Source organism: Drosophila virilis, chromosome X (genome assembly GCF_030788295.1).
Source record: "Drosophila virilis strain 15010-1051.87 chromosome X, Dvir_AGI_RSII-ME, whole genome shotgun sequence".
NCBI classification, from domain to species: Eukaryota; Metazoa; Arthropoda; class Insecta; order Diptera; family Drosophilidae; genus Drosophila; species Drosophila virilis.
The window spans coordinates 6,697,840-6,984,079 of NC_091543.1; the positions used below are offsets into that span (position 1 = coordinate 6,697,840).

General features: G+C 41.4%; 22 protein-coding genes across 80 annotated transcripts in view; 10 read left to right on the forward strand and 12 right to left on the reverse strand.

The window, feature by feature from the left end:
- The window catches only part of trol (terribly reduced optic lobes), a 125,502-nt gene extending 110,420 nt beyond the window's left edge, over positions 1-15,082 (reverse strand). For 21 of the 28 annotated variants that reach the window (XM_070210940.1, XM_070210946.1, XM_070210934.1 and 18 more), the window contains exons 1-2: positions 15,001-15,081; positions 13,554-13,874 (exon numbers count right to left, since the gene is read on the reverse strand). In XM_070210940.1, the coding sequence (XP_070067041.1) occupies positions 13,554-13,682 (129 nt within the window). In that variant the 5' untranslated portion in view covers positions 13,683-13,874; positions 15,001-15,081. Of the gene's footprint in view, positions 1-13,553; positions 13,875-15,000 lie in introns of all 28 variants that reach the window. The other 7 variants (XM_070210955.1, XM_070210953.1, XM_070210949.1 and 4 more) reach the window with 4 other exon arrangements.
- A 15,488-nt stretch (positions 15,083-30,570) lies between these two features.
- Positions 30,571-92,473, forward strand: Pdfr (Pigment-dispersing factor receptor). 8 transcript variants are annotated; one of them, XM_070207348.1, is made up of 12 exons: positions 30,571-30,709; positions 37,607-38,330; positions 38,508-38,694; positions 77,488-77,887; positions 79,314-79,424; positions 84,653-84,798; positions 84,856-85,113; positions 85,865-86,161; positions 86,224-86,487; positions 86,569-86,729; positions 87,563-87,839; positions 90,657-91,969. In XM_070207348.1, the coding sequence occupies exons 4-12, from the start codon at positions 77,599-77,601 to the stop codon at positions 90,900-90,902; spliced, it is 2,049 nt and encodes a 682-aa protein (XP_070063449.1). In that variant the 5' UTR covers positions 30,571-30,709; positions 37,607-38,330; positions 38,508-38,694; positions 77,488-77,598; the 3' UTR covers positions 90,903-91,969. The 8 variants fall into 8 exon arrangements, with proteins under 8 accessions (XP_070063449.1, XP_032288761.1, XP_032288770.1 ...); XM_032432870.2 differs by lacking the exon at positions 37,607-38,330; XM_032432879.2 differs by lacking the exon at positions 37,607-38,330 and having other exon boundaries at positions 30,571-30,700.
- A 902-nt stretch (positions 92,474-93,375) lies between these two features.
- Vha36-3 (Vacuolar H[+] ATPase 36kD subunit 3) lies at positions 93,376-94,985 on the reverse strand. Of its 3 annotated transcripts, none has more exons than XM_002056864.4 (5): positions 94,880-94,984; positions 94,598-94,779; positions 94,406-94,523; positions 93,979-94,342; positions 93,376-93,873 (listed from the first exon to the last, which is right to left on the reverse strand). In XM_002056864.4, the coding sequence occupies exons 2-5, from the start codon at positions 94,636-94,638 to the stop codon at positions 93,644-93,646; spliced, it is 753 nt and encodes a 250-aa protein (XP_002056900.1). In that variant the 5' UTR covers positions 94,639-94,779; positions 94,880-94,984; the 3' UTR covers positions 93,376-93,643. The 3 variants fall into 3 exon arrangements, with proteins under 3 accessions (XP_002056900.1, XP_070063481.1, XP_032288799.1); XM_070207380.1 differs by having other exon boundaries at positions 94,864-94,984; XM_032432908.2 differs by having other exon boundaries at positions 94,598-94,985.
- Positions 94,986-96,640: 1,655 nt separating this feature from the next.
- AANATL7 (Arylalkylamine N-acetyltransferase-like 7) lies at positions 96,641-99,165 on the forward strand. The gene is made up of 2 exons (XM_015170110.3): positions 96,641-96,727; positions 98,237-99,165. Exon 2 carries the CDS (start codon positions 98,290-98,292, stop codon positions 98,986-98,988), a length of 699 nt encoding a protein of 232 aa, XP_015025596.1. The 5' UTR covers positions 96,641-96,727; positions 98,237-98,289; the 3' UTR covers positions 98,989-99,165.
- Positions 99,109-101,134, reverse strand: LOC6633409 (protein GUCD1). The gene is made up of 3 exons (XM_002056866.4): positions 100,405-101,134; positions 99,877-99,962; positions 99,109-99,818 (listed from the first exon to the last, which is right to left on the reverse strand). Exons 1-3 carry the CDS (start codon positions 100,881-100,883, stop codon positions 99,715-99,717), a joined length of 669 nt encoding a protein of 222 aa, XP_002056902.1. The 5' UTR covers positions 100,884-101,134; the 3' UTR covers positions 99,109-99,714.
- Positions 101,135-101,650: 516 nt separating this feature from the next.
- LOC6633410 (uncharacterized) lies at positions 101,651-110,576 on the forward strand. 2 transcript variants are annotated; one of them, XM_070207343.1, is made up of 8 exons: positions 101,651-101,671; positions 102,357-102,715; positions 102,793-102,977; positions 105,202-105,381; positions 105,441-106,368; positions 106,455-106,840; positions 106,908-107,235; positions 107,780-110,576. In XM_070207343.1, the coding sequence occupies exons 2-8, from the start codon at positions 102,601-102,603 to the stop codon at positions 108,376-108,378; spliced, it is 2,721 nt and encodes a 906-aa protein (XP_070063444.1). In that variant the 5' UTR covers positions 101,651-101,671; positions 102,357-102,600; the 3' UTR covers positions 108,379-110,576. The 2 variants fall into 2 exon arrangements, with proteins under 2 accessions (XP_070063444.1, XP_002056903.3); XM_002056867.4 differs by lacking the exon at positions 101,651-101,671 and adding an exon at positions 101,726-101,819.
- Positions 110,577-110,610: 34 nt separating this feature from the next.
- Hsc70-3 (heat shock protein 70 cognate 3) lies at positions 110,611-115,945 on the forward strand. 4 transcript variants are annotated; one of them, XM_070207365.1, is made up of 3 exons: positions 110,611-110,749; positions 112,851-113,059; positions 113,178-115,945. In XM_070207365.1, the coding sequence occupies exons 2-3, from the start codon at positions 112,935-112,937 to the stop codon at positions 115,024-115,026; spliced, it is 1,974 nt and encodes a 657-aa protein (XP_070063466.1). In that variant the 5' UTR covers positions 110,611-110,749; positions 112,851-112,934; the 3' UTR covers positions 115,027-115,945. The 4 variants fall into 4 exon arrangements, with proteins under 4 accessions (XP_070063466.1, XP_070063463.1, XP_015025597.1 ...); XM_070207362.1 differs by lacking the exon at positions 110,611-110,749 and adding an exon at positions 110,869-110,987; XM_015170111.3 differs by lacking the exon at positions 110,611-110,749 and adding an exon at positions 110,906-111,010.
- Positions 115,946-117,341: 1,396 nt separating this feature from the next.
- Positions 117,342-127,906, reverse strand: CkIIbeta (casein kinase II subunit beta). Of its 7 annotated transcripts, none has more exons than XM_032432838.2 (7): positions 127,750-127,906; positions 126,573-126,648; positions 125,081-125,183; positions 124,819-125,010; positions 124,553-124,742; positions 123,597-123,678; positions 117,342-117,865 (listed from the first exon to the last, which is right to left on the reverse strand). In XM_032432838.2, exons 2-7 carry the CDS (start codon positions 126,642-126,644, stop codon positions 117,791-117,793), a joined length of 714 nt encoding a protein of 237 aa, XP_032288729.1. In that variant the 5' UTR covers positions 126,645-126,648; positions 127,750-127,906; the 3' UTR covers positions 117,342-117,790. The 7 variants fall into 7 exon arrangements, with proteins under 7 accessions (XP_032288729.1, XP_002056905.1, XP_032288735.1 ...); XM_002056869.4 differs by having other exon boundaries at positions 117,342-117,862; positions 127,750-127,905; XM_032432844.2 differs by lacking the exon at positions 127,750-127,906 and adding an exon at positions 126,769-127,244.
- An 83-nt stretch (positions 127,907-127,989) lies between these two features.
- Upf1 (Upf1 RNA helicase) lies at positions 127,990-136,261 on the forward strand. 5 transcript variants are annotated; one of them, XM_032432834.2, is made up of 5 exons: positions 127,990-128,078; positions 128,695-129,254; positions 129,335-129,964; positions 130,521-133,343; positions 134,689-136,261. In XM_032432834.2, exons 2-5 carry the CDS (start codon positions 129,087-129,089, stop codon positions 134,728-134,730), a joined length of 3,663 nt encoding a protein of 1,220 aa, XP_032288725.1. In that variant the 5' UTR covers positions 127,990-128,078; positions 128,695-129,086; the 3' UTR covers positions 134,731-136,261. The 5 variants fall into 5 exon arrangements, with proteins under 5 accessions (XP_032288725.1, XP_070063438.1, XP_002056906.1 ...); XM_070207337.1 differs by lacking the exon at positions 127,990-128,078 and adding an exon at positions 128,144-128,335; XM_070207338.1 differs by lacking the exon at positions 127,990-128,078 and having other exon boundaries at positions 128,404-128,835; positions 129,038-129,254.
- Positions 136,262-136,426: 165 nt separating this feature from the next.
- Positions 136,427-146,322, reverse strand: wisp (wispy). 6 transcript variants are annotated; one of them, XM_070207329.1, is made up of 10 exons: positions 146,034-146,322; positions 144,344-145,948; positions 141,566-143,142; positions 140,369-140,894; positions 140,095-140,308; positions 139,448-139,591; positions 138,684-138,993; positions 138,502-138,617; positions 138,027-138,433; positions 136,427-137,029 (listed from the first exon to the last, which is right to left on the reverse strand). In XM_070207329.1, exons 2-9 carry the CDS (start codon positions 145,385-145,387, stop codon positions 138,111-138,113), a joined length of 4,254 nt encoding a protein of 1,417 aa, XP_070063430.1. In that variant the 5' UTR covers positions 145,388-145,948; positions 146,034-146,322; the 3' UTR covers positions 136,427-137,029; positions 138,027-138,110. The 6 variants fall into 6 exon arrangements, with proteins under 6 accessions (XP_070063430.1, XP_070063429.1, XP_070063427.1 ...); XM_070207328.1 differs by having other exon boundaries at positions 140,095-140,311; positions 144,344-145,826; positions 146,034-146,319; XM_070207326.1 differs by having other exon boundaries at positions 140,095-140,311; positions 146,034-146,319.
- On the reverse strand, positions 146,208-147,749 carry sicily (NADH dehydrogenase (ubiquinone) complex I, assembly factor 6 homolog sicily). Its single transcript, XM_002056872.4, has 4 exons — positions 147,477-147,749; positions 147,296-147,410; positions 146,608-147,233; positions 146,208-146,538 (listed from the first exon to the last, which is right to left on the reverse strand). The coding sequence occupies exons 1-4, from the start codon at positions 147,692-147,694 to the stop codon at positions 146,457-146,459; spliced, it is 1,041 nt and encodes a 346-aa protein (XP_002056908.1). The 5' UTR covers positions 147,695-147,749; the 3' UTR covers positions 146,208-146,456.
- Positions 147,750-148,048: 299 nt separating this feature from the next.
- On the forward strand, positions 148,049-162,104 carry mip130 (Myb-interacting protein 130). Its single transcript, XM_002056874.4, has 2 exons — positions 148,049-148,190; positions 158,389-162,104. Exon 2 carries the CDS (start codon positions 158,398-158,400, stop codon positions 161,473-161,475), a length of 3,078 nt encoding a protein of 1,025 aa, XP_002056910.1. The 5' UTR covers positions 148,049-148,190; positions 158,389-158,397; the 3' UTR covers positions 161,476-162,104.
- Positions 148,733-156,949, forward strand: Rbcn-3B (WD repeat-containing protein Rbcn-3B). Of its 2 annotated transcripts, none has more exons than XM_015170116.3 (2): positions 148,733-149,412; positions 151,003-156,949. In XM_015170116.3, the coding sequence occupies exon 2, from the start codon at positions 151,161-151,163 to the stop codon at positions 155,754-155,756; it is 4,596 nt and encodes a 1,531-aa protein (XP_015025602.1). In that variant the 5' UTR covers positions 148,733-149,412; positions 151,003-151,160; the 3' UTR covers positions 155,757-156,949. The 2 variants fall into 2 exon arrangements, with proteins under 2 accessions (XP_015025602.1, XP_002056909.1); XM_002056873.4 differs by having other exon boundaries at positions 151,052-156,949.
- Positions 162,105-162,208: 104 nt separating the features above from the next.
- eIF2Bepsilon (eukaryotic translation initiation factor 2B subunit epsilon) lies at positions 162,209-166,506 on the reverse strand. Its single transcript, XM_002056875.4, has 6 exons — positions 166,307-166,506; positions 166,101-166,225; positions 163,512-164,578; positions 163,211-163,444; positions 162,857-163,143; positions 162,209-162,518 (listed from the first exon to the last, which is right to left on the reverse strand). Exons 1-6 carry the CDS (start codon positions 166,397-166,399, stop codon positions 162,300-162,302), a joined length of 2,025 nt encoding a protein of 674 aa, XP_002056911.1. The 5' UTR covers positions 166,400-166,506; the 3' UTR covers positions 162,209-162,299.
- A 97-nt stretch (positions 166,507-166,603) lies between these two features.
- Positions 166,604-173,345, forward strand: Ocrl (Oculocerebrorenal syndrome of Lowe). Of its 2 annotated transcripts, none has more exons than XM_015170240.3 (9): positions 166,604-167,469; positions 168,291-168,477; positions 168,540-168,819; positions 168,887-169,072; positions 169,720-170,064; positions 170,186-171,074; positions 171,542-171,728; positions 171,798-172,022; positions 172,092-173,345. In XM_015170240.3, the coding sequence occupies exons 1-9, from the start codon at positions 167,347-167,349 to the stop codon at positions 172,289-172,291; spliced, it is 2,622 nt and encodes an 873-aa protein (XP_015025726.1). In that variant the 5' UTR covers positions 166,604-167,346; the 3' UTR covers positions 172,292-173,345. The 2 variants fall into 2 exon arrangements, with proteins under 2 accessions (XP_015025726.1, XP_032289014.1); XM_032433123.2 differs by lacking the exon at positions 166,604-167,469 and adding an exon at positions 168,133-168,213.
- Positions 173,346-173,706: 361 nt separating this feature from the next.
- Positions 173,707-177,132, forward strand: mof (males absent on the first). Its single transcript, XM_070207418.1, has one exon. The coding sequence runs from the start codon at positions 173,797-173,799 to the stop codon at positions 176,785-176,787; it is 2,991 nt and encodes a 996-aa protein (XP_070063519.1). The 5' UTR covers positions 173,707-173,796; the 3' UTR covers positions 176,788-177,132.
- A 479-nt stretch (positions 177,133-177,611) lies between these two features.
- On the forward strand, positions 177,612-180,015 carry GAA1 (glycosylphosphatidylinositol anchor attachment 1). The gene is made up of 5 exons (XM_002056877.4): positions 177,612-177,875; positions 177,932-178,282; positions 178,337-178,537; positions 178,595-179,694; positions 179,760-180,015. Exons 1-5 carry the CDS (start codon positions 177,698-177,700, stop codon positions 179,886-179,888), a joined length of 1,959 nt encoding a protein of 652 aa, XP_002056913.1. The 5' UTR covers positions 177,612-177,697; the 3' UTR covers positions 179,889-180,015.
- Positions 180,016-181,988: 1,973 nt separating this feature from the next.
- LOC116649887 (uncharacterized) lies at positions 181,989-183,144 on the reverse strand. The gene has a single exon (XM_032433152.2). It carries the CDS (start codon positions 182,902-182,904, stop codon positions 182,125-182,127), a length of 780 nt encoding a protein of 259 aa, XP_032289043.2. The 5' UTR covers positions 182,905-183,144; the 3' UTR covers positions 181,989-182,124.
- A 25,260-nt stretch (positions 183,145-208,404) lies between these two features.
- Positions 208,405-238,600, reverse strand: LOC6633608 (uncharacterized). Its single transcript, XM_070207630.1, has 7 exons — positions 238,563-238,600; positions 237,943-238,151; positions 217,716-217,845; positions 213,724-213,838; positions 212,901-213,061; positions 212,354-212,493; positions 208,405-212,292 (listed from the first exon to the last, which is right to left on the reverse strand). The coding sequence occupies exons 2-7, from the start codon at positions 238,054-238,056 to the stop codon at positions 210,400-210,402; spliced, it is 2,553 nt and encodes an 850-aa protein (XP_070063731.1). The 5' UTR covers positions 238,057-238,151; positions 238,563-238,600; the 3' UTR covers positions 208,405-210,399.
- LOC26530501 (surfeit locus protein 4 homolog) lies at positions 226,314-227,389 on the reverse strand. Its single transcript, XM_032433018.2, has one exon. It carries the CDS (start codon positions 227,207-227,209, stop codon positions 226,523-226,525), a length of 687 nt encoding a protein of 228 aa, XP_032288909.1. The 5' UTR covers positions 227,210-227,389; the 3' UTR covers positions 226,314-226,522.
- A 1,374-nt stretch (positions 238,601-239,974) lies between the features above and the next one.
- AgmNAT (Agmatine N-acetyltransferase) lies at positions 239,975-240,830 on the reverse strand. The gene has a single exon (XM_002056881.4). It carries the CDS (start codon positions 240,759-240,761, stop codon positions 240,108-240,110), a length of 654 nt encoding a protein of 217 aa, XP_002056917.1. The 5' UTR covers positions 240,762-240,830; the 3' UTR covers positions 239,975-240,107.
- A 28,699-nt stretch (positions 240,831-269,529) lies between these two features.
- On the reverse strand, positions 269,530-271,813 carry Prosbeta2R1 (Proteasome beta2 subunit-related 1). 2 transcript variants are annotated; one of them, XM_032433098.2, is made up of 4 exons: positions 271,705-271,813; positions 271,077-271,223; positions 270,835-271,014; positions 269,530-270,297 (listed from the first exon to the last, which is right to left on the reverse strand). In XM_032433098.2, exons 1-4 carry the CDS (start codon positions 271,791-271,793, stop codon positions 269,640-269,642), a joined length of 1,074 nt encoding a protein of 357 aa, XP_032288989.1. In that variant the 5' UTR covers positions 271,794-271,813; the 3' UTR covers positions 269,530-269,639. The 2 variants fall into 2 exon arrangements, with proteins under 2 accessions (XP_032288989.1, XP_015025499.1); XM_015170013.3 differs by lacking the exon at positions 271,705-271,813 and adding an exon at positions 271,382-271,399.
- Between the last annotated feature and the right edge of the window lie 14,427 nt (positions 271,814-286,240).

Below are 286,240 nucleotides of genomic sequence, written 5' to 3' on the forward strand. Positions count from 1 at the left end.
TTTTATCGAATCACATAAGGTCAGTTCGTCAATCAATCCACAAGTCTGTCAATAGTTAGTTAGTCAATCGATCAGTCAGTCAATCAATCAGTAAATCCATCAATCAGTCAATCAACCGGTATGTCATTAGGCAGTCAATCAACCAATCAGTCAATCATTTAGAAAGTCATTAGGCAGTCAAGCAATTACTCTAGCAGTCGGTTGATCAGTCAGTCAATCAATCAGTCTGTAAACAGTCAATCAATTAGTAGACCAATCAGTTAATCAATCAATCAGTCAGTCTGTTATCAGTCACTCAATCAGTAAATCAATTAATCAGTGGATCGGTTAGTCAATCGATCAATCAGTAAGTCATTAAGCTGTCAATCAATTACTCTAACTGTCAGTTGGTCAATCAATCAATCAATTAGTACATCAATTTATCAATCATTCGGTCAATCAGTTAATCCATCAATCAATCAGTCAATCAGTCAGATAATCACTAACACTCAGGCAGCAAGTCAGCCAAGCAATCAAACAGTCTACTAGTTCATCAATCAGGCAATCAAATGATCTATAGAGCAGTTATTATGAGATAAACCAAAGAATAAGGGCAAAGCTTGGGGATGTAGAGTGTTTGTGTAAAACTAGTTTCACATAAGAGAAACAAAAATTCCTTAGATAATTATATATAGATATTATTACATGACACACTGATGTCAGCCGTTGTCATTTGAGGTCTTTTCGGCTCAAATCAGCTCTATTTGATCTATCGGCGAGTCACGCCACTCGAGCAAAAATCTGCAGAGTGTAAAGCTAATGAACTTGCCAGAGTAACAGAGTCTTGACTTGAAAATATGCTGACTGCAGCGCGAATTGCATTTGACACCTTTTGATGTCCGCATCGATCGTGAGCCATGTCTATAAACATGCATACATATATATATATATTTATAAATATATATATATATATAAATAAATGACTGGGCAACGGATCGAAATACATGGGGAGCGCATTTCTGTGCGCTTAGTCAGCGTGCACGATTTGATTTCAAGTTGGGCCAATGTCTGGGTTCAAGCAACTGATTTACTTTCGGCACCTGCGGCTGGTAGAAGACCCCGAGAAAACCCACTAAAATCCCCACTCCCCCCCCCCTCCCATCAAATGGCCAGGTGATAAGGCAACTAGTTCCGAAGAGCGCCGCAATCATAAATTCTGGCCACCGTCGTTAAGCGCTTAATAAGCCAAACTGGTTGCCAGTATCAAAACCAACCCGAAAAGGAAACAAAAAAAAATCAATAATACAAAAAACTGAAAAACGATAGAATGGCTAACATCGACACGCCGAAGATCAAATGCCCTTGCAGCCAAATTATTTAGACAGGGTTTACTTTTTACCAAAAGGCAAACGCTTTATGATATAGTCAGCCGATTATGTGCATTGTAGAGATCTGTTCGCAGACAAGATAATTCTTTTCATTTTTTTGATAAAATAGTGGGTTTCTGATAAGATTATGATCATATGTCGGAAATATATATATTTCCAATTGTTATACATATTGTAAACCATTTTATATAGAATCAATCATTTGATATCGTTGCAACACTGTCAATCATTTCACATAGAATCAATCATTTGATATAAGTAGTTTACAAAAGGTCAATCGTTTCATATAGTTTTGTATCAATCATTTGATATAGTTGATATATTGTCAATTACACAGAATCAATCATTTGATATAGTTTATGTGTTCTCCATCATTTTATATAGAGTCAATCATTTTATATAGTTTTCGTATGGTCCACTCTTCTTTTATAGATTCAATCATTTGATACAGTTTCTGTCCATTATTTTATGTTGAATCAATCATGTGATATAGTTTATGTCAAGTTATCCTAAGATAGCTTTCAATTAGAAAGACCTAAGACTGACAGGCTGGGATACATCAGCTGATCGAGAAGATGTCTTCTGCCATGCGTTACACATTTTGCGTCCAAATTAAAATACCTTCTTCAAAAAGCAGATCAGAAATTTCTGACAAAAAATAATTTTAAATACATATCAAATTTAAAGGCGTGCGCGGTTAACAGGGGGCGGGCGAGCGTGCGACTTAATGCATGCAAATGTCAAAAATATGCATTAAATTAAGATTCATCAGCGCTCCTGCCCCCTGCACGCCTCACACACACGCACACACCCGTCACGGCCCAACGGCAACAGAGACGAGCGTGCTCGACTAACAGATACTCTAAGCCTATCGCTTGCAAACATACCAGAGCTTTCTTCTAGAGAGACATACTTCGGAGTTTGAAGTCCGATCTTTACGAAATTTGCATAGCTTAAATATGGCACAGAAAAGTGTGTGCATACCAAAGCGCAAAGCTCGGTCTTATAGAATGAGTTGATTATTAAATTTGTGAACAGGGGGGGGAAGGCAGCTAAAGAAATTACATAATAGTTAACCCAAGCATTTACACACTAAATTTGGTACATCAAGCTATCAAATTTCTCGAGCTAGGCATAAGAAACAGTTGCTCAGAATCGATACTTATCGAAATATCGATATGTGAACAGATTTTCGCACTATGTGCTGCATATTCAATCAGAACATGTCGCAAAAATGTGGGGTGCACACAATTTAGCGAGCTCAAGGCTCAAAAACCCAACAAAATGGCCATAATTAAACAGCTTTGGCTATAAAACGGCTAAAGCGAAGGCAACAAGAAGTTGAGCATGTCCAAGCTCAGCTGTGAGGCATGTCCAAGTTAAGAGTTAAGTTTATGAAAATTAGGCACACACTTGTGCTTCTTTCCTCTGGTTTCTTTCAGTGTGTGCACAGTTTGGCAGGCATTGATCGAATCGGCTATCGGCGGCTATCAATGCCGCTGCAACACGTCATGTTGGCGCGCTTATCATTTAGCTTGGCAACAAAAAACATGAGCATATGGACAACAACAACAACATTAAGGAAGAAGCAGCAGCAAACTATGCCAGCCATGTGTGTGTGTGTGTGTGAGTGTTTGAGTGTGTGTGTTTGAGTGTGCGTGTGCTCTATTAGTTAGTTATATCTTATCTGCAATTGACTGGCAATGCTCAACTATGCGCTTTCCTTTGCCACAATGTATATGGAGCGCTTTACATTTTTCACTTAATTGATACGACAACAGCAACAACAGCAACAACAACAGCAACAACAACAAGAACAACAATTCGAGCAACAATAAATTTAACAGCTGACTAAGCGGCCAAACTATTAGAACATGGCTAAAAAATGGCGTCAGAGCAGCTGATAACATTGGTCTACAACCTTTCTAGTTTGGAAAAAGATTAAATACGAATATCTACGGCAAAACGAAGATTTAATACACTTGCGGACATTTGTCTTACTTATTGTCTAATAGGTGAGAAGAGCAAAGCTGGTAAATGCTGAGTTTCTTGCAAAACAAACTACAAAGATTCTTTCGTACGTTTCTTCCTTTAAAACTATATAATATACTAATACGATCTTGATTAGACTTGATTTATATACTTATAAGCAGCATTTAACTAGAAAATGTCGAACTTGGTCAAAATATCTGGATAAACAAAACAGTTTGTGTATATATTCGCCCATAACAAGATGACAAAGAACAAGTTTATCATTTCCAACTAGATATCTCCTACCAGTTCCAATATAAGAGCAAAGTACAAGAAATTTGTTAGGGCTACGTATATACGTATAGCCTATATGGATTAGGAATATTTTACATTTTGGCTGCCTCCTCCCGTTTACCACAAATTTGCGCCTTGGTGCCGAAAATAGCAAACAGATCGGACTATAAGGACCGAAGTGCACGAAGAATGCCTTGATGTTTTCTCTTGTGGGAAGGCAAACTGAAATCCTTGCAAGAGCTGAGGGTATCAGCTGGTCGAACCGTTTCGACTAGACTTGTTTTTAGTTTATTTTTTATTCACAATTTTTGTGTTTTTTTTTTTTTTCATAAATTTATGCAATAGTAAATTAATTAATTAGCATAATTATGGAAATTTTTGTTGTTGTGTGTCGCTTTGGCTTTTATGCTTTGTTTACCAATTAATTGGCTGCCAAAGACCAATAACAGCAAATTGCTTTGGTTATCTGCTTCTTGCTTTTCATTAAAAGGGCTTTTCGCTTGAAAATATTTCTTGCTGTTAGGAAATTGATGTAAACGATTTGGCAATTAACGCGCGCGCGGCTTCAATTAATTCAAATTGAGCAGCAATTTTCAGTCAACAATTTCGAATAGCCCCATTTAAATTTGGAATCATTTTTTGTTTTTTTCTGTTTTTTCGTTTTTGGTTTTTGACACAGCGTCATGGTTCGACTCCAGCTACAAGGCACAGCCTAGACCCCCGGCAGATGATGCAACTCCAGACGCTGGGCCAGAGATCGCGACGATAGGCGCAACATTTCGTCTGGCTGGCATGTGTGTGTATTAATTTCCACGAAAACAAAATGAAAGATTTATAAAGCGATTATAAATTGGCGCATATTGAAGTGTTGCAGCTGTTGATGTCACCCCAGCCGCAACTGTTGGCAAGGCCACACCCAATTCCAATTCCAAGCCAAACGCTAACCGCATGCCCCATGTCCCAGCCCAAAACATTTCGTTGATCGCATCAAAAGCAAAAAAAAAAAACAACAAAAAAAAAATACAAAATTATAATAACAGCAGCTGCATGGCTGCCACTGTCAAAAAATTGTTTGCGCCATTTTCAAAGAAAAGCCCAATTATATCTCTTTGCATTAATCACATTATAATCGAAATTTAACATATGCTCTATTTAACATGTGCTTGTAACAGTTGTTTTAAAGGTATGTTAACTTAACATTCGTTAACATGGCAACTTTGCGGCCCTTTTATGATTCTTGTTCACAGAGCCCTCAACAGCTTTTCAATGCTGTTAATATAGCTTGCTTTAGCATATTTAACAGCTCATTAACATGCATAAACAGAAGCTCTATTTAACATATGCATTTAACATGATTTTGTCTGCTGTTAACATAAACATTTGTGGCCCTTTCCTTGATTGTTCTTAACATAGCCCTATAGCTACTTTACTATGCTGTAAATATAACTTTAACATCTTTAATTGCCTCCATATAGAATGATTGGTAGTCTTAAATGTATGTAAACGAAACTGTTAACGCTATTCGCCTTTAGTTTATTTAAATTCATTTAAATATTATTTTATTTCCGTTAATTTCGTTTATTTCAATCTATTTAAATATTATTAACAGCTGCTTGCACATGTTGCTAACAGTATGTTTATTAAGTATGTTTATTAACATGCCTTTTACATTTGCTGTTATGCAGCTCTCCTTAACATAACTAAGTCCTTGTCAGCAGCAATAACAGCTTGCAATCAAACTATTCGCTGCTTTTTCAAATAAAGCATTAACAGTCTGAACGTGATTCATATCAGTTCGAATTGTTTGCAAAGTTGCACCAATTATAACAGCCAGCCTGTTAACTGCTATAAATGAACATGTTAACTGATGCATATAAAAGATCTGCATAATGTAATAAATTGAGCTAGAGCCATGGCTTCGATAACAGCTCAACAAGGCAGACAACATTAAGATAAACATCACATATCTAGTCTTGCGGATAATATTTTTAATTTGCAGTCGAGTTAAGTTAATAAAACTTTTGTCGAATCGACTAACTAACGATCGAAATTAAGTTGTTTATCGTTTGAAAAACTCTTATATGCTTTCCAATTGGACGAGAATCGTTGCCTTGTCGCAGCTAGCTAGTTATTTTATAAGTACTTTTCTCTCTTAAAAGATCAGATTTTCAGAACTAGACAAATTCGCATCGAAGCTCATGTGTATACAAATGAGCCTAGATGGCAATCAAAATTTCGACTAAGCTGGAAAACTGGAACGAATGAAACAAACAAAAAAAAATAAATAAATTATAAGAAATCTAGAACCAGTTCTATTCGATCTGCATTCCCATCAGGCAAAAGCGACTGGCGAAACTATCTGAAATATTAGCTCAAGACGATGCATACAAAGTGTGTATTAATATCCTCACATCATCATGAGGATCATCATCATCATGAGCATCATCATGATGAGCATGGCGATGATCATTAGGCAAGTCATTATTCTAAGGTTGGGCGCAATGCAAAAATCTGTTGAATTTGAACATTTGAATGTAGTTTCTCAACATTTTTATGACCAAAGCCATTTCACGTAAAATACTCATTGCAAATAGTTCTTCGAAATGGCAATTTTTTTATCATCGCTCTTTAATATTCTTTTTAATGTCCCTCCCTTTTTTTTCTGCCTATACCCTGTACATAATTTAAAATCAAGTGGCACGAGAAGAAGTGTCATGTTTTTTGGGCATATCTTTGAATTTTATAAACGTGGGAGTTAAGCTAAGACTTGGCATGTCAGATTTTAGAAATCTCTTACTATTGAAGAAGAGAGCCTTGCGCCTAGGTATAAACACACTTAGGCACGGCATACTTAAACGCTGCAAATTTGAAAGAGATCGGACCGAAGTCTATCAAGCTTGGCTTTCTTAGGCATAAACAAGGTCTAAGGTAAGAAGAAGCAAGTGCAAGAATTTGTTTATTAAAGCATAATCTCTTTACATATATGCAGGGTAGCTGCTAGTCGAGCATTGCCACTTCGAGCCTGGTCAACAGCTAGTTAATTACATAGGCAGCTGTCGCCGGGATGACACAATAGATACGCCAGCTAGATACATAGATAGATGTGGCTAGATGAATGGATGTGGCACCCACTCAACGCAGTTCTGCATTTTGTAATAACTGAAAGGCGAATTGCGACATTTACGCGACGCGGAAGGGGCGGGAGGGGCAGCCTCGTTTGTTTTCTATTTATTTTATTTTTTTGTTTCTTTTTCTTGTAATTTTTTTTCTATTTTCAAGATTTACGCAATGCAAAAGCCAAAACAATTATTATTCATGAGTTGAAATGAGTGAGAGACGTGGTGTGCGTGTGTGTGGCAGACATGCCAGACAAATATTGAATTACATAAAAACAACAACAAGTTGTAGCAGAAGAAGAACAACAATTGGTTTACACAATTTGTAACCACGGTACATTCAACGCCGGCGCTCGAGACATAACCAAAGTTCTGTTTAGTCTATGCGCGCAAATAGGTTTACGTGGAATTAGGAATTGGATCATAGCCTGGGATCCAGACGAAAATGCGCCAACTACGCATACGCTTTCAAGGAAAACGCAGTCGCGTCTATGTTTAGAGAAATGAGCAGACGCTGTCAAACGCCATGCAATACGACTCTGCGAGTGCCATAGCAGACAGCTTGGTGGCGTGTCGTATCACTCAGAATATTTTTCAAAATTTCCAGGGAAATTACGATCTAGTCGGAACTATATCTATATGCGATCCTCGAGTGACATAGCCGGCAGCTAGGTAGCGTTTCGTATCACTCAGACTGTTTGCAATCGCAGTCAAAAAAGTTTGCATTCTTCCAAAGTTTTCAGGGAAATTATATGTAATCTAGCTCATAAATCAAGATTCATCCAACTGATAGCCGTGCGTTACGTAATGCGCTGACGTAGTCCTGCCTGAATAGCACGGTTTGCCCGAAATGACGCCAGCATTTCGATTTGTACATTGCTAAAGCTGCTCGGTGTCAAAGTTCATGCCAATGAAGAAAGCTTTCACAAATCTCCGACTGTCAAATTCGCATTTAACTTTAACATTTGCTTACTTTGCAGCGTGAACAAACACTGTTTCCTCGTTCCTTTAACTCATGTTAGATTTGTAACATGCAGTTTAACATTTTATTAAACAACTGACAGCACCAAAGAAAACCAAAAGAAATTGAACAGCCTTTGTTAAATTTAACGTGCGTATGGAAAAGCGTATTGTTTTTGTCAACTTAAGATACAAATTTAATGTTTTGTACACTTGATCTTGTCAGACTGACAATTGTCAGCTGTTAAGAAAGTTGTTTCGCCATTTGGCACGACTTGTCAAATATTTGACATGCAGCTGATGTGATTGACAACTTCTGCCGTACACAAGAGCTGAGAAGTGCGAACACTTCAAAAAATGATTTAAGCAGCTTGTGAAATTGTTCGCGTTTTATTTAATTTAACTATAAGTTAGCCTTCAGTTAACACAGAAAAACAAGCTGCAGCTGCTTGTTGGCTTTGACTGTGCTAAAATGTCAATACCAATTTAACAGCTAGTTAAAGTGCTTGTCAACTTGCTGTTCGCCTTTGAGCCAGCTAGTTAAAGTTAAGTTAACAGCTTAAGTTAAGGTGCTTTTCAGATAGCAGTTAACTACTCAGTTAGATAGCTAACTAAAACGTAGACACAAATTTGGCAACTAGTTAAAGTGCTTGTCAAATTGCCGTTAAACATTTACGAAGTTAACAGCAACTTAAAGTGCTTGTTAACATGATTTGGTTGTAATTTTTGGATGCAAATTTTAACAGCTAGTTAAGGTGCTTGTTAACTAACAGGAAGTAAAGCGAACGCAAGTTGACCTTTATTGCACTTCAAGCCGAAGTGTCAGCCTTGATGCACGCGTTATCTTTTATTTAACCATAAGTTAACCTTCAGTTAACACTTGACTAAGGGAAAACAGGAAAACAAGCTGCAACTGCCTGCTAGAGCATCTCTCTAGTCGTAGAGCATGTTCAAGCATCTATTGTGTTATTTGTTTGTTAGAATGTAAGTTTTTTTTTTTTTGCGCTCTTCTTTATCCATTTACAATTTACACACACACACACACAGGGAGAGAATTTGTATGTTGTTGTAGAATTTGTATCTTGTATCTGTCGCGGCATGTTTTGGCCAACTATTTATAGATGTTTGCTTCAGACGCGGCTATTACAAAATGCATACATCAGCTCTTGCTGCCTGTTGTTGGACGTTGGCCAGCTGTTGGCCCCCAGCTCCCCTCCTTGCTGCTGCTGTATTTTTGGCCAGTTTTGGTAGGCAAATGAAAAAATCAAATAAAATAAAAAAATGAGATCAACTGGCTGACTAATTGCTGATGAGCCGCTCACCTCCCCCTTCCAACCCGAGCCAACTTGGCTAATGCAATGCACGCAAGGCGGAAGCGCCGGCTGCTGCCAATTGACAAAGCCAACACTTTGCGCTATCGCCAGTGGGTGAAGTGTTGCAGGGCGGCTGGGCGGGCAGTGGGAGGAGGCGAAGGTGTTAGGCGGGAGGTCAGCAGGTGTTATTTGCTTAAAAGTAATGCATGCGCCTAAAGTGTGCCAGTTGCTCGAAATGGGCGCAAGCAAAAGGGGGGTTAAATGCCGGAGACTAAAACTAAACTAAACTAAACTATATATATATATATATAGATTCCCGATCGAGCTGCGCTACATACTTGAAATCATTTCAAATCAATAAATCGAGAATATATGGAATTTCAGCTTTGGTTATTTGAGAGAGCTACAGCAACCAAACTTGCTTGCATAAGAGACAAAGTTCTGAAAGTTCTAACTACCTCTTGTGCAGCACAAAGTTGTAAAAGTCACAATTTAAGCAGCTAGTTCCATGTGCTTTGGTATGTGCACACATTTGAGTGCTAAGCTTAAGGCCTGCCAATATGATGAGGGTGCCATCACAAACAGCCAAGTTATTCGGGCAAAGATATGCGCAGCTTGAGGCGCCAGGCTTAAAAGTCAGTTGTAAAGGCAACTGAGTGTTGCGTACAGGGTATCTGCTAGTCGTGCAGCTGCCACACATGTTGTTCCCCTGCTGAACTTGAGCTCAAGTATCACATGTTCTGGCCAATAACAGCAGCAACTGTTGCTGGCGTGTCGATCGCTGCAGTTGCTGCTGCTGCTGCTGCTGCTGCTGCTGTTCTCTGGTTGTTTCCAATCGAAATTGCAAGAGATCGCACATGCCAAACAGATACACACACACACATAAACACACAGATATAAAGATAGCGTATATGTGTGGCAGCCGGCAACAGATGCGTTGCGCACTGTGGCAACATCTTGTGTCCATATGTTGTGCAAACAAACAATTGAAAATGACGCGTAAGCCACGAGTAGCCAGAACATGCGAAAGAAAGCAGCCAAATGAAATGTATCTCAAGAATTGATTTGCCAAGCGAAACAAAAAACACATATACAAATATTATGTATAAAATGAAGAAACGAACGAGCTGTGGCAAGCTTTGTGGCAACTGTTTGCTGTCGTTGCAAATATTTTGACAGGCAGACAGACAGACAGACAGACACGAAACCCGATGACATGCAGGCCACATATGTCAGTTCCATATAGACACATATATATGTATGTATGTATATATTTGTATCTATATCGCATGCTCTGTTGCGATGCATAGATACATTTGTATCTTATGACTGTGATTAGCATATTACAGCTAAATGCTGCTGGCGCCACCTGCAACTTTTACTCAAAAACTGTTAATTAGGGTGGGTTAGGGGGCGACACCTGGCGGCCATACAGACAGCTTGATCAGTTGTTAATAGGTCCAAAAAGTATCCCTGTTCGAGTGCAACTGCAACAGCGCCACCTGTTGGCGGCAAGCTGCAGAATTTAATATATGTTCCAAACTGGGCTATTCAGATTAGAGGATTATTAACCTGTTAACATAGGCTCTTCACACTTTGTTGTTGACGCTGTTAAGCTTTACATTACACAACTTTTCATGTAATCTCTTAGTCTGTTATCCTACTTCACAGAACATTCTAGACTCTGTTAGAGTCTCGTGCATTGTTAATGTGCAATAACATATATGCAACAACAGTTATTTAACAGTTCTCTCATAGACTCTGTTGTAATCAAGAGCTATTCGATGCTGTTAGGCGTCTTTTCTGTAACCTGTCGACTGTTAACAATTACTGTTAAGTTCTTTAGCTGTTAAACTGTTTAATGTGTAAGCTATTCAGCTCTTCTATGTTATGCTCAACACACTGTTAACCTACTAGAACTGTGCTACTATTAATATTTTTAACATTTCTGCAGCTCTTAATCTGCTAAGCTGTTAACCTGTGCGTATGCGTATTCTGTAAACATATTACGCATACGCCGGATGCGACTGCATTCACATATATGTATATGTGAATGTGTATCGCTGTTACTGACCCCATTCAATGGCCTGCTCTTAATATGTTATTTCTGTTTATTTCTTTTGCAGAATTAATTGTTATTGTAATTGTGGCAGCTGCTTGATAAGGCGCCAGTTACATCTACTAGCATACATTTTGCTTCTTCTTGGTTTTGTTTTTGTTTTATTGAAATGTTAATTTAAGAAATTATTTCATTGCAAGACGACAGCAACGTTGACTTCTTCGACTACATGTCATTAACACGCTGATAAGGGTTATCAGCCATCAGCTATCAGCTCATTATGATGGGCACACACACACATAGAGAGAGACACGCACACGCACACCCATGTATAGAGAAATTAGATGATGGACAACAAGCGAGCGCCTTTTATAATTGGCAAAAAAAAAAAATTCAAAAAAAAAAAAAAATTTATTTAAATGTCTTATGAAATTGGCAACGAAATAAAATTTAAATAAATTCACTTTCATATATTTTTCTTTTTCCTTGGGGACTGAGCGCCTTGATAACCCCCAAACTTGACCCAATGTCGTTTGGCCTGACAGACAAAATAATTGTTTAATTAAATTGACAAAAAAAAAAATAAAGAAAGAACAAAATATTTCAAGTATAATCAAATCCGGTCTCAGTTCATTTCTCCAGGGTCTCTCTCTCTCTCTCTCCCTCTCTTTCTCTCTCTCTCTCTTCCACACTCTAGCTATCTCTTTCTATCCATGCTGATAAGAGCAGTGCGTACACACAAGTGTTTCAGCTTCGTGTCTCGACTGCTGACTCTTCTTCAAGCTTTTTAATGGATCTCACATTTTCATGAGTTTTTTTTTTTTTTTTCTTTCTGGTTTCTTATTAATTTGTTACAAACGAGCAAAGGTCAAACAGCTAAAGGTGGAAAAACTGTTTCCCCTTTATACATAAATTAAGAATGAGCGAACATATTTTTGTAGCTATTGCTTTTTGTTTAATATTTATGTATCTGCGTTGTAAAATAGTTCAAGTTCGTTGTTGTTGTTGTTGTTGCTGTTGCTGTTCGTTTCGTGTTGTGTCATCAACACGAAGAAAACTAGATCAAGCGCGCGTGTATCTGTGAGGATGCTGTACAGAAATGTGAGATAGTTTCTTGATGCTTCTACCCCGACTGAAATATACATATGCACACACTTACATCTATATATATATATATACGTATATGTATGTATGCATATATTTTCTAGAAATCATACTCATTAGATAGCGAGATGGTGTCACCATGGCACAAGGAATGCCAACAATATGACAGTATCAAGAAATCAAAGTGTTGCCCTATTCATTACATTCCTTTATCTTCTTTTTTTTTTTGCCCTCACAAATCGTTAGGGTCACACTTTTCGAGCTTGCCAAAATAGAGTTATTTATGTAGCTCTGCTTTGCAAGTGATCTGGGATGAACTGTTAGTTCAGGCCATCTAGAAAGAGACAGTTTTCTGAAGCTAAATTCAACAACTTTGGCAGCTTTATTGCTTCAAGTTAAACTTAATGCACAGTCTTTAGAGATCAAGATATTCGCAAATGTCTTAAAAATTAACAGAATATACTTAAGATTCAAAGTACAATATCTCTTTAAAGAAACGATTCATTAAAGTTTATCCACGTGAAGTTTGCATAACATTATATTAACTTTCATGATTACAAATACAATTCTGAAGAAGAAGTTAACCTGCATTATTCTGTTAACCAATTATCCTGGCACCCTGCTAAGCAATTTTTGAAATTCTAACATTAAGAGTTATGTTAAAATGGATCTACAAAATATTGTTATCATTTTAACCAGCTTAAGATCTCATATAGTCTTTTGGATTATTCTGCTGTTAAACCAAAAGACTGTTAGTTCAAAAAATGTGTGCAATCTTTTTAAGTTATGCTTCCTTATTGCACTGTTAACTGATAACATAGCTAATGCATTATTCAGCTGTTAATCAAAGAGACAATTAGTTCGTAATTATGTTTCCTTCTTGCACTGTTAACTTGAGTTTTGAGTAATTATGTTATCCTGTTAAGCTAAGAACTCTGTAAGTTCAAGGCACCTTAGTTATATTAGTTTATTGCACTGTTAACTCGGGTTTTGCATAATCCTGTTAACCTGTGTCGGTTTAACAATTTTTATAATCCTGTTAATCTCTGACTGTTTGAAATTTTCAATAATCCTGTTAACTTACGACTCTGCTAACGGAGTATTTGATGCGTTCTAATAGGTTTTGCAATGGCTCTGTTAAGTTTAAGTTCAAATAATGCTCTTCACTTGCGACTCGGATTTTGACAGCAATAACAGCATGTGAAGTTCTGTTAATTTGTTGCTCTGCTAACGCGTAATTTAATCTGTTAAATTTGTATGTTATCCTTTTGTTGATCAACAACGCATCGCTGTTAACGTGACTGTTGTAAGCCTTTCAACAGTTATTCTGTTAAGTCAGCCGTCCCGCTACCCGCTACCCGTTACTCACCTTGGCATTCAGCATCGGCACATGGCAGGCGTTCAGAACGAGGACAACGGCGAAGAGGCGCCAGAGCAGCGACATTGCGTGTCGCTGCCGCAACGTCGCGGCGCCCGTTTGGGATCCCGTTGATCCCATCCTTGTGTATGTGTGTGTGTGTGTGTGTGTGCGGGGGGCTTTTCGTTCTCCTTTTTCTATACTTTGTGTGTTTGGCAGCTATTTGGTTATTTTGATTATTTAATTGGGCAGTTTAAGGGTTCGTATTCGAGTTGTTGCTTCTGATGCGTTTAGACGTGATAAAGAAAGAAAAAGGTTACGATGTTTATGGCACTGCAAGTAAAAACAAAAAAACCAAAAAAAAAAAAAAAAAAAAAAAACGGACGAGCAAAACGAATTTTCAGCAATTGTTGTCAACTGTTGCCAGCTCAGGAGCAGGCGAAATATAATAAACGCATAAGCTGCATCAGCAGAAAAACAAAAAACACAAAAAAAAATAATAATAATAATAATGACCGAATTTTATGTATGAAATCGAAAGACAAGTGAACAAAAAAAAATAGCAACAACAACAAGAAAGTCGCAATCAAAACGCGAATTCGTCAGAAAATGCAGATAAAGAAGACGCAAACGGAACAGGAGAATGGGATAAACTCAGCAGACTGAATGAGGCTCAGTGTTGCCAGCTTCAAGCCAATTAGCTATAAAACTCTAGCCAAAAATAGCTAAGCACAATTTGGCATTAGGAACATTTGAGACGCTTTGAGATCGCTAACGATCGCTGAGCATAGCCAAAATTTAGCTAGAAAAAGGCTGAGCGTGCAGCACCGTCTGATCCTATAACCGTTTTTTTTTTTTTTTTGCTTCTCTTTGTGCTGATTTTGCGTGCCGTTTTCTAGTTTTTGGGCTTTTCTTTGATCTGCGCGTCATTTTTTTTTATTTTATTTTATTGCTGCTTGCGTTTTGCATTTCGCGCGCGACATTTATAATTATTTGTTGTATTTGTCATTTGCCGGCCACTTTTTGCTGCTTTTCTTTGCGTTTAATTCGTTTGGTTCGTTCGCGTTGCCCGTGCACTTTGCTGCTTAATTAAATTCAGTTCGCGGCTCAAAAGAACCCAAAAAAAAAAAAAAATACAGAAAATAAAAATGGAAAAATAAACTGTAAACGAAGCCAGCAACAAAGTCGCCGAGGGCACCAAATGTTTTGCGATCCTGCGCGCGCGTTTAACGTTATCCTGCGGAGCACCACAACAGTTATAATTTTCAAACAAAAAAAAAATATATTCAACTTGTAGCACTTTAAAAAAAATATTGTATTTATGTTAGTGTCCGTAGATTGCACTTGAACAACACAAACGGCAACGGGCAAGAAGAAGATGAACAACAACTATTCAGTGAGACAGGCTGGCGGCCAGGCGAATCGCAGTCGCCGTGTCGCAAGGCTTAGGCAAACGCACCGAAAATTGTGCGACCGTCTCGTACAACGGCGCGCAACCGAATGTAAAAGTGGAAGAACTTAGACGCGAACGCCGCTGCACCGCAGAAGAAACAGCGACACAAGCGACTCGCGAACGCCCGAAGATGTACGAAGCGCTAGCTAAGCACACACCCATACACGCAGACGCGCCCGAGCACACACACACAAACACACATAGGCATACACAGCGGCATACGCGTAAATTCAAGTGCTGCAGTAAACAGACAAAACTCGAACGTGCGCTGTACCGTGACGCAATATGCGCGAAATGCCGGTGAAATATTTGTATGTATGAACGTCTTCGGTAAGCTAACGGAAATTGTCAAATTTGCATTAGTCTTTATACTCTTAGCATTAGGGACTCGCCAGTTTCGGCCAGCTCGAAAATATTTTTGTAAATACTTTTAATTCGAATAGGTCTAATGTGTATAAGAGCTTGGCTGCACTATTTATGAATTTTGAGTGGGCAACGACATATCGATTATTATCGATTCTTTTTTGGCTATGTAAATTGCAATTATTTTGGTCGCCAAATGTGTGTGCCTTGCACCACTTTGCGCACTGTGCCCTGTTGCGCACTGTCGACGCTCGGTTTGTGCCGTGGGTGGCTTTCGTTGGGGCTCTGCTGGCGTCGCAGCTAGCGTCGTACGGCTGCTGCAAATGTTTATCGCGCAGCGCGCTTGTGCAACTGGCTCTCTACACATTTATCGGTAACAGGATGCAAAGTTGATGCTCTGCACTAAATTCGCCTTGTGGCGAAATGAGCGAAAAATGTGTGTGTTTGTGTGTATGTGTGTGCCTGTTATTATGCATGGTTAGAGAGAGAGATGGTGCGGGGGTCCCTGCTGCCGTTGCCTGCAGGGCTTGGGCCCGACTGCGTATTCTTTATCGCTGTCAGCCGCATTGCGCGTGAGGTGGAGTGTGCGACAGGGGGGGGGGTGCTGCATTTAACTGGAACAACAGCAACAAATGCAAAGCCGCTGCCGACGTCGACGCAGGCGTTGAGCCGCCGCTGCTGCAGCGCTCTGTAGGTCAACTGATAAATTGGCGTGAAGAGACCAACACCAACCGAAAAGGCAACCCAAATGCAGCACCCACTGATAGTGCGCACACATATTAAAGCATGTATCTTGTGTACGTATGCATGTTTGTGTGCGTGCGTATTGAGTGTAGATTTGTTATTTGTGTTACGGTCGCTAGATGGCGCTGTTGTCCCTGCTTGCATTTGCTATTAGTGCAACACTTTTTGTTGTTTTCTTTTCTGTCATTGTCTTTTTGTCGCCTTTCCAACACTTTTGTGTTGTGGCCAACTTTCGAGCTGTTTGCACTTCACACGCAGGAAATAAATTTCAGTAGACCAGCACGCGTACCGACTAGATGATACCCTTTTATGTAAAGAAATTGTATATGATCGAAAGATCTGAGAAAGTCGCCATAAATAGTTGAAATAAAATTGTTCATTTCATATTCTCCATCTCCATTTTATGTTTAAAGGCGTTTGCATTCGAATATACCCCTTGCACTTCACAAATTGCAGGGTATTAACAGCAGCGGGCTCAACTTAAAGAATGTGCCAGTTTCTTGGAGGTTTTTTCGAACCACTTTTTACTTTCTAACCAGGCAGGAGGAAGTTATGAGAGACGTGTAAAAAATATTGCTATAGCTTCAGATAAATTTGAGTCTGAAATATATAATTTTCTTAAAAGTATTTAAATAGACTTAAATGGCAAACTAAAAAAATTAGAGTCTTTAAATTTAAGTGGTATATTCTCGTATATCATATACCTATATATCTCGCATAATATCAACTCTGCGAACTGATTTTTGAAGCCTAACTCAAGAAGCTACTGAATGGATTGGGAAAACATGGAAAAATTAAGGTAAAGCCCTGCGATTTGGCAGAAGCACGCTTTTGCATGCCCAATTGAAGGCCTGCTTTGATCTAGATCGGACAATGAGCACCGAGCTTAGACAAAAATTAACTTGGCTTGACTTCAGTTGCGTTTGATAGCGGGAAACTGATGCGAATTGGCAAAGAGCTTTTGGCCACGGATCGCGCAATTCTTGGCACATGCGAAGCTGGCTGGCGCCTTGGCGAATTGGCGAACAGCTGCCACTGGCTGGCTGCGGGTCGCATGGGCCACCCAATTGCCACCCATGGCAGGCGGACTTCCCATTGGCGCCTGGCGGCCAAGCGCCGGTTGGAGCGCATGCGTCGAACTGCTGGCCCAGAAGGCAGCACCCCGGTCCACCCCGGCCCGCCCCAGGGCCACCCTACCGACAACGGCTGGCAACGACCAATCGCCGCATTGCGTTTTTTTTCTTCTTCTGCTTGTGTGTGTGTGTGTGTGTGTGTGTGTGTGTGTGTGTGTGTGTTTTTCGCCTAGAAGCCCGTACCAAAAGATTTGGATTGTGGCTTCCGTTGTTGATAGTCGCGACGACTAAAAATAATTTCAGATGAGCATTTTAATTACTGGACGAAAAAGATAATGCGAATGCTGCCACAGCTGCTGCTGCTGCTGCTGCTGCTGCTGCTGCTGCTGCTGCTGCTGACGCCTATCAATAGCGACCTGTCATATCAGCGGGGCGCCACACTATTTGGGTCAGTCTGACCAAGAACACGCTCAAGATCTGGACGGATGCCCGCCTTTCGACTGGAAGTCAAGAGGTGGCCGACGCTTATCGCCCGACCATGCACACACACACACACACACGTACACACACACACACTCTCTTTCACACAATGGTCTTCTATATAATATGAATGAAGTTGAAAATCGCAATACCCGACATAAGGCAACAGAAACAACCAGCCAGCTTTGGCATGCCGCTGCCTAAATACCCTAGAAAAACTTTTGTGCACAAGCTTCAGTTGCATTACACGTTATAGTAGATCGCATTTGCATATATATATAGATATAGAGGTAGAAGATTCGTTTTTTCATATGCTAGAGTATATATAGTAGGCCGACATTGATCGGATTGTGGCACTCGTAATTGCTGAGTTTGATCAAGATATGCAAGTAGTACTTAAATATACAAGCTATACTAAAACCTCTTTTTCGACCGATTCTTTCCATAGATACTGTATATAATATAGAAGTTGATAAGACTTTGCATATATTTTGTATGCATGCTAAAACAATTTGGGGACAACATAACTTTGTAGAACCAAAAAATTGTATTATATAAGAACTTTAATATCGACCGATTCTTCCTATATATAGTTTTATGATATAGTACTTCAAAAATACGATGCAATATTTCAACGAAATAGGCTCAAAACGAAGAGATTCTATATCGATCGGGCACTTAATACTGCTCTTGAATATATATATATAAATATATATTTAATCGTAAATCGTTGCATGTGTTACGTACTTTGTCACATATTTAAAATACCCTACGGCAAGCGCATTACAGAAGGTTATCAGATATCGCGAGCTAAGGCAAAGTTAAGGCCAATGAAATTCACCACATATGCTGCGCGATGTCTGTTAACGGTGTTGGAAAACCGGCTGTCACAGTTTGACAGGCACTGTGCGCTTGCAAGCTTTTAGCCAAGTCAAGCGGCAGCTTTTCCGTTGGCAGCTTTGCAAAAGTCGCAAAGTCCACAGCAAATGCTCGTGGCGGCTTATCGACTGTCGCAACCAAGCGATTTTCCTGACAACCAAGTTAGCCACTTGATCAGCGGTTTAATTTGACATGCAAAACTAACTGCATACCCTGCATACTGAAAATGGGTATACTGGTTTTGTGCAGATGTATGTGACAGGCAGGGGAAGGCAGCTCAAAAGCTATAAGGTATACATTGTCCGTCCGTCCGTTTGAAGTATGAAGAAGTTTATCGCTTAGTTCATGTTATCGATAAATATCGATTCCCATGTCTAGTTTCTTCAGCATAACTCGAAGACTATGAAAGTTACATAAAGACCTCTGTTCAAATTCATTTGAGAGCTGTTTCACACCTTGCGGAAAATCCATGAACCCGGAAAATCCATTCAAATGAATACGTGTTTCAGCGATTTTGGAAGTTCCACCCGCAACAGTGGAAATAAAGTGTTAAGTGCCAAACATGCCAAGGGCAAGCTCGGTTGGTAGCTGTTGGTTAAATTATGATGCCACAATACCTGAGCGCAGAAACTTGGTAAAACTTTGCCCCAGTTCAATGGAAATTGTGAACTCGTCAAGTTTACAAAGTTCTTTCGAATTTTAGTTATGCATTTTACAGATAATAAACTTTTAAATACAATCAATTAAACTAATCTAAAAGCCAATATTTATGTGCTTCTTATCACAGCTCGAATTAATTGTATTCATTGTTGACAGGACTGTGAATGGACTTATTCCAAGCCATGTTAACGCGACGAGTGTAATGAATATACGTGAATAAATGTCAAATTGACCTAGTTAATTGTCGCACAGGCGGGGAGTGGGAGGGGTAGCTAAGTTGTTTCCAGAATCATTAAGTGTTATACAAAGCCATCAAGTCACATAACAAATTTCTACGTGTGTGTGTGTGTGTGTGGGTGTGTGTGATATGAATTGCGAGTGCACTCATTATAAATCCATCATAAGAGGTAAAGCTTTAAGCTCTTTGGGCTGCAAGCAAAACGCATTTTGTAAATCGTAATGAATGGATGATTCGCATAACACACTATTTAGTTTACTGGGAAAATGCATTCGCCAGAAAACCTGAATGTGAATCGTAACAACTGAAAAGCTCCAACGAGAGCAGCTGGTATTTATGACTGATGTCCCATTATGGCAATGCCAATAAGTATATTTCGAGTATTCAATTTATTCGCTTGCCAGCAAAATGGAAAACGAAGCATAAGCAAATATCCCATTCATACAAGCTGTACGAAATCGCATGCATTCACTTTGGCTATGCGTGAACTCAATTTATTCATGAGTGCTTTAACACTACTTAGAAATATATTCACTTTACATCTGTTCATACTTAGAATACGATATGGCGAATGGGTGCACTCATTTTATTCATGAGTGCATTTAGACTATTCACAAATACATTCACTTTTCTTATATGCAACAATATTTATCGTTATGAAATGGGAAATATTCACTTAGTTCATGGGTGTATTCAATTTGTTCATGAGTGCACTCATTTTATTCGTGAGCGCTATAAAACTATTTATTGCAATCACTTTATTCCTTGTACGAAATTGCCAACGCTCACTTAACTCATGGGTGTACCCAATTTATTCATGAATGTACTCAAGCTAGGCTTGAATATTCGTGTGTGCATTCATTTATTCATTTTGTCTGCATATCAACAAATTCAATAATAAGTCCATACGTTTCATGTGATTAACAGCTGAGCGAGTGCACTCACTTACATACGGAATACATTCACTTTATTCATTGCGCTATTCATTTATAAAAAAAAGTATTCAATTTGTTGTACATTAGGTTGAATAAGCAGCAGCTGTGCGGTCAGCAGCTGAGTGAGTGCACTCACTTAATTTCTGAATGCACTCACTTTATTCATTTATTTAATTATTAATGTGTTACTGTAACTTGATTAAGCTGACATTGAATAACCAGCCAGCAGGAGCGCATCGAATGAATGCACTCTCTCTTTCTCTTTCTCTCTTTCTCTCTCTCTCTCTCTGTCTCTCCTTTTCTCTTCGGTTCTTTAATTGAATACTTTGAACAACTCGTAATCATCCACAGCATGCGAATCCATTCGCATTCGAATGAATCACTCGCCCGCTCCCTCTCACCTCCTCCACCCTTTCGGCCACCCACGTGTTCAGCTTGCGGCAACTTGTTGTGCCACACACACACACACACACACACAGCTCTTGCTCTGCATTTTATTGGGTGCCACAAAAAGTTGCACCAATTTGCGTAATTCCCAGTTCTAAATTCAGCTACAAATAATTCAAAGCCTCGACATTTATTTTGGGCAGCGGCAACTGAATTCAATTAAATGCATATTCTTCGGCTTATTCCCGTTGCCCATATCCAGCAATGTCCAGCCGCAGCCATTTGCTGTCAACCCCATGCCACAGTTCAATTGCCGCACAAAAGGTTTTTGTTGCATACGTGAACAGCGTCCGATTTGCCAGCTCGTCCGATTTCCACCAGCTGCAAGCGAGCAGCGCACCGTGGTGCATTGACCAACAAGACCTGCTTCAAATACTGCTAAGCAAAGGTGCTCGAGTCGAGTGTGCCCGACTGGGCGCTACCCTGTCACACAGCTAACTGCAAAAGTTGCACATCGAAGACAATTCTCTTTCTGCCCTATGGCAAAAGCTTTCTCAATTAATGTCGGTGCTTGAAGTCCGAACTTTTTGTAATTTTCAGTGCAGAGCGAGGTGCGTGCATGCCCGGGCACAAGGCTCTACTCTTAAACTGTCTCAAGTTTTTGCTAACAAGGAACTTACATTTCTCAAAAGAAATTTGTATCAATATTATAAAATTATAAGTGTGCTCTGTCAGGAGTGCCCGACTTGGGGTTACCCTGAACCTTAGTCTAGTAACACCTTGATTTAGAGAGATATTTTGATATCGATTTTTATCGATTGCTTGGCAACGGGACCAGTTATCGATACATTATCGAAGGACGCACGAAAAGGCAGAGGCCAGATGGACGAATGCACAGACGGATGGATATATCCAGATCGACTCGACCATTGATGCTGATCAAGAATATGTATACATTATGGTCTGTCTGTTACATGCTGTGTCACAAAAACATGATACCCTGTATAACCAATGGCTGCAGGGTATAAAATGATAAGAAAGAAACGCTGCTCACCAGAAAGTGAAATTAGTTACAAAATGAAGGCTAGCTCCATGCCAACTAGCTCTAGCTCGTATAATCTACGAGTTATGCCTAAAGATTATATCTCAAAATTGATATTTATCGATATCGATAATAAAAAGATGAGCTATATATACATATATATACTCGAATATATACTAGAGTGTTTTTCTGTTTCTGTCAGCCTGTTTTTGGTGGAGGCTCGAGCTGCCGCCTGTGCAATTGATTCGAACGTTTCTTTTCCTGTCAGGGGATCGAAACTAATTCGAAACTTGACTTATTTTGACTTATTTGCAGTCAATATTTAATGGCAAATGAACCACTAAATGAGTTATTAAATATTTATAGGGCTTGTGCCAGTGTGCGGTGCACTTGCATGGGCCAGGGGCTGTAAGGCCCTGGATATCTTTTGACACACTTTTCGCGCTCAGGTTGGGCATTGCCAAAGGGGAGGGGCGGGGTATTGTCCGGGGGTACCTCTGTGTGGCACAAGCCTTTTACGGGCCTCGCCTTGCAACATGCATTAGGCCGAGAGCCCGACTGAAGCACTTCACAAGTTGCCGTCTGTGTGTGTGTGTGTGTGTCCGCTTTTAGAAATTGAACATGATTTTCATATCCATTTTCATTTAGTTAACAACTTGTCTCGACTGAGCTTTTCAATTGTTCTGCAATTGCAAATTGAATTGAATGAAAAGTCTGTAACAAATTCCATTTAAACGTGAAGCTCGCTTTGAACTTTGCCTTGTGCGTCGGCCGGGGCAACCGACCAGTTGCCAAGTTTGTTGCTAATCTCTAGCCCAACTCCAAACCCCCCCCCCCCCCCCCCCGCCAAACCTGCCTCCACTTCCACCCCTCATTCGCTCTTGTTGTTGAACATCTGTTTCTGGCAAAACGGCTTTTAGCTTAATTAAGGCCCAAAATGTGTCCACATTCGACTCATTTGTGACACCGAATGAAATTTTCAGGCCATCAATTTGATTGAGGTGTACCACTGCCACTCGCCGCCATCGCCACCGCCACCGCCACTGCCACTGCCACTGCCCCTATTGGCCACGCCCACGCCCCTCTACACTGTGCTCGCATAAAGGCCGTTGAGCTCAGTGGCCCAAAGGGTCGCATTGGCAGTAACAATTGTTACACTAACCACGAAAATGAGCATCAAATTAATTACAAATTGTATTCAATTCGACAACAAATTGAAGTTTGTGCTGATACCCTGTAGCGCCTAAGCAAGCGGGCATATTCGGCTTCAGTTTTCTGTGACACAGACTTTTGACTAACAAAGAATAGAAAAATATATCTGTCTCTCTTTAGAGAATAGTAAAGACTCTAGATTAGGCAAGTGCATTGGAATTATAGGGTATTGTATAGTCGAATCGATATAGTCAAGTTTATGCCATCTTAGCCCAGATACGTCTATTTTTGTATACCCTGTACCCATTGAAAATGGGCAATATAGGGTATATTTGTCTTGAGCTAATGTATGAAAACCTTCTTTAATTGATTGTGAGCCTATTTTTTGAATCCGAACAATTCGTTCTGTCAATCAATCAATCATTACAGTCGGAACAAACTCTTCTATACTTATATATAAAGATTGACGCACTTGCCGTTAAAAGTTCCCAAACAATGTGGGCGGTGTCTGCCGTTGAGATGAAAGCTGACGCGTATTTAAGCCCACAAAATTGCACGAATACAGCTATAAATAATATATACTCTTAGCCGTGACATAATGCCTGAATGACTGACTGATTGACTGACTGACTGATTGACTGATTGACTGATTGGTGACTAACGCACAGCCCAAATCGTAAGAGCTAGGTGGCTGAAATGTTTAGTTCAGTTACCTCATGTAATGAAGGTGCGCGTTTTCGGGAAATCTCACCCGCAAGTGCGGAAAAAGCGCGGAAAACGGTTGTATGAAAGTTATTTGTTGACCGTTCGATCGATTTAAAGGTCATTTTCAAATATCTTTGGGAGGATTTTAGTTTGAATGTGCCAAGCGCAAGGACAGAGTTATTATCCCATATAGATATAGGTAGACATTTTCTATTCCTATAACTAGGTCAAATCTCATCCGATTTTCACGAGGTTTGGCTCTATGCTCATGGTTTGAGCTCTAGACTTTGAATTTAAATCTAGCAAAATTATTTTGGGTCATAATTCATATAAAAATGGTACCCATAAATATTCCATATAGACATAGGTCAAAATTTCCAACAAGACGGATACCGTGGATGCCAATCCACGAGCGGAAAATGAGTGGAATCCTAATGTTGTAGCACAAAACTTGGCTCCGGCAAGGCCGGAAAATACCCGCTAGTACAATTTCTATATGAAGTTAATTCGAGATATACATTTGGCCCTTGGCAGCTTTGGTGCTTTTGCGGGTTGAGATAAAAGTTAACAACTTAATGGCAAATGCCCGATAGTTTATCAGGGCAACAAGCTCTCTGTATATAAATATATATATATATATATAGATAGATAGATAGAGATATCTGTAGAAAAAGAGAAGCTGTTGGTAAAACAACAAATACGCAACGTCTAATAAAAACAAATCGCAATTTTTACTCAACTCGATATAAATTTTTGTTTATGTTTATTTGCTGCAAAGTAATTAAAAGGCAATCGCAAGGTAAATACACCTGGGCAATTGTTGGCCTGCGGGCTGTTTAAGCAGCTGGCTTATCAACTGGCTAAAATGGTCGATTGGGGTTGGGGTTTGGGGCTTGGGGCTGAGTAAGGGGGGGGGGGGGGGGGTGGGCTGGCAAATGGGGTTAATTCTTTGGCTCGAATGTGTCAACCGGCGGCAGTTTTTAACGCCTTTTGCGCGTTCAAACATAAGTTTTTTGTTTAGCGCCTGCCTTTGAAATGCGAGTGTAAACAAAATCAAAGCAGCATAAAAACCAACTTATACCCTGTATATTTTCGTGTTGGGTATATGCGCACTATACTATCGATAACCGAAGGCGTTTCATACAAATCGATAAGTATCGATGTTCCGGCATAACTTGCCTCGCTTAAGAAAAACAGAAACTTGGTATCCTGGCAAGAGCCAAAGAGTTTAAATATCTAGAAGATTACAAATCTCCCATGCTTGAGTTGTAAATGTTTCAATGCGATCGGACTTCAAGCTCCGAACTTATTTAAAAATGAATTGCGTTCAGAAACAAATTCGAATGGTTGCCAAATACAGGGTATTTCGTAGTCCTGTGCCTGCTTACTAGATCTACTAGAGAACTTTTTTTTTTAATTTTCACAAAAATTGTTGTTGGCAAGCGCAGAGTCATAAAAAGCTGAGCGCAAACGCTGCTGGCACAAAAATGATTATTGAATAGCCGAAAGAGTGAACAAGTTTTCCAGTCAAAGAACCAACCAACACATATACATATATATACTTCCTGAGGGTAATGTGCAAATATATTACATATAAAATAATGAAAAAATTAAATGTGATGCAATAAAAAAATATCATGTGGTTCATCAAAACAGAAGACGCTCAGTTAATGTGGTTTTTGTTTTCCTGCTTAAAATGTGTATGTTGAATATATTTTAAGAAGAATTCAAGCCTTCGAAAGTTTGAGATATCAAAAGATATCCAAGTGAATTGATTCCATTTTTTGAATGATATAGTTTATATATACGATATCTTGATATAATACATGCTCGCGTTTGTTTAAGAACGATCGCAAATTCTAAAATCGAATTCAATTGAGTCCACGCTTAAGCGCGGTTTTGGCTCAATTCACCTGCAGCAGTGGAAAATGGATGGAAAATGGTTGTGAGCTTGAAACTCGCATTGAAAGGTCTACGTAAACCTCAATTTTAACTGTGATTCGTACTTTATGGTAATTGCGAATATGACCCCGCTTATAGTTTGGGAAGATAACGATATAAATTTATATAAATATCGCCCTACTACGCGATTCTCATATGGCTCAGTGTTTTAACGTGTAATATTAGAATTTAGTTCGTCTTGATTTCTCTAATCTCCACCGCTGTGTCTCTTTGTAAAAGCATTTGTGTGTTCAACTTGAAGCTGTCGATATTTGCATGAAAAGATATTGACATACAAATATATGAATATTTGTGTAAATGGAAATGTATTTTTAAGCTGACCTTGGCAATTCCCTGGTAATCACATTTATTTTTAAAATGACAACAACAATTTTCATGAAACAATCAATAAAAGATAGGGCGTGTCCATAGAGCTTAACGTAACAGTCCCAACAAATGTAAATTTTGAAAACTCGTGACATCAAAGACCTATAAAAAGACCGATAATAAGAATAAGGATTTCGGCTTAGCTGACGTTAATGAAAATAAACCAACTACGAACAACCTTGACGTCATGCATAATCTGTATTTGTGTATTTAGAAAAATAAAATTGGTTGTATTGTGAAGGACTTGTCTCAGAATATAATTCATATTAAACCAACCTGCTTGCTTTCAATTCAAGCTGAATCCTTGCTTGAAAGCACTTCACGTTACACTACTCTACCCTTTGAATGTCGCCCAAAATGGGTATAATAGTTGTGTGCAAAGGTATGTAACAGGCTGTGGGAAGCATTTAAAAGCATATATATTCCTGATCAGCCGAGCTGAATGAACGCGTCGCTCATATATATTCTCCCATATCAAACGCAAGACGAGCACCGCCTTTTTTCCGATATTTCGGCACATTTTTTTTTAATATCGATAAATATCGATTTTGAGACAAGGTTATTTATGCTTTCCACGAAGTTTATAAATGTCATACAGATTCTTATGTAGTATATACACATATTAGGAATATTTCACTTTTTAAATGCCTTCACAGGGGCGTGTGTCGGATGCAACCGACTGCAGAATACCCTGTTCGCCGTGTTGATTCAATAAAAACATGGTTTTTAATGCAGAACTCGAAGATCATAAGAGCTAGTAACACGAACTTTGATATGCAGATTGTCTTGTAGTAGAATATTTTACTTTTTAGATGACTGCAACTTTACGGGTACAACCGACTGCACAATACCCTGTTAAGTGTATCAGATCGATTTAGTCAGTTTCAAACAGTCTGCTTGTTGTTGGCTGGACGACTCTAAGGCAACGTTAGAAGTGGCAATGGGCGTGGCCAATAACACTGTAAAAAAAAAAAGCTGAGGGGAAGAGCATGATAAGTCAATTTACCAAATGCCAACTCAACCTGTTTGACTGTGGCAGACATCGATATTGGCTGCTCTATCGTCCGCGAACAGCTGTAGCCGGGCACAGGGTATCTGGCAGTCGGCACTGTTCCATTTCAGTGTCATTTCCTTTTTGCGCAGCACTTCAGCTTGTTCTTTTAGCTGAATTCCTTTCGCATCCTTCAACGCCTCGCACTTTGAATCCAATGTTAATTCGGCGACTCGGGTTGAGCGCAATCCCATGGTCGGCTGCCAGTCAACCAATCGACCGGACGACTGGTCGACCAGTTGGGTAATTGTGCTGCAGCTGCTCCCACTCAGCCGCCCGCCGCCCAATGCCACGCCCCGGCGCAGCTCTTACCCAATTTAACGGTTCATTTGCGCAACTAAGTTACCTTCTTTTTTCCTCTTTTTTTTTTTTTTTTTTTGTTGGTCAACGAACAAAGCAACAGCTGGCATGAAGACAGCATGAATATAAGTCTGGGCTGGAGTGCACGACTAGAATATATCCTGTAAACAAACCTTGCATGCATTCGAGTGTTCTTCCATTCTGGATCGACTCAGTTTGTCGTGCTGTTACATAAATTCGCACACAAGCAATATACCCTTTTCAACTATATTCTAAGGATACAGGGTATGCAAATAGATGCAGCAGCAGGATGCCAAAGAGATGTAAGAGTTCTGGGAAAAACGAAAACAAGCACCAATGCGGGCAGGTGGGCAGTGCAGATGCAGCTTCTCAAGGCGGAAGTCTGTAAATGCAGATGCAATTTGCCGGCCAAAAGGGTGTGTGGGGGCTATAGAGCAGGGGGGAAGGGGGTGGGGGGGGGATGGCGTGGAAATGTTTCAAAGGCGACGCAGGACGAAGCAATTGAAAGAAAGTGCACCTTAATCACAGTGCGTGCTAAAAATGTACAAACGCCGATCAGTTTAAGTGTGTGTGTGTTTGTGTGTTAGTGTGTGCATGTGTGTGTGTGTGGGAGAGGGGAGTGGCCCACGGGTGGAGCTAGCTACGTTAGCTGGCACTTGCAATTTAGAAACAGCATTCAGCAAAGTGTAAATAAATACAAAGTGCTTGCTTAAAATGCAGCCAAAGCGAGAAGATGAACGGCTCAAAGATACCCTGTGAATGCAAAAAAAAAATAGTAGTCACAACTAGCCCGATTATGCGCTTTAAAGCAAGCATTAACAGAGAATCAGCTATTTACACAAAAGGTAAATAAACTGGAAAAAGCAATAAATATAAAGATAAAATGAACATGGAGGACGTGCATATGGAGTATCTAAAAAGCACAAACAACTCTTCTGATTGTAGGCACAGAATAAATTCATTAAAGGAAAAGTTATTTGAATACGCCTGAAGCACCTTTGACAGCTTACCGTAAAACGAGAAAGTAAGTTTATTATTATTATATTATAGTTTATACCCTGAGTTTGATGCAAATCGCTTGGAATTGAATTCGTATAGAGTTATATGATAAAACTGTGTGATCTTGATAATAAACTTAATATGCAGATCGCAATGGCTTGGCAAATAAGCAAAGGGAGCGAAAGATAGCGAGAGAGAGATAGGTATAGGGATAGAGAGAAGCAACAGCATGCTAGCAATTATTTAGTTTAAGTACATGAGAATCGCATAGAGAGGCACGCACAGATAACCCACACACAACATTAACTGTCTCTAGTTGCCAGATAAACGGCTGTGCTTAAATCCAATATATACATATTCGTATATGTTTAATGAATATAATTATAACATGTCTGCTATCTTCCCCCAACGCTCAATTAAATTTAATTAATATGAATATTGGTATAGTTAAGGAATTTAAAGGTAGTTGTTTAATTTTCTGAGTGCGTAGATAACTTGGAGAACTTTAAGCTTTTACACCTTCGCAGGTATCAAATGACAGCGACACGTGCCCATCTCCAACGACCACTGCAAAAAACAACAACAAAACAATAAGAGTTTTCTAGCCGACTGCGCAATACTCTGTTCACAATTATTTTGATCTTCAGTTGTGTTGAGTAATGAACTTTTGCGATTTGTCTGCCTCCTGGTTGGCTTGATAATAAAAGAGTATCCAGATATTCCAAGTACCCGAAACTGCATCCTTCCCCCCCAGCCTCGAATACGAAGGACGAACATTTCGCAAGAGCCAACATGCCCGTCTTCACATTGCGAAGAGGGCATGATTAAGATTCGCTCAGATTTCACATCGACTTCGCAACAGTTGCGCCAAAGATGATGCCGACCGCGACGTCGACGTCGACGTCGGCGCAGGTTGCTGCTGCTGCTGCAATTGCAGCGCATTTTGCGGTTTTGTTTTTGTTGTGCTACTTATTTAATTTTTGCTAGCTCGCATTTCTCATTTGCCATAATTTAAGCTGGCAGCGGGTGTCAGTCGATGGGGGGAGGCATTGGGGGAAGACAGTGAGAGAGAGAGAGAGGGATTGCGACGAGAGCAAGGGCGGGCGCCTAGCACCCTTGTTTCTTTGCCGTAGCGTGCAGCAGTGTTGGAAAGCGCAATAGACGTCGCTCTTCTAATTGTTGTTGCTGCTGATCTTCCTATTCGTTCGCTCTCTATGAATTATTGCGTTTGTTGCTCAAGTGCGAATATCAATAACATTCCTAATGTTGTTGTTGCTGTTGTTTTGATTTAAATACTCTCTGAGCCCATGGCAAATGCGCAAAGAGAGGGTATACATATTTTGCGTGAGTGTTTATGACAGACAGAAGCAAGCCTCTGTGAGTACACAAATTGCATGGATCGTCAGATCGACACGATGTAGATTACGAATCAGATTGATTTAGTTGCTGCACGGGGATTTCCAACACTGTTTGAACTAAATGCTTAAATTTGTTTATATGTCTTCGCGTATTTCCCAGCTTGTCATATCATTTCTCGATATATTCCATAGATTCTAGATCCGAGCAATATAGATTCCAGATCTAGTCGACTTGGTCGCTGCACTTTCCAACACTGTTTGAGGCAAATGCTCAAATTCGCGTATTTCCGAGCTTATCATTCGTCGTCGATATATTCTAGAGATTCCAGTTCAAAACGATATAAATTCCAGATCAGCTCGTTTTAGTCAATACGCGGCGATTTCCAACACTATTCGAACTAGGTGCTTAAATTTGATATATGTGTTTGCGTTCTTTTAGCTTACAATTTTTTGGCGTTGCATTCTATTATGAGGGTATCTGCTAGTCGGGCACACCCTGTCAGTATATATTCACTTGTTGTTGTTGTCATTTAAAACTGTCATTGCCGCTGCCCTTGCCATTATCACATTATGCATTCCGCGTTGTCTTTAATACCCTATCAGAGGGTATTAGACCTTTGTCATCAAATGTAGACGCCACGAATTGTATATATTCTCGAACAGCATCAAGAGTCGAGTCGATCCGGATATGTCCTTCTGTTTGTATGCAAACTAATCATCTGTCATGCTGTGATTAGGGTATTTAAACTTCGGAAAGTCAGTTTGTTTTTGTTTTCTATTTCCGACGCAGCTTCCACTAATATGCTAATGCTCTCTGCTAAGTTTAATTTCGATTGACTTTGCCAGTTGAATGTCGGCCGCCGTCGGTTGTCAGTCAAAGCCGCTTGAAATTGAGCAGCAATTCCAATCGTAATCGTTATCGTTATCGGAATGACAATCGAAAAAGTGAATTCAATCAAATATATTCTAATCTGTGCTTTAGTTGTAGAAAGTTTGTCATGTAAGTGCATTTATGTATATAATATATGTATACGCATTTACTTGTCTGATCTTGACTTAAGTCTAAAAGTCTGTTAATATTTCAATGATGCCCTTTGTTATGATTATCTCGTACGATTTTCATTAACATAAAGCGTCTACTGTAGAAGGGGATTTTCTTAACAGAGTGTCACAAATGTTAACGATCTTGCTTAACAAATTGCGCTTTTATGTGCTTGACATTAACATAGTTCATGCTCTGTTAAATATTGTTTACATACCTTGAGCGCTTGGTCACAGCGTGTTGGCATAACAGTTGGGTAAAGGAAGTTCACATTCTCTGCGAGCTGTAAGCATTTAAAATTCAATTTGTTTTCCTTTAACATAATTTGTGTGTCTGCATAACAAAAGTATATTTGAGAGGCATGTAACAGTACAGTTAAAAACAGTTAACAGTACATAACAGAAGTGCTTTCGACAGACAGTTAACAGTAATGTTAACATTACTAACAGAGCATCCACAGATTGTAGACTGTACAATATAAATATTTATATAAAAGTAGAAGCGCAAATCGGGTCAACTTAAGCACTTCAGAACTGAACGGCTCAAACTTTTAATCATGGCCCATATATCTCACTCGCCCCTCCGTCCCCTGGCTAACACTCTGTCAGGCCATCTGCAGGTTATGACTTCTAGTTTTAGTGCCGTTCGCGCTTGGTCTCTTTCTAGGAAATCGTGTGAAACGTCAACGTGAGGGAAGCCTGTTAGTTTACACTAAGCCAATGCAGTTGATTTATGAGCGTGAACTGCCAGCGGGCATAGGAGCAGCACGGAGCCACAGTTGACCGCATTACGGACCCCGGGAGTAAAGGTCGAACAACCTGGCTTGGCCTGGTAAAATGGCTATAATTAAACACAGCCAGGCGACAACAAAACAGTTTCTCATTTGTTCAGTTCTAATTGAAAACAAAGAACAAGCCAACGATGGCTGCAACTCGACCAACAGATGCTCTAACTAACCTGTATTTCCTGTATGTGTGTGTATGTTACTGCACATTGGTTAAAAAGCTAACATCGCTTTGATTGGAGCTTACGAAGAAGAAAGCTCTAGAGCTTGCATTTTTCTGACTTTACCAACACTGAAATAGCTTAACCTAACCTAAACGAAACGCACCTAACCTCACTTAACATAACCTAACTTAGAAAAATAAGACAAATCGTGCAATTCCCTTCCAGTTTTACGTCTCTATAAGCAAATACTTGTAAAACTATATATATATATAGTTCCTTTAAAACATTCCAAATGAAACATTTCGCTGGAAAATACCAAACAACTTTTATATGATGCGTACCTCAAGTACCGTGTACTTTATTTGCACAGGCTTCACAGTACTTGGTTGACGAGTTGCCCTACGATTGCATAATGCGATATATTTATATTCACCCGTTTAAGCCCTTGAGTGCAGGGTATGAAAGCAAACAAACAAACGTACAGATGATTTACATTCGCTCGCGTATCGCTCGACGCAGTCCGCCGCACAGTGTGTCGAGTGCACGCAATTCTAGCACAGCTGAAAAGTGGCATTAATCGATTTTTGTATACCCTGGAAACGGGTAAAGAGGGTATAACAGGCAGAATATATTATAGAATATATTTTGTATACATACACATATGTATATGTACATAAAGTTTTTTTGACAAAGAGTATATATTTCTTCCCTTCGAAAATATCGATAAATATCGATTTTAAGACAGGACAGAAAACTATAAAAGTTATATATACCAAACTTGTATTGTAGTTTATCGAATGATGTACACAGGCTAAATAAATTCCAATTTTTAGTTTCCAAACAAAAAAAGGATTGAATTTATATGAGATAGATTCGGCAACTTTGAGAGCTAGATACAGTTGACTAGCCCCCATAGTTGGCAGCTTCCCACTGTCTCAAAATCGATATTTATCGATATTTAGAAAATATACATTTATATATATAGAAGGCAACAGCTGGCGCTGGGTCAGTGTTTCTTCCCGAATCTTTCGAATCACTGCTTCTTGTAGAATTGGGCTTTTCGATTTTGGTTTTGGGCAAACGAATCTTGCACCACGGTGCATCGCCTGATGGGTCAGTTGAGAGCTTGGCCGGCTTCGCTGGCAAATGAACAAAGCGCAGCTCAGCGCTTGCCGCGTCGACGTCGACGTTGACGTCGTTGAGGCTCCTTCTGCATTTTTTTTTTTTTTTTGAGCGTGGGCTACAACAGGAGCAGCAGGAGTAGATGTGTGGAGTGGGGGCGAGCATCGGCAGTTGCAGCACGCAAAACGTGACTAGGCCAATTCTGGCGGCGTTGACGTCGTCGTCGGCTCCAACGTGAACGTGGGGGCGTGCAGCACTTTTCATGCTCATGACAGCAAATTGAAGTACGCCACGCACACACACCCGCACACACACCCGCACACACACCCGCACACACACCGGGACACACACATGCACCCATGCACGCACGCACGCATTGGCAGGCACAGAAATTTATTTGTGTTTTAATGCAACACACAGACACACACACAGGGATTCATGCCTAATTCGATGGGCTTGTCACATGTTACATGCACATCCCATGCACTGAGCGAAAAGGGGGCCAACTTCAAAAGAGCTCAAAGTAAATCTGCGGCACGCCGAAGATTTGATGCATTTCAAGCTTGCAGATATGTGAAAAGAGAGTAAATTATAATACAAAAGTTTACAAAAGAACGACACATAAACTAATTTATTTAGTTGTCCACACTTTGCCTGCATAATTATACATCTATTTTGTGCAGTGTACCTGCTTTTTACCTACGTCTTTTTGATTCTAGGAAAAAAATCGTTTGTCTTGACAAAAAATAAAAAAATTGATATATTTTATTTTGGGCTACTAAATAGTCTGCTTGACAGCAAATGATTTTATGCAAATGCGCAATTTCCGACCGATTGTTCAGGAACAGGAATCTTTCAGTAGGCCGAACTGATCCGATTTCCATATATATATACATATATATATAATGGAAAAAAAAAAAAACATTGACTAATTTTTATTCTTTAAGTTTATATCTCTATCTGTATGTCTATCTACAGCTATATCTATATCTATATCTATATCTATATCTATATCTATATCTATATCTATATCTATATCTATAATCTATATCTAATATCTATATCTATATCTATATCTATATCTATAGCTATCTATATCTATTCTTATATCTATCTATCTATATCTATATCTATCATAGCTATATCTATCGATATATATATCTATATCTATATATCTATACTATATCTATATCTATATCTATATCTATATCTATATCTATATCTATATCTATAATCTATATTAGCATTCTATATCTATATCTATATCTATATCTATATCTATATCTATATCTATATCTATATCTATATCTATATCTATATCTATATCTATATCTATATCTATATCTATATCTATATCTATATCTATATCTATATCTATATCTATATCTATATCTATATCTATATCTATATCTATATCTATATCTATATCTATATCTATATCTATATCTATATCTATATCTATATCTATATCTATATCTATATCTATATCTATATCTATATCTATATCTATATCTATATCTATATCTATATCTATATCTATATCTATATCTATATCTATATCTATATCTATATCTATATCTATATCTATATCTATATCTATATCTATATCTATATCTATATCTATATCTATATCTATATCTATATCTATATCTATATCTATATCTATATCTATATCTATATCTATATCTATATCTATATCTATATCTATATCTATATCTATATCTATATCTATATCTATATCTATATCTATATCTATATCTATATCTATATCTATATCTATATCTATATCTATATCTATATCTATATCTTTATCTATATCTATATCTATATCTATTCTATATCTAATATCTATATCTATATCTATATCTATATCTATATCTATATCTATATCTATATCTATATCTATATCTATATCTATTATCTATATCTATATCTATACTATATCTATATCTATATCTATATCTATATCTATATCTATATCTATATCTATATCTTCATATCTATATCTATATCTATATCTATATCTATATCTATATCTATATCTATATCTATCATCTATATCTATATCTATATCTATATCTATATCTATATCTATATCTATATCTATATCTATCTATATCTATACTATTCTATATCTATATCTATAGCTATATCTATATCTATATCTATATCTATATCTATATCTATATCTTATCTATATCTATATCTATATCTATATCTATATCTATATCTAATCTATCTTATCTATATCTATATCTATAGCTATATCTATATCTATATCTATATCTATATCTATATATATTTATATCTATATCTATATCTATATCTATATCTATATCTATATCTATATCTATATCTATATCTATATCTATATCTATATCTATATCTATATCTATATCTATATCTATATCTATATCTATATCTATATCTATATCTATATCTATATCTATATCTATATCTATATCTATATCTATATCTATATCTATATCTATATCTATATCTATATCTATATCTATATCTATATCTATATCTATATCTATATCTATATCTATATCTATATCTATATCTATATCTGTATCGATATCTAGGTCTTTATCTATGCATTTGAACCGATATTACCTTATATATGTATGTATTGACTTAGGTACGTTCAAAACTCAGCACGTCGCCTCGCTTCATTCACAATGTATCCAGTCACGTGCTGAATCAACAACAATAGTCTACAATACACACACACACACACACATAGGGACAGTTAGCAGCTTTGCCTGGCACTAAATACTTGGACAGACTCTGAGCCAAGTCGTGCCATATTTACCTATTGTTAGGCCCCATGATAGTCCCAATGATAGCTTTTCCGTTGGATTCCTTCTCGTCCTCCCTTTTCGTGCATTTCGCCGACTCTGCCTCATCCTTGCCCCCAATGCCCCAAAGTATGCTGCACAAAAAAAATATATGTATGTATATATATTTATATACATATATTCAGGCTGGTGCATCGCTTAGTTTGTCGTGTTTGACACGAATGCGGTGTGTCGTATTGTCTGGCTGTCCGGTAGTTGGACTGTCTGAGAAGCAAAAGTGAAATTCCCAGGACAGAAAGGCAAACGGATGCGCCAACAAAGCGTATCAGGCTAAAAAAAAAAATGGGTTTTTTTTACTATATATACAAAGATATTCCTTTATTCGAGTGAAATTTAGCCTCAAAAACAACGGGAATGTGGCTAGAATTCTAATGCCAACTGTAAATTAAATTTAAAAAAGACATGAGAGCCGGCAGAAAATCGAAATGAAGAAAAAAGCGCTTAAAACAAATGCAAATTAAAAAATTCAGCTCAAAATAGCTTTAAGACCTACAAATGCTTTCAGAAAGCACAAATACATCACTTTTGAGCTTTATGTGAACGCGAGCGAAAAATGTTCTTAAGGCAGACAACTTTAAACAAACTTAATTATACTATGTACATCAAATTAAGCTTCTATACAGCTTAAAGCTTTATTATTCTTAATTGAATTTTAGAGTAAATTCTAACAACTTAGTTTTGAGAATAAAGTTGTGAGCTTACTTGCTTAAATTGCAAATTGATGTTCACTTTAAGATAAAAGCCTGACAACTTAGTCTTACATTAAAGCACTTTGAATTAAAGCTTTCCTGAAACACGAAAAGCTCACATTAAGCATGACCACCATCCATAAGCATATGAAAGCTCGCGCAGGGACTTGAAAAGCTGCTACTTGAAAGCTCTTGAAATTCAGTATGAATTATGTCAAACAACAAGAATTCTTTTGAAGCATTACGCTCAAGGATTTGCCTAAATTTAAAAGCTTTTAAATGAATGCAACTATTTTAGCAAGGCTCATTGCAATTGGCAATTATTTTGTTTAAAAGTCAACTTAAAGCTTAAGCTTAAAACAATTGTATTCGATTTGGTGGTATTCACTCGTCACTTTCTGCACAATTTGTTTCGAAATTATTTCAAAGGAAATCGCTTATGAAAGACATTGGTTGCCTTTGTAAAATTGAGCCACGTATTGTTATTTTAAGTGAAGTTAATTGAAATTTATGATGAGCAATTTTCATGGCCCATACACTTGTTTCGCAGCTAAAATATTTATGATCTTCCTTTAATATATACACAAAAGTCAATAAATAATATATTGCCTCGTAAACACATGTCGATCATTCGACATGCCAAGGCATTCGCTACACGACAGTTTACGGATGGGTGTATTTTATTGGATTTGTGTGCTTAGACACATTTTATAGGGTATATATAAAGCTCCTTAATGGTGGATCATGTGGGAATTAAGCCAAGCTCTGTGATTTAAAGATAATTGAGATTTTTGACTAAAATAAATAAATTACAGGGTATGCACATAGCTCAGTAGTACAAATCATGTGTATGCATGCCATAGAATCGTTCTCTATAAATCATATAGCTTAAATTTGTTGATCTATACACATGACTTGTGCGTTTTATTGCATTTACAGGGTATCTACGCGTGCGTGTCCGTAAGATCTAATAAAGCTTTATATAGCTTTATAAATAGTTCTGAATATTGATGTATAATTTCTATTAAAAAATGTGATGCGCTTACAGGGTAGTCAAGCAGTCGGCCATCATTAAATTTTTATATTATGTTCGTGTAAGCAAAAGCTGTTGCACAAAACAGGGTATCCATGTTGTCGCATACGGTAGCTACATATACGTATATAGATTTTAATGCGCCAAACAGGGTATTAATGCAGTCGTGTAATCTTTTTGGGCTTTTGTTTATTTACAGCTAAATTTTGGTAGACGTTTTGCCATTTGCCTGTTCGATAAATCTTTCGGTGTGTGGTGCGTAACGGTGTGTGCGACTGTGACTGTGTGTGTGTGTGTGTGTGTGTGTGTGTGTGTGTGTGCGTGCATGTGTGTCACCGGTAACGGAAATTTGTTTGCAGTTTTATTTTGAAGCTCGCACAGCAACAGCAAGGGCAACAACAATAAACAAAACAATACACAAACAGTAAAAATTATATTCCGCCAGCGTTTTGTTTTGGCACACGCACACAGACACACGCACACACACGCACACACACACACACACAGACAGTAGAGCCGAGTGAGCCGCCGCTTAGCTGGCGCTTTGGTCGCTAGTTAAACGCCTGCAATTGCACTCAGCGCACACCCACACAAAAAACACACACACACACACACACACACACTTAGAGACGCGCGCACACGGACACAGGCAGCGTCAGGCCGAACGCACGAAGCGACACGAACGCTTCGCTGAAAGCTCGTGTGCCCGCTGCCCATTGCCAGCGCCAGCGTCGCTGCCGGCGTCGTTTGGGGCAGAAGGCGAGAAGGATAAGTTGGCCAGATGCTTGCAAGATTCTGTCATAACGGCTTCGGCACTCGTGGCGCGCGTCTCGCATGCGGCAGCAGCAGTAGCAGTAAAGCCAGCAGCAGCAGCAGCAGCAGCAGCAGCAGCAGCAGTAGCTAAAGCACCAAACAGCACAAGGGTTAACAAACATTTTTTTGAAAGTTTTGCGCGCTCGCGTTGCCAATTCAAAAGAAATAAACATTATATATATATATATTTTTTTTTGTTATTTTTCTTGGTGCTCTGGTTGAACGTTATAAAAGTTTGTTAATATTATTTTTATATAGTTTTTTTTTTTTTTTTTTTTTTGATAAAGTGCGCGTAATAAGATTGCCCCAAAAATGTTGAAGCAATGTTATGGCTAATATTTGTTAAATGCAAATCGAGAGATAAACATCGTTTAGCCCGGAAGAACGCCAAAGCATTTGCGAGCAATTCGAAAACGGCCAAAAAAAATATCAAATAAAATACCAATTTTGAAACGCGAACAACTATAACGGCAGGTGAGTGCTTAATTGACTACTTAAATCAATCGCTTTATACTGTTTTGCAGCCGAAAGGCAACACATATATATTGCAATTTCTTCAGATCTATAAATAAACTATATGTTTATATGCTGATATAGCATTTTGTTCTTTTTTTTTTTTTGGAAATTTTTTAAATTTTTATTAGGCGTGCGTGTTCTGTTCTTTTTTTAGGAAATCTAGCTTTCATTGATGAAAAATTCATGTTGCCTTGTTGCCAAAATTCATTTTAGTCCGAAAAGTGCATGTGAAAATGTAAAGAAACAGAATATTGTTCTTTTAAAACATGAAGAAGAAGAAGAAGAAGAAGATGTAAAGAAGAAAATTGTTCATATTAAGAAATGATGTAATATTCGTATTGCCTTGTTGCCAAAGTTCATTTTGGCAAGAAAAGTGCATTTGAAAATGTGTAGATGTCAAAGAAAAAAATGTATTGTTTTTTTTTTTTTTTAACATGAAGAAGAAGATTAAGAACTTTCTGTTTTTTAAGAAATGTAGCTTTCATTGACGAGAAGTTCTTGTTGCCTTGTTGCCAAACTTAATTTTTGTTAGTTTAGTGCATGTTAAACCACGAAGAAGCAGATGAAATTTGGGGGCTTATGGAAATTCGCAGCAAAAATTATTGTTTTTCTAGACTCAAATTTGAATGTTTACCTAAGTTAATCAATAAAAGACTTGAAAGCCTAATCAATTTCATAAATTAAGCACAAGTAAACCATTAGCAGAGTAAAAATACTTCATTAATAAAGCTTAATTTGTAACTAAACTCAAGTGTGATTTGCTGATGGCAAATGTTTGAATAAAATTTGGCAAATAATTGAATGACATATATGCAAATAATTCAATCGAAGTCTCACTGAATTCTGAGCTTTTGCAGTTGAGTTCAAAGCATTCCATTTAGACTGCAGTTAGGTAAAGTTTGATACGTGTTGACACTGATATCATGAAAAAGGCTAAAAATACATTAAAATAAACAGTTTAAGGCGCTGTTGTCGCATTTCAGCTCAAAAATTGGCTAATATTAATTGCTGACTGTAAATAATTAGCAAGTCTTGCATCTTTATGAATATTAGGCCAATATTTATTTGATTTCTTGCAGTGAAAAATGTTTACAAATTGTTTGCCTTGTTGCCACACTTCCTGTGTTCTTTTTAAACATGCATTTAGCTCTTGCTCTAAATGTTTATGTGAATGTTTATTGATGCATTGCCATGTTGCCAAACTTCAATTTTAGGTTGCAGTTTCGGGCATTGTTGCCACAACTCAATTTGCGGCAATAAATTGACGCTGTTGCCAAACTGCGCTGTGTGCTCGAAGCACTGTTGCCGCACTTCAGCACAATGCTGTTTTTTATGAGCTCATTAATCAGCTGAAAATTGTGCGATTTCGCTGATCTTGGTCACATTGAACTGGCCGTGCGGCCGGCTTTCAAATATTTGCATTCAATTGCTGTCTAAGCAAACTGGGCGAGCAAGTGTATACTCGAGTGCCCCTACCGCCCGCCCAGCCCCGCCCCGCCCTGCCCTCCCCCATTTGCCCAAGCAGCCTCTTGGTTTTGGCATTCAAATAAATTTATAAATTTCATTTTGAATTTTTCCATTACTCAGCGCGTCTCGCTCTCTCTCTCGCTTGCCCTCTCCTTCTCTCTCTCTCTCTCTCTCTCTCGCTCTCTACCTCTCTTGCTTTTTGACCATGCGAGCTGCCTGTTTTATTTACTGCCGCTGTCCAGCTTGGCGTATGCGCAACATTACAAATATTTACATCTTGTAATTTTTGCAAGCAATTTCATATATTTTTTTAATATGCTATGTCCATGTCCAGCAGCCGCGCCCACCGCCCACTGCCCACTGCCCGCTCAGCTTGTGTAAACATTTGGCCAAAAGGAATTTTTTGCGGCTGCATTTGTTCAATTTCCCGTTTTTTTTTTTTTTTTTTTTTTGCTTTATATATTTTCTTTTTGGTGGCGCCCACCAAAAAAATTTGTGCCTTGGTCGGGCGCACAGAATGCAGCAAAAATGTTGTTAGGCCTTATGCTTGCTGCAGTTGGCCTGAGGGGGCTGTAGGCAAGGGACCGGGGGGGGGGGGGGGTGAGGTCAGGTGGGCGCAGGAAGCGGGCCGCGTCTTGACACTGGACGCAAGACAAACTTCGTGTTGACAAAAGTTTTAACATGTGCGAAACTGAAGGCAAAAGATGTCATTTGCTTGTCTTGTGTCTGTGTTTGCCTATGTGTGTGTGTGTGTGTGTGTGTTGGTGTGTGTGTGTGCAGCTCGTTAGCATTGCTGCAATGTGAGGCAAGTGGCGACGGTGAAGTGCTTTTGTGGCACAGCGGCGACTTAAAGCGAGCGTGTGCAAATTTTCAGTTCGAAGCGCAGCTTTCTCTAACGCCCCAAAGCTAGCCACGCCCCTCTCGCACAATATGCATGTGTGTGCGCGTGTGTGTGTGTGTGCGTGTGCGTGTGTGTGTGTGTGCTGGCCAGCGCGTGCCTCGTTATCGGGCGGGCAAGTTGCAAGTTTTGCGGCCGCCGCAGGACGAGCGTGTAATCAAATTGAGACACTTCCGGTTGGCTTTTTGGCCAGACACAACCACACACAGACACACACACGCCGGAGTCAAGGTGTGCGTGTGTGCGTGTGTTTTATTAACACAAGCAATGAGCAGAAAATGCGCCCTGGCGAGTGCGATACGCAGTCCAGTGGAGTCTTTTTGCGTTGACGAAAAATCTTTTTGCATATGCTGCCACACGCTTTTTGCGCTTCCTCATACCCACACACACACACACACACACACACACACACACACACATGAGTTTTTTAAGTGCTTGCCATAAAAAGAATGCCACAGCTGTGGTTAACATTGGGTTTTTGCTGTTTATTGTCGCTGTCTTAGCTGTGTATGTGCGTGTGTGTGGGTGTGTATGTGCGTGTGTGTGTGTGCGTGTGTGTGCGTGTGTACGTGTGTGAGTGTGTGCGTGTGTGAGTGTGTGTGTGCTTGTTTGCAGTTTGGCTTGACTTAAGCATATTTCACACAGCAGCAATTTCTACAAGTTACCAACAAACAAAATCAAATCAAAATAAAAAAAATGTAAAATGAAAAGTGCTCTATTCGAGAGTGCCCGACTTGGAGATACCCTAGCCCAGCGCCCAGCACTGCCTCTCTTACCTTAGCCCCTAATCTCTAGTAAATGCAGTCCCAATTAACGTCGGCACTTAGAGTCCGATCTGGCCTACAAAGTCCTGGACGGAGACGGTAGCCGCATACAAGCCGAATTGGGGATTGTCAGATCTGAAAAGTTATCGATGCTTTGAAAGTAAAACAAGTCTCAGACATATGAACGTACGAACAGCTCAGCTCTTCAATCAGATCAAGATTATATATTGCATACATTTGCACAAAAACAATATGCCCTTTGAGACCACTTTCCGTGGGTATTAAAACTTTAAAACCAAGCCACAAATAACAACAGACAATTATCAACTTTGAGCGTCAGCCTGATCAGGAAAATATACGTATGTTTATTTAGCTTCAATTTAATGTGCAACAGATTTTCGAAACCAAATTTCTAATGGGCTCTTGTATAATAATGTTAAATAGTGCAAAATAATTTGTGGTTGATTTTTGAGGCAGATGCGTCGTATGCGTAATGTGTAAAGATATTGCCCGACATATACAACAAAAAAAACTGATAGATTGACTAAGGAACAGCTCAAAGTAAAATATTTCGACTGAAGTTGTCGCTCGAGTCAAGAGTGAGCAGTAAGCGAGAAGTTGCCGGTTCAACTCCAGCGTAAGAAACTTTAACTGAAGTTTCACTTTAAGGCAAAAGCGAGCACTAAACGAGAAGTCGCCGGTTCAACTGCAGCTTAAGAAATTTGGACTGCAGTTGCCTTTCAAGTCAAAAGTAAGCACTAAGCAAGAAGTCGCTGGTTCAACTACAGCGTAAGAAACTTTAATTGCAGTCCACCCTTGAGTCAAAAGTGAGCATTAAGCAAGAAGTCGCTGGTTCAACTACAGCGTAAGAAACTGTAATTGCAGTCCACCCTTGAGTCAAAAGTGAGCACTAAGCAAGAAGTCGCTGGTTCAACTCCAGCGTAAGAAACTTTAATTGCAGTCCACCCTTGAGTCAAAAGTGAGCATTAAGCAAGAAGTCGCTGGTTCAACTACAGCGTAAGAAACTGTAATTGCAGTCCACCCTTGAGTCAAAAGTGAGCACTAAGCAAGAAGTCGCTGGTTCAACTCCAGCGTAAGAAACTTTAATTGCAGTCCACCCTTGAGTCAAAAGTGAGCATTAAGCAAGAAGTCGCTGGTTCAACTACAGCGTAAGAAACTGTAATTGCAGTCCACCCTTGAGTCAAAAGTGAGCACTAAGCAAGAAGTCGCTGGTTCAACTCCAGCGTAAGAAACTTTAATTGCAGTCCACCCTTGAGTTAAAAGTGAGCACTAAGCAAGAAGTCGCTGGTTCAACTCTAGCATAAGAAATTTTAAGTGTAGCCTCATTTAGAGTCAAACGCACGCTCTAAGTGAGAAGTCGCCGGTTCAACTACAGCAGATATTATTAGTTCTTATTTGTATTTTAGTTTATTTAAGTGTTCTTCCTAACAAATTGCGCTACAGCAATAAAATGGATAATGAAAAGGGGTTGACAGTAAGAATTTTTAGCAAGCCTCATTTTTTTTTAAATTGGAAAATCATGCGAGTGCATATTACTTTGTTGACTTCCATGATGACGGGCAACATCTTGTATGGCAGAAACCTGGATGTGTGGACGTTGTTTGTGCTCAATTAGTTGTTGGTTACGCGAACAATGGATGGGATTGCGTGGAGGGGCATGCCCATTGAAACACGCATCGCATAGATGCATAATGAAAACTAGAAACGGATGCGGAGAACGTCACGGCGGGAAATCCTAGAAAACAATACACGAATTTTCAAGGGGAATGCAACTTTCAGTCAACAGCATTCATTTGAGGCTCTGGAAAGTGTTTTTATATGTGTGTGTGTGTGTGTATTAACACAGGTGAATTTTCAAATTCAATTGAACGCGGCCCCATGTCAACATCCATGTCAAACTCCATGTCAAAATTATAGCAATAATATAGATTGTGCAATTTTGTATCTATGTACCTTGTCTTTGCTGACTTTGATAAAGATATGCTCGATTGTTGAAGCCTGATCCGATTAGGCGGGGTTCTCTCAATTTTCGGCACCTTCTACGCTGTCACAGATTTGAGATATTTGATTATATGTGGAAAGTCTTGCAATATTCGTCTGGGTTGAGTTTGTTTTTAAACGTCTCGATAGGAAATACAATTTGTGCATAAAAGAACATATTTTGATATGTGAGGAGAATTGTTAGACTGCGATTGTTGAAGAAATCTAGAAAAAGTATAAGACTTGTCAAACTTAGTTTCACAGCGATTCTTTCTATGGAATGATAAAGTAATTCGATGTTGGCTAGATTTCGCTCAAATAATTTATAAATTTTTACTCGAGATATTTTAAAAATCAAAATCAAATGCAAAAACTTCTTTTGAATGGGGATGGATAATTTCTGGGAACAAGCAAACGAAATATGTTAATCGCTTTGATTTAATTTTGATTTCTTTGTTCAAGTTCTTGTTAAACTAAAAAACGTGAAATAAACTTCCACACACACACACACACACGCATATTGTGCGCTCCTAATTGGTTCTGTATCGCTTTTCATTCAATTTCAATTAGAATGAATCATTTCGCATCAAGTGTAATCAGCTTACATTTCAGTTTCACATTTACGATCTTTTGCCGCCTGTTGTTGCTTTTTATTATTTTTCATTTTTCCGGTCAATGAAAAATTATTAATATGTGTCTTCAATTGGAAATCGCCGCCAGACAAGAAATAATGTTCATTATCAATTAATAATGCGCGCGGCCTTTCAATGCCAATCCAATTGAATAGTTACATCTGAATTCGATTTGTTGCAGAGTCTGTAATATATTATTTCAGGAATTGTTCAGGGACAATTAGGAAAGTTGGAAAAAAATTACACTCTTTCATTTAATTGCAATGCAGAGCTTTTATCTATTAAAAATTAAATTAACTTAAAGAATTTTATACAAATTTAAACTGATTCGTTGCTCGGCTATGAAATCTATAATTGATTGATTGATTGACAGACATATTGATAGACTAATTCATTGATAGATTGATTGATAGCCTCGATGATTGACTAACTGACTTACTGACTGATTGATTGACTGCTTAGCTGATTGATTGATTTACAGACAGAAAGACAAATAGATTGTCATGCGATTAGCTGATTGACTGATAGACTGACTGTCTGACTGTCTGATTGACGATCTGATTGATTGATAAGCAGACAGACTGACTGTTCGATTGACTGCCTAGCTAACTGACTGACGGACAGACAAACTGACTGTCTGATTGACTGCATAGCTGTTAGACAGACTAGCTGACTGACTGATTGAGTCAAAGGCAGAGTGATTGTTTGATGGACTTATTGATTAAGTGCCTAACTGAGTGACAGATAACTGTCTGTTTGACTCCCTAGATAATTGTCTAACTAGCTGATTGAGCGGCTGATTGACTGTCTGCCTGGCTGATTGACTGACCATCTGAGTTAGTGCTTGAATGACTCATTCAGTGATTGACAGCCAGTCTGACTGAGTGATTGACCCTTTGAATGATTGATCGAAGGACTATCTGACTAACTGACGGACTGGCTGATTGATTGAATGATAGACTGTCTGATTGACCGACTGACTTGTTGCTTATCTGATTGATTCGTTTATTGACTGTAAAAATTCATTTAAGTCATGGACCTCGAAATATTTCTCGTAGATTTGTATCGAAAATTCAAAAAGACAAAATCGTAGTCCCGGGTATGACCCTCGATTTTCGCATGAATTTTTGTGTATGCAATACACTTAAATTTCGATTAAATACAATTAATTAAAGCAATAATTGATTTTTTCCAATTAATCGCAGAATTTTGTGTTTTTCCCGAATGTTATGTTTTCACCACAAATTCGCCTTTAAAGCAGTTTGCCAAGCGCAATCGCCAGTGTTGTAAATGAATGTAAATACATTAAAAATTAAATTGGCCCTTGTTGTGCGTCATATGTTGAGCTCTCTTTTAATTATATATTGTAAATTGTTGAGGCCAACCCCCTTGGGGTAAAAATGTTGCATTGCAATCAAATCGATCAAACTGTCATTGGCAATGCCACGCCCACTCGCGCACTTTAGCCTTTCCGCCTGTTGCATATGACATTTGCTTGCGCCACAAAAAACCGAAGAAAAATACAAAGTAAAAAAAAGTGTATATTTTTATCAAATATAAATAATAAAAAAAACAAATATGCATATTCATTTCGCCACAATTCGAATGAAAAATGCAATTCTGCCCGCAATGCAAAAACCAGCAAGAATGCTCGAGGCGGCAGTGCCCGACTGCAAGGTACCCTAAGCTGAGCGGACGTGCCACAAATTCTGGCTTTCTGCTTAACACATGCATGTACCGAAACACCTCGATGCCTCTGCTTCCTCCTGCTATGCGTAGCCCATTCTTGCCTAAGATCGGTACCTAATGTCCGATCCCTGTGCATTTTTCAGCGCTTAGCTATGGCATACGAAAAAAATGCCCAAGGCATCTTTTGTCTTTGACTAGATCTTCTACTGATCAAGCAAATATATACCTTCTCTGCCTGTTACATAAGCCTCCAGTGCAACATAATGCCCCTATTACGCACTTTTCAACGGTTTCAGGGTATCAAAAAAAGTGGAAAATCAAACGGGTGCATATCAAAGGAGACGAACAGAAATAAAAAGAAAACAGGTCCGGGCAAGAGATACGCATTTAATTCGCTCAGGAAACGTTACGAAAATACCTTGCACTAGCGAACAAATCAAGGAAAAAGGATGACCTGTTGCAGTCGTATGGGAAAGCGCGACCAACACATACCCTGTAGCAAGTATTAATTTGAAATTTCAAACTGTGCAGTTGCAATAAATAGCCTAGATTTTGGCATGCCAACTGGAGAAGACAGAGTGCATATTAATAAAATCTATGTGCATATACATAGCCGATCAATGCGAATGAATTGATATAATCAGAAGACTTGGCTTCTATTCAGACTGAAACTCGGCAAGGGTTCGTCTCAGCTTTTGAGCTGTGTTGAGACTCGATTTAGGTTCGCCTTTGCGATCGGATCGGTTGCCCTAAATCTGTGTGTATAGAAATTGTATTTCTTGCAAGGACAACTTATCTGTTTTGTAAATTAATTTAATCAAGTCCAACATTTGCGAGCCTCAACATGCTGCATATGAGCCAAATCTTGTGCACATCGGAATACTTTATCATACAGTTTTATGGAAACTATTTGTTTTTCCTATTGCTGAACATAAATCGACTCAATAACAGCTTTCTTATTCTTTCAACATGTTTGCAAGAACATACAAAATCGGTCCACTATATCTATATATTTTTATATACGAGCCATATCTATTGTTCCTATCGGTCGTAAAGTGAGAAACAAAATATCTAAGCCATTTGTTGTAACTTCTGGCTAAGATCTAGACTAATATTTGTCCTGAGTTACCAGTGATAATCCATACTCAAATCTTCACATACTGATATACCTTCTCTCATGGTTACAGGGTATTTTGGATTATAAAGAGCTGCAAACTGTAACCAGGGGCACAAGTAAAGCACACATGTTTGCGACAATAAATCAATGCATTTGTTGTTGTTGCTGTTGTTGTTTCTGTTGTTGGTATCACAATTATTGTTTATTAAGAATCGTAGCTGAGTAAAAAATAAATAAAAGCTGCGAATGGCAACGCGGACAGGAACTCGTTTATGTTGTTGCGATTGACGTCAGTCAAAATGCTTGACGAGCATCCAAATGATGATGATCATCATGTTGTTGTTCTTCTTCTTGCTGTTCTTGTTGCTGGCGCAGTTTTATTACACTTGAGACACATAGCCAAAGATCTGGGCAGCACGTATTTAATTTAGAACAAGCTGCTTGCGATCAACAAACAGTCGAGCAACTAGAAAGCAGCAGAAAAAAATGCCATAAAATGCAAGCTGCAATAAACAAAGTTACGAAATCGAAAAGTGTAACAGACTAGCCAATACCCTGTTAAATCAAATCATATAACATTTATCTATCAACATAGTATCTGCAGATAACTCGAAGACTTTATGAGCTCGTTACAGCAAATGGCTGCCTTAGAGTATTTGCATATAAAACCTATTTTTGCCCCAAAATTCAGCCCATAAGCTCATTTGAAAAGGTTCAGTTCTTTGCCTTTCTATATACATACACTTATATGCCATATCAAAGCGCCGAATATTTTGGGTAGATCCCACTGTAAACACTCGAGTTCATTCGAGAATGCATTTGCCAAAGTGTGCGCCAAGTAGAAGCAAAGACAGATGTGTTTTTTTTTCTTTCTGTTGCTCTTGTTCTTTGTATATTGCATAGCAGGCATGTGTACAGGGTATCTATTAGGCGGGCGCGTGCGACCAGAGCAATCTGTCTGTTCTAAATGCCAGTGGAGAGTATTAAGAGTTTCTCATGAAGATAACATGGAGTATATATATATATTCTAGATCAGATTTAGATTGAGTTGATATAGAATAGTTCGTTTATCTATTGTCTTGAAAGGCATACGGATCGAACTGCTATATATCATATAGTTACAGGAACGTTCGTTCGAAAAGTACGAAATAAGTTTCTTTCTATCAAGATATCTTAATCAAATCCAAATATGTATTACCCTTACTATGCTCACCATATAGAATTCCCATCTTATCAAGATCGTGCTACTATATCATATAGCTCTATAGAAACACTTGTAACATAAGTTGATGTCTGTTAAAATATTCCTTTTTCCACGAGATTTTAATCAAACTTGTTCGCTTGCAAATATCTGCCACGCCGTGGGGCAAGTATCTGCAAGGGTATCAAATATGCCGTAGTTATTCTTACGTTCTCGTTTTTTTTTTTTTTTTTTGGAATTTAAGCTTTGATTTCCTCCATGTGAAAAGCTGACAATTTGTGCCGTGGCTTCCATTTGCTGTTGCATAGTTGCCAGTTCTTTATGCTTACCTTTGCGGCTTTGCTGCTTTCTGAGATTTGCAGTTCTTTGGAAGTTCCTTTTTGTGTTTTTTTGTTTTTTTTTTTAGATTTTTTTGTTTTTGTGAATAGTTTGTAAAGGTTTGTACAGGTTTTTGTGCTCGTTATGTGGCAATTAGTTCAGCTGATGCCATTTGCAAAGCGCGCAAACTGTTTGCTCCACTTGATTTTGCCGAACTGTTTGACTAAATCGGCTTAGCGACAGCACACACACATCACACACATCACACACACACACACACACATAAACTCTGGAAATGCAAATGGCGCGACATCAAGGACGACGAGCTGTGTCGTAAGTGGGCGTTGCAATGGTAGACGCTTATATTATTTGCGCATTTGTGCGATTCATAATGAAAATTTGTCGCCACTGGCTTTTATTCAAAAATACACATATGTGTGCGTGTGCGTGTGTGTGTGTGTGTGTGTGTGTGTGTGTGTGTGTGTGTGTGTGTGTGCGACTGTGTCATATTTCATTTACACTGAGCGAAATTCTGCGCCTCGCCAACGCTCAGCTGTGCCTCAAGTTAAAATTGATCAAAAGACATCTCCGAATATATAGAGTAGTTATATATATATATATATATATATATATATACATATATATAGATAAAGCCAAGTTCGTCTGTGTGTCTGCCTGCGTCTTGAAAATTTGCATAGGCCCGTCTTTCTACTGCAGTCTTTCTACTGCAGTGCCTAGATTTAACGAAAGAGGCCGGATCGGCCCACTATATCATTCGATAAATAAGTTTTTGTCTAGTCAAATATTCCTTTCATCAAACTGACTGGGTATTAAATCTTTGTCGTGACGAGCATATCCTTACCTTGCCCTTGCTAAGTTGTCAAGCTTGAACAAGATATGATTGCACGCAATTTTACAGGATATATGATATACTAATATTGTGATATCGGAAGATTCGACCGATTCTAACGTATATTGACTGGAGACAGGCTTTGTTTGCAATGAAGCAGGCAGACATGCCCATATCGACTCGACTGTTGATGTCGATCAAGTACATATATACCTTATGTCTGCCTCTTAGCATTGCATTGCACATATCATGCACAAATTATAATACCTCGTAAGGCGCATCAATATCAGAAAAACCACATCAAAAGAATTGATAATTAGTTCCGCTTTTGTTCAGTGCAAAAAGTGTAGAATTAAATTTGTCATTAAGATTTTGTTATTTTTAATAATGTGCTTATTTCATTTTCTTTGATTGAATATGTTTGCCATTTGCATATTATTTTAAAATATAAAATACAATAATTTAATTGCCTGTTCAACTGCAAGCTCTGCATATTTTCATACGTAGGCTGCGAACAACATTGGATCTAGGCTCAAAATGCACTGATAAATGATATGGCTGAAGTGAAAGTTATTTCCCAAAGCTATACAATTTTTGAAAAACAATTTTTAATTTTAATTCCTATCCGATTTGCATCCTTACTTATTTTTCAACTTGGTTAAGACTTTACGTAACACAGATCTTTACATAAAACTTTTAAATGTAACTTAACATAGAGCTAGTTAACATTGCTGTTAACTCTAGCTGTCCTTCTCTCGCGCTCACTTCTTTTTCTCGACTTAAACCCGATCTGCATGTGTATATCGTGCTTAAAGCATAATTTAAATCGTAACATAGCATAGATATTTACATGTCTCTGTTAACTCTGTCTCTCGTTTTTTTTCTCTCCCGATTCGATTTAAAACTGATTTGTATTCTAGATTTATAAAATATATTAAAATATAGTAGTATATAAATTGATAATAGTATATAAATTGATCCTTACATAGCACATTCAAATTCAACATGACATTTAGTTGCTTAACATCTCTGACAAATCTGACTGTATTCCTCTCTCTTTCTTTCTCTCCCACTCTCTCTTTTCTCTCCAAATTCGATTCAAAAGCAGTTTGTATCCTTTATTTCATAAATAGATTAACATAATAACTTAACATAGATCATTACACAACAAAACATGTTAAACAACATAGAGCTGCTTAACATTGCTGCCAACTTAAACGTTGTGCCTGTCTTTCTCATTCTCTTGATTCCCTTCCGATTCATATCATTTTGCTGCCTTGCAAATTTATTGAGAAATTCTTTTTTGATGGCGATAAGTTTGATCGAAGTCGATATCTGGAACAGGGCCGTCAATGCCATTTAACCAGGCGCACTCGCTGATAATCATATGCGCTTTATGTATTGCTTGCCTGATTTTCATATTGATTTTTGATGCAGACATACACACACACACACACACACACACAAGCAGCTGGCTGCTGTGCGCTGTTAACATAAATGTAGCATACTTTTGCGGGCCCCCGCTGCCAGAGGCCAAACAATATGCCCGTCTCGCCGTCGACGTGCCTGACGAGTTGACAGTGTTATTGCGGCTCATATGTAACATTGCATTCTACAGTTTTGTGTGCGCCGCCAGGCACAGCACACACTCACACACACATACACGCACACACATGTGTGCAGCACAGAAATAAATGTCACTTAAGGTTTTTGCATGCTCAGCTTCAGGTTGCAGTTGCGCCGAGTCAAGTTTCAAATGCAAAGGACAATGTATCGCATGGATATGTCCTTAAACGCGCTGCACACACACACACACACACACACACACACATGCACACACACGCGCGCACTCGCAGCTTCCCTGTTGAAGCTTGACTTGCTGCCGTTGCCGAATGCAGCTGCAGCTGGTCGGCTAATTAGATGCCAGATGCTGGGACAGGACCTGGTATTTGTGTATCAGTGTGTGTGTGTGTGTGTGTGTGTGTGTGTCTATGTCTGAAGGACAGCACTTGCTCTCGTTGTTTTCCTGCAAACTAATCAGCATATCTAACGACTGACAATTGACTGTCATTTCATTTGGCTGCCATGGTTATTATGCTTGTACTTTTGTAATTGAATCGACGCCAATGCAATTGGCTTCCAGACGCAGTTTCAAGATAACTCATCCTTACACACACACACACACACACACACACACACACGCACGTGTCAGCAAACACATCGCGTAATAAAATATCTAGTGCGCTAAAATTAATCGAGAATTAGAACACGCTCGCGCTATGATGACGAATGTCATACAATATCACCCCTGATTATGTCGCCCCAATGCCGATGTCCTTCACTGTGATAAAAATGTCCCATTGCAGTTGCTGCAGTGCTAATTAATAAGCTTCAATGAAACGTGAGAAATTGGATAAGTCTCATACGCAAGCAGGGAAATACTTTGCTGCGCAACAGCTCGATAACAGATGACGCAAATCCGTTGCTTAACAGCACTCAAAACTTGACATAACTCTTTAAAGTGCAGCAAATCAAAAGTTCGCTCAGCAGATGCCAACTCTTGCACTTGGCTTTACTGAATTTAGAATGTGTCAGACAAAAAATTGATGAACTTTTACAGGTGCGTACATTTGCATATGCTCTACGAGAAATTGAATGTCAATTTTGTTGACACTCTGTTAAAGAAATGTAATCCTAGCTCTAACTCTTATAGTTCATTGGGCGTCTAAAAGATGCCTTCAGTCAGTTAAATACATTTTCACAAGGCCCATATACGCATTTTTGCCAAATCGCAAGGATTTATACCTTATATCTTGCCTATCTTAAAGAGCTTGACAGCTTGACACATAAATCGAAAAATGGTTAATATAAAATAATAATGCATTAGAACAACACAGCCACAATATTCCCAACTTAACTGTCGTTCATTGGTCGCCAGAAAATCAGTAAATTGCATAAGAATTGCATAAGAAGTCATCATTTTGGGTTCTTAAAAGACTTCAACATTTGCCCCACTCAAGTAATTAATTCATTGTTATGCAGTTAAGCGCAAGTGGCTCGAAAAGAACTTCATTAGGCACCGCACAGTGGTACACAGCTGATAAAAATGGGGACAAAATGTTTTATAATTACCAATTGGTTTTATTATTATTTTTATTTTTATTATTATTTTTATTATTATTATATATTATTATAGTATATATTTGAGCATAAAAATGCAAATATAAAAATATGAAATGTGCCTGTAATTAGAACGAACCCGAAGCACTGTGCAGTCTTGCGGTGCAGCGCAACGCGATGTTTCGGTGTTTCCTGTGGCAGCTCCTTTTGTGACTACGCGGCGTATGCTTGATATTTTGGATTGCTGCCTGCTGCAGTCGCTGCCGTTGCCGGCAAAACTGCAAAACTTTGACAAAATGCCGGCCAAAAAGTCAGAGCTCGGCAAGGTGGCAGCCGTGTCGGCGACTTTAACTGCATTTTTGGCATTTTGGCAACAGCAGCTGAAGCTGAAGCTGAGACTGAGGCTGAGGTTGAGGCTGAGGTTGAAGCTGTTTTACAGGTGCAACATGCGGCAGCTTGGCTGAGGGCATTGCCATCAACGCATTCGTTGCGCCGCACAAGCCGCTAATTTCACTTGACGTGTCGAAAATTTGCATTTACCATTTGACAGCTGCCAGCAGTTGGCTGCAACGTGCCACTTGCCACTTGCCACTTGCCACTTGCCACTTGCCCCTCCGGCTTTTGATTTACTGCTTTGCTAACACCCACTGCAGCTACTCATAAGCAATTCCCTTTTGCCAGCAAAGCGTGTCAAAATAAAATGCCAAAATAAATAAATAACAACTATAAATATTAACAGGCATTTCGCCTTCTCATTCTCCTTCATCTCGTTTTTTTTTTTTTTAACTGACCTAAGCAACAGTTAAGCAGCATTTGAAAGTATTCACTTATGTTTATTTAATGCAATTTGTGAACATTTCCTGGTCGCTGCAGGGCGCAGAAAGTTAATTAATTGTCGACCCGGCGAAGGGCTGTGGAAAATAAACAATAAAAAACTGTTTGTATGCCCAGCAAACTCTTAAAGCCAGACGTGAAAGACATATAAGTAGGGTATATAGGAATTTGCATAAGAATCATATAAAATATTTAAACTCTTCTCTGAACTCGTTACTATGAAACTCTCATAGCCACATCTCTCGCCTCTCGCTACATTAGTTACGTTTAATATAGCAAGTCTTTGTACAAGACTTGTCTAATTTTTGTATTTTAGAGACTCATTAATTTGAACGCCTTGTGTAACATACTCGTTACTTTAAAACTCTTGCATCGCTGACACATATCACTCGCTACTTTACGGCCATTATACATTTTTATATTAGTGTTTAAGTTACTTAAGATGTTCACTATGAAATTAAGTCTATCGTCATTTTAGACTTCAGGTGGCGAGTGACGTACTCGTTACTTTGAAAGACTTATATTGTTAACACTCGTCACTCGCTACTTTGCGTCCATTATATATTTTGATTTCATGATTGCATAAGTTGTCTAAGCTCTTGTTTAGCTTCGTTAATTTGGACGTCGCCTGGCGAGTTAGCTACTCGTTGCTTTAATATACCTTTAACCACAACACTCGCTACATTTGGCACATTATGTATACTGAAGGTGTAGCTCAACACTTTCTTATACCATTATATTTATTGTCTACTATTTAACATGCTTATGCTCGTTGCGACTCGCTGCTTTCACATCATTTCAGCGAGAAGTCATTTGTTAATTGGCAGCGAGTAACCGGCATATATTGTTCTCAGCCACTCGTTGCATTTGAATACATGAAATCCAATCTATTTACATAAGAGTCATTCACTTCAGTCCTAACCAGCTACTCATAACGTACTCACAACGAGTAGCTTTTACGTAAACATCGCCCAACTCGCGCACAGCTCAAATGCAATCCAAACAAAATATTTAAATTGACGAGTGGCGCTTGCCCCTCGGGACAGAGCTGGCACCACACACAAAAAAAAAAATAAAATAAAATCAGAAAAAACGCCATGGACGTCTCTTTTGAAGCAGCTGACCAACAGGCACGCCCCCATTCAGGGCACACTTTTTATAACGTAAAGAGGCAACGCTTGCATTTGTGCAGATTTTCTATTTTTAATAAAGCAACGCGCAAGGTCAGCCGCCAATTTTGATGGTCACGCCGCCTCCCCCCGGGCGTGGAATATGATGGCTTAGGCTTAGTCCCAAAGGGTTTAGAGATGAGAAATGCATAAAATGAGAAAAATACAAATAAAAGCAAAAAGCATACGAAAATCTGGCGCAGAGCAGAGAGTGAAACAGAGATTCGCGACTAACGAACGACTCGGCCACAAGGACGCGCGCCTCCCCCCGCGTTACCCTCTCAATAAGTTGGCCATTTAATGGCCAAGGGCCAATGGGCCCAAGACTTCGCCACACATATTGCCACCGAAAACAAAAAAAAAAAAAAATAAGAGGAATGCGAACAAAAAAATATCTCATAATTAAAAAGTTTGCAATCGAACGCTTTTCGCAAATAGAGCGTAAGCTTTATAACTGTACAGTTACCTGGCGCAGTTACCGTTAGCCGCCCATTTACAGGTAAAGACTCTTCAGAAAAGGAAAAACTTGCCAACAATTTTCGATTGGTTTTTGCACAATCCCAATCCAATAGAAATGTACGTGGCAAATGTTGCGCAAACCAGCCAGAAATGCCGCAAGAATAAAGCTAAACAGCATAACGAAAAAAAAAACTTGATTTAAGTTTTTGGTTAAAAAGTTACTTAAATTAAGAGCTGGATACTTCAATCAAATAAGTGCAGTCCGCTCAGACCGCATTCATTTGAGTCTGATGAGAAATTTTTAACCATAATACGACATTTTAAGTGCCAAAAAACTTAAATAAAGTTGTTCTGATATATTTTCAAGCCTGATTGCACTCTTTTTAAGAACCTTGCATGAAATAACCATAAATAACCATTGGCTGCACTAACCTGATCCTTATTTTGCAACTGAAAATAATAAATATATATTTTACAATTAAGCAGACTTTGGTCTTAAAATAAGCCCAATTTGAGCTTGAACTAAGTTTTTATAAGTCCTACAGGCTTCAATGCAATTACACACCAAACATGTAGCTCACTCGCTCATTTTTCACTTTCACATCTCATTCTCTCTCTCTCTCTCTCTCTCTCTCTCTCTCGCCTCGCTTTCCCCCTTCTTCCCTTGTTTTCCCACTCTTTTTCTGATAACAACTAGCAACTATTTTCAGAATAGGGTTGCCAAGCGCGTTTGATTCGATACTCTTTAAAGTGTTGCCAGATGCGATAGCTGTGTTTAAGTATTTCTACGAATAGTTTGCCAATTACAAGGCCTGTCCCTGTAGTTCAGCTGTACCCAAAAATGTTGTATGTCAGCTCGAAATGCAAATGTAGCTGCATTCAATGTGCTCTCTATATTAAAAGCGTTGCCAGATGCTTCAGTTGTGTCTGCTAAGTATTTTAATAAGCAAAAGTGAATTCCAGTGTTGCGAGTGACAAGTTTTTAATTGAAACTGTCAACCTGCCAGCCTGCCTGGCGTTGCCACAATTGTGCAGCATTTTAAGAGGTCATTAAAGAAAATCTGTTGCCGAATTAGGCTGTAATTAATGAGGCTAAACTTAGAGAGAGCGAGCGAGAGACAGAGAGAGAGAGAGAGCGAGAAAGAGAGCCTTTGATCAGTGAAAACTGGGTCACACTGGCAGCTGGCCAGAGCAAAGCGACCCTGGAAATTAAGCGTAGGCACACATCTATGCTCAAGTACTTCAATGTGGGCTGACTGCGGCTGGGCGTGGCTTAACAGGTTTGAAAGTTCAAGTTGACTTGTTGGCTAATCAGTAAAATTGGTGTGGCCCACAAGAAACAATCATAAAGCGTGGAGGGAGGGAGGGGAGGGGTTTGGAGAGGGGGCGTAACAGACAGTTTATGCTGTGCCTGCAGTTTGGCCGAAAGACAAAGGCTCTCTGAAGTCCATGCAAAATCTCAGACAACGCTAAGAGGCAGCAGACGCACTGGAAAATGCTGGCCGCGCAGCCTGTAGAGAGGTTGCCCATTTTTCATATAATGTTTTATTGTTTGTTATTATGGCTGGGCCTTTGTTTGGCCAGCCTCTCACGGATGGGCCAAAACTGTTGCATTGTGAATCCGGCGACCAAAACACACACACAGACACACACACATACAGACACAACAATGGCCCCTTCAGAGGCGGACAGCACAGAGAGAAGGTGCTGCTTATTGTAAGCGCAAATGGTTTTTTTTCTCTCTTTTCTTTTTTGAGAGAGAGAGAGCGAGGGGAAATTGTGGCTTGTGATCCATAGTTCTGATATGGAGCATAGGCGCTTTAACAATGCGGCTATGAAATGTTATATCCAGTGGCCAGTGCTGTCAGTGTTGTGCAGCGCATACTAACTCATCTCACTGATTTACTGCACACTGGGTTGAAACAACATAAAAACGAAACAGAAATAAGTCAAATCTTCTGAACTTGTAAGGCTTTGAATTAACATGTGCCCAAGCATTAGATAAAGCAATTTAATGGATGATACAAATATAAAAACAATAGACAAGTGACTGACTGATTGACTGACGATTGACTGACTGATTGACTGACTTATTGTTGCCATAGCCCAAGAGATAAGTGCAAGAATAGTGAAATTTTTATTGCAGTTGCCTTATGTTTTCGAGCTGCCCGCTAATACCAAATTTTGGGGAATTCCACCCGCAACTGCGGGAAAGTCGTGAAAAACGGCTGTGGGAAACTTTCCTGTTGTCCATCCAATCGGTCTCAAACACTCTTTCAAAGATCTTTGTTCAAATTCATTGAAGCGTTGCTTCACACTTTTCGCCATATCCACTTCTACTTTATAAAAATGGGCATCGATTATTTACTGGGTGTTGTTTTTCAAGAATCCTTATTAAAATTCATTTGAGACGGCTTTCACATTTCTCGCAGAATCTAAGCGTTCTCTGTGGAAAATGCGCTTCTAAGATTTTGAAGGTTTTTTTTTCAAGAATTTCAAATGCCTTTTGAACAACAACTTATACATATACATATGTGTATATAATTGACATATTTTCAAGCAATTGCAGACCACTGTGCGTCATACTTAGAGAGCCTGCTTGGACTTGAGCTTGGGCCGGGGCTCGGGTGTTAATCAGCATTGGAGGGAGATTCAGAGATGAGGCTGTGGCTGCAGCTGAAATGTGGCCCTGTGTGTGGTTGGGTGTGCTTACTTGTGGGACACACACACACACACAAACACACATACACATACACACGCACATGCACATGCACATGCACATGCACTCTTAATGGTCTACATACATGCATTAAAGGGGACAGAAAGGCAGCTGAAGACAATAATTTGCATATGAAGCTGCAGCAGCTGCTGTTGTCGCTGGGCCGCATTTACATGCATCACTTGTTCTACTTATAAGTGTGTGTGTGTGTGTGTGTGTGTGTGTGTGTGAGGGTGTTGGGTGTGTGCGCTGCATGACCTTGATCTTGATATATGTATTTTTATAATATACGCAAATAAGTAAAAAGCAAAAGTGAAAGCGACTGCTGATTAATAGGCCAACAGCATGTGAAAACCAGTAAAAAAAAACGGTCGGGCATGCTCGACTGGAAGATACGCTGTGCGTCTGATCTTTATGGAAGTTTCCGGCCTTCAAGTGTTTGTGCACAAATATGGCGCAAAGAACTTCACGCTGTTATCGATTTTTATCGATTTCGGGAAGATGCATGATCTACGCTTGCCATGGCAGGTCTCTAGCTCTTTTCTATATACTCTCTCCTGCCTACTACAAACATTTCCACAAGTCCGAAGACCATTTATATGGTTACAGAGTATCAAAATGTAGCCGATACCCAGCGTAGGAATGTCTGAGCCGGAAACTCCAGATGAAGACAGTATAAGCAATACGATAAAGTCTTATGTACATTTAAATGGAAAATGCGAGCAAACAACGGGAACGGATTAATTGCGGCCAGTTGAAAGGAGCAACAAACGCAATTGATATGAAAGCAAAGATAAGTAATATTAAATAAACGTGAAACGAATGAAAACAAGTCAATGGCATAATCTAACCGGAAGATAAACATGAAGGTAAATTGAATTTTGCATTTAAATTAATTTCCTTGAATGCATCTAGCAAAATTTGCAGAGCCAAAGAGCAGGAGAAACAGTGAGAAAAGAAAGACAGAAATATAAAGGGAAAAGTAAAAGAACGAGAGAAAAAGAAAAGAGGCAGAGAATGAGAATTGGGATTAAGAAGGAGACTCAAACGGAGAAAGCGAACGAGAGAGAAAGAGCCAAAGAATTTGGATAGAGAAGGAGACTCAAACGGAGAGATTGAACGAGAGGGAGAGACAGAGAGAGTGATATAGATAAAGATTGAGAGATAGAGAGAGGAAGATAGAGAGTGAGTATGAGAGAAAGAGAGAGAGCAAGAAAACGACAGGCAAATAGAGAAAGAGAATGAAAAAAGAGAGGAAAAACCAAATATACGGCGAGGGAGAGATGAAGTCAGATATAGAGAAAGAGAGAGAGAGAGAGATAAAAACAAGAAATCTGGGCTGGAAAATCGTTTTCTTTCTCTGACTGCCCGGGAAAACTGTGTCGCGGGTCGCAACAGTTGAATTAAATGAAAAGCAGCTCGCAGCGGCTTGCTTTAATTTTTGTGGCAAGCTCAACCCGTTTGCGCGCCCCCTTTTTTTGTTTTGGCCTGCCTCATTGGACACTCACAGCAATTGATTTTGTTGTTGTTGTTGTTGTTTTTGCTGCTGTTTTTGCTGCAGTTTCGATGGCAACCGCAGCGCCACAAAATATAACACATTTGATTCAACTAAAATGTGTTTTCTGTTTGTAATTTGATTACGCATTTATAAATAGAATTAGTCGCGCGAGCGGTGCGCGTTTAAATGCAGCCAAAAGCCGCCCGCATAATTGCGGCACGCTGCGTATGCGTAATAAATGTCCTTGCTGCATTCAACAATATGCACAACATTGTGGGCAGCAATAACAATTAAATTAAGCTGCTTTTGCCAGTTCATCTGGCTGTTCTAATTTTATTCGCAGCAAAGCTTTCAGACCCCGGCCAGTAGGACGGCAGAGATATATCCCCCTACCCACCCGCCTTCCACCCTAAACACTCCACATCGCAAGGCATTAAGCGAGCCTCAGCGGCAACCACAAACTGGTTGGCAACACTTTCTGTTACCTGGCACTTCGCACAGCAAAGCTCTCAACTAACAAGCGAGCAAGAAGGAGAGCTATACTCTAGCTGGCAGTGCCCGACTAGCAGATACGCTGTACTGTAAGTGCTCCGCCACGGGCCGCCCTCAGGCCTTAGATAACTTCATTGTTCTCTTCAAGAGCTTTATGAAAGTTGCAGAACTTAAGTTAAATTAACTTAATTTGTGTATATACTTAAGCGCAAGGTTCTGAATTAAAAAATGAGGTTTTTTTCAATTCGGGGCTGTTTAAAGAAACTTATCCAAAAAGTGAAATATTCTAGGCCTACGTATACTAAAAAAGAAACAACATACCAAATTTCATGTCTGTAGCTCTTATAATTCCCGAGTTATATCCAAATAACTTTTTTTCAAAATCGATTTTAATCGGTATTATGAGAAATATATAAATATTTTGTGCATATGAGAAGAGACATTCAAGTCTCCCCTGAGTTGAATGTTCCGAGCAAAAATTTATATAATTTTTGGACTCGCACCTGGACTTTGCTCTGGCCGTCGTAGGGTATCGAAAATAAAGCATATCACTAAAAAGGGAAATGGGAATTTTCCGTGCTTCCATGCCCAACGCAATTGCAGATTAGCCAACGTACATGAATTCTGGGAACTGAATGCCCCTATTGCCTTTTAATTGCATCTACGTAGTCAAGCAGCTCACATCCAGCCTTGATTATCGCTGAATGCAACTTGTAGCAATCCCTTGCCAAGGCCATGCCCAGCTCCTTGTTCCAGGAATGTTAGGGAAAAGCTTAAATGTGCTCGCAGATTGAATAAGGTTTTTCGAGCATTACAATTATCAATTTACCGTATTTATGGCATTTACCTGGAATACCTTTGCTTCCTTTTTCCCATAATCGATAAGTATCGATAACACGTATCAGGGTTATATATTCGCTTGTTATAATTTTCTTATTCCTATAAAGTATTTAAATATGACTATATATATGTGTTTATCGATAGTTGACCAGGCTTGCATGAATCGATAAAAATCTAAATCGATAAACTGTTTTTTAACAGTCTTATAACAGCCTAAGGTACCAAATTTAGCATGTCGATTTTCGTATAGCATGCAAATTATTGTACTTATCCATTTACTTATCGAAGCTGAAGATTAGGATTAGGGTATCTCCCAGTCGGACATACCCAGCCCGAGTATGCTTACTGTTGCAATAAGCCATAGTCTTAGAATTATCTCAGCATGATTTTAGTCATGTGTATTCGTGAGTCAAGTGAAAGTGTAGTACAGGGTAACTGGTAGTCCATACACATGTGCTGCACTTAAGTGCCGAACATAAAGCAACTAATGAGGCAGTCGGGTCTGGATTTAGCCTTTAATTTGGCCATTTTTCGACATTTCCAAACGAAATAAAGCAATTTTTCAATAAACAGACGCTCAAAGCTGGCCCCCTAGGCGATTGAGTGGGGCGGGCGTGGAGCGGGGAGGGGCTGTACGGGGTGGGAGGCGCAATTGTCTAATTGGGGCCAACAACATTGACAACAAGCCAACGAGGGGCCTAAACAGGCCAGCCGTTTGGAGTTTTGCTTTATTTTGCGCTTCGATTTCGGTTTGTTTTACAATATTTTTGCAGAGGCAGAGGATGGGCAGTGGGCGTGGTTAGGAATGGTGAGGGAGGGGGGGGGGGGGGTGGTGTTGTATACTGTAATGAGCTGCATGTAAATTTTAATTAATGCTCACCAAATGAGCAGCAGACATTGCCATGGCCTTTTGGCTGGCTGCATTGCCAATTACGGTTAGTCTAGATAATCGCACACACACAGAGAGAGAGAGAGAGAGAGAGAGAGAGAAAGGGAGAGAGTGAGAGAGAGAGAGAGAACATAAAAATAATGAAATGCTACAGCGAACAGGGCAAACGGAAGCGAAAAAGCGACAAAAAAAATATATAAAAGAAAAAAAAACGAACAACAATAATAATACGGCACGGCGAAGTCTGAATACCCTTGCAGACAGGTTTGTATGCCCTTTTTTTCATTGCTTGTACAGGGTATTATAATTTTGTCATTAAATGAAGTTGATATGGCCAAGTCCGACTGTCCGTCTGTCTTTGCATAGAACCGCTATATCATTTAGCTGCCATAGTCGAAAAGTAATTTTCTGTATGGAAAACTTTCTTATATCAAGATAGCCTATAAAACTGAGAGATTAATTAGAGTAGAGACATGCACTTACAACTTTGTATATATAGACTCGACTGATCAGGAATATAGATATGACTAATGGACTTACAAGAGGCAAGCCTCTAGGCGTTACACATTTCATGACAGAACTGTAGAACTCTGATTGTGGGCATAAAAGCCCAAAATGTTAGAACGGCAAACAAAACAAAGACCAAGAAAATAGATAAACACGCAAATGCCGGCAGACGGCTTGTGGAAGCGAGGGGGAGGCGGGTGCAGCGGTTGGCGGGGCCGGCGGTTTAGATGGATGCACACAAAAAGTGTCTGTCCCGTTGGATTTGGTCAGCGCCGCGCTGCAAAGTATGCTACACATTTTTTCTGATGTTTTTTTGTATCTTTTTTTGGTGGGGGGGGGGGGGTGGTTCTTCCGCACTTTGTTTATCTCTTTCGCTGGTTTTCACTTTGTTTTGATGCGCAAGTGCGGAATAAAACCAACAACAAGAGCAACACAAAAGAAAAATAGGAAAACATCAGGATGAACAGCATCGCTGTGATCATCATCAACATCATCAGCGTCATGATCATCATCGTCTTTGGCATTGCTTCACGGACGAGGTAACAGAAGCATAAACAGAAACAGCTGTTAAGCCGCTTTGCCCGTTTGCCCGTTGCCATTTAACAGTGCTTCAAAATGTATGCGAATGTCAGCGAAATGACTGCGAATCGCTTACGACTGAGAGCGGGAATGCGTGAAAGCGACGGGCGATCGAAATCACCCTAAGGCTTCATGAAAGCTTTAAGCTTTAATATCTACTTAATTAAACATGCTGTTTCTCACAAAAAACGTTTAGCGAAAGAGTTTTTAAGGAGCTTGAAAGCTTTTAGCTGCACAAATTAATCTAAATTGAAGCTTTAAGCTTATGCATTAGTGTCAAAGGCTTAAATGTTTATGCTTAGCTGGCCGTGCTTCAAACAAGGCATCCATTGAGGCGTAGTGTTGTAAGCACCTTGAAGCTGCTTTTTCTTCTTTGTCTGGGCTTGTGATTGAGACTGCCTTGAAAGCGCTCTGAAAGCTTTTACCTGCACTTGAAAGCTTTTCTCAGCTTTAACTGAGGCAAATTGTTCAAAGTGAAAGCTTGTTACTTGAAAAATCTTGAAGCCTGGAGCTTCACTTAATGTTTATTTAATATAAAACATCTTAAATACATCTTAATACTTTATGAGCTTCTGTAATCAATCAGCTTTTGCAGTTTTTCAGTTTCTTAACAAAGCTTTAAAGCACTGATTACCTCTCGCTGGCTTTAATATGAAGCAGCTTTGGCTAATGCAACCAGCAAAGCTTTTTCGCAATCATATTGGGATTCAGAGTCGTACGAGCTGTTAATTCCGTTTTGTGCGTACATCTTAAACGTTTTACTGGCTGCTTCTCGTTGAATTCAAATTGCACTTCACACTCTTCTCTGACGTATGTTACGTATATTTCTGCTTATAATTTTTGTCATATGCAGCACCAATGTGCAGCTTATTGAGTCGAGGATGCCAACGAATTCTGCGTGGGAGTCGCGAACCAGAGAGCGGGAGAGAGGAAAGGGGGCGGTTGGCTGCAGCCCGGCTGCGGTGGCACTTAGCAAGTGGCATTTCTTGTGCAACTCATATGAAAATTTATGCAAAATACCAACAAGAGGCCAAAGGTAAGCGGCAAGAAGAGGCAATTGTGCACCGGCAGTGGTGCAGTAGGTGCCGCAGTTTGGCCGCAGTTATCAATGTGTGTGTGTGTGTGTATGTGCGAGTGTGAGTGTGAGTGTGTGGATGTGGTTGTGGACTGTGCTCAGCCTGGCAATTACGGCAATTACGCGCTGCTCGCGATGATGCACTTAAACAAATAAAAAATAGATCAGAAGAAAGTTTTAAGCCCTTCGCTAATTATTAACATGGATAAAAACAAAAATAAATTATTAACTGGGATTAATCTAACAGGCAGAAGGACGTAACCAATTACAAAGTGGATGTAATTTATATATAAATTCTCTTATATTAAAAGCCAAACTAGTTTTTGCTATCTAACATATATCCCAGCCCATTTCATATTTTCTTTATATATCAGACTTGGCGTAGCTCGAACATCTTGTAAACCAGCTATGCCAAACTTTAAAGGCTTTTAGTTTACACAGACTTTCAATATAATAGATAACATATTTACTTTCGCCCAAAATTGTAAGCAAAAGCAGGCACATTCTTGAAAGAAGTTCCTTGCGCCCTGAGAATCTCAAGCAGATCGGACTTTAAGCACCGATTTTATGCAATTATTTTGCTGCATTCATTTCATTGTATTCAGCTCAGCTAATGAATTGCATTCAAATCATATATATATTATTTTTCCACTCTACAACACTTAAACATATATTTTTAAACTGAAAATCTCTATTTATGCACGCCAATTGAAAAAGGGATTCAAAGAAAATATCAATACTTAACGGCAAGTGTTGCTAATTAACATATTTATCCGCGTAATTCCATCTATAAACATTTACAGCAAAAACGTTAAATTTCAGTGCTGTAAAATTGTTTTGAAGCTAAAAACAAAATGGCATTGCAACAAAATACTTTGCATCGGAATTAATAACACAGGGAATTCATTTTTTATTATTTTTCGATTATAATATAAATAGTATAACATTAAATTTGTTAAGCTAGCTAAGCTGAAGAGTTAAGCTTCAGCCCAATAAAAATAAATGAAAAATCCAAATTTGTAAAAAATACACAAATATATATATATATATATTATATAGACGGGGCATAAGCAGACACTTGCTGGTCGTAATCCGATTAAGCTTAGCAATCGCTTTTGGGCCAATCGCGGCATTTGATGCTGTCAAATGTGACAGCTTTTGCCTGCCCCACCCCCTCCTTCTCTACCCCGCTCTCCACACCCCCCCTTCCTGTCCAAATTGGAGTTCAATTAATGGCGATTCACTCGCCCTGATGAGTGCTTAGCCGGACGACAGCTTAAATCCCGTGGGCTGTGCCAGGCATAAGTCACAGCGTGCCCAAAACATTGGAACATGCAACATGCCGCATGCCGCATGCCACTTGGCGCATGCCACTTGCCACTTGCCACTTGCCACTTGCCGGAACACAGAGTCAACATTCGACATGCATTTGTGGTAATTCCTTTTATCTGTAATCCCGAATTCAATACAATTTTACCATCACAATCCTTTCGCGCTGCGCTTTTTGACAGCCGCTGTCAGAGTTGTGTGCGGCATGCGGCATGTGGCCTGGCAACCCTGAGAGGCGTCACCGTCTCTTCTGGCAATTGCACGGCTGACAGCTTAAGCCCAAACAGGTAAACAATAAGCTATTCGCTGTGGCTTACGCCCAACCATTTGACTACGCTTCAGTTTCCGCTGACTCGCAAGCCCGAAAGGCACAGCCGTCGTTTATTGATAATACCCTGTAATTATGCAAATAACTTGCTGAGCTGCTGCACACAGTCCAATTAGTTTTTTTTTTAGCTCTTCCAGCAGCTGTTGAAAATGGTCCGTGTCTCTATTTATGGACCTCATTGTCAAAACTCTTCTCCGATCCTTTTACGTGTTTTTCCAACACTGGCTGCTAAACATTCATAAAATCTTGTGCATATTTCCCAAATAAGTGAACTGCAGTAAAAATCTTAGCTGTCCAGCTGCCACGGCTCGTAGATATAAAGATTACGCCGCATTATTCTGTCAAGGATTTTTTTCATTGATTCTTGATATTGTTGGTTTTATACCCAGTACCTATAGGAAATGCGCAAAAGGGGTGTATTGTTTTTGTGCAATTCTTTTTCAGGCAAAAGAAAGCATCTCCTACGCCAAAAATTAAATATATTCTTCTGTCTGTCTGTCTGACCGTCCGTCTGTCTGTAAATAGTTCACTTTCTTGACTCTCCTCTTAATTTTTTTAAGGAAGCACTTCGAGCTCTGTTCTGAAAATTTCATGCAGATCGGTCTCAAAGCACCGATTTTAATCAGTAGAGGAAGATCTTCCCCATAATCATTATAATCGTAAATGAACTCATTTTTAGAGCTAGAGCCTTCAGATTTTCTTATGTACACACATTTGCACGCCAGATTTATGAACTTCAAATTTGTTCAACATTCAATTTTAAATATTATATCATAGGCGAAGGAAGGAGTTCAGTTGTTCATGTTGGGCTACATTATATAATTTGAAGAATTTACGCGTGATCTTTTAAATATATTATACGATATTTACTTATTAATGCAGGGTATTTTGTAGTTAAGCACACTCGATTCCAGCATTCTGACTTCTTTAATAATGTTTTCTTATTCATGCTTGATGGAATGCACATTGATTGCATTCATTCCGACAAACAAGTACACACACACACACAAACACATGCATGCATACACGCACACACACACGCACACAAACTCACACACACACACACGCACACATTACACCCATACGCCCCATTTTGATGCAAGCAATGTAAAATGCATTTGGCTTTGATGCAGCTGTAAGTGTGTGTTTTCGCGTGTGTGTGAGTGTGTGTGTGTGTGTGTGTGTGTATTTATTAAGTGAGAGCTGCCAACTAGCTGTCAAGAAGTATACTTTCCACGATACGCAAGTATGTACATAAATGTTTGCGACATATCTTTACCCTGAAGCTAAAATAAAACATTTCACAGCTGTGACTGCTGTACAAACATTTGTGACAGATGGTCACACTTAGCACATTGCCAGTGTTGGGTAATGCAAGAAATGCCCGTTTTTAAGGAATTCAAACGTCTACAAATAGTAAACGAGTCCTTGCAATGCTAACAAATTCATTTTAAATAGTTGCTCATACAAATTTCTTAATTTCTAATATTACATCTATACACGATATTTCCGTATGTTCGATGAAGCCTGCACAGAGTCGGATTTAGGAAATTTTAGTAAGCAATATTTTCTCACTCTGAAACGATGATCATAAGATTCTTTTAGTGACTTTTCGCGACTTTCATCAATTTGAATAGCTTTGGATATGATATAAATAGTTGATATCAGCAATAAGCAACTGAGTTCAATAAATCGAATCGTTGCGAGCTCAAGTTGAAAACGTTTGCTGCTACTTGATGGCGCATAAGCGTTGACATATGTGAAAGCAGAGCCCATAACTGCCCGGCTCCGGTCAGGTTCCGCTCCGCAGAAAGTTTTTATGGGTTGTTCTTCTTTTTTTTATTGAAGCAGCCATCAGGTAGCTTTTTTTTTGCAACAATTTACAAATACTTCCGTTGGCCTTTGTCGCCATCGTCGTTGCGCAAATCAATTGTTGCACGTTGCACGTTGCACGTTGTTATACCCTAGCTAAAATGGGCATATGAGTTATTATCGAGTGTTTGGCATAGCCAGAAGAGGACTTCATAACGTATATAGATATATACCTCTTGGCCATCAACAGACTAGTTATTCTAGCCATGTCTATCGATCTGTCCTTATTGAACTCTGAATAAGAATATTTAAAAAATAGATACAACCTTGCGTCTTTGTATGCGCACACCTTGTACTGGCCAAAATGGCGCTCAAAGTCGTACTTAGATCGGACTATACAATCCGAAGGCAGACGAAGCACAGCTGCTGTGTGTATGCAGGGTATATATAAGTCAGCTGGTATGCTTGCTAGAAACAGGGTATATTCAGGTCGGGCACTGCATAAAAATTGTATGTTCTTGTTGCAGTTCTTGCTGGGCCAGTCGCTGGTTCAAGCTGGGTCGCTTTTTGCCTGTTCAAGGACCTGCAGCGCATAAGGCATCATTTGTGGTGTGTGTGCGTGTGTGTGTGTGTGTGTGTGTGCGTGTGTGTGCGTGTGTGTGTTTTGTATGTGCTGGCTTAGCATCAGTGCAGTTTGTTACTTGGAATTGAGTTGAATTGATTTGTTGCCTCTTTGATGGGCTGCTTACACAATTCGACTTGCACCGCACAATGCGAACTCGCCCCTCCCCTCACCCCCTTCCGCTATGTTTGCTTATACAACTTAACCTATTCTTTGCCCGAACACTTGTTAAGGCTGATAACAGTTGTCAGATACCCCCATCCCGTTCGGAGCCCAACAGCTCAAGTTTTCATTGTCAAGACGGGGGCAGCTGCTGTAGACGTGTGAATGGACATTATGCAATTGGCAAAGGCTTCAGTTTTGTGCACAGCATTTAGTGCGACCCCCCCCCACCGCTTCCTCCTAGATTTGTAAGAAAATTTATGCCCGAACATAATACAGGACAATTGTGTCCAATTATATTGTCTAAGCGACCAAAATACAAAACTCGTTGCCTGTCATACGAAACGACTGCGAATTGTAATCACGAGCAGGCAGTTGGCAGCTGGCAGTTGGCAGCAGCTTCCCCCCCCCCCCCCCCCCCCCTTTCATACACAACTCACCCAATCGCCCACTCAGCTGGCATCCAAAGGAGCGTTACGAAATTATTTTGGCATTTTGCCCCGTTGTCAAGGTCTGGGTCTGAAGCCATTATCCTGGCCAGCAGCCGCATGCAACGTGTTGGCAAGAACTGCTACGGCTGCTGCCGCTGCGATTGGCAGTCAGACGGGCGACCGCACGAACCCCTTTCCAGCCCTTCGGCTTGGTTTCTTTATATACGTTCTGTTCTGGACTTTTCAGTTTTTTTTTCTCTTTCGCTGCCCCGTGCCTGGCCTATGCGCATCTTATTTGTTGTGCCCTCGAGCTGCGCTTTCGTTTTGTTCGTATATTGAAAAGTTCAAGTAAATTTGAATATTTAACTCAGATATAAAGTTTCAATAGAGCATTAAATATCTTACAAGAAGTTTACCCGTTAATTTCATCCATATTCCGCCTGTGCGCGTGAATTGAGAAAACACTTTGTTTTTGAGGGCTTTCTTTGACTGGCTGCCTTAATTGATTACAGATAAATATATCGTAGTAATTAGGCAGCTGGTATTCGAATTGTATATGCCCTATGGAGCACATTAAAACTAAGTTTTGGCCAATTAAAACTAAGTTTTGACCAATTTCACTCGCAAGTGTGAAAAATGAGTGGAATACACTTATAAGAAACTTTTTTAAATCTGTTGCTAGATCCTTGAGTGAAAATTTGTGCGTGAAAAGTTGAAGGCGCAAAAGCTTAATAATTTAAATTTACCACAAGCGAAATATAATAGGAAAATTAAGTTTGAACACAGTAAATTCAAATTCAACACGCGCGGAAAATAAGTGAAAAAGCTGAAAAAACTAAGTAAAAGACGTTAATATATTTAAATTTTTCGCAAGCGGAAAATAGGTGAAAAGTATTTAAGGCCAACAAAAAAACTTGTCATGAGCGGAAAAAAGGTGGAAAAGTAAAGTGAAAAGGTAAAAAGAGATAAATTTTGCCCAAATACGGGACGGATTATACGTATACTCATATGCAAAAGCATGTGTAATAGGGCACCTTAAAGAAATCCAAAAATAAGACAAGATAAAGACAGGGCATTCGATAGTCGGTCAGCTGCTGATCATTTGGCGCCTTTTGTTCACCTGTTTATTGATTTATAGTGTCAATCTGACAAATTAAACAACGGCAATATTATCAGCGATGCAACAGATATGCGCACTCCCACCGCGACTGAGAGCGAGACAGAATGAGAGAGGAAGAGAGGGAGAGAGAGAGCGAGAGAGAGAGGGAGAGAGAGAGAGGGCGGCAAGGACAACAATAAAGAAAACCTGATGAGCTGTCAAAATGGTATTTTGGGATGTGAAGGGCGGCATCGCATGCCTCAGAGAGGGCGCGGCACGTGGAGCGCCCTCTGTTGTTCATTGTCTGCAGCACTTATTGTTATGATTATTGCTATTATTTTTATTGTTTTCGTTCGTTGTATTGTCGTCTTTCTTTTTTTGTTGTGGTTATTATTGTTGTCGCCAGCGGAGCACGCTGAGCCAATTGACTGCGAAACAACTTACACATTTTTCCGGACTTTTCCCCTTTGTATACCCTGGGCAGACTCTACTTTGTAGTCCCTTACGAACTTATATAAACATATTCGTGATCAGCTTCAACGAGTCGAGTAGTTTGCTTCTTTCTATGTGAAAAGTCGCTCGATTAGTAGAATTCTCTTGAAGATACTTTGATTGGATCCGTCTTGAATTTTGACTATCCCATAGCTGACCTGGGAGTTCGTCAATAAGAAAATGGAGTACTTGCTTCAGCAACTTTTTTCGCTAGAAGTTAAACTTGATCAAACTTAAATATAAGGACTTATCAACTTGGGATCAGTATATCATATGAAACGAATCGATAAAAATATATATATTTTTGTCTGAAAAAGTTTTCTCTTCTTCAAAAATGTTTTTCTATTAAAAAAATGAGTACTATATTATATGGATCTATGGAAAGATTACATGGAAAATGGTTTTTTTTTTTAATGGAATATTTCAGAATATTTGCTCAAGGTGAAAGTTTTCTTGATTGTCTTGCACAATTCATGAGCCAAACTCGGCCAAAAGCTACTCAACATCGTCCAACTATATCATGTGGCTGCTATGAAAGAAAGAATGAAAGTAGAAAACAAAACGAGTTGCATTGACCACTCTTCCGAGTAAATCTGACAGGATAGCTAAGCTGCACAGATAGAGATTTCTTGCTAGTTGTATTTGTATTCTTTGTGGCTTTTGTCTGCTTACGGGCTTTAATGCAATGCAACAGACCAAAACATGAACCGAACTTGAGTTTAGCTGAATAACTACGAATCGAGCAAAAATTCAATGCCAACTTGTCTAAGAAAAAGAGCCACAGCAACAGCAACAGCAACAGCAGACGCCCAGCCAAGCGGCAAATGTCCTGCGGTGCAAGAAAATACCCAAACCCGAAAACCGAAATCCAACCAGACCAAAACAACCCACTCAACACTACGCGAACTGCCTCAAGAACATGAGTTGTAGTAGGTGATGTAACTGCTGCCTTGAATTGGTTTTTATTTAATTTTAATGCGGTTCCTTAATGCCAGCCATGCCCATGCCGCCCGGCAGCACACAAAAACATACACAATGTAAGCTTAGCGGCTGTTGGGGACAAAACTGAGCTGAGATTTGGTCAACTATAGAAAACGCTGCACTGCACGCCCTTAGGCCATTTGCTTTTTGCTCTCCCACACTTCTCCCTTTTTTGTATGCTGTCTCTGTCTGTCTTTAAATCCGGCCAGCATCGGCCCCAAGCTGAAGTCCAGGCCCAACCCTTCAATTCGTATATAACACTGGCTGCAGCATCTGGCTGGGCAGGCGTTGCAGTTTGCGGTTTGGTTTTGTCCTCAATATTGCCACTTGGTTGCAATTTAAGCATTCAGTTCGTTATGCAACACTGGCAAATCTGTTTGGCTTAGTTGTGGGTAAATTGCGACGAACAAAAGTATGAAAATCAAGTAACTCAGATTTAACTTTATGTTTTCAGTGTGCGTCAATGTTGTGTAGAATTCATGCACTCCATATAATTCAGCCACATTTATTATGTATCAAACATTATCCTGTTATGCCACACTGGCCAAGTCCTTTGTGTTAGTTTGAGTTAACTGAGTCAATTAAAAATATGTATATCAAGCAATTCGTAAATAAACTCAGGTTGAAACCTTTTGTTTTCAGTGTGCGTCAATCTTGAATTGAATTCATGCACTCTATTTGCACTGTGCAGCACTGAAATAAGTTTCAAGTGAACTAGTTTTGCAAGGGTAGACTTTCGAGAAGGCGAAAAAAGGATAATTTAATTATTTTATACAAAACCCATTCATTCCATTTCTTTGCATTCTTATTCAATTTATTCTTCTTTTATTCTTTTGCTTTTTTCCTAGTGCTGAAAATCGAGCTTCAGTCTGTCAGTCCGCACACACACTTCCATAGCTATTTAGATGCCTTCTCACTTAAAGTATTTAGTCATAAATTATTGCATCATTCGATCCGAAAAAAAAACCTTGACAGCTTTCGTTTTTATGCGAATTAATTATCGATTACTCAAAATTCTTTAGGCTATAGCCTAAGCGGAAAAGCGCCCAACAAATTGCATGTTGTTGCAATTAGGAATAATGGCTTGCATACTTCTTAAGTTGAAACCTGATTCTAAGAAATGGATTTAATCTCCGCTTAGCATTGTGGAAAACCGAGAGATTTTAGCTTTAAGCTCAAGCAGCATTATTATTAAAAACTTTTTGATTGATTCGAGATTCAATAATCCGTGAGGCGAGTGCAAGCCAAGTGTTCGACTATCAAATAATAATGCCATAAATCTTTTAGTTCTGGTAAAGTGGTTTGGCGCCTAACGTGGGGCGCGAGCCGCAGCACACACTTTAAGTTAGTTTGCAAGCAAAAAAAAACGGCTCTTGTAATTCCTAACTTGTTTTGTCACTTCACGTACTTGCGGTCAGATATCGTTATGCATATATCGTTAGGGTCCAATCAAAGAATAGAAATTGAGATGCACTCGACTAGCCGTGAACCAACGAACTTTCGCTTGGTTTAGGTAAATATTTACAAAAGTTTTTATATATTCTTTGTCATGTTGGTAGCGAGCGCTGGCTGTTCAACAATTTATAGCCAAGCCAACTAGTTTGGGCGATAGCAACATCAACTTGCCCTACTCTACATTGTTTGCCCTCTGGCGCTCATCTCGGCGCAATTCAAAGCAGTTGCGAATCTCATCGCAGCCACGTTCCCATTGTCAAATCGTGCGAAAGTTTTTAAGGTCGCGACGCACCCCACAGCTGCAACCCATTTCCCCCCTTCCTCCATGGGGCCCACGCTCACCAGAAAAGAAAAATGCTGGTTCAGTCATAAATCCAAAACCCAAACCCAGTCGCCCTCCCAAATGCCCTTGTTAATGAGCAAACGAGCTGCTGAGTGGATTTCAACAGACTTTGCTCAAAATGCAATAAGGAAAAAAGAAAAAAAAAATGAAAAAAAAAACTGTTCCATAATTATGTTCAATAGCATCGGCCACGCCTCTTTCCCGTTAACACCCCCCTCGTTGGTTTAATATCCGCGTTTAGCCTTGCAAATTGCTAACTGCATTATCAATGAGCCTTGCATTGGGCTACACAGTTTTAAATTTCTTTCATAATTCAAACTAAGCTGCGAACCATTAATTAAAACCGAAAATAGTTCGACGAGTAATCACCATATCAATATCTACACAAAGGATTGCCGCAAACTCTGCTGCGGTTCAGAATTCCTATTAATTGGCGATAGATCTCGTTGTGCTGCATGGAACTACACCGAATCCATAAAGGCATCGTATTTCCACAGGGTAGCAGAAAACCTCCGACAAGCTTGGATGAACCCTCGATAGCCTTGGCAGCAAAAAGTGGAGTTCGACTCTGTCCTTGCTAATGTCCTTTCTGTCTTCAGCTTTAAAAATTCTTTTCATAGCTCCCCCTTTAACGAAGAGTTCCAAGCCAAACTTATCACAGAAAAGCTTCCATGCAACCGCCTACCATCAATTTTTCACAGTCTCCGTTGGAATTCCAGTCTATCAATCTGTCAGTCAATCAATCATTCGGTCAGTAAGTCATAGAGAACATATGTCAACAATTTTCCTATTGGACACCAAACATTGGATGTAACCTAGCTGATCATCAAGTTAGTCCGTCAGTCAGTTTGTCAGTTAATCAATCAATCAGTCAATAAATCATTCGTTTACCAAGAGCAAAAAAAAACACACACGCACACATTATTTGGGCCCTGGTGTCAATTTGTTGAGAAATAAACGTAAAGCTTATCTACATATCGTCTGGCCAGGTAAATATGCACAAGCATGCTTGCGCAAGGCAGCTGAACGGCACGCTTGTAACAACACGGCGACAATCATAAGATAAAAGACCACAAGATACCCTGTAGCCTAGATGTTTGCTTTCATTGAAATGGCGCCCAACGTGTGTCACAGCCACAAAACTGGTTCACCGAGCTAGAGTCGAGCTTAAAAGCTTACGGGATTTTAGTTTTCAACTTGGCAAAGCTTCATTTTATCTAACGCAACGCGCTAAGCTCAAACTTAAACTAAGCTTTTACTTTATGGTCCTGCACATATCTCTGATATGCTACACACACACACAAACACACCCGCACACACATCTATATGAAGCTAAGCAGGATTTTCCTTGAGGGGGTGTTATTGTGCCTTTTTGTTATATTCTTCTGCTTGCCCAAATGCCTTCGAGCACATACACACACGCACACACACACGTGCATATTTGTACATAATTTCATAAGAATTTCAATTTCACAAGTTGTCGCAGCGTATGTAACTTTTGCCAAAAAAAATTAAATGAAATAAATAGCATAAAAAAATCTGCTCGGCATTTGGGCATTTATGCAAGCCAGTTTGCCGTAACGTAGACCCGGAGCACACAAAATTCCCTATCTCTCTCTCTCTCTCGTTGTCTCTCTCTCTCTCTCTCGCCAGTGAAATGCCATTGTCTATTAGATGCCACTTGGCACAGCCGCACCATCTGCTCAACAATTAGTTGCCCCACGCACTTCTAGGCCAAGTAAGCGTTAAAAGTAGCTCCTGCCCAGCACAGCAGAGTGTGTTATGCGAGACGCTCTGTCAGCGTGTGCCTTGTGCACCTGACCAGGTTTGAGGGGCGGGGTAAACAGAAGACATTGCCTACGCCAATGCCAATTGCAGCTGTTGCGCCCCTTTGAATCACCTGACAGCGCGAATTTTATATACTATCCTACGATTCACTAAGTGAAAACTAAAGGAAATTACCCGGCTTCGTCGGCAAGAAATGCATAATATTGATAATGCAAGTGTTAACGGAATCGTTTGTGTCCAGGCAGATCTACAGAAGCTCGTTTCCCCAGGTCTTATTGCCTACATTCATTGTTCTTCATATATGTATATCGCACTTTATATTCGATTAGATGCAGGATTTGAACCGGCAAGCTGCAGGAATTGAACCGGCAAGCTGCTGGATCTGAGCCGACAAGCTGCTGCTAACAAATTGGCTTAAAATTGAAAACTGTTACTGAATTTGAGCCAGCGACTTTTAGCTTGCTGGTCCAACGCACAACAAAATACAAGTCATTTTATAAAAGCTTTTGGCAGCCTTTTTACCCAATTGAAGGTCGAATTTCCATGTGGACTATCCATTCAACATCAATCAATCAATCAATCAGTCAGTCAGTTGATTAATTAAACAGCCGCAATTTCGCAAAAACACAGCTTTGCAATTTTGTTGATTTCAAAATTTTCACAGCAATCGGTTAAATAACTCACATGCCGAATGTCATTTTAATGAGTTGATGCTCTCTACTCAATTTCTAACCAGCTGATTATGAGGCGATTGATGATTGATTGAGCTGAAAATAGTTATTTAATAGATTGCTTAGCTCAGTTGACACAGCTATAAAACAATAAATATCTAGTTGAACTCAGGATTGTTGACACAGACTTTAGCTGAGAGAAACTTGGATGTTTGCCAAGCCCAATCAAAGCCAACGTACAGCAAATGGCACGACCTTGTCGCGGGGCTAACAACAACCACAACAACAACAAAAAAGAAAACAAAAAGAACAACAAATAAATCATGATATAAATCGACGCTGATGTTGATAATAACACAAGTGACTTTGTGCGTTGCCCCTATATATATTTATATATACACATGTATATAAATATGGAAAGAATTACAAAAATACGCCAACGAATGCATTCCAAAGTTATTTATTAATAAACAATCAACAATAAACAATACTAAACTGTTGAGACTGCCAGCGCAGTGCAAACAAAATACATGTAATGCCACATACTAAAGGAGATACTCTCACTCTCTCTCTCTCTCTCTATATATATATATATATACTTTTATTTATCATATACTCAGTAGGCGGTTTTGACTTATTGCATTTAGCTGAATGCGTTGCTTGCTTTGCCCTGATTTTAATTAAAACTAAGCCCCTGCAACAAAGAGCCTCTGACAATAGAACACAACGTGCCAAATCAAGCTCAGTAAGAGTGCGCCAGTCGGGAGTGAACGACTAGCAGATACCCTTAAGCCCTAAATGAGCTAGCTCTAAAAGAATTCTAGCTATTTATTCTATATCTAGAGTAGAGCCAAACTGTGAAAAATTAAATCTTAACCGACTTCGGTGCTTACAGTCCGATCCTTGTCTATTTATCAGGGATTAAACGTGGCAACCAAATGTGTGCAAATACCAAAGCGCTGGGCTCTACCCTTTTCATTAAATTCGCAATGTGTGAGGACATCAAAAGATTGAAATATTCTGGCTTTGAGTTTATTACACAAGAAGATACCTACCAAGTCGGGTATCTCTGGCCCTCAAGGAATGAAAAAAGGCTCAAAATTAATATTCTCATTTTTTATTGAATATAATTTTTGATTTTTTGTGCATGCATCTAACTTATTTCTTATCAGGCTATGAATAAAAATAAAAGAGTATTATAGTGTAGCTTAAGCTAACCTATATAATACATTTGCTAGGGTATTACCAATTCGGCTACCAACGACAAACATTTTGCATTTCTATGTTTTAATAGTATTTGAACAATTTCAACTATTTACACTGCTCTGGCTCACATTTACAACTTTGCCTTAAATAATCAAATTAGCTGCTAATTCGAAACTTTAACTTTACAGCACTATCAACTTGTGTTATGTAAGAGAAAAAGTTAAATGAAAAGCGATAAACAGTAATAATAAATGCTATGAACTGATTGAAAACTGTTTGCACGGCAACATTTTGTGAAAATAGAAAAGAGGTAAAAGCAGCATTTAAAACATATGAAACCTTAAGACTAAAGAATTGGGCATTTGAGTGAGATAATGAGATAAGGTCGTTTGAGATAAATTGCTTGGAAAGCACATTAAAGCTTTAGTTAAAATAATGTTAAGTATTATTGTGCATTTAGGGGTCGGCTACATCTGAGATAATTTGCTTTAAAATTATATTAAAGCTTTAGTTCAAATAAAAGCTGCCTTAACACAAATTTGTGAAAGCGTTTGAAAGCTTTAACATAGATTAAGACAAATTATGTTAGGCAAGAGAAAACGCTTTTAGGCCTAAAAGTGTGGAAAGCACATGAAAGCTTTAAGTTCAAATAAAAGCTTCTTAAGCACAATTCCGTGAAAGCGTTTGAAAGCTTTAATATAGATTGGGACAAATTATGTACATTAAAGAAAGAAATAAGCACAGAAAATCTTGAAACGTGATGAAAGCCAAAGCTAAAGACTTTGCTCAATTAGTACGCATTTTTAATTGCCCTGATTACCGTGCGCTAAGATAAATGGAATGATTAATGAATATTTTTAGTAATACCACTTAAGAAATGTAACTTATCACACGATGTTCCTTCTCGTTCACAGCTGAGGATAAATGATGCAGCTGCCTGGCATTTACGAGACTGGCAGCATACAACCCACCATCACAACCAGCATCAAGACGCGCTCTTAAGACGGCCATCAGACGCCAGGCTCATGCCGACAGCGGCACCTTCAAGCAACCGGACAGTCAGCACGCACCACAGCACCACAATGACATCGACATCGACAACATATGGCACCACATCGACGACACAAGCAGCGCTGACAAGCTTTGAGCCAATGGCTGTGACAGCTGCCGGCATGGATGTGACCATGGCCGGAACGGAGCCTCTATCCAGCACCAGCATCCCAACGTTCTGGAACTCATCAATTAACACGGCATCGGCCAACAGCTATGACAACTGCTCGGCTCTGTTTGCCAACTACACCCAACCGACGACAGGTGAGTCAACGTGTTCCCAATTCCAATCCCAGTTCCAGTTCCACTTCCAATGCGTCTGCATGTTGCATCGCAGGTATATATATAAATATACATAGATCCATCTATGCATAGATGGATTTTGTAATAAACTTAGCTCTAAATACTAATCGATAAGCTATCGATAAGTCAACGAACGTGAATGGAAAACATTATGGAAAGAATATTTAAAATGTTATATTTAAAAAAAAAACCAACTTTAATGATGTGCATAGAAAGTGTAAAATAGCGCATAAACATGAACATTTCCGAACTCAAATTGCCAATCGATAAACTATCGATAGGTCCACAAAAATAAATAGAAGTCAGAGGAGTAGAATACAAATATTTTAGATGTAAACATGCATAAAAAAGATTCGATAAAATCGACAACATATCGATAGGTCTATCGAATCTGAACTCAATAGCAAGCCTCGAGAGAACAGTCAAAATGAAATGCCAGTTGAATTTTTGTGGCGCCAAAAACAATTTTTAGTTTTCAATTCTCGATTCTCAATTCTTGAGTACGTATTTCGGCAACACTCTCTTAAGATTCCAAATTACTAAAAATTCAACTTGACTGCATTTCCTATCGCTGAGAATTGAAGACTTGTATATTATAATTGTGTACATATGTAAATACATACATATATATATATATATATATGTATAGAGTGAGGGAGAGAGACAGAGATGCTGAAGATCGTCATGAACATTGTTGTCAACAGCACATCAAAGGGACGCTACATGATGGCAGTCCAGACAAAGGTGCAACGCGCCGGCAGGCCGGACGAGAATCATCAGACGTTCCAGGCGAAGTTGGCCAATTGTCAGACGCCAGCTAAACGCGGCGATTTCTTTGAGGAGCCGCAACTCTTCTCTACGGCAACGTGTCCACCGCATGGCATTAAGGAGAACGGCGCCAAGACGCCGCCATCAGCATGCCCAGCCCACTTGCTCCTGCCAGCTGCTGGCTGTGCGGTCAGAACCAAGCCGCATTAGCTTTTATATCTATATATGTATATATGTATATATATATATATTTATTTATTTCTTTTGGGCCCGCAAAATATCTGCTTAAGCATAATATAAAGAGAGAGAGAGAGACAGAGAAAGAGAGAGAGAGAGCGAGTTAGCTGTGCTTTTATTCAAGTGTTACGGGCGGGCTGGGGCGCATATTTTTCGCAAAAGGTAACTGGGTTAACATGTTTTATGCAACAGCTGCATTCGCCTCATTTGCCACACATGCCGCATGCCACATGCCACATGCCGCATCGCCACGTATCCTTGTGCTCGATTTATTGTTTAATTAGCGACCGTCAACGGCTAGCACACATCCATCAACTAGTTGCATCTGTCTCTCTCACTCACACGCACTTACTGACTATTGCCTTCTCTGTCTCTCGCTTAGTCATCTATTGCAACTGGACTTGGGACTCGCTCCTGTGCTGGCCACCAACTCCGGCCGGCGCCACCGCCCATATGCATTGCCCCGCCGGCTATCATGGTGTCGATACGCGCAGTAAGTAGAAAAAACTAAAAATGGCCAACAAACGAATCACCACGAATTCCAGTTGCCCTAACAATTATGAACAATTATTAAAGAAAGCAAGAAGCGACTGCCTAGGTCTCCGAAAAGATCTGATACAAAGTTAACATATTCCTAAGATTGTATCTGTAGCAGCCATATGATATAGTACTCCGATCTAATAAGACATTCCAGGTCTGTGTAGAGAGCTTACAGCTATACGATATAGGTATCTTAGTTGGGTAATACTTTATTGCTATATAGAAGGCATTGCAAAACAAAGTGATGCCAAGTTTGGTAAAAATTTCTTTAAATATTTCGTTTAAAAGAAGAACTTACTTTCCTTTGGTAGCTATATAATATAGTTCCTTGATTCTTCCGTCTTATTCATCTATTAATTTTTACAAACAGAAACTCTATTGTGTACCGATCGATCCTATGGCAGCTATATGCTATATTGATTCGATTCCTCCGATGTTTACATACTGTATATATAACTCTTTAAATACAAGACGTTCATAGTTCCTATGGCAGCTTTAGTGCTTCGATCCTTGCAATTTATACATTTGCTTCACCTGCCACAGAAAGTCGGATGCAGATCTAGAATATATATAGAATATATGTAGCACAAGAAAAGACATTACCTATAAACAAAATTCATTTATATACAGACAAACTTGGCTATTTCCACGCATTAAAGCGAATTTTAATTTTATTAAATTTGTGATAAACTTTTATAACAACTTTTGCCACGCCTCTTTGAAAACGAGTTGTATCTCAATTAAAGGATAAATGAAAGTTTAATACAATGGTTTTCTCTATTTTTCGGATGGAATTTCGAAATCCCGTCTTAGCAGGCATTCTCACCGCATAAGTTGCCTTACAGTTAAAAATTCAGCCTTTAGCTCTTATAGTTCGGCCTGTGGGTTGATCATCAATCAGTCAGTCAATCAGTCAAGCAGTCAGTCAATCAGTCAATCAGTCAGTCAATCAGTCAATCAGTCAGTCAATCACTCAGTTAGTTGGTCAATCAATCAAGCAGTTGAAACCAATAATTTAATATATAAATATAAAAGTATTACTCATATGCGTGTGCGCTTGGGTGTGTGTGTGTATGTGTGTGTGTGTGTGTGTGTGTGTGTGTGTGTATGTGTGTGTGGGCGTGTGTGTGTTACTGTATGCATGCATATATGTATACATGTTTGTTTTCTAATACCAAACGCAGACGAAGCTTATTTGTCGCTGTGCTGCAAGTTCAAATAAAACGAATTTCTGCCAAGTGCTCTCCTCCTCGATTCTCAAGAATTCAAGTAGGCTCTGCAGGATTTCACGCTTAGCAAGTAGTGTAGTATTTTTTTTTGGTGTTTTTTTTTTTGGTGTTTTTTTTTTTGGTGTTTTTTTTTGGTGTTTTTTTTTTGGTGTTTTTTTTTGGTGTTTTTTTTTTGGTGTTTTTTTTGGTGTTTTTTTTTGGTGTTTTTTTTTGTTTTTTTTTGGTGTTTTGTTATGTTGTGTGTACATATGTATGTATGTATATATGTATGTATGTACATATGTATGTATGTATATATGTATGTATGTACATATGTATGTATGTACATATGTATGTATGTACATATGTATGTATGTACATATGTATGTATGTACATATGTATGTATGTACATATGTATGTATGTATGTATGTATGTATGTATGTATGTATGTATGTATGTATGTATGTATGTATGTATGTATGTATGTATGTATGTATGTATGTATGTATGTATGTATGTATGTATGTATGTATGTATGTATGTATGTATGTATGTATGTATGTATGTATGTATGTATGTATGTATGTATGTATGTATGTATGTATGTATGTATGTATGTATGTATGTATGTATGTATGTATGTATGTATGTATGTATGTATGTATGTATGTATGTATGTATGTATGTATGTATGTATGTATGTATGTATGTATGTATGTATGTATGTATGTGTGTATGTGTGTATGTATGTATGTGTGTATGTGTGTATGTGTGTATGTGTGTATGGTTGTATGTATGTATGTGTGCATGCATGTGTGTAGGATTCCATCCTCCAACGTTTTGCACTATTATTCCACACTTGCGGTTGGAATTTCCCGAAACCCCTTCCTATTGTGGCGCTTCATCACATCAGGTAACTATAGTGAAAATTCTTCCTAACTTCCTTTTATTTTTTAATTTTAAAATGAGAGAAAAATTCAAACTTTCAAGAGTCTTAAAATCAAGGAATTTTGAATTTCAATAATATTATTTCAAAATCAAGCGAAAATTCAGGTTTTCAATTTATAAATTTCAAGGAATTATATTTAAATATTCTGAGTTATATCCAGGGTTGACTTGAACTTCTTCAAAAATTTGATAAGCAAAACGCATTCCACATGAACTTCACATCACTTTAGTTGGGGCTAAAATGTTGTGTAGCACGCGAGCTGGATTAAATTTTGCACGAGACACAGAAATAGGTGAAGCCAGCTCGTTGGCTGTGGACTACTCAGGAATGCATAAAGGCATCCGTGCGTGGGCGTCACGTAGTTGTCCATTGAGATTTGTCATAATGGGGAGTTAAAGAAGAAGCCAAATGGATAGTTTAGTGGGCCATCAATCTATTGCATGATTGGGCCTAACTGTATAATTCCATGGAACATACCGGGCAATCGAATGCAATTCAAATCATTTGGTTAATTATTTAACGTCCAACTGGGCCAGGACAGTACGAGCTGGGCGTGGGCCTACCTTAAACGGCGCACATCTATAACTATACCCTATTATTTGCCTATAATTTGCTGAAAATTGTCTTCAATTAGCAAATAAATGGCTTTTGAATTCTTGACTTGGTTCCGAAAAGCTACGTCCGAAGTCCAGGCAGATACTTATATCCTTTGAATTGTGGGCATAGATGAAAGACTATGTGAGATAGTCGCAATATTTTAGGTATGTAGGCGTGTTTATATCCTGCTTGGCCTGAGCCCATTTCACTTTCTTAATAAATGTCACTCTTCAGCTGGGAATTGATAAAAACGAAATTCTTCACATTAGCTTCTTGTATGCCATATAAAAGCCTTGAACATTTCATTAAGATCGGACCACAGAGTCCGAAGTTACCAAAGCATGCAAAGGACCGCAGTGCAAAGCAAAGGAAACTCATATCTGCCAGTCGCATGTGGAGATAAAAAATTGCAATTAATCAAAGCTTTGATGTCAGCTAAGCTACCTGCTTTGTATGAGTGTATGTATGAGTTTGGGCTCAGACCAGTTTTTGACAGGAAGAACGACAGACTTTAATGATAAGTAACAGCACAGTAGCTGATTGACAACTCTTCTTGGGTCGTTACCATGGCATTAACTCATGTAATTGGTAGCTAACTGCACCCCGCCCGATGGGCCTCATGTTACAGGTGAATATATCAAATGCTTAATATTTAATAAGCAACCAGTCATAATTTGACCTGACCTCAATAGCCTGTTGGGTATTACATACAGCTGCATAACTGTACACATGACACCGTTGGGTGCGGGGTGTATGTGTGTGTGTGTGTGTGTGTGTGTGTGTGTGTGTAGAGGGGTGTGGGGGGGGAGACACTCACAAAAAGCTCGTTTCGATTGACATAATTACAGTTAGACCGAAGCTGTCATTGACAACGTTGACGCTTACGTTAACGTTGACATCGACGCTGACATCGGGTTGCTGTTTGATTAAAGCAAATAGCAAAAGCAAAGAAGTAAACAAACAGGCACGACTGGCAACTACCCTGGATTTTCACTTTAATAAATCGACGGCTTAAAACACAATTAAAAAGTATTTATTATGTCCCAAAAACTTTTCTCTAGTAGTTACGCTGTTACTCATAGTTCTTCCTACCATTTGACGCAGACTTATTCCCATCTTTCGAGAGCTCGTCTCACAATTTATCATGGCCACACTGCTCTCAACACAACACTCTGACTGCGGGGTAGAAAGCAGGACAACGGGCGAGACCAATGTGAATCAAATTGAACGTGATTTGAAGGACGCGACAGCCTCAATACAATGAACTCCAGCCGTGCCAGGTGCGCCCATAAATGCACGCCTCGTTTGATAGAACGTGAGGTAGATTCATTTAAGCACTTGCTTGCCTGGCCCAATATAAAAAATGCGTCAACAATTTAATTGAGTGAGGCGTGCACAATAATAGCCAAGCCAGCGCTGCGAACCACAATTCAAAATGAACTAATTGCCGTTGGTTTAGTTCACGGTTCAAAGCAACTGGCCTTAGATTTAGTTCAGTTCGTGAACCTGCTCACATAAATCTCTTTAATAATTGCTCATTTTTAACCAAAACCATTTTTGAACATGGGTTTCGACCTCGAGCCGGTTCGACTCGAACGCGGTCTGCAGCCTTGATAGCCTTGTCTTTAAGCCCGGCTTAACTCAAACTATTTCTATTTTAACCCTAGTATTTAAAAAAAAAAAACAACTGTGTTTGATTTTGTACCAGGCAGTTGTTGGTTTGGTTTCTGCTTGGCTTATGGTAAATGAAAATTTGAAAATTTCGCCTTGAACCGGTTTGACTCAAAAAGCGGTTAATAATATCCCTGGATCTGAGCTCTCGGATCTCTGGCAAACCTTTTTTTTTAGTCAAACTAGTTTAGGTTCGTTGTTGACTCAGCGGATGTTAGGGCAACTCGTTTGAAATGTGGTTTGATTTATGCTTAACCAAATATACATTAAATAAACCCGACTCGAACCGGCTCGGCAAAATATCTTTAGGCAGCACTTGCTTTGGGGCTGGATCTACCTTAAACTATTCAATGCCGAACCAAACTATTTTTGCAGCGAAATATGGTTTGGTTCGGCTCAGTCAATTGTTGGGCAACTGAGTTACTTTGAGGTTCGGTTCAGGCTTAAATAAATACATTAAAATTCACACGTCGAACCGGTTCAACAGCATCTTTAAGCCTTATATATATTGATACCTTGCTTTGGGTCTAGATCTGTTTCCAACTATTTGTTAAAAAAATACTATAAAAATCCGCCTCGAACCGGTTCGACTCAAAAGAAACCGACCAACTACTCAGCGAAAAATGGCAAACTTGTTGTTTGTTCTCAGCTGGCAGTTGCTTATTTACGTGTTTGATTGACCCCTCTGGAAACAAAGGGTGAAGAAATGGTACACAGAAAATGTAATTGCTGGTGTTGTGTTTCGCTTAAACAGAGTTTGCCAATCGGAAGTGCGAGCTAGATGGTCATTGGGCTGGGCGACCCAATTCGACTGAACAAAAGCCCACCGGCTGGACCGACTATGGACCCTGCTACAAGCCGGAGGTGATACGTCTGATGCAGGAAATCAAGGATGTGAACGTAGGCAGGAATATGTTTAGTTTTTCGATCATTTAACATGCGTTTTTCCATTGCCAGCTCTACATGGACATTGCGCAACGTACACGCACCCTGGAAATCATTGGACTCTGCCTGTCCCTGTTCGCCCTGATCATATCCCTGATGATCTTTTGCGCCTTTCGTTCGCTGCGCAACAATCGCACCAAAATACACAAGAATCTGTTTGTCGCCATGGTCTTGCAGGTGATTGTCCGACTTACACTCTACCTAGATCAGTTTCGGCGTGGCAAATCGGACTCGGCCAACAATACAAGTCTATCGGTTATCGAGAATACGGTGAGTACAAAGTTGGGGGCATTTGCGATTGTCAATTAGAATAATATATACTTTATATACTAGCGGGTATAACGCGGCCTTGCCCGCAGCACATGTAAAATAAATTCTCTCAAAGATCTTTGAAACGATCGGAAAATAATGTTAAATAATAATGTTAGACTTAGATGCCAAATTGATCTCGAGGCCAAACCAAATGAACAAAGCGTCAAACCTCGTGAAAATCAGATTTTTGGAAATGATTTTGAAACCGATCGCAAAAATGCAACTGTTTTCCGCCAATTTTCCACTGTTGCGGGTGAAATTTACCAAATCGCTGAAACACCTTTTCAAAAATTTCTTATGTAGTAGAACTTTGAAAATAAGTTTGAAACAAAAAAAATCTTTGAATTGTGCTTTCCGTCTCAAATGATATTTCGTTCAGATATTTGGAAATGAACCTAAACACGAAACCCACAAAATCTTTGAACCCATTTTCACGATGGGGAAATACAATTTTAAAAAAATGTCTGAAATATCCCTGAAATTAATTTGAGCAAATATTTTAGAACATATATTTGAGAGCGATCGAATGATTAACAAAAAAGTTTCATGCTAACGCTTTTCCGCCATTATTCCACACTTGTGGGTGGAACTACATCAAGTCACCAATAAGTCAGTTAGTCAGAATAAAATGCATTTTTATTGAGAGATCAACTATATAGATAAGTATATAAAGAGAGCTGAGCTAAATGAGGACATTTATCGATTGCAGCCCTACCTATGCGAGGCATCGTACGTGCTGCTGGAATACGCACGCACCGCCATGTTCATGTGGATGTTCATCGAGGGTCTTTACTTGCATAATATGATCACTGTCGCGGTATTCCAGGGTAACTTTCCGCTTGTGTTCTTCTCGCTGCTCGGCTGGGGTATGCCCGTGCTGATGACCTTTGTCTGGGTGCAGTGCACGGCAATCTTTATGGACACCTCGCTGGGCGATTGCCTCTGGAATTATAATCTGACGCCCTACTACTGGATTCTGGAGGGGCCACGTCTAACGGTTATCATGGTGAGTGCATCGCATGCAATCGCAATATGGCAATGGGCAAACGTTTATCATCTGGCCGGCAGCTGAACTTCTTCTTCCTGGTGAACATCATCCGTGTGCTGGTCATGAAGCTGCGCCAGAGCCAGGCCAGCGAAATCGAGCAGACACGCAAGGCGGTGCGGGCGGCAATTGTCCTGCTCCCATTGTTGGGCATTACAAACCTGTTGCATCTGGTGCCGGCTCTGAAGACCGCCTGGAAATTCGCCATCTGGAGCTATGTGACCCACTTTCTGACATCCTTTCAGGGCTTCTTCATAGCGCTCATCTATTGTTTCCTTAACGGCGAGGTGAGTGCATCTTTCGCTCCAGCCTCTCTGTGTCCATTTTAACTCCTGCTTCTACTCCATCATCTCCTTCTCATTGGCCAGGTGCGCGCTGTCATGCTGAAGAGCATCGCCGTCTGGTTGTCCGTGCGTGGCCATCCGGAATGGGCGCCCAAGCGCCCCTCCATGTATTCGGGCGCCTACAATACCGCACCTGACACCGATCCACAACTGAAACAAGGCGACCCACAACAATCCGGCAAGCGGTAGGCACAAGCTGCACAACAAAAAAAAATAAGAAACTGAAAAGAAAACTTTAAAAATTCGCAGCTCAAAATCTTGCCCCAAGCCATTCGCCATATTTTTGAGCAGTTGAAAATTCCAAAAAATATTCCTTAATTCTTAAATAGGAGCAACATTTTTCTTTGAATATCGTAACTTTTTATGCTAAGAGGCAGCAAATGTTTTCTGTTAGTCCGAAATTATTGATAAAATATTTTTAGGGAGAAACTTAAAGGGAAATGTTCCAAAAAATAGCAAATATTTTTACAAAATGTATATTTCATAAATCATGAACTCGGTAAAGCACAGAAGAAGACATCTTCGAATATATAGAGTATATATATTCTAGATCAAGATCGTTGTCTTGAAACCTTGCACAGCTCCATCTTTGTGTGGCAAGCAGAATATACTTATGTTCGAATCGGCCGGATCTTAGCACTATATCGTATTTGTATCTATCACAGCAACGATCTGTCGCAAATTTGTTTTGTTTATCAAGATCTCATGACTGAGCCCGACCTTGACTAGCTGCTTATATAGTATAAAGCTCTATAGCTCTATAGGTAGAATCGGTCGAAAGATGAGTTGTCGTTTGACCAAATATTTACCAAGAGATGTTCATTTGCGAGCTTCGCATAACTGCAAGGGTATTTAATATTCGGCATGCCGAATATTCTCACAATCGAATGCTCTGAAATTTCAAAAATGTCTCTAAAATTTGGCGAATATATACGTATATGTTTATTTTCTTACTCTAAAAGTTTTGCTTTCCTCTTCCCTTAAAAAAAAAAAAAAAAAAAAACCGAAAAAAAAACAGTCTATCGCAGTCTACGAAACGTTCGAATTCCCGCAAGGCCAGCAGCGTGACCATTGTCATTAGCACCGAGCCGCAGATCCACAGATATGTCCCAAGGCGCAACAATAATAACCGGGCCTCCACGGGCAGTGCACGTGTCCGCGGCATATTGAAGGCCACGGAGGAGCCGGCCAGCGGCTCGGCTGTGGGCCAGCGTATACGGAGCACGGATGATGGAGCATCGACAACTGGACGCAACAGCAACTGGATGTTCGGGCTGTGCTTTCGCGGCCAAAAGGTACTGAGAGTACCGCCAGCGTCATCCGTACCACCCGAGTCAGTTGTATTTGAGTTGTCAGAGCAGTAGGCCAATTTAGTTATAACCAAATTGACGTAGCCCGTATTTGTACTCGTACTCTCCCCGTAGTTTCTTAGTTCTATTAGAGCTTTAGAGCGCCTAGTGATACACACCAACTGTAGTCTTACCTTTTCCAACTACAATTTCGCCCACTTGCACAAAACAGCCCCAATCCACAAAATTGTAGCTTTTTAGCCCTACTGTACTAGAGCTGGGCGCATGTCGTATTCTTTTTCTGATGCTGACACGAACACGCAACAATTTTGGCACGAAATCAAGACCGAACACGCGAAAACACGACCCGAACCGTTTAAGCACGAGCAGCAAAAGTCGTGCCTACCGTGTCACGCGCGTGCTCAAATTAATATCATACACGCACTCGTGTTTGAATATCAATTTTGGCATGAAATCAAGACCGAACACACGAAAAGACGACCTAGCACGAGTAGCACGTTCTCATAGATCGTGCCTAACGTGTCACGCGCGTGCTCAAATTTATATCATATAATCAGAACAGTTCATATCGATCAAAATATATCTATATATATTTTGTTAATATCCTTTTAATAAGACAACTTCGTGTCTCGTATTGTAAAATCGTGTTTCGTGTGCCGTGCTCGTGTCTGGCCTCGGCAAAGCTGCAACACGCGCCCATCTCCATGCCATGCGCAAGCCTCTAGGCTGGGCAAAAAAAAAAAGAAAACACGCTTATTACAGATTCGTTTATTGTTTATGGTTTTTTGCTGCTGCTGCTGTTTACGTAGTGTTAAAACCGTCCTAGCGACAGTTCACTGTAAACGATATTATGTATTTAGAGTACACATTCTTATGACTTATATTTTAAACACCGATCTACATCGCCAATTGTGACCCCAAATAACTTCCCGTATGTCATGCCAACATATTATCAGACCCTAGTCAGTCTCTAAGAATCCGCAAAACAATAGATTTTAGCATGGTTTTCACATGTTTCTTATTTCAGCAAGACCTATGCCTGGAAACTCTGGCAGCATGTCAATTAAAACAACATTCGTCAATACTTGATTTAAACAAAACAAAACAAAAAAAAAACTAGATACATTTACGTTAAAATCAGTGTGACCGAATATAAAAATCAAATTTTGAAAAAATACCATTTTTATTATTTTATACAAATTTATACAAATTTATTTATTAATCCCATTCCAGAAGTTTTACTATAGTTCATGTAAATATGTAAATTTATATTTTAATGAAGCAGATATTTAAGTTTCGATTTTCTAACATCAACTTATTTTAAAGTTCCGTACCAATCAACTTGAAATAATTTTATGATTTGATAGTAGAAGTACAAACTGTACTAGAAGGCTACAAGTCTCGAAACTATTTGATAAGTAAAAGTAGTGCACCTGGAACATATTTATAAACTCTAAGCCCAACCAACAAATACTTAGCACAGTCTATGCCTTACTTAATATTCCCAAAAATCAATATAAAAGTTCTTGAGAATACAACATAAATTCTCAAGACCATGTAGAAGAAAAAGCGTATCTGACCATTTTCAGGTGTTTACAGGGTATCTGCAAGTCGGAAATTATACTCTAAATAAACACACAGTTGTTTGGGAATATAATATTTAAAGTGGAGAACAGAAAATGTAGTGGAAAATGCGTTTCTGTTCATTTTCAAATGGGTACAGGGTATCTGCTCGTCTGAACTCTTACAGGGTCTTCAAATAATATTTCTAAAAATCTACCTAAATTTGCCTTGAAATTTATTAACTGGGAATGTATTGGGAAAAACGAATCTAGCCGTATTTATATGGGTACAGGGTATCAGCTAGTCGGAAATTATACATTATCATCAAATATTTCTCAAAAATCAACACAAAGTTGCCTGAGAATATAATTTTCATAGTAGAGTACAAATAATATAAGACGATATACGTATCTGGCCATTTTCTAAAGCGTACAGGGTATCTGCTAGTCGAAAATTATAGAGGGCCTTCAAGAATATTCCTTAAAATCAACACAAATTTGCTTGATAATCCATTGACAGTCGAGAACAGAGAATGTGGGAGTAAATGAGTATCTGCCAAGTTTCGAATGCGTACAGGGTATCTGCTAGTCGCACAAGCACTAGAAAAACTGCTCAGCGAAAGTACAAAAAATATGCAGACTGTGAAATTGTAGCTTAATACGATTCATGAAGCCTTAAGTGAAAAGTATTTGAAAATAATAGGACCACGATCTTGTCGACTCTTTTTTTTTGCCTTTTTTTTGCGCTAGTTTCTTTCTCGAATTCGGTCACACTGCTCAACTGGCATAAGATGCCATAATTAATGAAACGTTTTATTTTCGATAATCAATTTAATCTATTGCAACTGTATTTGCTTCTAATTAATCTGATCACCAAGTTCTTTTGCAGCGCTTTGTTTGCAACAAAAACGCACAAGATTCAATTATATTAATAATATTTACCTAACTGAACGAAAACGAGAATAACAAAAACTATCAAAGTTAATGTCTGTTTGCGTTCCCGCTCTCTCTCTCTCTCTCTTTCTCTTTCTCTTTCTTGCTCTCTCTTTCTCTCTATCTTGCTTGCCCCCTCCCACTTTATATGCGAAATGTATTTGAAAATGTTTTTCGGTTGCAAATTTTTTTATTTGATCTGCTTTTTATCTGCTCTCTACCTCCCGCTCCCTCCCTCTCTCTCTCTCTCTCTCTCTCTCTTTCTCTCTTTCTGTCTGTGCTGTCTTTCTTTTTGTGTCATTTGCAGAACAAATGTGTGATTCCTAACGCTCAAGTGTCCCAGCAGATATTTATGACGTCACAGTTGCCAACGGCCACAGCTGCGACAACAACAACAACAACAACAGTAGCAGCAGCAGCAGCAGCAACAACAACAACAGCAGCAACTGCAGTCGCAGCCGCAACAACAACAAGCAGAATATCCTCAGCCGCAGCCGCAGCAGCAGCAGCAGCAGCAGCAATATTACAAAAACAGCAAACGCCTAAAGCTTAACGCGAGCACCTCTCTCTCTCTCTCTCTCACACACACTCCCTCCTTGCCTCTGCCTCTCTCTCTCTCTCTCTCGCTCTTTTACTCGCTCCCTCTATTGCGCTCTCTCTCTCTCTCTCTTTGTGTATGGCTTAGCTTAGCTTTTAAGCGCGCAGCTGTACTAAAAAGAAAAACTTAACTTATGTAACTGAAACGTGTGCACTTTTACAAATAGATAAATAACATTTTTTTTTTATATACATATATACATACATATATAGATATATATATATACACATACATACACATATAGCTGACAAATGCAGCGTTATATTAATCCCAAAATTAAAATGAAAAGGCGTCAAAAGCGAATTGAATGCGATTCGACGCGTCGCGTTTCTTTTTTCCTCTAAATGTATATGTGTATGTGAAGTGTTAATGTTAAAGAGAACACAATTTTTTTTTTGAATATATATATAAGTCGTCAAAGTACTAAATATATACATATATATCTATATACAAATACATACATATACATATTCTTCATATACAAAAAACATAGCGACATATTTATATACATACATGCTTTGAGCGCATTGACGTGACATTATTGGCAAAATAACGGTATACCAAGCTACCTGACATACAATTTTGTTCCAGTGTTGAAAAGCAGCATATAAATGTAAAATTTGAAAATACGCGCGGCTCGAATTGAATCAATGAAGCTTATTATAAAGTAACTTAATCGGGAATCGATGATCAAACTGAGCTTTATTTCTTGAAATGCAACTGAGGCAACGGGTTTCAGATATTATTCGTGGCGCTCGCTTACGATCAAAACTTGACCAAGCTTACGAGCTTTTTGGAGAGATAAGCATACGATGCGATCGAAAGTTCCCTGAAGATCCCCTAGGCAAAAAAAAAAAACGGAAAATTCCAAAAGTTCCGCAAAAAAGCTTCGACTTTGCGCGTGCCCCAAGAGCTTTTGCCGTTAATTTGTCTGGTTCATTGAACTTTTTTTTTTTTGGAACCAGAACAAATATGAAAGAATTAAAAAAAAATAAAACATATTTAAAAAGTACAAATTGTAGTCAAAGTACTTGGTATACAATAAAAAAAAAAAAAAATTTAAAAAAAAAAATATTCATATATATATAAGTATATTCTCATAGATATAATCCATGTCAAGTTTTCAACTTGAGAACCATTTACACTGGCCGCTCCATTTACACTGCTCGTCTAGGCAAAGTTTCCGCATACTCATTTTTTTTTTGTAGCTTTTTTCGTAGAGCTCACGCTTCGTGCATATTTGTCGCTAAGAACTCAATAAAAAAATAAACAAGCCGAATTTAAAGGAACGCAAAAGATGCAATTAATGCAAAAAAAAAAAGAAAGCTAACTACTACAAAAAAAGGTTTAAAAACAAATTAGAACAGCAACAAAACTGTGAGAAAAAAACATTCTTTAAAAAAAAAAAAAAAAAAAAAGAAACACAGTGGTCAATGGCAAACTATTACGTGTTTAAGCAAACCATCTATGGTATATATGTATGTGTGAATAAACACAATGATTTTATATGTGTATAAAATAAATGAATTTATGTCTCGCCTATTATTAACTCAAATCGACCCAAAGCAAACGGGCAACCACAACGAGATCAGGAACCCAATTGAAAGTTAATCTATGCCGCAGGTTTTCTTCATATCCAACGTAATTTGTATGCCCTGCAGCGACTAAAAACGGGCATATTGTTTTTGTGCTCATGTATGTAACAGCTAAGGAGAAAGCATATTCGACAAGTCTGTATATTTCTGAACTGAGCGTGGCGACCTCGTTTCGACATTATTCGTAGCATAAATTTTGATATTTCTCCATTTTAAATACTCGTAAGACTCGGGAATTACGAGAACTAGATGCATGAAACTTGGCATGTGGCTTTTCGTTTGGTTTACACAGAAAAATACTTGAATTCTCGTATAACTTGGAAACAACACAAGCCAGCTAGTCCATAGGTACTCGCACAATCATCGGCCAAGATATATATTTCACATTCCTAATGCCTAGCCCATGCACCGAAAAACTTACTAAATAAAAGATTTATTTAGCTAAGCTCTTGCGATTTGGTATAAAGACATGGGCAGAGCACAGTCGCAGCATAAATTGCAACAAATGTTGACTACAGGGTATCTGCTGGTCGACTAACGCACACTCGCTTGTTAATAGCCCTGCGCTGCGGCTTATGGATCGACGCGTGCCGGCCATGGGTTGAGGCCATGTGTGGCATGGACGGGGCAGGCGGTAGGGTTGGGTGGGTTGTGAGGGGGTGTGTATGGTAGGGGCAAGGGGCAGCCATATCGCTGACGCTGGAATGCAAATTTGCCACTTAATAAGACAGATATTAATGTGGAATGGCGTCTATTATAATAAAAAAATAAAATAAAAAAAATTAAAACGATATTCAGCAAATGAAAAAGAAACACACAAAAGGCGCACACAATAACGATCATAATAATAATCATAATAATAATAATAATAACAATAATACAAATACATTGTTAAATACGTGTACATAATTTCATTAGCTGCAGACAACAACAACAACAACAACAACAACGGAGCAGTTGCTGAACCAGAACCAAAAAACAAATTGGAGCATAATGTAAACGAAATTGAATAAAGACTTGAAAAAGGCGTCACAATCTGCCAATGAGGTAGTGTGTGTGTGTGTGTGTGTGGAGGGGCATCAGAAGATTTGAGCGAAACGTCTAGAAGAGCAGATCCTCGTCGCCATCGTTTTCGAGTATACTCTGCGCCTCCTCGCTGCAGGGCACGGTATAGCCCTGGCGGCGCAGCTCCTCGCGCGCCCGATCCGCCGATTTGCGGGCCTCGCGCTTCTTGTCCTGTATCTTCTTGAGGCGATAGAACTCCTCGCGCTCCAGTTCGTCCAGTTCGCTGATGATATACTCGATGGTGCGATTGATGCGCGGTATTATCACTGTGCCGTGCATCAGTCACATACGATAAACAAATTACGATATTCGATTAAAATGCAAGGCAATACGATAAACAATTGGTGCAACCGATGGATGCGATAACGAACCGTGCTCAATGGCGTTGACACGCCTGTTGGTCACCTTGATGACATCGTCCAGCGTTACAAAGGATGTCTGCAGCGAGGCCAGCTCGACAAGCAGCCGGACAGCGCTCTGATAGTTCTTCTTTAGCTTGGCCAGCTGCTGGCCGCCACGCGCCAGGCCGGCCAGCTCGTAGGTATCGACGCCATCCTGATATGGCTCGAACAGCGGCAGGGTTACGCCCGCCACATTATCCTTTTTGGTGCGTATCTTGATCTGCGCCTTGGTCACATTCTGCAGCACAATCTGATTGATGTCGCCCGTCGTGAACTTGACCTCCGCCAGCGAGAAGGCCGCCTCCTTCATCACCTGGCCCATCAGTGTCTTTGTCTATGGCCAAACAATGCGAGAGTTTCAATATGTTCGCTGTCAACCGTGTCGCTGCCTACCTACCTCAATGATCTTGCCCAGAATCAGGCGAAAACGCATCTGCAGCGCATCGGCCTTCTTCTTAAGCAGGCCATGGCCCTTTGTGGCGCCCGCCAGACGCGATTTCATCAAAGTTTGTGCCCTGCGCGACAAATACATAAAATGCAGCAGCTCGCGGGTGTGCGGGTGTGCGGGTGTGTGCGGGGGTGTACTCACCCGCGCGATGGAAATATGGGCAGACGATCTTTGGCAGCCATTATTTCAAATTACCGTTACCGTTACCGTTAACGTTAACGTGACAGTTACGTTGTCGCCAGTTACGTTTTCGACCAGCTGTCGGTCCGAATTTTTGTCAACAACAAGGACAAGAACAATAATAACAATGCCCAAACTGTAAACTATAAATAAGAACAACAAAATATTAACCAAAACTATATATATATATATATATATATATATGTATATATATGCGACAAATATACAGAAATAAACACGAACGAGCGCCGAGACCAAGAACGAGAACCGCAAAGCAAAGCAGACGACAGCGAAATGGGACAAAACGGCAAATAGCGCAACGCTCGACGACGACGACGCCGACGTCGACGTCGACGCCGACGTCAACGCCTACGTCCAAAATGACGTATGGATAAAAGTGAAGCGCGACCGTTGGTCCGCGCGCTCAGCTTGTTCCACTGCAGCTGCCGGCGATGGACGCGTCAAGCTAGAGATGAGCGCGTGAGTACCGATCAATTGCGGTTAGATCAGTTGAATAGATCGAGCATATCAGCTGAGACGAAATTTAAATTTGATTTGATTTCAGCTTGATAGCTAAAACAAAACCTATTCACATTCTACAAAGTGAAAGTGTGCATTTTGGCTTAGTTGATCCCCATTCCCCTTCTCAGTTGTAGATAGCTGAGATATTCAGATGCATCGTGCTTTCATTTTTCGTGCCCGCTGCCATGCATCTCTACTCACGCACATCTCTAGGCCAGTGCTGCCAAATCGCTGCATTGGCCGTTAGATCAAATACATTTTGAATTGATGCTGATTAACAACAATACGCACAACACTCAGCAAAGAGGGGGTTTCGGGTAGAGCACGGCCGCAAAGACTTTTGGCTGGGCAGCCATGGGGGTGGTCCGAGTCACGCCATTTGAGTATGCGTCTTGTGCCGTCATGTGCCCAAAAACATTTATAAATAAAAAAGCGAGAAACAAAAACAAAAACAAAAACAAATTTAAGGTACACGTGTACACCTTATATAGTTGGCTGTGTACGACCACGGCCCACTGATGTTGTTGATAATATTTATTAAAATAATAATGTACTGCATTGGGTTTGACAATTGCCGAGGTCTCTCAGTCTCGCCCAGTGCCAGGGCCGAGCAACAATGGCTATGGGGCGTGGCTGGGTCCCATAACGAATCTGATGCCAAGCCAAATTGTCAACCCATAAATCTGCAATTACACGGCTACGTAATGCCGGAACGTAATGGATTCTCTCTCCCTCTCACAGCCGTGAAGGTCACTTTAACTACTTTGATATAACTTTAATCATTTTTTAGTGTAATACCTATCTATATCTTTATCTATATATATATATATATTATCCTGACGGACTGATTGCTGATCCGTAGAAACTACGAGACTAAACTTTTTACTTTAGTTACCCTATGTCATGAAAGGTGCAGGGTATGACTGGATTTCTGAAAATTCTACCCGCAAATATGGCACATTATCCGATTAGCTTAAGTTTCGATAATTATCTACGTTCGTTAGTATGTTTTGCTTTGAAATGTTATAAAACGCCCTACTATGCGATTCTCAAGAATTCATGTAAGTCCTTCGTTAAAGGACGTGTTGAAAAATGGTGTTAGCTAATCAATAAACTTTGTACGTGTGTGTGTGTATATGTGAGTTTGTGTGTGTTTGCATATTAGAACGTTATAAAACGTACAACGACCTACTATGCGATTCTCAAGAATTCGACTAGAATTCCAGCAGGTTTTCATGCTTTCTCAGAAGTGTTGCATTGAAAACGTGTGTTGGCTAATTATTTAAAGACATTTAAGTTTTTAGATAAAATTATCTACATGCTAAAGATTGGATACATATAGATAAAATAACTCTGCTGTTGCCATGCAATGCATTCAACAGGTGAATGAATTTAACACAAGCGAAATGCGCGTTGAAAATGAATTAAAAAGTAGAAATTAATACAAATTTAAACGGTTATGGCATCAATTTGTAGAGCTTAGTTAATGCGTTCTCCATTTTTATCTCACAATATTAAGGCACGAATATTTGTTGAGCAAGTGACACCGCTTTAAGCTCAAGTCCTCGAGTAAGTCATATAAAAGTCAAAATTCGTATGTATTCACATAATACAGTTACACGCACGCATACACACACACACAAGCGTAATTTGCGTGAGGCAGTCACACACACACACACACACACACACACACACGCTCAGTCAAAACAGAGTGAATCAACAGTTGGCGCAAAAAAACTGTCAAATATCTGTGTGGTATTTGCGAAGGAGTGGGAGCAGGGATGACACAAGAAGAACAAAAGGCAGCTCTGTCCCTCTCTCTCTCTCTCATTTGCGCTCTCTCCTGCATTTTTATTGTCATGTCGCATAAGTCACGAGCAGGCAATGACTCGCTCACAGGCACACGCACAGGCACGCACACACGCACGCATCCTGCTAGCTGTTAACAGTTATGGCCATAGACGTCCGCCGAGTGGGGGCATGGGTTGGCCAATAAACGACTTGTTGAGCCGAGCGCCCAGCACAGACGCCACTGGCACGTATATTTTTCTCGCACAGGAACAGAAGCTCAGCTGGGATGCTGCTGCTGGCGCAGTTCGCATTTTGCAGCGCCCGCAAGTAGGTTACACATTTTTTTTGACGCTTCCGCGAATTAGAAAATCAAATAGAGAGCTCCAAAGACACCAAAAGCCACTAAGTAAGTAATTAATATAAATCTACAGAGATTTACAGCTACAAAAAGCCAAGTGCAAAGAAGATAATGTAAATATACACATTGCAGTGCAGGTGATGTCAGAGTGATAAAGTTTGCTTGCATGGTCAGAGGGGGGCGGCAGAGAGTTGTGTGCATGTAACAGGACTTTGTCGCTTAGGCGTCGTAAATGTTGAATATAATGCGATTGTAATCGCAGCAGAAGCAGCAGCAGCAGCAGCAACAAACAACAACAAAGGCGCAGTGAGCGTGTCTGAGAGAGTGTATGCGTGTTGGAATGCGTCTGTGTGCGTGAGAGTTTTGCGTTCTCTCTAATTATGTTATGAAAGCAAAAATGCCAATGGCAGCTGGCATCTAACATGTATGTGTGTGTGTGTGTGCATGTGTATAGACAGTGTGCGCACTTAAATACAGTGATCGCTCGCTAATTGAAACTGCGCGAAATTCGAAAAATATTTCTTTGGAAAAAAGAAACCACGTGAATAGTAAAATATTATTTTTTGTTTGAATTAAATCTCGTACACTTTGTGTTGTTTAAGCTATACATTTTCTAGTACACACGCGTTTTACTTAGCGTGCGACCACTGTACATATGAGTACCTTTGTGTATGCAAAGCTTTGTTAGGAATTCAATTAAATGCTGAAAACATAAGATGAATTCCATTGATAGGATAATATAGCAATATTATTTGTAAAGCATACTTATGCCGATTCTAAAAGTTTTCATTGCCTTAAAACATCCCAATAAGTATGCTACATATGTTCAATTAACTTTTACATAGCATACATATTGCGTAAGGATGTGAGGAGTTTCAATTTATAAACTTCTGTGTTTCATCTTTGAATTAACTTTGTGCTTCCCACAGCTTTCCAATAAAAACGTCCATAATCAATAGAATATTAAAGAAATCTATTAGAAATGGAGTACAAAGTGATTACAGAAGAGCATTTCGAGCGAGTGATTGAGCATTTGCGTGGAAATTTCTTTGCCGACGAGCCGCTTAATCATGCGGCCGGACTCTGCCAGCATGGCGGTGGCAACGCTGAACTGGAGCATCACAGTCTGGCAACGCTGCAGGATCAGCTCAGCCTGATGGCCGTCGATGGGCGCGCTGACAGCGCCACCTATGGCCAAATAGCTGGTGTCATACTCAACGGCATATTGCGTCCGGGCGATACGGAAGAGGCGCTGGAAAAACTACAGCACAGCATGGACGAAAATTACAAGAAGATATTTGAGCTGCTCTACGGGCACAGCCTGCAGGTGGATCTATTTGCACGCTACAATGTGGAGCGCATCTTTGATGTGCGCATCCTATCGGTGGATGCACGCTTCCGGGGCCAGGGCATCGCCAAGGAGCTGGTGCGTCGCGCCGAGCAGGTGGCACGCAAATCCGGCTTCCGTCTGCTCAAAGCCGATGCCACCGGCATATTCTCCCAGAAGATATTGTGCTCCCAGGGCTTTCAGCCATTCTCGGAGCAGCTGTACGCCAAATATACAAACGATGCCGGCGAGATTATATTGCCCGTGGAGGCGCCGCACATTAAGCTCCAGCTGCTAACTAAACAGCTCAACTATGAGAACAATAAGGATATTCCGTCGATGCAGCAACAGTAAAGTTCAAAACACAATTTTTATAGACCATTTTTTTTTTATATATATTCTATATAGATATATATATATATATTTCTATGTAAACGCGATCTTGGAATGTGCAAGGCATAAAGTCTCAAGTAATCTCAGGCAAATATTTGTAATATAATGCGTGCGGAATTACAAAATATTTAATAACTAGGCGCTACAGTCTATTTATTCAACTATAATACTTAATAATTTCGATATTAAATCAGAAAAGATCCAGTTCTATAAATATTTGTCTTGGCTTACTTGGGATTACGAATGTATTGCAAACGCATTGATCTTATAGAAATTGTTGTTGTTTTTGAATGGGGACCAACTGTTAAACTAAATAACAATAACTTGTTAAACTAAAGCATAAACATTATTAAAAAAAAAACAAAAACTCAAGCATACACATATAAAATGCATAAGAACTTATCTAACAAGGTTACAATTTTACAGTAAATACAAAAAAAAAAATATAAAAAAATCGAAGCTTATATTTAATATAATATAAAAATATATATAATAATAGTTAGCTGGTGAAAACTGCGGCAACGCAATCATTAGATACTTCAGGCGAAACGCCCAGCCTAGCAGAATCAGATCCCATGCCTAATTAAAATATCACATAGGCGCGCAGTTCCATTTAACAACAACAACGCTGGAAACTGCTGGGCAGGTACTATTGCATCGGCCATGGTGTCGCCGAGCACTTGTCATCTACTTTTTGCGATTCGTCTTCTCATAAATGAATATGATGTCCTGATCGGTGCCAAAGGCAACACGAGCGTTGTCCATTGCCCCAGAAAAACAGCGGCAAACATCTGGAATCGATTGGCAATTAATGATTATCAGAATTATCAGTTAATTTCGTTGACTTACGTCCGTCGCGTACTTCCGGATTGTGATAAAACAGTTTACGCGTGGTTATATCATAGCCGCAGAGCACCACATAGTGTCCCGCATACCTTTTGTTTGGGAAACAAACAAATTGATGAGAATAACTTGATAATTAGCCAACATTTAGGCTAAAGTCACATAAAATAAGTACAATCAAATACTGTGCACGAATACACAGCTTTAAAATATTTGAAATGCTTGAAATGGCGGTTAAAGCTGTGCCAGCCCGATTTTCGATTAATTAGCAAATGTTATCGATAAGCAGCAACAGTGCCATTTTGAGCGCTGTGTGTGCAAGTGATATTGTGTGCGCAAGTGTGGCAACGCCACGACTTAAAGCTGTGTGAGTTGATCGCAAGTAGAATTTATTAGGCCATGGACATGACCTTGAGTCGCTCTATTTATCTAATTCGCCCGTCATTGTGTGAGTGCGCGTGTGTGTGTGCGAGTGTGTTGTGTTTGTGTATTCCGTGCATTGTACTAAGATCGCGTAACATAACGATTACCTACCCAAATCTGTCGCGTATTGTTTTGCGGCAGATCTCGCAGACGAGCAGTGAGGCATTTGTCAGTAATATAATTGGGCCATGGCGCGCCAAATGCGAAACGATTACAGGCATGCCCACTGTGCGCTTCTCGACGCTGAGGCCACGCGCCTTGGCTTCCTTGAAGCGGCGCAGCACGCGCCTCTCGTCCTTGTCAATTATGCGCGTATAGTACATGTGCTTCTTGTAGCTAGGATCGATTCCAAGTGTTTGAGTAAAGTACTCGTGTCGCACATTATAGCGCTGCAGAAGATAGCATAGATCAATTGTCCAGGTGCTGACGCCGAAGCCCTCCTCCTTGCAGATGGTCTCGAAATTGTTGAGGAACTGTTTGCGTTGTGCGGTGGACAATATCATCAGTATGCAGGATATACCGCAATCCCAATTGTAGCGCTGTTGGTAATGTGTTAAATTATAGTGTTTACTTTGCGGTATATTGTTCATTTTTGTTTTGTTTTTCCTTGTTTGTTGCTGTTGTTGTTGTTGTTGTATTATCTTCTGCCTTTGTTGACACACACTCGGGTACCGAACTCTATGTGAACAATTGATTTATTCCATTTGATTGCATCAACATCTTGTTAGTGATTAAAATTTTGATATATTTGAAAGATTTGGTTGCCAAATGACTTTTAATGCTAAATTTTGAAGATTAAATTGAAATATGATAATATTTATTGGTTTCTTTTCAAAAACAGATGACAATGTTAAACGTAGCAAGCACAACGTAAAGTTAAAATAACAGTAACGATTAACAGAGGCGTAAGCGCAAAAAGTGCAAACATAAGCGCAAAAATGCGTTACGTAAGCCAAACAGCTCAGTTAAGCAGTGCAGTTTGAGCTCATATGCAAGCCACATTTTAGCTGTTGCATATCGCTGTGGTAATTTAGCTAAACTATATTAGAACAACCATTTGACTCAAACTTAAAATGTACGACCAGTTTAACATCATGGCCAGCTAACATTAGAGATGTGCCATACTGTGACTTCAGCTAATGTTTAACGCCATTCAAAAATTTCAGCAACTGATTTTTCAAAGTGATTTTAACAAAAGCTTACCCGGTGTGTTGCCACCGGCACGTGCCATGTGACGAATTCGATGTAAAGAATAGCAATAATTAAGTTTGACAGACTATAGTCAAAGTAATCTCTTGGCATGCTTAACATAAATATAAAACGGGTTTCTTTTAATAAAATATAAAAGTTTTATTTATTTTAAATAACAAATTTAAAAGTAAGCAACCTCTTTAACTTATAAGCATATTTAATTGTGAATTATCGCTGTTAGGTATATGTGCAAAACTATCGCCCATCTCTAGGGCATAACATAATACACAAGTGTGCGAATTCCATAAAGTTGCGCACGGCCAGAAACGGGTCGGGTAAATATTAAAACAATATCAAAATTTTGGTATATGTAAACGCCTAGAGCATAGAAAAATTTTATATTTGGGTCAGCAGTGAGACAAGCGGCGCCAGTAATATATCAAAAATGTGTGACATTCGTGTGTATTTGTGTAAATGTACATTTCTACATATGCGTTTCAATATGTATGCAAGTTAGTGGGCGTGTGTGTGTTTGTGTATGACCTTCGCGCAATCATTTAGCTTGGCCGACTTTTGCCAATTATAATCAAAGTAACAGCATCCTGGTCCGCACACTGAAAACATCAATCGGATGAGGTTTATGTGTGTTTACATCGCATGGCAGCTGCTGTTGTCGTCGCAGCCCGCAGCCCGCTGCCCGCTGCCTGCCAAAGTGCATTAAGTGGCAACACTTGCGTTTGATATTATGTTGTGACTTAATTAGATTTTACAGCCACCTGAGAGAGCTTTTAACAGAACAGCAAGAACGACAACAGCAACAACAACAATAAACGCATCACTAATGAACTGTCCTTATGCTTTGCTCTTTACAGTTGACAAGATAACAGCAACAAAAACAACATCAACAACAACAGCAAATACATCAATAACAGCCGCTCTGTGTTAATAGAAGACGCCACGTTCTTTATTGTAAACAAGTCTAGTCAACAAACAGACCAAATGAGCGCACACTCCAGCTAAACCCGAGCAGCAAAAACCAAATAACACCCACACGCACACACATACTCACATTCATTAACCCCATCCCCGCCTCCACCCCACACACACACATACAAAATGCGCGTAGTAGCAATGGTAAGTGGCGGCAAGGATAGCTGCTACAATATGATGCAGTGCGTCGCCGAGGGTCACGAAATTGTCGCCCTAGCCAATTTGCATCCCAAGGACAGAGGTGAAACCTTAATTCGCACATATCGCACAGTATACATATTTACTTATCAATTCTCATGTATGTGTCCGAAACATTAGATGAGCTGGACAGCTTTATGTACCAGACCGTTGGCCACATGGGCATCGAGATACTCGCCAGCGCCATGGGCCTGCCGCTGTATCGGCGCGAGACGAAGGGCAAGAGCACACAGACCGGCAAGCAATATGTGCCCACCGATGATGATGAAGTCGAGGATCTCTACAGTTTGCTGGAGACGTGCAAGGTGAGGGGCCAGCCCATAAGGTATAACAATTAGTCGATATGTCTGTCTGTCTCTGTGTCTGTCTGTCTCTCTTTCGGTTTGAATTGAAAAGATTAAAGCCCAGAGATTAGCGATTGTCGATGCTAAATACCTCACGAATGACGCTAGCGTTGACGTGCACGTTTATACCCTGTAAAAGCAACAGTTTTTTGCTTGCTTTGGTCTCATGGTCTGGCATTGACTTAGCTGAGACTTAGCTCTTTCCATAGGAAGTTCTCAGTTGAAAAACAGTCTTAATTAATTTTCAATTTATTAAAATTTTAAATTAAATTAATTCAATTCAAATATATGCTCATGCGAGTTGGAGCAAAAAACTTGAAATATCAAGAACTTATAAATAAATCAAAACGAATTAAATCAGCTTAAAAGCCTAAACTTATTGAAACTCACACATAAACAATTAAAGAAGCCTGTTAAATAAAAAGCTTAAATATATAAATATAAAAAAAAAAAATAAAAAAATAATTTTTAAAATATTTGAAAATATTATATAAATATATTTAAAGAGTATAATTAAAAACAAATCATTTTTAAACTATTATGCAAAAATAAATAATAAATTTATATAAATTTCGTTAACTATTAAAAAAGCATGCAAATAACAGAAATACAGAAATCTTGAGTCCAAAAACTATTTGAAAATAGTAAAAAAGTTAATAAATAATTAATAAAAAATTGAAAAGTCAACAAAAATATATTAACAAAACTGTAAAAAATACAATAAATAAAAAAAACAACAATTTTTAAATTAAACAAATAGAAAAATATAAATTAACTAAACCACAAAATAAATGTAAGCTTAGGCTAGGACTAAAGAAGATAGCTTGATATACCTTATATATACACATTTAATGAGATGAGGTGTTATAAAATCGGAAATATTTGTTATATGTAAGCCTAATTACCAAGTTTTGAGTAGAAATCGATTCTTATCGATATTATAAGTGTAATAGGAAATATCGAGAAAATACGTTTATGAGTTGATATATACGAGATCATATCAAGTCTTCAATTCTTATAGTTTGCAAGTTCGACGGACAGACAGCCGTGTCGCCTGGCTGATCAAGAATATTATATATATATATATACATATATATATGTATAGATATAGATATACATTCTTCTGCCTGTTAGATTCATTTGCACAAAGCCAAATCCTCTTTACGAATTTCCAACTCGTTTAGCATATATCAAAAAGAATTGAGTTTATATTTAAATTTACTTTCGTAATTCGTAAGATTTTCATAGTTTTTATAGGATATCTGTGCGTTCGGCAGCAGTTGCTAAGCATTTTTTTTATATGATTGTTGACTGTCTGTCCTTGTCCTTGTACGGGAAACGCCCCACAAACAAAACAAACTAAAATAATATATGTATATATATATATATATAGTTGCGGAAATTAGTTTCGCAATGGTTAATCGTGTAATCTTATCAAAAATGCCACCAAGCACGTGAACTATGAACAAATTATTTGATTAGACTTCAGCGTTTTGCATTATGAATGCAACGCGAAGCTCCATGACAAAGCACTTTAAATCGAAAGATGTTATCCAATTAGAAAGTGGGTCATAGCCCTGAAATTTCGGTACCCAAACTAGTCTCAGATGGTTTTGAGAGGCGAACGAGACTTCAAAGTGCAAGAATGGGCTATTTTCAATCCATTTTCCAAGTGGTTCAGGATCATAACTCAGAATCTACTTGACGTATTGTGCTGAAAATTTGTATGTAGCTTCTTTGTAAATGGATTTACGTAAAATTCCTCGGATTAAATGACATTTATTTTGCATAGCACATAGAAATAACGAAAGCTTAGGAGGATTATAACTGAGAAAGTTTGTGATATACTCAGCTAAAATTTTCTATGTGCATGCAATGCACCTTAATTTAGCATAAATACCAAAACTAAAGCCTTTATAGAGGCGATTTAATGTATTTTCTACAAAATTCTTCCAAGTTCCCTAACTCGAGAAATATGCCATGTATTGAGCTGAAATTTGATATGTGTGCGCGTCTTTTCCAAGTTTAATCAAAAATCATAAATAAAGCTTAAATATAAAGTTAGAAAACAATTTAGGGTTTGCTGCAAAAGAACACGTTAAAGAGAATTTCGACCACGACAAATGTACATTTCGTTGCACCGAATGTTCAAATATGTTGTTTATAATGTTTTTTGCTGTTGCAGCACGAACTAAATGTGGAGGCGGTGGCTGTTGGTGCCATATTGTCAGACTATCAGCGTGTGCGTGTGGAGAACGTGTGCAGCCGCCTCAACCTGATATCCTTGGCCTATTTGTGGAGGAGAGATCAGACTGAACTGCTGCAGGAGATGATCGACTGTCAGGTGCATGCCATTATCATCAAGGTGAGTCTCTCCCAATTGAATATCAATACAACATTCAATCCCAACTCAATCGGTTTTAGGTCGCTGCATTGGGCCTGGTGCCGGATCGTCATTTGGGCAAATCGTTGCGCGAGATGCAAACTCATCTGCTGAAGATGCGCGACAAGTATGGTTTGAATGTGTGCGGCGAGGGCGGCGAATATGAGACATTCACGCTCGACTGTCCGCTGTTCAAGCAGCGCATCTCTGTCGAGGATATACAGACGATAATTAGCAGCGCCGATCCGATCTGCCCCGTTGGGTATATCAATTTCACGAAGCTAACGCTGCAGCCCAAGGAGCCAAATGCTGGCGGCGATGTGGTCTTTGTTAAAAAGTCACTCGACTATATAAGCGATCTCAATGAGTCGACGTACAGCGATCTGAGCGATCCGGATTTTAGTGAAACCGAACTGGAGCTAATTGAGAAGGAGACGCGCATGCGCGAATCACTTAGCCAGAATGAGTTGATATCGCGCAGCAATTCATTTGGCAGACATTTGGCAACATCATCGTCCTCGCCGATACCCATTGTAACGAAGAGCGCCAGCGTCGACGAGCCCATACCGACGGCCAGCTGTATGACGGGCAGCGCCTCTCTGCTGCTGCTGGCCAATGCGAATCAAGGGATAGCTGGTGCGGCATCAGCATCAGCATCGGCATCGGCATTGGCATTGGGTGCCACAGCAGGTGCTGCATTGCAGGCGAACAGCTGTTGCGGCTTTGGCAGCTCCCATCCATTGGGCAGCAGCACGGCCGCCGTATGCGGCTCGCTGTCGCTGGCCATCTCCTCGCTTGGGCTGAGCACCACACAGTGCAACAATAATGCGGCGGCGACGGCGACGATGCCAACGGGCTATACACAGCCGCCCAGTCCAATGAAATATGAACGTGAATTTCGTCCACTTGCCAATCAGGCCAAAGCGGCCATCAATGCCAAGGGCTGGATGTGGCTGGCCGGCATACAGGGTAACCAATCAGAGTGCACTTACTAGCTTTAATCTCAATTAACCAACCAACAACTCCTTAAATACTCTATTCTCTTTGGCTTTCAGGCTGTGCCGCCAACATGGAGCAGGGCATGCAACAGGCCTTGCATACGCTGCGTGAGCTCTGCTCCAGCAATGGTTATGAGCTGCAGGATTTGTGCTTTACCACGCTCTATGTGCGCTCCATAGCCGAGTATCCGGCATTGAATAGCATCTATTTGCAATCGTTTGGCTTTCATAATCCGCCCACGCGCGTCTGTGTTGAATGCCCGCTGCCGGATGATTGTCATGTAATTATGGAGGCCATTGCCTATCATGCCCCGGCCACACACAGCGGCGATGATAGCGAGGAGACCCAACAGCTGCTCAATGGCCGGCGAAACACGATGCATGTCCAGGGCATATCGCATTGGGCGCCCGCCAATATTGGCCCCTACAGCCAGTCAACGCGGGTGAGCGGTTGGGCAATTGGGCGTTTGGGACACAGTCGCTTACATTGTACACCCTTACGCATTCCAGATTGGCGACATCACCTACATCTCGGGCCAAATTGCACTTGTGCCGGGCAGCATGACAATCATCGAGGGCGGCATCCGGCCCCAGTGCAAGCTCACCTTGCGTCACATCAGTCGCATTGCCAAGGCAATGAATGCCCAGGGACAGCTGCGCGATGTCGTCCATGGCATCTGCTTTGTCACCCATCCCGCCTTCATTGGCGAGGCGCGCCGCCTATGGGAGCGTCGCACCACAAACGCCATCATGGACTATATTGTGCTGCCAGCACTACCGCGCGAGGCGCTCGTCGAATGGCAGGTGTGGGCACACACCCATAACGATCGATTCGACTGTAAGTTCCATTGACGTCATGCAATAGACAGCAGGAGACAACTCCGGCACCATAATGCATATATATATATATATATATATATATTCCTGATTGGCAATAACAGCCAGCTCCATTTAGCCAGAGTTTCTTTCTACTCAGCGCTAGCTCGCTTTGCTCTCACCTAATCGATAAATATCGATAGCGATAACCTTTTCTATAAGCATTTTTCAAGAAGCCAGAATAATTTGCTTTTTAGATACCTTCTTTTACCTTTTACTAAATACCTCCAATCTCCAAATATGATATGGTAATCCGATATGGATATGCTCTTTATCATAGAAGATATCTCCAGCAAATTAAATATTCCGAAATGTTGTCCATGACAAAAAAAAACCTGCCTGCAAACTTGCATCACAATAAACCTAAAGCTGAGAGATTAGAAACAGACTCGACCGAACCAGAATATATATATATGCTTTATAGTGTAAGAGATGTCTCCTTCGTGACCTACTTATAATAGCCTCTATGTTGAGTACGATAATGGATTGAATGTTCTAATTTGTAGATGAGGAAACGGGCTGTTCGGTGAGCGATTATACCATCTCGATACGTCGTCGCTGGAACTATGAGAACAATTGTGCGGCAATTGTTTGCTATGTGGCCACCGGTTTGGCCTCGTCGACCACCCAATTGACGCAGCTGAGCGACGATGTGCTGGGCAATCATTGCCGCTTGGCGCAGAGCCTCAGCGCCGAGCATCTGGACGAGATACTCACCTATACTGTGAATCGCCTGCTCAAGGATTATCCGCTGGCCAAGCGGCAACAGCAACAGCAGCAGCAGCAGCAGCAGCAGCTGCAGCGCGAGGCTGATGAGCAGGCGGCACATAGCACTGCCACGCCCACAGAGGCACAACTGCAACAGCAGCCCGGTGGCGGCGGGGATCAGCCAGCCTCATCTGCCGCCAGCGTATTGCCAGCGATACATTTGAAGCTATTCTATCAGGTGAATGCGGCACCGCCAACAGATCTGTTGTTGCAGGCGTTGCACGATTTCCGGCACAAATGTCAGGAGATGGCGAATGTAGTGTATACCGTGTTGCCGGCGTGCAGTTTGCACAATTTCAGTACGTTCCTGTCCATATGTGGTGTGCGGCATGAATAGAAAGAGAGAGAGAGAGAGTGTGAGAGAGAGAGAGAGAGAGAGGCAGCATGATATAGACAACAAGTGTGTCACAGAGGGAGAGAGAGAGAGAGAGAGATATGAGCTGATGAGCACAGCTCAGTTCATAGCCGAGACGCACATACACACCGACACACACATACACTAAGAATGCAGGCGTCGGCACGCCCATTTGTTGATATTGTTAACTAGCCTGTGTATCTATTAACTATATATATTTACTACAACTATTTACAAAGCAAGCCAGTCAATGACTACAGAATCTAGTTATTTATCAATTGTGTTTGGACCAACAACAACAACAACAACACCAACAGCAACAACATCATGAACTGCAACAACAACAACAACATTTTTATGGCAACTCAACGTGTTTCATTATATTATTAAAAAGAGAACACAAAGCAAAACCTAAACCACAAGCAATTAACTAATTACGAAACATTTAAATGAAAATTTCAAGTTTAAAAAAAAACAAAAACAAAAACAAAACAAAAAATAATAATAATGAAAAAAAAAGTATGCAAACATTTTTATGCAAATTTTTTGTGCACACACTGAAACCACGCCCAATTATAACTGTAAAACTGTCAGCTGTAAACTTTAACTGTAACTATAGTCGAATAACTGTTAAAACTATATTTTTTTGATGCGCTTTTTCTTTTTGCTCAGGTTTCGCCTTTTCTAAAACTGTTTGTTTTTTTTTTTTTATATACTATTATTTATTTTCTAGTCTTCTCGTGTTTTTTTTTTTTTTTTTTGTAACTTTTTGAATGAGATTAGCTCAACTTTATTGACCAAATTTAGCTTTTAAAAAGTAAACAAGAAACAGCAACAATTGTAATATTTAAATATTTATAAACTTATATGCGGTGACATTTTGAATAATTCGTCATGCCCACAATTTTACTATGGAAAAAGCAAAAGTAACAAAAAAAAAACAGAAAAAAAAATGAACCCATTATAATGCAAACAAAATGCCATATAAACAAGTTCTTTATATTATTATTTTTTTATTTATTTTTTTTTTTTAGATTATGCAAAGAAATATTTATTGGCAGCAAATAGAAATTTGTGCGGCACATTTTTGCCCAGTTGCCTTTCGCTCCTTAAGATAAATAGTTTAATAATATAAAGATATCGCAAGCCAAATCGTCCACTGAGCTTGGATGAGATTTTGCCAGACGCCGTTTTACTTGATAAGTTCAATTTCGGAAGCTTAGCGAATTTCCACCCTTAGTCAGATGCATATTAAACGTGAAAAGATATTTGTTGATATTCAATTGATAAATCGCACAAAATGTTGAATACAACTTTGGGAAATTACCTTGTATGTTGGGCATGTCACTGATAATGATTATTAATGCTATTATTGTTATGAAAAAAGAATTAAAACAAAAAAAAAACCAAAACAAAAAGAAAAATAAATATATTGATATCGATTGTGTGTCATTACAAGAATCATAAAACTAAATCAAATCAAATAAATGTAAATGGGCGTTTTATTTGATGGAACCGCTAGATAAACTTATCAGCTAACGGTACGCGACAGTGTTAGAGGCTGCATTGCAATATTTCTAGAAAGTGCTGGAAAATGCATTCGAGAAATTGTTCGAAAACATTTTTGGAGCATACATTTCATTTAGCGCTAAGTACACGTCAGTGTTTGCCAAAAAAAAGAAAAAGAAAACCATACTTGAATTATTTATTTTCATAAAAAATAACATAAATTTCATGCACCGAAACAAGCGCAACGCTAGAGTAAGAGAAAGAGCGAGAGTGAGAGCGAGCCAGAGCGCAGCAGTCAGTGTCATCAGCCTTGACTTGACGATGATGACGAAAACTGTGTTTGAAAGCGCAACAAACAAAACAAAGCTTTTTGGCAACACGCTCTCTTTCCATATGCGTGGGGAACATTCGAGCGTGGGCCAATCAGATATATCGGCCCGCGCCACGAAACGCCAATCAGAATTGCACCAGACACTGACGTGGTCGACACGTCAGAGCGTAAACAAGACGCTTGAATAAATAGCCCGGCATTGCGGAGAGCAGCCAACAGTTTCCATACAGACAGCAAAGAAATAACACGTATCGGCATATAGAAAAGCGCAATTTTATTGGAATATAAACATACTACGTGCGATCAACAATAAGAGGATTACTATTTTTTTTTTTTTAAATATATAAACAAACTGTGAAACCGTGTACAAAGTTACAAAAGTAATTAATAATCGAAGCCAAAAAAAGAAAAGAAAGACAACATAGACAATATTACTCAAGAAGGAACGCAACAAAGTGACAAATTACTTAAATTTAAAATAGCAATAAATCAATTTAGTTTAAGCTAGAAAAAGTAAGTATTTAAAAATCAGTTTGTCAAATGACAACAATCGATAATTTTTTTTTTATAATATCGTGAGTTTTGCAACACTGTTGTTAAGTTAACACTGACGTGTACTCTGCACAGCGTTGCATATATATACATGTGTGTGTGTGTGTGTGTGTGAGTGAGTAGAAAGCGCCGGCAGACAGTAATCGGCTATATTCGTTCAGTTCTGTTTCAAACGTCAAGAGAGAAAATTAAAGAAAAAGTAAGCATCCAAAAGTTTCAAGTGTAAGTTAAGTTTCTTCAACCAACAAATGCCAATAGTTTTCAAATTAGCTCATATTAAAATCAAATGCGTAAAGTATTTAAAACGAGCACATTGATTAACTAAATGCACATGTGGTGTTGTGCGGGGTCGCCATGTTGGCAATATGGGCTCCAAATTTGTGGGGTATAGAACGTTTTTTTTTTTTCGATTCATATGGAATATAATCGAAGCACATGTCCACCGCCCATTCCGTAATTGCCATACAAGTGTCTGCAGCGCGAATGCTTTGAATGTTCATAAACTGTGCTCAAGAATTTCACTACGTCACAATCAGTGTGCACCCCTTCCATCCCCTCGCCCACAAATTCGCATGACGTGTAGTCACAGCGTGCAAAATTTTGAACGCATATTGTTTAATAGGCCGTAGCAACAAATTAGCATAGCATAATTCATTAACCAATTAGTAACAAAGTTCATTCACTTTAAACCGGCCGGCTGCTGGATATATTGGCATATTTTAATAAAGCCATCAATTTGAACTGTCTGGCCAAATGCTGTCTAGAGATGCGCACAGCTGCTCAATATTCAAGTTGCGTACGCGTTGCCACAGTGCTGCATTATCTGGCTGCTGCTGCTGACTTGGCAACACTTGATTTTCATATTTGCGATTACAATTGCAATAACAAATTAATTAAAGAAATTCATACGCAAACTCAATTCTCATATATAAACGCACACATACACAGACACGCGCCTGCGCCGACTTATCGGTGTCTGCTTGCCAGGCGTCTCTGCACATTTGTGTGCGACTCTGGCAGCTCTGGCAGTCATTCAATCAGCTTTGTACACGTCATTTAAAACAGATCCCCAAGCTACATACGTTATTCAACTCAATAGTTAACAAAAGTACACGTCAGAAGAGCATAAAAGCCGATTCACCAGCTTGGCTTATATGTTATTTCGGCCAAACGCATAGTAACTAACGTAAGTAAAGCGGGAAAAACTAGCACAGCTGTGCAAATTGATGGCGTTTGCTGCCGGCTGAAGATGCCGCCAACCACCGCCCCAACTTTCACCGGACGCGGGGAGTGTGAGAATATTGCCGTGTGCTGTGTTACATACCATTGCATTTAACAGATTTTGTTCATGAGTATGCAGAACGCGGCAACAATGACTAAAGAAGAAATTTCTATAAAATAATAATAGAAGAGAGCACAAAGAAAGAAAACCAGTTTTTGTTCAACTCACACGTTCGTGAGAGTGGTCGGCGTATGTGTGTCTGTGTGTGTGTTGTGTGTGTAAGAGAGAGGGAGAGTTGGAGAGTTTATAGCAGCAGAAAGAACCAGAAAAATGTTACCACGTATACAAAAATGAATGCTATGGCAACGTTGGCAGAGCAGCAGCGTCGGTCAATGTCAGCAGCGTGCTGAGCAGAGCGGCGGCTGGCGTTAACAGTTGTTAAACGGTCAGTGAACGAGACGGACGTGCTGCTCCCACAGAGCTTTCTTCAGGTAGTTTTGTGTGTGTGTGTGTGTGTGTATTACCTATATTTCAAGTGTGCGTTGATTTACTTCCATTTCAAGAACTTTTGGCATATCTTTAAGGCCGCTGACGGATGCGTGCCATAAATTGCTTAAGCCCTCGCTTCAATGTTTATCAAAAGTAGCACACTTAACGGTATTACCTGTTGACACCGTCAACGTCAGCGTTTTTTTTTTTTCATATTTTTTTCGGCAATTTCTCGCATTCTCTCTCTCGCTCGCTCTCTCGCCCCGGCCTTGTGTTGACGTGTACAAATTCTAAGCTCAGCTTTGGCGCATTTCATTAATCATTCTTTTCTTTTCGTCTCTCTCGTTGCAGTTCTTTTTTTTGTGTTTGGTGTCAAAGACTAAGCAACAAAACTAGTTAATAATATAACAGAAATAACAAGAGGACGCTGTCACAATGAAGTTGTGCATATTATTGGCGGTTGTGGCCTTTGTGGGCCTCTCACTTGGTGAGGAGAAGAAGGAGAAGGACAAAGAGCTGGGCACCGTTATTGGCATCGATCTGGGCACCACATACTCATGGTAAGTCATCCTGCTCGAATTGGGCGTTGCCAGATCGGCTCAATGTCCAATTGGATTGCGTGTTGATCTACATTTCCAATTGGCCAAGTACTTAATCGTACTTTCTTTCCACTTGCAGCGTTGGCGTTTACAAGAACGGACGCGTTGAGATCATTGCCAACGATCAGGGTAATCGCATCACGCCCTCCTATGTGGCCTTCACGGCCGATGGGGAGCGTCTGATTGGTGATGCCGCCAAGAATCAATTGACCACAAATCCCGAGAATACCGTCTTTGATGCGAAGCGTCTGATTGGACGCGAATGGTCCGATACGAATGTGCAGCATGACATCAAATTCTTCCCATTCAAAGTGGTTGAGAAGAACTCGAAGCCACACATCAGCGTCGATACATCGCAGGGCGCCAAGATCTTTGCGCCCGAGGAGATCTCCGCCATGGTTCTCGGCAAGATGAAGGAAACCGCCGAAGCCTATCTGGGCAAGAAGGTCACCCATGCTGTTGTCACTGTGCCCGCCTACTTTAACGATGCCCAGCGCCAGGCGACCAAGGATGCAGGTGTCATTGCCGGTCTGCAGGTGATGCGCATCATCAATGAGCCGACAGCGGCTGCCATTGCATACGGTCTGGACAAGAAGGAGGGCGAGAAGAATGTGCTTGTCTTTGATTTGGGCGGCGGCACCTTTGATGTCTCCCTGCTGACCATCGACAATGGTGTCTTCGAGGTGGTTGCCACCAATGGTGACACTCACTTGGGTGGCGAGGACTTTGATCAGCGTGTCATGGATCACTTCATTAAGCTGTACAAGAAGAAGAAGGGCAAGGATATACGCAAGGACAATCGTGCTGTGCAGAAGCTGCGTCGTGAGGTCGAGAAGGCGAAGCGTGCTCTGTCTGGTTCCCATCAGGTGCGCATCGAAATCGAATCGTTCTTTGAGGGCGATGACTTCTCCGAGACGCTGACCCGTGCCAAGTTCGAGGAGCTCAATCTGGATCTGTTCCGTTCGACTCTGAAGCCCGTGCAAAAGGTGCTCGAGGATGCCGATATGAACAAGAAGGATGTCCATGAAATTGTTCTGGTTGGCGGCTCCACGCGCATACCCAAGGTACAGCAGCTGGTCAAGGACTTCTTTGGCGGCAAGGAACCATCTCGCGGCATCAATCCCGACGAGGCTGTCGCCTACGGTGCCGCCGTTCAGGCTGGCGTACTCTCCGGCGAACAGGACACGGATGCCATCGTTCTGCTCGACGTCAATCCATTGACCATGGGCATTGAGACCGTCGGCGGTGTCATGACCAAACTGATTCCACGTAACACAGTCATTCCCACCAAGAAATCGCAAGTGTTCTCCACGGCATCCGATAACCAGCACACGGTAACCATTCAGGTGTACGAGGGCGAGCGTCCGATGACCAAGGATAACCATTTGCTGGGCAAATTCGATTTGACCGGCATTCCGCCAGCACCACGTGGCATACCACAGATCGAGGTATCCTTCGAGATCGATGCCAACGGCATTCTGCAGGTCAGCGCCGAGGACAAGGGCACCGGCAACAAGGAGAAGATTGTGATCACCAACGATCAGAACCGTTTGACGCCCGAGGATATCGATCGCATGATTCACGATGCCGAGAAGTTCGCCGACGAGGACAAGAAACTGAAGGAGCGCGTCGAGTCGCGCAACGAGCTGGAATCGTATGCGTACAGTCTCAAGAATCAGATCGGCGACAAGGAGAAGCTCGGCGCCAAACTAAGCGAGGACGAGAAAACCAAACTGGAGACGGCCATCGATGAGTCAATCAAATGGCTCGAACAGAATCCCGATGCCGATCCCGAGGAGTACAAAAAGCAAAAGAAGGATCTTGAGTCCATTGTCCAGCCCGTCATTGCCAAGCTCTATCAGGGCACAGGCGGTGTGCCTCCAACCGAGGGCGGCGACGCTGGCGACGATCTCAAGGATGAGCTGTAAGCGCGTCAGGCGGCACAACTGAATCAGACTGATTAAGCAATTACAACTTGATTGCATCCCCCACAACAACAACAACAGCAACAACAACACAAAACGGCAACAGCAACAAAACAACAACACAACAACAACAACAACAAAACAAACCCCAAAGCAAACGATAAAGTTTTTAGCAGCAACTCACAATTTCTTATCCTCACGCTAAATTCCTAGTAGCCACATTTTTTTCATTCTATATTTTTTTTTTTAAACTTTTTTTTTTCTACTTGTTTTTAATCTAATGTGTTTATTTTTTAAGTATTCCTGCGGTGGGCAGGGAGTGAGAGTGAGTCAGAGAGTTGTTGAAAGAGGGAAAGAGAGAGAGAGAGAGAAGAGAGAAAATGTGTAGAAGGAAAAGCTTGAAGCATTTTGTGTGTTCCTCGCATTCCTCCGAATCCAAATGGCCAACAACAACCGTTAAACAGCGACAAGTTAAAAAAAATAAAAATAAATAAATAAGAAGAAGAAAAACACACACACACACACACGCTCGCACGCACTGTATATTTTTTGATAAACGCTCGTCAAGTTGAGGAATCACAAATCAATAGTCCAGTTATAAAACGAACTTAAGAACTTGAGAGAAATGAAAAGAAGAAGAAGAGAATGTTATAATGTGTAAGAGCGCGTGACACAGAGAGAGAGAGAGCGAGCGAGCGCTGCGGGGCAATTAATATGAAGTAAAAGAAGAAGCAGAGTTTTATGTGTAGCATTAAACAATATGAAATATAAATTCAAATTATATGAAAATGAAATACAAGCAAACAAAAAATATACACAGACAAAACATTAAAAAAAATAATAATAATAATAATGGATTCTTCGATTTTACGAAGAACCTTATAATTTATTTAAAAATAAAATAAAGAAAAACATAAAAATATGCAAACAGTTATTTTTTATTATTATTTTTTGTCTACCTAAGACAAACGCAAATGTTTTTCACCCAATTTCCGCTCGTGTGCGTGGATTTAACCAACAGACGTGTATTAAATGCATAAAATTCTATTTCAATAGTATTTGCCATCGTTTATTATTAACTTATTGAAGATTTGGCAAATTGATTGCAATTTTCTCACCCAATTTCCACCCGTGTGCGTGGATTTAACCAACAGAAGTGAAAAATAAATGCACAAACATTTCATATTTCAATAGTTTTCGGCATCGTTTATTATTTACTTATTTATTTTATTTACTTATTTATTTTATACTCTTCTAATATTTTGTTGTTGTTGTTGTTGTTGTGTTGCGTATTTCATATTCCTTGCGCATTCAGATTTCAGTTTGTTCAGGCTTTACTTAAAGTTAGCAGCTCTCGCAAACCCGTTTTGGGGAGCACTTCGCTTTGCACTTTGCACCGATTCGCATACATATATGGTTATATATATATATATATATATATATATAGATATATATATATATTTACTACGGTTCAGTTACTGCATTACGAGTAATCTTAATTATCTTAAATACATTAAAAAAATACATAAAATATTTGTTGTTTGTTTTTTTTTTTGTTTTGTTTTTCATTTTAAATTGTATATAAATAAGCTAACGGTATATTTATATTGTTTATTGTGTACACATATGTATTTCTCTATATACTTATATACGTATGCACTCTCGGATATCGAAATGCGAGACTGGCTCGCGCGGTTTTTTGTTTTGCTTGTTGTTGTTGCTGTTGCTGTTGTTGTTGTTGTTGGGGTTTCTACTGTAACGGGCTCCCTTTTCATTTTGATAGGCACATTTTCTAATGTTTCTGTTAAAGTTAACAAGTAGTTCAGCTTGACAGGAGGTTTTGTTTTGTTTTTTGTTTTGTTTTTGTTTGTTATTTTATGGCGCGCATTGGCAACGCCACGACGTTAAGTTGGCAACAACTCAACACAAGGCCACCATGGCTGCTCGATAAACGATGAACTATGTATATTTATCGATCAATCGCAAGATGTGCAACGAACGGTTTAGCAAGCTGGCAGCGCTCTGCTTGCTAACATTTAACAGGAAGATCAGTTAACAAGTACACGAGCTGTTAACTTTCGACATAAACATGAGCAAACGTGCCTAATTTGATAATTGCTAATATATGCCATTATGCTCTGGTAGTATGGGCTTCGGGTTCGTATATGTGTGTGTGTGAGTGTGTGTTTGTGTACTTGGAGGGGGAGCGGGAGCGGGAGTAGGTGTTTGGGTAAGGGTGAAAAGGGCACTTGACTAAATATTTAAAACTATTCTAAACTTTAGCCGCTCACTTAGTAAATAAAATGCAAAGAATAAAATTGAATTGATTGCGCCTGCTGCACGCACGTACCAGGGCTGACAAAGCTGAGTTTTTTTCATCTTATTTTTGTTTATGTGTATGCTCGTCCCAGTCTGTGTGTGTGTGTGTGTGTGTGTGTGTGTGTTCGTGTATTCTTTCGATATCGAAACATAATTATTTTCGCACAAGCCTCGCGAATGCCGGCGGATTGCATAGTTGGTCCTTTCTTGGATGGTGTGTGTGTGTGTGTGTGTGTGTGTGTGTGTGGTTGGGGGCAGGGGGTGTACATTCCTCAACGGCGTTCTTTGTGGCTGCTGCTTCTGCTTGTGTCAATGTAGTACGTATGCATGTGTGTGTGTGTGTGTGTTTGCGTGTTGCTGTCAGAGTGTGTGGCGTGTTTGCACGTGTGTGTGTGTGTGTGTGTGTGTGTGAGAGTTTTGTTGTAACGGCCGCTGCAGTGCTGCACTTTTAGATGCGCTTTGGAATCGTATCGATGGCATTGTTCTCAGGCTCTTCGTCCTTTGGTGGCTGGCCGCGCTGCTGCTGGGTTCATATTGAGGATGTGCGAGCAATACGCGCGCCCATGGTTTAAGGCGAAGTGGGTGCGCAGGCGCAAGTTCGAATCGGTATTGGAAGAGTTGCCGGAATTTGCCACCAATGTGCGCGCAACAAGAACAAAGATACAAAGAAAGGAAGACACAATGAAAGAGAGAAAAAAAAACGTAAAACGAAAGTAGTAATCAAGAAAGCAGAAGAAATAAGTATTGCATGTACATACATATTTATGTACACAAGAAAGTACTATATATATACATATGTATGTACATATGTATGTCATCTATGTACATACATTTCATCACCTACGTACGTATGTATGCATATTTATCATATTACCATATAGAATTTGTGAAGGGAGAAATAAAATAATAATTTAACGAAAATTATGTAGTATGTACATGTGCATGAAAACGTATATTGTTGTCTTTGTCTTGCGCCGTTTGCTATTCTTGTTTTGTTTGTGTGTTTGTTGCTAATGCTCAAAGTTGAACCGTTGGAATCTTATGAAACGGTACGTCCTAATAGGAGTACGTGTGTGTGTGTGTGTGTGTGTTCGCCGAGCCTACGAATCCAATTCAAACTGTGTACATGTGTGTGTGTGTGTTTGATCTGTTGCAGCTCGCTTAACAGAGCTATGTATGTACATGCATACATACATGCATATACATGCGTATGCATGTCACTTTATGTGTGCGTGTTTAAGATGCGTGTGCAGCTGATAGCGTTGTTTGTGTGTGTGTGTGTGCTTGTGCTTGGTGTGTTAGAGTTAAGTGCATGGATAATATGGATCGAGAGTAAGCCCAACCAATAACGGTATTGTGTAATTTACAATAAAAAAGGCATTTTGTGCTTGATTTTATTATTTGTTGTTGTTGTTTTTTTTTTCTTCGTTTCATCTTTTCTTTTTATCAAATTTGTTTTCACATTCGCAACGAAATATTTAAGAAAAGAAAATGGGAAGCAAAGTAAATAAATGTATGTATGTAAAAAGCGCATACAAAATGAAAGTTAACCAAATCTGTGAGAAGCGTATGAAAGCAGCCAGCTTTTGTCAATGATTGGCGCTCGCTTAGCCAGTATTGGCTAGAGTGAAATGGCATTAGTAGTAGCAGATCGTCATCATATTGCTAGCAGTGTGAGTGAAGAGCACAACGCATTAATTGGCAAACTATTCGGCTTCGGCCTCGGGATCGGGACGACTTAAGATCTCCTGGCAGAGCGCAATGTAGTCCTAGATTTAGTTACATTACGTTATATGTATATATATATATATACAGGTGTGAGAGAGAGAGAGAGAGAAATGAAAATAAAAAATTTCAAAAGCAGTAAAGCCCATTTAACACTGAACATTCAGCCATTCACATGAAACACATAAAATTGCAATGAGTGTTGGATAACACACAACAGATATATATGCATTAGTTATATGTACACACATACGAATTGTATTATAAGCTTTTGGCAACTTTAGAGAGCGAGTCGTGTTTGTTTTTTTTTTTTTTTTCGGGTATGATCTGTGTATGGTTCTATTTATAATGATTTACCGAAATGATAGACTGTAATTTGTATTAAATATCATTTTGTTTTTTATTTAGTTTTTGTTATTATTACTTCTGTTCTTCAACTTCTTCAATTTCATTTTCGTTTTTTCTTTTTTCTTGTTTTTTTTTTTTTTTTTTTTTTTTTTTTTTTTTTTGTTTAAATTAAGTCAGTTTTATATCAATTGTAAACAGTTTTTTTTTTCGGTATGCACTCGTCAACTTATCAACGTTTCTTACGCACTTGGCCTTTGTATTGATTTCTATATATATATTCTTTATTGCTAAATTTGCTTAAAAAATGTTTTCTGTTTCTTCTTTTTTTTTGTCTTTCACTTTTATTGTTATGTACTTGTTTTTGTGTTCCTTTCTTTTGATTCGGTATGCAAATCTATTACAACATTTCTCATATACATACTGCATACAAAAATTTATCTCTCAAAGAAATGGACAAAAAAAAAAAAACAATCATTAATATAAACAATTTGTCACACATGAGTTTTTATGGAACTAGAATTGGCAAAAAGAAAAAAAAAAAAAAAAAAGAAGTAGTAATATTTATAGATATTGCGAAATAAACTTGCGTTTGATATCATTGCGCCTAATAAAATAACTAATAAAAAAAAAATATACATATATATGTATAGGTTATGTTCAATTTGGACCCTTAAAAACTAAAAGTGTTTGCAAACTATTTGCTTCGAAATAAACACAGAACTTCATATGGGAATATCCTTGCTGAACCTTAACAATCTATAAAGACTCTAAAATGTGCTTGTCTTTGAAAATACATTTACTTCTAGTTCGTACAAATCTATGAACTTTATCATTCTGCAAGGGTATTCGAAGTTCGGCAAGCCGAACTTTGCATTAATTATTTATTTGTTTTGTGTTTTTTGTTCTCTGTTTTCTGTTTCTACTAACTGCTGTGTGTCTTAAACTTAAGATGCGTTCGTTTTTTATTTTCTTGTTATTTATTAATTATTTGCAATTGTTTAACATAATTGTTGCTCGTTTATAAGTCAATAATATACACATATATATATATATATATACATACATATGCATATATATATATATTATAAGGTGTACATATATATAGATATATATATAAATGCATGCATGTATTGTATAAAACCAATCTGTGGCTGGCTGTGTTATTTTTATGCGCATTCTTGTTACATTTCAACTCCAAAAACCAATGTACTCTTCTCTTGTGCGCTACTCTATTGCTTTTGCGAATGGTTTGGTTAAGGCTGGGCAGCACTTGCGCAAGCGTTTGCATACAGTTCTGTTTGTATGTGTGTAAGTGTGTTTGTCTGTGTTTGTGTGTGTGTGTATATGCAAGTGCTGCCACTACTTCGTCATCTTTGACTTGATTAACATTGACTAAATGTGGTTTATCCTTGTGTGTGTGTGTTTGTGAGTTTTTATGCTTGATGATACGTCTTCCTCTTCCGCTGTTGCTCAGTGCTTTGCTGCTTTTGTTTGTATCTTGTTGTCTCGCTCTGTCTCGGATCGGTTGTTATGCATTCAAGCCGCCGCTGTCGCTGCCCTTGTCTTGAATTTGAAACTCCTTTACGATTTCTTCGTTGATGTTACACACACACACACACACATATATGTATATATGTGTGTGCATGCATGAATGTGTGTTGTCGATGCTTGTGTGGGTGTGTTGTTGTTGTTGTTGTTGTGTTGTGTATGCATGAGTGAATTATTGCTTCTGTTTCCACATCGAATGGCATTTACTTTATTATCTTTTTTCGCTTTTTTTTATTTTTTTTTTTATTTTTGTATTTGATTTAATTTTCATTTGCTTTTCACTCAATTCATCGCATAGTGGAGCGGGAAGGGGGGGATACTTGATTGTTGACTTTAAAGTTTATTGCTTTCTAAGTTGGAATCAGTTATTGATTCTGGTTTCTGTGGAGCAGCGTTTTTTTTTTCGTTTTTTTATAAATATTACTACACATAAATTATAAACGTTGCATTTGCATATACATAATTATGTTACTATTTATATAGTATCTATATATATATATATGTATGTTTGTGTGTATATATATTTTGTAGCAGTATGTGGCTGTTGTTGTTTTTTTTTTTTTTTTTTTATGATCTTTTTGGAAGTACTATGTTGCATATATCGTTGTATGTGGACTAACTAAATCGTTAATTATTTTCGCTCTCTTTCTCATACCCACTGTCTTATCAGTTTCTTTGCGGGTGTGTGTGTGCGCGTGTGTGTGTGTGTTCGTGTGCGTGCGTATGTTTGTGTATCTATTGAGTTGTTTAAGAGTGTTGCTCCATTTTGAAACTCGAACTGTGTTTTGGTCTAGTGTTGCCACCTTTTGTGAACTGTTGTACAACATAAATGATGTATAGTAAATACAGTTATGTATGTAATAACGCACACGAAAACAAAAACAATTGCAGAGCACATACGAATATATATATATATGTATATATATATGTGTGTTTGTTTGCACAGATACAGATATATATATATATATATATATTATATGTATATAAGGGGTTTTATAAAATGCTATAAACTAAAGACAAAACTGTTTAATTTTAACATAATTATTTAATAATACATACTAGGTTAAAAACGAGTGTGTGTTCGTAAATATATTGTTTGTATGCCTGTGTGTGTGTGTGTGTGTGTGTGTGCAAAACAAGGAGAAACATACAAGCAGCAAAACACAAGCGCAAGAATTTGATGAGGAAACAAACATTTCTATGCAATGTGATATTTGTTGATGTTTATGTTGTTGTTGTTATAAGTTTTGCTGCATTCAGTTGTTGTTGTTGCTTTTGTTGCTGTAGTTGTTGGGGTTTATGCTTACAATAATACTAAATGCTAACATAAGTACATTAACTATGCACATATGTTTGATTGTGTTAACGACAAAAATTCGTTATGTTCGTACTGATGAGCTTTTGTATGAGTGCGACGTGTTCGATATCCGATAACAATATCGATCAATTATTATATGGCCATGGATAGTGTATCGGTGTGTGTAGGTGTTGGTTGGTTGGTTGGTTGTGTGTGTGTGTCTGTGCGTGTGTGTTCCTTTAAGAAAACTTTTATATCATTTCCGTACTCGTTTCGCTTGATGTTTTACTTTCTCTTTGTTTTTGTTATGTTTCGTTTTGTTTCTTCTTTTTCTTTTAAGTGTTTTTCATTTAATACATTTTCTACTACTTTTTCACTTCACTACGAATTTACTTTGCATTATTCTGTTTTGCTTTTACTTTTTTTACGTTTTTTGTTTGATTTTTTAGTTCTTTTCTTTACTTTTCTTTTTCGTTTTTTTTTTTTTCTTCTTTTTTTTAAATATAAACGCAGTTTTGTGTTTTGTATATTTTTTTGTTGTTTTAATTTTATTTTGTATAAATGATTTTGCTTCTGGCGCTCAAAACCTCTGCAGTTGTAACGGTCTGTAGCTGTCGGTTCTCTTCAGTTGAAACTATGTCTCTCGTTTCTTTATAATCAATCATATATATATATATGCAATGTTATGGATTTGTTTGTAGTTGTGTGTGTGTGTGTGTGTGTGCATGTGTATTATTTCGTGCATGGTATGCGTGTGTGTGTGTGTGTGTGTGTTTATTGAATTAGTTTTTCTATACACAACGTTTTTTGTTTGGGGATAAGGAGAAGCAGGATAAATATCGATAGATCGATGGCAGATATCGATAAACAGACAAAGAGCACGGCACACAGATCAGATGACAGATAATTACACACACACACATACACACACATACAGAAAAACGCACAAGCACGGGCACCGGCACACACATACACATGAGCATATGCATATATATATATATGTGTGTGTGTGTTGAATACGGTTCAGATTCAAGTTAGGAATTGGTTGTCGTTCAGATAGATGACCATTAGGTGTATTGTGTTGAGGTTGGTTGGTTTGGTGGTGGTGGTTGTATGTGTGGGGAGAGAAACAAATAAAAAAAAAAAAATATATAGATATATATATATATATGCTTAGTTTACGTTTTTCTTTTTTGCTGCATGTTTTTCAGTGGATTTTATGTTTGTTTTTGTTTTTTGTTTTGTTTTTGTTTGTTTTTTTTTTTTTTGGTTTTTTTTTGTTTTGTTTTTTAGTCAATAAAAAAAATGTTAATAAGAAATTTCATTTTAAATTTACCGCTCGTAGTGGCATTTTGAAATTGGCTGCTGCCTGCAGCTGAATTTGATAAGCTAAGCTGTGAATTTTAAAGCCGTACAGACTGCAGATGGGGTGTATTTTTTTTTTTTTGGTTTTTTTTTTTTGGTATAGTCGGTTAACATCAGAAGTGGGTACAGCGCGAGTGGTGCATGGAATATAAAGAGAATACAATAATTAGCAATTTTATTTTTTATCTATATACGTTTAATGTCTTATGTACAATTCTAATAATAAAGCTAAGACCCAATAATACCTGTAGTTAACTAGTTTATATGACGAGCTAGCTTAAACGTTTACGAATGTCGCGCTCAAAGAGGAAGTGACAAAATGCGTGCTAAGAAAGACAAAAACTATGCTTTAAGAATCTGGCATAAAAAAAGAGCAACAATAACTCACTCCTATCCCCTCTAACCCACGTATTCCTTAAGAAGTGCACATAGAGCTAGCTACAACGTTTACGAATGTCGTGCACAAAGAGGAAGTGACAAAATGCGTGCTAAGAAAGACAAAAACTATGCTTTAAGAAACCCTCTAACCCACGTATTCCTTAAGAAGTGCACCCAGAGCTGAAGTTGAAGGAATAAGAGCTCATGCCCAGTGTCTCTGATCAAGCCAGTAAAACGTTTACGAATGTCGCGCCAAAGAAACGTGACCCAAAAAAATGCTGTCTCTAACGCCTTGTTTATTGTTGTTTGAGTTTAATGTGTATATTAACTAACTGGAAGATCAACTCGTGATCAGGAAGCATACAAAATATACAACAGCAAAAGCAAAAGGAGAAGCATAGGCATAGTTTTTGTAATATCTTATTTGACTAGCATATCTAGGCCCATCACATGAATATATATATAGATTCTAATGCCATATATTTACACGTTTCGTTATTAATAAAAATTGGTCTATTATTATTGGGATTTATGGGAGCTGGAGCTTACCGTGGAACAAATTGATTAGTAGGGCGCTTGGGGCGATACTCGGGATGCACCATGAACAACATGTGTGGAAAACCAGTGCCGAAATAGGCGCCATCAGTGTGATGATGACGCGATGATTTTGGTGTATAAACATCAATGCACTTGGGGCAATAGGTTTTCACCATTGCCTCGCCGGGTATATCCGAAAGGCCTAATACAATATAAAGACATTGACATTGATATAGATATAGATATAGGTATAGGTATATATAGACTGTAATACACACCCAAAGGCAACATGGGCTGACTCTCGCAGTAGACACGTGGGCAATGTCCAAAGTCGCCAGTTTGATATTTCTCAATCATTTGAGCGATGCCACGATTTGTTAATATATATCTAGCGTGTATGAGCCCGTACAACATTTCAGCTGCCTGTTCGGTCATGTCCGATTGCAGGGGATTATCTTCAAGTTCATCCTCTGCAAAAGCAAGTGCAAGAATATTGTTATCAATAGATGATTTATTGTTAGCTCCAACTTAACAACTTACCCGGCTCCAGATCCAATATCATGTCCAAAGCCTGACGGTAGTTGGGCACCTGCTCATTTAATCCAGTTAAATTGAACTTGTCCTGTATGTAATCCTCATCAACCTGCAAAATCCAAAAGCAAAATACAAAATACAATATAAAATGCATTCAAAAGGAATTCGCGTTGGCAACCGTTTCGCATGCAATTGTCTGTGTGGGCGTGTGTTGTGCGCGTGGCTCACACACTTTTGGGCCCCACCTTACAGTGAACACACCTTATGGCGAACGGTTCGTTTATTATTTCTTATATTAAAGAAACATAATATAAGGATTATTCAGGCTTGTGGTCGGTATAAGAAAACAATCTTTGGCAGAGTCTTTGGCTGGTCGCCGGTTCAAATTCAGCCGACATTTTCATTAGTTGGGAAGGCAAATTTTGTATGGGCATTAGCTAAAAATTTATAGTTTTTCTACAGTTCTAATTGTTTTGTCAGACTTTCGGCGAGGAAAAGTATTTATTTTTCATATAATAGGTAAAAGAAACCTTTGCTAATCTTGAGAAGATTGATTGGGCATGTTTACATTTCTAATGTGATCTTCAAATATTTCGCTTTTGTTTTACTTAGTTCGCTTGGCGAATAAATTCATTAAACGAACTCAATTTGGGCTTAAAAATCAAAAACTAACTTTGTCTTTGAGGAAATTCAAAAGCTCTGGACGTCCTAACATATGAAGACTGTACTTTGTTGAAATAAGCGTAACAAATATTTACTTTGGCCACATTGAATTATATTGAATAGCTATGGAAATTGCAATCGAGGCACTTTAGCGAGTGTCTACAGTAGGCGTAGACACAAGTAATAGTACTTTGCGGGCGGGCATGCTCGACTAGCAGTTACCCAGCAGTCCAGAAAACAAAGGTCTTGTTACAAAGATTCCAGATTTCATCTATACAAAAACATAAAATATAACTAAAACATTTCTAGATTAACTTTAAGGTTTATAAACGGATCTTTTAGCGACTTTCAGTGCAAACGTGTGCAAAAGTGTGCAAATACCAAAGCGAAAGGCTTTAACCTATTCCACTTCTTTCCATAATCTTCGAGGTTATGTCGCCAATCAATTTTAATCGATCGCATGAAAAATTACAGAAAATATCGGTAAAAACGGGCACAAGCTTGGGTGGTAACAGAGCGACGCAGTGCGTCCTGCTGACTAAGAATATGTGCGTCGCAGATGCTTCCTTTCGTCTGTTACACACATTTACAGGGTATTCAAATGTATATATATGCAGGGCTGCACTTGGCGCCCGCTTTAGCAGCAGCAGCAGCAGCAGCAGCAGAGGCAGAGGCAGAGGCAGCGTCTGGTGCTGTTGCACTGGCGGGCAGCGAGCGCGCCCGCTTAGGTAACAACATGGAACTAGGAAATGTTTGGGTATTACCAGATTTTAGATATAATTATAAATATATATAGAGATGTGTGCAAGTGCATGTGTGCGATTCGATGGCTTACCTCGCAAAAGAACTCATTGCCGCGAAGCCCGCAGAACCAGGTAACCCAGGAGACTTCCTCGGAGCTGCTCATTTTGCTGGGAAGACAAAAAAAAAAAAATAAAAATAAAAGAAAAAGAAAATGGTATTATGTTATTGGGCACATGCAAAGGATTTTCATTTGGCGGCCGCATTGGGGCGCGGGCGTTGCAACCTACATTAATGGAATTATTTTCCGTAATTTGATGAATTATTTGTTGAAATTAATCATAGAATGTGGCGTTCACTTGAAGTCTGGCAAACGGGCCGAGGGGGAAAGGAAGGGATTGGTATTTAAAAAAAAAAAAAGAGGGGGGGGGACAACGTCAAGAAGCGTATGTATGTAACGCCAACATACACACACACACAGAGAGACACACGCGTACAAACAACACGCACACAATGAAAAGTAAACGAATCGAATTTGTCCACGAGTTTTTAGAGCGCGTCTCGATTTACAGATTATTATGTTTATTTGTTAAAAAAAAAATAAAAAAAAAAAAGTTTTTTTTTTATTATTCAATTCCGTTACTGTTACACGTTTACTGTTCCAGTCCAAAGCAATTAATGTTGCTTTAAATATATATTTTGCTCGCTTGTTATTTTTTCAACGCACACACGATTGAACGGAAATTTGTACGCGTATTTTGACAAGCGCTCATACAAAATGTGCCGAGCAGGAAGAAGAAGCACGCACACACATGAAATAGCAGGCAGCAGGCAGCAGCAAAGAAATTCAGAAAAAAAAGAGACACCGCGAGCACAGTGAAATTCGTAGTGGGCAACAGACCCGTGTGGAAATTGGGCACTCACTGCTTGCACGCTCATTTGTTGATTACACTTTATCCATTTGATTTGTTTTTTTGTACATTGATTTGTTTAATGTATTTAGAGACAAATAAAAAATGTATTTATATATATATATATATATATATATATGGATGAATTGTTCGTTATTCACAAAGAAATTGATTATAAACGCGATGTGCACGTTCCAACTGGGCCTTAAGCAACAGCGCGCTTGGCGTAGCGGCACGACACAGACACACACGCACACGCTCTCACACACCGTATTAGATGATTTTTGCACTTGACTTGGCAACGCTGGCGATTTGGCTGCATTTTGCTTATCGCTTTATTTATTTTGCCTGGACACTTACCTTAATTTTCGCACAATTTTCAAAACACTTTTACTAATTAAAGCACTTTTTTTCAATGCGAAAATTTAACAAGCGAGTTGCGAGTTGTCGGTTTTGCAATCGGTATTAGGGATGATACAACTGTATCGATCTATCGATTGCATCGAAACACATCAAAGTGACCACACGTTTTAAAAGTACAAAAACCTTGATATTCTGTGTGAATGATGAAAATCTCAACAAAATACTAGAGTGAAACAATTCATATGCGAACTACCAAATAGCTCGCCACGCTGATATTGTTGAACAAATTGAGCGCGTTGAACTGGGCAAAAACAAAATACACTACGGTCAAGATATATATTTCTTAATTTTTTTTTTCGAAAGCTGTTTGTTTTTGTTCGATTTGTATTGCTGGTGTCGCTATTTATAATAGAATTGAAATACAAATTTGTTTGACAGTCTATTACTCAAGAGAACGAGTTCAGTGAACGGCTGCTCTTTTGAAGTTCACGCGCACACAAGTTCGCACGCACACACATAAACACAAAGAACAACTTGCTATTTCATAAGGCGCAGAGTTTTGCGCGCGGCTGTCAATAAAATTGTATGCTGGTATTTTTTTGTTGTTTTTTTTTTTGCTTGTTATTTTTTTTTTTTTTTTTTTTTTTTTTTTGACGTAAAAGCAGCAAACGAACATATGCAAATGCAATGTTATAGCAGGCGCTGCAATAATAACAGACAAACAACTAAATGTTATAAACAGTTAGGCTTGAATTTGGTTTTTGTTGTTTTTTTTTTTTGTTTGATTGAGCAAGTGACAGTCTTCATTGAGATTCCGTCAGGAGAGCAACGTGCTGAACGCGTCTATTTGCAATTATTTGCCTCGACGACGACGACGAATATATTGCACGCGCAAAACAAAACGTTCTGCATATTTACCAAATGTTCAATTGTGATTAACAGATGCATGGAATTTGAGTACGCGACGGCGCCTGTAAGGAATAAATAGCTTAACTGACAGCTTTGACAGTCCGGGCAAAAGAAAACGAAAACGAAAAGAAAAAAAAAAAAAGAAAAGAAAAGAAAAGAAACGGAAAGCGCGAGGTGAGTGCGTGCAGCCAAATAAAAAAAAAATAAAAATAAAAAAGCAATAGAAGAAAAAAAGTCATAAAACAAAAAGCAGACAAAATAACGAAATTGTGGAACATTGTGTACAAATGATTAAACATTGTAACAGCATTTAGTAGCGGCAACGTTTATTATTAACACAATAACAACAACAACAACAACAACAACATACACACAGACACACACACACACACAGAGAGAGAGAGAGAGAGAGAGAGACAGTCGCTATGAGTGTGGACACGTATGCGCCGAGCTCGGCGCTCTCGTTCCTGGACATGGATGACAATGAGCTGCTGCGCGGCGCCGATACGCAGCCAACGCAATATGATTATCGTGACTTTACCATGCCGTCCACATCGCAGAGCCAGACCCAGGGCGATCAGCTGGATTTGCAGGTGAGTGTGGATTTGCCACGTGCCTGCGTGTGTGTGCGTGTGTAACAAATGTCATGCAATTTTGTTTGAATCTTTTGCAGCAGCGTCGTGTTAGCGTACACAATGATATACATCCACGTCTGGGCTCGATTACCAACGATTTGGCCGATCTGCAATTTGAGGAGGAGGACGATGAGGGCGGCGGCGGCGGCATCGGTGGCGGCGGCAATATGGCATATGTTAAGGAGCTGCCGGCACATGCCTGCAAATATTGTGGCATACACGATCCGGCCACGGTGGTCATGTGTAACAATTGCAAGAAATGGTTTTGCAATGGACGCGGCAGCACTTCCGGTTCGCACATTATCAATCATCTGGTGCGTGCCAAACATCGTGAGGTCACCCTGCACGGCGACGGGCCGCTCGGCGAGACCATACTCGAGTGCTATTCGTGCGGTGTGCGCAATGTGTTCGTTTTGGGTTTTATACCCGCCAAAGCGGATTCGGTGGTGGTGTTGCTGTGTCGCCAGCCGTGCGCCGCACAGAATTCGCTGAAGGACATGAACTGGGATCAGGAGCAATGGAAGCCGCTTATTGCCGATCGCTGCTTTTTGCCCTGGCTGGTCAAACAGCCCACGGAGCAGGGACAGCTGCGTGCACGCCAAATTTCGGCGGCACAGATCAACAAGCTCGAGGAGCTCTGGAAGGACAATATTGAGGCGACATTTCAGGTGAGCACATTTCATCATAAACGTGAGGGGCCAGCAAATGATTGGCATAAGGAATGATTGGATTGGAATTAGGAATTAGGAATGTCAAGGATTTCTGATATTTTTGGAAATTCAGTTCGCATAACAATGCCATCAACATATTGATTCCGTGAAATCTTGTGCAGCGATTAATATCGATATATTTTGTTGCCAGTGTTGCCAACTGTAGCTGAATAATGTTGAAAATGGCCCAAAATAGCTGAGTTACCCCATTGTGATTGCCGAAATAGTTGACAATTTCAACTGTTTACGGCTGACGACCGCCAAAAAAAAGGCCACATTTAGCTAGACTGTTGACAACACTGTCTCAATGTGTGTGCATATTTTCAAATCGCAGCAAATTGCGCAAACCCTTATTTTTTCTTGCTATTTATTTTTGGTATTTTATCGATGTGCGCATTCATTATTTTGTTTACTGGTTCATTTTGGTATTAAGCAATAGCAAAAGCGGAGAAAAAAAAACCGTCGATAACACTGTATGAACTCTTATCGATATATTAATACGATATAATTGCAGGATTTGGAAAAGCCCGGCATCGACTCAGAGCCGGCTCATGTGCTGCTGCGCTACGAGGATGGATATCAGTACGAGAAGACTTTCGGGCCGCTGGTGCGCCTCGAGGCGGACTACGATAAGAAACTGAAGGAATCCGCCACACAGGAGAACATCGAAGTGCGCTGGGATGTGGGCCTAAACAAAAAGACAATCGCATACTTTACGCTGGCCAAAACCGATTCGGACATGAAGCTTATGCATGGCGACGAGCTGCGTTTACGCTACGTGGGCGAGCTCTATAATCCATGGAACGAGATTGGCCATGTGATCAAGGTGCCGGACAACTTTGGCGACGATGTTGGCCTGGAGCTGAAGTGCTCCACGAATGCTCCGGTCAAGTGTACAAGCAATTTTAGCGTGGACTTCATCTGGAAGTGCACCTCATTCGATCGCATGACACGCGCTCTGCGCAACTTTGCCATGGATCGCAATTCCGTATCGAATTACATCTATTCGCGCCTGCTGGGCCACGGACGTGCCGATGGCAGCGACGAAGTGCTCTTTCGCGGACCACAGCCCAAGCTGTACAGTGCACCGCACCTGCCGGACCTCAATCGCTCGCAGGTGTATGCCGTAAAGCATGCGCTGCAGCGTCCGCTTAGCCTGATCCAGGGACCGCCGGGCACGGGCAAGACGGTCACCTCGGCGACCATTGTCTACCAGCTGGTGAAGCAGCATGCCGGCACTGTGCTGGTGTGCGCGCCCAGCAATACGGCTGTCGATCAGCTGACGGAGAAAATTCATCGCACCAATCTGAAGGTGGTGCGCGTCTGTGCCAAGAGCCGTGAGGCGATCGATAGTCCCGTCAGCTTCCTGGCGCTGCACAATCAAATACGCAATATGGAAACCAATTCGGAGCTGAAGAAGCTGCAGCAGCTCAAGGATGAGACCGGCGAGCTTAGCTCGGCGGATGAGAAACGCTATCGCAGCCTAAAACGCGGCACCGAAAACCAATTGCTCGAGGCGGCCGATGTCATCTGTTGCACCTGTGTGGGCGCCGGTGATGTGCGTCTATCTCGCATCAAATTCACATCGATACTGATTGATGAGTCCATGCAGTCGACGGAGCCGGAATGCATGGTGCCCGTGGTGCTCGGCGCCAAGCAATTGATCCTGGTCGGCGATCATTGCCAGCTGGGTCCGGTGGTTATGTGCAAGAAGGCGGCACGCGCCGGCCTCTCGCAGAGCCTGTTCGAGCGTCTGGTGGTGCTCGGCATACGTCCGTTCCGTCTCGAGGTGCAGTATCGCATGCATCCGGAGCTATCGCAATTTCCATCAAATTTCTTCTACGAGGGCTCGCTGCAGAACGGCGTCTGCGCCGAGGATCGACGCCTCAAACTGGACTTCCCCTGGCCGCAGCCAGAGCGTCCGATGTTCTTTTTGGTAACGCAGGGCCAGGAGGAGATTGCCGGCTCGGGCACCTCGTTCCTCAATCGCACCGAAGCGGCCAATGTGGAGAAGATCACGACACGCTTCCTAAAGGCGGGCATCAAGCCCGAACAGATCGGCATCATAACGCCCTATGAGGGACAGCGCGCCTATCTGGTCCAGTATATGCAGTATCAGGGCAGTTTGCATTCGCGTCTCTATCAGGAGATCGAGATAGCCAGCGTGGATGCGTTCCAGGGCCGTGAAAAGGACATCATCATAATGTCCTGTGTACGCTCGAACGAGCGCCAGGGCATCGGCTTCCTCAACGATCCGCGTCGCCTCAACGTGGCCCTAACACGCGCCAAATACGGCATCATCATCGTGGGCAATCCCAAGGTGCTGGCCAAGCAGCAGCTGTGGAATCATTTGCTCAACTTCTACAAGGATCGCAAGGTGCTTGTCGAGGGCTCGCTGAACAATCTAAAGGAATCGCTCATACACTTCCAGAAGCCCAAGAAGCTGGTGAACAACATGAACATCGGCGCCCATTTCATGTCCACCATGATGGCCGATGCCAAGGAGGTGATGGTGCCCGGCTCCATATACGAGCGCAGCAGCGGCTATGGCCGCCAAATCTCCGCCAGCTCGCAATCACAAACAATCAATGGCGGCCACTATGCATCCAATGCTTATGGTGGCGGCGGCGGCACCGTTGCCACCGGCGCCGGCGGCAACAACATGTCCAATGCAGCCGGCTACGGTGCCGGCAATGGCAATAACAATTACGGCAGCATGGCCAATCCTGCCGGCGGCGGTGTCGGCGGTGCTGGTGCTGGTGGTGGTGGTGGTGGTGGCGGCGTTGCCAATCCCGCCAGCTGGACGGCCAGCCATCTGCACGATTCGATTGGGTATATATCGAATGATCATGGCGCCGCCGCCTTGGGCAACATGCCGGTGCCCGTGGGCATGTTCATGAACATGAGCAATCTTCCGCCGCGTTTCTACAATCAGCATCAGCAGGCAATCATGGCCGCCAAGCAGAATCGTGCCATGCAACAGCAACAACAACAGCAACAGCAGCAACAACAACAACAACAACAGCAGCAGCAGCAGCAGCAACAGAATCAGGCGGGCTATGTGCCGCCCATTGTGGGTGGCAAGAAGAGTGGCAAATTGTCGAAGGCGCGCGCTGGCAATGTCCATGCTGGAGCGGGCACAGCAACTGGCACAGGAGCAACTGGAGCAAGTGCAGCAATCGGAGCGACTCCGTTCAGCCAACAGCCGACGGCTTTGTCGCTGCAGATGACACAGCCGAGCGGATTTGCGCTCTCACAGCAGCCGGAATTGTCGCAGGACTTTGGCCAGATCTCGCAAATGGATGGACTGCTCTCCCAGGATGTTGCCTTCAATGTGGTAAGTCCTTACAGTCTCAATCGCAAGCATGAAGCGACTGCGCGCAAGCTCTTCTAGCGAGTGACAGAGAGAGAGAGAGAGAGTGAGAAAGAGAGAGGGAGTGTGAAAGAGAGAGAGAGAGAGTGGGAGAAAGAGAGAGAGTGAGAGCTTGGAATCGAGAATATATATTGAAGAACTCCCAAGTAATTTTACGAAGAGAGACAAAGAACTTATGCAACTGTGAATACCGAATGATTCAGAACGCAATTCACAATATTTGAATATATTCGGTATTCGTAACGAATATTTCAATTATCGTGAATATCTGAATAATATATGTATGTAACTTCATCTATATATTGTACTAGTTAGCGAAATAAATCAACTTACGATTAATTTATGTTTAAGTCAATTCGTTATATTTTAAGCTTGACTCGTTGCAGTTAAAACTAACGAGACTTATTTATTTATTTAACATTCAATTTCTTGTATTTTACTTTGCTGCTTACCAGCGAGTGAATAGTTAATTGTTGTAATTTGCTATATTTTCAATGCTCAACTCGTTGCTGCCAAGTAGCGAGCAGTTTTTGGCTAAGACAATTTGCTGCTCTTTAAACAAATCATTTAAATCCACAAAATTGGCTGTACATCAATTTGAATTCGTTCGCGACAAACTAACGAGTAAACTTATTTTAAACAGAACCCATTATATATTCCAATTTGACACTTTTTACTTTCTTTTAATATTTATAAGTTATTTAAGATATGAATAATTCAGCATATTGCAAGTGACGAGTGTGAGTCAACTCGTTGAAAAGCAAGATGATAAGTTGCGGCATCGCAACGAGTCACATATGAGACAAAAACGCTTTGCTCTCTACTAACGAGTGTGTCACATCCTAGAGTCAACTCGTTGAAAATCAACGAGCAGATATGTTAACGTCTTTATATATTAGCTATAGCTCTGCTTTATAGGCAATAGGCTTACAAGCACTCGTTGCTCCATACTAACGAGTATGTCGCATTCTTAAGTCAACTCGTTAAATCTTAATTTGATTTACTTGCAGCACACCAACGAGTCAGACATGTCAGTTTAAGTCTATATTTGCAATTTTAACTCTCCTATTTCGTCTGCAGTAGGTTATTTATTCCAAGAACTCGTTGCTCTATACTAACGAGTATGTCACATTCATAAGCAACTAATTACTAACGAGTATCATGCGAATAACAGCTAATTGATTTAAATATAACTGGATATATTTTAAAATATTTCTAAGCTATATATAATTTAGAACAATTCGCTGCGATTTTAAAGTAACGAGAGTCGTTTTTTTTTTCTTTCCCTTTTTCTCTTTGATATTCGCAGTCGGGCGAACGCAGTTTGAACCAATTTTCGCAACCTTACTGAGATGCTTGAGGAGGCGCGCACAATTGCAACAACAATTTACAACAACAAACACAACAAACTAAACAACAAACAAATTGTAAGAACTTTGAAGCCATCATGCAGCAGCAGCAGCAGCAGCAGCGGCGGCGGCGGCGGCGGCGGCGGCGGCAGCAGCGAAAGCGTCAGCGGCGGCGGCGGCAGCAGCAACAGCAGCTGCAGCAGCAGCAGTTAGCAAGCGGCGATAAAACAAAAACAACAACAGCGACAGCGACAACAGCAGCAGCAGCAGCAGCAGCAACAACAACATGAACGAGCAACAAAAGGAAGAGGCGGAGGCAAGCAAAATGGGAAAAAGCAGCATGGAAAAAGTCTATGAAACAATTAAACTCGGCCACACAGAAGCGAGCAGGCAAACAGCCTAGGCACAGTTAAAGCAGAGAGCGTTAGCGAGAACGAGAGCGAGAGAGAGAGAGAGAGAGAGAGAGAGAAAGCAATGGATGTGTAGAAGCGGCATCAGTGAAAAAGAAAGAAGCAGCAGCTGCAGCGGCCGGCCACACAGACAAACAACACTGACACATGTGGCCAACACATGTAGCTGGGCACACTTTTTTTTTTATTTTGTCTAGCTCCCAGCTTCAGCTCAGCCATGCGCAGGCTTTGAATGCAGCCAGATGGGCGAGCGGGCGACGGCGGCGGCGGCCAGACAGCGCAAGACGCGGGCTGCGCCTGCAGATGCAATCGTTGCTGGAGACAACGTCGAGACGCCATGTTTTGTTCTTTCTTTAACACGCGAAAAAAAAAACCCAAGAGAAGAAAGTTCTAAATTGACGACGAATTAAGGCGCGGAATGATGCCGCTTCACTTACCTCCACCTAGACCCGAAACCCAGCCCTAACAAAAAGAGGTATTGAAGAAAAGGACAGAAAAGCAATCTAGACCCGTTTTGTTTTTTGTTTTTTTTTTTTTTTTTAGAATGGAATTTTTCTTTTTTTTTAGTTTTTGTCTGGCTTATTTCGAGTTTTGGCATTTTTCCACTTAAAAACCAACTTTTTGCCACTGTTGTATTTTTCCAAGGAACGTTTTTGTTAATTGTATGCGAGTGCCATTTGTTTCTGTTTTCGAAAGTGCAAAAAAAAAAAACAAAAAAAAATAATAATAATTGCCCCACAAATATTTCCAAACATTTGAAATTGCATTGTGGCGCCCTCTAGCGGCGGCCAGAACACAATATTTTAATAATTCAAAGTGTTTGGAGATTCTTTTCTTTTTGTTGTCGGAAAACATTATTCGAACTCATTTTAAATATTGTTTAATTGAAACAATTCAAGATTTTTTAAATACCTAAATATATACAAATATATAAATATATATGTGTGTATATGTTTATTAAAGCATTACCGCCCTCTGGCGGCGAACAGTTGAAAATATATTCTACACGGTTTGGAAATGGATTTCATATATATATTTCAATAGTTTTGGATTTCCCTTTAACAAAAAGAAAAACATTCGAAAATTTTGTTAAGCTCACAAATAACGGTTTACCATACCCCCCCCCCTCCCCCTCTCAACCCTGCCAGCTAATTTGTTAACACAAACCCAAGTACAGAAAAAAAAAACATGAAAAAAGAACCCAACAAAGAAAATGGATTTTCCACACATACGTAAAAATTGTGATTATTTCCAACCCAATTGAAAAAGAAAATAAACAAGTTCTGAATGAGTTCTGAATAAAGAATTTCATTTAATTTTGCAAAACAAATGAACAATTTTTAAGCGAAAGTTGCATTTTCTTTTTATTTTATTTTTTTTTTTTTTGTATTTTTCGTGTGGATTAATATAATTAAGACATTGGTTGGGTTGCATTCTGTATATGGTTGGGTTTTCCATCTCTGCAGCTCTTACGCTTATTAACACATTTTTCACATTTCAGGATTCGATTTACTAACTGTCTTAAAAGCTTTAGCAAAATGCATGCCCAATGGGAAATGCATGTGGAAAAATAATTGGCAAGCTTACAAAAAAAAAAAAAAAAATAGAAGAAAAAGAAACTTAACAATTACATTGACGGGGTGGGGCGGGGCTACGATTTGATATAATTTAAATAGCGAACATTGGACAAGAATTATTTATATATATATATATGTGTGTATATGTAGTTGAGATATGAAAGGGTATCCAAACTCAGTGTGATTGAATTTGAATTTACAAAATGCACTGGAAAACTTGTAGCCAAAGGGTTTAACAATAATTATCTTTTTTATGTATATATATATATATCGATTTTCATTTTGATGAATATGTTTGCATTTGCGAGTGAGGTCTGTAAGAGATGCATATTATATTATAATTGGATGGTTTGCTCGAATTTGTATTAGTCTCTTTCAGAGATTTGGAAATATATTGTCGAGTGCGGTCTACACGTGCACAGCTATTTGTGAATATATTTACGTATTGAATTTATAATTGAATATCAATATTTAAATATATATATATTATATATATTATACAATTAACTGCGCACGCGTAAACTTAGCACACGGATACAGGCATTCATAATATTATTCTACATAAGTTTTACATTGACAATCTCTATTCATATCACAGTTATAGAATCTTGGGCTTCCACACAGTCTTGAAGCCTTGCTAAGCCTAGTCTTAGTTCTGAACATAATTAATTATCTATATAATTATCCTTAAGGCAGAAAGCGTTGTTTGAACCTCAAACAGAACCTTTCGAGTGCCTCTTTGGCATTTTTAACCCTTGCACGATCTTTGATCTCTGATTTACATGTGACATTCATTGAGAAATTTCTGATACTGAAGCATGGGAAGCAACATTAGCTTGTCTGTGCGTTCGTCTTTTGTAGCTAAGATCTTCAAAGTCCCCCATTTTCTACATAGGTAACTCGATATTTCTGCGAGGTGCTTTACACTGAACCCATTGAAAATGGGCAAAAAGAATATATTGGGTTAAATTCAGACGAGTTTTAATATAGAGCTTTTAAAGTTAGACACCGATCAGCTGAAATATGCGTTTTCCGCGCATTTTCCGATGCTGCAAGTGGATTTTCTAAAATCCGTGAAATGCGTGTTTTAATTTTGAATAAATCTTTGAATGTAAGCTTTAAAACAGATCGTTAGAGATTTACAAGTTCCCATTTGTCAGCGAGGTGGTTGTATTTTTCTGAACAGTGTTGAGCAAGTCCGCAATGAATTGTTCTAGTGTGCACTAACAGATTATAATATAAGCTCTGACTGTTTGCGTTCTGTAGAACCTAAGCCTGAGATTCACACCTAGTTTTGCAACTACAACTGACCTGTGGATTGTATGAAATGCCCGGCTCAATGACAAGCAGGCATATCATCCAGAGATGCCGCACACATACGATGTGGCTTAACGCCTAAACCAGATGCGAGGCAGGCGGCGCCGCATAGCTGCCCGCTGTGACCAGTTTGGATGGCGCCGTCGTGGCGGAGTTGCGGGCGTGCAGCAGATGCTGATGGGCTGATGGATGATTGTTGTGGGCGGGATGCGGATGGAGATGCAGGAGGGGCTGATGGTGCATGGGCGTTGGGCGTTGGGTGTAATGGATGGGCGTAAAGATGGAGGCCAAGTCCAATGTGTGCTCCAGTCGACGCGCCGTCGACACAAATATCGCCTTGACACGCTCAAAGGTCGCAAAGTCGTAGACGGAGCGCGCCGTATTGGACAGATCGAAGGGTTCTAACAAATTGAAGCAGCAATCGGCATCAAATTGAATTGTCAAATCGAATGATTAGCGAACAGCTCACCCTCAATATTCAGCTCCTTCCACTGGTGCACGTCGTTCTTGGGGCTCTTGGCCAGACGGCAGGCGCTGACGGGCAAAATACCGCCGGTTCGTATCGATATGGCATTGTTCCGATAGCTGTAAGCATTATATACACATATAGATTTATCGGCATCGTCTTCCCTCTTCATCTCACAAACTCACTCAAAGTTGCTGTAGTACTTGAAGAAGCCCAACAGATGCTCGCCCAGGGTCTGTGTATTGTGCGTCTGGTACGGCTCGATGGGCTCTATCAGATCGAGATCGAGGCATTCCTGCTGCCCCAAATTGAACTTCTCTGGGTACAGCGCCTGCAGGCAGGGCAGCACGTGCGGCACACAGCCATACTGCAAATAATGGAGCACCATCAGCACCAGCGAGTAGCTCGACACGGTCATCCGTTTGGCATCGTTTATATCGTGATATTGCGCCCACAGCTTGACAATAACGACAAGCGGCCGGGTGCGCCAGTCCACTGCAGGAATCAAGGTGTACGTTAGACTTGTTTACAAGAGTTTCCAGGTTCAAAGTTGTTCTGGTTTAAGGGATCTTCTGATAAGTTGTGATAGCCTCTGGAGTTGCTCAAAGACAAAGATTTATCGATACTTATCGATTTTGGAAAATTAGCCGAAATATTAAAAAAGGAATTCTTAATCTTGATGTTTTTACGAAATATTAAATGCGCATTTTGGGATTAAATAAATTGTTATCTAAGGATATGCTCAAAGCAGCTGACGTTAATAATCGATATTTATCGATTTTAGAACAAGTGAATTATCGAGAAAATTAACTTAAATTGCATGTCTGATATAAGTTAGATGATACATTTGGTTTCGTAAAATACAAAATCTCTGAGTGTGATCGATAAATATCGATTGTGGAAATACGGGCGATTACTTCTCTGTGGAAAATCTATCTTAAGTACTTACACTGCGCGTACAATTGCAGCAAATATGTGTTTTTGATGCCGACACAATTGTTATAGTTGAGATCGACTTCGATGCCGTTGATGCGATCCTTGAAACGCAGGATCGGGACGCGTGCCTCAATTAAATTGAAATCCTGAAAAGCTTCTGCAATAAGATGGGATCATTAATGAAGCAGTTGATAATTGTTGCTTGAAATCAGCTAAGCATACGATTAAATGAAAAGCTTTAGCAGCTATCAAAAAGCTTTTGAGAATGTGACACAATAACAAAACAATCTAATGTAATAAAAGCTTCTTGGATTAGCTTTCAAGGCGCTTTTAAGTTAGACAAATTGGGTGTATTACAAACGAAATGTTTAACAAGAACTACAAAGCTTTTCTAGCATTTCATGAGCTTTAAGAGTAATTAACAAATAATTATTTAGAATTGAAGAGCTTTTTTAGCTTTTAGTGAGTTTTAAAGTAAAAGCTTCTTGGACTAGCTTTCAAAAGAAATGTTTAACAAGAGCTACAAGAGCTTCTCTAGCATGTTAAGACTAATTTACAAATACCAATTAGAGTTTAAGAACTCTTTAGACTTAAGTGAGCTTGAAAGCGCGTTAAGCAGAGATTTATCGTGGGCTTAAGCTGCACTAGTCATGCGCTAACTTGTGTGGCACTTGCCCATTTCCTTGAGGACAGCATTGAACAGATTGAGTATCATGAGTGCCTCGGCGCGCAGCTCGTTGTGATAATGATGCTGCTGCTGTTGCTGATGCGTTTGCTGCTCCGGCAACAGGCACATATCGATGTCCGAGGAGTCCGTGCCAAAGCCGGTTATGGTCGACCCGACCAAACAGATGCGATAGCGCGAGAACATCAGCTGCTATAAGTATAAATATGTTAAGCGTTTGAGCATAGCATTTGTTTCCACCTCACTCACATTTATGCCGATGAACAGATAACGCCACAGACGCATCTTCAGCTTGAACTTGGCGTGCGTCTGCTGTGCGCCACGAAACCGTTTCCATATGTCCAGCGACAGATTGTCGTATTTGCAATGACAGATCAGTTGCTCCGGCTGCATGGTCAGCTCCACGTTGCGTGCATGGTCCAGATAGCGATCCGGCGGCAAGATCAGCTCATACCAGGATGCCGGCCAGGCTGCGCTGCCGCCGCATCCGCAATTGGGCCCACAATAATGCGGATATGCCCCGTTCACGGGCAGATTGTGTGTGCCCGTCGGTGGCGGCGGCGGCGGCGCTGCTGGTGCCGGCGGCGGCGGTATACCAAACGGCAACAATGCATGCAAGCCATTCGCAATGCCGGGCATATGCGGCGATCCTACCAGATGTGGCGACAGCTGTTGACTCGGTGCTGGCATGGCAGCGGGCCCGTTGCCCGTGACGGTGCCTGTGCCCGTGGCTGGCGGCGTCGGCGACACGGACAACAGCTCCGACGACGTCAATCTGCGTAGGATAAATATGAGAGGCAATTATCAAATAATCAAAAGTGTAATATTTGGTGGGAGTTCTGTCGCCGCACACATAAAACATATCTTTATAAATATTCCTGTCTGCCTGTCCTTCCGAATTTATAAACGCTTCGATCTCGCAAATTATAAGAGTTCGAATCTTCAAATTTGGGATGCAGTTTAAGTTTTTTGCAAATCATCGATCGCTTATCCCATTTCCATGAAATCGATTCCGATTTTTAGCGATATTCTGTTCTCGCTTGATCTAGAATTTAGTATGTAGACTCTCGCATAGCTTCGGAATGAGGAAAGTAATCTATTCTGGGTTTAGGGTATCTGCTAGTCGGGCACTCCCGACCAGTGCGTTCTAGCTTAACGCAATCGCTGCCTTCAAAATTCCGTGATATAGGCTCTAAAAACTGGGACTAAACATCGATAATTATCGATTTTAGCCTAAAGTTGAGTGTAATCGGAAACTTGAACCAAACTAGATCCTCGACAGTATGTACAGGGTATATTATTATAAATAAACGTGAACTGAAAGACAGATGCGACAAACAGGACTTGAATTGTCTTTGGGATCAATATAGGCTAGTCTATCTGGTTAACATTATAATTACAGGGTATACCGGGTATACTAATGCTTATATGTTGTTCAACACCCACCGACTGCGACTGCTCCATTGCGACTCGCTTGCCAGCGAGCACGTGGACGAGGCGGGCGAGACGGCGCGATGCGAGGGAATGCGACTGTGCCCTGATCCGCTGGAAATGCTGCTCGGGCTTGGACCAAAAGCGGCCGCCGGATAGCAAGGCGAATTGGCATGTGACCAGGCGCCGGCGGCGGCATTGTTATAGCCATCGCCAAAGCTAAAGAAGAGCTGCTGCTGTTGCTGTTGTGCTTTGTTTGGGAACAACTGTTGCTGCTGCTGTTGCTGCTGTTGCTGCTGTTGTTGTTGTTGTTGTTGTTGTTGGTGCAGCATGAACGGCAGCGCTGCAAAGCTGGGACTGGGCACAGTCATCAGGCCGGAGAGCTCCACATTCTTGTTGTTGCTGTTGCTGCTGCTGTTGGTGCTGTTGGCCGTGCTGCTGGCTGCTGCTGCTGTTATCGCCTCGTCCAATTGCGCGCAGCTTATCATGTTTGTGGGCGTGGTAGCCACCGCCTCCGGCGTCAGTGGCGCAGGCGATAATATGCCTGGCGCCAGCATGGCCAATTGCAGCGCTGGCGGCGGCTGCAAAAACATGTTGTTGCGATTGGCTGCAGCTGCAACAGTTGCTGCTGCTGTCGTTGCAGCTGTTGTTGCTGCTGGCACGGACTTTGCTGCCATTTGTATGCCAGCAACAGTTGCTGCTGCTGTCCCTGCCGCTGCAGCTGCTGCTGCTGCTGCTGCTTTTTTTGCTGCTGCCGCTGCCGGCGGCTGCACATCTACGTCCACATTCACATAGGTCAGATTATAGAAATTCTGATGCTCGGCGCTTGTGGGCGTGCCACTGCCAGACATTAGCTGATGATAATGTTGCTGCTGCTGCTGCTGCTGATGTTGGTGTTGCTGATGTTGCAGCTGATAGTAGCCGCTCTTGCCGGCAACATGATTGATTTGAGCAGCAGCACCGCCAGCGACAGCAACATTTTGCATGCGCCGATGTGCGCCATTATAATTGCTGGCGGGCACAATTTCAATTGAATTCTGTGCAGCTGTTGCTGGCGTGCAGCTGCTGCTGTTGCCGCCGTTGCCGTTGTTGCTGTTGCTATAGTGCAGCTTCTTGTTGCGGCGAAAGTGCGTGTTGTGCATGTGATTGTTGTGATGTTGCTGCTGTGCATGATGTGTGTGCGTCTGCTGCTGCTGTTGTTGATAGTTGTTGTTGTGGTTGTTGTTGTTGTTGTGGTTGTTGTTGTTGTGGTTGTAGCTATAGTTGCCGTTGCGATAACGCTGCTGATAGGCGCCCGATTGCTGCTGTTGCTTGTGTTGCTGCTGCTGTTGGTGTTGCTGTTGCTGCTGCTGTTGCTGGTTGGCCTTGTCCGCATCGGGCAGCAGCTCCTTTTGCAGAAACGATGCAATTGTCAGCTGCTTGGGCTGTGAGTAATAATATGGATAATAATGCGGCTGCTGCTGATCCCCTGTTGCTCCTCCGGCTCCCGATGATGTTGGTGCTGCTGCTGCTGTTGCTGCCAGAGCCAGCTCCGTTTCCTTTTGCGTGGCCAGCGCCGCCTCCAGCTGCTGCTGTAGCAAGCGGGCGAAATACTTAAGTGTATGTTAATAGTAAAGCAATCAAAAGTTGACTAACTTTGGTATTCCAAAGAGTTGAATATGCTTGCAGATATTGTATATATTTATCTAATTGCTGACACAATAATGTTTAACAATTAACTTTTGCTTGCCTCGAATTTAAGGGATCGAGCTCCACTTGAATTAGTAGAGTAGAACTTGGCGTTAAATACACAAAACGATTTCGCTTTAACTTGCATTTTCATCGTTATTAATTTAAGCCGTGCAATGCCGGGTAATTTCTTTACGAGTATCGAAAATACAATAGATTATTGCTTTATTCTATGAGCTTTCGGCAAGTTAAGCCTATCAAAGTCTCTTTAAGCTCGGATTTAGTTCATTTCGATTTCCTTAGAATCTGCAAGTATATTTTATATGGGTAATTCCGGGGCCGATCGAGGAAACGAACAATATATAAGAATAAATGAAACTTTTAGTTTTGATGAATTAATCTTTAAATAGTTATTTTTATGGCAATTATTTGAGTGTAAGTCATGCGAACTGTTTGAATGGAAGAATAGGGCAATAATCGTTTAACGGTTCGAACCCTAACTTTACCTTGAGCTACGCTTCGTAAGCCTGGACTTTAGTTAAATAAAAGAAATCAATTTTTTTTTTATATATATAACTGCCCGCTCTACTGAAAATATTGGACGCTGTAAATATTTTCATAGAGAAATGCGGGCTACATTTGAGCTCAACCCAAAACTGGTCGCTCCCAAATCTCAAGTTTGGGGGTCAAGGTTTGCTTTGGGTTTGAGTCAAGACTTTTTATTTAACCAAGTACGAATTGTTTAATTTAAGTTTAAAAAAATCGATTAAAGATTCATAGTTCAGGGTTCGAACCGGTTCGGCTTAAGGGTTTAGAGACAGCTGCTGTTCGATTCAAATGTTAAAGGCATCTGCCAAAATATTGCTCGAGTTTCTTTAATGCAAGAGAGTTTTATAGCATGCTTAATATTTTAAATTGAAATTTTTTAAACAGAGCTCGAGCATTATTTGGACTTTTCACTGTTCAAGCTAAACAAACTATTGTTGCTTTAGCTTCTGTAATTCTAACATGATTCTAGAATTCTCCAAATGAATTGCCTTTCCTAGCATGAATGGAACCCTTTTTGGCCTGGAATTTGTACCCTTATGTATTAGGTTAAGGACTTTGTTTTAACAGTTAGCTCACTTCCTTCTGCTGCATTGTGGGCTGTTGTGGATAGCTCGTCTTCCAGAAGCACAACGGTTGTTGTCTCGACCTCTGCGTCTTGTTGCTGTTGTCCATTTGTGGTTGTTGCTGTTGCTGTTGTTGTTGTTGCTGTTGCTGTTGCTGTTGTTGCGCCAATGCGTTTGCTGTTGGTTGTTGCTTTGTTGCTGCCGCTGCTGTTGCTGCTGCAGTTGCCAATGTTGTTGCTGTGCTCGGTTGTTGTTGGCGGTCATCATTGTTGCTGCTGTTGTTGCTGCTGTTGTTGTTGGCTGCCGGCGTTGTTGATGACTCGGAGCAGCTGTGATAAAACGCCGACGAGCTGCTCGATTCTGCCGAAGATGACAGCGAGTTGCGTTTCTTGGTGTTGTTGTTGCTGTTGTTCGCTTTTTGTTGCTGCTTTGTGACAACAACAACATTGTTGTTGCTGTTGTTGTTGCCGTCGTTGCTGCTGCTGCTGTTGCTGCTGTTGTTGTTGCTGTCGCTGCTATGCTTGCAGCTTATTTCTTCAATAATATTTTGATTTTTCATCACGTTGTTGTTGTTGTTGTTAGACAGCTTTGTTGCTGCTGCTGTTGCTTCTTGTTGCTGTTGCTGCTGCTGCTGCTGCTGCTGCTGCTGCTGCTGTTGGTTGCAATTGTAGTTGTTGCTGCCAAAATATTTCTTGCGCGTAAAGTTGTGCATGTTGTTGTTGTAGTGCACCTGTTGCTGTTGTTGCTGCTGCTGTTGTTGCTGGCGCTTGGCATGTTTATTGTCCGCGTTGCTGCTGTTGCTGTTGTTGCTGCTGCTGCTGCTGTTGTTGTTGTTGTATTTGGTTTGCCGCACCACGTTGTTGGCCTTGTTGTTGTATTTATTGAATTTGACCTGGGCGCTACAACGATATTCGCGTTGTTGTTGTTGCTGCTGTTGCGTTGTTGTTGTTGCTGTCGTTGCAGCAGCAGCAGCAGCCGCCGTCTCCGCCACGCCGGCAACAGCAACATTTGTGGCAAAGATCTTCATTTCTGCTCGGCTCGTGTACATAGGAAGCATTCGGATTTGTAGTATAATTATTTGTTGGGCCGCGCTTTGAGTTTGTGTATAAAAAATGGCTCAAAGCAGTTGATGTCGCTTACGTTTAAAGTAAAACTATATTAATTAATTAATTTTTTTGTGTTTTTAAAACTTTTTATGTTAATTTTTTTATTTAAATTTTTTTTTATTTTTTGTTTTTTTGTTTTTTATGTATTTTTTGTATATTTTATATTATGTTTATGTACGACTTTTGAGCTTGTTTCATTTAATCTGTGCCCGTTTATTACTTATTCACTTTCTTTACGCTAATTTTGTATATAATTGTTGTTGTTGTTTTTGTTTTTTGTTCGGTTACTCTGTTCTTATTGGAATTTGCCGCCACTGTATAGAAGTAACCGTATTTCTTTATTGCGTTTGTCTATCCTTGTCGCTTTGCTTCTGCCCGACCAGCTCTGAGCTAGGTTTGCAGTGAGTGGATGAAAGAGAGGGCGAGAGAGGGCACAATAAATATCCGTTAATTTTGTAGAAGCAACGAAACATAGAGAGCGGCAAAAAAAATTCTTATTGTATTTGCATGTACTGAAAAAAAAAATGGCGCGTATTCAATAATAGTTGAACCTGCACAAAAACAATCAATTTAAAGTTTGTATTATTTTGAACTTACCATAAAATGTTGATATGAATACAAATTTACTTATTATTGTTGCTTGGTTCACTTAGACTTAGAACGGTGCTTGGAATTCGAAGTGCGCCTGGCGCACGGCTCCGTTTGCAAATATTTGCAATAACACACAATGGGTACATTAATATTATTTTGTAAGAAACATTCATTTAAAAATTGCGACACATTTCATATGTTTTATTTTGATTCTTTGCTCTAACACTAAAAACTAAAAAAAAAAATCCACAACGCGCTACTTTCAAGAAACAGCAGCAACTACAAGGCATCGATACACACTGGTCGCCAGTGTTGGGCATCGATTCTGTTATCGATCCTTTGGTAACAGATTCAATGAACGCTTTTTAGCTAATTGATTTTAATAATTAACAAATTTCAACAGCCCGTACACTAATGATAATTTCAATTTCAGTATTTGTTAAACAGCGTCTTCCAGAAGAGACGCGCCGGCAACATGGTGTCCCGTTTGATGCAACTCGGATGCGTAAGCCTGAAATTATGCAGAGTGAAAACGTTTAAATTGATATTTGAATTCATTATTTTTGTTTTTGTCGCTTACTGAAAGCGCGCCCGGCGCAAGCGCTCCAAGTAGCCCTCAGTGGGCACGGCTGGCAGAAATATCTTGCGCACAAGCCGCGGCATTTGCGGCAACAGCTGCCGCGTCAATTTTAAGTGTGCATTGGCCGCACTCGCCACCTCAAAGATGCACTCCTCGACGCCCTTGTCATCACGCTGGCTGCGCAGGATGCGCTCTTGACTGACGCCATGCCGCACCAGCACCTCGAGCGGCACACAAACCGCTTGCTGGCGTCCGGCATGCGGTATGGCACGCAACAGCATCGAAATGCCCTGTGCCTTGCCCAAATGCGAGGCAGCATGATCCACCTGTATATCGTGTATGCCGCTCAGCTGCACCAGCAGATGCAGCAGCGATGAGCAGGTCTGATCTGCATAGTCCTCCAGCTCGCGTATCGTCTCGAATGCTTGATTGGGAGCACGCTCGCGTGCGGTAACCAGACGGCGTAAATATAGCTTGTTCAGCTTGGTTGTGCCCACCGTGCGTCGCAGTTCGCGCAGCACGGGCTGATCCTTGACATAGGAACTACTTGACTTTGGCTCGAAGCACTTGTCTATGGAATCGTACCAAAACTTAAGCCGCAATTTAGCTATTTGTGGCTCACTCAGCTGCAAGCACTCAATTACGTTTATATACTGTGTGTACTGTGCGTCATATTTTGTCCACTTACCTGGGCGCCCACGGCGCGGGAGACCTCCACATTGAAGGCACGAAGAGCAAATGCCGCGGGACGTAGCTCCTTTGGCAGTAGCAGAGTGGTCAAATAGTTCTCATAATCGAATTTTCTGTACCAATTTTATGTAGAATTGTTAAGTAGTGTGGCAGGGAATGCGCCATGTGGCTCTACTTACTCCACCAGGCCCATGCAATATTTGGCACCAAATTTATCTTCTCTGCTGACCGCTTCTGTTGTTTGTGTTGTTGTGGCCTTAGGCTGCTGTTGCTGTTGTTTTCGCGGCTCCTTTTGTGGCTTGTGGACGTGGGAGCTAGCGCCACTGCTGCTTGCGTGCCTGGACACAATTTGGGTGACAAATAATTGTCCATTGCTATTTTGTAACAGCCGCCGCATTTGTTATTTATTTTCACTTAACAGAGCTGCTCCGCACTTAACAGAGCTGCTCCGCACTGTGGTGCTACCAGACTCGAATATGTTCGATAAATGGTTACAGTATGCTAATTGGAGACGAGGACAAACAGGAATGTTAGGTGTTGTTTACAGTAGCTTAATATACAATATTATTGACTGGCGTTTCTGGTTTAAAATTTTAATATTGTTACCGCCCGCTTTTTATATTAATTATTAATTAATGGATAAATATTTGGCCTACAATATCAATCTGTTGAAATTGATTGATATCTGATTGATTGAAATCTGAGCTATCAAAGATTTAAAATTTTCGATAAATCGATGTATATACGTTAAGCAACCCTACAGCATAACACTCATCGCTGGTTTTCTTTTCTAGCCGCCATTCAAAAGAGTGTGTGTCAAGAGCATTTTGTCATAAATTTAAAAGAACGTGCAGCAAAAGTTAAAAACAAACAAAACAAAACATTTTTAGACGGTAAGTACACAGTTCTGTTTATAGTTTACTATTCCATTGTGATTAAATCGTTAATAATACAAAAGAAAACAACAGCAACAGCTACCTTCATGTTGACAAGCGTGTGTTTGTTTATTTACATATGTGCTTTCATATTTCAAAATGTGTTTTAAGTAATATAGACTAGCAAGTTGCAGCAAACACTCATGCTATTCTTAATATATGATAAGTATGCTCAAAATGAATTAATTCTTGTTTGACAAGCGCATGTACATTGTTGACTGCGTTGTCCGTTGGACAATAGGTAACGACATTACGTTTTAAGCATGTGTAAAAAAGTCAGTAAAGGTCGCAAGAGTACGCAATATTTGCATTAAATGTATTTTAAGCATTTCATCCGTTCGAAATGTGCGTTGAAACAATAAAAAACGCTAAAAAACAATGACATTTAAGCAAAATATCAAAATTGTAGTGCAGAGTTGTCACCCAATCAAAAATTGCATGAATGTATCGTGTCGTTGGGCGTTGTGACAACTCTAGCAATTTATCGACAATTTTTAGCCCACGGTCGATATCTTCATTGCTTTTTCCTGTGCTCAGCAGATTTTCGTGTGCACCAAAATAAAAAAATAGAAAATAAATAAAAAAAAAATAGAAAAAAACATATAGAATATACAAAGTGAAAACCAAGTGATAGTTAAAGTGAACGTATATCTATGTATATGCCTTGAGTCAAAACAGTACAACCACAATTTGTACGAAAGTGTTATAATATAGCTGCGAAATCCCCCAATGGGCAAAATAGTATAAATACATATGAGAAAAATCGCTAATCGCGATAGCAATAACAAAAAGAGCAACAACAACAACAGTGTATATATGTGTGTGTGTTGTAATTGAACGGATAGCGACAGCCACACACGGGGCCCAGCAGTAAAAAAAAATATATATATAAAATATAACAATCGACGGAGTGTATTCAAATTAGAATCGTGAGTCGACGACGACGACGACGACGACATTCCATAACTGCGCTGCGTGGTAGCCAACACTTATTCACAACACCAAAAATGCAGCAGCAGTACTCGGATCAGGATCAATAGCAGGCCCTGCAAATACAAAAAACAAAAAAAAAAATAATAACAAAAAACAACAAAAACACCCAAGCGAAACGAGTGGAGTGGGAGAGGAGGCCATCACGCGCCAACCAATACGGAAACAGCAGCAACAACAACAGCAAAATGTTAGCTAAATGCTAAGTTATCTACAATTATTATTTATTGGCGGGTCTACACTTCTGTGTGTTTGTGTTTGTGTGTGTGTGTGTGCGTGTGTTTGCAACCCAATTGGGCAGCCCGTTTTAATCATTTTTCAAGCCCAAAATGCACAACGCACGCGTCGTCATCTCCAATTAATTTAGCATGTTATAGAATTTGATGAGCGCTCTGCTCCATCTGTGGTGTCCAGTTAGCATATGTAGTTGCCATATTGTCTCAGTTACTGCAGCTAATTGCCTGCGCGCGCGTCTGCTGCTGCCGCTGCTGCTGCTGCTGCTGCTGCTGGTGACGTACATGAGTATATATGTGACAGTCTGGCTAGGCTGTCCATCCATCCATTTGTTTGTCCGGCCACACTTGCCATTTACTTGCGCTACTCTGTTGTCTTGTGCACATACATATGTGTGTATATATTGTCTTTATTGTCGAGAAATTAACTCGAAACGCAGTTGTTTTTCTTACTTTTTTTTTTTTTTCTTCATCCTGGTCACATATTGTTTGCCCAGGGCGGGTGGCGTTGCGAGGGTGGACGTATTTTTTTTTATACCCGCAAGGTTGTCTCCAGCGCCTCAATTGTATAACACAATTTTGTTTGTTTGCGTGCATGTGTGTGTGCCTGTGTGTGCGTGCGTGTGTGTGTGTGTGTGTGTGTGTGTCGTGTTTATCTTTTGATATTCAATACGCTGACTTTGCAATCTCTCCTAAGTCTTTACAGTAATGTATCTTTATGGTGCACTCTCGCTTAAACTAAAACATATGTTGCTGCGACTACAGTTAAATTGTTTTAAATAAAACAAACGGCTTATTTTAAAAGCTTTTACATTTTTATAGTCACTTTGGCTGAAATGAGTGTGTGTAAAAAATGTGTTATTCCAATTCCAGCTTAAAGGGCAGCCACATGACTAACAACTTTCCATATGCCGTTTATTGTTCCGTCTCCTTTGTGCCGCATCCGTAAACATTACGCTGGCAACGCAGCTAATCAATATCTTCCTTTTTGTGTTGCATCCGTAAACATTTCGCTGCCAGCTTAGCTGGACCTGAAAATTGTTACGTAATCATCATGTATTTTTTATTTTTTTGGTCTATTTTCTCCTTGTGTCGCATCCGTAAAGATTCCACCTATCTACATTATTGTTATTTTTGGAGCAGCTCTCGAGATTAGCTTCAGTTAAAACAATTTAAATTGTTATCAGATATCGCATTATCAGTTAACATTCCACTTCGTAGGCGGTAGAGAAAATCGCACTCTCTTTGACTCAGAGAAATTGTAGTTTTCCAATTAAGAATCGCGGAAGAGTTTTAAGGAAGAATGCTTACTCTTTCCTCACATTGAATCCTTGTCAGAATTTCCTACAATTCCAAATATTAAAATCACTTTGAAGATGAGCTTAAACGACATACGGAGGGCATTTGAAAATCGATTTGGTGCACTATCAAAAATATTCACTGTATGTTTACACACGCACACACACACACACACACACACACAGACTCGAGTGTGTAGCCCCGCCAAGCAACGTTGTGGTCCAATGTTTACTAATAAATTCTTACAGAGAACAACAACAACAACAAGAATAAGGCGAAAACGTTATTTGCCCACAGATACACACGCACAGCATAGAGCGAACATCGTCAGCATAAGAGGAGGAGGAGTCGGACTTGGAGTCGGAGTTGGTGTCGTGGTTTGGTCTCGTGTTAGTACCATAAAACCATGGTGAGTACGAATCTGGTTGTGCCTGTGGTGCTGTGGGGTCCGACAGCGCCCACGCACTGCATATCGAGCGTCTTTCTGTCGGACGATCAATGCACACTGGTCACCGGCTGCTACGATGGACAGATTTGCCTGTGGCAAGTGGAGCCAGCCACATTGAAGATGTCACCACGCTGCCTGCTCGTTGGCCACTCGGCGCCAGTGCTGTGCCTGGTGCGCGCCTCGCTGCTGCCGGAGAATAATTTTCTAGTCAGTTCATCGGAGAACGGTGAGATGTGCACCTGGGATCTGATCGATGGCAAGTGCACCGAGGCTGTCAAGCTGCCCCAGGTGCATACACAAATCCAAAGCTATCATACCGCGAACAGCGAGGATGTGCGTCTCTTCTGCATTGGCTATTATGCCGAAATTATGGTCATGGATCCGTTTAGCCTGGAGGTGATCTATGTGCTCAGCTCCAAGGTGAAGCCCGATTGGATATCTGCCATACATGTGCTGCGTCCGATGCGTCGCAAAGATGATGTTGTGCTGGCCATCACGACCACCGGCACCGTCAAGGTCTGGACATTGACAGGCAACGAGAACAAGCACGCGGAGCCCATTTATGAGAATGAGTCGAAGGAGATCCGCTGCCTGAATGCCATCACCATGAACTGTTGCGCGCAGAATCAGCGCACTGTGCTCCTGGTTTGCACCAAATACTGGCAGATCTACGATGCCGGCGACTTCACCGTACTCTGCTCGGTTATAGCCCCGGCCCGGGAACGTTGGCAGGGCGGCGATTTTATCACCTCAGATCGTGTTATGCTCTGGACGGATGAGGGCAAGGGATATTTATATAAGTTACCCGCAAATTGTATACCCGATAACAAGGAGTTCCATTCCAAGAGCGTCGTACGCGATGCACCCTATTTGTACTATGTGCTGCAGCATGCCGGCGATAAGGTGCTCTCGTGCCCGCCGGCCATGAAGCTGTTGATGGGTCAGCAGACACATTTTTTGCTGCGCGGCGACTCCGAGGGCTATATATCGGTATGGAATGTGCCGGAGGTGCCATTGGATAACATTAGCATATTGCAAGCGAAGCAAATGCCGCCTCGCATACAGAAGCCGCATGTCTGCACCTCGCTGGTGGAGGCCTGGTCGATTATGGATCCACCGCCGGTGGGCATACTCGATCAGCTGTCGCGCATCACGGAGTCGCCGGTGAAGCTGACATCCAGCATTTATTTGCCACAACAGAGCCGTTTGGTCATTGGACGCGAGGATGGCAGCATTGTGATTGTGCCGGCAACACAGACGGTTATGATGCAGCTGCTCGTGGGGATTAAGCAGAACTTCAGTGATTGGCCCTCGCATCAGATACTGTATGGGCATCGCGGACGCGTCAATTGCTTGTTGTGCCCGTCCATGGTGCATCCGCGCTACGAGAAATCCCATCTGCTCTCCGGCGGCATTGATTTCGCCGTGTGCTTATGGGATTTGTACAGCGGCAGTCTGTTGCATCGGTTCTGTGTGCATGCCGGTGAGATAACACAGCTGCTCGTGCCGCCGGAGAGCTGTAGTCCGCGTATACTTAAATGCATTTGCTCGGTGGCCTCGGATCATTCGGTCACCCTGGTTAGTTTACAGGAGCGCAAATGCGTTACGCTAGCGAGTCGCCATCTGTTTCCGGTTGTGACCATCAAATGGCGTCCACTTGATGATTTTCTCATTGTTGGCTGCTCCGATGGCAGCGTCTATGTATGGCAAATGGAAACGGGTCACTTGGATCGTGTGCTCCATGGCATGCTTGCCGAGGAGGTGCTCTCTGCCTGCGATGAACAGGCTCTGGACGAGGGCGGCACCGGTGGCGGCAATTCGGGCAGCGGTGCTGCCAATTCGGCCAGTGAAATGGGCATGGCCAATCCGGCGGTGCATTTCTTTAGGGGACTCAAGTCGCGCAACATGAACGCCATACGGCATGCCACACAGCGCGGCATCCATCAGCTGCAACAGCTGCAGGGCCACAATCAGGGCAATATTGATTTATTGATGAAGCATCGCAGCAATCCGCTGGTCATACAGGGTTTGCGCACCAATCCCAAGGATGCCGAGAGTCACATACTCTTCTTCGATATCGAGGGCCTGATATTTGAGCTGCACAGCGAGGAATATGCACAGATGACGCCCGCCGCCTTGGAGGCGCTCGGTGTGCATCTGCAGCATCCCAAGGATGGCAAATCGATGCACATCGATGCGAGCAAAAAGATCGGTGACTTCTTCAGCAAGGTCAAGAACAAGGCTGTCGATGTGGAGAAGATACTCAAGGACAAGGACAAGCACGGACTGGTCCAGAAGTTCAAAGAGAAGACGGAAATTGTCGAAAAGAAGGTGCAGGCCAAGGTGGAGAGCCTGCAGAAGGCCGTCGAATCGCACGAGGAGCAGCCGCAAGATCTAAGGAGTAAGATTGCATCCAAAATGGAGGTGACGCATGTCATGGAAGTGGCACAGCTTTTGCTCTCGCTGCTGCACTCCTGGGGCCTCGATCCGCATCTGGATAAGGTGTGCGAATCCCAGCTGGGTCTGCTGCGTCCCATTGTGCCCATCTCGTACGGTGTGCTCTCCAAGGCGGGCTACATGTCCCTGCTGCTGCCCACCTGGCAGAATAACTATGCCATACCGCCGGGACTGCTCCAGCAACCCTCCAGCTCCAAGAAGCGTCCGCTGCCCGAGGAACTGCAGCGTCTGGAGCACTTGACGGCCATATTTACATCCCGTCTGCACTGGGAGCTGAGCACCACATTGACATCGAATCACATACTGGCACTAGTCGCCATGTCCAATACGCTGATGTCCATGAGCGCCGCCTCATTTCTGCCGGACAGCGAGAAGCACAAGAAGCTGCAGCGTCTGGCCCAGCGTGCCGATTCCACGCTGAACAGCGAGGAGGAGCGCGAGGAGCTGCTCGCCCATCACACCTCACAGATCAAGCAAGGCTGGAGCCTGCTGTCCACACACCATTGCTTCCTCTTGCCCGACAAAATCGAGGCTCTGGAGCCAAAGAAATTCAAGCGTCCGCAGGTCGAAATGATGGTCAAGCGCTGGCAGCATCATTGCATCGAGATACGCGAAGCAGCCCAACAGATATTGCTCGGCGAGCTCACCCGCATGGGCAAGAAGGGACGCAAACAGCTCGTCGAGAGCTGGGCACAGTATTTGCCGCTCTATACGCACACCGAGCCCATTGTCGGCGCACAGCAGATGGCGAATAGTCAGGCGGGCGGCGGCTCCGGCGGAGGTGGCGCCGGTGCTGGCGGCGGTGGTTCTGGTGGTGCTGGCGGTCCCAACTCTCTAGTGGGCAACGGCGGCAGCTCGTTGTCGGGCGGCCAGGTGATTGCCGGCGGCACAGGCGTTGGCATTGGCGGCTCCGGCGATCAACAGGATGAGGACTATGAGGAGGAGGAGGAGGAGATCATACGCAAGCCGTCCAGTCTGTCGGAGCTGAAGCGCAAACAGACCACCGCCGTCATACTGCTGGGCGTTATTGGCGCCGAATTCGGTCAGGATATATCGCAGGAGTCGCCGAATCATCGGGGCAGCATCAGTCTGGGGGGCCATGCCAACGAGCGTCGCAAATCCTCCGTGGTCGAGGGCTTCGGCATTGCCAACAATCTGGCCCGGCTCACCTCCATGGCGCTGGCCCATCTACTGTACGCGCCGCCATCGCCCAAGCTGCCGCAATATACGCCGCTGCGTCGTGCGGCCATCGATCTGTTGGGCCGCGGCTTCACCGTTTGGGAGCCCTATCTGGACGTGTCCAAGGTGCTGCTTGGCCTGCTGGAGATCTCGTGCGAGGGCAAGGAGGTGCCCAATTTAAATTACAAATTGCCGTTGACACCGCAAGCGGATGCTTGTCGCACAGCGCGTCATGCGCTCCGGCTGATCGCCACGGCCCGGCCGGCGGCCTTCATCACAACCATGGCCCGGGAGGTGGCTCGCTACAATACGATGCAACAGAATGCCCAATCAATCAATACACCGTTGACCCAGTCTGTGTTGTACAAGGCCAAGAGCGAGATATTGCAATGTGTGGAGATGCTAATTGATAAAATGCAATCGGAGATTGCCGGACTGCTGGTCGAGGTCATGGACATTGCGCTGCACTGCGTCGACAGCAATGAGCTGAAGAGTCGCGGCCTGGCCGAGCTGTGCCCGGCCATCTGCAAATTCAACCAAATCTCGCATTGCGGCCAAACACGACGCATTGCCGTCGGCGCCAATAGCGGCAATTTGGCCATCTATGAGCTGAGGCAGAACAAGTGCCAAATGATACCCGCCCATACGCATCCGATCACCTCGTTGGCCTTCTCGCCCGATGGCAAATATCTGGTATCCTATTCGTGTGCCGAGAATCGTTTGTCCTTCTGGCAGACGAGCACCGGCATGTTTGGTCTCGGCCAGTCGCAGACGCGCTGCACCAAGGGCTACTCGACGGCGCCCATACCGGATGTGTCGCGGCTGAATCCGATGCGACTGGCCAAGCTGGTCTGGATTAATAATCGTACCGTGACGCTTATGCTGGCGGATGGCTCTGAGACGCGATTCAATGTTTAAAATTTCGAGCGAGCGATTAACAACGAGTTTCATTTCAACGACTATCGATCGCGATTTATCGATAATATTCACTTGCATACACCTATCGTTATCGATTTATCGATCAACATATTAAGTATTATCGATTTATCGAACAACATTAGGTATTATCGATTAACGTTTATTGTTATCAATTCATCGATCAACATGTATCGTTATGGATCTATCGATCAACTTTTATCGTTATTGATTTATCGATCAACATTCATCGTTATCGACCTATCGATCAACATTTATTGCTATCAATTCGTCGATCAACATTCATCGTTATTGATTTATCGATAAACACCCATCGATAGTCCCAAGAATAGAGCGGAGTCAACGTCGTTAGGCCACATACTGAGCAGCCGAGCTGCATACTATTTAGGCAATCAACAACGCGGGCTTCAAAAGCGAGCGACACGATCATCAACTAAAACAATAAATAGACAACAAATAAATAGTAAACAATAAAAAGTCTACAAAAAAAAAAAAAAGCAGTCAAACCCAATAAATATGAGAAAATAAAACCAACTGTTATTTATTATGTATAATATATATAAATATTTGTATTTGTATACATATGTATTTTAATTGTATTTTGTGCGATTTTAAAACGTTTTTTCCTGGCATTGTTTAAGAAACCAAAAAAAAAAAAAAAAAAAAAAACAAAAAACAAAATAGAAGAAAAACTAATTCAAACAGCGCCCGAAAACAGACTTTCGATAACCAAAACGATTTGCCCAAAGCATATTATAGAGGGTATTCCCTTCGACATTTTTTTTTTTTTTTTGTTTTAGTAAATTTTCTTTTATCATTAACCATACTTTTTTTTTAATATTATTTGATATGCGGAAATTGTTTTGGTTTTCGGCAGTTGAGAACTTCGCTGTAAAATATTTATGTAATGCGTGTATTCTGTAGATCTAAGAGAAGCTAAATGCTATTTGTTTTGTTAAAGAAAAATATATACATATAAAAAAAAAAAAAACTATAAATTATTAAAAGAGGAAAGCAAAAAAAAACTAAAAAATGCGACCGAAAACAACTTAACAAAAACACAACTACATTTGTTTAAACAAAATGGAATTGAAAACTAAAGCAAAAAGAAAAAAAAAGAAAAGAAACTACAACCAATACAAACAAAGAATGAATGCTGTTATTACTACTTATGCTATTGTAATTATTACTATTCTTATTATTATTATTATTATAATTAATATTATTATTGATATTGATATTTGTTAAACCTAATGTATTGTTATTATCTATCTACAACTATTCAAAAACAACAACAAAATACATGTATTGCGCAAAGTTGCTACTTTATAAAGAAAGAAAAAAACAAAAAACATAAAAATAGTTAAGAAAAATTAAAAGAAAAAACACTTATTTTTTGTTTTTATATAAATTAAGTTAAAAAAAAAAAAGTTACTACTTTTTCGCCCTAATATATATCTATTTGTTTGTTATTAATTTTGCAATTAGCAAACTTTAAAGTTTAACTTGAATTCAATTTAAGAGAAAAATTAAATGCAAAAAAAAAATGCTTAGCAATATTACACACACACGCAATTGTGTTTGTCCCTTACCTGTATTTATATCTGTATGTTTTGAATAGGCTAAACACACACACACACACACTACTACACAAATATATATATATATATATATATATATATATATATATATATATATATATATATATATATATATATATATATATATATATATATATATATATATATTATGACATAAAAGATAAATAAATTGTATTTGTGCTTAATTTGAATTACGAATATGTGTATGTATGTGTATATTCGAGGTCCTTCAATCAAAGTATTACGCAAAATGAAATAGTGAACGAAAAAATAAATATAAAAAATTAAATATAAAATATATATATATATATACATGCAAGAAATAAAGTCAACCAAAACATAAGTTAATTGAGTTGTGTTTGTTATTAAATTCCAATTAGTTCTTATAAGGGAATATCCCAAATGTTTGTATGTAGAATTGTAACAATTTGTGAATTTAAGCTTTTTGCTTAAGGAAAGTTCAAGGTATTTGTCGTATACTTATATTTAAACAAAGATATTAATTATTTAGCTGGTATTCCATCAACGATTGTCTCTTTCTACATTTATTTCTTGTTCTTAAAACTTAGCTTAGCTGACTTTTAAATTAAATTAAACGAGACTTACGTATTTCTAAGTTTATTCCCTCTACTCTGCCCTTCTTTCTCTCTCAATTTCTCTCTCTCTCAGTTTTATCGTGGCTCATTCCATATAGAAGAAGCACATAAAGAGGCAGAGTTGTGAGCAAACTTTTGTAAATCACAGTTTAAGTCCGAAAATTTCATAATGATCGGACAACAAGCTCCGAAGCTAAACCAGAATGCGTTTTCCTTGACGGTTTGCCAAGGGCAGAGGAATCACAGTTGAGCTTGTATGTGTGTGTGTGTGTATTTGTATGTGTGTGTATCTTCAAGGAGGTAGCTGTATTTAGAAGGACTGCAGGTTATGTCCTGGTCCTGCATCTGTTCGATTAGTTTTTGAATAGGTTTCAATTATAAAGAATGGCTAATCAAGTGCTTTTTAAATTTTTACAGCTGGCGAAAATGCCCGAAACGGAGACCAGAAGCACCGGCCAACGGGGTAGGCCCCGTAAGGCAGCCGCCGCGTTGCGCAAGATCGCGCGCGTCTCCAACGACGAGGATGAGGTGATGGAAGCGGGCAACAGCAAGGCGCAGCCGTTAAACCAAAGCAAAGCCGTCAAAACGAGCGAAACTGAGCAAAAGCACGAACACCACGGACTAGACGAGGAGATCGAAGAGGAGGATGCCGATACCGTTGACCATGATCTGGACACTGAGGATGTGGATGACGCCGAGGAGGATGATGAGGATGAGGAGGAGGAGCCAGAGCCGGAACCGGAGCCGGACAGCAATGAGGCAAGCGATCCCGATGAGCAAGTGGAGCCGCCTGCCTTCAGCCTGGCCACGCTCGGACTGCAGCGCGTGGGCAGCGCTCCGCCACCAAAACCGAAGACCCAAAAAGCGCCCATATTAACGCTAAACGCACGCGGCATGCCCGCCCGCATACGCAGGCCCAATCCGCTCTTCTATGACGAGAACATCATCAATGATGATAAGCCGCTGCGCGTGAGTCTCGCCCCCAAAAAGGGTTCGGCGCGCGGCTCCGGCGACAGTCCCAGCAAGCTGCTGACCACGCCCTCCAAGGTGCTTAAGAAACGCAAGGGTGTCGTCTCACGCTATATGCGCTCCAATGATAGCAACAATGGCGCCTCCACATCCAACTCAGCTGGAGATCCAGCCACCGCGGACACGCCCACATCCGCGGGCAAGCATAAGAAGACGCCGGCCAAGCTGCCAGGGACACCAACATCCGCCAGCAAGGCACAACAGCAGCAGCATTCACAGCAGCAGCATCCGCAGCTGGCGGGTCATCTGCGACCTGGTCGTGGCGCCACGAGTGGAACGAAGGGCGCCGCAGCTGCTGCGGCTGCTGCCGCTGCCGAGGAAGCCATACGCAAAGCGGAGGCCCAGGCACTGGCCAACAAGCGTTTGGGCCAATCGATTGGGTTGCGCCTGCGCAATCTGCTCAAGCTGCCCAAGGCGCACAAATGGGCCATTGCCGAATGGTTCTACTCGTACATCGACAAGCCGCTCTTCGATTGCAAATACGATTTCATTAATCATGTCAATGAGCTGGCGCCGCGTCTCGGTACACGGAAATTGAATCGCCACGAATGGGTTAACATCAGGCGACGCATGGGTCGACCGCGACGCTGTTCGGCCGCCTTCTTTCACGAGGAGCGGCGCGAGCTGGAGCGAAAGCGCCAGCTAATGCGCACGCTGCAGTGCCGCAAGCCCGGCGAGCTCAAGGACACGCTGCTGCTGGCGGATATGCCCGAAAAGATACCGATGCCGCTGCCATTGGGCACCAAGGTGACGGCACGTTTGCGTGCGCCGCAGGACGGCATCTTTGCGGGCACAGTGGCCGCGTATGATTCACTCAATGCCATGTATCGTGTCACGTTCGAGCGACCCGGCCTGGGCACACAGTCGATACCGGACTATGAGATTGTGTCCGAGAACTTTCACGAGATGCTGCCGCTGCACAGCTTCACCAAAGACTTTCGGCCCAACTTGATGAGCATCTATCAGACCAACAACATGGGCTACACCACCAATTTGGGCTTCACCACAAACCTGGCGAGCAGCTTTCAGGGCAAACGTCATCCACTTGTCGCCGCCGGCAGCAACCAGAACAGCAACAATCCGGCGACGACAACACCGCAAAAGCATCTGGCCAATAACAATGCAGCGGCACGGAATGCGCTGAGCATGAAATTGAACAAGAGTGATCCGCTGCTGGGACAGGATGCCATCGGTGAGAGTCCGATGAGAATGCAACTGGTGCGACACCATGGTTATCCAATGAAGCTGCTCGAGCATTTGGTCTTGCTGCAGAACTATATTGCGCTAAAGGAGGAAAAGATTCAGCGGCTAAGCAAAATGAACGACACCGCCGAGCTGGCCATGGGGGAGCTGATGGGCCAGGAGGAGGTCGCCGACCATAGTCGCCGTCAATTTCGCGACGATTTCCAGCGTCGCTATGCCTCCAACATTATATTTATCGAACGGCTCAATGGCGATCTCATGTACGAGCTGACCAAGGTGCAGGAGCTGTCCAGCAGCCTCACCCGCAATCCCAATGTCCAGGCCATGATATCTCCGACGCTGTTGCGCGAGGAATGCCGCGCCAAGGCCAGCCAAACCGTCGACGAGATGAACAAGGGCGTCGTTAAAAGTGAACGGATGGTCACGCTGCTCAAGAATTTGACCACGCTGTTGATTGTTACCCAGAATCTGGATAGCGATTGGGAGGCGAGCGAGGTGAACAAGGTGCTCGAGGGCTGCATCGAGGAGGTGCGCAGCAATCTTGTGTCCAGCGCCAACAGTGAGGTGTTCCAGAAGAGCGTACAGCTGCGGCTCGAGTATATTGCTCTTGACATTAATCGGAACATTGAGGAGCGCAGCTTCAGCCAGGCATCCGTCGCTAAATCACCAAAGTCAGCCAAATCCGAAGCGGGCAAAGCGAGCAGCACAAAACGTACACCATCAGCTACTGTGTCGGCGGTGGACAAGGATAGGCAAGACCAGAGCTTGGATGAAGCGAAAGAGAAACGGGAGAAATCCAAGCAATTGGTTGAGTCCGATGTGGAGCCCATGGATGTGGACAGTGAACAAGAAGATGAGACCAAGGCCGACGAGGAGAAAAAACACAATGACGATGAAGATGATGCAGATGCCGATCCAGATGCCGATGCGGACGCCGATGCTGATGCAGATGCAGATGCAGATAGAGATGCGGATGCTGATGCGGATGGAGATGCCGATGCCGATGCGGATGGAGATGCAGATGTAGATGCAGATGCCGATGACTCGGATGCGGTGGATAAGGCAGAGAAAACAGCAGCAGCTGAGGTGGATGCCACAAATGCCGATGATTGTGCCGAGGATACGCAAATAACCATCGAGTCCATGAAGGAGTCGGAAGATGAGAGTCAATCGCATGACGAAAAGGATGAAGATAAGACAGAAGGCGCTGTCATTAAGGTACTGGCTGCTGGCGAAGAGTCTGACTCGCAAGAGTTTCAATATGAAAAGTAACGAGCAGCGAGCAGCGAGTAGCGAGTAGCAAATACCGAGTAAAGTTGCTAGTAACGAGCAAAAAGTAGCGAATATCGAGTAACGAGCAAGGGGTTCAGGAGCTAGAACGGATAAAGTTGCTAGTAAAGAGCAGCGAGTAGCGTGTAAAGTTGCTAACAACGAGCAACGAGTAAAGAGTAGCGAGCAAAGAGCCGCGAGTAACGAGACCTAGTAATATGCACTTGAGTTAAGCCTTAGATACTTACAATTCATAACAGCCCCCCTCCCACCCCAGCAAGTGAAGCTTATGTTATGCAGCGTCATATATTTTATATAGATATAACGTTGTTTTTTTTTTTTTTATTATTAATATTAATCCATTTTTCTATTTCGATTGCTAATATACAAATTGTATATCGATTTAGGGCAGTTCGGTCAATTGTAAGCGGTTATTGATAGAACGCCCCTTTGTTATATATACATTGTATATATATATATATATATCTATATTAATATATATGTATATACACATATATTTCAATTGTAAATCAAAATTTATATATTATTGGATAGCATCCACATAAATTTGTCTGTTAACAATTGAAATATGTTTAAATTGCAAACAATTCTTTCGACTTAAATCGGGCCTTTTTTTTTTACAAAAAAAAAAAAAATAAATAAATAAAATTGTGTTTTATGTAGTTCACACAACATTTCTACTACAATTTAAATCCAAAATTCTTGAGTGTGTCGCAATAAAAATGTTGTAACAAATAAACACAAATAGTTTTTAAATAGTTTATTTCATTGTATGTAAAGGAACACACACTGTTGTGTCAGCTGGCCTATTCATCATCATCATCTCCGTCATCGTCATCTTCGCTGGATTGGTTCAGCCAGTCGACGAGCTTGGCAAGACTTTGACGCAGCGTTGCGTGCTCCTGAACATCCAGTTGGCTGTACCACTTGTGTATGGCATCCTCGGAGACGAAGTCTTTGTCGTACAGGTAATGCACTACCTGAGAGATTTTCTCACGCACCAGCTCGTTCTCTTCGCAAATGTCCTGCCGGAAAGAAACAAAAGTTGAATTCGTTTTAAATGCAGCAAATGGAAATGCAACAGCAGTATATGGTACAAAATAAAAGGGATCGCTAATGAGGATATGCCTCAGTTGGACCGTTTGTCGAGTTAAGCTCCTTTGGACCAAATAGAAATGGAACAGGAGTAAATATCCCCATTAAACAAATGGAAATGGAGCACCGAAACCCCAGTTGGGAACAAGTGGATATGAAACCACAGGCAATGTAACATATCTGACAAATTGATAAGCTGTTGGTTGACACAGAAATGAAACTGGACTGAATCTGTCCTGACGAACCCAACCCAAGCCACGTTTAATACCTCCAAAGCCTTTAGGCAATCCAGCATGGCATCCTCGCTCTTAATATAGTTGGAGACAACAGGTCCCAGTTGCTTAAAGGCGGCATTGATGGCAGCCAACACATTATTGTTAGGCGGCTCGATAATGGACTCCATGCCGAAAACAGCTTTGACGACATTAAAATTGACCTCCTTGAGTGACATGTTGTACGCATAGCGCGACGAATTGATCTCGAGTATGAGAAAATCTGGATTCGATTTTTCCCGAAAGCCGCGTGACAACGAATCGATGACCTCCGATAGAAAGACTGCAATGGCAACAAGCAGTTAATAAAATAATATACATTTTTGGGTTTACTTCAAATCGATGCGTACTGTTGGTGTCGTCGGGCAGCGGTGTGGCGGCACGGGATTCATCCTCGTCCTCATCTTCGCTGGAGGAGCTGCAGTCACTGTCCACGTTCGCCAGCTGCTGCAGCTCACACATTTTGGGTATGCAGAGTGTCGTTGTTTGTGGCAGCAAAGTGTCTTCCGCATCGGAATCATCGGGATCGCCGGTTGTCAAATCGTTGACAATATAAGCAGACGGTCCAATGGCCTCCAGTTCAACTGCATAATTGGATTCGGAATTAGTTGAGAGCTGAGTGAAAGAGTGTCAAGCGCTTGTTTTGCCTACCCTGCTCCTGCTCTTCGGTGCGCTGTGTGCTGGGCGAACTGGTGACCAGCGTATTGGCCAGCTTTGTGTTGGCAGGCAGCACACACTTGGCGCCCAGCACGCAGCCGGCGCTAATGTTGCAATTCTCGTGGACAACCGAAGTGGAGCCAATGACACAGTGCCGCAGCTGGCAATTGTCGTGTATAATCACATTGGCCATAAGGAATACATTGTTCAGCTGGCAATTCTTGCCGATGCGACAATTGGCGCCAATTACGCTGCAGCTGATGGTGGTGCCGACATCCACATGGCTGCCCGCCTGTATGACAACATTCTCCTGCAGCGCCACCTTGGATACGTTTGCCTCGTGACTCTTGTAGATGTTATCCTTGTAGAAGACATACTGCTGCTGCAGATTATAGACACCCATGTCGGGCACCAGCGGATGAGCCCAGCGGCTTATAATATCCCGGCTGACCAGCTGATAGGATAACCAATTGTTAACCTTGTGCGCGTACTGTGCCGGCGGCAGCAGCGTCACATAGATGCGGCTGTCCAGCAGCTCCTCGTTGATGAGCAGGCCGCGCACAAAATCATCGCGCGTCTGAAAGTCAAAATTATCGCTAAACAGCGACAGCATCGAGGGCGAACCAATTGCTATCTGCGGATCGAGCAGATTGTGATGCAGCGTAACGCACGAATTACTAAGGAACACATCGAGCGGTATATGGTAGCGCGACTCCTTGTGATTGGCGCGCAGTCGCTGGTGATAGACCAGCCGTGTATTCTGCTTGTCCACGGCAATCAGCAGCTCGTTGCCGGTGCGCTCGGCGCCGCTGGCGCACTCCTTAAATACGAGCGTTGCGGCCGTGCCCTTATCAAACTTGGCCGTGCGCTTGTGCTGCTCCAGCACGGGCCGCAGATCCGCATTGGTCACTGTGTCCGCGCCCAGCAGTATGAAATTGCCGCGTATCAGCGCCTTGGCATCCAGATCGCGCATCGCATCGCCAAAGCAGCGGCAGCCCTCGCCGCCAATCACATGGACGGTCATCTTGAAAGACCAGGAGGCATATGCGGCTATGCCACGTCTGTGAATGAAAGCAAGCGGTGCATAATTATTAAAAACCAGAAACCAGGGGCAGGGGGGAGTGGGGTGTCAAACAATGGCAGGACAAGAGACAGGACCTGCTGCGTAGTCTAGACTCTAGACTGGCTGGCAAGCTAATAAACTCTCCCATTCCCGACAGCAGCTTAAGCGGCATTAATGACGCGTTGGCGTCCAAATGATTTATTAACAGCCAGAGCAGCTCCCGTTGATGAAGCTGTCGTGGGTTCTGTCTTCTCGAATCCCATTAAGAGAGGCGGAGATCATGGCGATATGTCGTTTTAAGAGCGGCGCAGATATGTCGTATACATACCTCCGCGCGGAGCTCGTCTTAGGCGGAGATATGCCGTTTCAAAACGCCGCTCCTCCGCACGGAGGTATGTCGTTTCAAAACGTATCAAAATATATCTCCGCCGCTCTTAAAACGACATATCGCCATGATCTCCGCCTGATACACACATATGCAAACGTGTGTAAGTGTGCGTGTGTACTTTTTGCGAAAACTTGTGCTTCCAGGCGCGATACCCTTACCAATAATGTTTAAGTAAGAAACAAAATTCGCAAGTCGATGCTGCAAATCCTTTTACATTACATATCTCCATGATCTTCGGGATTCCAGAAGATATGTCGTTTCAAAACGACATATCTCCATGATCTCCGGGATTCAAGAAGATATGTCGTTTCAGGACGACATATCTCCATGATCTCCGGGATTCAAGAAGATATGTCGTTTCAGGACGACATATCTCCATGATCTCCGGGATTCAAGAAGAAACATTAAGGCGTTTTGTTCACACACGGCGGAGATATGTCGCTTCAAAAACGACATATCTCCATGATCTCCGGGATTCAAGAAGATATGTCGCTTCAAAACGACATATCTCCATGATCTCAGGGATTCAAGAAGATATGTCGTTTCAGGACGACATATCTCCATGATCTCCGGGATTCAAGAAGATATGTCGTTTCAGAACGACATATCTCCATGATCTCCGGGCAGCTATCCTAGCTAGCTCTATGGTAAGCCAAGAAACCTATTATTTTCTCTCTCTCTCTCTGCTCATATTAATTTTCCTTCATTTCTTATAATATAAATTAGAAATTTATCCTTAAAAATAATAGTAAAAAAATGTAATTAAAAAAATCTAAGAAACGTAAAATTGCCGAATTTGAACTGGCGACCTTATGTATGCTACTTCGACGCAGTTTAATGGCGTCACTTATTGCCTTGTTAATATTTTCCGGCAAACTTAGAGCATAGTTTTCCCAATCGGAGGTCGAATTTTGTAAAACCTAAACTAAACTAAAAACTCTGGCAAATAAATGCATTTAGCTAAGTAATCTTATGCCAGACAAAGTATATAGTTAAACCATTTAGAACTCTATGTAGTGGCATTAGAACCAGCAACTGGTCATAAACAAATGGACACAACTGTGCGCTGCAAGTTGAGCAGCGAAACGGGAATACCCTAAATGCAGTTAAACATAAATCAATTCGTACTCACTTGATGTGGTCGCGTATATCCTGCAGATATAGGCTAGCATAGACGAATACCTCCTCGACGCCGCTGCGATTTAGCGCAATTAAAGCATAATCCAGCATGCTAACATTCACCAGCGGCAGCAGGGCCTGCATATAAATAAATTAAATGTATTTAAGCAACGTGCGTGGCGAAGCCAACAAGAAATCGTTATATGCATATGTACGCACCGTGGAGCCTTCGTCGGATAGCGGTTTAAAGTTCCACACATTGTTGTCGGCTATGAGAACCGCCTGGACGATTTCCTTTTGAAATTGTGACATATTTGTTTTTCGTAAATTAGCCGCAAAACAAATTGCGTGCGCAAGTAACGAAATTAAAGCTAGAGCTGCTGCTGCTGCTGCTGCTGTTACTGTTTCTGTTGCTGTTAACAGAGCACTGTCAGCTGACAGTGTTGGTTAACAAGTGCATTTGATTGCGTTGCAGCCCTGTGCCAAGCTATGCTAAATTTCAGCTGTTGACGTTGGTTTTATTGCTGCTGCTGCTCGGTTGGAATGTTTGTGCATACCACTATATTTTGTTGTTGTTGTTTTTGCTGCTGCTGTTGTTATTGTTGTTGTTTTATCTGTGCGCAAGCCTAATTCAAATTAAATAATGCCACACAAATTGGCATAAAGTGTGTTATGTGCATAGCGGTTATATTTAAAAACCATTTCAACCGAAACCGAAAGGTGGATAACAATTATCGTCATCGCCAATAGCCCTTCGGTCTACGACTGTGAATAAGTGAGATTGCGCTCGTGTGTGTGTGTGTGTGTGTGTCTTTTCGTAAAACGAAAAAAAAAAAAACAACTATACCCGCCCACACCCACCGTCTCAAAGCAGTTAAAGCAAATACAAGATAAAAACGCAAGAGCAGCCAGCACGTGAAAAAGTCTTTTGAAAAATCAAATTTAAACCATCCATGAAAGCTTCCTTGACCTCGGTTTCGGCATTAGTCTTAAAAAGAAAAACAGAAAAAGAAAAATCGCTGGTGTCGTCACTCGCCAGAGGCATGCGAGCTGTTGTGTTAACTATAAATAGCCACTCAAAGCAAAAACAACAAAAGTTTCCAGCATAAACCATCATAATATCCGTAACTACCGCCCATTCAGTATTATTCTGTGTGCCGCCGCCCAGCACGATTAGCACGGCATAATAACAAAAACACACACAGAACTAGCCCAAACACCAAAAAAAAACGGTAAAAGAAAAAAAAATACGCTAAGCCATGGAACGCGGCAGCCTCTATCCAAATGGCGCTGATACGAGCGCAGCTGCAGCTGCGGCGCCAGAGAAAACAACAATGTCAATTGTGCAGCAGCGCTTCAAGGCGGACGAAACGGTTCACCTGGTAAGTTGACTCGTTGCGTTGTGATTAATCGATTTATGCATTTCTATGTGATACCTTCTTGTTCCCGTTCAAATATATATGCATGCATGTATGTATGTGTGCGTGTGCATGTAAATAGAGCTTGGTGACAGCACATAGATAACATTTGTCTCATATTCATGATTTTTTACTTGGGCTGACGTTTCCAGGAAAGCTAAGATTAACTTATGTGGCACTTAACCATAGGGGGGGGGGGGGGGGGGGTCACTAACTGGGCTTGCCTCGCCTGTTATTACACTGCAGCTGGGTACACACAGCCTTACCACATTTTACGGGCACAACTTAATATACAGGGTGACCATGCCAGGCCCAAATTTTGTTTTTAACAATAATGCACACACTCTGTATGTAGCCAAAATGGGTTACCTTTGCACTTGTGTACCGCTTGTCAATATATGTACATATGTGTGTATCACCAGCTGGGCACACAGCTTTGGGCAGGGTGACCATGCCAAGCTCAATCTAGCCTCTGCTATGTACTCAGAATGGGATGCCTTTTTACCGGTTGTTTGAGCAAGCCAGGAATGCAGCTTTTGGGCGCACACTTAGCATGTAATTCATAAATACTTAATTCATATTCATTTGTTTGTTTTGCAAAACAAAACTAAACTAAGTAGGTTTAAAATTGAGCACAATAATATGGCATTGTTTACCTTTTGCTGGAGAAATTTGCCAAATGTTTTGCCGAGAATCAATTTGAAAAGAGTATAATTGCCAAAAAAAATAGTAATTGGAATATTTTTTTAATTGCGTATGGTTTGCTGTTTCTGTTCTGTTTTCAGATCTTCGAGGCATATCAAATCAGGGGCCAGGAACATTTTGAGGGTCTGCTAACGCTGGTCTCCTCGGCATCGGGCGGCACCTATGCGCTGATCTCGTTCTCCCTGCTGCGCACCCCGTTGACCGCAAGCAATGAGCTGAAAATAAACAAAGTATTTCCAATAAATAAGACCTTTCAATTGACGACGGGTAGGTGCGAACCACACCTGTGTGCGTGCACAGTAACTTTGCATATGTTGTAAGCTTTACAGATACCAAGGGTTCCATATCGGAGCAGCAATTTGATTTGTCAACGGACGATGACAGGCCAAGCAAATACTACTATCATCCGATACGAACGGACTTGAGTGCGGTCGATTTTAATGAATTCTGTGCAAAAATCAATTCCTGCAAGAAAGCCATGTGGGAGGCCGAATTGCCGTCGGAAACGACGCTCAATTTTCGTTGGCTCGACGATTACCGTGAGATTGGCGAAGTCAAGCAGGAGCTAAAGAAGCGCCAAAGCCAATACATTGTCTACAAGGATATTATGTATGTGTGCCTGACAATTGTTTATAATTACCCGATTTATGCCATTTATCAATTTGCATCTTTACAGTGTCTATTGCGCCACATGGAACGTTAATAATAGACCCTGCTGGGATAACAACAATTCGCTGCGCCCTTGGCTGGCAAGTGGCGAGAAGGCGCCCGATATCTATGCCATTGGACTCCAGGAGCTGGATACCACGGCCAAGGCCATGCTCAATGGCAATCAGATGCAAATGTATGCAGCGCAATGGATGTAAGTGTCCACTCAGCATGTAGACTGTGTCTTGCATTTAACTGGCTATCAATTCTGGTGCTTGTCATAGATGTGAGCAGTACGGCATTACATGGCTTATGAAACAGCCTATACCTGTTAGATGTTAGTTGTCCAAGTCCAAGTCCGTTTATTCAATATGTTATCGCCCGCTTTCTGTCCCATTTTTCAATAATCCTGATATCCTCCGATTTAAATACCAATCACTCTTTTCCCACCCTTATATGCGTGGAATAAGCTCCACGTTTTTATGTTAATCAATCTGTCTGATTTTATATATGTACTGGCTGGCATTAACCGAGAGTGGCCCTGCGTGGGTGTTATTCTCTTCAACTTATTTCTTGATAGAAACAACTTGATTCATTTTCTTGTGAATTTGAAGCTGATCGGATCTGAGCTCATAAGAACTTGAGGGATTAGACACTTCTGTACAAGCTAAAACATCTTAGCTAGACTTTTAAAAATGAAGTAAAAGTTTTCAATAGTTTTTCATCCATTTTCCGGCCTTGTGAATGGCATTTTAAAGTTGTGTCCATAGACATGCCTTTAAATAGTTGCAAGACTTAGCCTGTTCTATGAATATATTTCTGTCTATTAATCAGTTGACTTTCTTGACTCTTTTGCCACAGACGCAAGATGGTGGAGAGCGTGCACGATGGTGTCGAGTATGAGGAGCTGCAATCGGTGCGACTCTCTGGCATTATGCTGACAGTTATTGTCCGCAAGGAGCTGCGTCAGCATATCGTGCGCTGTCGCGTCAACTCTGTGGCACGCGGCATGTTCAATGCGCTGGGCAATAAGGGCGGCGTTGCCGTCAGCTTTCAGCTAAACGAGGCTAAGATATGCTTTGTCAACTCGCATCTGGCCGCGCACATGACCTACGTGGCGGAGCGCAACGATGACTACAAGGCCATTGAGGATGGTATGCGCTTTGAGGAGAATGGCCTGCTCTGTCGCACCATCAACGATCATGAGTAAGTGCAACAAGCTAATCTAATCGACAGCTCGTTGATTGTGTGTGCATAACTTATGGTTTCAGGATATCAGTAATGCTGAGAAACTTTGTTACCTCTCTCTTCTCTCCTTTAATTGCAGTCATATTTTCTGGCTGGGCGATCTGAACTATCGCATACAGGAGCCGAATGGACAACAGCGGCCTGGCCCGATGAACGATGCCCAAACGTTTGAGCTGCTGCTACAATACGATCAGCTGCGCACGGAGATGAGCCATGACAGGTGCTTCAAGGGCTATAGGGAGGGCGAGATTAAATTTGCACCCACATACAAATACGATGTGGGCACCGATACCTATGACACGAGCGAGAAACAGCGTGCACCAGCCTATTGCGATCGCGTGCTGTGGAAGGGCAAACGGATCGAGCAGCTGGCCTACAATAGTGTAATGGAGATACGTCAGAGCGATCACAAGCCCGTCTATGCCATATTCCGTGTGAAGATTAAGACACGTGACGAGGCCAAATATAAGCTGGTGCTGAGCGAGGTACTCAAGGCGGTTGACAAGCGTGAGAATGACAATCAGCCGCAGATCATCACAGAGCGCACCATCATTGAGTTCGGGCTGGTGCGCTTCAATGAGCCGGCCATGCGGGACTTTAATGTGTACAACAATTGCCCGCAGCAGGTGGACTTTATGTTTAAGGTCAAGGATTCGCCAAATGACATATGCGAGAAGTGGCTCCATGTGGATCCGCAATCGGACAGCCTAATGATTGACTCGGCGCGCAGCATACGCGTACGCATGCTGGTCGATCCAACTTCGATAACGGGCCTGCTTCATAAGATTTGCAATACGCCCGGCAAATGCGATTTCGATATACTCATACTGCATGTCCGATCCGGACGGGATATATTCATAACCGTAACGGGCGAATATCAGCCCAGCTGCTTTGGTCTATCAATGGAGACAATGTGCCGCACCAATCGACCGGTCGGCGAGTACAAGCAGGACGAAATCAAGCAGCTGGTAATCTTTGTTCATTTTAATATTAATCTATAGGATATAGTTAAGATATTCCAGCCACAGCTGTGAACTGTTGTCTTTTAAACAAAGCTTCAATTCACCTCTTAGAGCGGAAAATGAGTGAAAACTAATAGTTCACCTCGGAAGAATGTAGGAGTATATACTTTGTAGAAATGTGTAACGCATAGAAGAGAACATCTCCGACCCCATAAACATTGTACATATTCTATATTCGTCTCCTCCGTCCTCCATGTGACTCTATCAATGTTACTTTATAGAGCCTTGCATAAAGCTGACCTGAGGCAGGCAGTTAATAGATTTAGCCATATAGCTCTTTAGTCTAATTAAGATTTTCTCGGTTTTTTTTTTTTGTGTTGAACTTTACCACACTGATGAGTTTTATAATATATTATTAGTTTAGACTTAAGGAATTGAGATGTATCCATTTAATAACCTATTCATTTTTCTAGATGGTTGACGTGACGCCCGAGTATCGTGTGACAATGCCACGTGAATTTTTCCTGCTTATCGACTATCTGCACAAGCAAGGTGACCAGCTGAAGGGCATTTTCCAGAGCTACGATCGCCGCCAGCCGCTCAGCAGTCAATTCAATGCGGTGCGTGACTGGCTGGACACCTGGTCTGAGGATGAGTTTCGTATGTTTCAGTTGCATATATATATATTCATAGATAGATTTGTGCTTAACTGATGTGTTGCATTTACAGCGGGCACACCACAAACTGCGGCCGAGGCGCTGTTGCTGTTGCTCGACCTGCCGGAGCAGGCGCTGCTGGAGCCATTTGTCGAGGATCTGCTGCACAGCAGAAGCAAGTCGGAGGCCATGGAGCTGATTGCGCTGCTGAGCGCACCCAAGCGTAATGTGTTCATGCATCTGTGCATGTTCCTGCGCGAGGGTATCGAACGTCACGATTACGAGGCAAACAATGTCGGTGCGTGGTCAGAATATGGTAAATGCTGCATTAAAACAACAACTAATAATGAATTCCCTATCACTCCAGCTGCGATCTTTGGCCGTATTCTGTTGCGCACCAGCAAATCCAACGTCACGCTGGATTATCAAAATCTATGCAGTCAGTTCATGCGGCGCTTTATCCACGTCGATAGCCCCGATACAAATGCGGGCGGCAATGGGCATGCTGGTGGTGCCAACGGTGCCAGCGGTGCCAGCGGTACCAGCGGTGCCAGTTTGCAGGCATAATTCTCGCGCAGTTGCACTAGTACATGTATATACAGATATATGTATCAGCTAAAGATATGAATGTAAATTAGTTAATTATTTATTTTAAATGTAATTTGAAGTGTATTTGCGCTTAGCTTGTCGATGGCACGCTTACGAGTAGTTCCCTCTATGGCTTAGCATTTACCTTACCCACTATATATGTACACATATCTATGTATATATATATATATATATATATATATATATATATATATATATATATTTGTATGTATATATATAGATATATGTTCTTTGTTTTACTTGTTAATTGTTTACAGCACGCACATACTGCACCCCATTGTATGTATGTATGACATTTATCTACACTCAAGTATACCATTTATATTGGGCTAATATCATAAATAGCCAATTAATGGAATTGTAACCAAGACATTTATGCGAATTCCAACCAAAAACACTTGGCTTCAACTTAAGAAATTAACATTATACAATAACATATATGCATTTTGTTATAATTTCCCACGTTTATTTAGTAACTAAGTAAATATTTAGAACAGAAGTAAGCAAAGTCATGGCAGTTTAACTTCCAGACAATCCACCAATTGTAATTTCCTTCTCATTCAATTTTCTTTTTTTTTTGATATAGTCTATTTTTAAATTTTGGCTAATTATAATACGGTTCAGTTGTTTGTTCTAGGTTTATTCTAGAAATTGAGCCATCTTCTGGTTCGAACTCCCTTAAACTAACGATATATTTCTATTTTTAAGACAATAATTTAAAGCAACGAGTTTCGCCATTTTGAATCATTTAAAAGATTTAAAACGCATTGAATTTTTCGGTGATTTCTGAGATATATAATATAACATATAATTTCTTTGATTTTGTGATAACTATAAAAAAAAAAAATGAAAACAAAAACTATATTTTATAAGGAATCGTCCCTAATTAACTTAATCACATATGTATGAGGTATATATATATATATTTATATCTATTGTGTGTACAAATTGTTTTTTAAACGTCAAAAACGTGTTAATTCTGTTAAATGTTAAATGTGCGCTCATAAATAAATAGATACAGTTATCATTATTCGTACGTGCACAGTTTTTTATGGCAGTGTATTTGTATTTGTTAACATGTGCAGCTGTACAAATTTGCGCCAAAAATGCGTTTGACATTGATCAACACTGTTCTGGTTATTGCTGTTCAAAGGTCGCATGTCAAATGCAAATTTTGCGCAATAGAAATGAAAATTACTTTCAAAATTTAAACAAAAATTATGTTTCAATTGTAATTACTATAAGAATGTATATGTATACGGTATATTTGCATTTTTAATTGACATGTGCGTCGCTTACAATTGAAACTGCAATCGATAGTTAGCGATATATCGATGGCTTGGTACAGTACCATCGCTATGCTATAAAATTAGTGTTGTTTTTTTTTTTTGCGTAGCAAAACAAATGGATAATATTTCATTTAAGCTATTGGACACATTCACGGTGAAAAGCATTTAATTAAAATGTCCACCGAGGAACTAAAAGAACGTGAATATGGTGCCGCATTGGAGGACGAAGAGAATCCATATGCGATTGGCGCCAAACCGCCACGAACGCCGGTAGATGATGCGGCCGCCGAGCTGAATGCCAGCCTGGACATCAGCGGCTCGACGGAGCCCTCAGACGGGGATGAGGGCTGGGCAGATCGGTCGCATGAAACGAGTGCCGCATCCGAGCAATGTGATACAACAGACGAAACGGTGCAGGCGCCGGCGCCGGTTCCGGTCCCAGTGCCGGTGCCGGTGGCGATACCGATGCCGCCTCGACCGCAAACATACTTGGGCGCTCACCATAGTCCCGTGTCGGAGGAAGAGGAGGAGAACAGCAGCGCAAGTAGTTCAAGCAGCGGCGAGCACAGCGGCGAGTCGGCCGCAGTACGTTCCGACGATGCCAGCGATGACTCGGACGATGAGGCTTCGCCCACCACCGTGGTCGATGTGAGCGACTTGACCGGCAACGATGACTACAGCTGCGGTCCGACTGCTGAAAATGTGGAAAACGTTGCCGAATCCGGTACGGAGGCAGCCAAAGCAGCGGAAACTGAGCAGATCGCAGCGGAAGCCTTGCCTGAAGGCGAAGAGCCAATGGAGGTTGAGGGCCAGCCAATAACCGAGATGGAAGCGGATACGGATGCGGAAATGGCAACGGCAACGGGCATCGAGGAGGCAGTGGACGTGGCGGAAATGCAAATCGAAGGTGAAGTGGAAGCAGAAACGGAAACGGAAATGGTTGCGCCAGCGGAAGTGCCCGAAACGCCCGAATCGCCGACTGACGATGGCGAGGAGCCCATCGATCTGCTGCCGCCCTACAAGCGCGGACGCTACATATCCGTGCACGCCGACGATCACCAGCGACTCGCCGCAGAACTGGCCCAACAACAACAGCAGCAGCAACAACAACAGCAGCAGCAACAGCTGCAGCAGCAGCAGCAGCAACAACAACTGCAACAGCAACAGCAACAACTGCAACAGCAACAACTGCAACAGCAACAACTGCAGCAGCAACAACGGCAACAGCAACTGCAACAGCAATTGCAACAGCAACAACTGCAACATCAGCAACACCTGCAACAGCAGCAGCGACAACAACAACAGCTGCAGCAACAGCAACTGCTACATCAACGACAACAACAACAACTGCAGCAACAACAGCGACAGCGACAACAACAACGGGTGGCGGCACAGATGCAGCCGCCCCTGCTGCTAGACGAATTCGAGAGCATCTCGAGCAGCAGCGAGGAGGACAACAGCAGCGTTGAGGGCGACGACGAAGAGGATGAGGAGGATGGCAGCAGCGACGACGACGATGACGACGATGACGATGACGGCGACGAGGATAAAGGCGAGGATGAGGACGAGGACGACAGCGACAGCAGCGAGAGCAGCAGCAGCAGCGACGAGAGCGACGATGATGATGTCATATTGGTGGAGCAGGATAGTACATCGGGCGAAACGGTAACCGCAACGGAGACAACCGATGACGGTGAGCCCTCGATCGATAAGCTCGATATTAGCGACAATCCGGAAAAGATCTACTATATAAGGCGCGCCGATGGCACCGTGCACGCCGGCCAGGTGCTGCAGTCGCGCGTCACCGACAACTGCGTCAGTCCCAACGAGTATTATGTGCACTATGTGGGCCTGAATCGACGCCTCGACGAATGGGTTGGCCGGCATCGCATATCGGACAATGCGGAGGATCTCGGCGGCATAACGGTGACCAGCGAGCCGGCCGAGCTACTGGCCTGCGATCAGCCCAGCACAAGTGCCAGTGCCAGTGCCAGTGCCAGTGCCAGCGCCAGTGCCAGCGCGAGCACCAGTGCCAGTGCGAGCGCTAGCACCAGCGCCAGCGCGAGCGCGAGCAGCAGCAGCGCCAACAGCCAGCAGAGCTCCGGCAGCATGATGAGACGCAAGCGACAGGGGCACAAGGATTACTATTTGTCTGCGTGCGAGAACAATCGGTACGATTACAGCGACCGAAAGATGACGCGCTACCAGAAGCGACGCTACGATGAGATTAATCATGTGCAGAAGAGCCATGCAGAGCTGAGCGCCTCGCAGGCGGCGCTCGAGAAGGAGCACGAGTTCATCACGAAAATCAAATACATTGATAAGCTACAATTTGGCAATTATGAAATTGACACCTGGTACTTTAGTCCCTTTCCGGGTGAGTACGGCAAGGCGCGCATTCTGTACGTGTGCGAATATTGCCTGAAATACATGCGTCTGGAGCGGAGCTACAAGTATCATTTGGGCGAGTGCGAGGTGCGCCGGCCGCCGGGCAAGGAGATCTATCGCAAGAGCACCATCTCCATATTCGAGGTGAACGGCAAGGATCAGCCGCTCTATTGCCAGCTGCTGTGCCTGATGGCCAAACTGTTTCTCGACCATAAGGTGCTCTATTTTGATATGGATCCCTTTTATTTCTATGTGCTCTGCGAGACCGACAAGATGGGCAGCCACATTGTTGGCTACTTCTCCAAAGAGAAGCGTTCCCTCGAGAACAATAATGTGGCCTGTATTCTGGTGTTGCCGCCGCATCAGCGCAAGGGCTATGGCAAGCTATTGATTGCCTTCAGCTATGAGCTGTCGCGCAAGGAGGGCGTCATTGGCAGCCCGGAGAAGCCGCTCTCCGATCTGGGCAGGCTCAGCTATCGCAGCTATTGGGCCTATACGCTGCTGGAGTTGATGAAGGGACGCTGCTCGGCGGAACAGACGAGCATAGCGGAGCTGAGCGAAGCCAGCGGCATTACGCCCGACGACATCATCTATACCCTGCAATCCATGAAGATGATCAAGTACTGGAAGGGCCAGAATGTTATCTGTGTAACGGCCAAGACCATCAACGATCATCTGCAGCTGCCCCAGTTTAAGCGACCCAAGCTGACCATCGATTTGAATTATCTCAACTGGAAGCCACATGCGCCTCTTCCGCCGCTCCAGCGGCTCCAATAGCTAGACGGCAGCACTTACATTTAAATTTATCTATACCCTTTAATTTTTTTTTTTTTTGTTTAATATATTTTTTTTTTTTTGCATTGCCAAAATATCGCGTATTGTTGCCGATATGATCATGATGTGAGTGTACTATTGTAGACAATTTAATGCATAAGTAATTTTTTTTAAAACAATTTTTTTTTTTTTCGTAGTCTTTACATTAATTGAGGTTAACAAGCATGAAAAACCAAAACATCTTATAGAGTCTTGATTTGAGGTACATCTATTGAAATCGCGATTATGGTAATTAAGTTTTGAATCCGAATCGATTTTAAGCAATTAATAAAAATAATAAAAAAAAAGCAAATTGACAAACTGTAATTAAAACTTAAAAAAGAAAAGAAATAAGTTAATTAAGTTTCTCATTTAGTTTTGATTCGCTTTAGAAGCTTCTAGTTTTAATATGCCCGCATATTTGATCAAATGTATTCGGCGGCAACAAATTGAAAGGCCAAGCAAATTAACCCCATTGACTTGTGTTTAATAGGCATAATTTCAATTGGAAGCTCAACTGTATCATGAAAATATCGGCAAATGACCAATGATGAAATATCGATATATTTAACCATATCGTATAGAGGGCTTATCGCCTATCGCACAGTAGTATGGCATACGCAAATTTGCATAGTATATATATATATATATAATTATATTTTAACACATATGTAGCTTTATTTAATTTGGCTACAGCTACAAATCCTTGCTAGCCGTAAATTAATGCATAAAAAATACCAAATGTTGCTATCGATACTTGAACATAATGCGTGTCAGAGCTAACTATCGTTTGTAAATGCTGAAGAGTGTCAGCACTAGTTGTGCCGGCTAAACTTTGTTTGATATTGTTTTATGGAAACTATTCCCTAGAACCATGGGTTTGTTGTCTGATCCATCACTGTCGACTCACAATAAGCTGGTGGACAATCTGGCGAAGCATATGCGCAAGGTCTGCTACGCGTTCTACACAGCGGGCGTGATCTGGTTTATGTGCCTCGCCCTGCCGGAGTTCAACCATGGCACCTACTTATCAGAGAATGCGTTGTCGCCAGGTGAGTTAATTAACTGTTTCTGTTTCGTTATTTGAGCAAGTTGTTGGTGCTTGCAGGTCTCGTGTATCCTGAGATACGCATAGACGCCAATCGATTGGCCGTGCAGCTGTTGGAAGAATTGCAGCGCGAGCGCAAGGATCATCAGTCTACAACGCCGCACGCCTGGATTCTGGCCAAGTTCAAAGAGTTTGGCCTAGAGACGCACACACACAACTATACGTTACGCTATCCCTTCGGTGGCGGTAAGGAGTTCCATGGGAAGAACGTTTATGGCATATTGCGTGCGCCGCGCATCGGTTCCACCGAGGGTATTGTATTCTCGGCGCCCTATCGTGCGCCCAGCTCGGTGCATGTGGACATAACTTCCAGCGTGCCGCTGCTGTTGGCTTTTGCGGATTTCGCAAGGCGTGAGTAATATTTGTTTGCATTTCGAGTTAGAGGCTAACAGCATTGTATTGCAGGCAAAAACTATTGGGCCAAGGATTTGATATTCCTGGTAACCGAGCAGGAGCAGCTGGGCATGCAGGCCTGGCTGGAAGCCTACCATGAGGGTGACAGAGATCCAGACAGCACTAATTCGTATCTACTGGCTGGAAATTTGCCAGCACGCGCCGGTTCGCTGCAAGCTGCGTTAAACATTGAGGTGCAGGACTTCGAAATTGGTCGGTGGCAAACCTTAATTGCTTGGAGAATCAATTAATTACCTAGTTTTCATGCAGATTACATTGATGTCAAGATTGAGGGCTTGAACGGCAAGCTGCCCAATCTGGATATGTTCAATTTGGTGCAGCGCATAATGGCGCGTGAGGGCGTCACCTCAGGCTATAAGCAGACGCCGCGCAAAAAGCGCCGTTCTAGCCTCTCAAACTATGAGCAGAATCTGCGCCAAATACTGGCCATGCTCTCGACACAATCATCGGGCGTGCCCAATGGTAATCATGGACTCTTCCATCGTTATCGCATCGATGCGCTGACCATATCCGCCGCCAAGCGTGTTACCAATTCCAACGTGAAGGCCAATCCCAGTTCAGCGGCCGTGCCGCTATTAAAGGCCATCGAGGGAATTGCGCGCAGTCTCAACAATCTGCTGGAACGCTTTCATCAAAGTTTCTTCTTCTATGTGATTGTGCACAACGATCGCTATATTTCCATTGGCGATTATATGCCCGCTCTGGTGGCGCTTGCCGCCTGCAGCGTTATAAAGGCTTATCTCACATGGTCCACACTGGAGGCGACACAGAAGTCTGATGATGCTAACCCCAAGACTGAGACGGCGTCTGGCTTGGAGTCGATCAAGTTGTCCTTGCCTTATGGTTCGGTATTAATCTATTTGGCTGCCGCATTGTTCATCGGCTATATGGGTAATGTGCTGCCGTTGCATCAGTACATTCTGGAGCTGCCTGTGAGCGCCGCTCCGCTAACTGCCAGCATACTGATTGCACTGAATGTGCTTGGGTTTGGGTTGCCTTTCGTGGTGGTATTGCCGCCTGGTGCCTTGGAGCTGCTACACATTAGCCTGCTGCTCATCTATGGCTGCGCTCTGATTGTCATTGGCCTGCTCAACTTCTCACTGGGTTTCTTTGTGGCGGTCCTTACGACGCCCATGGTGATTGCCCTGAATACAAAAAGTAGCGCAAATAGCACATTGCGTAGCCTGACGCGTGTTTGGACGCTGCTTCTGAATCCGCTTGTGGTCATCTATATCATTGTTCTGATCATGAGCTTCTATCAATTTCCCGAGCTGACGTTGCAGCAACTGCTGCTGCGTGCCGCCACAGCTGCCATGGATGCGTCCACGTTTGCGCTTATCGATTCCGTGGTGAGTGGCTTATCTAAACGTAACATTTATAAATGCTTTTCTAATTTATTCATTTCTCGTTATAGATTTATGGCAATTGGCTTTACTTTGCCATTTGCACCGTATTCCTGCCGCTTTGGATTATCTGTTGGACATTGGCGCTGGCGAAGCGTCGGGACAGTGCGATACCTCAGGCCAAGCTGAAAATAAATTGATCTGTCCCTGTTTGAATTCTAACTCCATTTTTGTTATATGGTAATTTAATGAATTAAATATGTACGCTTAACTATATATAGATATATTTATAATATGTATTTATATGTAGTTAATGTTTTATCAAAATGTTGCCGTCCAATTCATGCTATAATGTATTTTAGATATCTCTGGAAATAATCATTCAGAGATATCAGCAACTATCGATTATTATCGATCGAGTTTAGTTAATTTTATTTAATTCGCTACATATAAATTATAAAATCCTTAGTTATTCTTTACGTAAGCTAAGTATATTATGCATACGTTAGACTAGATACGTTACGTTAAGTTAGATTAAGTTGCATGTGATACGTTACGTAACGGGACAAATCTTTCGGTGGTTCAGTTCACGGTTCAAATCAATGTCCTGCTTTGAGGTTAGGCTCGCGAACCCGGATTCGAACTAGCTTTTTTTTTAACAGATCTGCTTCGGCTCAGCTTAGTTTCTTCCTTTTCTAAAAAGAAACCGGGTTAAGATTAAACCGGTTTAGTTCAAACCCGATTCGTCGTCTTGATTAAATGTGCTTGAAAATAATGCACATTTAATATTTTGATGCGCTACGACGTAGATAAATAACAAATCCTTTGGGTTTATTTTAAACGTTCATAAATGTGATGCTATGTTTTTTCTCATTGTCCTGGAAATATGTTATGCATTTTTCTCGCAACTTAATTATACCCTTGTTATACCCTGCACCCGTTGAAAAGGGACAGAAGGGTATAATGATTGTGTCAAAGTATGTAACAGGCAAAAGGCAGCATCTGCAAGCGTATAAGTATATATATACCTGATCAGGACGATCAACTAACTAAATATATATTCCTGTAGGTAGCAGGTTTCTCCGATCCTTAAGATATACATATTTTATGGCATCCGGCTACCTGTTGCCATCGATCTCAGAAACTCCAAAAGCTAGAGACTTGCAATTTAAAATATTTATATCTTATGTTATAAGCAAATGGAACTCAATCTATTATATTGATAACTACTCCCATTATTGTAATATCGATAAATATCGATTTTGAGTTATAGTTTTTCAGGCAAAACTCGAAGATTATGAGAGCTAGATACGCCTAATTGGGTATGTAGGTTCTCGTTTAGTATATATACATTAGGAATAGTTTACTTTTTGGATGCCTCTACCCATACCCTGTAAAAAAAAACAACTAATTTTTAAAGCTAGAGCCTTTTGCTCTGTTTTATGCACGCCTTTTGCGTGTCCTGAAAAATTCCACTGATGTTCTTCAAGGCTGCATTTCCCAGAGTGTGGGGCACAGGCAAGAGAAAGCACAGCAAGCGACGTGTGTGTGTGTGTGTTTTGTGCCATCTTGTGTGCTTGGCGCTGTTTACAGGGTATCTTTTGGTTGTGCATTGCCGACTAGCGTGCTGCTGTTTTATTTTGAGTATGTGGATTAAAAAGTTGGTAGTCATTAGTTTATTTGAGTGTATTCACGCTACGGTTCACACACACGCACACACACTGCTTGCGCGTGTGTGTGTGTGTGTGTATATACATATATATATACATATATGCATATGTATATGTATGTTATGTATATAATTTGACAAAGTTGATTTATTGTGGCAACCAGGGATATCACGTATTCAGTTTGAAGAGCAGCAGCCAGCTTGGTTATGGCCGTGGGAGCGGGGCGTGGTTGGGGGGGGGGGTGGTTAGTGGGAACTAGAGGGTGGCAAATTGATGGGGGCAAACTTTTTGACTATGACACGCAACTCAATTTAAAAGTTTCGAGATGCTCCAGCAATGCTGCGATGAAGGCGGTAATTAGTTATGAGCCAGTGCCAAAGCCAGAGGCGGAGGCGGAGAAGGAGGAGGCGAACGAGAACGAGGCGGAGTCACAGCCGCAGCCGCAGCCGGAGTTAGAGTGGAAGCCGAAGCCAAGGCCGGAGCTGAAGCCAATGCCTGCAGCTGCTGCTGTGGCTGCCGGGGGGGGGGGGGGGGGGGGGGGGGGGGGGCTGCAGCATTTGCCATTCAGTCGACGAGCTTAACAAGAAAAGTTTGCTTTTGCTGGCAGGTGGAATCTGCACTCAGTCAACGGCAGGATGAACTGGCGCTGGAGCTGACTGTTTTGGGTGCTTTACAGTGCAACGAGACATTTATTGATTGTTAGCGACAATTTGAATGTAGAAAAAATATCGATGTGCTGATTCGTTGGGCATACCCGCTGCGCCAGCTAGTCGTGCTTGGCCAGAAACGGTAATGCGACATAATCCTGAGAGTCCGGCTCCCTGGGCTGTTCGTTCGGCTCGACGGCCCTGGGCGACAGCTCGGCCGTGACGAACTGTTCGCTGATTGTGCTCCAGCTGGTCTCGATTGTGGGCTCATTCTTGACCAGACGCTCCTTGCTGCGCTCCAGGGCGCTGTCGCAGCGCTGCATTAGCTCGGTGAGATCGTTGCGCTCCAGCTCGGCGGCTAGGGCGTCAAATAGTGTGTCCAGTGAACGTTTCGTTGTCTCCAGTTCGATTTCCTGGACCAAGGACAAATCGCGCTGGATCTGTGTACAGTTGATCATCTCGTGGCCAAGGCTTGTGGCATCTGTGAGCATCTGTTCAATCAGCTGATCGGTCTGATTATACTCATCCCTCAGCTCGGCGATCAGGCACAGCTCACGCGGTGACGGCGGCGGCGGCGATGGCTCCAAATCAAATTTACGCGGCTTCCTGCCGGTGGCAGCAATCGCACGCTGAATACCGGCACCGGGTGGGCTATGCTTCGATTTCTTCAAATTGACAACAACCACATTTGGCTCCACTTCCACGGTCTGTTCGCCCACACGCAAATGCTCCTTCTGCTCCTGCCTCTGCCTCTGGCCCAGCTCCTCAGTTCCATTCTCGTCGTCATGGTGCGGCATGGCAACGCAAACGCTGGTCAGCTGCAAACGCTTGGCCCGCTCCACCAGGCTGGCGAGCGCCTGCTCGGCCACCATTTTCACCTGACGCTGCGAATCGCTCATGGCTGCTGGATTTTATTTATTTGGCAAATGTTTTTTGTTTTTGTTTTTGTTTTATTTATATTATTATTATTATTTTTTTTTGAATATCTTATTTGAAATGTAGCTGGGGAATCGTTTGTATAGACTGTTGTTTATTGTCGTATTACGCTTAAAATTTTGGAACTACGTTTAATATTTACATGTGACGCTTAGCTATGTTTATTCCCTTTGATTTTGAACGTTTGTATTGTTGACGATCTATCTAGAAATGAATATATTCGCAAGGCAGCTGCCCAATGACAGCTAATCCAATGAACTCTGCTTATCGAGCTATACATTCGGTAACTCCAACTGACAGACAGTTGGACTGATTGACTGACTGAGCGATTGACTGATTGATTGACTGATTGACTGACTGACTGATTGACTGATTGATTGACTGACTGACTGATTGACTGATCAAGGCACAGCCAAAAACAATGACAGTTCTCGTTTTGTGTGTATTTTCACCAAAACACGCGCGGAATATAGGTGGAAAATTGTTGTTGTCATTATACCCTGAACCCATTAAAAATGGGTATAAGGGTATATTGCATTTGTGCAAATTCCAAATGTATGTAACTGGCAGACCGACATAAGGTATATATATTCTTGATCAGCATCAATGGCCGAGTCGATCTAGCCATGTCCGTCTGTCTGTCCGTCCGTCCGTCCGTATGTATGAACGCAAGGATCTCAGAACATATAGATGTAGGTGTTCCTAGTGCCTGCGCAGATCGAGTTTGTTTCCGATAATCGATAACCGTTTCCAAGAAATCGATAAAAATCGATATCGTTATCCTGTTATTTGGGACCTGACATATACCTTCTAAAATAGAATATGTATATGCATTTGATGTTGAAAGAAGAGGGTTCCCCTAGTCGGGAGCTCCCGACTAGAACCTCTTACTTGTTTTCACCTATAAGTGCGGAATATAGGTGGAAAAAGGTTATATATAACGTGTTAGCTTGTCTCATTTCCACCCACAAATGCGGAATATTGATGGAAAACTCTTATTTGTTATTTTCCGCTTAACGCATTTCCACCCACAAGTGCGGAATATAGGCGGAAAATGCTTGCATGGCTCGCGTTGGTTATTCAACATATATTTTTTACACTCAACCTTTTTGTTTCTCAAGCTACATATAATATAATATCACGATAGATGTATCCATATATTGAGATATATTTAGCTATATTTAGACAGTTTGTTTTGGATTTTGCCCCACAGTGCGCTTGGAAAATTTCGCTGTTGTTATGTTCCTTAAGAGAAGCTCATCTTAAATATTCCAATGTCGACTTCCTGTTTCGCTTAAGTTGATTTCCCTGTATGCATGGCCATACATACATAATCAAAACAATGTGTGTGTGTGTGTGTGTGGGCGGGGGAAAAGTGGGCGGGCCTGGTGAAAGCAACTGTGGTATATTGTATGCAGCCAGTTCTTTTGGTGTTCGTTCATGTGGCTTTACCTCAAATTCAAATGAATGGCACAATGAAATGGGGCTTACAACACTTTATGTACTTAGCAGCAGCTTAAGATGATCGACTTGGAAATACTCTGTACATGTGGAGAAGATAAGCTCGGTTTAAACTCGGCCTGGCTATTAATATAATATATATATCTAAAATTTCGAGTCCCTGGCTCAAGTTGATTCTGAGTTCGATGGGGACAGGCTCAGGGGCGTGGCTAGACCGACTCGGCCAAGAATATTTCTACTATAGAGGGCTGCAGATGCTTTCTGCTGCATCGTTTTGCACTCAATTAATTAGCCCCTTTTTCAAAACAGAATATTTCTTATTGTCTCCTTGTAAGCTCGTCATGGGCTAGACGAAGCCACAGCGCTGTCGGTCAAAGGGTATACGATTTGGATTTAAGTGCATAAGATACTCCATAAACTAGACAAGTAATACCTAGAGCGCGGGCATTAGGGATATCCGAACTATTTATTTAGCTGTCAGTCGTTTGATTCCTTGACTCGGTGAACTGCTTAAATTTGGCGCATGTTCAATTCCTTTGTCCTTCCACTACGCAGTTGTTTAGCACATTAAGCCACTGAAACAACTAACATAACAAACACACACACGCACACACTCACACACACACACATGGAATGGGGCATGGATGATGGCATCTTTATATCCTTGCGTTGGAGTTGTCAGCTGTTTTATGGCAAAGTTATGACGTGCCTCATTCAGAGGCTTACAGTCGCCAAAAAAAAAAAAAAAAACAAACCCAAAAAGAAATAAGAAAAAAACTGCTAGCTATGCGCACCGACGATGAAATACCCTTGCACCTGCGTTTGGTTGCAAAAGCCTAAGACTCTACCGTTTCTTTCTCTCACCTGGGAAAGCCGTGTGGAGCTCGTAAGTGTTAGATCAAGTTGGATTGAGATACGTATTTAAAGATATAGACATTTTTCTTTAAAGAGAGCAGCAAACTTTTTGCATCGTTTTCTCATATAGAACTTTATGATATACTCTTGCGATAAAGATACAATTTCTGGGAATTGTATTAAAAGTTAAGCACAGCTCGTAACCTTAAGTTATAAAATAGTACTTAATCTAAGAATTTCATAATTGCTATGGCAGCTATATGATATAGCTGTTCGATGTGGGGGGGGATTTTGTATCTACCTTACTTGCCATATTCATGAATATATATATGTATCTATCAACGGATATATTTAGCAAGGATCTTGACTTGCTTTGCTAGTTATACACACACACATATATATATATTATATAAATATATCCTTTGTTTTTTGACAGGACACGTTGCACAATTGGAGACATATTTACGCTACCCTTGGAAAGGGTATAGCAAAAGGCAATAAGAAAATACGACAACGTTGCCAAGGTGAAGCTGGCAGCGAGCCCATCGACAGCCAAGAGCCAGGAACCAGGCGTCAGGCGCCAGGCGCCAGGAGCCAGGAGCCAAGGACCAGGCGAGCAGGCCAGCTTCTCCGTGGACCGGGTGAGTGCCAGGAGCCAAAGAACGAAGGGAAACTTTTATGCGACTTTGCTGGTGTAGAGACAACTTTTGCCTTTTATGTGCATGTCCTTGTCGGCAGCCATCAGCTAGTGTGTGTGTGTGTGCGTGTGTGTGTGTGTGTGTGCGTGTGTGTGCGTGTGTGTGTGTGTGTGTGCGTGTGTGTGCGTGTGTGTGTGCAGGCGCGCTTATGGCGTTTTGTGTGACATTTATTGTTATTTAACTGTGACAAACTTTAAGGATAAGCATGCATAGACTTTTGTTGTCCTGTCTGACGCGACAGCAGACGCGATGCGAGGCGACATGCCACTTCCCCTCCCACCCTCCCCTTTAACAGACAGCTAAATTTGAAAGTCAACATAAAATACACGTATTGCTGCGAAATTGAAATCAAAACTGAATATGAACCTGCATAATGCCACGCAATGAAATATTTATAGCATCTACTTCGATATGTATTTCGCTGCTGGATTCTCAAATCTGGCGCCGAAAATAAACGCAACATTTCGCATGTTATGTCAGAGTCCACATTGATTTTAAGCTGAATGTCGCCAGCTCTTAAGGTCATGAAGATCAATCAGCAGTACGGAAGATGGGCGGAGTATTTATTGAGAAGGAAGAAGCGTGCAGATTTTTGAAGAAGTTTTTAGCTTTGTCTCTGAGGCACTTGACTTGAGATTACGAAATATATTTGAAGTAAACACTAGTCTTAACCGTACTAAAAAAAATAATATAATATAATACAACTACACCTAAGCTCATCGTACCTAACCTCAACTTAACTAAACTTAACTTATCTAATCCAGGTGATATTATATCTCATAGCCGCTAAAAAAGCAACTCAACCTTACCAAACATAATCTCAACCTAACCCTAACCAAAATAATATTAAAATAACCTAAGATAATGTCATCTAAGTCTAAGCTTAGTTCATTTTAGCTGCACTAACCTAACTTATTGGAACCCAAGCTAAGAATATTATCCAACAATTCTTTCTGCTCCCATGCTTAATTGGTTATCTATCTGAAGTTTCCAGTTAACATTATATCTCATAATCTTTGACACTATCCTACTTTAGCCTAGCTGCATGCTGACCTGTCAAACATAACCTAACTTTTTCTAAATAAGGTTATGTTAGGCAACATAACTTGACCCAACCTCAAAACATCTCAAACAAACATAATCTCAGCCTAATCTAAACTATGATGATAATGTCACTTGACTGAGTCTAAGCCTAGTTCATTTCAACCTAACCTAACCTAACGTTTTTAATGGATTTTCTGTCTAATGTTTCCTGGTTACCCTTTGAATATTTGAATATGAACCCTTTAGCGAGAAACAAGCTCTAATCCACTGCAAACGCGATGTATTATTTACACGACATATGCGAAACTCTCGCTGTCTTTTATTTTATTCGTATACCCATGGGGCACAACGATAAGAAGAAGAAGAAGAGGCAGAGGCAAACGAACTGCTTCCCCCTTTAATACTTAGTTCACATTCCATGGGGCTAATGATTTCCGTAATTCACACCTACGGCTAAAGTAAATGGCGGTAAATCAAAGCCTTGACGCCAAATGAAAAACAGCCATCATAAACCGGGCCACAACAATCCAAGGAGGGGGAGAGGGGAGGGGGGGGCATAGGGCAGGGATGTCGGAGGCAGCGAGCCAGAAAGCTAAAAGCTGCTGGTTGGCAGCGGATGCGCAGCATTTGAGCATTTGCACATTTCCGGCATTGTTCACTCAGCCCATGCATAATCGATTAACTGGCGCCCCATAAACATGACCGTAAAATGTGCAAATGCGCGGTTGCACCACATCGAGCCAGCGACCCGCCGAACCCGCCGAAACCGTCCAGTGGTGCGAGTTCACTTGCATAAATGCAAATGCTGTGGCAATCTACCAATACATATGCAAATGCACTGCTCACCCAGCGAGAAGGAGGCACAGGCAAGCCGCACAACAAATACCCTCAGTTTTGCTTCAACTATTCCCATATGAGACGATTTGATGCGTGCTCTTAGGCTTATGTTGATAGATTTTATATGATGGCATTAGATTAGATAAGATTAACCTAGTTATTGTCGCGTTTGAGATAAATGGAGAATCTTTCATAGAGGAACTAAATTTTCCAGCTTTATGCTATAGTAGCAAGTTCTTGAACAGTAAAACCCGTGATTGTCAAGTTTGTTCAAGATATGTTTCGAAGAACCAAAAAGATTATCATAGAGAAACTAAATTTTCAAAACAGTTATCATAAAGTAGCACGATCTTGAAACGTTTTTGCTTGGATTTCGGAAAAACTAAAAATATTATTATAGACTTTATGATATAGTCGTCCGATCTTCAACAGATTTGGCATGGATAATAGGCAAATTAGAGATTCGCATTGATTGTGTTTCTTATCGATATATAAGATATGTAAAAAGTCTCAACCTATATGAGGAAAAACTTATTGTTAGGATCAGGGTTACACTTTCCAAACTTCTCTTATAAATGAGCTAAGCTATTCAATTAGCAAAACTATTTTCAATGTATCTCTCAGATTTGGTATACCTTTTCATTTTACTGCTATATTCAAAAAGAACGTTAATCGATATTTATCGATTTGCCAAATGCTAGCAAGGCCTTTGTCTGACTTAGTGCAGGGTATAACAACAAAATCCACTAAATGCGATAGCTGAAACAAAATTTGACACATGTGTGTGTGCCCGTGTGTGTGTGTGTGTGTGTGATGAACTCAGATACACACGTCTATGAACTAATTACAAATAAAACCGCAAAATATTTCACTGTTAATGAAAACCGAGCCGGAGACCTACGAATTGCCCCCGGATAGCCCGCAAAAGAACAAAGCTGTTGGGTTGCCAGGCGCGTCCAGGAAGTTGTTACCTTGCCAGGGGGGAGTGTGTCCTGCCGTTGGTTTGATCTCTGCCTACCCCAAGGAGAAGTCGGAGAAGTTGACGCGGTGAAGTGAATAAAGTTAGAGCGAAATGTGGGGAATGTGATGAATGTAATGAATGTGCTTGAGGATGGTCGAGACCTTGAAGTAGAATGAAATATATTCATAATAATTGATTCTTATTGAATTCGAATATATTTTAGATTGAAGGATGTTTCTTCAATAACTTCGGCTCTTACAGGCCGAGGCGCAAGTTTATATATCGAAAATGAGTTAAGGTTAGCTTGAAGTTCTATTAATTTCACAGCAATGGGATTAGTTATAATTGATTTGAAACAAACTTAAGCTGCGCGTACCCTAGTTTCAACTACATCCGAAATTTCAAGTCTCTAGATCCTAAAGTTCTCGAGTTTAATATGCTGGGGCAGGGAGAAGCATATAAGGATTGATATATGGGCATTTCAGTTAATGATTTCAACATTTCAGTGCAAATATGAATACATTTTGCCTTTTGTTGGAATAAATTCTGATTTGAGAATTCTAAAAGATAATTTCCTTAAACTTCTCTTTAATTTCCTGCCCATTTAAGCGATCACACAAATGTCAGCTTCAGGGGAAAACGAATTAAATACAAAATGTATTCGCCTTGAGCTTAAATTAATTTTCTTTTTAAATTAATTTTCGTTTACTATCAATAGGCTCGCTCCCCCAAAATTCTCTTTAGTTTTCTACTGCTTCTAATAAATATAATAGCTGAGAATTTTCAATGTAAGCATGTTGCTTAAACTTATTCATGTATTTGGCCTAAATTCTGTGGGTTGCTTGGCTGGTTGGCTGGTTGGGTGGTTGGGTGGTTGCTGCCATGGAGCACCACAGCAGCAGCAGCAGCAGTTACCTCAAAGAGCTGGGCAAAAGTTGCTGCCGAATATTTTTGGGGCGCATAACTTTTGGCCATATTTAGACGCGAGCGAGAATTGAAAAGCGACGCAGCTGCTGAAGCTGCGTATTTGGAATCTGAAATCTGAAATCTGAGATAAAAGTATTGTGCTTGGTTTAGCAGCAAGTGGTAAATACATCGCTGCCTGCCACTTTCAAGTGTGCTGCAGCTGCGTGGGCGGGTGGGGGGCGAGTGGAAGCTGGGCGTGCGGCAAAACTTTTCAATAGCGTATAATGGTTACGCTTCTCTCTCCGCCTATTATGTGTTTGATTTCTATGAAATGTATTGAAATCATTTTATGAGCACGCAGCACGATGTACGACGAGTACTGTGCAGAGGAAGAGCGGGATGGGGTGGGGGAGGGGGGGGGGGCTGGGCAGCCAACGCATGACTAAAGTTGATCCTGAGTGCTATAGTCTTAGCTTACAATGGATTTATATTTGATTTTTGGCTCGAAGCTTCAAACAACATGTGCTTCACTTGATGATTTCATAGAGAAGCTATGCAGCTTGTGTAACGTTTAAGAATGACGCTTAAAGAAGAATTGCAAAAAATATTGATTGGTAAGTGATCTATGTATGTGTGGATGTGCTGTCAGGGCATAAATGGAAAGAAAGAACGGAAGGATACAAGTGGATAAAAGAATGGGAATGAGAGAGAAAAGAGAATGGATAAGAGAGCAGAGAGAAAGAAAATAAGACAGGATAAAGGGTCAAACATGAGCTTAAGAAATGAAAATAAAAAGAAGGTGAGAGGTATTGAAAGGTACAGAGAAAGAGAGATAGAGAGCGAGTGAGTGCGAATAAAAGAGATTTGAGCGATTGCTAAGATAGAGTTTGAATAAAATAAGTGCTACGGCTATAAATAGTGAATGTAGAAGGCTAAATATTGCACAGATTGAAGAGAAAGCGAAGGTGTAACAAGAAAAAGAGAGAAATAGAGAAACAGAGATGAAACAGAGAGAGATATATACATTTAGAAAGGGAGAGAGAGAGAGAGAGAGAGAGAGAGAGAGAGAGAGAGAGAGATATTAATGGAGTTTTGTGCTCGAACTGGTTCGTTTGCACCGGTTTGTTCTAACATTAACAAAGTAAACATGTGTGAGTGCACATATTTGCATATATGATCTATTACATAAGTGTACACATATGCATATGTACATATGTATATGCACATGCACATGCACATGCACATGCACATGCACATGCACATGCACATGGACATGCATAAATGCATATGTATATGCATACATATGTTAACACGTGTATATGACAGTGCTCGGACTTGTGGGGAATCAGCTTGCGGCTTTTAAAACAAAACCGCAACCGTAAAGGGCATTATAATAAGCTACAGCAGCAACAACAAACAACAAAAACAACAACAAAAACAGGAGCAGACGCACAACAATAACAGAAACAACAAAAGTGCCGGCAATGAGAATGTGACCAACTTTGTTTTAGTATTTAACTTGGGCATGTTTGCGCCATCTGTGGGCAGAGCTTTGTTCGAGTCATGAAGCTGGGTAGATTTGTAATCTATGACATACCCACACACACGCACACTCACACTCACACACATGCACACATAAAAACCAAGCGAGCCAAACCATCTGCGTTTATCCATCTGAGGGAACTGCCTTTCTATCTGGAGCAGTCAGCAAAATGTTTGTCAAACTGCCAAAATGTCTGCCGGCTGACTGATAGGCGGAAGAGAAGGGCGGGGGGGGGGGGGGCAGAATAGGAGGCGCACATAACGGCCGGCCGTCAAAGGGATTTGCAATTCACGTACATAAACAATGACAACAGCAACAGCAGCAACAACAGTAACAGCAACAACAACAACATCTACAACAACAACTACAGCTATTACAACAACGACTACAACAACCACAGACAGCATGCAGTGGACAACATTGCAGATGCCGAAGTCGGTGGGAGTGAAGTGGGATGGGGGGTGGGGGGTAACCAGCAATGCAAATGGACTTTATTTATGGCTATGCGAAAAACGTGTGTGTGCGTTTGAGTGCGTGTATGTGCGTATGTGTGCGTATGTGTGCATTCATGGGCTCTAAACGCACACCCGAAATATCAAAAAATCGAGAATGTTGGGTTATCTTCGGCACGCCGACGATTTAATGCCCTTGTAGACATTTGCTTTACGGCTTTGTGAAAGCGTCAAGACAGCAGAGCTTGTCAGTGCTGAGTTCTACATATACACATCTGACAAATACTCATTTTACAGGGTATAAGCCGGAAAGAATGCTTAAGAGCGTCTCTCACTTGGCGGAAAGTATGTTGAACCGAAATGGATGTGGAAAAGCATTAAGCTTATGCAGGTACATTCATCGGCTGATGTAGATAGCGTTTAGTGCAGCCACTCTATCCAACACTGGCTGGTACAGGGTATTAAGGTACCTTGTGGACAGACAAGACTTACAAAAGAATAGGAAAAATGGCATTTGCTGGAATGTGAGTGTGGCAAGTGACGTAAACAGAACTCATAACCTCACATTGTGGCTTTTAACTTTTGTTATTCCACACTAAAAATGTGGTAGCACAGGACAAAGCTTCTAGCTAAATATGTTTATGTCATGCAAATAGCAAATTTATATATATATACACATACATATATATCTATCTATGTATATAAGTATGTGTGTGAGTGTACCTATGTATACTTTCAGTTGCCACTTTGACAGTTGCACTCTGGGGTTGCAGTTGTGCTTGTTTCTATTTATCGTAAATTTGCCAAAAATGCACAAGGAGGACCGCAAAGAGTGTGACCAGCTGCCATAATATTAAATAGCAGTTGGAAAAGTATTTGTTCTCAAGCAAGTGATTAATTAGTGCCATTCGTAGAGCACAGATGGCGCTGAAGCGTCAATTATGTGACAGCTCTGGCCAGCTCGTATCGAAAAGTTCGATAAGTAATCTATCGCAAGGTTGCAGTTTGATTTTTGTTGTTGTCAAATCTAGTGCATTCTTAGGTCGTGCTTGGTAAGTCTACTCATTTATTACCCATTCGAATAAGTCACAGCTCGTTTTTATGGCCGGGGCCATGACCCGGTTAGTTGCCTGATTACATTCGCGACTCGCATAACTTGGCCTTGCCACGTGCCCAGCGCCCAATCCACCCAATCCATTCAACGGAATGGAATTGAAAATGAAACCACGCATTGCGCTCGGTACCTCAATCATCTGACTGACTGATGCAAGTGTCTCTCATTCGTAATGCTATAAGGACGCATTCACGTCCACGTTTTCACGTTCACATCCATGACAGTGCCATTGTTGCCACTGGGAAGTGCTTGTGCACAGGGCCAGGACAAAGTCCCCATTGGCAATGTGCATGCAAACACGTTTCTGATTAGAAATCAGCCAAAATGACAGCAGCAAAGCTCAGCTAGTTGTTGGACAGCTCTCGTATGACCATCACATACCCTGTGTCTTCTGTTTCTGCGTATTCTTTTTATTTAAAAGGAATGTTGTACAGAAATTTTTACATATATATAAAATATCTTAAGGAAAGCCTTATATAAAATAGGTATGGGCTTTTGGGTTTGTGTCATTAGTTTAAATACTTACAAATCGATGAAATCTATCGATTAGCTCGCTCGAAATTAACTAGATCGATATCGATTTTGTAAGATCAAATTGATCAGATCGAACAGATTGTCCGGCTGGAGATGGCACTTAGATCGATTGCTTAACAATCTGTAAATTTAGTGTTGGAAAACGTTTGCAGGCAATAAGACTTATCGACTTTAATCGATTACTTAACAATCTGCAACTTGAGTATTGGAAAACGGCAATAAAACTTATCGACTTTGTTTTTGGGGGAGAAACTTTAGCCAATTTCTGAGAAATAAGCACAAGTACTCGCTATTCTCTCCCATACTCCCATATTTTTGTGTTGTTAAGTTAATTATTTGGGCATCTTGGTACCATAATTGCGTCCAGCTGTTCCTAGGCGCTATACAGAAGTTTTTATATAGAAAATAACCGTTAGCAGTTATGGTGGCCCCACGGCTGGGTCTTTGGGGCTCTAGCCGTAATCATGGGCTTCATGGCGGCAGGAAGGAAGTGAGAAATTTATGCAACAGCAACAGCAACAGCTTTTGCAGCTGGCATCAAAAAGCTTAATCAACTTGTCCTAAATTGTGCAAAAATTAAATTTTTCCTTGGCAAATCGCATAATAAATGCGAAAGAGCGTAAGATATAAAAATTTCAATTTTTGAAATGCAAATGGAATACAAATATTTGCATAAACACGAGCAGCTCGCAAAGAGAATGGAAAGCACAGACCCGCCGACAGGCCGACGGACGGACCATCTGCCAGTTCGGTTCGGTTGGCTTGGAAATTTCTTTTTTTTGTACCAAGGACGCAGCACAAAATTGGTGCAAAATGTCTTGGGGAAAGGCTGACCTATGACATACCCTGTAACCATTAGTTTTAACATGTTTTTTAGATGACGAAATCGAACTTATTCTTACTTTGAAATGTTTTTAAGAAGAAGAAATCGAAGTTAGTCACAAAATGGGGAACTTCTGTTTAAGCAGCAATTCAATATAAATTTGCAAAGTTAATTTTTTTAATGAGTATTTAGAAAAATCAAGTCAAATCTATGCCAGTAAATTTTGGCATTAATGGGATTACCTTCGCATCTGTCTGTGTACCTAATTGGAGAATCATAAATAATTAAGGAATAATTTTGTAGATTTTTTTTTTAAGGAAAGCAAGGAATAATTTTTCAAAATATTTTCAAACAAAACAAATTCGAAACGAATTTCGGCACAAAAAAAATGAGGGGAATGGAAAACGTATTGCTCTTGGCTTTCGGTCCAGACTTCTTTCATATCGATTGGAGCATACAAAATGCCAATTAAATTTGACACACGAAGTGAATGAGTTTTGTAATTTGCAAATGCTGGACTGTGCAGATGCAGCTAGATGCGGCTAGATGCGGCTGAACCTTAACCCATTCTGGGCCACTTCAGGTCACTTGCAGCCACTTTATCCCACTTCATCCCACTTTGGTCCACTTTGGTCCACTTCATCATTTGCCATTCATAGTCCCTTAAAACAGTGGCAAGCGACGCTAATCAATGTCAAAATATGCGACGGGCTTTTGTCTAGAGACTGCCAGAGATTGCGATCTGACGTGGGCGGGGGGATAGGGGGTTAGTATTAGACCGGCTGGTCGCTCGACTTCAATCAATATGGAAAATAAGAACGTGATTCATATTCAGTGCGCGCAACGCTCCACAGAAATGAGCAGCAGCAATTTCAGTCGGGGAGCACATTGAAAAAGGAAATTAAATACACGTTGTTTATAAAGCTTTGGTTGCCGAGCTGGGCGCTTGCGGGGCTTGCGGGGCTCGCGGGGCTCGCGGGTCTGCCATGTATTTACAGTACGGAAATGATGGCTTAATGGTTGCTCCGTGGAAATGGGAATGGGGCCCAGGCAAATGGCAAGACTTTAGCCTACTTATAAATAGCAATCGGCAAATCACGCGTAAAAGAAAAACATTCACAAATCGAGTCTTTGAAATGAATAATATATTTGCTCATTTCGAGCGCATAAAATGTTTATTTCATTTCGCATTTAAGCTAAATGAGAATTGGAATATTTACAGATTTCTTTAAGCTGGAGAAAAACTACTTATATTTACGCAGTTTCAGTAACGATTTGGCCTTAAGCCGTCAATTCCACAAAGCGGAGTTAATTGTCCGGAATTGGTGAATCGCATTTCATTTATTATCATAGTTAGGTAATGTTGTTAAAAAATAGTTGCAAGCAATTACAATTATATAAGATATAACAGTCCAAGAAGAGATATTCAAAAATTATATCAAAATAGTTTTGATTTTCATACGACCCCGATGCGTATGTTTGTGGGGAGTTGGCAAACTATACAATAGAAGATACTTGATATATATATATGCATATATACTATTCTAGAAGCCTCATGTCAAGTTTGGTGACTCTAGCTCTTATAACTTACGAGATTTGCTCAAAAAACAGGATTTCGATATCGAATTTTTATCGATTACTTTAAAACGAGGCAAGTTATCGGTTATCGGAAACAAGCTCGTGTTGAGTGGGCACTAGGCAGAGCTACATCCTGGCACCCTTGATCAGGCATGTATATACTTTATAGGTTTGAAGATATAACAACTAGGCTATCGATATCGAATTAATTTTTATTTGGGATTTGGTTACAAATACTCTCACAAAAGCCAGCATACCCCTTTCGCGCACCTTTGTTGCGCTTGTTTCGAATACACGTCGGCCATAAAAGCTGGCATCAAATATATTGTGCTGAATGTTGCTTAATAAATAATTCAATTTGGCGTCCAGTTCGGGTATGCTATTTGGACCATGTTAGTTTGTTTAATGTCCCTTGTCAATCTCAAGTTCAAGCGCCGGCTCAAGCTCAATCTCCAACTCAATCTGCGTTGCCATTGCCATTCGCGTTTCCATCTTCATCAGCCAGAGTATCCGTTGCCTGAGCGTATCCTTGGGACGTCTTCCAGTGACAGCCGCGTAGGGTTTAGCATTTGTATTCCACGCACGTTCCGCTGCCAACAAATCACGCACGTTAACACCTCCAAGGCACAAGGCGAAAATCAGCGACAGTCCCTCTCCCTCCACCTCTCCCTCCACCTCACCCTCTTGCTTTCTCACTCGCTCCTTGTACATCTTTTGGGAACTGTCCGGCGGACTGGGCCTGCCTCCAATTGACAGTCGGGTGTCTATGATAGAGTCTACGACTGTCTGCCTCCATGCTCTCCCCCGACTGTGCCCCGCCCATCCGCCCGCCTGTCGCTCGTCTGCCCTTGGTGCTGTCCCTCGACTGCGTTGAAAGTTTTTCGCTGTTCTGTGCTGTTTTTGCCCAACCGCACGTTGCGTGCAACGCTTAATTAAGCCACCATTAAACTCTGTCGCATCCGTCTAGCCGACGCCCCACCGATGCACCACCCCCACCCGCCCCCAAAAGCCGCCGTCATCATTACGTGCGTGTGCCCAACAACAAAAACAACAACAACTGCAACAACAACTGCAACAGCAGCAACAACTGCAACAATTCGTAATTGCATTGTCAACTGATTGATAATATCGGGTTGCCCGCAAATGCGCATATCTGTGGACAATTGTGTCGCGTCGCCAGTTGCATGTGATTTGTGGGTAGCAGGTTCAACTCCGGCTGCAGCTTCAGCTCCTATTACTTTTCCTCGTACACTAAAGCCAAAATTGTGTGCGTCTTGAGCGCCTTCCCAAACTGATGTCATGCAAACAGAGAGAAGTCCTTAGAAACTCACAAAATTATACGGAATATCTACGAAGTATTTAGGAATTATATGAAAAATTGGGAATCGCAAGAAATAAGTGGAAAGGATTTGGAATAGTCGAATATTTCGGAAGAAAGTGGAAATTGTGAGGATAATTCGGAGTAGCTTAAAGCTCAACATAAATCGGAGTAAATGCATTAGGCATAATTAAGAGGGAATCAGAATAGTTGAGTTTTTCGGAGTCATATCGAATACATGGGAAAGTCTGCGAATATTTAAGAAGCCCTAAAGAATAGGAATATACATTCATATATAGAAATGAAAACTAATTTGAAATAATTCATCAAAATTCCAGTATTTCGAAATCATATGGAATGTATGAAAATTTCAACGAATCTGTCGCTAAACTCCGAAATCGAAATAATTTGATATATGTAGGGTAAATCTTTACATGTAAATATGTAACAGACTGTGTTGGCTGGCTCTAGCATGTCTGAGGGTGCGTTTCAAGCCTCCTGCTGTGAATTGATTGCGGAATTGAGCCCCTCCATTAAATTGGTTTCACAGTTCAATCCAAGGAGCATGGCTCAAGGGCAGCTCGCTGGACCCTCAGACACACATACATACATAAGTGAACGGAACCGCACTTATGACAGCTGCAAAGGCTTTACGATGCCTCAAGCTTGTTGGACATCGGCTTTGGCCCAATACTCGGTATAAGTTCTCGTAAACGATGTACAGGCCAGGACAGATCATGATTCTGGCATAAATGTGGTCGCCACCCAACAAAACGAACCTCATTCGTCTCACCACCTCACCATCCTACCTGGGGACTAAACAGCATCGCCTAACAGCTTGTAAATGCTGAAAAGGAGCATTTGAGTGCGAGCATCCGGTTTGCTTTTGAGCAGCTTTTAACGAGCTTACGTTTTGTGTACGGGAATAATGATGGACGAGTGACGTTGCATATTTTATCTAAAGGCAGGAACAGGTTGCCGTGAGGTGGGGCCAGCCGAACCGAACCGAACCGAGGCGAGGCGTGGCGTAGCGGGGTAGGGGGGGGGGGGGGCGGAGGGTTTGTTGCTGACAGGAAGTTGCTACCCCATTATACCCTACAGACGTTAAATGGTTAATGATGTAAGTATATACTTACATATGAGCACTGGCCGGTATTGCCCGGCTTTGCTTGGTTCACGGCTATTTGCAACAGGCTGTAGACACTTTTGCCGCTTACTTTACATCCAACCGGGTGGATTTGTCGCAAACGATGAATCACGTTTCAAAATCATGCATTGAAATTCGAAAATGAGTTTGAAATCGATAGGCTGGAGAGTAAAATACGCTTTATATGACTGTTTTTTCACGAATTTCCCACGCTTACGAGTGAAATCATTTGTAATCTATTTTATTGTGCGCGCACTTAGATAAGTCAGTCAGTTGGTCAGTCAATCCTTAAAGCAATTTGGAAAATATCTATATGTTATGGGAGCATATCAATTTTATAAGATATCTGTACACACACTTAAATATATATTGTAAATTGCAGATTCCATATTTATATGCATATCTGATTCAGCCGAATCGAAACACTTTAGGTATAAATTCAAGGCATCCTAATCAAAACTATCTTAGGCAGTTTTCTCTGGTTTTACCTGGAGGGTGTCATTTAGTCGTTCACTTTGGCTCAGATCACAGGGTATCCGCTCGTCCAGCATCTGCAAATGGGACATACATTTCTCTAATTACTATGCTTTGCTATCATATTCCACCTATGTTTAGGGTATACCAAAATGGATGCAGCGTTTTACTTTGATACTGGCTACAGGGTATCTTGTAGTCGTTCACTCCCGTAACATGTCATTCTCTTGACTTTTAATCTATTATTTTAAGGAACTATTCTTATGTGGGCATGTGTAGATGTGTGTAAAATGGTGTAACTGCGATTACAGGGTAGCTGCTGGCCGTGCATACTCGCCTATCGGACTGTTGTGCTTTGCTATTGCGTTGGCTATTTGTATTGTCTGCTTTACAAACTCTGACAACTTCAAAGGCAAAACATGAAATGCGTTTTTTTTTTCTTTTTAACCTGAACGTAAAAGGCTACCGTTACCGTTACTTTTACCGTTACCCACACCGTTACCCGCACCGTTACAGTTACCGTTACAGTTACCGTTACATTTACCGTTACAGTCAACGTCGCCGTCGTCGTCCCCGTTACCCTCCATGGCGGAGCTAGCTAAATGGGCAGCAATTGCCGCTGGCGTTTCATAATTTCTGCACTCGGTTTGTCTGCTTTGTGCTGCGGTTTCTGGTCGCTGCGGGCGGAAGATGAGGTGGGCTTAGGGAGAGGGGGGGGGGGGGGGGGGGTGAGAGGGTGAGGGGAAGGGTAGTTCGTAGCGTAAAGTTCAAATAAAACATGCTAATAAAATGGCCAATTTGGTCGCTGCAGCTGCGCCGTTGTGTAAGCCAAATTGAAAAGTTGCTAGCAAAAGGCAGCCGCTGGCGCTCAACTCAAAAATAATAAAAAAACATATATTCCACATAAATTGCTCCGTGTACCCTATATATATATCTATATATATATAGACACATATATCTAGAACAAACTTGATATACACGCGTTGTTCCTCGAAAATGTTTTTCAGCTCCTGATCTGGAGTGAATATTACCCCGATATAGTTTTGAATGTTATCTATAGATACTTAAAACCTTAAGTAACTTGACTAAAGAATTAAGACGAAATTCTCCAAATCTGTTAATACTTGAATCTCTATAGCATTTGACTAAAGAAAGTATTTATCAAAGTTCCACTAAAGAATAAGAATTAAAATCAACAATTTTTGCATTTATTATAGCTAATATTCGTTATTTTTATTGTACTAATATTTTCTCTATAAATACTTAAGCCCTTAAAGATTTGACTGAAAAAAGTAATAACTTTTTTTTAATATCATTTGTCACATTATTCTTTAAAGGAAACCTTGGGCTCGAACTTAGACTCAAAGTGACTCAAATATAACCTTATTGTAATATGATTTAATATTAATATTGGTGCATATATTTGCGCTTGATGAAATCTCTATGAAAGGGTATTACTCAGTCGCCTATCCTTGACTTTTGCTACAGCTATGCTCTTTTCGTCTTCTTCTTTTTTTGGCCGCCAGCATTCAATTAAACGGCGCACTTCTCTGGCTATTAGTACGTAAATACTCGTGCATAACAAATGCTGGCAGCCATTTTGAGTTCGCCGGCTGCTGTAGCTAATTAAATGCCGCGCCTCAAGTGTAGCGCACAAACTTTTTAATTGTTTTGCACGCAAGATGGCGCCACAAGCGCGCTTCAACACTGGACAACAATGGACTCGCGTCCGAGCTCTATTGTATACGTTTGTTAGTGGGAGCACCATGAGGATTATACGAGTATCCATCCCACAAGCGCAGCGCTGCGTTTATTGTTATGGCTGCTGTTGACGCTGTGTACGTGTCTGCCGCTGAAGGAACACATACATATATTTTATGCTTTCAAATACGGCCAACAGTTTAGGATTCACTAAGTTTACTTGTACAGCGCTTTATGCATTTACGATCTTTGGTACAGTGGAGCTTGACTTAGGTGAAGCAATCGCGTTAGGTCTTAGCTGCTCTCTGGAGTTCTGATGCTGCTGACATGCATCAGCACTACAAACTACGTACTGTCCCATAAAGCACACACATATTATATAGAATATGATATATTATATTATATCCAATCCTAGATTAAAAATATTTCATAATTGGTTTTGGATATCTCCCATCCTTTTTCCCTGCTCTTGAGCATTTGTCAAAAAGATCGGACAATAAGCACCGATTTATATGTGAAAACTCGCTTCAGTTTAATTCCCACTCCCAGCCATCTGAGTCAGAGTTAAGCACGACTATAATTTTGATAGAATTTAAAATGTATTCAAATACAAGCTTACAAATCCTTAAAGCAGCTGTTAAATAAACAAGTGTTAAGGGACAAATGAATGCAGCAAATACTCAAGCAGTAAATGAGCATCAAGTCGTATAAGATAACTAAACTAATTGGATTTGCAGCCATTTCTAGGGTGCTTAACTTTTTACTAACCCTTAAGCGATCTGGCAACATCAAAATAATTTGTGTAGTGCATTAAGTTGGCTGCGCCAGAACATTTACTAAATTGAACGTTTCCTGTTGTAGCCCGAATGCATGGAATTTAAACTTTGGCCATAAAAGCAAAAACGATTTGGGCCAAGTTTATTGCAACTATAAATATACACTGTCCGGTTAGAGTCGAGTTTAAGACAGAGACAGAGACACACTCAACACACACACACACACACACACACACGCACATACAACAATGGGAGTGGATACATAAGTAAATACATGAGACATTGGGATTGAAAATGGGATAGAAATAAAGATAGGAAAAGCGTTACGTTTCTCGGTCTGGCCACAATGGCCATATATATGTGTGTGTGTGTGTGGCATTGCGATGATATCTGTGAAGCGGACAGCTACGTTCAGCTTGGGCACATTCGTTGCGGCTTTGGACTTGGTTTATTGTCAATGTCCTTTGTGTGTGTGTGTGTGTGTGTGGGCGGCACACACAAAAAGGACAACGCAGCGCGCAGCATTTGTTAATATCGCTGGCTTAACTAAGTGCCAATGCCTTTTATGTGATTTTCGGCGTATATCCACAGCGCCGCCCACAAAGTGTCTCGACAGCATTCTGTCCGCTTGCCCTTAACGCTCGTTGTCGCCATCTCTTTCCTGCCTTTGGCCAACGTATTTACTGCTCCATTTTGCAGCACCTGTGTGCAGGTGTTTGTTTGTTTCTCTGTTTGTTTGTTTGTTTGTTTGAGGTTAGCTTGCAGCAGTGGGACCGTGTTTAAGTATGACCAGCCAGCTGTCGAATAACGGTAACTACTTTGTTTTGTATCTGGATTTTGGCTGGATTCAACATTGAATCTTATTTCGAATTCAATAAAGCCATGCACACGCACGCACACACACACACACACACTCTCTCTCACACACACACACACACAGTCTGCCAAATAGCTGAATTGGCGTTCACGTGCCACCACGCCCCCTTTAGCGCCTCAACAGCATATAGTAAATTGCTTGTCTGGCATTTAATTTGATCTGTTGTTTGATTGTGTGCGTTTCACTTTAATTGAATTTTATGATGATAAACACACACACACACACACACGCACACACGCACACAGGAGCACAGATAATGGCCGTAAAGCTGGCAGCCTGGCAGGCCGACCCCTAAACCGCCCCGCCCAACGCCGCCCGCCGCCCACCGCCCCTGCCTCTGACCCAGCTCACAGCAGCTGCCGCAGACCAAAGTATTTCGGACTTTAAGTCAGGCACTTGAAATACAACCATGTTAAACTATAAAATACAAGCCTATATCTGGCTTACAAGCACACACACACACACTCACACACACTCACACACACATAACCTATCATATATATATATATAACTGAAATGAAAATTGTTTGCTTTCTGCTTATTTGCTGAACACAATTAAAATCAAATATTGATTAGCAATTTACTGAAATACAAGCTAACTACGCACTTATAAATTAAATGCATCAAGCGACAAAGCTGTGAAAATGATTTATTGTTCCTTAAGCTTCGCTCTATGTGAATATTGAAGAAATCAAACAAACGAATATTAAAATTAATAATATATTTAAATGTGAGATATAAAGATAATATTCATATTTACCTTAAACTCCAAACATATAAATATCTAATTAGCTGGCTCGAGGCATTATCCCAAGCTGTAAATGCTTACAGAATGCTTGCATATTTCTAGCGCAGCCAACTTAATAAGCCACCAATTTGTGCTGCCAGATCGCTAGATATTTCAATATCGATAGCAATTAATCGATGCGTGTAAAATCGATCAACGACTTCGCTTCTTTTGGGACAGAGAGATTCCCGACTTGGTCTCAGTTAGAGTATTGAATTTGGGAAATGTGAATTGAGAATTACGCCTGCCCAGCAGAACTTGTTTCTCGCATAATTGTGCTCCCACAAATCCTTCGATCATATATGTAAATGTAATGAACTGGTTTCGGTGGAAGTGTAAGCCTCGATGCTGTTGTGCCAAGCCACAAATTATGGATATTATTTCAACTGCCATGCCGATTGAGGTACATCAGACGCATATATGTATTGTATGTGTGCCACAAAGTCATGACCACAACTAAATGCATGCAACATGCACCGCACACCAAATACAAAATTGTTGACAACGGCTTCTGTGGGACAGCGTCGGAGTCGGTGGCACGGCGCGACGTCTGCGCTGTTGACATTGTTGAAACATTATGGAATTTCAACACGGTCATGCATTATTAATAAAACAATATAATAAATTATGAATGTGAGTCCCAGCGGCAATGTAAGAAGACAAAAGGCAAACTATAAAGTTGACAGCGCAACAGCTAAAAATGAGATAACATTACAAGCAAAAAAAAAAAAACAAAGATAATCTGTAACAGAGTTTGAACCAACATCCGTTTCCGGCTGGTTCTGTGCGCTGTGCGTTGTCATTTAGGGACAGATATATTTTGAAGACTTCTACTAAAAAAATTAATAATGTGCATAACATGATATTTACACATAGGAATATTAAATACTAGGAGGAAGAAATTACCCGCAATTGAATTTGAACCAGCGACTTGCCGCGTGTTAGTTCGACGCTTAAGTAACAAAAAATGTATAACAAATCATAAGCAGTATATAATTAATACTAATATTTCATTAAATACGCAGTGGAACCGTCCAGAAATGTTGTGAGATTATCTCAAATGTGGCTTTGTTGGCGCCACTTGAGAGAACTCTGCTTGAACTAATTTAACTAAAAGGGCAAATGGAGCAGAATTGGCCGCATCGTTGTCCTCGCAAATGTATTTATCCTGCAGCACTTGAATGTAAGTAAATAGACCCGAGTAAGTCAGTGTGTATCTGTGTGTGTGTGTGCGTATCTGTGTGTATCTGTGTGTGTGTGTGTATCTGTGTGTGTGTGTATATGTCTGTCTGTGCGACAATAACAATGCCATTATTCTTCAAGGCTTTTGGCGCAATTTGAAATGGGGCTTTGCTGGCGGTTTGCCTGCGGCTCTGTCTCCCTGACAATCTGTTACTTACATTTAAGCGATTGCGGCCAGTTGCCACAGCCAGCAAATGGAATCAGGCGGAATGAAGCAATAAAGGAGCCTTACGCGAGTGAGCATCAAGCCGGAGTCAGGCGAAGATCTGCATATTTACAATGGCTGGACAGCAAGGACAACATTTCGCTGGCAATTCGGCTGATGAAACTCGGCGATTTCCAAGCAAGCGAAGATAGAATTATTTAAGTGTTATATGGCCACTGGTTGAGGACATACAACTGTTATACAGCTGGTGGGTGAGTCTTAAAAGGAACTGTTATACGCCAATGACTAGAGTGTAGGATCAAAAAAAATTGGATTACTGCTGCGAGTTCCGGGAAAATACTGTAATACTGTAAAGTAAAGCTGCGACTTGAGGTTTGAAGCAACTGTTATACAGTATTTAACAGGGTAAGTTACAAAAAAACTATTCTACAGTTATACAGTGTTATACAGAGGGTGAAGTAAGTCAGGTCAACTAAGTTGTCAAGGAGCTGTAAAACAGCTGCTAATTGAAAACCAGAAGTCTTGGAAATACTCTAATTGTTATAGAACAATCGTAACACCAAATAGCTGACAGTTAATTGAAGAATTGCCAGGGTACATCCTAAAGAGTTGCTGAAATATAACAGATTACCGAATAAGTAGTTGCCACTTAACTGTTATATAACTCTTGTCATGCTTGCCCTTCGTATAACACCAATAAAAATTAACAACAATTCAAGCCAAATGTATGCCAAGTACCATAATTTGCAACTCTGCTGGCCTCATTGCCAAAGTAGTTTTATTGTGCTGCATAGAAACAGATGCAAGAAGAGAATTATTTAAAAACTTTCCGAATTTGCTGCTCATATGGGCATTTGGCTTAAATATATGGAGGCCATTAAAACAGCAAAATTTATGATTCCCCTTTCGGACATGAAGTTTGTAATCCAACAGGGGCAAATGTTGCGAGTATTGTGGCAATGCGTTGGTAGGGTTGTCGCTTTAAATAATCCCATAACTGTGGCCAGTTGTTGCCACCTCTACAAATGCTTAAACAAATGGATAAGCCCTTAAATGTAAAGCGGGACTAAGAGGGCTCAGCTTCTAAGCTGCCCAACTAGCTGATACCCTGTATTCAGCTGCGAACTATCATAAATTATATAAAATAGTTCGGTCCACATTTTTGGGGCTAGGCGATTAGCAAGTGAAAAATGTTTGATATTTCTGAATGGTTCTTATAAAATGATACATTTATCGATTTTCTGAGCACGACACAAATTTTCGAAACATGGAAGATATTCATTTACATGATGAACTCTTTCTGCATCTAGATGTTGATTATAAGTATTTTATGTTTACAGTGTATTCAAATGCTTTGACATACATTCGCTGCACATCGTGACACGAAAAAGTCACGACACGCGCTCATCTCGAACGCAGCGTGAAACGCACTTAAGGCCCATGTGATGCCCTCTTTACCCGTTTGCAGCCCCGCCTGCCCGTTTATATTGTTAATAAAACATTTTATTTTACGCCAAATGATTCTCATTTGTTGGACGCGTGTCCCGTCGTCTGTCTCCGTGTCAGTTCGCCTGTCACCGATGTCGGTTTGTGTGTCAGCTGCATTTAATTTGCTGGCCCACGTTGACTGTAAAAACGCGTCGTTGGCGAGTGAAATAAAAGTGGAATATAAAAATAAAACAAGAGAGAGCCAAGTCTAAATGCGGCACGCCGAACATCGTATACACTTGCGGCTAAGAAAGGCTTTCAAACGAAAGCTCCCGCTGCTTCTCTAGAAGCTATATACATTATGTATATGTGTAGTACTATATGGCAGACCGATTTGATATGACTTGGCAGATATGGAAGTGGAAAGTTTGATCAAGACATCTTGAAGGTTATATCGCACCGATCCGACGGATTCCGACATTTGTATTGGACCAACGAAAGCGTTTTCGGGAAGAGAACTAGAACTAGAACTAGAAAGATTGACAGACGGACAAGTCTATATGCACACAGCTGTTGACGCCGATATATATATATATATATATATATATATACTACTTCTTTTGTGCTGACAAATTCGTCATACCCTGTTAAAGGGTATAAGGAGGTTGGCAGAGCTGCGAGCTCTTGGAATATATTTGCTGCGTGCCCGTCAGTCAAAAGTTACTTAACACCCACGGAAATACACACACGCACACACACACAGAGGACACGCAGACAGCAAAGGATTAACGGTAAACACAAGAAATTACAGTTTTAAGCATATGAATATAATGCAAAGAACAAACATGGCGTTTGGCAAATAAAATAATGCCAGAAAGCTCTTTAATGCCGTGCGCTCTTTAAATGGCCATCAAGTACAGTCGCGCGGGCTGGTCGCGGGGGTTGCCAGCCAGTTGGCCGCCCGCTGTGCGGTGATGCCGTATGGCGCAAAACTTCCGTTGGTTATCCAGAAAACTGTACGGCGATGACAGCAATTGCCCCGGCCAGGAGCAAGCGTCAACGCTTCATTGGATTTTGGGCAATCATAAGTAGGACCTCGGGCTGCTGTCTGTCTATCTCTCCCTCTCCCTCTCTAGCACTCTCTTTCTCTATCTCTCTCTCTCTCTCTCTCTCGCTCTATCGCTCTGTCTGTTTGACTGTAACTGCCACTGGATCTGGCCTCATCGTTGCCCTTTTCGCTAAAAGGGAAATGCTACACAAAAAAGTAAAGTGCCTGCGGCAAACGAGGCAGCAGGGCCTGGTCTGGTATGCGGCATGGGGCATGTGGCATGGGGCAACGGCCATCGGCCACCGGAAAGCAATGTTGACGTTGGCAGAGCTTTCAGCTGCAGAATATGCCCGATTCAATGTGCTCTCTGTGCGCGTCCAGCAGGGGGAGATGCCAAGTCGTTCCCTTTGATGCATGCTAAGCACTTGGAGCACAAAACATTTTCTACATCCATACAATATTTATGCATACTTAATTCTGCTTGTACTTTTCGTGGCCAATATTTTAAACAGTTCATGTTAAATCATAACTTTTTTTTTTTGGCGTAAAATCATATTTTGTGCTTTTTGAAGGCATTTAAGTTCGCCTGCGCTTTAACCAGTTGGGAATTATAAGCGAAAGCCCGCTTAAAGCTGCATTTGTTGAATTTCTTGTCGCCTTCTTTGGAGCCGTAATTATTACATAAATGGAATTTCCTTTTTGTATTGCGCCGAACAAGTTCTGAGTGTAAAAGCGACAGCTTCTTAGAGATCTTTCAAGTGAAAGCGAGATTCACAAAAAAGTGTGCTAAGCATAAGCATTTTATCAACTTCTGTTAAAAAAAATTATGTAGAATTCGGTTTATTCTCTGCCAATGTAAGCTGCTTATGAGAAAACCTTGTAAGGAGCTAAACTGTCATTTGCGTTTTATTGTGGCTGAACATTTCAATTCGTATAAATATACAAGGTAACCTTACATATTTATGTAAATGCGTATTGGGTAGTTGGGAATTGTAAGCCGAAAATGCTTTGCTTAGCCTTTACAGCAAATCCTGAAAGAGCTTTGACAATTGAATAAGTAGATTGAATATTGTATTCAAACAAGTCGCACATTTAAATAAGTTGAAAAGAAAGCTCATTAAAGCTTGTAGTTTCAAGGTTTTCTATAAGTACATTGAAGTGCTCTTTGAATGTTGTGGAAATGCTCATTGAAATATTACTTCAGAAAATATATGCCGAGCTTTTATGCTTTAATATATAGATTGCATAAAACGGTGGAGCTTTCGAGCTTTAAGGAGCTTCAGGTGAGCTTTAAGCATCGCCTTCTAATTTGTTAAGCGAAAGCACATCAAAGCTCGAAAGCGCATTAATAAAGGAGTAAGCACATTGGAAAGCTCACGTAGTTATGTAAAATGTCCTAAAATATGGTATTTAACCCCATTTCGCCTCTCACCAGCGTATGCTGCCTTTTATTTATATTCCTTATGCCTCCCAACAAATATATAATCATATTGTTTTTTTTTTTTTAATGTGATTTTATTCATACTGAATTATTTATTTGGTTGACATTTATACTATTTACGCATACATTACTATTTGACTTGCCTGGCCTTGACTTTGCGCTAGACTCCAGAAATGCAAGCAATCTTTTCTTAGACATCAACTTTTATTTTATACTTTAATTTCTTTGTGAGTACATAATTCTCTAGATCAAGTGACATTTGAAGTACTTGGATTTGGGTTTTGTTTTGTTTCCTTTTCTTTTTTGTGTACTTGGAGAAGTAGTGTGCCTTCTTTTTTTTTTTTGTATTTTATTTTTTTTAATTATGTTTTTCATTTAGCTTAATCTTAGGTTTGTTTCAATCGTTCGACCAATTTGCAGGGCTGCTGCTCCGTTCTCGAGTACTAATAACTATGCAGAACTCTGCAATCCAATCTTACAATATATATGCGTGTGTCTGCCTCTACATATATATGTCTATATATATATATATATATTTGGACACAAAAAAAAACACCAACTTTTACAACATTTGTGTGTGTAGATTGTATTCATAATAGATATTTGACGAGGCCTGTTTCGCGCGTAATACTTGGGTTTAATACTTGAATGTTTCTGATTAATAGACTGCCAGTTCAATTATCTTATGATGTGCACAAACCATAAATATATTTGCCCGATGCGAATCAAATGTTTACTTTTTGCTTTCGGTTCTCAATGCCCTGTATGCAAAGTGCGAAGGGGTATATTGGCTTCGGTGCTTAGTCTGTTCGTCTTTTTTGGTTTATTTATGCTTGTATTTATGCCCGCATTGAATAATAAGCTAAGATAATATCGATGGATCGATATGTTTATAAACATATCGATAAATATGTAGCTCGATACATATTGATACATCGATATCCTTCATGTTAGTTTTTGTGCAAATTCTGTTTGCCCTTTTTGGCGAAGCTTGATCAGCTAATAAGCTGTGATACGGTCGACTTATCAATGGATACATAGATACAGATACATCAATTGATTGCTATCTATATCGATATATATATTGATCTAATATCGATACATGTCGATACGTCTATATACGTGTATATGTGTATCGATAATGTATCGATAAATATATAGACATAAATATATCAATTGGTTGTTTTATATATATCGATATATATATATATATATTGATACATGAGCGATACATCGACATTTTGCACAGTTCCAGAGCTTGATGTGCTACAAAAATCGATATCATCTAATAAATGTATAGCATATTTTGAGCTTTTGCGAATTTGTGGAATTTGTGCGTGAGTATTGTGCAGTCGGTGCGTTACTTTTTTTTGCTAAGTATTTTTTGCCAGCTTTGCTTTTGCTGTCTTGGGCTAGAGTAAACGAAATTTGACGAAACAGACGCTCGCAATGGTTGTGTATCTTATGTGTATATTACGAATAGCTCTGTAAACATTTATAATAGTATTTATCATACTTAAGATTTGGCCTTTGGTATGCAACCACCTTTCCCTCTGCTCCTTGAATTGTTTTTCATTTTTATTTTTGTATATTTTTATTTCTCTTCCTGCCTTTAACTGCGACAGACTTTGCCGGTGCCTAAATTTGTCACTGTGTGCGTGTGTATGTCCGAGTGTGTGTGTGTGTGTGTGTGTGTATTGGTGGTGCATTACTTTGTGGTTGGTGCTGCAAAGAATTGACATATTTGGTGCTCCCAACTGGAACCTGCTGCTGCCACTCGCCCGCACACTCTCCCTCTGCCTCGCTCTATATCTATCTCTCCCTCTCTCTCTCTCTCTCTCTCTCTCTCTCTCTCTCTCTCTCTGTGTGCTTGAGTTTTCTTTTGGCTGCTTTGCGTTTCCGCTTGGCGTTGACTAACAGCTTAAGTTTCCGGTGTGGAGCCGTGCGGGGGCGGACATAGCCAAGTTTTACAAACTTTGGCCAGAATGTGGATATGGTTGTTGTTGTTGTTGTTGTTGATTTTGTTGTTGATTTTGTTGTTGTTGGTGGCTGGAATCAGGCAACGACATCAACTGATTCAATTTGCTGGCAATGCAGCTTTGATTTTTGATATTTTCTTTTTTTTTTTGTTGCACACCAATTACATTGCAAGGGTCAGGGGGATCAGGGGGGCTGTGCGGATGGGTGTTGTGTCGGAAATATGTGTTAACTGCAAAGTCGCTTCAGTTACAGTTGCTGCTGCTGCTCTTAGCCCAAGATCTTCTTGAAATAGCTGACGGTTTCCGGCTTTGTTAGCGAACGGTGTCGATTTGGCTTGAATGGCGCTTCGGTTTCCACGTGCAGGAAGTTGCGCCGTGTTGTGGCGCTCGTTAACTCCAGCTCATCCTCATCCCTATCTCCATCTCCATTGCCATCCTCGGTCACACTCTCGCTTTCCAACTGCAACTTTGTGGCGCTCTTCATTTCGGCAGCAGCAGCAGATGCTGTTGCTGTTGCTGTTGCTGCTGCATTCGAGCTGTTTTCATTAGCTGTTGGCTCTTTTGTGGCGGTTGTTGGCGCCTCGCTAGTAGGCACTTTTCCAGCTGACATTGTTGTTGCTGCTGCTGCTGCTTCTTGTGTTGTCCTGATTGTTGTAACTGTCGGCGTCATTTTGGTTGCTGCGTCTGGAGCCGCTGTTGCTGCTGTCACGACAGGAACACTTTGATGACTTGTCGTGGCTGCTGTTGTTGTTGTTGTTGTTGTTGTTGCCAGCGTATTGGTAGCAAGATGCTCGGACTTGTGCTCGCCGTGCTCGCCATGCTTGGCAGGCGGCACATAGTGCGATTTGACCAGCAACATTGGCGGTATAAAGTGCGAATTGTCCGCCGTTTCTTTGACATGTGGATGGGCACTTTCATCGCGATTTTGCTGCACCGGATGTATGGGATGTGCAATGCTAACCACGGTCGTTGACGTTCCCAATGGCATTGCTGTTGTCGTTGGGGTTGGGATGTTGCTGGTGCTCGTGATGGTGCTGCTGCTGTCGTAAGTATTGGAAGTGTTGCCGGTGGCTGCAACAACTGTTGTATCTGTTGTATCCGTTTCCATTGTCACATCCGTTGCTGCGGCTGGAGTTGCTCCCGTTGCTGCTGTTGTTGTCATAATGTTGTTTTCGGTTGTTGTAGCTCGCGTTGCTATTGCTGTTGTTGTTGGCGCCGATGTTGTTGTTGTTTGTGCTGTTGTTGTTGGCGGCGCTGTTGCTGCTGCTGCTGTAGTTGTTGTTGTTGTGGGCGCTGCTGTTGATGTCGGCAGGGTTGTTGTTGTTGCAACTGTTGATGTTGCTGCCATGGTTGTTGCTGCTGCTGCTGTTGTTGTGGTTGTTGTTGTCGCTGCTGTTGTTGTGGTTGTCGCTGGTGCTGCAGTTGTTGTAGTTGTTGTTGCTGCTGCTGTTGTTGTTGTTGCTGCTGCCATGGTCAACTCCTTGGCACTTGTTGCCTCCTCAGTTGCTGCTGTTGCTGTTGTTGTTGTTGCTGCTGCTGCTGTTGCCTCAGTTATGGTCGGCATTGTCCTCAGGTCCTGCGGCAATATTTTCTTCTTATGCGGCAACGCCTCGAATATCTCGTTGGACACATCGCTATCGCTGACATCCTCCGGCAGCTGCTCCTCGCTCAACGCCGGCTGATCGCCCATCATCATGTCCAGATGGGATATCGGTTGCGGGCTCGTGGTTGTAGTCCTAGTCGTAGTTGTGGGCGTGGGCGTGCTCGTAGTTGTGACCTTGCGCATCTGGGTCTGATGCTGTGCCAACAGCTTCTTGGCGTGCTCATCGTTTATGTTCACCTTCTTCGCGGACTTCTTGACGGGCATGGGCACCTCGTCCGGGATGTGGTAACGGGCCACCGGCATTATCAGCCTGTCCAGGCTGAAGCGCTCGACTGGCGGCGGCGGCGGTGCGACGGTGGCCACCTCGATCTTCATGACGCTGGCAGCATAGTTGGCCACCAGGGGCATCAGGTCGATGTCGTTGTTCTCGTTGTTGTCGGTGCGAATGCTCTTGATGATCTGCAGCGATTTGAAGTGCGAGTTGGTGATGTCGTTGATGCGTTGCGCCTCCAGCCGCTCCTTCGGGCAGATGAGCTCGCGCACGGCCCGCTCTCGATCCTGTAAATAGATGTTGAACGTCCTGGCTATATGATTGGGCCATTCCCAGGCCACCACTTACCTCTTTGCCCTTGCAGCTGTGCCGCAGCAGACCCTCCTCTTGGCAGTTCCTGATTAACTCAATGCTGGCCGTGTCCGCCATGTACTGCATGGTCAGGTTGGGCATCTCCTTCAGGATGCAGGCATCTGCCCAGCTGGGCACTGTGCACAACAAGAGGTGTTCCATCAGGCACTTGTTCTACATTTTCTAGCTCCATCTCTCACTAACTCTGAGTCTCTCCGTCTCTTTCTCTCTCCCACTGCCTCTCCCTCTTTTAGCCTTACTCCCACTTCAAACTCTTACACTCTCTCTACTTCTTGTTTACAGTTTCTCTCTCCTTCTCAGTCTCTCATTCGTTCTCGCTTTCTCTTTCTCACAAATATTCTCGAAGTTTATCACTTTATCTATTTTTCTCTCTCTCACTTTATTGCTTTCTCTCTTCCTCTATTTATACCGCTCTCTCTATCCCTTCCCCTTGCTCACGCTCTTACGTTCAGTCTCAGTTTCTCACTTTATCTCCTTTCTCACCCTCACTATCTTACGTTCCCCCTCTCTGTCTCACACTTACCTGGCATTTCGCACAGGAACGAGGCTGTCTCGGGACCGCCGCAGCGCAGGGCATGCCAACGATAGTCGCGAATGGGATCGATAACGGCGCAGAGGGGCGCGTCCATCAACGGCAACGACTCCGCCCAGTAGCCGGTGTCCACCACCAAGGGTCGTGAGTTGCTGTGTATGACAAATAGTTCAAATAGTCCATCATCTAAGCTAGTTTCACATATATACTCTATATATAGACCCTTTTTTAGTGACATTTTATTGATAGATTTTTGGTTTGCTTCATGTAATGCGCAAAGGTCAAATATTTAACAGCAAGCTGAACTGCCGTTAAATATTGACAGGCACTTGGCATAATATATAACACTAAGATGATAAAGATAAGATATTTTGCAAGGTGGCAACACTGCAGGTGGTATATTTTACATGCGGACAAACAGTTTGTTAAATTCCATATTATAACTTATCAAACGGCCCAAGGCCAAGTTAGCATTGAGTATGTCAACAGGTTAATGTGGCTGTTAAACTTAACAACCATGAGCAGGGTTGCCGATGTTCCAATGAAATGAATAAGAAAGCCAAGACTCGAACCCAAAACTCGATGCTAAGTAGTTGTTGTGCCAAAGCAGGTTCACAAAATCAGCGTTGAAGAAAAAACGCTGGTTCAAATCGTTGTTAAAGCTTGGCAGCCTGTCTCGCTACTCCTGTTAACGACTTTTAACTGGGACAGATATCATTGCTCGCAAACCAAAAATACACATATCAACACGAACGACACAATTACAATAAAATGTTTTCGTTTGTTGTTGTTTGTTGTTGTTTGTTGTACTTACGACCACATGAAGCGATCCGAGTTCTGCGGCCGCATGAGTCCAATCCAAACGATGTCGTTCACATCCAATTCCCGCAGCAGGTCGCGAGTTGCATCAAATTGAAAACTGTTGTCGACTGGCAACACATATATAAAAAAAAAAAAAACAAAAACAAAAACACACAACAACAGAAAAATAAAAGAATAACAAAACAGGCAAAAAACAACAAAAAGGAAAGAAACAATAACAAAAGGGGAGCACAAGAATGGAAACGAAACAAATGGTTTTTATTTGTTCAATGCGAATATTCCTATTTAATTTGCCCAGCGCATTGTTTTTACGTGTTGGGCATGCGGCACATTTGCCAGCGACTCTCTCACCAGCACCACAAAAACCCATCCGCGGCCCAGCGCCAACCCGTCAACCCACCGAAGGACCCAACCAGACAGCTGCTAGTCTAACCCGTTGCCTCTTCCCAGCTGGTGTCCATGCTACAAATATTTGCACGAACAAAAGCAAAACAAAAGAAAACACAAAATATGATGTTACATCTGTCTGGTCTGCAGCGTGTTCGACTGGCAGATACCCTATACTTGAAGTTCAAGTGCTTTTATACACATATTTGAGACAGTTGAGCCAGTTTTTAGTTTTTAGCTTCAACAAAATATGCTTGGCTAGATACTTAAGGTCTCTAGTTGCCCCGTTTAACCATATATAATAACTTAAAAGCCAGGGTAACTGTTAGTCGCCTTGATACTTGCTCAGTGGTTTTTATTTATATAATTACTTAATTCTTAAAATAGGGTATATTTTAGGCGCTCAGTTTCATCATCATGCAACAAAATTTGAGTATATTGAATATAGGGTATCTATCAGTCAGTCAAACTACGGCATGGCTTGCTATATTTAACCCTTGATGGATATATATGAATACATGTATAGATGTGAACACAGGGTTGTGCTAGACACTAAGTTTCAGCTTATTTATGGAATAATTATTTTACAGGGTATCTGCTAGTCGAACATTTAAATATATATTATCAAAATATAGTTATACTTTAATACTCATACAAATACTCAAATATTTATCATAGTTAAGCTACTTTAGCGTTGAGTACAGGGTATTCTCTAGTCGCCCATTTGCGCATAAAGCATGCCCTGCTTTTTTCCGTCCCTTGATATTTGTTTTGGTTTTCAGTTTTCTTTTCTTTGGTACACGCTGTTATTTGTACTTTGTAGTTCTGCTCCAACTTCTGCTGCTTCTTCTTCTCCTTCACCAACTTCTTCCTCTTCTAGTTGTGCTTCTTCTTTTTCTAGCTGTTGTTGTTTCACACATTTACATGCATCCCTGCGCCTCAAATTGTTTATGCACACCGACACCCGTTCCCGCCACCAATTCGCCGCGCCATCCTGCCCCTCCGCATGCCCACTGCTAGTTGACCCAAGGAAAATTGTGCGCTCGAATGAACTTTCGCACACGAGTCGAGGGAAACGATGAGCCAAACATATGAATCTATTTATAAGGATAAGGGACAATGCAATCCAATCAGCCAGTTTAGTATTCGAGTCAGATTTGTCAGAAATACGTTGGGGAATCCTCGCCGCATGTCCTGCAGCATGTCCAAGTGCTCTCGATAGGTATTCAATAGGATGCCAGCGCGTGCCAAGAACGGGCTGTGTTATCCTTGGCAAGGACCTTAACTGATTCGCCTTGTGAGCAGACAAAGCAACAGAGTCCAAGATCATGTTACCCCGCATGCCTCAAGTCAGAATACAAAAACAAATATTCAAAATATTCTAGCAATAAAATTTACTTGAAGATACTTTTAATGGGAGAGCTGATAGTTCCTATAGGTTATATTACGCCTATTCGATATGGCTTTTGGGATATTTTGGGCAAATAGTGAAAGTTCTTTATCAGAAAAAATTCACAAATATAAATCAATTTAGCGATATGTTCTCCCTATTGAGATGATATATATGTATTATATGTAGCTACTCTTAAGATGATATATGTGAATTACATATTATATATAAAGTGTAGCTCTCAAATGCCCAGCTTGTAAAAGATATGTTTGAAAGGGAAGAATGTAAGCTTCGATCGTTTAAGCCTATGGCAGCTATATGAATTAGAGCTCCGATCCGATTGATTATTGACAGAGAGGCAAAGGCTCGGCTCAAGCATATACTTATAACATATATATGCTTAACCAAGTCCAAGAAGTCTTCTTCTATATAACTCCCTCTGCGAGGCTTTCTTCGGCTTTTTGTTGGTTACATTCCATCTAAAGCTTATCCACATATCAATTCAATCGATAATCAATACCCTGAACCCATTAAAAATGGCTATAAGGGTATATTGTATTTGTGCAAAATCCAAATGTATATAACAGGCAGAAGAAAGCATCTCCGACCCCATAAAGTATATATATTCTTGATCAGCATCAATAGCCGAGTCGATCTAGCCATGTCCGTCTGTCTGTCCGTCCGTCCGTCCGTATGTATGAACGCAAGGATCTCAGAACCTATAAGAGCTAGATCGCAGATCGAGTTTGTTTCCGATAATCGATAACTTTCTCCGTTTCCAAGCAATCGATAAAAATCGATATCGTTATCCTGTTGTTTTGGCATTTTTGGTAAATAATAAGAGCTAGAGTCCCCAAACTTTACATATAGCTTCTAAAATAGAATATATATATGCATTTGATGTTGGAAGAAGAGGGGTCAGGGTATCCCCTAGTCGGGAGCTCCCGACTAGAACCTTACCTTACTTTTTTCTTTTGGCTCAGAGAGCTGTGAAAAACCTTTTGAATTAATCCAAACCTAAACCTAAACCTAAATTGTCTGTCTAATAATTGTCTATAATATATATATGCCCTGTATTATCTTTACCCTGGAATTAACACTTAGTTGAGGCTTCGACTCAGACCTCTTGGAAGCCCAACCGAAGATTAATTATTTACTCTTTAGCGGAGTTCATAAATAATTGCTTGTACTTGTCAACAATGTTTGCTGTTTATCAGCTTTGGCAGCTTTTATCCGATTACTTTTCAGATTTTCACAGATTTTTGCTGATTTTCGCAGCTGTTCGAACAATTTTCATTGTCTTTCGAGTGGCTGGAACAATTTATCAACAATCTGCTTACCGCATACTTATCTATTTACGAGGACCGTATGCACACGAGCCGCCTGACTGACCCTTTGTTGATTTAGTTGCCCCCCCTCCCCATTTCCCACCCACTGTGACCGTTACCCCTTGGACTGGTATAGTTGGCTGCATTGCAGTGTCCAGTATTTGTCAAAAGGATTTATTGTTTAGCTGAGGGCAGGCATATGATATAGTCTAGCGACCAGGTCCTTTGGCCAGCCGTTAGACACACCAGCACTGGGCGTGGCCTTGTGTGCACACATTGCACCTGCCCTAGCTCATGTCCTGCCACTGCCCAGGCCCCTGTGCTTGGAAAGGGCATGGCTCTTGACTCTCTGGACCTTTGGCTGCGTCATTTTGCAGTTGCAACCTGGCTGCCAGGCTGCCTGTCCGCCTGGTTGGCGCCTGGCTGCATTGTCACAACAGCTGCCGGACATTTGCAATAACGCTTCAACCTGTCCAGCCCAGTTTTGCCCTGTCCTGTCCTGTCCTGTCCTGCTCCCTTTTGCCACGCCCAGCGCTTTGTTAGCTGCAATGTGTGCTGCTCTCGTTGTCATTGGGCTTATTTGCATTTCACATTTTGTTGGCGTTTACCATTTGCTTTATATACACACTCTTTGTCAGCCTTCTACCTGTACCTGTACCTGGTCTTGCCCCTTTGCCGCTTCGCCCTGCAGCTGTTGCTGCCACACAATGTCAGCATGTATTGAATATCTTACCTTTTGTGCTGCAAGCTTAACTAAAGCCTCACGTCGCGTCTTTGACTTGACTTTGCGGCTAGCTGTCGACTGTCGACTGCCTTATGCCTCAGTGACTCTACACCCTACCGCCCCCGCGCCGGCCCCTTGCCGCGTCTGTCGCTTACCTGTCACCAGATTGGCATGATGGAACTGGCAAACGGCGTCCGCCTCGAACCAGGAGATGCGATCACGAAAGAAACGATAGAACACATTCAAGCCCTCCTGCGGCATGGTCCAAGTGTTGCTCACGTTCACCTGCAATGAGGGGGGGGCGAGAGAAGGCGGAAGTGGTTGTAGTAGATGAAAATGTTAAAGAAAAAGATGAGGAAAAATAAGAGCTTGTAGCTGTGGCAGCTGAGCTGCATGAAAAGAATTTGTTTCGTGTCGCTTTGCTTGTCAGCGCCGGGCGCAGCTCTGTGCCGCACAACGCGGCGTATGCTTAATGCATTAAGTATACGCCACGTAAAACGCTTACATTTTAAATGTTGTTCCGCACAAGCACACACACACGCACACGCACGCACACACACATAATGGGGCAACAACATATAAAAAATACACATATTATGCATGCAAATGTGTGTGTGTGTGTGTGTGTGTGCGTGCCTATGTGTAAAAGCGGCTGTAAGAAATATATTTAAAAAAAAAGCGAGTATTCACAATTTAGGCACACCGAAATTTAAATACACTTGCAGACGTTAGTCCCACGAATATTTCCATAGAATATATATATATATATATTTATCAGATATATTATATAGCAGTACGATGTAATATAGTTTAACAAAGTCTAGATAAATAACAAGTCTTGATAAATCGGCTGGTTCTACCACCAACTTTATGATATAGTAATCGAAAGCTGCATCAATTGCGACGGGATAAGTTAAGAAACCAACCAAATTTACATACAAAAACCTTATTTCTCTATCGAATCGGCTATGCGACGAAATGAAGATACCCTTTTTTTTTCAGAGCATATGAAAGTAAATGAAAATAAAGCACAAAAATCTTGCTTTGAAGGCTGGCATATGTAGGGCCCACCTCTTGACCCCCGCCCCAGTCATATGTATATATGTACTTCATTAGCTAGGAAGGCAGCCGCCGGCCCGGCAAAAGGGGCGCCTTTTTGGGGCGGGGGTTTGGGGCTTGGGGCTTGGGGCTGGGTGCAGGCGCATAACGAGTAGAACAGCTGCCATAAAGCCTTGCACACTTGGCATAGGCCAGCCACAGCCTCAAAGCGGCATATATATACATATATTCTTTTTGTTTTTTACCTTTTTAATAAGCAACAGGGGTAGCTGTGTTGGGGATTATAGGGGGGTGTGGGTCTGCGTTCCCTGAGAGCCTTCCGACGCTTAGGCTCTGACTACGCCGGCACATTAACTAATTACGAATGCAAGTCGTCGGTGACGAGGGCGCAGAGCGCAAATAAATAGGCATACGAACATAAGCCAGACGTGGATAAGGCGCATAACAAATCTTTTTTCTTATACATACACTGAGCGAAAAGTTCAGGAACTATTCCAAATTGCTTCAACTAAATATAATTAGGTGGACAAGTACGCATTAGAACTATCATACGCTGTCATAAACTTTGACACAAATACGTATCAGCTAGTTTAGCTGCCGGCTAAATGCAAGCAACCACAAAAGTTCAAATAGAGATAAGCAAGATGTACTGCTAGGTGGCAACACTGTAAAACTCAACCAATTAACAGCGAGATAAACTGCCTGGTAAACTTTCGCAGTCAACAATAGTTTACAAGTAATTAGCACATACTTTCTCGACAAATATTTATCAAGTACTTTAGTTGCCGGCTATCTAACGAATAAAAAAAGAAAAGAAAAAGAAGAGTGTGGACAGTGAAGATTGACAGGCACTTTAAAGAGGCCTCCGCTGATGCGGAAGGACGTGATTTTTTTTTGTTGTTTGCCAGAAATCGCACAGCCTGCTAATTAATGAAAAATTCTTGACTTAATTTTCATTGTGCACATTTTTTGTTATTGCCATTAGCCATATTTTGGAGCGACCTGCGGCTCATTCTTTAGAAATGTATTGTTATAAATTTCTGTTATTTTTTTTTTTTTTGTATTTATTTTTGTTTCTTTCGCAAGTTTTTTTTTTGCTGCTTTCAAATTGCAATTAAAAGATGAAAGCACACTCGCGCATGCTTTTCGCGTCTGTCAAACAATTTCAATTAAAAGTTAATTAAGTTAATGAAACGCTTTTTGGCTCGTTTTTGCACTTTGTTGCCTCACACAGCAACGAAATAAAGCGAAAAAATAACTTTGGCCCACGCGGCGTATGCGCAATGCACATTCTTAATGGTCCCCCCTCCCACACGCCCACACACATACACACACACACACACACCAGAGCCAAAAGACCATCCCGGCGAACGGCATCTCAATAGCCAGCTTGTATATGAAATAACAACATTTGTATTCATTTGATGTCGGAGCTGTTCTCGATTTGCTTGTACAACGCGTTTTTAATGAGCGTCAGCGAATATTTGCAAATATTATGCACAAATATTATAGACACAAATAGTATGCATAAATAATATTTGCAAATAATATTTGATCGAATTGAATATCTTTGTAAGCCCTTTTGCCCAAGATATTGCGGCTGTCAATTTTTATTGTTTATCAACGTATTACGGATTATTATCGAATTTTAATTCAATTATAATGAGCAGCTAAGCCTTTTTTTTTGTACTGTTTTATTTGCCTTTGATGCCTTTCATCAAACTCGTCTGCCAATTAATCATCATAATTTATAATACCAGCTGCATTTTAACGATTTTATTTGGCTTAAATATATTTAATTTAAGCAAAATGTTCATTTAAAGTGGAAATTCATAAAGGGTCAATCGAGCTGAACGTCGCGTTCTCGACAAGCTGCAGCAGAGTCTGGAGTCTATATATTTACGTTTATCATTTTGTAGATCTGGCATAGTTTGAACAATTTTAAGGCCAATTTTCTGTGCAGTTAAAAATGTTTCGCTTTAAGTATAACTCGCCTGGTTATTCATAATTTAAACTCGCTCTCTGGCATATAAATATACTTGCCAAAAGGCCTGAAAACTGCAAACTGCAACATCAGCTTGTCGCTGAGTTGAGGGTATTGCCCAGTCAGGTATACCCAACCAAAGCACTCTTTTATTCATTTTAAATCTCTTTTTTCTATGCCGACAATTGCACCGATTGGTATATTGTACAAATATTTATGATGCTACATTTTCTGTCTCGCTCTCTCTTCTCTTCTCTCTTTTGTGTACACCCACTTTACAGGGTATCTCATATGCAGCAGTATCTTATTTCGTGCCCTGCAGTCTTTCTTTTCACAATATCCATATTTTCTATTAGCGCACTCTCCCTCTCTGCCCCTTGTTGAACCATTACATTACAGGGTATATTAAGCATCTGCTTTCGTACCCTGCAGGGTTTTTCCCACATTTTCCATATTTTCTCGCTTCGTTTCACAATGTTGACAGCCACAAATTAAATTGTAACAAATTTTATAATCTAAATAAGTGCAAAGCAAATTGTTTAACATGTGTGTGTGTGTGTGTGTGTGCGCGTGTGTGTGTGTGTGTGCGAGCAAATGTTCATTCCATTATGCAATCATAATTATTCAATTACTTATTTACACACGAGAGTTTCATGAATTATTCGCAACGTTTACAAAATGTTTAACAAAAAAAAAACAAAAATTAAGTGATATTATTATGAAGCATACGCCGTGTGGGCCCAAATACATTTAAATATAAATAAAAGATGCGAAACAACATCGAATTCCGTTGCCAAAAAGAACAAATCCATATACATATATATATAATAAAATAAGTACCTGTATATATATCGAAAATATATTTTACACATAAAATAAATCCTTGGGTTCTCATGTGTGCAAAAAACTGGTGTGTTTATTGTGTTTTTGTTGTGCAATGGAAAAGAATAAATAATCAAATAAAAACAAGCGGCCAAATTGCGATCGGGTGACCACGACTGTGTAATACGCGCTTAAATGAGAAAGTTATCGATTTCAGTTTTGATCGAACTTGCGAGAAGTTCATCGAATGTTTCAAATGGTCATCAACAATGTCAATGTTGTTATCGATTGCAGTTATCAATTTATGTTGTCGATTGCACTTACCGAGCTGTGTTATCTATTGATGTTATCGATTTATTTTGTCGATTGCAGCTACCGAGTTCAGCTATCGCATGCTGTTATCGACTGCAGTTAGCGATTGCAGTAATCGATCGAAGATATCGTTTGCTGTTATCGATATATCATATAGCACACTTTGTATATGGATTGTTGCATGGTAAATACATATAAATAATATAAAATGGGATTTCGCCCAGCTGAGGCCTTCAATGCTTTGTGTCCAAAAATGAATATACACTGTTGCGTTTCGTCAAAAGGAGAGTATTATAAACGGGCCAGAGGCTGGGCCTATGCAAAGGAGGGCTGGAGCTGGGGCTGGAGGTGGAGGTGGAGGCTGCTGCAGCAGCCTTACAACACACACAGTTTGTTCACTCTTTTGCCTTTTATTTTGCTTATTTTTCTTCTTTTTTTATTTTTACTGTGCTCTTTTGCATTTTTTGTGCTTTTCTTTTTTGTAGTTTTTTTGTTTTTGTTGCTTTTTTTCGGGCTGGGCTGTGTGTGGGGGCGGGGCACTTAGCAACTTGGAGTGCAAACAGTTCAGGTTCTTCAGTTGTTTGACTGTTTGCCTCGTTATTCTTTGTTTGCAGTTATGATGAAGACGCGCAAGGGCCGGCCTTTGCACTGCGAGCCTGTTACAATTTCAACAATAGAATAAGTGAAAGCATAAAAACAATAAAATGCTTTTTAATACCCTGCACCGGGTCATAAACAACAGCTGGCTGTCCAACAGCTTGCCTAGAAGTGCATCGCCAGTGCAGCTCAACTCTGAGACTAACATACTGAGACTGTCATATATATGGCATATTATGCAGCACTCTTCAACATATATATGCCTGTCTAGGTAAAGTTAATGCACATAAAAGGCAATACATGCCCTCAAGGGTATTCGTAAGTGCAGCAATCTCGATAAGTGCACGTTTACTTGATTTCTGTTGTATAATTTCGGCATTTGCATTTTGGCCCCCTTTTAAGCCCATTCCGTATCGTTATTTGCCCTGCACTTAGGGACAAGTTTTGCGTCCGCTTTGTGTTTGTGCAGCCTTTCGAGAGTAGGTGCAAGCCAAAAGGAAGCAAAAGTACAGGACAATGCCTTGCTGCCTAGCAGCAGACTCTGCCTTTGTCTTTGTGCTGCGGAAACCAGGACACGGGTCCGGTTAAATCTGGCCAAAAGCCATGGAATATACTATATATATTGAGAGAATGTGACTGTAAAGCTATAGAAATTAAGACGCATTTAATAGGCGCTCTATTCTATGTAAATGTTGCCTTTTTGCGTCTCAAATAAATACACGGCGCCCAACGTGGGGAGGAAGCACCGTTAACGAGCATTATGTATTCAGCTTCACTGGCAAATAAATTGCTTCCCATTCGATTGCTTCCTATTAATAATGGCTGAATTAAGCCACAATAATTGCGTGGTATACACAGTGGGTATCCGATAAGCGTGCCCAGCATACACGAGTGCCAATAATTTTGATTGCGTACTGGCACCCTCCCCCGCCCGAACCAAGGCCTGGCGGTCCATAAGCTCGATTGGTTCCAATGGCACTTTGTATATTCAAATTCAACGTTCGAAGCACACTTTATGCATAGACAGGGACAGGGACACATAGCACACACAAATGCTTTGAACAAGTGGCGTGACAGCGGCGCTTAAAAATCAAAAGTGTGCAGACTCCTTGCCACTAGATGCCATACATAGATAGGGTGCGACAGGCACACAGACGACAGGCGACAGCCGACCGGCTTCCAGCATTTTTTTTCACATACTCTAAAAGGGTATAAAGGCTTTTTGCAAATGTATGAAACAGGTAGAGTACACATGCCTGATCGGCACGAAGGAGAGCTTTAAGAGCTTGAAACTCCTTTTTTTTTATGCTCGAATTAAGTTTTTTTCGAGTCATCGATAACTTGCCACGCTTTTTCATATCTCGTAACTTATAAAAGCTAGAGACCCCAAGTTCTCGCATAGCTTATGCAATGCCAGAGAATTTTGGCTCTTGAATACTTTCAGCCATTTCAGGTGTAGAGTATACATCTGAACTTTTGTATCTACAGATACGTGAAAATCATATAAATATCGGACTAAAAAGCCCGAAGTTAATCAAAAAAGGAAGCAGAAACGCAAGGCAGGAAGGTGAAGATATGTGCTGCAGGAAAGCTGGCGCCGGGTTCAGGGTATCTCCTAGTCCGAAACATTCCCAGTTCTCCCACTTCTTCTTCATTTTGGGTGGGAAGTGGTGGAGGAGGGGGGCGGGGAGGCTGGGGTTGGTTGACGTTGAAGGTTTGGCTGTCGAGCGTGGCACACACCTGTATTAGCAATCCTTTTGATATATTGTAATATTTTATGCATGCCAGCATGCCTTCTAGTCATTTTAGGCCCTTTCTCTCGCCCAATCTCTCGACACCGAAGTGAACATATTTTTTACTTTATGTTTTTTGCGTGAAGGTGAACTTAACTATGTCAAATGTCATGTCATTCGGCGACTCCCCCAACGGAAGAGAGCAGAAGGTGTGTGCCCAGCAAAAGGCAAAACAAGGCAAAATATCTACACACATGCAACACCTGTCGTTACATTGTCACAACGCGTTCGTTTGAGCCTGCTCCGTGATTGTTGAGTGCCTCTTATGGCCATTAAGGCCCAAATGCTGCCACATACACCAGGCCTGCGTGTGTGTGTGTGTGTGTGTGTGTATCCAGGCTCTGAATAAAATATGTATCTTCTCGGTTTCAGCAGACACTTCAATGCACAAAGTTATTTGCTTTTACCATATGATTTCCAAAGTGCTGGCAATTTTTTGTCTTTTCCCGGGAAAAGGCGGGCGAGTCTGTCTAACCGAAATATGAGTTTATCTTAAGTATGGTTATTTTAAGCGAAAACCTAAACCAATTTATTCATTCAACTCATCTAATATGCAGTGCATTATGCTGTAGAATTTCATTTTAAACGGCGCCCAACGTGTGTCGCCCTGTAGTGTAAAATAAAGTTGGGATAAATGCAAAGAACTCCCGCTGAGCTGGCATTTAAGAAAGCGTCAGATTAAGTTATGCTCACTTGATTGCAATTCAAGAAAACACATTTAAATCTAATAAAGAGCTTAAAATCAAATATATAGCCCAGCTTGCGGGTTAAGACAAAGTCGGAATAACTCTCGTTCAATGAATATGAATGCTGTCCGAGCTCAAATTGTGCAAACAAATTTAATTTGTATTTATTTAGAATATTATAACAGCGCGAGCATCTTCTGTGGGCCAAATCAACTAAATAATCAAACAGCTGGCATTTGTTTCGTGTCGATGGACACAACAATACAACGATTATCTTAACAAGAAATCGAATCGAGAAACTTTTCTCCAACCATTTACCAAGCATTTACATCTATTCGGCGCCAAGACGAAGCTCTCTCCCTCTCTTGAAGCTGATGAAGCTTTGCTCTGGCACGCTCAATTTGTTGGATATTTTTTTTTTTATTTTTATTTGTTTTGTTTGCTTCTATTTTATTATTTGAAGCATCTTTGATAAACGCTGGAACGACGAACAGATAGACAGACGGACGGACGGACTGACAATCAGGTGAATTCTGGGTTGATTGGGCTGAGTTAAGGGCGGCTCCATGGTCGAGGAGGGTGGTCGGTAGAGAAGGGGGAGGGGGGCGAAATGATAAATAACGCTTTGAAGCTTTGAAGAAAAATTTAGCGAAAATAAATGAGATTGCCGCATAGGTGGGTTGCCCATTGCTTGGGGCGTGGCCAGACTTATAAATAAAACGATGAGCACACACAAGCACACACACGCACACTCACACACACTCACACACACTCACACACACATAAGTGCATTGTCCTTGATGTGACCCGCGTTGGCAGCTGCAAGTGGCAAGAGTCTGTGCCACAAGAGTCGCAGCAGTTGCAACATGGCAACGATTTTTGTCAGCGTCAGGCGAAATTGTGGACAAAATGACGTCACGTCGATGTCGACACGAACCTCCCAACCCCCCCCCCCCCCCCCCTGCCGCTTCTCTCTATCATCCTTCTCCTTACACGCCCCGCCGGCTGCCTGTCAAGTGTCGCGCTTGCTTGCATTCGAGTGCAAGCTGCCAAAAATTTATTAAAATTGAACACACGAAGACATGTCAACCAGTCAGTCATCCAGTCAGTCAGTCAGTCAGTCAGTCAGTCGCGGGCAGCTATACATCATGTGTACATGTTCCTCTGCGTGTGTGTGTGTGTGTGTGTGCATACATCAGAATATTTGAGCACATATGCAAGCAATGCACTTTACAATTTACAGCTCTTGAGCTGCTGTTAAAGCAATTTAACTGCTAGTTAAGGTACGAGTTTCAATATTTAAAAGATGTGTGAAATATCTGAAAGTAACGACTACGTAATGCCCTGTTCCAGGCGTATTTACCAATGAAATCTATTGAAAAGTTTCTTCCTGATGATTAACTAACAGACCCTCAGACTGTTAGCGCAAGAGAGTGACTGTCAAATTGTAACCTATTGTTAATTATAACATTTAATTATATTATATTATTCCCTTGTGAATTAATAGCGATTAAGAGTTGGTTTATTGAATGTTATCTTTGGCTGTTAAATCACTTACATTAACATAACATCATGTAACATATAACATATAACTAACAGGTCTTTGGATGTTAAACAAACTAACATAACATCTTAACATCTTACCTTTTAACATGGATAACATAGAGCTTACAGTTAACATTTAAAAAGAAATTTATGCTGCATCGATTTCAGAACTCCTGGGTGTGAACGGCGGTCATCAGGACGCCGCCAAGTATGGATACCATTTGCCAGAATTGGAAGCGCTTATAGAATATGATTGGCATGTTGGTCAGCGAATAGGGCAGCTCCCACCAGGCATAGGCCTGAAAGCTCTGCGTGGCCAGCAGCAGGAGCAGCATGGCCGTGGACCACTTCAGACGATAGCCGCTCAGCACAAAGATGATCAATAGCTTCACACCGTAGCGGTGCAGCAGCTGCCAGGGCAGGCCATCGTTCAGGTTCTTGTATGTCAAGTAGGCCACAAACAGGAAGCCGCAGCGGACCAGACGATGCGGCGGTATGGTGGCCAACAGTATGGCTATGACCAGGGCAAAGACATCGGCGTACATTTCCATGTTCCAGAACATTGGATTCGAGGCCACACGCAAATTGGCCAACAGGCTGAGTATGCCGGCGGCCACCTGGCGATTGCTGTCGAAGATTACCATGAAACAGGCCAACAGCTGGCCGGCAACAATGCAGGATAGATAGAGATTGGCGTAGACCTCGCCGCAGCGCCAGTTCAGGTTGAGTAGGGTTCGCTCCAGGTCCCAGTCGTGCAGCAAATGCACCGAATCGGCAAGAAAGTTGCAGATAATAAAGAATCTGGCCAGTGTGACCAAAGCGCTCTTCAATTCCATGGGAAGCGGCTCCATTTTGTTCGTTTCACAGCTCGTTGAGTGAATTTTTTGTATAATTTTAATACGGACCACAAAATATCGAAAGGTAATTGTTTTTTTTTTTGGAACTTTTCAACACTTGTAATTAAAGTTGCTGTTCGTTTCTTTTTTTTTTTTTTTGAAGAGAGCTAGTTACACATGGTACGAAAAAAGTAGAATTACTGACTCCCTTTTTTGGCTCGGACTGTAAGCTGACAGCTCAATGAGCACCTACTGCGATTGAGCGGCAAATGTTTTGACTGCTGTCTAGTTGTACGAGAGAGCAGCTTGAGTTAGATCGCACGCTCAGTGCATATCTCTCTCTCGCTCTCTGTGACATTTTCACTCTGACAGTGTGTGCGCCATGCAGATCCTACAGACTTGGTGCGAGCGAGAGAGCTGTTACACGAATTTAAGCTTTCATTTAGCCTTGCTCAATTACTTAAACACGCTCTCAATCTCTTTGACGCTCTCTGCCGCTTTCGCTGCTGCACTTGACATGTATTTTAAGCTCAAGGATGGCAACGTAATTTGCTGTGCATAGTCTAATCCTTGCGCTACTTACTGTCGAGCCAATGCTGAATAATGCACTCAAAGACGCTAAATATTAACGGCCCTCCGTAACCATGTGCATGTGTGTGCATCTGACATATATACATGTATATGTACATATGTATATGCATATACATAAGTCATTTCTCATAGATTCTATGATAAGCACATGAGAATTGCTCTGCTTTTATTTTCGCAGCCAGCTTAAGTGATTTACTTTAATAGTTGCATGCATACACAGCGCTTGGCTTGTTTAAGGGATGCTGCGGTGGAGCGGTGGAGCGGTGCAGGGGGGCATTGCCAAGTCGTTGCAGCTTTATCACAAGACGTTACGAATGGCAGCTGAAAAGAAATTAAATTGCTCTCACCCAACACTGCACTAAAAAAGAAACGCACAGCAATGCGCTGCCAGCTGCTGACAGAGACACTGGCAGCGGCAGCGGCAGCAACAGCAGCAGCAGCAGAAACCATTCGCTTGCTCAGTCGCTGCAGCTGCTGACGACAACTGTGAGTGTGTGGGTGTATTTCTCCCTCTGTTTGACTGTCTGTCTGTATGTGTGTGTGTGTGGTGCGTGTGTGTGTGTGTGCAGTTAAAGTTTCTAATTGAAATTGAAAGAGAGCGCTGGGACGCTGATGGCTGCTGTTAAATTTGTATTCAGTATGTCAGCACGAGAGGGTGAGAGAAAGAGGCTGAGCAAAGATGGTGGCCAAGCAATTGCAATGGTTATTTTGTGCCGACACGAAAGCAAAGGCAAACGTATGTTAACGTCACTCGCTGCAGCTTTTGTTGCTTATGTTTTGGCTGTTTGTCAATATGGCTGCCGCAGCCATGCATGCTGCAAGTGTGACCAGAAACAATCATTAAGTGTGGGATTCTTTAAGCCGTCTGCATATGGTAAATATGTATGTGTTTTTTTTTTCAATGTAACTGTTTTTGTTTTTTGTTATTTCGTTTTATGTGTGACCAGACAACCAAGGTGTGTGCCCTTATTCGAACAGTCTTTGCAGGTTATGTCTTGGTTTTTGCTTTTTCTCAATTTGAATAAATTGATTTCCCAATTCCCAAGCACTTCGACCAACTAAGTACTAGAAGAACTCTTCTTTTCCAACTCAAGCTCAATTAAACGAACGCTTGAAAAGTTTGAACAGCCACAAACTCGACCAGGTGCATGTGTTTAAAATTGAAGCATCTTCATATCGTCCATTGTGTGGTCTGTGTGCGACTTGCCTTTGCGGCCGGCCCTTCTCCCCCTCCTCCAGTTCCTGCGGCCCATTGACAAACTTTGAATGTACCACGCCCCCGGAGGCTGTACAGCATCCAGCTACAAGTTGACGGGGGCCATGGAGTGGGCTGCGGATTCGATTTCTAATTAAAAGCGCAAAACTTTTGGCCATTGATCGAAATCGAAATTGTCGGAATTGTCGCACATGATGTGGGCATCTGTCTGCGGCTGCAGCTGTGGGCTGCGCCCGCAACTTGAGGGGCGTGGCAGGCCGCAATGTCTGCCGCAACAATAGCAAATGAATTTGTGCGGGCCGCAGCTGCAATCTATTATATATGAGACGGGACTGGCAGTGCCAGGAAAAGGATGGGATATGCGATATCCTAGAAAGCGAAATAGAATTCGCATCAGTGTTGGAAAACACTTTAGCACGGCTAAATGTGTTAGGGCGAATTGCATTCAAGCGTTAGCTGACGAAAATTATGCGTTTACCAGCACTGCTAAGTATTAATCTGTTCTCATTCAAATTTGCTTGAATATCTGATATCCGATAAAAAAAGTAAGGCTTTACTATCAATACTTCATTTACCAACACTGGTAGAGCGCGTTATATGCAGCTACTTTTTTTTACGCCACAAGCATAAGAAGCGTTACTTGCAGCCGATCATGCCCCATTTCACGTATGTACAGGGTATTGAGGTGGCAATGAAACGAAGCGTGCCAGAAGAAAAGTTGTTAAACTTGTGTCACATTTAATTAACATGAATCAGTGGGTTTTTCTTGCTGCAGGGGCCAGGAGTGGGGGCTAGGGATGTGTGTGTGTGTGTGTGAGAGTTGGTTGGGGAGAGGGGGGCAAAGATGGAGCACGATTTAGACGCGTGTGCGGGCAGAATAAGTCTGCGCATTTGTAATTTGTTGGCTTAACGTTTGGCAATAAACTTTAAATTTTCATGACCACGAATCATTAAATTTAAACGAGCAGTAAATTAACAATTAATGCACATGTGTGTGTGTGTGTGTGTGTGTGTGTGTGTGTGTGTGTGTGTGTGTGTGTGTGTGTGAGAGAGTTTTATGAGCTTGCATACACAAATTACTTAATGCCATTTTTTATTGTTCAATTATTAAGCGGCAGGCTCGGTTAGCATAAAAACTTCAGCACGCATTAGAGCCCAATTGCTGGAGACTCGGGACTTGGGCAAAGACAGCCCCAACAACAACAACAACAACAACAACAACAGCTGACTGCCTCGATTAATGGGCCCTCATTTGTTATCAATGATGCCCAGGCGAACGATAACATTTCAACACCCAGCATAGCGTCCCCCCCTCTATCTCTGTCTCTCTCGCTCCAGACACGCACTTGGCCAGGACCGCAGCCATCAGCATCATCTCATCATCATCATCATCATCATCATCATCATCATTATCATTGTGGGCCCATCGTCATCTTGGCGTCTAGGTCTCATTATCATTATCAGCAGCATTTATTCTAGGCTCGAACTTTGACCGCCTCAAATGTCCGCAAATTAATTTGCCTTTGCCTTTGCCTTGGCTCTTATGGCTCCACCAACAACAACAGCTGCTCCTCTTTCTGACCCTGTTAATTGAGCTAGGCAACTGAATTTTCTATATGACACTGCGAAAATCGCAGATCAAAACCTTCTTTCGTTATGTTGATATATAATCATGGTTTGGCAAATTTTCGATAAATGCAATTGAATCTCATGAAAAGATAAGTTCATTTCAATTTATCGATTGCTTGATATCGATCAAAATCGATAACCAAAAACTGTTCTTATTATATATCGGAACCTTGCAAAGCTAGAGAGAGGTCAAATATAGAGCTCTTCAATATTTACTAAGCTTTCGAACATTTCAAATCCTGGACACATATTATGGGGCACAGCCAGAAGAAAGTGTACAGCTAACGGAAGAAGCTCAAAGAAGTTAAGTTTGATCTGTGCAGGATATCTCCTCGCCGGGCACTCCCGACTAGAGCAGTTTTTCTTGTTTTTCACTATTGAAATATTTTTGTTGTTGTAATTTTTCTTTCTGTTTTCTCTTTTTTGCATAACTCTCGTATTTTTTAAACTGAACTTCTTGCTACACGAAAGTTTCTGAAGTCTTCACGAAAACTTTTGACAAGTGAAACGTTGGCTCCTTTCTGCTGCTGCTGTTTGCAATCGATTATAAATCCGAAGTGTTTTAGGGCTATTTTGGTATTGCTAAATTAAACAGACTATTTAAGAAATTTGCAATGGTAAACTTTTCTCAACTATCTCAAAAATTTTATGTGGCACACATCTTCATTAACTCAAATTGAAATATTATGTTTCTCAGGAATTGGTAGCTCGTCTTAACTCCGGCATATTTATAAGCATCAACAGTTATTTGTTAACTCTGCATTTTATCTGATAAAACATTCTAATATATTTTCAATTCCAGCCTTGAACTTAGTTTTAGGCGCGTTTTTAAGATAAATCCACAGTTTCTCTATCTCTCTTAACATTTATCGATAAGTTCGATAGCTGCCACAGTGGAAAGCTATCGAGCTATCGAGTCACGCACTTTCAGCTGTTATCGATATATGGAAAGTGTATTTTGCAGTCGAACTGAAACTTTCCAACTTGCCACCTGGCATTGATGAATTGTTGTTGAGTCTGTCAATTCAAGTTGTATCGAAAAACAAAGCGACAGCAAACGCTCGATAACTATCGACCAATCAGAGTTGCACCTGAAAATAGCTACAGCTGTAGCCAAAGCTTTAAATAATAGCTGTTTGTTGTTGTAAAAAAATGCAGGTAAAGCTTATGTTGAACTTCTAGCTAAAATTGTGGCTAAAGTTTGTAGCTAAGATTGTTGTTAATATTTTAGTTCAAAATCTAAGTTTCAGCTTAAATTATAGCTAAAATTGTAGTTAGGTTGTAGCTAAAGCTGTAGCCAAAGTTCTAGCTGTTGTTGCAGCTAAATCTGCCGCTTAAAATACAGCTAAAATTCTAGCTGTAGCCAAAGCTCTGGCTCTTATTTTAGCTATATCTGCAGCTTTAATAGTAGCTAAAGTTGTAGCTAAAATAGCTGCAGCTGTAGCCAAAGCCGCAGGTAAAGCTGTAGCTAAAATTTTAGCTGAAGTTGTAGACAAAGTTCTAGCTGACAAGCTAATTGTAATTGTAGCTAAAGCAATTGCTTAAATTGTAGCTGAATTTGTAGCCAAAGCTGCAGCTGGCTTTTATAATTTGCTGCTAAATTGAAGTGAAACGCTTTGTTTGTGCATAACGAGGCGTGCAGCGCGTTAAACAAAGGATCCGACCCAAGGGGCGCCGTCAAGGGAAAGCTTTAGTGGAAACCTAGGTGCAAGGGTCGCGGGGTTTAGCTTTGTGCCAAGTCTGTTAGTGTTGGGTTCAAAATAAACCAACTGCAAATGCCGTCGCGTCGCGTCGCGTCGCGTCGCGAATTCACCCGCATTAACGCAGCGCGTTGAGAAACTGCCGCATCGGGTCAAAGGAGCCAAGGACGAGGCGCAATCGGGAGTTGATTACCGCCTGTCAGGACGCGCACACAAGACAAAGCTGATGCTGCAGCCAGCAAATGGCGCTGCAAGTGCCAATTGCAATCGCGTCATGGGGCCCCCTCCCAGCCTTCACACCTCAGCCCTCGGCCACGCTTTAAACTGAAATACGTGCTAAAGATATACAGATATACTCGATTTATATGCAATGTAATCGATGAGCACTCCTTATGCTTAATGAGCATATTTAATCTAAAGATAGATTTGCACTTAGAAAAGTGAAAAAACGCCAAGGAACTAATTTAATTTTTGTGCAATTTGGGTGAATTGTAATTCGCAAACGTTGAACGGAAACTGATATACTGAATATGGTCATTTATTATTAGAATATTTCCCTTGCAAAACAAGTAAGATGTAATAGTAGGGAAATGTAGATTTATCCAAATATGATATATACCTTATCTGTGTGCAAAGCTCCGAAAGCCTGGTCTCAAAATCGATTTTTGGCGATATTTCGCAAATAGTGAGAGATATTGAACAAATAATAAACTGATTTTGAGTATGATTACCAAAGAATATATAGTAAAAATTTCAGCACTCTAGCTTCTGTAGTGTACGAGATCAATGAGGTGAAACGTACGGATCCGGCTAGTTATTTAGCAGCAAGAATCTTAGGCAGAATTTACTTCAAAATGAATGTCGACTAAGTTCCTTGACAGAATCATGAATCTTTATGCTTTGTGAGGTCGGGTAGTATATCTTCTAAAAAGATGGACAAAATGGAAACAGCAGAATCAAGAATCTATACGTTTTATGAGGCTTCATAATCATCTCATAGATAGATAGAAGAGCTCCAAAGTGAATAAGATTTAAAATGTGGTCGAACAACGTGTTCTGAGTCGAGCATTAACTATTTTCAAGGTAATCCAAGATGGGCAATAAGCCGGCTCAAGTAAATTTGCATATTAAATAGAGTTGCCGAGTTCCTTCGATTCTCGGGCTGCGGCTGCGACGGCGACTGCGGCTGCGACGGCGACTGCGGCTGCAGGTAAGTGCGAAGGTAATTTGCATGGCACGCAACCCGTTGATGGCCTCAATCAGGTGCTCCGGCGTGTGTGTGTGTGTGTGTGTGTGTGTGCCACATGCAGCACATGCTATGTGATTTCCGTTTCCGTTTCCGCTTTCGCTTCTCGTTTTTTGCTTTCGCCTTCGCGCTGGACGCCAAGTAATTGGCTGCAAAAATGCTGCCATAAATCAGGGCGATAATTATGTGGGCGACTGCGCGCCAGCACTAGGTGAAAAGAAGAAGAACTGAACAAAAAAAAAAAAAAAAAACACGGGGGCGGGCTCTCAATTTGATTGCCCCGATTTATATATGCTGCTGCTGCTGCTGCTGCTTCCTTTTCTTCGTTTTTTTTTTCTTTGGCCATCATAAATTATGTTTTGATGTGCGAAATAGTTGCAAGGTCAGGGACGATGTGCGCAGCTTTTGCCAAATTTCCATTCACCATTTGCCATTTTCTATTTTCTATTTTCCATTTTCCATTTGCGATTTTCTATTTTTATTTGATGTCCTGTTCGAGGGGGCCTTGCCAGCTTTGGCATTGACTGTCGCTATGATTAATTGCATGTTGTTGCGGCAGGCAGGCAGCTGCCCCGTAAATTGCCGGCCAGCAGCCCCAGCGTGTGGCAATGTGAATTTGGGGCACGCTGCGCGCTGAGCTGAGCGTGGCAAATGTTTTTGCCGCATTTGGCTTTTCTGCTCTATGCTAATGTTGCATTATTAATGCAGCTGCAACTAGGCAAGCCGCATGCCCCCAAAACGCTGGCCGGCAACATTTTGTCGCAGCAACATTTTGTGGCAAAAAGGCTAGACTCGAAACCGAGCTACAAACGGGCAAAATGACCACCAAAACAGGAGACACTTGCAACCAAGTATCTCTGTCTGTGTGTGTGTGTGTGTGTGTGTGTGTGTGTGTGTGTGTGTGTGTGTGTGTGTGTGAGTGCGTAATGCTCTCCAAAGGGCAGCTTGTGCGGCGACCATGGCTAAGGCTCTCTGGGTTATGGGTAAAAGCAATCACGATAATAAGCATAAATAAAAAGCCCAACAAAAAATTACACGACCATAAAAAAAAAGGGCAAAGGGCAACGCAAAAGGCTAGACAAGCGAGCAGGGTGCGCGACGGTAGGGGGGGGGGGGGGCGGAGGGGTTGTCAGGTTGCGGAGGGAATGACTACATAGAAAATGGCACCGCAAGTTAACCCTCCGAAATACTTCAGACGAATCAACAACAACAAAAACAACAAACGAACAAGTCGCACAACGTCAAGCAGCCTGGGTCGACTAGCGAATACCCTGTAAGTAAAGTCTATAAAGCAAAGCACTCGGGCATGTGCTTGTCGGAAGATCGAACCGGTCAGAGACAGAAATTTGTATTTGTTTTCGAATCGGAATAACTCGAGTATTTCTCAGCGGATATCTGTGAAACTTTTGGTATATCTAAAAAATATGCTCAAATAAACGTGTATCAAGCTCTGGGAGTTTTTCCGATCAGAGCTGAGATACAAGCTAGTTCCCAACTGTGCCCGCAAATGTGATCTCTTGAAGCGAAACATTTCTTAATAAGAATCGAACATCTGGAAGCCTTGCAGACAGCTTTCGCTGTGTTACCAACACTCGCAACGACCTGTGCATACCCTTTCTTTGGCTCATTTGTTGTTTACAGGGTATTAACGGCACCAGAACAAGAACACAAATAAGTTTTGTAGTGGCTTGCACAACCGCTGAACAACGTCGTAAAAACTTATTTAATTTGTGATTTATATGAATAAAATTTTCTAGTAAATTCTCTGAAATTATTCATTTCGCAGCCCCAACAGCAAAAACAACAACAACAGCAAGAAAACAAACGAAAGAAAAATGGCATTGCCAACTGATGGCTGAGGGGTTTCGTCGAGAGCGAGGGAGGGGAAAGGGGGACGTGTCAGGCAACGAGCAGTCGAAAGGATAAGCCCCGCAACCAAAACAAGTCAGCCAGTCTGGAGCAGGAGACTGCCACTTGGACTGACCACGGATGGGAAGGGCTGCAGCGAGGGGAGCTTCGAATTCCTGGCAGGCGACAGCAATGGCGACGATGACGCTGCTTGCCGCCCCCTCTCTCACCTCCCTTCCTCCCCCCTTAACAGAATTCACCCTCTAGCCGGCAGTTGCCCAAAAAACAATCAAGATTGCGCTGTATTGCCTGACTAGAAGATACCCTAAGCCCTGCGCCGAGCTCCGGCTTTCTATCAAACACACGCACACATACAAACAAACTATGTGCTTCTTCTTTTTAAAGCGCCAATGGGAAGTGCACTCTTTCTTGATAACCTAATTCCACTATGAACATTTCTTGCGAATGTGAAGTATGTTGCCTGTACGCTTTCCCATAAGAAAAACACATTTCTCAGATTTGCAAAAACAACTGACACTTGTTAATGGAATCGCAGAATGTGAAGTTTGTGTAGCAAATGTTGAGCATGGTGGAATTGGACTTTAGCTTCGGAGCTTATAGTCCGATCATTAGCAAATATGCACAGCATAAGTATGACATCAAAGTTCTTTTCTTTTCTTCTACAATTTTAGTAAGAAGCGTGTGAGATTTGAATCTTAGTATATCATACGCGAGCATATATGCTAACTTAAGTATTTTCAGCTCCAAGATATGCTCAAAGAGAGTTGGTTCATCTCAATTCTTATCGATTACATAGATGGTTAAGTTATCGAAGTTTTGCTTCTCCATAATCTCTGAGATCGATTAGTTCATGCATGTTAAAAGACAGACCGATGGGATTGTCTAGATCGACTAGGCTTCTCCAGGAATCTAATAATTACTTTATACGTTTTGGGCTTAAAGTTGTCGCCTTCGTCATTTACACAAAACCGGAATAGCCTTCCCATTCTGAATGAATTCCGTGTATAAAAATAACTTTTGACTTGGCTAGCCAAGAGTTCACGTTTTTGATTTACTCCCAAAAAACACAAACACACAGTCGTTGGCGCCCGCGACACACACAAAAGTCTCAACTTTGCGCATATAAATTGGGCAATTCGAATTTTGAAGTCCTGCCAGAATCAAAGGCCGACCCTCCCGCCGGCGACTCGACGACGCCCGACGCCCGTCGCTCGACATTGGCGCCTGCCTCGTGCGGGCAGGGCCAACAATTTTGGTAAGTATCGGCTAAATCGCTCAATTTGCGGGCCAGTTAATCTACGTATAACTGTTGTTAAATTGCCAGATGTATATTATTTTTTGATGAATTGCATTCGAAATGGGCAAATTGTGCCGAATAAGAATTTGCGGACAGCTTTGCCAGTGTTGATTAACACGCATAAAACTACTGTTCTACATTATTTTATATTTGTTCAGTCCAAGGACCTTTAAAAAGAATACATTTACTCTATTACTTTGCTAAAATTAAGCTCTATTTGATATATGTACCCATGCATCCATATACGAACATCCCGCTGTATGGCTTGGTGCATCAATTTGGCACTTTGCCACACTTTTTTTTTGCCGTCCTCTCCATATTTAAAAAGTCTTCATAGTTTGTCTAAAAAAGTATTTATCTAAACGAAGCAGCTATCAAATCAAATAGATTTTGCAAGGCTCTTTTCTTTATCAGATTTTGTGACGCATTCTGTTAAAAATGTGTTGTTTAACATGCATGTTAAATATATACAAACATGTTAAGAATGCGCTATCAACAAGAAAAAGGAACTTATTTTTTGATAGATTCATAAATATCTTATAGTAATATTTCGAATAATATTAACGTTAGCATTTATTTTCTAATATTAACATTTATTCAGATTTAATAAGTATTAAATGCGTTAGGCAACGCTTAACATAATTTATTTGAAGCACAGAAAATTCTTCACAACTTTAACTAAGTTTTGACTTGATAAAAATCACTTTAACTTTCTTTTAAGCTTCTTATTTCTAAGCACTTTCAATAGCCAATTGTGCTGTGCTGAATGTTTGTAAATATTTTGGACAAATATTTGACAAATATTTAACACACTCACTTCCCAATTTCTTAGGCTACACTAAACAAATATGTAAGTGTTGAGCAACTCGATAAGTGACTGTTACTATTGGTTGCACTCGCGAGAGAGCACTTAATCTATCAATTCCGCTTTGTGCGACATCCTTAAACGACGTTTCCCTTTCTTTGAGTAGCACGAGGCGAACACAGTAATCGCGATTGCGAGTCAAGCGTTGGCTGCGTTTAAGGATTGCGGCTAGCAAATCCTGCGCTCAATGTGGCCAAACTCTGTCTGGTATGTGCCGTGCGGCATGTGGTGAGTGGCATGCAGTAGGCAGGCAATGCCACAGCCACTGAATAGCTCGAGGCGTCTGAGGGAGCGTGTACGCTTAAGGAGGGTAGAAGGAAGCAAAGGCCACTTACCGCACGCGCATCGCAGCGCAGGCCGAAGCTGGCCAGGCACAGGCCCAGCAACGGTAGCATCCACATCCGGCTGAGGCGGACCACGTTGCGTCTTTGTAGCGGCTCACGCGGCATTTTTAGCAGAGTTTTCTTTTTTAGTTTTTTTTTTGTTGCTTTTTGTTGGTTTTTTGCGGTATTTCGGGGCTGCCTTTCAGAGTTTCAGTTTTACACTGCAAAAAACAAAAAAAAAAAAAAACAAGACAAGCGTAACAAACACAAAAACAAACACAAATTTGATAAACGGCCGAATTACAATGAAAGAATTTCGGAATCGAGTTCTGCTGCGTTGCTGCTGCTCTGCGTGTTTATTTTTTTGATTTTGCCAGTGTTGGTAAGCTATGACATTTAACTAGTTATTTTCTATTTTGCCGGCGCCAGTGCGGCTTGTTGTTTACTTTCGCAAAAACACACACACACACACACACAGGCACACACACACACAGGCGAACTGGCGCCACGAACAAAATAAAAAAAATACAACACACAACACCAGCGAAGCACGAAGAAATCAAAAACACTCTCAAAAAGCAGCAGCAACAGACAACAGCAACAGGAAAAGCCACTATTTAAGGAAAACGAACCGAACGCGCACGCGGCACGAATTGTTCTGGCGTTTCGACAGCGTTGGGCGCTCCTTTTGAATAACGGCCACAGCGGCGACGGCGACGGCGACGGCCAAATGGGATGTGCGGCGAAAGCGCAAGCTTTGCGGCGAATTGCCAGCACAGCATTGACGAGCGCAAGCAGGCGAGCTGCCAGCGCCAGCGCTCAGGCGAGAGCGAGAACGAGCTACCCACTAGCAAGATACTATGGACAAAAGGGCCTGACGTGCCATCAAGTTTATAAAATGTACGTGACTGTGGCTCGCTTCGCGCTTGAAGTGTGTGTTAAGCTTTGCTGCTGCCTCTGCTGCTGCTACGGCCCCTTGCCTGGCTCCCTCTCGCTCCAACTACGCCCATGCATTTGGCACCACGATGGCAAATGTTCAAGGACACACTCGCACACAGTCAATGCTTTTATTGTGCAGCGTTTCTTTGTTTTTAGTTGATTTGTTTGAACAATTTCGGTTAGTTTTACTTTTATTTTTGGTATCTTTTTGTTTTCTCTGACCTGACCTTGGGCCGCCCAATTCGCATTTGGGACCGTGTCCTCCTCAAGCATTGCTCCAATTACGCCAAATTTTCGTTGGACAATGGTCGCCACTTAAACTTCACGCGCTCCATTTCACTTCAACAAGCTTCAACTGTGCCAAAAGTCCTCGGACCAATCCTGGGAGTATTGTCTACATTTTTTCCACACACACACACACACACACACACACACACACACACTCCCCCTCGTTGCCACTTCCTGTTGTCTCTGTTTGGTTTCCTTTTGCGGATTACATTTGTTATCGATTCCAGATATTGTTGGATGCATCTAGTATTTTCTTGAACAACTGCTCTGTTTATCATCTGATTGCCATGAAATTTTCAGCATAAATAAAAGACATGTTGAAATAAACGAGCACCAATCGACGAGGCCTTGACTTCTGAATCAAGTTAGATAACTGTATTAATCTTGGTCCGCAAATTATATTCCTTATATATATGAACTGCTTCAGCCTAATCTATAGACCTCGTATTATAGAGTACATGGTGAGGTAGCCCTAATCCGTCTGCCTATATCTAAGATTCTTAGATAGGTTGACCAAATTTGGCATTTAGGAGTCTCTCAGCTTCTCAGGATCTCAGAACCTATAAGAGCTATAGAATTGAAATTCGGAAGTGCAGGTATGTTACCGATAATCGACAACTTGCCTTGTTTTCAAGTAATCGATAAAAATCGTTATCGAAATCCTGTTTTTTGAGTAAATCTCGTAAGTTTTAAGAGCTAGAGTCGCCAAACTTGCCATGTGGCTTCTGGAATAGTATATATATTTGCCCAGCATCCTTCATTTTATAGCCTTCTCCACCTCGTCTCAATCACAAATCAAGTAAATAAACAAAAGGTATTTAAAAGGTAACAATTATTTAATAGATTTATTATGCCTAAGTGTCTAATAAATTGCCATTTGATAAGTTCCCCATGGTTAAGATAAGGGCTTAATCTAATATAGGCTAGCCACATGGTCAACATGCGTACAGCTACAAGCGCAGCGCGAAGGTCTCCAGGAACTCGTGTGGAGCAGGTGGTCGAATGAGCTGCTGGCCCGCCACATCCACGTAGTCGGTGTAGGGCATTCTGTTGACCGACTCGTAGCCCAGGCGTTTCATCAGGCGTCCAGAGTAGATGCTCGTACAGTCGACGGTGAGCAGCGGATAGTTCAGATCTCGTCCCCGGTCAGCCAGGGCATTCATGAGACGTTCGCCCAGAGCGCGACCACGCAGAGCAGCGTCCACGCCAATGGCGTGCACATGCAAAGCCCTGTCCACGTTGAACCGGGCGAAGACGTTGGCGTCGCGCTCCGCAATCGCCAGTATGCCCAAGATGCGACCCCATTTGCTGCCGGCCAGGTGGGCGGCCTCCGCGAAGAGATGAGCAGCCTCATCGGCAGTTTTCGGACCTGCCACAGCAGCGGCTACAATGCGGCCGTGTTGCAGCATTAGAAGGCAGGTGCCATGCGGCAAATTGGAGAGCAGAAATTTCTCATCGGCCTCGTCGGGCTCCGGCGGTGCACAGCCGGCGGTAAGCGGTTCCTCCCGGTAATAATGCTCATGCAGAAACTCCATCAATCGGTTGCCATCGTCCACCGCCGCAACACGGATCTCAATAGCGTCATCATTTCCGGCAGCACTCATCGCATACGGTTCGTTGCAGTTAACACAGCTGATCGAGGTAGCCAATGATTGTGGCTCGCAGCCAGTGTGACCGTATGCTTATAGCGCAATTACGTTTATAAATAAGCTTTTCACAAAAATACTAACATCTATTTAATGACATTTATGGATTCGTCCGATAACATTATTATCGATAAGCGAAGCGTGTTCAGCCAGTTAGATTTAAAAACAGTATTCGAATTCTGGAAGCACTGCAATTTTAATGAGTATTAATTATTGTTCTTTCATTTCTGATTTGATCTGAATATATATCTGCTTGATCAGTATCAAAGATCAGCAACAAAGAGTTGACCACCAAATTAAAGGCTAGGCCCGAATCATACGCTCGACTAGTATCCGGTAGATATCATGTGGAGGCCACCTGAAACTATTAATACTCTAAGGCCCCTTCCCAATTATCCTGTCTCTTTGAGGATTTTTATTATTAAAACCTTTCAAGATTCGACTATAAATAGTGCGCACAGACTTACCGTCTTATCGTTGAGTTATTCAATTAATACTTCTTTTTTTCCATTTCTATCTTAAATAAAATTTCATAATTTGCTTTATCTATTTCTTGTCGATTGTGCGGCAAAGTGTTCGCATCGAAAGAACATTCAGAAAAATGAATTTATTGGCGAAAATAAATATTTCCCACAAAAAAAGTCAAGCTGATCGGGAAGTTCCTTTGGTCAAGGTATTTTTGTAATATTTTTAATTATTTCATTTGCTTTACGCTTTATTTTAATTGAGAGAATAAATATTTCTCACAGACAAAGACGAGCTTATCGTAAAGATGTGCGCAAACAAATATTTATTTGAGTTTATATTCCTATGAATACATTTTTATTTGATCAGATTAATCATATTTTGTTCTGTTCAGATATAATTTTGTAAGCCTAGACTTCCAGCTAGAAGCGCAGTTTTCCAAGCTAAGTAAACAAATTATATAATAAGAAGAAATCTTTACAGATTTTTCTAGTGTCTTTTTCTAGAATTTTTTCATATCGGAAACTAGTTCAAAATTTTAGTGCATAAAGCAAAAAATTACCAGTCAATTAATGCGAATTGTTTATTAGAAATTATCATGTATATATAGGCTTGATTTTCCTCGTTTTCACTTTTTCAAACATAAGTATTATTGATTTCTTGATATTTTACAAGTGGAATTTGCGCTATCATCGGCACTAAAATGAAAATTCAGAAATCTATAAAACTCTTTCAAGAAGTTCAATTTGTGCGCATTGCCGCACGACTCGGAGATCTACACGACATTAATGCGAGCCACACGAGTGAAAGAAATGTTCTGTACCGAGCACGAAACAAAGTTCGATTTTTCGCATAAGACGAAGAGCTCTCAAAAAAGAGCCGAGCAAAAACGAAGTCGTGTCATGCACGACAGTGTTGCCACATTAGGAAAGAATACAAAATATGACAGATGACAGAAAAGTGCAAGTGCAAATTATTCAAAACCATTCCCATTTTTCACTATATACACTAAACGTTATTCAAACTTAAAGAAACGAGTCTCTATTATTATTATTATTATATATTTTATAAAGTTACACTTTGTTATCAAAATGTCCACTGCATCATAAAAAGTGCCTGTATTCGCTTCATATGGCAACCCTGTCTGTGAGACACGTAGCACGAGTAATTTTCGGGTACGTCTTCGTAATTTCGAACTGCCACATCGCATTTTCGAACGCCGCTTCAGTTTCAAGGGCCTCTGTTCAAATTTGTAGCTGCCCTCAGTCTGTCTCGGCGTGTCGTCGACTACAGACCTAGTATTTCGGCCCTTATTTTTCTTTTGCCGATTTTTAATTTTTTATTTTTTATTTTATTTGGTAATATTTCTATATCTTTGTTTGCATTTACTGACAGAATCGGACATGGAATTCCTTGCTCCTTTTTTGTTTGAAGTTTTTATTTGTTGTGAATTTTAAGAGATTTTTTTTTTTTTTAATTTGGACGATAAAGGCCCATATCTTTATGTTTGCATGTATGTATGTTTGGGTACTGCCAGAATCGGACATGGATTTCCTTGGTGCTTTTTTTTGCTTAAAGTTTTTATTTGTTGTGGATTTTGCGAGATTCTTTTTTTTTATTTTGTATGACAATAGTCCTATATCTGTATGTTTGCATGTATGTATGTAGCATGTGCTGCCCGAATGGGGCATAGATTTATTTCCTTATTTTTTTTTTGTCGTGTATTTGTCAAGTATTTTTTTAATACTTCTTTGTCAAAATGTTTGTGTGTAACATTTTAGAAATTAATTTACTGCATGAATCGGGCATGGTTTTTTCCTTTTATTTGATGGAACTGCCGACATATTTGTAATCCTTCACTGCGCCATGCTACAGCATAACGTTTTCCAATCATGTTTTACGCACCAATGAAAGGTCATCTAGGATCTGTTTAACTTCATCAACTTCTCGGATATTGTTACGATATTTTACTTTCTCTAGGTGTATGATGATACGACCTTCTTAAGAACTTTTACCTCGGGTCAACCGTTGTTTTAAGCGTGTTCGTTCGGGATTCAGACAACGGAAAATGTATGGAAAGTTTTAAGTTTTTACACTATTTCTCTGAAGTTTCTCAAAGTATTCGATGCACATATTCAAATAAGTGTGCTTAACGGATGTTTCTTGATTATTGTCTCGTGACGGGAATTTCTGCTTATCTAAATAAGTTATGCAGCGCCCATGGACACGTCTGTTTTACGCACCGATGAAAGGACATACAAGGTCCGAAAAAGTTGACTTTATCGACTTTTCTGTTTCTCTTGTATTGAACATATCTTCTACTTAGCTGCTTTAAGCGAATGTCAATGGAGTGGGATTTTGAGCTTGGACCAAAGCCATAATGGAGCTTGGAAAGAAATAATCTTAAGCATCTCGTATTGGTATTGCAAATATTTATTTGAGTACGGATCTAATGGCATTTTTTTATCGAGTCTTACGGGCTACGTATGAGTAGAAGGTGGCGTATTAGAAGGCCTGTTTAACGTTCATAGTTTTAAGTTAAGTTTTTTGCAATTTTTCTCTGAAGTTTCTCAAAGTATTTGATGTAGTTTATCCATGAGGCGGCAGGTGAATCTTTTCCGGCAACTTTCAATGTGGTTGTCAAGCACATACTTCATGCATTTCCGGTGCAACATTGCTTTGATTGAATTTGGTATGAACAAAAGTTTACCCACATAATTCCTGTTTTGAGTCTTCACTAGCTGATAGAAATTCAAAAAGGGGGTGATGTTGCTGTCATGAATTCGTCTGTTTTGCTCGCCGATAAAAGGACTTCTCAGATGGATATCCACACTTATTTGATGGATACGTTTGTGGTGTTAAGAGGAGGAGTCTGTTTTGGATAAATTCCGTATGATTAGAATACTTATCAGTTTAAAAGTGAATATGAATATAAAATAAATAATTTTCACCGACAGAGACGACCCTATCGTGATATTCGAGATCGGTCAATAAAATGGTTTCATACATGTGTCAAAAATCGTTTTGCAATATTTTTCTTTTCCTTCGTTTTAATGGGCCTTTTCCTTTGTGGGAAAATCTGTCCGCTTTTTACAAACTGCTCGTATTACAGCAGCTGTTTAGCTGGTCCAGAACATTTTAGATGAACGCAGACGAGCGCCAATCCTCGGAAGCCTTGGGTTTGGAGCGGGGCCAGGTCATCGCTGCAATGTCATGCACAGGTCTGTTTTACGCACCGATGAAAGGACATCTCGACGGTATTATAACGGCTGGTGAAAGTTCATTCGCAACTTTTACTTTCGCTTTCCATTTGGGACATCGGAGACCAATATCTAACCAATATCTAGCAATCGGAAGTCCTTGAAATATTTTTATCACTTCTTGCAATAAACCTACATTTGTTTATTGTAGACAACAGATTTTTATTTTAATAAACTTTTTAATTCAAGTATTTTACTAATAAATTAAAATGCTTTCAATTTATGTAAGTATATAATATGCACCATAATCGGGTTAGTTTTTAAAAGAATGTACACATGAAATGTTTTAAAGTTTTACTGGATTCTTACCATGTTTCTGCGTTGTTTCTTAAAGTAATCGATGCAGTTGCCAAGCACATACTTCACGCATTTCTGGTGCAACTGGCTTTCGACCACTATTTCCTTTTTTTTTTTCTTTCAATTTCTTGCTCACAGAAGTTTTAAGGTTTTGACCATGAGAACAGTAGCTGAACAATAAAGTCGTAAGGCCTCACATTGCACAATACATCTAGCAGGGTCCTGCCGCTTTCCGTTACTAATCAGGATTCCCTTGTTGCCGACAATTTTGCATCCATTATGCTACAGACCTGTTTTACGCACCAATGAAAGGACATCATAGATGGTATCTTGATTTAATCCCTGCCAATTGGCACTTACCACATAACAGTATAATCAGAAATAGAATTTGCTATTGTTACAGTGCTAGATTGAACTCTTCTCCTTAAGTGGGGACAACTCTTTGGGTCAGGGCGCAGAGTAATTGTGTCTAAATGTTCAGCTGTCTATAGAATCTTTCTTAGTTAGGAATCATCTCCATCTTCTATGCCTTCCAAATGAACGGATATGTAATTATTATGCTCTCTGCAAGGGCACGCGTCGGACGCCCTTCAATAGAAATATTTACCGTTGCCTTCACGACCGTCTGTCCATGCACACGCGATTAGAACACACTGTATACACTTAAACGGATCTGACTGTAAATAACTATTCAAATCTAGGCACTTTTTTTCACGGAATGCGAGCTCTCACACATGCTACTCATACACACGCATACACATGCAGACATTTGTGTCGTGAGTGTGTGTGTCGTGAGTGTGTGTGTGCGTGTGCATGCCCGTCTCTAAAAAAGAATAAATGCGAACGTGCCGACGCTCAGCTACTCTCACAACAACAATATATTATTACACATTCAAGTTGACGTAGCGAACGATTTAAGTTTTTCACACAACTCATTTGAATGAAGAAAAAATGCAACGGTAAATTGCCAAATTTCAGTTTGAGCGCTTTTTTATACACATTTTTCGAACATCCACTGGACTTTAATGAGAGCGAATCAACGCGCAGTGAGAGCGAAATAAATAACGGAAAAGTCGTCGATCCGACTCTTTCGCACAAATCAGCCAGTTCTCAGAATGTGCTCTCCAGCAGTGGACAGTTTTTTGGAATTCTTTACAACTTATAATATATTTAGGCGAAGGGTCCTATTAATATATATACATACATATGTATGCATGTATTCAGAGAAAGCAATTAAGTTTTGAATCGATTTATTTTATTTTACATTTTTTCTATAAACTTACTTTTATTCTTCTTAATTTTATTTTTAATTTTAATATTATTAACTGAACAACTGAAATTAAACTTACATGCATGAGTAAATAGAATACAACTTATTCTAACATAATATTATGAGCCTAAACTCCTTGCAATATATGTTTTTGAGCTCTCTGAAGTTTCTAAAAATGTTTGATGTAGATTACCTATGCTTAGCTCCGGTGCTCAACAACTTTAAAAATATCCCTCGTAAAATTCGAAAGTGGTTGCCAAATACATACTTCACGCATTTCCTGTGCAACATGATTTTGACTGGGTCCGATACAAAAGAGGCGTCAGGTTGTGATGGACTGCATAAACCCTTTGGTTTGTAAATTTCAACGACTACTCGGATTGTGATTCGACACTCGTTCATACTCAGTTATTGTTGGTTGGTTGGTATATAAAATAAAACTTTTCTTATGGATAGTGTTGATAATTTACGTGCTTGAGACGTACGGAGAGAGATTGTTTTCGTCAAGTACAGACTTAGTGGCGTTTCCTAATCAAGTCTTGGGGGTTTCGTGTAACATTTTCTTTAGAAGAAGGTGGACTAGTCTTAAGTAGGACTATCTCTGGTTCAGGCACGGAATATTTCTTGATAGCTTTTTAAGTTTTTGCAACGTTTCTCAAAGTTTTCGATGTAGTTAAATATCCATCATCCATATCTTTCCGGCCAACCTCCGATGCGATTGCCAAACACATACTTCATGCATTTCCGGTGCAACATTGCCTTGATTGGGTCCGGTGCGAAGGCTTTATAAGTATATGATACATCTATGATATTCCCAAATAATGTCCGTATTAGCTTGCACTATTTGATGTGGGATTATTTACGAGCAAATGACATAAACTCAAAATCTATGCTTAAACTAGCCTGACAGCTGCTCGATAAGCCTGAATCTTTGAAGCCAATTAGGCTACTGCCAATCTTGTCGAACGGTCCAATACGGTTGCCAAGCAGATACTTCATGCATTTCCGGTGTAACATTCCTTGGTTTGAATCAGGTACACATAATTCATCCTTTCAAATCCTGGTTTGCTGCTGATGAATGGCATCATGAATGCTAGAGGACATCGAAGATCCGATACTTCTACTCTTCGACTTTTTGGATTGTGATTTGATATTTTAACTTGTCTAGATGTGGGATGACACATCCGTCTTTTAAATTTATTTGAACTTATTTCACAACTGGCACTTTGGAATATATACGCCAAATGTAAGTGCATATAAAGCTACTAAAACACTGCTGTAATCTCTACGTATTCAGGTGTCGCTCTAGCTATTCGGGTTGCATATCAAGGACTATCTGGGATATATGCAACATGCAAAACAAGACTTTAAATTCATCAGAAGGCTTTATCGCGCATAAATAATGCTTGATAACTAATATTTGGGGGAGTTGGGAGGACTTGTGGCGTTGCCAGGATACGAGAGACTATTGCACTCCTTTTGGCTCAGCTCATCTTTCACATTGCGAGACGAATTCCACAATAATTAGTGAACCGTGTCGAATGTCCCACTTAATTAGATGCACATGTGCCTTCGCAAAGAATAAGGTGGGATTGGGGTTTTGGGAGCAGGGTGTTGGGTGTAGGGTGTTGTTACTGTGGCAACAGTGTGCACAGTTGGAGCTGCTGTTCTCTCAGCATATCATTTGATTGTATCTCGTCGGAATGCAATTCAATAGTTTAGATAAAATATTGCGAAACGAAACGGATAAACTAATTTATGTAACATATGTATATGTATGTGTTATAAAATGCCTATTGACATTGCAATAAAATGAATTTTTAGTCTACTTTCTTTGTCTAAGGTCCTTATTAATTTAAGACTTAAGCTGGGCCCAAGATATGTATATGTACCAACGTCTTAAGCCCTCAATTAACCTCATAATTTGTTTACATTCGTAGAAAGGGAAGCACAACGATATCTTGTAAATATAAAAGTTTCATTTAAGAACTTATCTTTCAGTCAATCATTCAGCTCCTTCAGCTCTTTGAAATACATGTTCAGTCCGGACAATTAAAATATTTTCGAAATAAGCAAAGTCTCAATTTGCATGACGATAGCTCTTAAGGCTGAGGGACTACAAAAGTTACGATAGAAAGTAACCTTTTCGCGTAACAATACCATTTTAAAGGGAATCCGAATTCGGAATTGAAAACCAATATTATCCGGTTTGCACTTGATCTTCTGCACATACGAACATCGCATGTAACCAGAAACAGTTAGTTTTCAATTCTGGGTACTTTCTTACTGCAAATGCAGTCTCAATTGCTGATACACACATACATATTCAAACGTGTGTATGTGTGCGTGTGTGCTTCTTGCGAAAACTTGTGCTTCCAGGCGCGCCAACGCTTAGATACCCTTACCAATAATGTTTAAGTAAGAAACAAAATTCGCAAGAGAAGCAATGCGCTAGAAAATTGTCAAACATAAAGGCGTTTTGTTCACACACGGCGGAGATATGTCGCTTCAAAAACGACATATCTCCATGATCTACGGGATTCAAGAAGCTATGTCATTTCAAAACGACATAATCTCGCCATGATCAACGGCGAAGTTATGTCGCTTTGAAACGTCATATCTCCAGGATTTTTTTAGAGCGGCGGAGCTATGTCGCTTCAAAACGACATAACTCCATAACCACACGATTTTTTTTTTGAAAACTTTAAATGGTCATATCTCGGCCAAATAAAGCCCGATAGGGGCCCGAAACGGAGGGGGTACTCGGGGAGGTCCGTAGAATCCGCCATGATCAACGGCGAAGTTATGTCGCTTTGAAAAGTCATATCTCCAGGATTTTTTTAGAGCGGCGGAGCTATGTCGCTTCAAAACGACATAATCTCCATAACCACACGATTTTTTTTGGAAAACTTCAAATGGTCATATCTCGGCCAAATAAAGCCCGATAGGGGCCAAAAAGGGATGGGCTACTCGGGGAGGTCCGTAGAATCCGCCAAGATCGACGGCGAAGTTATGTCGCTTTGAAACGTCATATCTCCAGGATTTTTTTAGAGCGGCGGAGATATGTCGCTTTAAAACGACATAATCTCGCCATGATCAACGGCGATAACCACACGATTTTTTTTGGAAAACTTTAAATGGTCATATCTCGGCCAAATAAAGCCCGATAGGGGCCAAAAAGGGATGGGCTACTCGGGGAGGTCCGTAGAATCCGCCATGATCAACGGCGAAGTTATGTCGCTTTGTAGCGTGATATCTCCAGGATTTTTTTAGAGCGGCGGAGCTATGTCGCTTCAAAACGACATAACTCCATAACCACAAGATTTTTTTTGGAAAACTTTAAATGGTCATATCTCGGCCAAATAAAGCCCGATAGGGGCCAAAAAGGGATGGGCTACTCGGGGAGGTCCGTAGAATCCGCCAAGATCGACGGCGAAGTTATGTCGCTTTGAAACGTCATATCTCCAGGATTTTTTTAGAGCGGCGGAGCTATGTCGCTTCAAAACGACATAATCTCGTCATGATCAACGGCGATAACCACACGATTTTTTTTTTAAAACTTTAAATGGTCATATCTCGGCCAAATAAAGCCCGATAGGGGCCCGAAACGGAGGGGGTACTCGGGGAGGTCCGTAGAATCCGCCAAGATCGACGGCGAAGTTATGTCGCTTTGAAAAGTCATATCTCCAGGATTTTTTTAGAGCGGCGGAGCTATGTCGCTTCAAAACGACATAATCTCGCCATGATCAACGGCGATAACCACACGATTTTTTTTGGAAAACTTTAAATGGTCATATCTCGGCCAAATAAAGCCCGATAGGGGCCAAAAAGGGATGGGCTACTCGGGGAGGTCCGTAGAATCCGCCATGATCAACGGCGAAGTTATGTCGCTTTGAAACGTCATATCTCCAGGATTTTTTTAGAGCGGCGGAGATATGTCGCTTTAAAACGACATAATCTCGCCATGATCAACGGCGATAACCACACGATTTTCTTTGGAAAACTTTAAATGGTCATATCTCGGCCAAATATAGCCCGATAGGGGCCAAAAAGGGATGGGCTACTCGGGGAGGTCCGTAGAATCCGCCATGATCAACGGCGAAGTTATGTCGCTTTGTAGCGTGATATCTCCAGGATTTTTTTAGAGCGGCGGAGCTATGTCGCTTCAAAACGACATAACTCCATAACCACACGATTTTTTTTGGAAAACTTTAAATGGTCATATCTCGGCCAAATAAAGCCCGATAGGGGCCAAAAAGGGATGGGCTACTCGGGGAGGTCCGTAGAATCCGCCATGATCAACGGCGAAGTTATGTCGCTTTGTAGCGTGATATCTCCAGGATTTTTTTAGAGCGGCGGAGCTATGTCGCTTCAAAACGACATAACTCCATAACCACACGATTTTTTTTGGAAAACTTTAAATGGTCATATCTCGGCCAAATAAAGCCCGATAGGGGCCAAAAAGGGATGGGCTACTCGGGGAGGTCCGTAGAATCCGCCATGATCAACGGCGAAGTTATGTCGCTTTGAAACGTCATATCTCCAGGATTTTTTTAGAGCGGCGGAGCTATGTCGCTTCAAAACGACATAATCTCGCCATGATGAACGGCGATAACCACACGATTTTTTTTGGAAAACTTTAAATGGTCATATCTCGGCCAAATAAAGCCCGATAGGGGCCCGAAACGGAGGGGGTACTCGGGGAGGTCCGTAGAATCCGCCAAGATCGACGGCGAAGTTATGTCGCTTTGAAAAGTCATATCTCCAGGATTTTTTTAGAGCGGCGGAGCTATGTCGCTTCAAAACGACATAATCTCGCCATGATCAACGGCGATAACCACACGATTTTTTTTGGAAAACTTTAAATGGTCATATCTCGGCCAAATAAAGCCCGATAGGGGCCAAAAAGGGATGGGCTACTCGGGGAGGTCCGTAGAATCCGCCATGATCAACGGCGAAGTTATGTCGCTTTGAAACGTCATATCTCCAGGATTTTTTTAGAGCGGCGGAGCTATGTCGCTTCAAAACGACATAATCTCGCCATGATCAACGGCGATAACCACACGATTTTTTTTGGAAAACTTTAAATGGTCATATCTCGGCCAAATAAAGCCCGATAGGGGCCAAAAAGGGATGGGCTACTCGGGGAGGTCCGTAGAATCCGCCAAGATCGACGGCGAAGTTATGTCGCTTTGAAACGTCATATCTCCAGGATTTTTTTAGAGCGGCGGAGCTATGTCGCTTCAAAACGACATAATCTCGCCATGATCAACGGCGATAACCACACGATTTTTTTTGGAAAACTTTAAATGGTCATATCTCGGCCAAATAAAGCCCGATAGGGGCCCGAAACGGAGGGGGTACTCGGGGAGGTCCGTAGAATCCGCCAAGATCGACGGCGAAGTTATGTCGCTTTGAAAAGTCATATCTCCAGGATTTTTTTAGAGCGGCGGAGCTATGTCGCTTCAAAACGACATAACTCCATAACCACACGATTTTTTTTGGAAAACTTTAAATGGTCATATCTCGGCCAAATAAAGCCCGATAGGGGCCAAAAAGGGATGGGCTACTCGGGGAGGTCCGTAGAATCCGCCAAGATCGACGGCGAAGTTATGTCGCTTTGAAACGTCATATCTCCAGGATTTTTTTAGAGCGGCGGAGCTATGTCGCTTCAAAACGACATAACTCCATAACCACACGATTTTTTTTGGAAAACTTTAAATGGTCATATCTCGGCCAAATAAAGCCCGATAGGGGCCAAAAAGGGATGGGCTACTCGGGGAGGTCCGTAGAATCCGCCATGATCAACGGCGAAGTTATGTCGCTTTGAAACGTCATATCTCCAGGATTTTTTTAGAGCGGCGGAGCTATGTCGCTTCAAAACGACATAATCTCGCCATGATCAACGGCGATAACCACACGATTTTTTTTGGAAAACTTTAAATGGTCATATCTCGGCCAAATAAAGCCCGATAGGGGCCCGAAACGGAGGGGGTACTCGGGGAGGTCCGTAGAATCCGCCAAGATCGACGGCGAAGTTATGTCGCTTTGAAACGTCATATCTCCAGGATTTTTTTAGAGCGGCGGAGATATGTCGCTTTAAAACGACATAATCTCGCCATGATCAACGGCGATAACCACACGATTTTTTTTGGAAAACTTTAAATGGTCATATCTCGGCCAAATAAAGCCCGATAGGGGCCAAAAAGGGATGGGCTACTCGGGGAGGTCCGTAGAATCCGCCATGATCAACGCCAAAGTTATGTCGCTTTGTAGCGTGATATCTCCAGGATTTTTTTAGAGCGGCGGAGCTATGTCGCTTCAAAACGACATAACTCCATAACCACACGATTTTTTTTGGAAAACTTTAAATGGTCATATCTCGGCCAAATAAAGCCCGATAGGGGCCAAAAAGGGATGGGCTACTCGGGGAGGTCCGTAGAATCCGCCATGATCAACGGCGAAGTTATGTCGCTTTGAAACGTCATATCTCCAGGATTTTTTTAGAGCGGCGGAGCTATGTCGCTTCAAAACGACATAATCTCGCCATGATGAACGGCGATAACCACACGATTTTTTTTTGGAAAACTTTAAATGGTCATATCTCGGCCAAATAAAGCCCGATAGGGGCCAAAAAGGGATGGGCTACTCGGGGAGGTCCGTAGAATCCGCCAAGATCGACGGCGAAGTTATGTCGCTTTGAAACGTCATATCTCCAGGATTTTTTTAGAGCGGCGGAGCTATGTCGCTTCAAAACGACATAACTCCATAACCACACGATTTTTTTTTGGAAAACTTTAAATGGGCATATCTCGGCCAAATAAAGCCCGATAGGGGCCAAAAAGGGAGGGGCTACTCGGAAGGTCCGTAGAATCCGCCAAGATCGACGGCGAAGTTATGTCGCTTTGAAACGTCATATCTCCAGGATTTTTTTAGAGCGGCGGAGCTATGTCGCTTTAAAACGACATAATCTCGCCATGATCAACGGCGATAACCACACGATTTTTTTGGAAAACTTTAAATGGTCATATCTCGGCCAAATAAAGCCCGATAGGGGCCAAAAAGGGATGGGCTACTCGGGGAGGTCCGTAGAATCCGCCATGATCAACGGCGAAGTTATGTCGCTTTGAAACGTCATATCTCCAGGATTTTTTTAGAGCGGCGGAGCTATGTCGCTTCAAAACGACATAATCTCGCCATGATCAACGGCGATAACCACACGATTTTTTTTGAAAAACTTTAAATGGTCATATCTCGGCCAAATAAAGCCCGATAGGGGCCAAAAAGGGATGGGCTACTCGGGGAGGTCCGTAGAATCCGCCAAGATCGACGGCGAAGTTATGTCGCTTTGAAAAGTCATATCTCCAGGATTTTTTTAGAGCGGCGGAGCTATGTCGCTTCAAAACGACATAATCTCGTCATGATCAACGGCGATAACCACACGATTTTTTTTTGAAAACTTTAAATGGTCATATCTCGGCCAAATAAAGCCCGATAGGGGCCCGAAACGGAGGGGGTACTCGGGGAGGTCCGTAGAATCCGCCAAGATCGACGGCGAAGTTATGTCGCTTTGAAACGTCATATCTCCAGGATTTTTTTAGAGCGGCGGAGCTATGTCGCTTCAAAACGACATAATCTCGTCTTGATCAACGGCGATAACCACACGATTTTTTTTGGAAAACTTTAAATGGTCATATCTCGGCCAAATAAAGCCCGATAGGGGCCAAAAAGGGAGGGGATACTCGGGGAGGTCCGTAGAATCCGCCAAGATCGACGGCGAAGTTATGTCGCTTTGAAACGTCATATCTCCAGGATTTTTTTAGAGCGGCGGAGCTATGTCGCTTCAAAACGACATAATCTCGCCATGATCAACGGCGATAACCACACGATTTTTTTTGGAAAACTTCAAATGGTCATATCTCGGCCAAATAAAGCCCGATAGGGGCCAGAAAGGGAGGGGCTACTCGGGGAGGTCCGTAGAATCCGCCATGATCAACGGCGAAGTTATGTCGCTTTGAAGCGTGATATCTCCAGGATTTTTTTAGAGCGGCGGAGCTATGTCGCTTCAAAACGACATAACTCCATAACCACACGATTTTTTTTGGAAAACTTTAAATGGTCATATCTCGGCCAAATAAAGCCCGATAGGGGCCAGAAAGGGAGGGGCTACTCGGGGAGGTCCGTAGAATCCGCCATGATCAACGGCGAAGTTATGTCGCTTTAAAACGTCATATCTCCAGGATTTTTTTAGAGCGGCGGAGCTATGTCGCTTCAAAACGACACAACTCCATAACCACACGATTTTTTTTGGAAAACTTTAAATGGTCATATCTCGGCCAAATAAAGCCCGATAGGGGCCAAAAAGGGATGGGCTACTCGGGGAGGTCCGTAGAATCCGCCAAGATCGACGGCGAAGTTATGTCGCTTTGAAACGTCATATCTCCAGGATTTTTTTAGAGCGGCGGAGCTATGTCGCTTTAAAACGACATAATCTCGCCATGATGAACGGCGATAACCACACGATTTTTTTGGAAAACTTTAAATGGTCATATCTCGGCCAAATAAAGCCCGATAGGGGCCAAAAAGGGATGGGCTACTCGGGGAGGTCCGTAGAATCCGCCATGATCAACGGCGAAGTTATGTCGCTTTGAAACGTCATATCTCCAGGATTTTTTTAGAGCGGCGGAGCTATGTCGCTTCAAAACGACATAATCTCGCCATGATCAACGGCGATAACCACACGATTTTTTTTGGAAAACTTTAAATGGTCATATCTCGGCCAAATAAAGCTCGATAAGGGCCAAAAAGGGATGGGCTACTCGGGGAGGTCCGTAGAATCCGCCATGATCAACGGCGAAGTTATGTCGCTTTGAAACATCATATCTCCAGGATTTTTTTAGAGCGGCGGAGCTATGTCGCTCAAAACGACATAATCTCGTCTTGATCAACGGCGATAACCACACGATTTTTTTGGAAAACTTTCAATGGCTATTTCTCGGCCAAATAAAGCCCGATAGCGGCCAAAAAGGGAGGGGCTACTCGGAAGGTCCGTAGAATCCGCCAAGATCGACGGCGAAGTTATGTCGCTTTGAAACGTCATATCTCCAGGATTTTTTTAGAGCGGCGGAGCTATGTCGCTTCAAAACGACATAACTCCATAACCACACGATTTTTTTGGAAAGCTTTCAATGGCTATTTCTCGGCCAAATAAAGCCCGATAGCGGCCAAAAAGGGAGTAGCTACTCGGAAGGTCCGTAGAATCCGCCAAGATCGACGGCGAAGTTATGTCGCTTTGAAAAGTCATATCTCCAGGATTTTTTTAGAGCGGCGGAGCTATGTCGCTTCAAAACGACATAATCTCGCCATGATCAACGGCGATAACCACACGATTTTTTTTGGAGAACTTTAAATGGTCATATCTCGGCCAAATAAAGCCCGATAGGGGCCAAAAAGGGATGGGCTACTCGGGGAGGTCCGTAGAATCCGCCATGATCAACGGCGAAGTTATGTCGCTTTGAAGCGTGATATCTCCAGGATTTATTTAGAGCGGCGGAGCTATGTCGCTTCAAAACGACATAATCTCGCCATGATCAACGGCGATAACCACACGATTTTTTTTGGAGAACTTTAAATGGTCATATCTCGGCCAAATAAAGCCCGATAGGGGCCAAAAAGGGATGGGCTACTCGAGGAGGTCCGTAGAATCCGCCATGATCAACGGCGAAGTTATGTCGCTTTGAAGCGTGATATCTCCAGGATTTATTTAGAGCGGCGGAGCTATGTCGCTTCAAAACGACATAACTCCATAACCACACGATTTTTTTTGGAAAACTTTAAATGGTCATATCTCGGCCAAATAAAGCCCGATAGGGGCCAAAAAGGGATGGGCTACTCGGGGAGGTCCGTAGAATCCGCCAAGATCGACGGCGAAGTTATGTCGCTTTGAAACGTCATATCTCCAGGATTTTTTTAGAGCGGCGGAGCTATGTCGCTTCAAAACGACATAATCTCGCCATGATCAACGGCGATAACCACACGATTTTTTTTGGAAAACTTTAAATGGTCATATCTCGGCCAAATAAAGCCCGATAGGGGCCAAAAAGGGATGGGCTACTCGGGGAGGTCCGTAGAATCCGCCATGATCAACGGCGAAGTTATGTCGCTTTGAAACGTCATATCTCCAGGATTTTTTTAGAGCGGCGGAGCTATGTCGCTTCAAAACGACATAATCTCGCCATGATCAACGGCGATAACCACACGATTTTTTTTGGAAAACTTTAAATGGTCATATCTCGGCCAAATAAAGCCCGATAGGGGCCAAAAAGGGATGGGCTACTCGGGGAGGTCCGTAGAATCCGCCATGATCAACGGCGAAGTTATGTCGCTTTGAAACGTCATATCTCCAGGATTTTTTTAGAGCGGCGGAGCTATGTCGCTTCAAAACGACATAATCTCGCCATGATCAACGGCGATAACCACACGATTTTTTTTGGAAAACTTTCAATGGCTATTTCTCGGCCAAATAAAGCCCGATAGGGGCCTAAAAGGGAGGGGCTACTCGGGGATGTCCGTAGAATCCGCCCAGATCGACGGCGAAGTTATGTCGCTTTGAAACGTCATATCTCCAGGATTTTTTTAGAGCGGCGGAGCTATGTCGCTTCAAAACGACATAATCTCGTCATGATCAACGGCGATAACCACACGATTTTTTTTGGAAAACTTTAAATGGTCATATCTCGGCCAAATAAAGCCCGATAGGGGCCAAAAAGGGATGGGCTACTCGGGGAGGTCCGTAGAATCCGCCAAGATCGACGGCGAAGTTATGTCGCTTTGAAACGTCATATCTCCAGGATTTTTTTAGAGCGGCGGAGCTATGTCGCTTCAAAACGACATAATATCGTCATGATCAACGGCGATAACCACATGATTTTTTTTGGAAAACTTTAAATGGTCATATCTCGGCCAAATAAAGCCTGATTGGGGTCAAAAAGGGATGGGCTACTCGGGGAGGTCAGTAGAATCCGCCATGATCAACGGCGAAGTTATGTCGCTTTGAAACGTCATATCTCCAGGATTTTTTTAGAGCGGCGGAGCTATGTCGCTTCAAAACGACATAATCTCGCCATGATCAACGGCGATAACCACACGATTTTTTTTTGAAAACTTTAAATAGTCATATCTCGGCCAAATAGGGGCCCGAAACGGAGGGGGTACTCGGGGAGGTCCGTAGAATCCGCCAAGATCGACGGCGAAGTTATGTCGCTTTGAAAAGTCATATCTCCAGGATTTTTTTAGAGCGGCGGAGCTATGTCGCTTCAAAACGACATAATCTCGCCATGATCAACGGCGATAACCACACGATTTTTTTTTGAAAACTTTAAATGGTCATATCTCGGCCAAATAAAGCCCGATAGGGGCCCGAAACGGAGGGGGTACTCGGGGAGGTCCGTAGAATCCGCCAAGATCGACGGCGAAGTTATGTCGCTTTGAAAAGTCATATCTCCAGGATTTTTTTAGAGCGGCGGAGCTATGTCGCTTCAAAACGACATAATCTCGCCATGATCAACGGCGATAACCACACGATTTTTTTTGGAAAACTTTAAATGGTCATATCTCGGCCAAATAAAGCCCGATAGGGGCCAAAAGGGGATGGGCTACTCGGGGAGGTCCGTAGAATCCGCCATGATCAACGGCGAAGTTATGTCGCTTTGAAACGTCATATCTCCAGGATTTTTTTTAGAGTGGCGGAGTTATGTCGCTTCAAAACGACATAATCTCCTCATGATGAACGGCGATAACCACATGATTTTTTTTGGAAAACTTTAAATGGTCATATCTCGGCCAAATAAAGCCCGATAGGGGCCAAAAAGGGATGGGCTACTCGGGGAGGTCCGTAGAATCCGCCATGATCAACGGCGAAGTTATGTCGCTTTGAAACGTCATATCTCCAGGATTTTTTTAGAGCGGCGGAGCTATGTCGCTTCAAAACGACATAACTCCATAACCACACGATTTTTTTTTGGAAAACTTTCAATGGCTATTTCTCGGCCAAATAAAGCCCAATAGCGGCCAAAAAGGTAGGGGCTACTCGGAACGACATAATCTCGTCATGATCAACGGCGATAACCACACGATAACCACACGACCAAACGACATATCTCCATGATCTCCGGGATTCAAGAAGATATGTCGTTTCAAAACGACATATCTCCATGATCTCCGGGATTCAAGAAGATATATCGTTTCAAAACGACATATCTCCATGATCTCCGGGATTCAAGAAGATATGTCGTTTTAAAACGACATATCTTCATATTCTCCGGAATTCAAGAAAATATGTCGTTTCAAAACGACATATCTCCATGATCTCCGGGATTCAAGAAGATATGTCGTTTCAAAACGTCATATCTCCATGATCTCCGGGATTCAAGAAGATATGTCGTTTCAAAACGACATATCTGCATGATCTCTGGGATTCAAGAAGATATGTCGTTTCAAAACGACATATCTGCATGATCTCCGGGATTCAAGAGGATATGTCGTTTCAAAACGACATATCTCCATGATCTCCGGGATTCAAGAAGATATGTCGTTTCAAAACGACATATCTCCATATTCTCCGGAATTCAAGAAGATATATCGTTTCAAAACGACATATCTCCATGATCTCCGGGATTCAAGAAGATATGTCGTTTCAAAACGACATATCTCCATATTCTCCGGAATTCAAGAAGATATGTCGTTTCAAAACGACATATCTCCATGATCTCCGGGATTCAAGAAGATATGTCGTTTCAAAACGACATTTCATTTCAAAACGACATATCTCCATGATCTCCGGGATTCAAGAAGATATGTCGTTTCAAAACGACATATCTCCATGATCTGCGGGATTCAAGAAGATATGTCGCTTCAAAAACAACATATCTCCATGATCTCTGGGATTCAAGAAGATATGTCATTTCGAAACGACATATCTCCATGATCTCCGGGATTCAAGAAGATATGTCGTTTCAAAACTATCTCCGGGATTCAAGAAGATATGTCGTTTCAAAACGACATATGTACCTCCGCACGTCGTTATCTGATATCGCAAATGCGAGACTTTACCCGACAAAGCTCTTGCAAATACATCGGGAAACGATAGCAATATGAATCATAAGTATGTCGTTCAGTTTGTGGCTGTCAATGTTTCATTTACGACTGTCGCAAGAAATATTTTCAAAAACTCTCTTAAAAGATATCGCAAAAGGCTCTCATGAAATATGATTTGCGAAACTCTTTTTGTCCTATGCCCATTTTGTTCCTATAAAAATATTTGTTGCTATTTTATTTTTAAATATTCATTTTAATTCAAATTGTTTTTTAAAAATAAATAACATTTAATTTAACTTGAAATTAAAAGGAATTTTTAATCAATCTCATAATTATAAAAAAGTGAATACATAATATAAAGTAATGTTATTATATAAATTTTTTTATATTTATTTAAATATATTCTGAAAGGGAATAGGGAATCTATAGAAATCCAAAGCATGACAATAGACCTATTAATTAATGAATATACTTAACATAATATTTGTCATGTCAACTTTATCCCAGTAAGTATTTTACTCTACACATGCATGCATTTAATAATAATTTCGAAGATCTAATTAACATCAATGAGCGCACTCAGAGCGTACCCAGGCAACGTTCAAAGTGAGAGCGAAACATAAAGTGAAACAGAGCGGCGATCTCGCTCTTTCGCACAAGTCTCCGAATGGATCCGAGCGCATTGAAACACGAAGCTCGAACGCTGCTTAGATTTGAAGGGTCTGCGTTCGCATTTGCAGCTGCAACAGTGCCAGTTCCCGCTCCAGCTCCCGCTCCAGCTCCAGCTGGTTTTATTTCGGCACGTCGTTTGATATCTCGTCGTAATGCAATTCAATGGTTTAGATAAAATATTGCGAAACGAAGAGCTTTGCATTTGCGTCTGCGAAACGAATAAACAATTAATGATATTTAATATATGCCAGGGGCCATTGTGTGGAGATGATGTAAAATGCACACATTGTAATTAAATGAATTTCTATTTTGTTTATTTGATAACAAATGAATCTCTGCCACAGATTAGGCCGAACACGAAAACGAGCTGTCTGTTGAAGTGTGCAATTGCATAACCAAATTGACAAGAATATTAAATATCCTTTGCAAATGTCTGAATTATTGAAGGGAGTCAAATGTGTTTTTGTTTTGGATTGTGAACTTCTTAAAATAAATATTTATATATATTACTTACATAATTTCATTATGCTGCTATATAGTTTGACAACAATATTGCATATTATTGCAATTTGTTTCAATGATATTTTTAGGCCAATCGATTTTAAATAAATATTTTGACTAGCTACATATGTGGTTTCCATTTGTCATTTGCAAAATTAAATATATGTATGTAAATAATTGCTAGCCAGTGCGCAAGGACATGTCAAGGGCAAGCTAAGATACACACGAACGCTCTCACAAGTATGTATGTACATATATGTATTTTAGCACGTTTTAAAAATCATTTTTCATCTTGACACTTTTCATCGAAATATCCACAAAAAAAAAAAAAAACACAAAAATTCAGCTCTGAACTAATAACACACACACACACACATATATATACAAACCTGTCCAAGTGTGTGTGCATGCATGCGACTTGCGTACATGCGTACGTCCGATTTGGAAAGAGAACTAGCCATCTCCAAAGTCGAGAACGTAACTCAGCATGGAAATCATTCCAATCGATTTGCCAGGCGTCTTCCAAGGCGATATAGAATTGAGTCCGCGTGCTGAGGAGATGGCGGAGATCTTAGCCAATCGATTTCTCAGACTATTTTATATAACCTGTACTGTAATGTTCTGTCTGTAAATAAGTTGCATCGGTAATTTTCTTACTTTGCAAATTCTTTAAAAATTGTACTCAACCCTTCATTCTAAAGAGAAACACTGCGACAGAAACTTGACAAATTTAAAGTCGAGCGTTTTGCGCAAATATGTACATGCTTGCGCGCATACACACTTTTCGAAGATCTAACAGACAGCAATGAGCATACCCAAGCAACGCTCAAAGTAAGAGCGAAACAAATAGCGAGACGCATCAGCGATCTTGCTCTTTCGCACAAGTCTCCGAATGGTTTCGAGCGAATTCGAACACAATGTCCGAATTTGCGGCTACCTTTGTTCGCACTTGCAGCTGTCTGTCACTCAGTCTGTCTCGACTTCTCGCTGAGTAGAGACCAACAAATTTTCTTTAGATTTATGTTAGCTGATTTTCGATTTTTTTTATGACTGTATTTTTGTTTTGTCTGCCTGCGCTCCTCATGATAAGCTTTCAGGCAGTAGGTTTGAATGTATTAAATGCTTTTTGAATTTGGAAACAAATATTTCTCACAGACAAAGACATGCTTATCGGGTGTAAATCCAAGAAAAGCAATTAAAATTTATTATCTTCATGGTTGGAGATTGACTGACATTTAAGGCATCATTTATTGTTTGTACTATGCAGATTTTATTTTGCAATATTTCTGTTTTTCTTGTTGATGTGTGTGTGTGTGTTTATGTCTGCGTGTTCGTGGTTGTCAAACACAAACTTCATGCGATTGACGTCTGGCACGTGGATAACCTGGGAATTATTCCTTTACTGCAAGTTGAGGTTCGGCGGGAGAAGTTTTAATGAGTCCTAATAAGCGTTAAATGAACAATTAAGGTGGAAAGTCCCTCCAGCAAGGTTTTCTTCTTGCCGGAGGACCACATTTTATCCTCATGGACACGTCTGTTTTACGCACCGATGTAAGGACATCATAAATAATTTTAGATATAGATATTTATATGTATATTTGCGTTAACTTTAACTTTCCATCTTTCATCTTACTAGTGAAACGCCGACCAACACTTTCTCATCATGGACACGTCTGTTTTACGCACCGATGTAAGGACATCAAGTATCCGGAAGAGTTCACTTCATCGACTTCTCGGATTGTGACACGACAATTTACTTTGTCTAGGTGTATGACGCGCGGCCCTCTTGAAACCATTTACCTCTGGCAAACCCAAGGCTGCTCTGATGGGGCAATTTGAATAGGCAACTGGATCGAGTCCCCACTCTTTTTACACACTTCGTATAAACGTGTGGCTGGTATTTTAAATATAACTTATTTATTGGGCCGTTTATGATGGTGCTTTTGAAGCGTTAAGTGTGGACTTAAATGCATTTCCTAATCAAGTCTTGGGGGTTTCGTAAAGTATATTCTTTAGTAGATGACGGACCAGTCTCTGGTTGAGGCACAGAAAATGTCTTAATAGCCTTTTAAGATTTTGCAATGTTCCTCTGAAGTTTCCTTAAGTACTCGTTGTACTGAAATATTCCTGAGGAGGCAGGCTAACTGCTCGATAAGGCTGAATCTGAAAGGGGATCAGATTGTCAACCACATACTTCACGCATTTCCGATGCCACATTTCTTCGACCGGGTCTGGTATATTATTAAAGTCTTAAATAGTACTTGAATGGTTCTTTCTCTTTGTTTCGATTCTATTCAGAAAGCTTGTATAAGCAAATCCATTGACAAATTTTACAATATTTCTCTGAAGTTTCTTAAAGTAAAATGCTTTATGCATTATAGGCTTTGGGACTGCCAAGCTGCTTGATAGGACTAAATCGAATAGGCCATTAGGCGTGAGACCAACCCATGGCAATGGCTAGTGGCCGCTGAGTGGAGCTTGATGAGAGCGACACTTTGCCCGATTTTCAAAAGGGTTGTCAGGCACATACTTCATGAGTTGACGTCTGGCATGAGGGACTTATTTTTGGGCTGCTAAATGGCACCATGTGGCGACAGCTTCGATATTCTGTACAGTTCCTTAATGGGGCCTTGAAACTGGACGCCAATTATATCATGCACACATCTGTTTTACGCACGCATGAAAGCACATCACAGAATACTCTTTAATTCTGGATGAAGGACTCTTACTGAGTATTAATAAAGATCCAATCTTATCTTATATTCTTGAATAACGCGCACAGAACTAGTTTACATTTTCCCATTTTCCTTAAAGAGGAAAAGTAACGAGTAGCCTCAGTTTTTGGAAATATTCTATAGAATTAGGAAAAATCAGCAAAATTGAATCACTGCCGAAATGTTTGGTCTGTACTCAACGAGATGTCGAGACAGACTGAGACAGACTGTACACGCAAACACAGCTTCTCGAAATGTGAGTCGTATTCGAATTTCGTCTTCTTTATTGCTTGGACTCATTTCGAGAGTTTGAGTGAGTGAGATCGAAAATCTTCCGTTATTTGCTGCCCCGCTTCGCTCTTATTGCCGTCTCCTCGATCTTCGAAATACATGTATGTATGTGAATAAGCAGTATTTACATGCAGGCACACATGTGTGTGTATGTGCATGGTCGGACGACAAATAATACTGTAATGGTATTTTTGGCACAAAGGCCTGCTCGCCAAAATTAAAAGGAAACTATCGGCGCTCTTCTATCTTCTGTTTCTCTCTTACCTAAAGTGCTGTTCCAGGTGAAGGTCAGAGCAGCGATCTCTGCTCCACACCCAGTTGCTGCGGGAGGGAAGCGTTCTTGGTCCGTTTTTCTACTCCCGCTTCACAGGAGACGAGAGCTGGGCGCGCAGATGGAATATCCTTGCAGCTGGAGCAGCAGCTTAAGTACCTGTGTGTTATTCCAGACAAGCGACTGACCTTTGGGTCACATATTCAGACCACAGTCTCAAACTGTAGATTCAAGTTAAGACGCCTCAACTGGATGCTTTTCAACAGGTCCAAATTTCCCCGACGGTGTAAGAGGGCGTGATCGTGCCCACCTGGCGATACGGTATCCAGATTTGGGAAATGGCTGCTACATCTAACCGGAAGCGTGTCCAGACGCTTCAGAACAAATTAGAAATTAGGTGCTGCCTGGCTACGGGCAATACTGCCGGCCGATTCTTGGCATATGTAATAAAATAAAATACAAAAAAATAAGTAAACAATCAAAATGAGGTTTAAACGAAAATAAAATAAATAAATAAAAATTGGAACAAAAAATGTGATATTGACTGCTGGAGGTCTGCAGGCAATATGAAGCACAATTTGGCAGCAAGCTCAGCGTCTAGCCTCTTAAAGGGTTGCCACACTGTTGGAAACCAGTGTTGACAGTGTTGAGTGGACATACTTAGTGTGTGGTGTGCGTTGTCCGACACTGGAAACTTGCGTCGGCAAATTTGGCGTAGCCAGCAGGTCGCGAACGAGTGCAAGGGACTCGGAACACGAGGTCGATGTGAGCGTCAGTCGAAATTGATTTACTATGATTGTTCAGCGTGACGCCTTAGTGGGACATACCCGATTGAGCTAATTGATTGGGGTCACAGAAATACAAGCTGAAACTATGAGCTTCCATTTGCGGGAGAAACAGTGCTCAGGTGTTCGTTTCAACTAAACGTTTGGTTGGCCCGCCGGCCAACTGGACTAAGTGCAGATGTAGCTGCACCACCCAACCACCCACGAAAACACCCAACCACCCACTGGCTGACCGCAAGCACCGCATTGATAAAGCGAGCCGCAACATCAGCTGCCAACTGACCGCAGACGATTTGAAATCATGCAGATGCGTATTGCTGTGCGGTTGGTTCGTTCTGTCTGTGGTTGCTTCACAGCACCTGCTCCTGTGTGTGTGTCTGTGTGTGGCGTGTGTGTGGTGTGTGTGGAGCCAAGGTAACCGGCAATTACTCATTGCGTATACGACGCGTGTGCGGTGCTAATTAGGCGCAAGTGTTGTCGATAATGAAGTGGCGCGCGCCTTGTGTTCTGTTAAATCATTATGTGTTGGGAGTCCTGCAGGGACAATCACGGCAGCGACAACAACTGCCAGGTGTGTGTGTGTGTGTGTGTGTGGGGTGGTAGGGTGGAGGTATATGGCGCCGCCGGACGACATATGGCTGTGCGCTGTTTAAGGCTGTGAAGCACGTCGAGAGACGTGGCTCGCATTACACAATTCACGTACGGGCAGACCGTGTGCGATAGCCCTGTTCTGCCCTGTCCTGTCCTGTCGTAGCTCCTGGCTCCTGGTGCGCGTGCTCCATTGTCCTTGCTGTCCTGCTGCTGCTGGTTGCCACCGGCAGCGCCAGCTAAATGGCAGCCTGATTACCTCTTTTTTCTTTGTTCGCCAAAGACAAACAAGCGGCTCGGGCAAAAGTAACAAAAGTAACTGTCGGCTCTGCCTGACTACCAGATGGCCTGTAAGTCCAGCCCCTGTAGAAGACTCGCCTCTTGGTCCGATCCTTATAAACGTTTCGTGCAAAGTTATAGTACACAAAATGCAATAGAAATGGGGCGAGATTTTGACAAAAGTGGACTAGTCGGGCAGACCTGCATCGATTCAGCTTATCGTGCCGACACGGACTCCAAGTAGTCGCAGGTGCTATCTTCTGCCTGTCACATGTGATTTCACAAAAACAATATACCCTTCTACGGCCATTTGCAAAGGAGGGGCTCAAGCACAGCTTTCGCTCCTGGCCGGGGCGGCACGTGGTTCCCTGCTGAACAAAAACTTGCAACAGCGCTCGAGTTTCAAAGAGTTCGCCCAACAAGTTGGCACAATAGCCGGATGAGGTGGTGTGTGACAAAGGCTAAGCCAGGACACGAGGCAGGCTCTCGCACTTCCAATCGGCACGATAAATAACCACCCAATCGCAGGTAGCTTTTTGATATGCAGCAGCTCGTAGAGCATGCGCGACTATTTTTTTCGGCTAAAGGATATATCTAGGGATTACAAGATGTTGGCTAGGAAGGGACAAAAAAAAAAAAACACGAAAATCCTAAACTTCAACAAAATGGCCAGTGAAATGTTCAAGGCAAATGGAGAAGGAGGAAACCAGAAGATATTTATTTAGAGTTGCCCAAAGAATGGTTAGGAATAAACAAGGAAGTGTTTTTTTCAAGAGGCCTGACTTAACTTAAATTGAACGGCGGCATTCCGAATAAGCTGCCTGTAAAACGTTAACGAACAAAGCGATAAAAGCATAAATGAAAAATGGAACCTTTGCAAAAAGCTTCTGTATGCTGAGAGCTGACTGCACACGATTACACGAAATTTTATGAACAGCCCTTGTATTTATATATGTATGTACATTTTGCAGCTTATCTCAACTTAGTCGACCATTCGGATGTCCGGCCATCCGTCCGTCCGTGGGCTTGTCCGTATGCCAGATCACGTGCCGTGTCGCCCCGTCCGAGGACCGCGACAAACATGAGCCTCATCCGCAACATCCACACGACCGAGGCAAACGGCGTGCGCAACATTTTAATGCGTGCCACAGTGCTGAGAGGCATGCAAATAAATATTCTCATAAAGTTACAAACAGTTTGGCAAATTGGAATACATACATTAATCAAATATAAAAATGCTGCATTTAATTTTATGGAGGAACTTGACTTTTGACACACTGTGCGTAAGACCCTGAGAGCTTACCCAACCCAACCTGACCCATCCTGACATTACATGTGGGAGAATACTTCAGTCTTCAGCTGAGCCGAAGCAGGCGACTGTCTCAGTTTTAAAGCTATCGTCATTATGCCTGGCATAAATCTGATTTCCGGGCTGGAAGAACATATTTCAGAAACGGATCGGATATATCGTAGCTGACTTTGTCCAAACTAATCTACTTGTATTCAAGCTATCTAGACTAAGCCCAAGCTTTTTGGTCGATTTTGGTCAAAATTTGGATTTTCAGTCTTTTGCGCGGGGAGTTATGTCGTTTTGGAACGTCATATCTCCGCGCGGAGGTATTACCCGAGATATTGCTTTTGGTCGATTTTGGTCAAAATTTGGATTTTCAGTTTTTTGCGCGGGGAGTTATGTCGTTTTGGAACGTCATATCTCCGCGCGGAGGTTATGTCGCGGGGAGTTATGTCGTTTTGGAACGTCATATCTCCGCGCGGAGCTATTACCCGAGATATAAAAAAAAATCATTAAAAAATGTCGTTCTTTGTTCAAAAACTTTTTCAGCCCATCGATTTTTAATTTGTTAGAAAGCCAACTGATGCTACCATCATTCTATCCCTATATAAGGTAATACATTTTTCTTGGTTTTTCTTCTCTACAGGGCTTGCGCACACTCAGACACGAGTTACCCGAGTTTGCTGCAGTTTCCTGAGTATGTCTCAGATAGCGTATTGCATGGCACCACATTGCTGTGAACATCTGAGCACCAGCCACATCTGCAGCTGTTCCTGGCCCGCTGATTCATTTGAACCTTTCTGTGAACTGGTTCTGCTTCTGAGCTTGGAGGAACAGGCGCCCGAGACGCCAGACCCGGTCCCCCACTCGTCCCGGGCGCAACATCTATAGACACATTGTTTAAGCGAAGCTCTACGATTATGATAACAATTTGTAGGTTAAACAAGAAAATATATCTGAATAAATCGAAAGAAAACCAAAAACAACAACAATATTTGTTATACTTTTTCACAATGGGTTCCATTTGGGAATATTTCAGCTAAGCAAATGGTTGTGAGGCAGTCGAAATCGCGCGGGGAGTTATGTCGTTTTGGAACGTCATATCTCCGCGCGGAGGTATTACCCGAGATATTGCTTTGGCCCTTTCCTATGTGCGGCTTAAGCTAAATCTCATTAAGTTATTATATAAATAATAACTAAATGAATTGCACTTTGCAAGATGTATGAATTCTAGACGCTTTACAAGTCTCCCGTACATCCGCATCACATATGTCCTCCTCCTCGCTCGACAACAAAGAAAAACACTTGGAAGCCAGAGTTACGCGAGAGTATTTCAAGTTCGGATTGGCAAGGTAACCCTTTATTTTGTCTTGGGCTCTGTCCCTTTTGTCGCCTTTTGTCATTTTTAATGGCCGGCCTGTCAATATCCGGCGGCACATTTTGCCTCCGATCGGAGGCGACAAATTTGGTTGGTTTCTCGGCTCGGCCTTTGATTCCATTTCTTTCTCTTCCCCCTTGTGTGACACTCAAGGAATGCAGCTGGAGCTGAGCCCGGCGCCGGGCCCTGGCTGGCGTTCGATTTGCATGCGACAACTTAAAGGATATGTGTGCGTGTGTGACCCCATAAAGAACCGGCTGTAAAGTGGCAGCTCCAAGGGCCAGAGGGGCGTATTCCCAACGGAGCCAAACCGGAGCCAATCCTGGAGCTGTAGGCTGACTGTGGAGCAGCAGGATGTGTCGTCGACAACGCAACCGTAACCGTTGCCCTTGGCTACGCACGATTTGAATTAAATTGCACTCGACGCATTCTCCCTGCAGCAGCAAGGACCAAGCGTTGGGGTGGAAGGGCGATAAAGGACATCCGTTACAGTCAGGCAGACAAACCAGACCCACACCTCGGATCCACTTAACCAGCATACTCGGATTCAATTAATTCGAGGACACTCGAGAGCCACCTGCTGCCATTTATTTGTACACAAATAATCAGTTTGAGCGCAAATTCAGTTAGAGCTTAAATTTATTATGTTGCCAAATTGGCTTCTACATGACAGCAAATGGCTAAATAAACATATACCTGTGTGTGTGTGACTCTGTGTGTGTGTGTGTGTGTGTGTGTGTGTGTGTGTGTGTGTGTGTCCAGCTGCCATTGTCGCTTGTCCGAGAAAATTCCAGTAAAGTTCGCACCGCTCCACCGAATCACCCTACCCTCTGTCATTTGGCAGGCTCTGTCATTAATGTAGCCAGATTGTCAATTAGAAGGCAGCCAAACGGCTGTGATCGACAAGTTAATACCCTGTAAATACCCTGAAACTATAGCATTACGCGCGAGTTTTGTTTCTGCCGCAATTATATGTATATACAAAATTGGCCATACTTAAACTCATTGTTCGAACAGTATACTTAGCTAAAGGATATTGTGGTCCGATCTGGCCGACTTCGAGGCATAATACTCAAAACATTGCTGAGCATTTTCTATTGTAGCAAAATCTATCACAGAATCTTGTGTAACATTCCCACGAAGAGGTGAGCTTCATGGCGAATAGATTTAATGGAGACATTCAGCAGAGCCTATGCCAACAATGCAGAGACCTGTAATTGACAGGTAAGAAAGAACACCTAAATCAATAGAACTTAAGTGTTAAATACATCCTGGCAGATGATGTGTCTATCTGTAACACATAATCGCGGTGCTTGTGTTGTGCTAAAGGGTATCTCTTAGTCGACTAGCACACTTCATTAAGGGTTTCTAGTAATTATTTTTAAAAAATTATTGCAGTTCGGGTTAAAGCTGAAATTCCATTAAGTCAGATTGGGCAATAATAACAAACAGACTAAATGCAATCTTTATATAAAACGAGTTCAAAATGAAGCCACATGGCGCCATCTATGGGCTACTTTGGGTACCTACACATGTCTACAATTTAAGAGCCGAGCGGGGATAGTCTAATTGTTATTAAGCACGCCAATTTGGATAAATAATTATTAAAGAGTAGAAAAACGAACGATAGTTATGGCCAAGTCTGTCTGTAGATAACGTAAAATATATATGCATGCGATTTATGGATTATCCGGCGGGGGTTGTTCTGTGTCCGTTGGCGGTTCCGACTGGAACTCGGACGTGCTGAGCGAGGCTGCCTGCGAGACGGAAACGGAGGGTCGATAGACGCGCTCATCGGTGATGTCAATGTCCTGCACCGAGATGCTCTTCACCAGGGTCGTGTTGGGCAGGATCGCGTACTTGCCGAGCCGTTCGCCCCGCTCGCTGGCAATGGTCTCGGTGCGCAGATGTTGGGCTCCGTTGGGCGTGATCACGCACAGATCGATATTGGAACCGGAGCCCAGATCGTTGAAAACTCCGGCACTAATAGCTTCACGCACCAGCTGCTTGCCCTGGTCCAGATCGAGGCTGGGACTCCAGCCTCGCTCCAGCACAGCCATGGCGGCCAGTGTGCCGGAGCCCATGGCGGCATAAGGTAACTTATCAATGGAGCCGTACGGATGAATGCAGTTCACATGCGGCCCATACTTGTCCACGCCGCCCATGACAAGAGCTGCACTAATGTGGCCCTGGTAGCGAAAGAGCGTACGCCGCAACATCATGCTGGCACAGACCACCGGCACCTGACGATCCGTGTTCAGCCCGTGCAGATCCAGCTCGGCGGAGGTCATCAGCGTCATCTGCTCCGTATCAGCGGCAGTGCCGGCGCCACAGCAGCTACGTAGATAGATGAAAGAATGGATAGATTCATAGACGAATTGTAATCAATCTGGTTGAATGGATAATAGATGGAATGCATACATGGAAGCAGGAATGAATGCAAAGAAAGATGCAGAATGGATGGATCGATAAATATATATAAATTGAATGAAAACTCGGATGGATGAATCGAGAGCTTGGGGCAGTCATGGATAGATGAATAGACACAGGGCGGATGGATTCTAATCAACCTGGATGGACTAATGGAATCTTAGCCACCTGGATGAATGGAATGAAATGAATGTATGGATAAAAGAATGAATGAATAGAACACATGCATAGAAGAAAGACTGGGAAGGGGTATGAATGCTGGGTTGAATAAATGAAATCTTATTGATGAAACAGATGCATAGATTAATTGATGGCAACGTGTACGGATGCAAGCATGGAAAGCTGTTTGAATGGAATGGATGTATTAATAGAGAGATGAATGGAAGAATATAATGGATAGTGTAATAGATTCATAAACAGGCCAGCTGTTCGCTGTCGACTTACAAGATGTGGTCCTGCAGGCGATGTATCTTCGAGCAGTTCTTGTCCGAGACAATGGGTCCCTCGGTGGCGCGCGTATCGGCGCCCAGAATGACGCCGTTCTGGTAAACAATGCCCACTATGGAGGTGCCCGTGCGCACAGCCAAAGGCGGCTTAAAGCCGCTGGCCAGCATCTGGGCATTGCTGCGAAGGCACAAAGATTGGAATAAATGGAGTAGCGTTGCCAGAGTTGGTTGGGATCTTACCGTCTGGTATTTGTGAAATTGAAGGCGTGTCGCATGCCCCTATCCTCAAAGTCCTGCGCATCGATATACGAGAGCATCCTGTTGCCAGCACAAAAAAGTTGACCAAAAATTTGAATATCCAGTGAATTCCGTAACTGTCTTTCGAGTCTGGAAGTATTTTCATTAATTTTTTTTTTAAATATATATATATATATGTGTGTGTGTGTGTGTTTTCTATTGTTTGCAGGCCCAGGCTCAACTCAAATGATGATGTGATTCAAAAATTTTCTTGTGAGGCAGAAAATCAAAAGGATGCACTGGCCTACCCATAAGCTAATTGGTATGGAGCTTCCAGACATGCCAGGCGCAAAGTGTCACAGAGGCGGAGAGAGGGTGACAGAAAAAGCGACAGGGGGGCGCAACCATAGCAATGGAAATGGTCTTGGCCCCAGAGCGAACGGTCCTTCACATTCCAGCTGTCTCACAAATTTGACACTGCCTAATTGGTAATTCTGTGTGCAACAGTGTTGCCAGCTATCGCTTCCAGAGAGAAGCTAAATCTAAATGCGAACAGTAAACGGCTAAATTCAACTGAGACACGAAATCGCAGAGTTGCCACCTTCTAAGTGGTTTGCAAGGGTTGACTTACTTGTTTGGGCAATGCATCCAAAACATGTCTAGATTCTGTTCTTCGTTGTGCTTCCAAGTCTGATAAGTTTTTGCTTTCTGGATTGTCATGGAGTTGCCATATTTTTAAAATTAGCAAAACATTTTTTAACAATAGCTAAAAAAGCCAAAAAGCCAGCATTGCTGGCAACTGCAAATCTCAATTGTTTTAGCTAGAAAACAGCTGACTTGGCAACTCTGCTGTGCATCAGTCACCGCCTCTCAATATCTTTCTCTCTCTCTCTCTCTCTCTCTCGCAAGTTTGCCTATTTGTCAGTTACCTCAATTATCTGACACATGGCATGTTTTTCTCTACGCTCGCAGTGGACATTTCAATTTTCCTATGCAATTTGTAACGTTTTCCGAGAGATAAAACCAATTTTAGCTATTACTTCGGGACCGTCTGATATATGGGTTTTGTGCAAATGTCTGTAAGAGACAGAGCAGGCATTGTCATAATTTTGATCGGGATAAATGTATTCTTGAATAGCTTCGGTGTCCGATTGTGTGAGTTAGCAGCACTCTGACCCTAAAAATTGAATTAAAATATTTCCAAACTGTATATGCTATAGGAGAACCTACATTTCAAATTTGGTTTAACTAGCTTTTATGGTCTTCGAGTTTCCTTCCGAAAACGAACGCTCAAAATCGATTTTTATCGATACAAAATGGAAATCAGACGAGTTATCGATATATGAGAATATTCCTGTTACAGAATTACACTTCGAGGACAAAACCTGCAGTCAATCGTCAAAGGATTATTTTGTTATAGCTTGTTAATAATTTTCATGCTGATGTTCATGCAAATTGAATTGGCGTAGTATCTGCATAATCTGAGTTGGTATTCCTTTTGAGGGCTTGCACATCAATATTGCAACACGAATCGCTGGTCGAACCATTCTCTATTAGGATTAATTAGTGCCCGGTTATATTTTAATCAGCATTCGAACAATGGCCACCCCCTAGGGGGCGGCCGCCTGGCCTATGCAAATGACGTGCACTTTGAATGGAGGGCGGCCGATTGGGCGGGGCTTGGCGGCGCCGGGCAATGCAAATGGTCAAGCAGCAGAAATGTCTGTCAGCTGCAACAACAATTTGCAGCCAACTTTTGTGCAACTTAATTACGAGAAACGAAGGTGGACGGGGGAGGGGGATTGGTCTAGAAGACTTGAGACACCGGACAACGACTGGTCGGCGGCTGTTGGCTGCCAGCTGGCGGCGGACTTGCAACTTAAAAGTTTACTTAAACAATTTTGTGCTGCATTTGGCCAAAAACTTTGAAGCAGCGCAAACAACAACAAGTATGCTGCTGTCGGGCATACACGACTGCGCCATACTCCTGCGCAGTGCAAGCCTTCACTAACCAGCAAATTTATTAAGAAATAAGTAAGAGTTAACAGTAGTATAAGTAGTACCGTAAATATTCATATAAATTTAAGTTAAGTTCTTATAATAATAGAAAATATATAAATAACTAATATACCCTTTTTACAATGTGAACAGAGTATGCGAACTACAACACAACGAAATCCAGATCGCAAATCCGAATGCAACTTTCGTTGAGCAATTCAGAAATTCGCTTTTGGCATTTTGGACAGCTGCGCCTATTAGGAATTGCACCAGGAGTAGCTGCAAAGCGGTTCCAGCACAACATAATGCAACTTTCAAAGCAATTTATTTTACTACAAAAATATACAAATACCACCGGGTATTACGAGGCTTGCCCGGGCCAACTCTCTGTAAGTACAACCCCATAATATTCCTAATCAGAAAGTCGAACTATTTCTTATATATTTTTGTATTTTCTATGCAGGCGAGTCCCTCAGTCTTAAGGCTACTATGAACTATCCATCCAATAAGTACGGATACCATCTAAGATGTCCTTTCATTGATGACACCATGATCTCATGTTAAAAGGGAGGACTTAAAAATGGAATTATATTCAGCAGTTTATACCAAATGCAATCAAATGTTGCAATGCTGCACCGGAAATGCATGAAGCATGTGTTTGGCAATCGCATTGGAGGTTGCCGGAAAGACTCACCTGCCACCTCATGGATATTTAATCAATCGCATCAACCACGAACACACAGACATCAGCTCACACATCAACAAGAAAAACAGAAATGCTGCAAAATTAAATCTGCATAGCACAAACAATAAATGATGCCTTAAATGACAGTCAATCTCCAACCATGAAGATAATAAATTTTAATTGCTTTTCTTGGATTTACACCCGATAAGCATGTCTTTGTCTGTGAGAAATATTTGTTTCCAAATTCAAAAAGCATTTAATACATTCAAACCTACTGCCTGAAAGCTTATCATGAGGAGCGCAGGCAGACAAAACAAAAATACAGTCATAAAAAAAATCGAAAATCAGCTAACATAAATCTAAAGAAAATTTGTTGGTCTCTACTCAGCGAGAAGTCGAGACAGACTGAGTGACAGACAGCTGCAAGTGCGAACAAAGGTAGCTGCGTTCGGACTTTGTGTTCGAATTCGCTCGAAGCCATTCGGAGACTTGTGCGAAAGAGCGAGATCGCCGCTCTGTTTCACTTTTTGTTTCGCTCTCACTTTGAACGTTGCTTGGGTACGCTCTCAGTGCGCTCATTGATGTCAATTAGATCTTCGAAAATTATTTATAGTGCATGTATGTGTACAGTAAAATAATTACTGGGATACCGTTGACATTGTTTGGATTTTAATAGAGATTCCCTATTCCCTTTCAGAATATATTTAAATAAATATACAAAAATTTAAAACACATTAGGTTTTGTTTTAAATAGTTGTAAATAAAATTATTTTATATTATGTATTCACTTTTTTATAATTATAAGATTGCTTTAAAAATGCCTTTTAATTTTAAGTTAAATTAAATGTTATTTATTTTTAAAAAACAATTTGAATTAAAATACATATTTAAAAAAAAACAGCAACAAACATTTTTATGGGAACAAAATGGGCATGGAACAAAAAGAGTTTCGCAAATCATATTTCATGAGAGCCTTTTGCGACATCTTTTAAGGGGTTTTTAAACATATTTCTTGCGACAGTCGTAATTGAAACATTGACAAACAAACGACATACTTATGATTCATATTGCTATCGGTTCCCGATGTATTTGCAAGAGCTATGTCGGGTAAAGTCTCGCATTTGCGATATCAGATAACGACGTGCGGAGGTACATATGTCGTTTTGAAACGACATATCTTCTTGAATCCCAGAGATCATTGAGATTGGTCGTTTTGAAACGACATACCTTCTTGAATCCAGAAAATCATGGAGATATGTCGTTTTGAAACGACATATCTTCTTGAATCCCGGAGATCATGGAGATATGTCGCTTTGAAACGACATACCTTCTTGAATCCCAGAGATCATGGAGATATGTCGTTTTGAAACGACATACCTTCTTGAATCCCAGAGATCATGGAGATATGTCGTTTTGAAACGACATACCTTCTTGAATCCCGGAGATCATGGAGATATGTCGTTTTGAAACGACATATATTCTTGAATCCCGGAGATCATGGAGATATGTCGTTTTGAAACATATGAGGTTAATTGACGGCTTAAGACGTTGGTACATATACATATCTTGGGCCCAACTTAAGTCTTGAATGAATAAATACCAAAGACAAAGAAAGTAGACTAATAATTCATTTTATGGCAATTCCAAAAGCGCTTTATAACACATACATATACATATGTTACATAAATGAGTTTATTGACGCAAATTCAAAGCTGTCCGTTTCGCAATATTTTATCTAAACTATTGAATTGCATTTGCTATTGAATTGCATTTCGACGAGATACAATTAAATGATATGCTGAGAGAACAGCAGCTCCAACTGTGCACACTGTTGCCACAGTAACAACACCCTACACCCAACACCCTGCTCCCAAAACCCCAATCCCACCTTATTCTTTGCGAAGGCACATGTGCATCTAATTAAGTGGGACATTCGACACGGTTCACTAATTATTGTGGAATTCGTCTCGCAATGTGAAAGATGAGCTGAGCCAAAAGGAGTGCAATAGTCTCTCGTATCCTGGCAACGCCACAAGTCCTCCCAACTCCCCCAAATATTAGTTATCAAGCATTATTTATGCGCGGTGAAGCCTTCTGATGAATTTAAAGCATGTTGCATATATCCTAGAGAGTGCTTAATATGCAACAAACATTACTTGGGTAAACACTGAATAGATTTTGTAAATTTGTGTTAGATGTAATTTGTTCTCATTAGAAAAGGATAACAAATTTGCATTACCATTAATTGTCATTTGAATAATTCTTTTCATTCTTTTTGCCAGCAAATTTCGGATGTTACGCTTGTCGTACTTCTACCTTAGACCTATAGGTAAAAATGAGGCAAATAGTAAGGCTCTTATGGATAATCGCCTCATCGAAAGACATTTTGTTAGTGGACATGATGCCACTCATCGGCAGAGTCAGGATGTGAGAGGAAGAATACATACTTCGAATACGATTTACTTCGAGATACATCGAGAGAGACTTAAGAGAAATATTGCAAGGACGCGAAAAAAGACCGGACTTGTTCCCCAAATGAAAAGCGAAAATTAAAGTTGCGATCCGAATGATGTCTATGATGTCCTTTCAATGGTGCGTAACTTGGACGTGTCCTTGACATTAAAGGCGAGTCTGAGAGCTGCTTAGCTTACTAACGAACAGTTTCCGGACTTGAGTATGACTACATCATCCGCCCAACGAGCACTTTGAGAAACTTCAAAAGAAATATTGTAGAAACTTAAAAAGCTTTCAAAACATTTACCTTGAGAAAGCAAAACGATTTAGGAAATGCTATTAACTCAATACTTAACGAAGACAACCACCCCACAGGACGCATGAGGCAGGAGGCAGGAGGCAGGACGCAGCCAATGCAGGTTGGCTAAATTGCCAGGCGAAAGCCTGTTGCACAGGAAATGCGTGAAGTGTGTGGTTGGCAACTACTCTATGGAAAGTTGACGACGGTTGGGCGTAAGCTTCTTAGTCAGAAAGCTGCATCGCATCGACTACTTTGGGAGACTTCAAAGGCAGATTTTAAGAACTCAGAAGGTCCCTCGTGCATTATATCTTAATTGCTTTACTTCAATTACTTCCCGATAAGCTTGTCTTTGTCTGTGAGAAATCAACATAAATATTTGGTCTGTACTCAACGCGACGTTGTGACAGACTGAGTGCAGCTGCAAATGCGAATGCAGACCCTTCAAATCTGAGCAGCGTTCAGAATATATTTAAATAAATATACAAAAAATTAAAACACATTAGGTTTTGTTTTAAATAGTTGTAAATAAACTTATTTTATATTATGTATTCATTTTTTTATAATTATAAGATTGCTTTAAAAATGACTTTTAATTTTAAGTTAATTTAAACGTTATTATTTTTAAAATGCGATTTGAATTAAAATGAATATTTAAAAAAAAACAGCAACGAACATTTTTATGGGAACAAAATGGTCATGGAACAAAAAGAGTTTCACAAATCATATTTCATGAGAGCCTTTTGCGATATCTTTTAAGAGAGTTTTTGAAAATATTTCTTGCGACAGTCGTAAATGAAACTTTGACAGCCACAAACTGAACGACATACTTATGATTCATATTGCTATCGTTTCCCGATGTATTTGCTTTGTCGGGTAAAGTCTCGCATTTGCGATATCAGATAACGACGTGCGGAGGTACATATGTCGTTTTGAAACGACATATCTTCTTGAATCCCGCAGATCATGGAGATATGTCGTTTTGAAACGACATATCTTCTTGAATCCCGGAGATCATGGAGATATGTCGTTTTGAAACGACATATCTTCTTGAATCCCGGAGATCATGGAGATATGTCGTTCTGAAACGACATATCTTCTTGAATCCCGGAGATCATGGAGATATGTCGTTTTGAAACGACATATCTCCCCCGTGAGTGAACAAAACGCCTTTATGTTTGACATTTACTAACGCATTGCTTCTCTTATGAATAAAGGGTTGTGCAATTATAAAAGGATTTGCAGCATCGACTTGCGAATTTTGATTCTTACTTCAACATTATTGGTAAGGGTATCTAAGCGTTGGAAACACAAGTTTTCTCAAGAAGCACACACGCACACTTACACACGTTTGCATATGTGTGTATCAGGCGGAGATCATGGCGATATGTCGTTTTAAGAGCGGCGGAGATATATTTTGATACGTTTTGAAACGACATACCTCCGTGCGGAGGAGCGGCGCCGCTCTTAAAACGACATATCGCCATGATCTCCGCCTCTCTTAATGGGATTCGAGAAGACAGAACCCACGACAGCTTCATCAACGGGAGCTGCTCTGGCTGTTAATAAATCATTTGGACGCCAACGCGTCATTAATGCCGCTTAAGCTGCTGTCGGGAATGGGAGAGTTTATTAGCTTGCCAGCCAGTCTAGAGTCTAGACTACGCAGCAGGTCCTGTCTCTTGTCCTGCCATTGTTTGACGCCCCACTCCCCCTGCCCCCTGCCCCTGCCCCCCACTACTCACCCATCCCTCTGCTATTGTGTGTCGTTTAATGCGCTCAGTTTAGTCCGCTTTTTGGGGGCGTGGCCGCCGGGTCTAGTGCTGTGCGAGCGGGAGCCAGTCGACAAATTTGAGTCAATGGCTTGGAATTGCGATATCCCGCCGTCAAAGACATTTTCATGGCACACTATCTCAGCCTGGCATCCTCCCTCCTGTTACCCATCCACCCCACCACGTTCTCATCAAGTGATTTATACAGCCAAGAGCACAAAAATAAGAGCAACAAAAATAATAATAACGACTGACGCTGCAATTTGGCCACATAATTAAATTAGTTATTGCAGAGCTTTTGTTTCTAATGCCCTGTATTAATGGCTCAAATGGGGTAAGTGCGGCTACCGAGTCGCCTTGCGAACTTGGCTATCATCATTTTGTTATTACTTTTGAAATTATTTAATTATGTGCAGGGTATTTTGAATGCTATATGCCCACTCAACGCCTTGACTCTAGGGTATATAGGGAAAAGTATAGCAAAAAAAACTGACACAATATGGTCACATATTTCCAGGATCAATATAAAAAGTATTAATGTTCCTTGGTTAGCTAAATTTTAAAATTATAATACCCTGTAAAATGAGAAGGACAGGCACAGAGAAGGCAGTGCGAAGTTTTGTTTGAGCAACATGTAAGCATATTTTAGTTTAAAAGCCTTCTGCTATTTTAGCAAAATCGATAAATATCGATTTTAAAATTTTAAGAGCTAGCAGTGCGTAGGCTCTCGGGTGAATGTGCACAGCCTGTAAATAGTTTATGGCAAAATTACTCCGACCCTAGCCCCTCCCAATTCTCCTTCAGCCCACACTGAAGGGCCTTCAAATGTCCATTTATCGATCCAATTTTAAATCAATAACTAAATAGGTTCAACATTTGGAAGTTGCACGGGCGAATTTCTTGCAAAAATACTTTTCATGTTCAAGGAATCGTGGGACCTTTGAACCCTGAATTTTCAGCTAACAAGCGAACAATGCAGTTTATCGGAAAATTCGATAGCCTCACAGTTAACCAGAGGCTTGAAAGTTTTAAATGGATTTTAAAGCATTTTAATTGAAAACTAATTTCGGATCGATTTACATTAAAAATATTTGCAGTAGTTGTTTGGATAACAAAACGTAGCATGTACATTTGAACAGGCCACAAGTGTGTGCGGGTGTGTGTGTCTGTGTGTGTGTGCAACATGTGAAACAATTAAAGCAGAAATTCAGTTATGGTTAGACAATGCACATAAAATGGCTCCAGAGTCACGGATGCGTGGCAAAGGCGTTTTCGTCGCTGCGGTCAGGTTCGTGCCACACAGCCGCTGCCTTTGCCACAGTGAGAATGCCACGTAATGGCGAACTAAAAAAATACCCAGTAAATGCATGAGGTGAAAGAAAAAGCAACTAAGCGTTCGCTAGGCGGGGCTGCCTGACTAGAAGGTGCCCTATAGACAACGATGAATGCCTTCTGGGTCTCTTCTATAGATATCTTCAAGGTTGTGCTTCTTCTGCCCTTTGCCACCAAACTATGGGAAATGCATTCTCAACTAACTTCGGCCTTTATAGTCCGATTCAACAACATTTTACAGTGTCTTATTAAGGGATATTCCCAGCCAAATATATGCTGATATCAAAGCGCTATGAATTCTGAGCCATTTTTGGGGCTTAAGAGGTTTAAGAGGTATGAGATATTCGTATGCCACCTGCTGCCTGTTGCATAAATATTTCAAATACAATATACCCGTTTTAGACATTGAAAATGGGCACAGGGTATAATAAGCAAATCGTTAAGATTCGCAAAGTTTGTACTCTGCAATTGCAAGCAGATTCACACACACGTTTGCGTGTGTGTTTGAGTGTGTCTCTCTCTGTGTGTGTGTGTGTGTGCGTGTGTGTTCGCACACGGCTGGAGGAGCAGAGTCGTTGGCACCATAAGTTCAGTGCTCATTGTTAACACCCTATATGTTTAAGCACACCTGCATATGTATGTATATGAGTGTGTGTTCAGCTACACACACATGCACCCACACACACCCACACACACAGACACAGACACAGTGTGTGTGTGTGTGGGTGTTGCATTCTGTGTTTTCATTTGGCATAGCTGTGTGCGCCGCTGTGGCTGCTGCTGGGCCATTTGCCCTTTTTGAGGCAGGTGTGAAATGCACCTCGCGCACAGTGGGACAAACTAAAGTTTATTTTTTACCCAATGTCAAGAGTTTGCAGCAAGTCGAAACTCCAATAGACGATTAACCGTAAATCGAATCCACTCGCTTCACAGATAATAAAGATTTATAAGCCAAACTTCAAGGCGAGACATTGGTTTGAACTGTAAATTGAACCACCGAAGAAGTTGAACCAGCGGCTGCAGTCTTCACAGCATTTACAGAGTGACCAAACTACCACAAAGAAAAGCATTGATTAGCGTTTTGGTAATCTGCGTAAGTGTTGGTAATTTCGGAGCTTTATCACACTAAATAAATTTGGACTCAAGTCCCACGGATCTTTATCGAATCAAGTTGGTCCTAGATTTGATTCGTGGTAAATAAAATATGGGAAGTGCCAAATTCGAGCCGGCTCGTTAAAATCATGCTTTCAAGGATTATTAAGGACCCTCGTATATTTTAGGCCCAAACCAGATTTGTCCCAAATTTGAGCGCATTGCGGCCCAGTGTGCAGCCAGAGCGCAATGCCTGGATCCCATAGCCGCACAGTTACGTTCATATGAGTGCGTTTCCGTAATGTATGTACACAGGCGAGTGTGAATGTGGGTGTGTATGTGGGTGTGGGAGGTGCTGCTCTATCTGGCCCTGGAGCTGAAGCTGAAGCTTATGACTTAATAAATACTTCCCAGTGAGCGCAACGTGGCTGGCAATTTAATAACGAAAGCAAACGGCATGGAAAAACAGTAGAAACTGCACCAGAGCAGCAGAGGGAGTTGAACAGCACAGAACAACAGAGAACAGAACAGAACAGAACAGAACAGAAGAAAGACAACACATTTGATTTACTCATATGCATATGCCACATGCCACATGCCGCATGCCGCATGCCTCTGCATGAAATTCCCGGCTCTGATTCTTTCAATATACCTCGCATTATTTGGCATTTTAAGCACCCTTTCCGGGTCCGTAGCGCAGTTATTATACATATACACATAAAAAGTATCGTAATAAAGCTGTTAAGACCAGATGCCTTTCTCTATATGGAAGACCCTTTGCAACGGCAGACTGATTGGTTATCAATGCACAGGGCAAACCGTAAAAGCTGATAAGTTGAAAGGCTGGCTACGAATTCGGAATTTCGGAGAGTGAAAAAAGCGTGGAAAACGATTGTGTGAAAGATTTTCGATTGCCTTTTCGTCAAATGTACGACTCCTGGACATCGTGAGTCGCAGATTTTCAGGCGAGGTATATTATTAACAAAGCTCTGGATAAAATGTGTTTCACTCATTTCGAAACTTTCACACGCATGCGTGGAAATGTAGTGGAACACGATTGTTAGCAATACGATAGGCCTTAAATTCATTGCTCGAATTCACTTGGCAGCTGTTTCACATTTTTTTTCATATTCACTTTTCGTCCTGCGTGAATATCGCGAGTCGAAGGGCGAAGTTTTCAGCTGAGCTCTACAAAAGACTTACTGAATATGTGTGTTCGGTCAGTTTTGAAATTTTACTCACAAGAGTGAAAAGGTCGCGGAACACTCATTTTAAATGTTCTTTCATTTTTCTCTCTAATTTCATCGAAAATGTGGATCAAAGTATATTTATTGGCTTTAATATTGTCACCGACGTTGATTACAAACAAGATTTGAGACAAATGAATGCGGGGAGCTGGTTCGAACCGTAGTACGAGTCTCTCCCTCTTAATGCTAAAGAAATTCAAGGAATACGACTTCAAAGCTGAATAGATAAAAGCAGCAGAAATCAAACATTAATTAATTGAAATTCCAAATGGAAAATGCGAAAAACAAAGACATAAAGCGGACTTTGCTCAAAGCTAAAAATATAAATATATTTTGCTTAATTATGACATAGCAATTCATTGATTATAATAACGCGCCAGGTCCTCAAAGGTAGCCCCCAACTATTGTTCGACTTGGCATTTTCTGACTGAGGGCTGATGAGGGGTGGCGGGTGCCGGTAGGCGGAGGGAGGGGAGGGTTGGCGGTTCTGTCCCCTAAATGTGCTGGATGTAAACGGTGCGCGATGCTGCTAAATATTTGTTCTATCAAATTCAATTAAAGTTGACATGGGTTCACAGCTGGCCAAAAACAGAAGCAGCATCCAGAAACGGGCCCAGTTCCAGACACGGACACGGACACGGACCCGGACCCGGAGCGGACCGGAATAGCGTTGCCAGGCAAAGGCTCAGCCGGCCCAATGGGGGTGAGTCAAAAGTCAGAGACGTTGCCACGGGACACTGCAGTCTCAATTAGTGATGGGCTCGACGCGTGCTTGCCTTTGCTGCAACACGACACGAACACGAAAAACTAATTTCGAGCAAGACACGAGACAGCACGTCATAGATGTTTTCAGAAGATTCAAGTGTTTTATGAACTTTTTTTTATTAAAGATCTTGATTCGTATAAAAGTCCTTCTGTGTTTTGTGCCAAGTCGTGTTAAATCTGTATTATGTTTCGTGTTTAGTCGTGTTTGTTGGTTGTATTCGGCCCATTTGGCATGGCTAAGGCGCATTGAGTTAATGTTAGATTTATGATAAGCTTATTGAGTCTTTTAAGTCGTGCCTTGTCGTGTTAAGCCGTGTCTAGCGTGTCGTGTTTGATCGTGTAAGTCAGGTTTTCGGTTGTGCTGGGTCGTGTCACCTAATACTCTTACTCGTGCCTACTCGTGTTGGATCGTGCACGATTGTGCTTAGTTATTTTGTGTCGACTTCGTGCGTGCTCGTGTCAGGCCAACAATAAAAAATCACGCGCCCATCGCTACACCCAGTGACCGCTCGAGATGCCTGAAACCAAAATTTGATTCAATTTGAACACGACAAACACACACGGTTCCGCCCAGCGATATTCGCATAAGGAGCCGGCCGGGCTAGCGACAAAACACGGTCGAGGCAAAGTGAAATTCAAAGGAAATCCTCATGAAAGATGCTCCAGCCAGCATCTCGTCGGAACGGGGCGTGGACTGAGGCGAACAGTTTGCACTGATACGCACAGCAGGTCCTGCTGTAAAGTTGGCAACGCCCTCCATCCGCGACCCTCGGCAGGAAGAGGCGCAGCAAACACAGGCCCGTAATAAGACACTCGGAGCCGAGGAAAGGTTCCAGCGTTCATGGTTTTTTTTTTTTTCATCTTTTTTTTTTTGGGCAATTGCTGTGCCGTGTTCCCTAAATTAAAACGGGCACACACAACAACGAGAGGGAGAGAGAGATGGAGAAGGAGAGGGGGAGTGACTGTTGTTGCCTCGGGGTCCGGAAGCGCAAACACAAAATTTACAACTGGCTGGCGCGTTGCTCAAGTCCCATTTTGATCTGGCAAACAGCTAGCAGGAAGAGCGGAGAGGTGGTGCCGGCCGTGGACTGGCCCCGGCCCTGGCCCCGGCCTGGACCGTACCGGACCGTACCTCGGTTCCGTTGGCCAGTGTTGGGGACTTCTTCTGCAAGTCGCTTTCCAAAACTGAATTCCGGTCGTGGCCGCTGCTCGAGTGTAAATTTGCTCGTTAAATTTGTTGGCACTCTCGACTAATTTGCACTTGTAACGCAACGGGCCAAAGGGCCCGGCATGGCGACTGCCTGCATCAAGGCTGGGGAGGGGGCAGCTGTGAGCAGGAGAGGGGAAGTGCGGCTTGCGAATTGCTGGCAAAGTTTTTATACCCTTAACCAAGTGGCAAGTGCGTAAATGGGCATCATGGTTTTGTGCAGGCACTGCACTGCACCACATATATATTTTCGTATAACCCAAGCAGCACGAACTTATCAGTTATTTCTCGATATATTCCCCTATTTTCATTATATCGATTAATATCGATCTTAAAGCTAACTTGTTTATGAGTATGCCGAAGATTTTAAGAGCTATAGTTGTCTAATTTTGTATGAATACTTTATGAATTAGGGCACTAACATTTTCGATCGGACTGTAAAGTCCGAAGCTATTCAAGACTGCATTGCCCAACGTTTGGGGCAATGCGAGGAAGAACTACTAAGCTGGGATTAGGGTAACTGTTAGTTGGCCACATTCTAGAGCGCTCATTTTTTTTTATATATATTTTTTGTACTACATTCGGTTGGTAATTGAAAAGACAACTGGCCAAGAAAATGACCAACAACCGACTCGTTTGGACACAAACTAAGCAATGGCAAATAGTTAACATCTTTGCTGGAAAAAAATGTAAAGTTAAGTACAAAAATGATGTACTTTTAAAGTAGTTCAGATGTTGCTCGCCTAACTATGACTATGCGTATGCCAAGTATTCAATATCATGCCAATGATTGATTCTTGAGTGTATATATGATAGTATTCAGATTTTGATTTCGTAGAAACAAATCCAATTATTATTAATTGGCATCAATGTCTCGATTAGTGCTGCTTCTTCTCTAAGCCCCAACCTATAAGAAGTACTTGCCTGACTAGCTTCGGTGTTGCCTGTTTGAGGTTCATGAAACTCTCTGGACTTGAATATGGCATCCAGATATGTGTAAATACTAAGGCTGAGAAATATATCTTAAAAATGTCATGTTTTACAATTTGGAGTGAAACGAGTTCTTGAAATATTCCCAAATAACATTCGAAATATAATTTAAGGATGAAGAATGTTGATTTTAGTTCGAATCGATTTGAAACAAACTGTATACATATTCAAAAATGTTCTAGCTCTTGTAGCTCAACAACACATTGAGTAAAGTTTTCGAATAAAAGTATCCTGAAGTCTTAAAGAGCGAGCGCAACCGCTAAGCACTTGACGATGTATCTGATGGATAGCAGAATGATTGCAGGGCTGGGCAAAGCATCTGGCTAAATCATATTGGCGCCTGCCTGGCCCCAAGAGCGTATAAAACACAGATCCCTACCCCTCCTCCCTCCCCACCCCCCACGCTCTTTCAATGAAATGAATAATTGTGCCACATTATGCTGCATTGTTATACGTCAACGGCAAATCAGTTGCTAAATTAATCGTATTGAATTCATTGGAGGAGCCACAAAGCCAGCTCCATTTGTGCCGCCCGCCTGATTGATGGCCCCCGACTATAAAAAGATATATAAATATATATATATATATATATATATATATATCTGTGTATATGTATACACACATATCGATGAGGCACTGCGCCGGTGGCAAGCAGAACTTTCGTGGAACTGGGCTTGGGTGTGGGATTTGCGGATTGGCTTCTCGCTCTGGGAAGCTCACTGATTACAGCGACCGTTGGCGCCTATTTGCGGACTAAGAGCCTGGCGAGCCGAGCCGAGCGACGCTCCAAGCCAAGCCAAACCAAGCCAAGCCGCCGTCTCATTATTATGCAGCTCATGAGTCTCGTTAGTGGCAAAGTTATATGAGCATACATCAGCAAGCCGCACAACTTTGCAACATGCGGCGGCGCCAGTGGGCGGGGAAAAAGTGAAGCTGCGGCAGCAGCCTGTGGGACTGGGGCTGACAGAGGCTCTGCTCTGCAACTGCGACGAGTTGCAGGCGGAAAGTGTTAAGCACAATGTAGTAAATGCTACCAACTTGGCCAGTTGGGTGACTAAACCCCTTCCCCCCCTTTAGCAGCGTGTGGCCCACAACGTTGTCAAAGCGCCAAACGAACGTCGCACCGTGGAACGGGGGCCGCAAAAAGCTGACATTTCGGGGCGCAAGAAATGAAAAAATGTAGTTCGTTTTTGATAACAAATTCAAATCATAACGAATTTAATTCAAATGTTTAATTTCTTTTAAAATTTAAGCGAACAAGTTGTTCCAATATATCTCGACTGCCCTGTCAACCCTAAAGATAGCTTTATAGTAAATCAGACATCGA

Bases quoted from the DNA above. Each gene is read 5' to 3' on its own strand.
- wisp (XM_070207328.1), bottom strand. From the start codon at position 145,387: ATGCTTCCTATGTACACGAGCCGAGCAGAAATGAAGATCTTTGCCACA. The intron at 143,143-144,343 runs GTGAGCTAACTG...CATACACTTAAG, and splicing joins CCACAATGCAGCAGAAGGAA to TATTTCGCCCGCTTGCTACA. The intron at 138,618-138,683 runs GTGAGTTTGTGA...TAATGCTTACAG, and splicing joins AAGTACTACAGCAACTTTGA to CTATCGGAACAATGCCATAT.
- LOC116649887 (XM_032433152.2), bottom strand. From the start codon at position 182,904: ATGAGCGATTCGCAGCGTCAGGTGAAAATGGTGGCCGAGCAGGCGCTC.
- LOC6633410 (XM_070207343.1), top strand. From the start codon at position 102,601: ATGCGCGTAGTAGCAATGGTAAGTGGCGGCAAGGATAGCTGCTACAAT. The intron at 105,382-105,440 runs GTGAGTCTCTCC...AATCGGTTTTAG, and splicing joins TGCATGCCATTATCATCAAG to GTCGCTGCATTGGGCCTGGT. The intron at 106,369-106,454 runs GTAACCAATCAG...TTTGGCTTTCAG, and splicing joins GTGGCTGGCCGGCATACAGG to GCTGTGCCGCCAACATGGAG.
- CkIIbeta (XM_032432838.2), bottom strand. From the start codon at position 126,644: ATGAGCAGCTCCGAGGAAGTCTCCTGGGTTACCTGGTTCTGCGGGCTT. The intron at 125,184-126,572 runs GTAAGCCATCGA...TGGATTTTGCAG, and splicing joins GCAATGAGTTCTTTTGCGAG to GTTGATGAGGATTACATACA. The intron at 117,866-123,596 runs GTAAATTTAAAA...ATATGAACCCAG, and splicing joins TCAAAATGCCACTACGAGCG to CAGCAGCGCGGCCAGCCACC.
- Pdfr (XM_070207348.1), top strand. From the start codon at position 77,599: ATGCCGACAGCGGCACCTTCAAGCAACCGGACAGTCAGCACGCACCAC. The intron at 86,162-86,223 runs GTGAGTGCATCG...TCTGGCCGGCAG, and splicing joins CACGTCTAACGGTTATCATG to CTGAACTTCTTCTTCCTGGT. The intron at 86,488-86,568 runs GTGAGTGCATCT...CTCATTGGCCAG, and splicing joins ATTGTTTCCTTAACGGCGAG to GTGCGCGCTGTCATGCTGAA.
- AANATL7 (XM_015170110.3), top strand. From the start codon at position 98,290: ATGGAGTACAAAGTGATTACAGAAGAGCATTTCGAGCGAGTGATTGAG.
- GAA1 (XM_002056877.4), top strand. From the start codon at position 177,698: ATGGGTTTGTTGTCTGATCCATCACTGTCGACTCACAATAAGCTGGTG. The intron at 178,283-178,336 runs GTGAGTAATATT...ATTGTATTGCAG, and splicing joins TTTTGCGGATTTCGCAAGGC to GCAAAAACTATTGGGCCAAG. The intron at 179,695-179,759 runs GTGAGTGGCTTA...TTCTCGTTATAG, and splicing joins TTGCGCTTATCGATTCCGTG to ATTTATGGCAATTGGCTTTA.
- Ocrl (XM_015170240.3), top strand. From the start codon at position 167,347: ATGGAACGCGGCAGCCTCTATCCAAATGGCGCTGATACGAGCGCAGCT. The intron at 167,470-168,290 runs GTAAGTTGACTC...TTCTGTTTTCAG, and splicing joins CGGACGAAACGGTTCACCTG to ATCTTCGAGGCATATCAAAT. The intron at 168,478-168,539 runs GTAGGTGCGAAC...TAAGCTTTACAG, and splicing joins GACCTTTCAATTGACGACGG to ATACCAAGGGTTCCATATCG.
- LOC6633608 (XM_070207630.1), bottom strand. From the start codon at position 238,056: ATGCCGCGTGAGCCGCTACAAAGACGCAACGTGGTCCGCCTCAGCCGG. The intron at 213,062-213,723 runs GTAAGTACAACA...TGTCATACACAG, and splicing joins TCGGATCGCTTCATGTGGTC to CAACTCACGACCCTTGGTGG. The intron at 212,293-212,353 runs GTAAGTGGTGGC...ATCTATTTACAG, and splicing joins ACAGCTGCAAGGGCAAAGAG to GATCGAGAGCGGGCCGTGCG.
- Upf1 (XM_032432834.2), top strand. From the start codon at position 129,087: ATGAGTGTGGACACGTATGCGCCGAGCTCGGCGCTCTCGTTCCTGGAC. The intron at 129,255-129,334 runs GTGAGTGTGGAT...AATCTTTTGCAG, and splicing joins GCGATCAGCTGGATTTGCAG to CAGCGTCGTGTTAGCGTACA. The intron at 133,344-134,688 runs GTAAGTCCTTAC...TGATATTCGCAG, and splicing joins AGGATGTTGCCTTCAATGTG to TCGGGCGAACGCAGTTTGAA.
- mip130 (XM_002056874.4), top strand. From the start codon at position 158,398: ATGCCCGAAACGGAGACCAGAAGCACCGGCCAACGGGGTAGGCCCCGT.
- mof (XM_070207418.1), top strand. From the start codon at position 173,797: ATGTCCACCGAGGAACTAAAAGAACGTGAATATGGTGCCGCATTGGAG.
- Vha36-3 (XM_032432908.2), bottom strand. From the start codon at position 94,638: ATGGCTGCCAAAGATCGTCTGCCCATATTTCCATCGCGCGG. The intron at 94,524-94,597 runs GTGAGTACACCC...TTTGTCGCGCAG, and splicing joins CCCATATTTCCATCGCGCGG to GGCACAAACTTTGATGAAAT. The intron at 93,874-93,978 runs GTTCGTTATCGC...TGCACGGCACAG, and splicing joins TGTCAACGCCATTGAGCACG to TGATAATACCGCGCATCAAT.
- LOC6633409 (XM_002056866.4), bottom strand. From the start codon at position 100,883: ATGAACAATATACCGCAAAGTAAACACTATAATTTAACACATTACCAA. The intron at 99,963-100,404 runs GTAGGTAATCGT...CCCAAACAAAAG, and splicing joins ACAATACGCGACAGATTTGG to GTATGCGGGACACTATGTGG. The intron at 99,819-99,876 runs GTAAGTCAACGA...AATCGATTCCAG, and splicing joins TCCGGAAGTACGCGACGGAC to ATGTTTGCCGCTGTTTTTCT.
- eIF2Bepsilon (XM_002056875.4), bottom strand. From the start codon at position 166,399: ATGTCACAATTTCAAAAGGAAATCGTCCAGGCGGTTCTCATAGCCGAC. The intron at 164,579-166,100 runs GTGAGTACGAAT...TTTCATTCACAG, and splicing joins GATATACGCGACCACATCAA to ACGTGGCATAGCCGCATATG. The intron at 163,144-163,210 runs GTACGCATCGAT...TTGCCATTGCAG, and splicing joins GCTGCCCGACGACACCAACA to TCTTTCTATCGGAGGTCATC.
- AgmNAT (XM_002056881.4), bottom strand. From the start codon at position 240,761: ATGAGTGCTGCCGGAAATGATGACGCTATTGAGATCCGTGTTGCGGCG.
- Hsc70-3 (XM_070207365.1), top strand. From the start codon at position 112,935: ATGAAGTTGTGCATATTATTGGCGGTTGTGGCCTTTGTGGGCCTCTCA. The intron at 113,060-113,177 runs GTAAGTCATCCT...TTCCACTTGCAG, and splicing joins CTGGGCACCACATACTCATG to CGTTGGCGTTTACAAGAACG.
- Rbcn-3B (XM_015170116.3), top strand. From the start codon at position 151,161: ATGGTGAGTACGAATCTGGTTGTGCCTGTGGTGCTGTGGGGTCCGACA.
- sicily (XM_002056872.4), bottom strand. From the start codon at position 147,694: ATGCGGCGGCTGTTACAAAATAGCAATGGACAATTATTTGTCACCCAA. The intron at 147,234-147,295 runs GTAAGTGGACAA...GAGTGCTTGCAG, and splicing joins CCCGCGCCGTGGGCGCCCAG to CTGAGTGAGCCACAAATAGC. The intron at 146,539-146,607 runs GTAAGCGACAAA...GCATAATTTCAG, and splicing joins TTGCGCCGGGCGCGCTTTCA to GCTTACGCATCCGAGTTGCA.
- LOC26530501 (XM_032433018.2), bottom strand. From the start codon at position 227,209: ATGGAGCCGCTTCCCATGGAATTGAAGAGCGCTTTGGTCACACTGGCC.
- Prosbeta2R1 (XM_032433098.2), bottom strand. From the start codon at position 271,793: ATGACAATCCAGAAAGCAAAAACTTATCAGACTTGGAAGCACAACGAA. The intron at 271,224-271,704 runs GTAAGTCAACCC...AAATACTTCCAG, and splicing joins TGGATGCATTGCCCAAACAA to ACTCGAAAGACAGTTACGGA. The intron at 270,298-270,834 runs GTAAGTCGACAG...CTATCTACGTAG, and splicing joins CGCCTGCAGGACCACATCTT to CTGCTGTGGCGCCGGCACTG.